Genomic DNA, 221,333 nt, shown 5'->3' on the forward strand with positions numbered 1-221,333 from the left:
TGGGTCACCTGGAGGAGGGCGTACAACGTTGAAAGACCAAAATCACCTAATGATTCCCGGAACATGGCTGAAGGTGCATACGCATGTACAAAGCTCACTGATGCTGGGCTGGTCAATCTTAGCGGTCTCCTTCACCAAATTTAGCTCGTTTTGTGTTTTGTTCTCTCATTTTCAAAGTATGTACAGTATAGAACGGATTACATTTAGTACATTATTAAATTAAGTGTCTTGACAAACAATTTGAAGGCTATTGTGAACGTGTGTATTAGAGTCTGTGGCATTAGTGGATGATGTAACAGAGAATATTTCTTGGGCTTGTTTTCTGCTTTGGTAGGTATTGGAGTGAGATAAATCAGGGTTGAGAAGGCTCACAGTGAGTCCTTATACTCCTTTACACCCTTAACTTTCTCCTGCCACCTTGAGCAGTAAAAATCAAATGTTCAAAGTTGTAGTTGGGAAAGTTCCAAAAGATCTATACAACCGTCCATTTTCTCCGGCTAATTCATGTCACGGGGACACCAACTTTAATACCCAGAAATCCCTTGGACATCGCTTGTAGCATCTCCCTCTACCTACAGTTGCACTGATGCACTCTCAGGCCAGCTGCAAGATGGAGTCTCTTTCCCCCTGCACTGCGGCCTCCCTGCTGTGACATGTCCGGAACGCTGCACTTGGGGAAGTATCCAGGAAGCTAGTAGAGCATCTGTTCTAATCTGAAGCTCTCCTGAGGGAAGCTCATCCAAGGGTTATGATATGGTTTTTCTCACAACTGAGATATCTTGACCTAGCAACACCAATAAGCCTTGGCGGCACATTTAAGCAGCGCATCAGTCTCATAATCTGAAGTTTGAGCTTCACTCGGGATATCATTTTTGGATACCACTCAACAGGCTTTCATGGTCATTTTAGGATTTTTAAAAAAATTTATTTCCTACCTGTATATTTTGTTTTTCTGACTTATTTGCTGTCGTCTCAGCAGAGTGTTTCTTACTTATACTTGTTAACGTTGATTCTGAGTTGCCAAGGAAAGTAATAATTTGGCCTTCTCCAATCGATCCTTAGAACTCTATAGGTACCTTTCTTTGCAATGGAGGAAGACTCCCTAAAAATGTAGAAATTGACCTTGCGGTGTACCAACTATCATGTACTGTATGTTGCTTATTACGTCAGGCTAATTTGAATGAAGCCCATCTGCTAAGCATGACATTTTAATTTCAATCGAGGCAACATGAGTCAGGGTGGCGTTTGAGGTCAGATCTCACCATGGAGTTTCCTCTTTTTGACTGATCGTAGACTCATCTTTCTCAGATCTCTGTATGCTTTGGCAAGACCAACAAAGCCCCCCCCCCCCTCCCTCCATCCCGGTACGGAGCAGCTATCTTCTCTATTCTTGGGATGAAAAGGAGAAAGATGTCACCCAGTGAGCATCCTGGAAACTTCAGCAAAAGGTTGGTCCTCCGCTTACCTCTCGTCTTTGAAGTGTTCACTTCCTCTGGACGGGCTGATACGAGGAATATGTTCAAATGTTTGTCAATGTGTCCTTTCATCTGTCATACCGAAAGTGTAAGGACCAAATTGTTGTTCTTGTTAACAATCAAGGCCTTATGAGATAACGAGGCAAGACAATATGGCATGTTCCTATGCTCCTTAAGAAGTAATCCCTGAACTGATTTCTATAGAATGGGACATAATCGAGCGTCAAACATTACATTTTGACCCCAAGATAGAATTTCTGCCACTTTATTGTGTACTGTGCAAAATGGCATTCTTTTCAAATATAATTGTTCCATTGTTGACTCTCCACGACCAAAACATTTATCATCCGTCGTCATCCATTTTTTTTTTCATCTGCCACTGACAAACAAATCTCATGTGTCAAATGCAAAATATGGTTCTTGGAAGCTTGAAGAACAATTACAGTGGCTAAAGCAGAGACATGAAGCTTTTACGGATGTGGTAGATCTCTCATTTGCTTTGTGAGGTCCACAATAAAATTGAGAGACTATTGCTAGGACAGAAAAAAAACAACTCAGCATCAACCACTTATAGCGCACACAAAAACACACGTCTGAATTAGCGAGATCCCGGGGGTAGAGATGAGGTGAATGTCGTGCACACAAAGTGGTATCTGTCAGTGGAGGCAAAATGAAAATAAGGCTTTTATTGTGTAATAGAGTGACTGCCGCCAATACGGGTCAAAAATAGAAACATAATGTGATCCACCGGGGTTGCACAACTGGTTGCGGTTACGCGACTCTACATATGTTATTAAGTTTGGAGGGGGTGCCACAGCCAGGCAGTGTCGATTGGTTTGACGTCATAGCGGTCGAAGCGGGAACTATTTCCCTTCTGATTCAGGAGAAAAAAAATGACGATACCAACTGATTAGCCTTTGACAGGTGTCGCTACAGTCCAACCAAAAAGCATCTACAAGTTTACCATCTTGTGTTTATTGTATTCAGGCATCTTGGTGTTGGTCGTCGTGTGTGCACGCATGTGTTGAGCTCAATATGGTTCCATTTAACCCTTTTTCTTCTGAGTGTGGCACCTTTTTACCGGCGAACTGCTGCAGTGAGATTCCACTTAACGCCACATTTCCTGTTCACTCAGCTGCGTCTGAGCAGCTGGAGGCAACTGGCTACACACACACGCACTCACCCCCACATACACACAAACATCTACTCACTCTGTGTGAGAGTCACCCAGCATCTTCTTCCCCACGAAAACCGCAACCTCATTGATAAGCGCGTGGTTCAATCCAACTTGTTGCACTTTTACAAGAAACGTCATTGCCGGCTGCTTCATTTCGTGTTTTCAACGTTAGTTCCTGTGATTTCTTTTGCACCAGTGACAGCTAAGAGGACATCTGTTGCTTCGGTGAGCAGGTGGCTAATCCATTGTCAGTGTTTCAATCAAAACTAATCACGCTGCTAAGGTTTCCCCAGCTTTTCACAGTTGCAGCGAGGTCCAAATCTTAATTAGAAACGTTTGACAGGTGCAGCAGTCAATGTAGCGTCGTTATGTTTTTCAGGTTTTTTTGACTCTCATTGACCGGCTTAATTGTCCTCAATTCAACATGTTGTTTTCTACTTGGCAACGACATTTCTCTATTTTGTTCGTACATTTGATAAGGTTGGGTTATCGGATTTCTCCATTGGTTGTTGCACAGTAAACCGGAAGCGGTGACCGTAGTATAATACACAACAGTTATGAGGCAATGATTGAAATTCCAGTTTCCTTTCTCCCGCCTCCGTCTGTGGAGTCACAAAAAGTACGATACCAAGACATTGTTTAGGTTATGCTGGGCCCAGTATCAGGAATAGGAATCTCCATGCAGTAGACATCACTAAGGCAGTGTAGGAATGGGATCACTATGGTAAGGGCAAACCTTCTTCCGCATCAGGCAGGAAAGGGCTCCATGGCCGTGTCTTGATCTGTCTGGCATCCATTAAATAGTTCAACTTATAGTTCAAGATGTCATCTTCTGGTAATTACAAGTAAGTCAACAACTTTTTATTTGGTGCCATGACCCGGATATGAAACACGGTTGTTGCGTTTTTGTTTGTTTTTTCAAATGACCCCCTCTGTCATTTAACTATTCCGCTATTGTGTGTCCAACAAAGGCATGGCTGAAACACAGAAATAGGCTCAGAGCATGATGAGTTGCCATGGTTGTCGCCACCTCAGACACCTCATCCTGCCCTCAGCTTATTTTGGTGCATGATTTACACTTAAAAATATCATTTGTGGCTGACTCAGGCTCGATGTAAACTTGTTATTCCTGAATGTATCCTATTTTTATAGCAATATGAGTACCCTTACAGTCATTTCAGCGCATATTTTGTTCTAGAACATTTACTTTGAAATTGATTAAACAACCAAGTAAATGTTTTATCTGCTTATTACTAAAAATGTATCTAGAGCAGGCGTGCGTAAACTACGGCCTGGGGGCCACATGCGGCCCGTTAAACGTTTTAATCCGGCCCGCCGAACTTGGAAAAAAAATTAAATGAATAAACCTTGTTAATGTTTTATTTTCTAAATAATTTCTATCAAATATTAGAACCCAGTGTGGCCGGTCAATCAAAAAGTTTGCCCACCCCTGATCTAGAATAAGCTTTTCTGGACTTCCACTTCTACTGTTACATAACATTGGGGCTAATTTATATAATACGCCCCCACGCCGAATTTCTCTCCCCATTACCAACTAGAAGGCTGGGCAAAGAGCCACGGCTTTTTCTCAGAAGAAATAGGATTGTCCTGTTATCCTTGGGATGTATTTCAATATAAGCGTCGCACAGACACAATGGTTATCACATCGTTAGCCACAGAATACATTTGTGTAAACATTGCATATAATGTCGCTTATTAAGCTCATGGATAACGGCACTCACCTCTTTAATGGCAAATTAAACGGTGAAACTGTCACATGCATTTGTGAACTCATCCCTTTAAAAATGTCACCGAAGAGGACACGACAATGACTAATTGACATGAGTGCATTTTTGAGCCTACCTCACGTGCGCATACTTTAATTACTAATGCATTAACTTGAACCCGAATGAGCGCGTAGATTTCCCTGACAGATTAATGAGCAGAGGAGGAAACCAGCGTGACTCATATGCACCACTCCTTCCCCCTCACCAGCCTGCATCACACACACTCATAACTCGACTCTGGAGGACCTCACGAGTCACTGGCTTGCCCCACGCACGCCACTGCGGTGCCTGCAGGGACTTCTTATTATATTATTTCAGTACAGAGCTTCTTTATTTCCTGACCTCTTAAAATGCACCGACAATGAAAAGGTCTGTGCAGCTGTAACAGACGCGAAAAGGGATGTTCCCTGAGAGCTCAAGTATTCCCATGGGAACTTAAAAAAGACAGTTTGAGTCAGGGGTGTCCAAACTTTTTCCTTCGATACGGAAAAATCGACACGAGGGCCACACTGTCCGACTTTATTAACTGTGTGAAAAGCAATCAATAAAGTAATTATGTAAGATAGTTATTTTTGCATTTTTTTTTAAAATTTGTTTGTTCCGTTTTTTGAACACCTGATACAGGTGATAAATCAAAATATTTTTTGATTTTTTTTTTTTTGTGACGTTGGGGGGGCCCACAGCCCTTAATCCCACTCGAATAGATGCGCCCCTGCCCTGAGCAAACCAGAACCAACGCAAGAATAAATCAGTAACAAGATGACATTTTTCAAAGGAGTTAGTTAGTTAATTATTAATGAGATTTCTTGACAAATCCCACCTTGCCACCGACGGCAGAAAGTGGACGATAACATTTTTTGCTCCTGTAATATGATTCCAAATGACGAGGAAAGATGGAAATGAAACAAAAGAACATGGCAAGAAAATGCTTTTTTTCCCCTCACTCTTAACCATGTTAATGATAAACTCAAAATGGTGTGACCATAATACGCATGGATAGCATATCGCATTTATTACAGTGCTTCTATTTTATTTAAATTTTTTAATGCGCGTGTTTGTGTGTTGGTAAAAGTCACGCCATGCCGGGGTCACTTGTCGCTTGTGTATTTGCTGCATGTGGGAAGGTGCCAGTGGAAAAAGCCCTCACTCTTTTTAAGGCAGCTGCTTATTTCCCAGCACCTCACACCGGTCTTTTCCTCTCCCTTCTTTGGCATATGCTTGAGGAAAACCCTTGGTGTGTGTGCATGAGTGCAAATGTGTGCGTGTGCGTGTGTGTGCGTACGCCCTCGCACCTCGTCACTTCTGATGCTGCAGTGGGAAGCCGAACCTGCCAGGAGAACCCCAGACTGGCAGGCGTACCGAACGCCTACGCGCACGCTCACACATGCTTTTAACACACAAACGTGAGCCTCACGCACACAAACACACACGTATTGAAATATACAACACACAAGTCCTTCCTCTACACACTTACTGCATGTACCAGCTTTTCCATAACTTTACTGCGTTTTCTCTAACAAGTCAAACTTGTTCTGAGTCGCCGCAATTACGGTTAAGGTCTCCTGCGAGGTGACGGTGGACTGCACATGCAAACAAAATCACATTTTCCGGCTAATTTAATTTTGATTTATTAAAAAATCATAAAGTAGTTTTTTTAATGTTTCCCATTATAAAGAAGAAAAAATGAACATACGTCGAAAGATTAAAAAAAAAAACGGCAACAAAAAAATCCAGCAAACAAAATAGCAACCACATTCCTTTAACTTATCCACATTGGTTAAAAGTATATTTTTGTCTTTTCAGACAATAATATAGCCTTCAGACTGCATTTATTTGGTTTGTGTTTTGGAATTGTCGCAAAAGTAGAGAACTCAAGCGCAGGGAAGCAAGGACGCGATCTACGTTCAAACTGAAAAAATTATATACATTTTCAAAAGAATAAAAGGGGCAAATTCAGCACCACAACAAAATAAAACATAGTTATCCGCTTTAAAAAAAAAAAGAAAATAAAGATTTCAAGTAACAGGGAATGACTTGCTGCAAAATGACAACAACAACAACAGGGAAGCCGGGAAGTGAATACAAACAAATTGATGATACAATAAGGCACACCTCAACACAAGTGAGGGCGGTGAGCTGATTGATTGAAAAGTGGAACAGGCCTGATGAGAACCGGTTGGGGACAAAAAAAAACAAACACACAAATGACCAGAGGGCATGAACATTGGACGCAACACCAAACTGAGCTAAACTCAACCAAACCAAATCAATGGAAACACTGATCATAAAAATATGTAAAAATAAATAAATAAAAAAAAAATAGCAACATCGAACCCAGACTCAGTTTCCACATTCTTCCTGCGCTTCCAAAAATTACTTCTTGCTGCACTAAAGACAAAATAGTGTGCATGTGAGTGAATGTGTCCTGCGATTGTGCTTATTCAAAATTCTCCTCCGTTTATATAAATAATCTCCGATTAATTGAGTTGAACATGGGTTTACAGATATTACAATTTTCCCTTTCCAGTTTATTTCAGATACGAGCACGGTGGATGTTTACGTTGATTACCATGTTACCTTTTTAATCCTCCTGCGCATACATTAAATAGTATTCCAGTGACGTTCATTAGCCAGGAAAAAAATCTATCATATAGGAAAGGGAAAGTACTTGCGGTCAGTGGGTGTGACTTGGATGAGAAGTGAGCGGAAGCTTCCTTTTTCCAGAATTGTCTGTTGCACGTGTGGACAGTTTACATAGAGGTGGTTGTGTATGTGTTTGGCAACCCTGCACTGGAACGGGATGTGGGCTTTAGGTTTCTCCGCTGAAATGTCAGCTGACTAGTGTTACCACCAGCGGATCAGAAAGCAGTCGGGCATCAGTGGGCCATTTCCGGATGGAATTCTGATGATTCCAGGGCTGCGGCTTCTTAATAGAGGTTTTGCAATTTGTGTGTGCGTGTGCCCGTGTAAGTGTGTGAGTGTGTGCGGGCCTATGGATGTGCATGACTGGCTGGGCAGATGTTGGCTTTCAGTGTGTATCCTCACAAAATTGTCATGTGACAGAGAAGCCCGTATTGGATAGGCTTTTAATGCATGGACGCTGTGATTATTTTTCTTGTCATATTCTTTTTCTAGGATTAATGTTGCACTGGATAGGGTCAAGGTTAGAGTTGGACTGGTTAAGGTTGGGGTTGGAATTGTTAGGGTTGAACTGGTTAGTCTTAGAATTTCACTTGTTAGGGTTGGACTGATTAGGGTTAAGATTGGACTGCTTAGGGTTAGAGATGGACTAGTTAGGGTGAGGCTTGGACTGAATAGGTTTAGTGTTGGACTGGTTAGGGTTACATTGGTTTGTGTTAGGGTTAGAATTGGACTGGTTGGGGTTGGAATTGTTAGGGTTTAACTGATTATGGCTTGGATTGGACTGGTTAGGGTTAAATTTAAACTGGTTAGGGTTATGGTTAGCGTTGGACTCTGGGTTAGGGTTGGACTGGTGAGGGTTACGGTGGTTAGTGTTCGGGTTCGAGTTGGACTGGTTAGAGTTGTAATTGTTATGGTTGGACTGGTTGGAGTTCGAGTTGGACTGGTTAGGGATAGGGTTGGAAACTTTCAGGTTTGACTGGTTAGGGTTGCAGGGGTTAGTGTTAGGGTTCGAGTTGGAGTGCTTAGGGTAAGGGTTGGACTTGTTAGGTTTGGACTAGTTAGGATTAGGGTTTGAGTGATTAGTGTTAAGGTTAGGGTTAAAGTTAGACTGGTTAGGGTCTCCAGGTGCCCACTTCCCAGGTCTGTGATCTCCCGAGCCAACTTTATATCATCCTTCCATGGAGGTCTGCTTGCTGTTCATTATAAACGTACTTTGAGTGCCTTGAAGTGTTCTGCTGTTTCGGGCACCATTTAGGGTAAATAAAGACGGATGTTTTCACAGCTACAACCAAAACAAGGTCCACATCAACTCTGGCAAATTTATATCTTGCCTAACACCCTGAACGTCTGACGTCAATTTCTGTCGTTAGATATTTAATATTTTCTAGAATCAGGTTGTACTGTACCATATATTTTGATTACTAATTCATGTATAGATATGTCTTTGGAATTGTGTGTGTCTGCTTCCTCTCTCTGCTCCCATCTGGTGTCCTCGTAATTTTTTTTTTTTTTTGTTGTTGGTTAAATTCCCGATGACATATTCCCTTGATTAAATCCAGATGCATGTAAACATTGGACCCAATCTAGACCTGGTTTCTCCCTGGAGTTTGTATCATCTTGAGGCTTGGCACAGGAGCTGCAACTAAGACACCGGATTAGGGTTGAAACTTTGGATCGGGGATACGGATGTGACTCCAGTTTACAGTCACCACTGGAGCCAGAACTTTGAAAAGGACAAAAACCGAGATGACAAGTGAGTTATGATAATTACATTGAGATAGATCCCAGGAAGCGAGTATATGTGGGAATCAGTTGCATGAAATAGAAATCGGAAATAAACATGGAACTCATACTTGCATAAACATGTACAAACAATGGTAATAAAATGAGTACATCTTTACAATTGAATTTAAAATGAATCACCAATCCCAAATGTGTAATATTAAATCACGACTTTGTGTCTGACTCCACGGGACAAAAAGTAGAGATCGTGTGTATCTTTGTATTGCCTTGCAAAAACATGCCACTTGATTTTAGCATCAACATGCAAAAATGAAGTTCTGTGGGAGTCTGTTTTGACATATATTTGTGCACAGTGCTGTTTGTGTGTGCGTGTGTCAGAGTGTGTGGTGAAAACCAGGCAGTGGACTGGGACGCTGCCTTCGACTATTGACACAATCCTGGCAGGATAATGTGACGGGCGCTCCAAGAAATGCGGCTGGCGGGGCTCAGTGCTGCAATTCGATCCCTCCTTGCCTTCTAACAAAACACTCTGAAAGGGCTCTGCAAGGGACACAGCTCTATTTTCTCCTACCTGATCTTTTTGTTCCTGCTGTGTATCAACCAACCCTTTTGGGACTCTTGGGCCTTATTGTCGTTCGTTGAGACGCCTTCATTAGATTTGCAACATGACAAGTGGTTGCCATCTTTGTGATTTAAAAAAAAACAAACAAACAAAAAAAGCGGAAAAATTGAACGAGCACTTCAAATGACCCTCCATAACAAATTTAGAAAAAAAGATTTCTAAATTAAATGACATATTCTACTGTCTGCACTCGTAAATCAAGTTATAAGGGTAAATTAAGCTTATTGAAAGGTTGACTTGGAGAATTCCTCTGAATTTTCTCCTGCACAAGCTTTTTGATTAATATTTTTTACTGGGACTCGTGAGCCATTTCGAGAATGTGTTACAGAGTAGGTGACGAAACAAAAAAGTCCAGGACATACAGTATATTGCGAAATAATCAAGTTATACTGAGTATGTTTACAAGCGGTTAATGAGCTGAATATTGGCATTATTCCGGTTTTAAAAGGCCATGGAAACACGTGCAAAAACCGGAATATGTTCTTATTCAGGTTTCTAAAATCCTAAATAAATCCTTTTCTAAGCCAAATTTTGGGTAATTTAAACGAGATAAGGTTACCTGTTGTTGAACGGGGCTAGGATTGGATTGTCGAACTTACGATGGATTTTTCGACTACTTTCGAGTTTCAAAATATCTTTTTTAGCATTTTTGTTTCTTGATTAATTTATGACTTTTCTCGTACTCAGACATTGAATCTGGATTTTTTTCTCTCGACAGAACCAAAACTGCTTAGATGTTGATCACATGCAGTACCGTACTTCAGATATGTAATATTTTTATAAAAATTCCCAGAGAACTAATTTGGAACCAATTTATGAAAATACACGTTTTTGTTTGTTTTCTTTTTCAAGATTTTTTTACCTGCCTTGGTCTTGGTTAATACAAAGCACATATACAAAATTCGTCATAAACCGGAGAGTAGCAAACAAAAACAAATAAACTGATCCATCTTTATTTCCCTATTAAACCTTGACGCCGTTTTTGTTCTGTCCGTCTGCGGTGTTTAATTTAGTTGATTTAAAAAAAAAAAAAAAAAAAAAAAGCGCTGAAAAATATGAGAATGTCAACATTACTGAGAAAAAAACTTTTGGTGTTGTCGAGTATGTATGGTTTCTGTTTTGATATGAGTAATGGTAAAGAATTAAGCGCTGCCACAGGCTTTGACGAGTGGCTCTAATTTGCAAGGCCAATCATCTCCTTTTTGGCTGTTTTTAAACCAATAGAGCTTGCTCGTTCTACTGCCAGCCTCTGTTGCCAGTGGACCAGCGGACTTGGCTCAGCGCTGCTCCCTCCCTCTGCGGCACTTAGTGCAATGGTATACAGCCAGTCGAGGCTGATCTCTTGCAGAAATGGCCTGGAAAAAAAAAAAAAAAGACTGCCGGGGGCTGCAGGCCGGGTTCTAATCCTCAGCAGTATGCCCAATAGTCTTGGCTTAGACTGAGCTGCTCTCAAATACCCTCTAATTCGACTAATGCAAGGCTTTGGCTCCTTGGCGCTCTGCGCAGACGAACTCTCTGCCAGATTTGTGATATTTCTATTCGTCCTTTATCAGCGCCACTAATGTACTAGCGATTGTGATAAGCTACTGCTGTGTGTGCATATGGAAACTGTCGTATATTTATACTTTTTGCTGATTCCAGTCCTGCATAGGTCAACAAACAATAGACAAAGGCCAAACACTGCCAACATCATCTCATGGGGACCGTCACGGCTGAAATGGGTACTCTGTATAATGAAGCCCAAGAAAGAGCAGTCCAAATGACGACTTTGCTATATGGTACTTTTAACAGCAGCCTGAAGCAGAATTATAACAACTCTCGGCGATGATACTGATCAATTCAGTTTGCTTCGGTCTCTCTTGTCGTTTTCTTATTTTCACCCGTAAGAATCATTGATAAATGAGCATCTCTCTTGTCAATGCACATCCCATAAATGAACGGTACAAACTCAAAACATTTAAACAGAACCTGCTTTTAATGACTGGGTACACTCCAAAAAAAAAATAATCAGTCTATTTTATCCTGATTTTGCCCCATGTAGTCCAAAGAAATCAAAAGCCTGGCAATCTTATGCCCTGATCCTTATGTGTGAGGAGTGTTAAGAGTGGATTTGCCCCGATAATGGCGTCCAAAACCAGTTGGGCAGCTATCTTAAATAATAAACGTGTTCAATTATTTAAGAGCAAAAATAGTTGTTTGTGGGAGGGAAGCAAGTATTCCTGAGCTAAAAAATTCAGATTTGAAAAATCCCTGTGAGTACCCGGCCCAGCAGTACAGACCCAACACGTGTTTTTGTTGTCTCGGACTTGACTCCGACTCCTTCGCGTTTGACTCTTACTTGCTTCCAGCTATTGGATTCGCAACATATTTTTATCAACTCGACTGACTCCAACTATGTTTTTGTTCCTGAAAGTTAACATCATCTTATAAAAGAAAACAAATAAACAGGAAGCAACCTGCAGATTAGGTCTGTTAATCTCATCTGGACCTTGTGGACTCGGACTTGACTTGGATTCGATAAAAGTGGACTTGACTACAGCCTTCGGTTTGAGTACCTGACATTTACCTACTAAATAAAATTTCACATAGTCAACGTATCACAATAATTTGCGGTTGATTGAAAATGAAAAAAAATGTCCGACCTTTGCTGTTGTGCTTAGCCACCTGTTTTACCTGTCAATCTTAAATAAAAACAACACGTCATGCAAACTGACACACTGTAAAGGTAAAGTTTACCGGAACATGATACAAATTTTCAGCGTTTGTAAATGGATTTTGGCGAGAAAATCAAACATTCCTTCAATTGTTTGACAATCGCTACAGTGGGCAACAAAGAGAGGGAATTTTTTAAACATACGGCAAGGAAGTGGTGTGGTTTTGGAGCAGCTCCTTATTGGCTCCTTGTTTCCTGGTTTAGAGTATAAGCCTAAGTGTATAATGAGAGCACTGTAAACCTTTGGTGCTGCGGTCAGAGAAGGCTGCAACGTAGTGAACATAATTAGGACCAACGTGAATGAAGTTCCACCAATGTGGGAGAGTTTGACATCACCGGACTGCGATGAAGTGGAAGAAGTGGATGACCTCAGGGTGGGTTGAGGTTGTGAAGAAAAGAAAACTAATTCCCGCAGTTGAAATCTTATTTGCACTCTCAGAAGTGAATCAAAATTAGTCCTCGTGAAAATATTTGTAGATATGACTTGCCTTGCCTCGAGCTATTCGGCTTCATAGCTTCCCAAACGGTTGTCAGGAAAACTGTCGGTGAGAACAGCAAAGTGGAATTTAGGATGGAATTACTGGCGAGGTGGTGACAAGCACCGTCTTTGAGGTTTTGTGTTGTGGTGCAATCAAGTTTGTTGTGTGTCTTTTAATCGTCAATGTTGCTTCCCTAACTGCGACGCACGCATTCAAAGAGGCATATTCACGACTCCTACAGTTTGGCATGTCATCTTCAGGCGCAGTTTGGCATCAGCAAGGTGGGGTCCTTTTTTTAATAGCAGTGTTATCTAACTTACACGGCAACAGATGGTCTTTTGGATCTGTGATTCACCCTTGGGAGGGAATAAATGAGCATATTTAGGAGGGAGATCCAAACATGCAGCATGTTGCTACCCCATTTGGAGGTTTGTTTCTGAATTGTTGTGGTTAGGCGTTTTGGCCCACACGAGGGAGGTGTTACGGATCCTTTTAACTCGCAACAGACGCGCTGCCACATTGGAACAAGGTGCTCCTGACCACATGTCCAGTTTGGCTTTTGTGGTGCCTTGAAATAAGAGTGACTCGTCTTTACTTCATTTTGAGATACAAGCTTTGTGTTAGACCGATTTGCATTTTATTTATTAATTTTTTTCGTGATACTCCCTCCATTTCATAACAGAAAAAAATTAAAGTGACACCTTTCATAAGCAGTGGAAAAACTTTTCTGATAGATTTTCTGACCATCACATTGAGTCAGGAAGAGAAAAAAAAAAAGGAGAGTTGACCAAAGTTGCCACATGCTCCCGCCCCATAATGATGAACCGAGGTCGGGATGGTGTGATGATACAATTACGGCTCAGTCAAGCCTTTCATGTGAAGTGCATGAATAAACATGGCGTGTAAAGCGCTTGATTCATTTCAAAGTCCTGATTATAGTTTGGCTTATGCATCCCCAATGAGAGGACACGTACTGTGTTCTTAAAGTTCTATGGAACTCTAACACGTTGAATTTAATGAAGGAAAGAAGGGCAAAATATTGCTGATGTGTGTTGTTACTGCACGTGTTTTTTTTCTATTGAATCCCTCATTCTGACCAAACACACTAACAAGGGAAAACACTGTTTGGTCTTGGGTGGCCCAGTAAATACCGATGACACCATCCACTGCCTTGTGGTGGTGGGCTTAAGTTAACCCGAGCAACAATACGTGCCAGAATATGAACCGGGGCGGAAATGATTGTGCTGTATAACAAGAAGCAAGAGTTGTTCCGGGCTTCCTCATGATAACTTCCCAGAAGGCCCTGAGCATCTGACAGTTCCTGCCCAAGAAGAACATGTGTTAAACTGTAGAAAATGTATTATATTTTGTGGCACAAAATATAATATACTGTATGCTTTGTGACGCCCGTCCTGGAACGTCTCTGACACATTTATGAAAAGTCATTTTATTAGTATTCCGCTCATGACCCAACTTTGGCCTCTCCGCTCCCAATCCCGCCTTCTACTACTGTGTGTTAGCTTATATATGGGGTGATAGTAAGATGTCAACATGCTTTCACTCACACAACATGAAATAAAAATTGTCGAGTGGAACACTCAAAACCACTAATGGGCTTAAATGCTGAATGACATCACAGCTGTTATGCCGCTTGTCATTTTTCATTTTTAATGCATCTGCACCAGCCGTGGCCGCCGTGGCTGAAGACATTGCATTCTCAGGTTGCACATATTATGCTGTAATATATCAGACAAGTCTTGAGGGACATTCTTGATACTCTGTTGAAGGTCCAATTTCATGCTCTAAATACATTTTGGAGACTTGGCAATAGCCAGAAGTGGGTAGAGTAGCAAATTATTGTTTTCAACTCATCAATTGTTACTTAACAATATCATCACTTGAGTATTAGGTACTCTTGACTATACTGTATATCGAATAGAAAAAAAGCTATAATAGGAATGTGGAAGTTCAGTTATTGCCCAACAAAATCAGTTTAACGCAAACAATTATATAAATAACAAATTCAGGCAAATACCGCCAAAAGAAGTGGTTCAAAATACATTTTCTGTGTTTACACTCATTAAACAGCACAGGCTGCAATTCTTTTAGACTGAATTGTGAACTTCTTTGGCATACCGTACCTACACAGCGGTCGATGAGGATTTCAAAACAGTGAAATAAATAAAGACATTAAATTGTGATCATAAAATATTCATCGTGAAGGAATAACTGGCCATACAAAAGAGGCCAGATCCTTTGCTGCCATTCATTGACATCTTTTAAGGCAGTGGTTTTCAAACCGAGGGATGCGCCCCCTAGCGGCCTAGCGTTATGACAGGGGTGTGCAAGGCTACACTGTTCATTATGAAGTTATGCTACATGCAATTTTTCTATACATACAGCATACAACATAGCCAGCTTCCTTTATTGTCCAGGACTGAGACCAAAAAATAAGAACAGCGGGCTTGGAGAACTGGGAAGAAGGAATTTGTTGTATCTTGTGAGTAGACTGGATTGTTTACCACAACGCAACCACAGTCGGTGTGTGAGCTTTTTTTGGGGTCGGGATCATTTGTTAATCTCCTAAAGGGGACTCCTGCAAAAAAACAAAACTGCTAAGGTATGTCATATATATTCTAAATCATTCTCTGACATCATGCATAACAAAGTGTCAAAAGTTGTCTTCCACCATTTTGGTGAAACTCTGGAAGAATTCACACAATGTCATGCACCCCCGACATCCAATACCTCCCCCGCAGTCTCGTGTTTAGAGGACCTAACCACCACCCAGAACTATTCCACGTATGCAGGCATGAACATATTTCAACAATATTGATTGCCTCCAATTACACAAGTTTGAGGCCACCACCAATCACATTTGAGTATTAATGGCCTGTCCATTGGCATTGAATCCCCTGGCACTGCTGCTAATAAAAAAACAAATATGTGGACTCCCACCCTCCACGGAATGCACCGCGGTCATTTGATGCATTTTTAGAAGATCAGGAATTATGTGAGGTTGGCTCTGACAATGGAGTAAGACAATAAGCAGGGAAAGACAGACTAGTTATGCAGTTCTGATAATCCTGAGATATAAATGACTCCGGCTGCAGCATCCAACATTGGATTGGTCTCTCACGCCGGAATGTATATTACACATCTGTCTTGTCAATCTAGCACCCTTAAAAGTGTAAACACACAGGTGTGGCTATTGCAGTCTAAAACCGGGAGAATTTTTTCTGAGAAACTGGAGAAGGGAAATAATAATTTTATCAGTTGTGCAAGCGCACACCTTAATGCAAGCCCACCAATTAAAAGGCATTCAGTTTGTTCACATTTTGGACCCAAATAAAATCTCAATTATATCTAAACTGAGTCCACTGTGGCATAACATGATTACTCTTTAAAAACAACTTGGGAGTGAAAGAACACTCCCCCAGAAGTTATGTAACTTGTCTGCAGTTTTTATTCCAAAGCAGTGTCATTTACTGTAATATACTGGCAACATTTTCACCGTCTGTCCCCCCACAGGAACGCAATCCAAAATCTTTTTAGAGCCATATTTATTTTTGATTATTATCACCTCACAGATGTATAATAATGTTTTTCTTCAAATCTAAAACTTGAATTGACCACTTATTTTCTGTGCTGCGATGAGAGTAAAGACTGAATGGGACAGGGGATTTGAACCGTGATCTTCGAAACTGCAGTTGTTTGTTTACATTCAACCATTAGCTGCTGCAGCCGATGCAGCCATTGTTATCACTATAGTGTTGTTTTTTTTGTCGCATTTATATTTGTTTTAGCTGTCGTTGTTTTTTGATTTTTAAGTACTCTATAAAAGGACTTCGGTTTAGGTTTTTGGTAGGACAGTACCAGCAGGGTCAATCCCAGTACTGTAAATCTTTAAGCGCAGAGCATTTTCTCCATTTGGTTCTTTTTGTTTAGCCAGAACAGAACCACTGCAATGAATTACAATTAGATTTTCCCTCCACGCACCACACATGTTGTAGCGGGAGTCATTACAAATGTAAATAGAAGTCGCGAACAGGAAGAAAACCCTTATTATAAATTTCCGTGCAAAGACGGATGTTGACATTTAAGTGGAAGCTTTATTAAAGTTAATCTTGACCAAATGAGTAAAAGGAAGCTGCAGACTGAGAAGAAGCTTAGGGCAGCGCTAACTTTTGAATCCATTCTGCGCTGCAGTATTATCACTCGATTTATTTATTGATTTTTTTTAAAGAGAGCGTTTGTAGTTCCTTTCATGACTCATTAAATGTGTGACAATTAACGGTGTTGGCAGTGCAGGGTGGTCCAATCAAAGATGCTTTGGAACTTTTTTTTAAACTTTTGATAATGAAACAAAAAACCCGCTGAGAATCAAAGCTCCTTAGTGGAAACCCCAAAAATGTTTTTACATTGTAATAACCTAATTATTTATATATTTGTGTCAAAACATAAATGCTGTGCTGTACATGTTGCTAATTAGTAACTTGGTCAAATTCCATATAATCACCAACAAAATGTCATATGCTCAGCGCCCTACTTTTCATTTTCATTTGATTTCCTACCACATTCTCATGCAAATAGTTGCATTCAAATGACACGTCGGAATTCAAAACACTTTTCTTCCTTTTCTTTTGTTTTTTTTGGGGGGGGGGCTGTTACGCAGAAGCTCTTTGACGCTCTCGTGTGAAAGTGGCATGTGCGCGTACGCAATATATGCCGGGTGAAGTTTACTTTTGTCTGGGTAGACGCGTCTAGGGGGAGCGGGGCTTAGTTTGGCTTCCGAGACATTTTCGTTTTGAATATGAATAACATGGCCTCGAAACAATGTCCTCCGTTGCCTGGCTCGGTTGTGTTGTCCAAAAAGTGCGACACTCTTGTGGCGTTTGTCCAATCGGCTTGCTCCCTCCTGACATCATATCCTCCCATTATCACTCCAACTGGGAGTCTGGGTTACCTTGGCAACACAGCACTGAGCAATTCTTTGTTCACCAACCCCCCCCCCCTTTCCCCCGCCCCTCTTGTAATTTGACAAGCATTCATGTTGTGTTGTGCTTTTTTGATGCTAAACAACAAATTTATCCGACAGCGGAAAGGGAAGGGACAGTGAGGTGATGCGCCGTGAGGTCACGTCAGTGAGCCGCCTCGAATTCAGTTTTCACTTTTGAAGTTTGCTTCATGAAGGTATGAGCACTCCAGGGAGTAGGCGAGCATATACAAAGATATGCAGACACCCATCCCGGTCCTGATGTATAGTTTGCTCTTCCCATAGTGTCTTTGCTTGGGCGATATCCCAGCCAAGGCTCTTCTCCCTGAACTCCCACATCATCATCAAGGTCGAACGAGTAGTGTAAGGAGGGGCAAGAAAAAGCCCCCCCCCCAAAAAAAAAGGCTCTATTAGACTAATCACACCCCTGTGGGGTTTCAACAGCAGCGGTGAGGGCGAAGTAAACAATTTTCTTTATCATGTTTATTTTTTTTCTGCATTCTCTTCAGTGTTTTTCGACATTCTCATGCTTTGTTGTTTTTTTTTTTTTTTTTTTTTTTTTTGCTGAGGAATAGCGAGGTGATTAATGCAGATCCCCTCCCTATTATTTGCTTCCTTTCTTCTGTTTTGGGAAAATTCCACCCTCTCCGGTAATTAATTCACAGCAGAATTAATTAGAGTGAGAAGAGATTACAGGGGAGAGGCGAGTTGGGGGAGTCAACTTGAGATGAATATGTGCAATATTTAGACAGGAGGAGAGCTGCAGTGGAGTCCCAAAAAAAAAAAAAAAGATGGTCTGGTTGTATGGTATGTTATAACAACATTTCAGAGGGCACTCTTTTCATGCCAGTGAGGCTGTTTCATCGTCTCTGATTGGACTGTTGATTTTGTGTTGGACTTTGTTTGGGCATTCATGTAATCATATCCTTCCCTTGTGTTGGTGTTTTGTTTTGCACACTGATTATTCATTTGACCTAGTTGTCAGCTAGCAGTAACCTTTTTTCGTCTCCCACCAGTTGACAGGCCTGCCCCTCTCCCAGCTGTGTGTCTATTGTGTCACATGGCACGTGAAAACCGAATGCACTGGCATTTTAATTAGCTTTTTTTTTTTTTTTTTTTTTTTTTCCATTTGCATTGAGGTGTTCAGCTGTTTGCCTCTTTTTGTTTGGGCTGTTATCTCCATATACTATACAAGATGCTTTTTGGGGCTTTGTTGCCTACCGCAAGAAGAAGAATATTACTAAAATTGATTAGTAGTAGTATTAATACATTGGACCTCCAAAATTAAGAAAAAATAGTTAGTTGGTCAGTGAGTTACTGCAGTCAGACTGGTTGTTCTTTTTCTACACGGTTAGTTCAGCGTTGGTGTCTTCTTCATGCTCCTATGCTCAAGCTTCTCTTAAAAGTTATGTCTAGAAAATGGCCTTGTGTGTGTATCTGCAATAAAATCCACACTTTTCCCTCTTTTGGCCATTGTGGTTTAAAAAAGCAACAATGTATTTTGGATTTTCAAAGTGTCGCCAGTTACGGCTTTCTGGCGTGTCGATTCCGCATAGCGGTGCCGCCTCACGAGTGAGTATCCAATCACAATACGCGTTTATCACCTTCAATGTAACGCTTTACTGTCATCATCTCGTGATCTGATTGGTTAATGCAAATGTCTATCAATTCTGGACGCCCATTGACTCGGGACAGAACAGACGCCCGCGTGATTCAATCTGAAGGCCCCGGACGAATAGCGCGTGCTATTGGTATTATGAAATTTGCCTGACAACACAAGCTCGCCAGTTGCTGATGAGCCTCCATTGACAGAGCTACACCGTTCCTTGACCTGTACCGATTGACAGAATCTTGACAGACTCGCGCGCCGATCAGCCGAGATCCGTTCGGAGCCACAGAACAATATTATCTTGTATTCTGACAGCGTGACAGTCGTGAACGCCCAAAAAAGTTGTGCGGTTGAGAAGGCCATTAGAGGACATCGTTCATACTTTGGGAAACATGGTTGACTGCACTAGCTCACTCTTGCCAAATTTAAGAGACATCAAAATTCAGATTGTCATGAAACCAGCAAGGAGCTGCCATGCTGCTTATATTTCAAGCCACTGTGCTGTATTTGGATCCACCTGCATCCGCCATTTTCAGCGCTAACTTGGAAAGGCTGACTAAAATTAAAAGTCTTAATTAGGTTTGCCCTGAGGCGAGTGGCACATTGAGTGCAGAACGGATGACGGGGGATAAGAGATCGAGATATTCTGATATGTGACTTAAGGATCTGACTAATGGAAGGTGACGTCTAAACACATGGATGATGACAGAAAGATGAGAGCTTTGGAGGACGGACTAAGTGCCACGTATCGTCTTTCCTCAGCTTTGCTTACATTTTCCTCATCTGCTGCATCATTCCCATTTGTCTCCAAGAGCAAAACGAACAGAGCGTCCAAGTGTTGTACTTCCACCGTCAGGACAAAAAGTGTTCCTCGAGACTGATTCCTGTCTAAACTCAATCAAGCATTTTTCCATTTGATTCTGGATTCAACGCCGGTTTTATTTGAGTGCGGATGACTTGGCCGAAAGGCGTAACGAATCTCTGGACTGGCACCGCCATACCTCTTGGCTAATTGGGTAATCGTATTAAGGAATTGCAATGTGCTTATTCATTCTTGAGTATCGTCTCCATCCCTTTTTCATCACTCTTTTCCTGTCGCTCTCTCTTCCTTCTGTCCTCTCCCAACTTTTGGCCAAAATCTCACCTCAAGGTTTTCCTCCCACTCATGGCTGCGCATACGTCCTTTTTTCCACCTACCTACACTCTGTTTCACCTGGTTTCGACGACTGAGATCATTATTCAAGCTCTCTTGCGGAATTAGCCAAAGCAAATAGCGTGTTTTCTAAAAAATCTGCAGCCCTCCACGCTCGAGAGGAAACGCAGCTTCCTTTCCTATTTTTGGTGCCGCTGTTAAAAAGGCCGGGAAATGAATAAAAGCCGGGACATAATCATAATCATTCTTCAATGGAGTCCTCTTTCTTTAGTGGGGTGAATCACCGTACGGTATAAAACGAAAACCTCCCAACCGACTCTAAATGTATTCATACAAAAGTCTTGTTTTTGTGATTTAAAGTCCCTAGCAACAAAAAACATATTTTTTCACTGCCAACTGCATCAATTATATCTCGACGAAGAAATGGGATGGGGGATGCTTTTTCCAAATGTTCTGAATTCCTGCTCTCGAGTGTAACGTTGAACGCCAAAAGAGTTGTCATCTCCGTGGATGTCGCTCCCATATCTGATGTCATGTTGCAGCCGAGTCACTTCGTTTTGCCTCGGTTGCTTCGAGACATAATTCATCAACACTCAACAGCACTCGGCAAAACCAGAAAATCAATTATGCCCGCACCTAACAACAAGAATGCATCTATGTAGCAAGACCTACATTTCCTAAAAAAAAAAAAAAAAGAAAACGTTAAAAAAAAAAATATGCAACAACTCTTCAAATTCTAATCAGACCATCAGCTAATAGGAGTCTAAAATGTTGCATGCAAAGTGCTGGCTGTTGCGAGTGCCAATTCAGAACTAAAAAAAAAAAAAAAAGAAAACACCCGCACTTAACTGGAATCACTACAGTATAAGAAATAAAAATGACTTTGAATATTTAATGCCCTTCATAAATCTTTGAATGTCTGATTTCCCAAGCCAGTACAAACCTTGCTGACCTTCAAGTCGGCTGGCTCAGGATCACTGCAGCTCCACCAGATTCCAACTTTCAGATGCAACCCTGCCAGAAATTGCAACGGCATTCTCAATCTCGAGACTTATCATCCGCCGATGACACGCTCATGCTTGCATTAGTGTTTTATGATCTCGTTTTAACTCCAGGGTACCTTCTCGAAGTAAAGTGGTACTTTGGGTGCTGCGCCTGGGAAACTTACTGTATCTATTTCTCTTGACGGCAACCAGATGTGTTCAATTTCTCACTGTAAGACCCACAGCTGGCCTGCTCTTTGTCATTTCGTGGCCGCTCCAGCATTTAGTCACTCGGCAAATGACAGAAAGAAAAGATGGCATCCTCCGTTCTCAGCTACAAATCACCTCGATCGAAAAGTCAACAACCAGCCAGGCTTACTCTGCTCGTTTCTACACAAACTGAAACTTTGAGAAAGACGAATTTTTGAATACAACTATAATATGTTCTCTCCCAGCCATGCACATCTGGTAATATCTAAAGCCTAATTCGATTGTCTTCCATTAGAGCGAGGTTTGCTATAACGATCAAATCATGATGGTGGGAATACGGTTTTGATTCTGCTTACTGATGTTGCTTCTTCAGTCCACAACCATATTTCCAGTTTCTGTGTAATCCAAAGCTGCGTTTCCCACCTCTGCATTGTGTCCGGGCCATCGCCATGTAAACACGCCGATAATCAGTTTCAGTGTGTTTGTGTGGCTTTAAGATAGCGTTGGGTGTAAAGCGATAAGGGTAAGTGAATGATTCGCTTTGGTAAACAGAGCTGTGCGGGACACATGGCAAGAGGGAGGGCAGGCGACTGCCATGGGAATGTGAATCATCGAATCCAATAATTTTGCTCACTTTATGTGCATCGTCAAGAAATTCAAATGGATAATTCCATGAAAATAATAAACCTATTTTGAGGAATGACATGCCGATTTGTATTTAGGCTCACTCGGGCGTCTTTAATTTTATTATTATCATATTTTGTAGGCTTCCTCATTGGTTATGAGAGTACTCACATGGAGCAAGGCCAACATGCTAACATGTTAGGCTAACGAGTGCAAACTCATCACGCCAGTCAATGTAGACCATAGGTGTCAAACTCTGGCCCAGGGGCCACATTTAGCCCGCAATGTTATTATATTTGGCCTGCGAGGCTATGCCAAATAACTGCTTCATTTTATGTTCTATATGATAATGGTAGCATTCAAAATGATAATAGTAATTTTAAAAACAAAATATAGTATTGCATTAATAATAACACTTATAATAAAAAAAAAAATCAATAAAAAAATAATCTGCATTTATATTGTTTTTAAAAAATTAAAAGCTGGCTCGCGGCTTTGTTCAAGTTTTACTTTTCGGTCCACTGTGTATTTGAGTTTGACACCTTGATGTAGACGCTTACGTTTTGGCTTTTTAGCATGTCGCGGTAATGGCTAACTCCGTAGCTAACGCCACGATTTGTGTTGACTGAGCTCAATAACCGAATCATTAAGCAAATGAATCACAAATTGTTGTCTCTTATTACTGTTGACTGACAAATAGTGCTTGCCGAACCACGGCCCGATCCCAATGACTGAATCACAGCCGTGATGATATATGCACGTCCACAACGTTACCGCCTCTCATGTAATGTTGCTGAAATATTGATCAGGTGCTTTACATTTGAAAATGCGTTACTGTGCTGACATCATTTAAAATGATTTATTTCTATCATAAATCTGTTGTGGAAAAAACACTGCCACTATGCATCAATGGATTGTAATGTGCAGTCATTGGTCATGTTGTGGTTGACACCAATTGACTTTTTGGGGCTGGCTTCCCGCCCAGGCCCTCTGATTGGCAGGTGAGTCACACTGTATTCTGCCTTTCACGCTACAGTTAGTTGGATAAGCAGTATAGAAATGTGATCATTCATAACTGCTACCATGCAGCATTCATCTCTGCGTAGCTGAAAATACGATGATGTTCTTTTGAAGAACGATATTGCGAAAACAACAGTCGCGGTAAGTGACTTGACTTTTTTTTATAGGCAAGTATAGCTTTTGAGTGAAATTTGCTGCAAAGGCAGGATGTAAATTTTATTTTTAATACAGTTTTATGTTCTGTCATGCAGGCCTGCTGCAATTTCTAGGGCAGATTACGGTCATTTCTGGGAAACTGTGACTGGTACAATCCTGAAAAGAAACTTTCCAAATAAGTGCGGCGTATGCACACATATCAAAATTGGGAGCGTCGCAATAAACAATGTTCCAAATGTGGAAAAAGTCATGAGCTCAATCCTGATTTCCCTCACATCACACACCACTTCTTGGCCTTATAGGCTTTGAGGTCAGGGTCCTTTGTGATTGTTTTTATGTGTGGTGCAGAGAGCGCCTTTGCGCACACACACTCAGGTGTACACACACACAATAAGTAAAGAATAACCCAGACGTTTTGATTTCATGTACAGTTTGCGTTACTGCTTTGCAATATTTTCACATCCAGAGAAATGCATAAACACTTAAGACTCCTACTAAAAAGAACACTCAAGTTCTAAAACACACCCCTAGCCAGACTTTTGGACAAGCCTCATTTAGCCTGGTGTGTAACTTGCGTCTGTGCAACACAGTTCTGCAGTCACACAACATTTACAAGCCCTTTTACACTAAACAGACGCACACATGGAATATGACTACACACTCACGGATCAACGCAATACCCACATGGCCCTGCTACCAGCGTCATACATCACCTCCACGTCTTTGTTTTGCCGCGCATCAGATTTGCAGTCTGCCGCTCAAACCCGCGACCCATGTGCGCCATTTACGTGCCACACCTCCCGTTCTTTGGGTGGAGCACCGTCATTTGAGGAGTGCTACATCCGCGGCTACCGTCACCTCTTTCTCATTCTGTCCACAGCTACTACTGACAACTGGGGAAATCTGACAAATGGCCCGTTTTTTTAACGGAACTTTTTTTTTTCTTTGTCAACATAGAAAAGTCTGGAAAACAGTTTTTGTATGACTCATGTGCAGTGAAAATATGATTGAATCCGACTTTATTGTCACTTTACAACAAAACTGAAAGTGTCATAAATTATAATAGAAAAACGTATTTTACTGCGCATTAAAATCAAGAATCAGTATATGGTGTGTCAGCTAGAATAGAGCCCAACTCACCGGCAAACCTAATAAACACTAGCGGCATATAAAATAAAATTCATGAATGGATGAGTCATGGTGCTGCTCAAGAGTAAGAGTAAGCAAAAGTGTTTTTCCCCCTTAGGTCATAGATAACAGGTTATCGCAGTTGGCTCAAAGATTTAACTCGCCTGTGTGAGGAAAAAAAAAAAAAAAGTATTGATCACAGCCTACCGGCCTGACAAATATTGACCTATTGTAACTTCCTAACTGATGCATGTGATTTGTGATTAGTGCACCTCACCAGTGGGAACGCAAGCGTGTTTGCAAATGCAGCTCGCAAATAAAAGACAGTGACAAAAGCGAGGGTCAACATCGGAAAGACCTTGAGTAACATGGTTTCACACCTTGTTGTGGTACCTTGTTTTGGAATTCATTCATTTGTTTTTTGAAAAAACACAAAACAATTCTGCACTGGATTTAAAGGGGGTGAGGGGAGCTGCAAGTCGCCTGTGTTCACGCCCACAACGGCGCAAACTTCAATTAGTAACTGCACGTCCGCAACAAGAGCAAAAGATAGAAAACTAGAAAATAGAGTCCATGGTCTGAGCAGACCAGGTTTATATTGACTTCCTGCCATCCAATTGGCGCAAATATAGCGACACCCCTAATGGTGCGCCGGTACGCCCCAGCTTGGCGGATACCCGTCTGACAAATCGCTAAACACTCAGTGAGCCTTGCAGGAGTGCAAAAAGCAAGACCTACTGTCTACAAAAATAGCGCCGTCTTTAATTCTCATTTTATTTGTCAGTTCTGCAGTAAATTTCAAATTCTCTTTTTTAAGAGAACTGTGTGATGAGGGAGTCTTTTTGTTTCCTCAAAGATGTTACATGATAGTTTTCTGTTTCTTGACAGAGAAGGCGTGAGAACAAGTTTAAGTGTGTTTTAAAGGATTTGGTCAAGTATTTCATGTTAGTTTTCTTTTCCTTTGTTTGATGTCTGGGTTACAGCATCTAAGTATATCAGACCATCTTTACATTTTTATTTTGACGCAACCCGTGGAGGTTATACCAACTCTTTGTATAAATGCATTGAAGCAGTTTACTTCAAGTGAAGATAAAAAATATGAACCAAGATAAATGTGTAGCCAACATTGATAATCTGGATCTAATTAAAAAAATTGGATTGTTTGTCCCCTCTCGTATAGCCATGAAATCCAAGGAGGAGTGGCTTTATCTATCAGCGATGAAGTCAAAATAAAGACTATAATTAAAAACGTTTAATACGGAATGATTTCACATCATCAACATCTTTTCGCTTGCTGTTTTGTTTTTTTCCAAAGCCTAAGCCGCCACCGGTGAGTCTGATGATGTCTCCGGTGGGTAGCACATGTGCAGGATTATCAGACTCTTCCCAAAGAGGAGATAGTGTTTCTTTCGCTAATTTTCGACATTTTCACCATCTCAGATTTTGCAATGCAATCTGTTCCAGCTCAGGGTCAGAACGAGGGGCCGTGTTACCCAACGAAGAGGCCCTGTGGTTAAAAAAAAATAAACTAGGATTAAAACCTTCGGAGGAAGCCCTTGACCGACAAGTATGGCGCTAATCCAACACGGATATTCCTCACTGTCTTTTGCTTTGTGTTTTTGCGCACAAATCCTTGTTGTTGTTCAGCAACTGACGTCATGGTTCAAGGTCATTCAGATGTCATACATCTGTGGGCTCCAGTGATGGGTTGCAGTAGAGGCAGAGCATAAGCTTGCTATTGGCATCATTTCACATATCGTCAGCAGGGCTGTTTTATTTACTCAATTCTAGACGTTACCAGTCGTCATTGGCACGGTGTGAAATTGTAGGCTTTTTTTTTTTTTTTTACAGGTTTCTTAAAATTATTCCAAAATACATCTGTGTTCAAATATTAGTAACAGGCTGTTTAGCCGTCTTATCACACTATGATGGAATGTAGCCAACACAAATGTTAATCATTCTTTTCTCATGGTAACAGGACAATAAATGACATCAGTAGTTAATGTTTCCAATCCAGTCCTTTTTGGAATTATGGTCTGTCTATGTTAAGATGACTCGAACGCAGTGAGTTTCACTCACACCTGACTCAAGATTATCAATGAACGAGATATGAGGGTTTTGTTCCATTGAAACTGTCGAAAGAAAAAAAAAAAGTCCCGCATAGTTACAAAGACTGGTAAATAATCACAGATATGCTATTACATGACGTTCTTTTGATGACATCACTGAACCTGGGTCAGTCAACCATCTCACTGATTTAAGAGTTCCTGGTGATGAGGTTGTGCTCGGCAAGGAAGGCGACAGGGGACATGTGAGTCATCGCATATTCATGATATCAGAATTAGCAAAGAAAATCGCGCACCTCATCTGTCGACAGTGCCAGAAATGGGAAATACAGTAAAAGATTTTTGTTTTGTTTACGTACACCTGCACACTTAAGTGAGAAAGTGTCTTTAGTTTGCAGACAACTGAGCGGCATCCTTCCATGTTGCACTTAGTGTTCGGTAGTGATGGGCTAATGAAGCTTCATCAAGCACTTGTGACAATTTTTGGTTTAATCATCCTCGAGATGGCACACTTGCTTTAAGGGCGTAGCAGAAATGTACTCAATTTCTATCGCTCTAGAATTTATTATTAAACCAAGAACAACATCTGAAGGAGTCCAAAATATCCCAAGTGCTTTATGAAGCTTCATTTTCCCCATCACTTGATAGGAGTGATTAGATATAACACAAGTGCTCGTCCCTGTTCCGGACAAATCGTTTTTAAACTTTCAAAAATAAATCCCATTGCAACAAGAATGTTTTTAAACGATATCCATGATGGGTTTTTTTTGTAACTAAACAATTTTCCTCAACAGAATCACCCCAGATGCCCTTTTCTGCTATCCTCCATTTTTTTGTATGTACATTCTTCAATTATATAACTGTGCTTTTCATTGCACTGCACATTTCACGACCTTAAAAAAAAAACCCCACTGTTTCCCCGCAATTGATTTTTATTAGCTGGTGTGATTCTGCATTTTTAATCACAGCACACATTTATGAAGTGCAATCTTCCAAGCCGTCTCCATATAAACTTAAACCCCCCAGGTGTCATTTTTCATTTTTGGCAGGATGATGTGTGGATGCTTGTCGACGCATAAGTAATAAATAGAAAATAAAATGGAGATTCTTTTTTTTCTTTTACCAAGCCGTTGATCGTGCAGCGTGACCAAACAGTCCGTTAATGTGTTTATTCCTTTTTTTTTTTTTTTGCTTCCCCCTAACTCATCGCCCTCTGACTCAAGTATCACTGGAAACGCATTCACGCTAAGATTTGCTCACGCTTCACAAACCTGATTACTTGGCATGACAACACAATCTATGTTACTGAATACAACGAGAGCACTACAGAAACTAAAGACACGCGTACGGGATTTGTTTGCTTTTCCAGCAGTTTTCCAATCCATAAGCGCCGTTTACAGTGGAGCAAAGCACATGAAGCATCAAGCCAATACCGCAAACTACTATAATACTAATGATAGAGTATCGGGTATTACGGCAACCCGAAGTAAATGATTTGCTCTGGTTCTCTGCAAATGCAAATGTTCTGATAATACTTAATTACTTCCATCAATATGGGCACAGTGACTAACTTTTTTTAAAGTAGCGCTGCGAACATACAGAACAAAATATCCTCCACGTCGCGGACACGTCGGAGAACAACATGGAGAAATCATCATAGAAAAGAAAAATGAGGAGGAGGATAGACTGGCAGGGAATGAGAGGAGTAATAAAACAGAAGTTCAGACGTAAGCATTGAAAACAAATGTCTTGAACATATTTCATTTTTGGAAGACTTGACTACACCATATCAAAAAGTAACAACGCTATTACCGCACGTGGTTGAAAGTGTTTTTTTTTTTTAAATGCGACGGTGCATCTGGCACGGCGAGCCGGTCTGTTATCTCATTGCAATAAAGGCCAATTATCTCAGCTACTGCATGCAGCTGGAGGGCAATGGTGATAAAAATGCACGAGGCGGGGTAAACACCAGATAAGGTTTCGAGCTATGGGCGCCTTCGGACAAAAGGTGTGCAGAAAGGACAGGAAATGCAAGTAGAGTCAAGGACAAGAAGAGGAGGAGGGGAAGGAAGTACTTGGCCATTAGTCGGGAGCAAGGTGTTGTGTAACCTTGGCACGAAATCATCTATGAATCAGCTGTTTTTCTTTCAGGCTTGGATAGTCGTCGTGATATATTTATATCTTTTTTTGTTTCGCAATAACACGTTGATGCAAACTGCAACGATTTAGTTGGTGGAAATTCTGCATGATAACGTCATTGTCACGAGAAACTTTCATGCGATTCCCAGAGAGGTTGCGAGGATGACGAGAGAGTGGCGAAACCCCTGCGGGATGCTGGGTTAACCACTAACAACCAGAGGCCTTGCGATGCCAACCATGCTGCGCTCGAAATGGCCACTTCACTAGCACAATGACAGACTTCTGGTGCCAGAAGAGAGGCCAGCTCATGCTGAATTACCGCCGATATTCACTGTTCACACACACGCACACAAGGCACAGTTGAAGCGGCAGAAAATGGAATAGAGTTGTAAGGCACAAAACCCACGGAAATGAACAAAAAAAATGGGGGGAGGAAAATAGCAAAAAAAAAAAAAAAAAAGCACTTTTATGTTTGTACTTTTGCGTAATGTTTGTCACTGGGTTGGCACCCTGAAAAGCGTTTCCACCACAAAAGGCAGAGAGCAAACAGATAATTGCCTGAGATTTCCAGGGAGCACCCAAAGTCTCATTAAAACTGATTAACAAAGTGTTATTTGATTTAAAGCGATGATTACTGTTTTGGTCTTCATTCAAATGCTTCAAAAATATACTTAATTGATTCATGATTGTCTCAAGTGCGCTCCTTCCCTCGTGTAATGAAGTGTTCCATCTTACTGAGGAGGGAGATAGCAAAACAAAATTGTTGATGAGGGACTAATGACGATCTATGTTAACTGTTGATTAATGTTCTCATCAGTTATGGTAAAATAATTGAGATTCTGTACTAATCTGGTCGTCGGGCTTTGTATGTGTTATTGTCTCATTACCATATTTTACGAACTGTAAGCCACTACTTTTTTCCTAGATTTTGATACATGCGGCTAATACGACGGTGCGCTCTATTGTTCAGAAAATACGCAAAATAAATCTTGATTTTTTTTTTTTCATTTATTTATTTATTTTTCTCTTGGGTGTATTCTGTTTTAATTAGCAAAGAAGTTGCCGTGTTAAAAGGCACTGTTTGAACAATTTGTTTATATACCTTTGTGCTTTCATAGTACAAAATTGTTCTGTACATCATTGTCAACATAAAAAAACTGCGGCTTATAGCCTGGTGCGACCATATATATATATAAATATATAAATATATATATGTATAAATATAAATGTAATATAATATGAGTCCGGAAATTACGGTAGCTTGTGTGTTTAATATTAGCGTAATGTGACCGAGAAAATTTGCATCTTGACATGCGTTAATTGCAAGTTTGTTTCTTTTTCCATCCGTGTGGCCAAAGTGGCCCGCGGCCCATTACCGGTCCACAGCCCAGACATTGGGGACCACTGCTGCAAAGTGTTGTTTTTTTTTAATTAGATTTTTCCATATTTAAAACAAGCAACAAAAAAAATGTCGAAGTTTTTAGTGGGCTAGAAGGAATTAATGGGATTTCCACGGTACTTAACCAATGGGGTTCATTTGACCAGATGATGCCTTGAGGGACAGAAATCTCCAGGTTTACCCTTATTTCTGGCAAAACGTTCTATCAAAACATACCTAAAAAAAAGGCAGCGAACATTCATCATTTTCCAATTTCTGTCACTTTCACCCAGCTTGTCTTGTAGCTCTCTGGAGGGGAACATTCGAGAGAGAAATTGTTGCCACGCATTGGGAAAAGGCAACTTTGTTTCAGGCAAATCAACTTTATACTAAATGACAAGATGTTCCACCGACAGTCGTGCTCCCTGCCAGGGTGTGTGGGTGAACTTGAGCTAGCATAACAATAAAAAAGATTGTTGTGTTTGTTTGGACGACCTGTCCAAATCTGACACTCCCCTACGGCGCAAATGCCCAGCTTTGTCAGCCCAATAATGGCACCTAATTTGCTTGAAGTCAAGAGAAATCAGCGTTCCCACGTAAGCATCCTGTCAAATATTTCAGGCTTTTCCGTCCATTAACCCTGAGACTTGTGGTGATTTCTCAGAGACGGGGGTGACATGCAGGAACTGCAGGGAAATGTCTGAGGTGCTTTGACAGCTTTTCTAGCTCTACGTAGTGGACAGTTTGGAGTCGGCGTGTAGGAGTGATGAACAAAGAACCCGAGACTAAAAGATACCGGCGAATACTGCACGAAAACCGGCTCAAGCGTCTTGCTAATTAGCTTACTGCCTCCTCTTCCCCTTGTGTCTGTTATTCCACATGGCTATGTCAGCTGCGAGAATCTGGCGAGGCAGCAAGTGGAGCGGGACTTTCCCAGAAACATTAGCCTCTCTAAGGACAAGGTGAGCTTGGTGGCCTGGATGACTATCTGTCTGGCTGCCCGTCTGGGTCCGTCTCACTGTCAGTCCGACGACGTTTGCTTCCAAGCCTCCTGCGCACCTCCGCACTACAAAAGTCATTTTCATCATCAAGATACATGAGATGCCTCGCCAGAGTTTTCTGTGAAAGAGGGCAATTAGCGTGAGGATGAAGATGATTGCCTCCGGACAGAAACGTTCCGTTTGTTTTCCTCTGTTCCCACAAGTCAAACAATGGCCCCTAAGTCATTGCCAGCTCGGCCCGTCGCAAACATGCCAGTCCAGATGATTGCCAATTTCTCAAAGGATTGAAGGGTTAATAAACCGAGTAAGTGTCCAACTTGCCTAAGAGTTCGAAGAAAAAACTTTGACGGCTTTATCCAGGAAGATGTCTGCTGGGACATTTTGTGGCCTTTTGTCAGTCTTTCTTCCTGCGCCCGTTAGCAGATAATATTCCCTAAAAGCAAAGTTGCTCCATAGAATTCTCACTTTCCGAAAATCCAAACGGCGCACATGAGTCACCGCAACTCGTCATGACACATCCGTCAAAGACCCTCAAGCTCAGTCACCGAATGGCGCAGACTACTACAACAAATACAAATCAATACCCATCAACCACATTTACAGTCGTGGAAAATTATAAGGACGATATCGAATGATAGATTGGAATAATGTTCTCTAAAGAATAACTAACCAATCTCAACCATGATATAGAAATCATCTCGTCATTGCAACTTGACATTTACTTGTTTAAAATTCTTCTCGAGTTGCCCGGTTCCATGTTTGGAAACTCTCCGGTTTCTTCATCTGTCTTGCTGTTTGGTCAACCCTAAATCGTCCATGTTTCACCAACGTGGCTGCAAATTATTCTGTCACCCTTGAAGCCTCAGTCTCATATTCCAGCACTGAGTCATACTTTTGATGAACATAAGCAGCGTGTCAAAGAACAGCTCAGGTAACAAAAAATATTTTGACTACAAAACGTTTGGTGTTATGATTAGCGAAGTGCATCAGTCAATCTGCAGCTTTCCCTTGACCAGGTTTAATGCCGTAGAACATTTCCAATGGGTCACACCAACTCCCGCGGTGGCGGTTCTTTTAAAGGGCAGCTCCAACCTCAAAAGTAACAGCTGGGCACGAGCATGTAACACTCGCTAGATGCCTTTTGGAAAAGACGGAGAAGAGGCAGCCAGCGTGACTCATTTGATTTGCCATGTTGATATACCAGCAAGCTCTCGGTTTGCTAAATTGCAGCCTTGCTCGCTCTCGCGCCTTCATTATCTTTCACCCCAAAAACACAAAACTCGCTTGATCTCCAAGAACTGATGACTGCTTATGTGACAGCAAAAAGACACTTTTTTTTCCTTCTCGATTTCTCTGTGCCAGGAAGAATGCTTAACTTTGACAGGCCACAGGCAAAGAACCGAGGCGACTGTCAAAACTCGTTCTCCGTGTCTGTCACATCGCAGCATAAAGGGCAAACTTCATGGTTGCTAACAAAATATGCTAACGTTGGCAACTATTTTTGGCATCTTAGCACGAAGATTGTCTGTCCAATTTGTGTATTCACAAAGTTATTTAGTACTGCGCCACGGGGTGGTGCTATTTTTCTTTCCATCATTTGTTTTACATTTAATACAGAGCAGTGATTTCTTTACCACTTTTGCTACTTTTTCTATTGCAACAGCTAGTGAAATTAGCTAGCAAAGGTTAGCGAGGAGCTATTTAGCCTAGTTTGTTAGTTAAGGCTATATTGATTGTTCGCCTCATTTTTGCTCTGCAGAGTTTATATTGATAAATTAATATTAAAAGGCATTTTGGGCTCACTATAATATATTTAATTTTTTCAACAATTTATATTGGCTATTCTAAGCATTTTTAAAGGCTTTTTTTTTTTTTTTTGCTATTTGCGGCAGGGCTTGGTCCCTATCCCCAGTAAATACCCGTTGTTTACTCTACGTTTAAATTAGCATTGGCAATAACATTTTAGCACAACATCTAATGAGATGAGCCACTAAGTATGTACCTGCCAAGACACACACCCATAAACCCACACTCAAGTTAGTCCTGAAGAAATGGTACACTCTGCTCCTGAGGCCACGTCACTAATAGACTTATTTTCTTCACCTTGGAAAATAGAAGAGGGAGCCAAACTTTGCTCTGCACCCTTTTCAACCACACCCACTCGCCCGCTCAATAAAATGGATGTTTATGGGAGAAGATAGTCAATTCTGTCAGGTTGGGGTTGGGACTCACCGTCATTGGAGAAAGATTTATTCTAAAGGTGTTTTCAGTAGAAGACTGTAAACATGAAATAATTCCCAAGTGCAATGAGAAGCTCTTTTTAAAGTACCCTGAAGGAACTTTGGTGTCCCATTTGTCAAGAAGAGTTTCACCCAACGTCCAAGACGTCTTGCTTGAGGCACCTTCTCAGGGCTTGAAAACTACCTCCTCAGAGTTTCCATTTAGCACGTCAAGATGGTTTTTATGGTTGTACTTGTTTTGGAATGCCCATTTCTTGTTATTCTGACTTTAAAGTGGAAGTCAACCTAAAAATATTCTTTTCAATACTGTGCTCTGTGTGCCTTCTCTAGTTTAAACATGGCTTTCGGATTAATATTCCTTTTGTGGAATTTGAGTCAAAATCCACCCATTTTTAGCTATCTCAGCGGCGGCCATTTTGTCATTTCTGTCGACTGAAAATGACATCACAGTTGCTCAGGCATCAGGACACGACCAATCATGGCTCACCTGTTCTCTGAAGCTGAGTTAATGACCAATCATGGCTCACCTGTTTTCTGAAACTGAGCCATGATTTGCCAATCTGAGCCCAGAGCAACTGTGATGTCATTTTCAGTCGACGAATTTGACAGAATGGCCGCCCCATGAGATGGCTGAACACTGGAGGATTTTCCTGCTTAACTCATATTCCACAAATGCAATTTTAATCACACTGCCATGTTTCTATAAATGGAGCTGCATAGAACATAATCTTGCAAAGAAATGTTCTCGGGTTGACTTCCCATTTCAAGTAAAGAGAGCACATTATGCGTCTTAACGTATCTAGTGTGACCCCTATTCCTCCTAGGTTTTTCTTTTAAAAAAAAAAAAAAAAAAAAAAAGTTAATGATTCTTCACTTGACTTTTACTCCTTCCCATACTTTAATTAACTTGGTCCAGATTGCATTTCTGAAGTGGATAATAAGAAACAATATGCCGGAGAAAAATGTTTAAGGGGGATTTATTACAGGATGAAGATAAGAACCGGAAAGGGATAAAGCAGGTGGTCACATTGTTAAGCTCCTTGCATTGAAACATAATGCATCAATTTGACATCAAATTACATTGAATCTTATTAAAACAGACTTCACATAACACCCCCCCCCACATTCTCCTACCTAAGTAGTTTTAGTTTGAAAGTGCAGTAGGGATTATTTATGACACGTTTAGAACAGTGTGCGCATTTAGATTCCGAAGCATAGAATATTGATTTGCGAGTAGGCATTAGAAGTAAAATTAGTGCAGAGTTTTTAAGCAACACAATCTCATTTTTGCAGGTAGGCCGGAGTAGATTGTTTTGTCGGTTGTGTTCAACAACCTAAAGAATACTTGTCCAGGTGTTTCTCGTTGTCTCGTTAATTTTTTTGTATTTAGTTCTGGTCGGTGCATTGCCCTTATTAGTTGTCCCTGTTGATGTTCATATCCACGTCAGTTGTGCTCTCGCCTGGCTCGCATTTGTTTCATTGCTCCTTGTTGTTTTTGTTGATTCCAAATTCCTTGTTTGATTTTTGTTTCATCAATTAAATTCCCATTAAGTTACTCCTGCCTCACTTCCCTGCATTTTGGGTCCTCCCGCTCAACCTAAATCAAAACTTGACAGTCTTGCAGTATGAGGTTGTGCACTGGCAAGGCGCTTGTGGGAGGGGCATAAAGTGTTCTCGGACAATTCACAGCGTGACAAAGCCGACCTCATATTGGAGGGGGGAGAGCTAATCCCGTCGTTTTACGAAGTCCTTCCTCTCCATCCACATCTACCTCATCGACACCTCATCATCTGGCTATTTGCCACAATCTGACAGTAGTTGGACATGTGTCAGACGCTGCACCTGAGATTGTTCAGGCTCCGAATCCCAAAATATACTTTCCTCCTTTTCTTGACATCTCATTAGATTTGTCTTGATTGGAGCGGTGATGGTATTTCAAGGATCCTGCAAAGTATATCAACATTTCTTTTCTTAACCTTCCAGATGACACTCTATATCCTCTGCTTAGTTTTTTCCTCTCGAACTTTCATCCTCTGGTATTTTCCTATATTTCCCTCTTTAAACTGTGTCTGCATAATCTATTTTCCTGTCTTCTCATCCCCGCGTTCCTCTTCTTTCCCCTCTCCCATGGGGTCTCATCTTCTCCACCATATCAACCTTTCATTATACCCTGTGCTTCATCTTACATGCTCAAAGTTAACAAGAGAAATCCACAAAAGTACTGTAGAGGACGCGTGTATTCTTCTTGAATCCCCCATACACCTTGGAGAAAAAAAAATCGATATTTGTTATTGATGGAATGTAGCTGAAACATTTCCTAAGGATCATATCGCTACAGTCTTCTTTCATGAACTGGACTAGTTGATGCCACATAGTTTCCAAACAGGGCAGTCACAAGTGATAAAGTTAGCAAAACCAAGCGTTTTTTTTCGACATATGCCACAGATTGGTGAGATAGTGTGAGAGAGAGAGAGTGTGAGAGAGAGAGAGAGAGTGTGAGAGAGAGAGAGGGGGGAGGGGGAGGGGGAGGGGGAGAGGGAGAGGGAGAGGGAGAGGGAGAGGGAGAGGGAGAATCTTAATTTGTAGTCTCTGTTGTTGTAATGGTACATTCGCCAGAATTCAATGCCGAATGGTTGTGTGTCTCTAAATGTGCCATGTGACCAGCTGCTGACCATTAATCCGCTGCGAACGGCTCCAGTTCCACGTCATTCTGAACAGAATGACCAGCATAGGAAATAAACGTATGGATCTTAGTTTGTCCCGTGCTCTATTTGAATATTTATACCCTCACATTGGTTTGTAGTATAAAGCGCCAACCAGCTAATCATTCACGAGCAGAATTTTAAAATCTGGGCAATGATTGTCAACAACTTCCCAAACTTCAGTCAGTCTTTGCTGATTTATCACATGTGCATGTGATTATTTTCAGAAGGGCCAAATTTGCAATGATTCCATGAAGGTTAAACATTTCATGGCAAAGTCCATCTGGTAAAGAAGGGATTTATCAGCTTCATCAATCTCTTCCAATGACATCAAGACTGTATCATTCTCGTCAACCACTTAACGTGAGGATCCATTTCTTTGAATTTAGTTAATCATATAAAAAAGTTATTAATAATAATAATAATGCCTTTATTAGTCCCACAATGGGGAAATTCGAGATTCAAACCCAGGCCTCCTGGGGAGACTGGGTCCTGAACGCGGCGCCTTAGACCACTCGGCCATCCTGGCAGCCACGAGATTCGAACCCAGGCCTCCTGGGGAGACTGGGTCCGGAACGCGGCGCCTTAGACCACTCGGCCATCCTGGTCTAGTTCAGTTTTGGTGCAGTTGAACCCCCAGGTTCACTGGTGATAAAAATATTATATTATCCAAATAATAATGGCAGAATTAATGCGACCCTTGTTATGATGGACTGATGCAGTAACTCAGTGCCTTGCTGTGTATTTGTTGACCACTCTCCATATATCACCAGATGACGATGGCTTTCAGTAAAAAGGACCCGTCCAAGTTTTCAACAAAAGTTCAGCTAAAACAAACTGTTCCAAGTGTTTCTGGCTTTCAGCAGTTTGGCTCCTAGCACACAGGATTAAACGATGGTCATGGGAATCGAAACAGGGTAGTTGCACAGTGGGGAAGCTCGAAGTGTTAAATACAGTTACGTGGCTATAAATGTGTGTGTGTGTGTGTGTGTGTGTGTTGCAACTGCAAAGGGCAAACCCACAACCAGAAAACAAACTCGACCGAAGAGGATTGCTCGGGATTTGTATTCATTTCCAGTCATTTCATACTTGAGAAAGCATTTAAGTGGAAGGTTGCGATAATTTTGCCGGATCTTTTTTTTTTTTTTTTTTTTGCCATTGCGGCACAGATGGTTCCGCGATGTTGCAACTCAGGCTTAAAAATGACCATAACTGTGGTTTGCGAATCATGTTTGCACAAATGGAAAGATATGATAACCAATTTTTTTTTTTTTCTCGAGACCCTGAGCAACGAGAGTTATTGAATACCCCCCCTCGAACACACGAGACACTATAATTACGCGCAACTATGGTGAGCCCTGTGTGTCCTCACCGTAAGATATTGTTACCCAAAACCTAACCGCAACATTGGGGTATTGAGCGTTTGCTCTTGAACTGGTGGTCATGAGCAATGTGGCTTTCTGTTAATCACACGTTAAAATGTGCTTTTCGGATTTATTAGGGGTTTTAAACTTGAAATGTTGGAGAGCCTTTTTTTTTTTTTTGTTATAAACACTCAAACTTGAATGTCTCTTGGTAACAAACGCAAACTAAAAAAAATGTGTAGAGCCATATTTGTGCGTGTTTATCATCATCTTCTTGGTTCAATAAGGATGACATAATTTAGAAATGTTTTCCATCGTGACTCAAACTGTAAAAAATAAATAAAAGTAAATGCCTGAATCTGCACCTTTTAACCTTATCCACAGTAAAAATTTAATAGCTTCTAAGCAATGCCATGCTTTGCCAGTGGCACAGTGGGTGGGAGAACAGAGAGAAGAAAACACACACAGGAGAAGTTGTGGTCGCCATAATTTAAAGGATAAACATTATAATTTCATAGTTGCAGCCGGTCTCCCCTCCCTTAGTCGATTAAGCGTCTCTATCTATCATTGTAGATCCGGACAGCTCCTCTCGGGCTGACCTTGGTGAAGTTTGTGGTTAGCAGGCCTGCCTCACAGCAAGTTCTGGCTCACTCTCTGGGATTGAGTTTGCATTCTTTTTCCTGAGATCCACTTGATCGTCAAAAAAAAATATGCGTTTTCCACAAAAAACAGGCAAAAGAATCTGCAAAAATATCTGACTACACACATAGAGTCAGGGTAACAAACTTTTAATTGGGTGATTTTCCGTATTACGTTATTTTAAGATTAAATTGAACATTTTCAACATCTTTTTCTAAGTGTGAGAGAGGCTTTTGTGCCATACGTCCCCGACACACACAAAAATTCCACCAGGACTCTACTCCACAACCAAATGTCTGTTGTAGTACCAAAACTGACCTGCGAGAGGCAGCATATCGGAATATACAGAGAAGAAGAAAAAGTAGGCGTTAAACAAAAAAATAGCTGACTCTAAACCTGCCTGGCAACTGCAATTTTTGGTTGTCATTTTACGAATGATTTAGGAGACACGTTATGTAAAAATTCAACGCAAACTGTTTGTTTCGATTAATATTCTTTTGACGCCACTACCAAACAGCGATCGCTACTATCGAAGCGCTTTAACATTTATGATTGTTGCCACGACAGAAGATCAGCGAGGCAACACAACACGTCTAACAATGAACACAAACTTCAATCAATACAAACGCTCCAACGTTTGGCTTTGTGCTTGTAGAAAACAAAAATCTAAAGTCGGGGGGGGGAGAATGTTGTTTTAAGGGTCATTGGTAAGGTCGGCAGGTTGCGCCAGCAGGTAATCAGCTTTTAATGCGAACGCATCCCAGCAGCTGATGGAGCTTCACATACGACCACACACACAATTAGCGCACGATTGGCCGAGTTCTTCCCACAATCAGCATAACACTCCAATCCCCAATCACTATCAATGACCTCGTAATCACCGCACGCTGTTTGCCAGACAGTCCAATGACGGATGGCCAGTGATGTCATCAGGATGTTATCATCTGGTCGGTTAATGACAGGAAGTTTCCTTAAGCAGAGGTCAGGCCTTTTTTTTTTTTTTTTTTTTTGAAATTCACGGGGCTTCACGACTTGCGGCTTTTCCGGACTATTTCTGTACATTTTTCGTTTCTAAGCAAAGCGGCTTTAAAAATCACGTTCTCCTGATTTAGCCCGGTCAAACATCGACAAATATTATCATTGGGTGCAAAGTAATCAGGAGCCCAAATTGCATGTGGGCTACATTTGGGCTATTTAGCGTTCACGCATGACTGGCTGTGTTTTGATTGTGGTGTGAAGTAGAGCATGGAGCTGTGCATCATTAAGGGTTGCACGTACATGCCGTTTGATTTCTGGCATGCGCGTTTACGACTTCAAAATAATTTGCGACGCTGTAAAGTTCATTTGGCCGCACGTTAGCGTTTGTTTGCTCAAACATTTTTCGTTGTCTCCAGTTGTGGTGTGGTTTTTGAGGCGATATTTTGCACTTCATGACCGGCTTTTATTTGCGCGATATTCAACCGTACAACTTGCTTAGTTTGAAATAAGATAATTGATCTGAGTAATGATTTAAATAAAGTTTTGTCATAGCAATGCAAAAACATCTCGGAGATACTCATCTTTGTCTCTCACACACACGCACACGCACGCACATACTCCGACTGTCATTAATCAATGCCAGAGCCCCCCCTCCCTGCTTCTCCTGTCCATCCGTCGCAGCCTTCATCCATCTTTGCCTGCCTTTCTTGTGTCCGTTGCTGTCAAGTGCTCAGTCCTTCATGTTGGACACGATTATGAAGGCGTCACATCTCAAGAGAACTATTAAGAGTGTCTTCAATGGAGGTCGCATATCTGACAAGTATGCTTTGTGGAGATTAACATACAAGACAGCAGCTAGTGGCCTTGCTTTTCAATACATTTTTTCCCGTACTTTCCTCACAGTTTATGCGAATGTATCTTTAACTGTAAGTTAGTACATTATTCTAGTGCTTTATCTTTATTACTTCATTAAAGACATCCAGTAGTTAGACGGGTGAAGGTCATGTGACTAAAGAATGACGTCTATAATAGCTACCATATTGTTCTTGGCCGCCTCAGTAGGACAGTAGCATGGCAGATTTGATAAATGAGCCTTGGTTAATTTGGCATGTTCCTCTTGTTAGCGCAGTGTGTGATATTTTTATCAGCAGTAAGACAAGATGACAGCATGTATGACTGACTAGTCAAACAAGGTATTCTTTAAATCTGCGTAACCAGGGTAACACTGTGCAGAATGACGTAAAAGGCGTCGTTTTACAAGGATGTATTAAAGCCCTTTATTCGAAAATAAACTGCAGTAGAACATCTGACAGGATAAGTGGTATCAAAAATGCTTGGATGGATGTTTCAAAATGTATTCATAAAATAACGACTGTAACCTTCACTTTTCATTTTTATTTTGCAGTCCTGCTAAGCACCCGTGAGTCGTGAGAACAGACTCACCGCGCATAAGGAATAATCCAAAAGAAAGAACCATATTGAATGAACGAGTCATTTGCGTAATTAGCTTAGCGCGACGCAATTAGCTCCCGAGCCATTTATGATGTCACAAGTGCGCCTTAGGGAAAGTTCTGTTGGGAAGCTGTTTCCTTTCACTGTCTTAATATGTGAAGGACAAGTCTTTCTCTCAGCTCCCACACGCACGCACACACAATTTGCAGTGAAGGACTCACTCCATAATGCGCCCCACCCCCACCCGTCATGCCAAGTGTCAATCAAAATGACTAATGAGCATTTGATTACATCACTCGCCCTCTAACATTGAACTTGGGACCTTTTAGGTGGGCGACAGGGAGAGGCAAAGAGGTCCGTGGTTGAGGATGTAAAGATGGAGAGAGATAAAGACACGTGGGAGATAGTTTTCATGCTGAATGAAGAATGAGGGGTGGGGGGTGGGAGAGCAGGAGTAGGAGGGGGGGGGGGGAGTAACGAGCGAGATAATAATGAGGCCACGACATCCCCGCACATGAAGACTTGAGATGAGAGATCTGGTTTCTATTCAACTCTGTTGGGGGCTTCCTGACAGAGGAAAAAGGGGGGGCGGCGGGGGGGTTGTGTCCCTAAATTCCTCTGCCTTCTTCCTCTCATTTTCTTCCCTGCACATCGTCTGTATCTGCATCTTCTCCTAGCAGAAATGGGAACATCGCGATTTCTATCTGTGAGTCATTGCCGGAAAATCGGAGGCCCCGTTCACATGAAACAATGACGGGAACATTTTGAGGCTTTTCTCACCCAGGAAGTCAGAATTCGAGCGATAACCGCTTTCACTCATCTGGGAAATATATTGGCTATGCTGGATAAAAATGTAATGTCAGAGAGTGTTTCCAAAACTTGAAAAATATTCAATTGACGGGCAAAAGCTTGCAGTCAGCATTCCAATGACACCCTGCCTCAAAATTTGCGACATTTGTGGCATTGTGCACATTTTCCGGTGGCCATTTTTTGTAGCCAGTTGAAGATATACCGCACCTGTCATTTGGACTTGACTCTCTCGGGAAAACAGAAGTGCTCACTTTAGATGTTGTGATTATACGAGAGAAAAAGGCCTTTGGTCTATGCAGAACAAAATTGGAGTAGAGTGCATGTTGTTATGTTCAGTATAGAAAATGGATGGAAAAAAAATATCTCTTTTGCACCGATAGCACGATATCACCCATTGTGTACATCTGTGACCGCCTCCTCCGCCCAACTCCCTCACAGTGACTGATAATCCTCTTCGACAACAACATCCCATCAAAGCCTGAGTCATAACCTCAATCTTGGGGCCTCTTGAACCTTTTTTGGGTTCTTGACAGTGTCCTTAGCCAAAAGCTGACCATGTTTTTCTAATTCACGTCTGTTGTAATTGTTCATCGCAGACAGAGCAGGGACGGTAAATCTGTAGTGTATCTAATGGCTTGTCAATGGACGAAGTTGAAGGGAAATAAATGATGATTTCCATATGATAAGGACGGAGAAGGTTCTTATTAAACGGCGTCATGTTGCGCGACCGCATGGTGATAGGTTTAGCTCGGCCGTCCTGCTGTGTTTTATTTTACTGGACTGAATGTTATTTATCTAGTAAAGAGTCCCTCAGCATGTGCTCTTCTTCACACTCGTCTTCTCACATTTGCAGCTGAGAGGCCCTACTAATATTGGGCTACTGTCATTGGCTGGGGCCTCTGGAAAGTACGGCTGGGTGCATGTAGACATTTATCATTTTCTTTTTTTTTTTATTGTTATTACTAATTAATAGCATGTGTATAAGCAATAAAGGCTTATGCAGGCTACATAATGTGAAGGGGGTGGTGTGCGCAGTGGTGGGGGTGACCAAATTGTGTGATGAGCGAGCTTTGTACATGCTATCGTCAAATACTCATTTCGCTAGCTTGTGTGTGTAATATTAGCGTAATAAGACACAGGTAATTAGCAACTTGTATTAAGTGAATCCTTTTTTTTCTGTGAAACCCACCGCACCAAGGTCCACTGCCACAAATCACCTCTCTTCTATCTTTTAGTAAGTGTCACAAAAAGTTCCCCTCAAATAGCCGACAAATTTCCGACATGAAGCAAAATAAGTCGATATTGTCGTCCTGGATAAATAGCTGGCGCTGGTCGAAACTAAATAAAATGTTGGAAAACCTTGTAAAACAATACGGCAAAAGAAACTCTTTATTTCCATAAACAAAATAACATTACATTTTTTTTTTCGTTCCACGTATGCCCATAATCTGAGAAAAGATCACCATCTGCTAAAGATTATTGAGGTTAATACTTTGTAGTCTTTTCTTTGGGAGTTTCGAGCTGCCAGCGAAGGCATAATACAATACATAATCCCACCTAAAAACGCAGGTAATGCAAGACCGACTCGAATCAACAATGGAAAGAACAAAATAAGCAGCGCGAGTGGATTACTTTTGAGTATTTAGTATACGGTATGGGCACTGGAAACATTCATTTCCTGGGGGAGTTTTTGCATGCATGTACCCTTTAAGAATATTTAAGACCTTCTGTACCTGCTCAGTTTTTTTTTCCAACTCCTTGAACATATCTTTTTTTTATGTAAAAAACATTTAATAATTAAAATAAGCTTGCTGGCTTTTCTAAAATCTAAAAATGTTATCTATTTTTGCGTGTGGTTAAAACTTAAAATTATCAACAGTGTGGGGATTTCAAGCTTTGTATCTGCAATTATAGTTACATAAGGATACACATGTTTCTTGTAGCGTCTTGACACTTAAGGTACTGTACTTTCCCAATTGGCGTTTGCCTTTCAGTGGCACACGCTGCTGACTTTCACACAGGCGCCTTTTGGACTTGCCAGCTGTCAAGTTATTCTTGATATTTTATTGCGATTTGTCTCTTTAGCAATCCCGAACAGAGTCGCGGTTCACTCGCCTGACTTCCGAGCTCAGTTCCCACTTGGGATGGTGTGAATGGTTGTCTTTATATGTGCCCCGTGCCATCCTGGCAACCGGTCTGGGGTGTCATCTGCCATTTTCCGGGTGTCATTTGTGATCAACTCTGCCTAAGTGTTGCTTTTTAAAAATTTTTTTTTTATAAATTTTGTTATACTTTCTGAGGGCTTCTTCCGCATGCCCCTATTTTCTTGTGTGCGGTAGTCCAATCATCCCTGGTTTCAAATGTGACACCTAAAAACATGCTCACTCTCTCAAGTAATCATCAGATTTATGTGAATGGTCCAGAAAACAAAGTGGGTCATGTTTTGCAAGTGTTGGGAGTATCGTAACCTAAGTCAAAGGTTTTGAACGTGCAATTCCAAAGGCCATTCCGCATCCAGAGCAGCAAAACATGACTCCCTCATGGCCAGACAGGCTGCTGTTGCTATTACTTTTTGAGCACAGGCACACGTAAGTCAAATTTGTAATGTTATGAGAAGATGTGATATGATGACAGACCACTGCAGAGTGTTCTTTCAATCAGGTCTGTCTGAAGCATTTGTTAGTGCGTGTGTGTGCGTGTGTGCGTGTGTGTGCTTTCTCCCACTCTCCTACTTAAATTTCATTGCTGCGGGACTTGATTCCTCGGCACAAAACACAGACTATTACTTCCTCCCATTCTTCCTGTTGCCTCTGTTCTCTCTTTTTCTCCCTCGATTATCCGTCATCCACCACCTTCATCCTGACACTTTGTCACGTTCTCTTGTTCGATTCCCGAGCCTCTGCAGCATCCGCGTGTGACGTGACGTTCCTCTCCGTCGCAATGAGACGCAGGAGTCAGGCTGGAGGAATGCTTCTGTTTTCCCAGACTGACTATCGATTACTTGAATCGTGGAAATTTATGACGTGCTTGGCGAAGTCTTTGAATGGTTTGGTTGAAAAATAGAATCTAGAAAAAAATTATGATGGATCTCATCTATCAAAAATTCTATCCATAAATCTGCGTCATTTAGTGATTGAACTATCTGCTACATCGCTACATTTATACCCGACAACCATCGGTGTTGCAGTGCAGGTGGTGCGCAGAGGAGCAACACGTCTCCCCCACCGAACCTCTCAACTCAGTCGACAGATAAGCTCCGGTGATGGATCTTAGGTGTCACTGGGCCGAAGCTCGGCCCATCTATCACAGGCCAGCAGCCGTTTCATGTGGCGACTGTGTATATGTGTGAGCGGCTTACGCTTGTGTGTGCAGCGAGACGGATGGTTCACACATTTCAGGGTCCAAAGGTTCTTGGGGGAGCTGTGGCTGGAAAGGGTGCATATCAGTGGGAGGAGAACAGCGAAGAGATAGGCGAAGATGGGGAGCGACACGTTTGAGTGAGACACATGGAGGGGAGGGGCTTATGACTGAAATGTGGATAGAAACAAACAAATCATGAGTGATTTAAAGAAGTCAACCCCAAAATTCTCAAGAATATGTTCTATGCCCACTAGTTTTATTGCGTTTGTGGAAAATGTGTTAAACAGTAAAATCCACCTGCCACTCGGTGGGCAGCCATTTTGTCCCTTCTGTTGACTGAAAATGACGTCACAGTTGCTCAATGCTCAGATAATGCCCAATCTTGGCTCCGTTTCAGAAAACAGGTGAACCGTGATTGATCGTTACTTGAGCCTGAGCAACTCTGATGTCACTTTCAGTCGACGGATGTGACAAAATGGCCGCCCCTGAAGTGGCTAAAAAGGGGGCCGATTTGGCTGCTTAACGCATATTCGACAAATATAATGTTGATTAGAATGCCATTTTTTGACTCGTGATGGCACATAGAACATATTAATTAAAATAATATTTTTGGGTTGACGTCCCCTTCAAAACATCAACATTTGCGGATGTATTACAACAGGACAGTTTTCGACGCCATTTCGAGTCAAATCATCACAGCGTGTGCTGCTTCATAGATTGCAGTGAGTTCATAGCTAATGATGTGCTGAAGCCAAATCTTCCAGTAGATATTTTGCCCCACCCCACCCCATCTCCCCCCTCCCCCACAACACCAACAAAAACAACGCAGCCTTCCATTGTTGTATAACTGCTTTATTTATTTATTTATTTATTGACTCAAGAGTCAACACTGTGTGCTTTTTCATTCTCTCATCTTGTTGGATGGCAGCAGCAAAGCAAATTAAGTCCGTTTCATTAGTGCATTCTGCTTCTTAGCGGCCATTAAAACACCACTTTTTGAATACAAAAAACAGTTTTTCTCAGAACCGCAATCAGCGCTCAATCACATTTTCCTTTACTATTGTTAACAAACACACCTTGTTGCATCACGCTTGCGTTGCAAGCTTGGCCTTTGCTTAATTTTTCCAGAGCTGTTATTAACCATCCTCACTTTCCTTGTGTATGGAACCGGGGAACAAATATTTTTATCCAAGTCGAAACGTTACATAATTAGTCGCTAACAATGCTAGCGCAGTAGCAAAGTGCTAATCCCTGTAAATATTTTCATGAGGTACTTCAGTGTGCCTTCGTGGGCTTCACATTTACATTCTCATGCTGCTGCGCAAACGACCGGCAGATGAAATAATAATTGTAATTGTATGAACACCTGTCCAATTGTTCAGATGTCAGCCAGGATGCATGTTAATATCAAAAGCCACCATAGAACCCATCAAGTTCTTCCTCCTTGCCATCCTGCTCTCACTGCCGAGTATTTAGCATTTGAAAAGACCACCCGTGAGTTCAGGAGGGCTTTTTTTTTCAGCGAGGGCTTGCTTTAGAATATTAATTGTCTTTCTGCCCTTCTCCCACTTTTTTTTTTTTCCCTAGGAAAAGTGCCCACGTTAAAACTGGCGGCTCCTTTCATTGAGCCCCTGATTTGCATAAAGGAACTGAAGTCGATGTGAGGGAGAGACAAAAAAGAAGGTAGGCATTTGCATACACGCACTAACCAAAATGAATTCAATATTAAGTCCAATAGTTTGCTTATGTGAAATATTCAAATCTGCGCAGTGTTCATATACAATTATCAGCCACTTTATTAGGCACATCTGCACAATTCAATGAGATCCAATTAACTCATTTAATGCCAGACGTTTTCACTAGAGGAAACCCCTCAATACCAGCGTTTTTCTGGATTTTGACTGATTTTTCATGGCCAACAGAAAATTGTGTTCTAATGCTATAAAAACACGGCGCTATGTGGCAAAAAAACAAAAAAAAATTCTAAGACGTGTAAATACGTCTTTGGGAGGCGGGCGCTACGTTTTTGGAAAGGTATATGTATGTTTTATAGATTGAATGAGTTAAGAATGCGTCAAGCAATACGGAGCATTTTTTTTTTTTTTTAAAGATAGAATGTTGTCATCAAATACCGTCTTACGACTTAATCGTTCAAACTTTTCCTGAATAACTTATACTAAATGTGTAATGAGTGATTTCCAGCTTGTGCTTAATTGTCCTTACGAAACGTAATATTGAGTAGACGTGCAGATTTTAACCTGTCATCAACTTCATTGCAAATGTGTTTTTCAAATTAAGACGCGTATTTTGATTGGGATTTGGAAGGAGATTTCACCACCTGGCCCGCAGCCAGTTGGCTCTCACTTCGACTGCTTCTTTGAGTTTTCATTCAATATTCACAAACCTGCAGCTTCCGTTTTACTCGTGATCCACAACATGAACTGGTCATTGCAAGATTCACAACTAACCAACAACTGGCAATGATGCTTGACTTCTTCACATGCGGTTTTGCGACAATGTATCGCGACCATTTCAGATGCCAGTCGTACGAGAAATAAGATTACAACAAACAATGCAAACATCCCCTGCAAAGTCCTTTTTAGTCCAAATAATGGGGTGCACTATTTATCAGGAGGAACTTGGACTGTGTGTAGATGAATTTGAAACTCTATCTGCATGTCCGGAGATTGAAATAATCAATGAAGTTACGCTGCAGTGCCTCTTGCATAAATGGGCACCGTGTCTCTCATCATGGGAAGAAGCACTTTTGTTCCAAGTCTCATTGCAGGAGCGTACAGATAGGGGGGTGTGTGTGGGGGTGTGTGGGGGTGTGTGTGCGTGTGTGTGTGTGTGTGTGTGCGTACCAATCATGCTCTTCTCCAGCCCCATACTTTATTTTTGGACATTGGATCTTGACATTATTGAGAGTTTTTGCTCCCCCAGCAAGATCTTTGATGTGTTTTGGAGCCCCACAAGGTTCCGTCCCCCTCCCCCTATTCATATATTAAATATTATGTCCTACTGTCAATCTTATTGTCTGTCTAACGTCTGGTACATGGGTTCCCTCGGCCCCACGTTTCATTTAATCTTTTTGACATTTAATTGTATCTGAAGTTTGCTAAATTAAATATCTTTTATATTAAAAAAAACAAAACAAAAAACATACAATGGAAAATGTCGATAGATATATATCGAGATCAGGATTTTAATTTTTACGCTCTATCATTCCCTTTGGGACATTATAGAGTTCTGGAGCCATTTCGAACTCTGATGCTAACCAAAACAGCAGCACGGATCGAGGCATATAATGAATCATTTTATTTTTTTCTGCGTCGTAAATATTTTCAAGTTTATATTTTACATACAAGGACCTGCATTTTATTTCATGAAAAAAATAAATAAATAAATAAATAAAATAAAAGGCATTCTATTCTCTGTGCAAAAATAAAGACCTCCACCAGGATGTAGATTTACAGCAGCTCCCCTTCTGCAGTTGAGTAAATAAACAAGTCATCATCTCTTTTTCAATTTCTGAATTAATATTGATTGGAGCTGACTATTTTCTTGGCCACATTTAAGGAAAAGTAAGGAACCGTTGGGAGCGCTTGAGCAGCGAATTATAATTGATTGGTTCACCTAGGTGCAATATTTCTAATGTAGCCGAGTCAGAGTTCCTAAAACATAATAAACTAGTGCCGTGATGAAGCACATGCACCTTATTATAAGCTTATGTGTTCTCGCTAGGATTTTAAAGTAAAATTAATACGTTAAAAGTCCATTTCTTTCTATCTCATTTACATTATGTCATGTGTATTCGTAGCCTGCATTAGGCTGTCAGCGTTCTGGAGGTAATGCGGTTATCAAAGAAAAAGCTCTTTAGCTTCTTACTGACCTATTTGCAAAATCTCCTTACGGCTGAAAGCACGATCGGAGCACCACACTCTTTTTGCTCCCCTGCTATAAAAATGTAAGTATTGTCAGCATTTTTCTTGCTGCAATAAACAAATCACATTACCCGCCCCTTCCAAAAAGCCTCTTTTGGGCCCCACGGAGGCTCACCGCCTCCTGCCGCTACCAGCTGACACGAGAGAGAGGAAGAAAATAAAGTGGGAGGCAAAAAGAAAACAAGGCTTCTGGGAAAACAAACACAGGCCGATTACTTGGCACTTGTCCGTTAACTCTTTCCTTGACTGCAGGGTATGACGCGGCCGCCGAATCGCATAAATGCAAATAATGAAAATGACTTGAGTTTCATTGAATTTTCATTTTTATTGCAAATACAGATACAAAAGGTTCTTTAAAGACAGTACAAATACTTTGCAAAAGAACAGAAGTGTGTTGATACTGAGAGGTGGGGTGGGGAGCTTACCAAAAAAATAAAAAATAAAAAAATTCAAAAGCAAAACATACACACTGTAAAAAACCTCAATGATATATTTTCCAGTTCTTTCAGCCTTAGTTAAACTTAAAGACGATTTACAAATAACACATTTTTGGAAGCTAGCCCCGCCCCCCAACCCGCAAAGAAAGGCAAATACATACTTAAAATAGAGATTTAGGTAAGATAAATAAAAAACAAAAGATGATTACAGCATGTACCATTTTGTATTAGTACCTCCTGGGTTTCAAATCCAAATGAGAATGATGAGATATGCTGCGTACATTGTAAAACAAAAGACAATAATAAGACTAGAATGCAAAATAATTCATTCACAATAAAATTAAAGGAAATAAATAAATATTTTTTTGAGTGGGGGGGGTGGGCTGGGGAAGGCTGAGGGATTGGGTTATATCAGCGCGGAAGGAGACAGCAGGGGACAACCTAGAGGTCAAAGGGGACTTCCTGTAGCTGTCAAACACACGCTGCTGGACGGTAAGTGTAATCTCAGCTGTTGGCACGCACACACGCGCACACACACGCGTCTACAAAAGCTGAAGAAAATAAACCAAATTCAAGGCACGGGTGGTGGGAACGGCGTCTCATTGCTTTTTCAATGAATCTCTCCATTAAATGTAAATTGGAATGGCACATTAAAAAAAAATTAAAAAAAATCATCTAAAAAAAAAAAAGATGTTAGTTGTTGGACTGATTTAAAATACAAGCCTTTTCATTCTTATCAGAGACATGACCTTCATTAACAACCCATGTGGGTTGCAAACTGCCAGCGTATGAAGACAAAAAAAACAAAACAATAAAAAACATACACAGTACCTACAGAAATATTAACAAACAAATCCTCACAGAGGATTTTCTCAAGTCTTTTCATCTCTTCTAAAAATATATATCTATAAAGATTCTATCATGGTACAATAGTAAGGCACGGCGTGAGCCAATCGCAAGTCCGACTCTCCTCCTCATCAAGTGTCTGATTCAGAGAGCATCTGGATGGAAGCGGGGGGACGTCTCCTTGAAATAAAGTGTTTTGGGATGTATGTGGCTGTACATGTGTGTTGGATGTATTTGTGGGAGGGGTGTAGGGGCGGGGGTTCAGGGTCTGGTAAGCTGCGTGTAAACCGGTGCCTGCTCCCAGTGCTGGGGACTGCTCTGGGGGATGGAGGGCACCCCTGTGTTGTCGGCAATGGGCGTGTACATTGGCCTCTGGCTGGGGCTGCTCATGTAGCTGAAAGTCGAGTAGAGGCCCGAGCCCTGGGCTGCCCCCGCGTGGCTGTAGAACGAGGGCGCGCCCCCCTGGTGGTCGGTGAAGTCGTACTGCTGCGCCCTGGAGATGGCCGGGTACGACGTGGGGCTGTAGTGCTGCACGTTGAAGGAGCTGTAGGCCACGTGCTGCGGGGAGCCCTGCTGCTCACTGAAGTGGCTCGGGCTCAGCTGCTCCGTCTTGATCTGGGTCCGGTGCTGAGCCTGACCCGCCTCGGACCCGGCGCCACCTGCGTTACCCCCCAGGGTGGTGAGGGTGTGCTGCTGCTGTCCCTGTTGGTTCTGGCTTTTAGGCATCCAGGCCGCTCCTGCTGGCGGGCTGACCGGAGCACCGCCGCTGATGCTGTAGCTGCCGGTGTAGGCGACCGGTGTCCCGGGCCCGCTGACGGAACCCGGGTGGCCGTTCGGCGGGAGGTACTGGTCGAACTCGTTGACGTCGAAGGTCTCGATGTGGGAGATGACATCACTGCTCAACTCGCCGATGTCCACGTCGCGGAAGTCGATGTTCAGTTGCCGCTGGCTGGTGCCATCAGGGAGTGATCTGAGACCCCCTTCACGCTTAAGATCCATCTTGCCTGAGCTGAGATCAGTTTTTGGGGTAGTGGGAGGTGTTGGAGGTCCCTGGGAACCTGGAAAGCAAGATCACACTTGATTTAGATACAGCGATACTTTTGCTTGTAAAACACACAAATATGAAATGAACACACTCACAAGGAGCATGGACAAGACACTCACTGCGCTGGAAAAGGTAAATCACACTAGCTGCTTCTTATGATGTCACATACTAGGCCCCGCCCCCTTACTTGCATACAAATGTGCGTGCATGTACATGTGATTTAAACTTTATGAAAGCAGTTTATTTCTTTACATTAGGTTATACTTAGTTTGTGTTACTTATCTTTGATCATGTTTTGATTCGTACCATGCAGTGCTATTTTTCTTATATTAAAAAAATAACAAAGTAGGATGTTAATTAGTGAGCAGACACACTGAAAATTGAATTAATATAACCTACAAATAAACTAATAAATTTGACTACACACGTTGGATCAGAATTCCCCCCCCCCCAAAAAAAGAAAAAAATCTTGAACCTATAAGCTCACCTGAGTGCTCCCCGGGAGAGTGCACCTCTCCCAAGCTGGAGGCTGGAGAGTCTGCCTGCTGCAATGCTTTAAAGATGGCATTGGGAGAAATGTGAGTTTGCTCGCTGCCGTCCTCCGCCTCGCTTTGCCCGTTCTTCACCGACTTCCTCCGCCTTGGTTGGTACTTGTAGTCGGGGTGATCCTTCTTGTGCTGCACGCGGAGCCGCTCAGCCTCCTCCACGAACGGCCGCTTCTCGCCCTCATTGAGAAGTCTGTGCGCAAAAAGCAACTACGTGAGTGGCAAGCCCGTTGTGGTTTTTTCAAAGTACGAGGAGATGATTTAACACTTACCTCCAAAGTTTGCCCAACGTTTTGCTGAGCTCGGCGTTGTGCAGGTGCGGGTACTGGTCAGCCAGCTTTCTCCGCGCAGCCTGAGCCCAAACCATGAAGGCATTCATCGGTCTTTTCACGTGAGGCTTGTTCTTGGTAGATCCGTTTACGCGCACCGGCATGGGCACCAGGGTCCAGTCGTAGCCCTTGAGCACCTGGGACACGGCGTCGCGTATGCATGCGGGGAACTTATCGTCCTCGTCCTTCTTGAAGTCGCCCAGAGCCGCCTCCACTCGGAGCAGCGCGTTCTCCGACGGCCGCGTGTTTTCGGTGTCGGAACCGGAGCCGGACGGGCACGGAGAGCCCGCGGAGTCCTCGGACATGCTCGGGCTCGGGGCATCGGAAAGACACTTGTCTTGTTCCTCCGACATCTTCAGGTAGGGGTCGAGAAGATTCATACGAGAAACGGGTTGCTGCCAAATTTTACGCGTGAAACGGGAACGTCAACGCTGGCGCCTCGCGTGAGGGAAAATCTTTAAAAGCGACTTGCCAGAACGAATCTGGTCAAAGTCTTTAAACTTTGCAAAAATGTCCCTTCTTGTGCGTAAACTTGGTTTGGGAATAAACGGCTTTACGCACGGGCATCCAAAGATCAGTGCGTCGATCCACAGACAAAAAAAAAAAAATCTCAGCGTCTGACTTCAAATCTGTTGGATGAAATACGAAAAGGTTCTCCTTGCTCGTCTCCAAATAGAATCCCAGAACGCGTGAGTGCTCTGAACTGCAAAGTTGCTCGCTCACAGGCTTTATAAGAGCGTTACCATGGCGCGCAGGAAAGCCTGAATGTGATTGGTGGGCCGCGCGTGACGTCAACGTGTAGGAATTTGATACCATCACTTTCTCCTCATGTGTACCAGCGCACACACGCGCTTACGCACACGCACGCCGTTGCACACTCGCTGGTAGCGTAAAATATCAAAAAGAAGCTCACACAAGAAAATCACATTTCCCCTAAAGTCACCTTGTGAGCGGGTTTTTTATTTATTTGTTGTTTTTTTTTTAAATGAATAAATACAATCTTCAGTATTGAAAACGTGAATTTGCGCTGTCAAGTATCAAGAAACCAACAGTAAATAGTGCTACCTGCGTTGAAGAAACTTTGAATTTCCAGTACATCGTGTTTACCAATGGGGGGCGACAGAAGTCTGCCAGAAGCCACTAAAGAGGCAGAGGCCCTCTCATTGAAGGGAGAGGGACCGAGCTCCCCCAGACTGCTCCAGTGTTCCAGTTGCAGTTCACCAGATCAGCTTCTGATTTGTATCATCACATTTCAGCGATGGGATTATGTTCTTTCTGCTGACTGCTCACATTTTGTTTTTCTCTGTTCTGCTTTTTGATAAAATCTTCCTAACACTAGACTGTCATTTCTTATCTTTTTGGACTGAGCACTTAGATATAGTGGGTTAATTAATACAGTTAGAGCTTGAAAGGGCGTGGGGGCTTTGAAATTGATACATTTATATTTAAGAGTTTTTTTTTTCATAGAAAATACGTGCTAACATTTTACTTACTACAATCAATAAAAAAATAACGTAATTGTATAAAAGCTTCTTTTATTGCACAGAAGTATGAAAAAAAATAATTTTGAGGTTCAAGGTTTGCATTTTGGCTCCTGCCTTCTTGTCTAGAGTTTACGTTTTCTCTCTTCTGAAGTATCCTTTAGGCTCCACCTCCCACGTGACTTTAATGATGAATCTCAAGCATATACAAAGCGTTTTATGTGCCTTTTTAATTTCCTCTTCTTCATCTAAAAGCGAAAGACCAAACTCATAAAATGTAAACCGTGCATCTACTAACTTGTCTTCTCTCCTTAGCCAAACGGTGCAACACAAAAATGCTCTGCAGCGGTCAGTGAAGTGAACCTGCCTGCACACGCCCCATTTGATTGTTTATTATGCTTAGTGGAGATGTGGAAATGTAAATCTGGCTTGGGAGCTAATGTGGACAACATGTGCTACCTGAAGTTGCTTTTAATAGTTTGCAGATGTCAGGTCATTTCAATGTGGCTGCTTGCAGATTACAGACGCCCACAGCCTTTATTTTAACGGGCAGAATTTGGTCAACTGTTTCTATGCGGTCATGTAGGAGACTGAAAAGGTTTTGGGTGTGAGATGTTGTTCGCCACTCCTGCAATCTTTTTCTCTCGCTGACTAATTAGGCATGCGGTTTTAAAAACACTGAGTACATTCGTCCCTGTTCAAGTTTATTTACATCAGACATGCGTATTTAAGATCCTCCGTAACTAACACAAATAGGAAGGCCGACAGTATCGGCGCAGTCGCGTGTGCGCACCACGCGAACTCGTCAAAATGTGACGCCGTTTGCTTGCAGAGCGAGCGAGGCGTGAACGCATTGAGTCACAGAGCTGTGGCAGCCCGCTGGAAAACGTGGTGTTTACTCTCCAAAGAGTAAATACGGCTAATGGAGGTGTGCAAAGAAGAAAAGCAGAAGGAGGGAACGGATGAAGAGAATCAGACGGGTGGGGGTGAAAAATGGAAGAATGAAACCCGAGTCGCACGCAGGATTTGGCGTTTTTTTGGTGCGTTTGTGATCAATTCTGCCGTTTTCCATGCCGCTTGAGCTAGCTATATGACCGCTAACTTTGGGTGAAAGACGGTCCCTGGTCAATTGCCAAGAACGACTGGCGCCTGAGGCAAAATCAGTCATATTTAAAATACGTTTGGGAAACATTGATGAAAGTTACTCCAAATAGTACCGTTAAAAGGCACACAGTAGATGTGCAAAAGTGATGGGGCCGATACCGATAACCGATATTTGAAGCCAATATTCATTTGTTGAAAAAAAGGGGTAAAATGGTGTAAAAAATTGGAAAACTCAAAAACTTGAGTTAGTTTAAATGCCTTTAAGCACATGTTTATTAAACAACTTTAGTGCTTTACAACATGTCAAAGCTTTTGTTTTAGACTTTAGAAAATAGACAATTTAGTTTTAAAAACATTCTTTTTTAGTAAGTTTACTATGTCAAATAGTTTTCTTTTTGTTGTGAGTTTTAGTAGACTGACATTTATTAAAATTTCGGCAAAATCTGTTGCCCGTTGCCTCCTGACATGCGTGAGACTCGAGGTGAAAAAGCAAACAGGCAGCTTACCGGTTGGCTGCACACGGAAACAATCAGATGGCATTGTAGGCGGGCCAATCTGCTTCTGCGGGCGAGGCCACCAGCACAGCAGCGAGTGAGAAGTATGCTGCAACGAGCCAAAATAACACAGCTTATAATTTATCAGCCTTGAAAGGTAAAAAAAAAAAGGCCCATAATCGTCACAATACCATATTAGGCTACGGTAATCGGTCTATGACTAATGTGCAACCTATCCAAAGTTGATAAAAATAAGGATCATTTTACGCTAATGCTGCTAAGAAACAAGCTCCGTGGAAGGCAAAATGACATTAATGACGAAAAAACAAATCAACAATGGATAGCAAGAACAATTTCACATATGATTAAATGCCTCAACTGTCAAATTTACATAGCATATAAAACACGGCGTCACTTCAAATGACCTTCCTCCCACAGACCGTTCATGTAAACACAGCAACATATGGCTGAACGCACTTCCTCTCATCCTCCTCCACATGCCACACACACATAAGATCAGCCCTTAAAAGGATTTGATAAAAAGTCATTTCAAAAGTAACTTTTTGCAGATGCGTGACTGATTAGATTTGCTTGACAACGGTTTAAAAGAAATCGCTCTGCGTTTGTGCCGCAGCCACACTTGTCAGGAATAGCGACGTAGTCGCGGTGAATTTATATCCGCTAAGGTTCATTCTATCCTAATGTACCCCTTGAGGCTAATTATTGGACTTCAAGGTTGCTGTGTGTACATTCCCCAGGGTCAAAAAAAAGGTGCAGGTATTTCTTGAGAAAGTAAAAGTCAAGTTTGGATGCAGTACAGATACAATCCCAGTGATGAGATATCCCCCCCCCGTTAGGCACACTTCCACTCGAGTAAGTGCAGTTAGAGCTGAGGGCGGCAAGACAGAATTACGTCTTGGGAAACTTCTCATCTTGACTTGAAGCTACAGCGTCAAATTTTGAGCAAACAGTGAGAGTCAACTGCTAAACTGGGCTTTTCTTTCCCTGCAGGGCCGCTTTTGCATTTCGACTTTTACACTCAGAAGGAATAAGACGGCTGCATCTCGGGTTTCGATATAATGTGGATGTATTTACGTTCCATTGTCAAAACTGTCAGTTTAAGCATCGGGAGTACATTGTTTCATTTGGTGTCGGTTGAGTTAACTCCTCTCAGCGGTCACAACATTAGGTACCCCAGACCGAGCGCTAATGCAAAAGCTGTGCAAATAAATGTCTCTGCAAAGATAATAACGCTCACTTTTGACACCGTCAGAGAGGTATGAATTTCCGACAATATTTATTTTTGCAGTTTGCAGTGGTATAGAACTCATTTATTTCCCCATGAATCTTCTGATGATTTATTCCAATCAGAACTCAGCAGCATTATTTTGCATGAGAGTAACTAGTACAGTAAAAATCATCTTTTCTTCATTTTTGTTGTATTCTCTCTCTCGGGAAAAAAATTAAAAAAATATAAAGCATGGAAAAATACACATGAATAATCATCATCATCTAAAAAAAAAAAAGGAGGAAGGCCTTCCTGTCAAAAATGCCTTTTAATAGCTGGAGTGGCCCTTCATATGACGCGTATTGAAGTACTTAGGAAATGGAGAGAATTTGAGGAAAGCATCTCATGTCTGGGTGTGGGCAGTCTTCAGATAGGTGCGATATGCCATTCTTAGAAAGTCTGACGTGATGAATGGCCGCCTCGGGCTTTTGCGCAGCTGTTCCGCTCTGATCTGAGCGTCTGAGCACCGAGTGTTTGTTGACACAACGTCATTCAGCATCTCATGTTGTTTGAACAACACTTAGGGAAGACCCAGGCAACTCCCCATGCGGGAGGATGACACCGTTGACCATCAATCATTTCGCCGATTCGCTTCTGTCTGCTTCTCACTTAGGGTCTCATTCTGAGCCACCAGTGTCGCGGCACTAGCAAGCAATTTTGCTGCGGTAAATGTCCGGATATTCGCAGATCAGCGATAAAAGTATATATTTTTTTTCGTTCTCTTGTGATGACTTGCAAAAGAATTGTTGAAGTGAATCAAGGAGTTTCTGCTTTGAGTGCTGCCATCTTGTGGCATCTTGATTGCAAGGAACTATGTTGAAGTGAGTTGAGGAGTTTCATTTGGACAAAATTAGCGCTTGTTGCGCCTAGCTTGTGGCATCGATATGCAATTACAAACCCTATTAGGGATGGGTTAATCACTCATGGATTCTTGTGGCATGGCTTGCACAGTATGGCCCGGGGGCCACATCCGGTCCTCCCACCGTTTCCGATCGGCCCTCCTAGCAACTATTTCTCCAAAAAAGAAACAAACAAAGATGACACTGGTCTTAATGTTAGCACCATTTTTTATTTCCTGAATGGGTGACGTGGAATTGGCCTGATAATATTGCAAAGTACTGTTTCAAATGAACAATTTGGGTGAATTGTAAGTCAATTTCTTGTAGTACTATCATGAGGTTAAAAAATGTTGAAAGTAGAGCTGATATAAGCTGTGCTAAATTTAAAATAGTGACGAGTGGTATGATGTCACACTATTCGGTATACTGTTAGTAGCTGACACAAAATCACCATCGAGACACTCAGAATTTACCGACCAGAGCCGTACCATGGTGAATGCAGCCTAGCAGGACTACCTGGTGGAAATTTGGCTTCTGACTGAAAAGGAACCTTTATACCAACCGTACCTAATTAAGTAGGCAGTACGAGTCAAACTATGAAATATAAATGATCACTTTATGTCTGCTCACTTTTTCCCAGCAGCTTGACGCGCCGCTGATTAAAATATGTGCATTAGTCGATCAAACCGCACCGTACACGGGGTAGGGAAAGCAAGAGGAAACCCAATCCACTTAGGCCGAGTCCAAAAAGCCACAAAGGAGTACCGTTTCCCTCCGAAGATATAGCTTGTGCAAACAGCGCTCGCTTTAACAATAACAATGGTCTCAAGCAGCCAGGCCAAGCTAACTAATGACAGATCCACACCTTAATGTTGAGCGCTTGTTTGGGTTTAAGTGAGGGACGGCGTGTGTATGCGAGCGGGTGGTTTTGGTGGGTAAGAATGGCAGTTGTCAGCAGGTGGCTCGTGCCGCTGGAAAACTCACGGACGTGCGATGGGAGCCGAGATTGAAGGAGAAAACCTCTGACACAGCGTAACGCTACTCGAGCCCGGCGGCGGAGGATGTCCAACCATAACGTGGCGGCGCATTTATGCAGCTTACTGAATGGTGCAAGATGGTCTAATGAGGGCAGCGTGGCTTTTTGTCTCATAGCCAGCAGGGTTTGATTTCCTTTTCTTTCCTCGGTGTCTACAGATGGAAACCGGAGCCCTAAAATGTGTGATGTTTTAATCTTCTGCAGGAGAAGAAGATGCAATGAACCTAAAAGCGAGAGGGTAAGAAGTGGCCCGCTACAATTTCCATCTTGAAATGCTGAGAGAACCTGTCATCAGGGTGGAATGGCCAGCTGGGGTAACCGGGCAGATGCCCGGTGGGCCGATATCTTTTGTCCCGATGCGGTGGTATTTAAGATTATTTTCCTCCATTTTATCCAAAGAGACCCACTCACAATTCAGAGAGAGCAGCGCTTTGATCAATTTTAGTTAGGAAACCAATCACTGTCAGTGGCAGAGGTACATGGTAGCCATGGACGGTCAGGAGTCATTTCTGAATACAAATTGTATAATTTTTCTCATTTTCAATTATGTGCCAGCCAATAAAATCTGTGCCACAACCTAGACCTGCTTTTATCTGCTCAAGTCCATTTTCTGTCACCAAATTGTCAGTTGTGCCGGGGGGGGTGTAAATAAAAACACCCTCATGCATGGAGCGGCACGTAAAGTAGAAAATGAAGATGCAGCAGTTTTTACGTCGAGCACAGGTTGCCCTAGCTATAAAAAAGAGGGCGGTTATTTAAGGCATTGTGACAGATCCGAGCAATTAGATTTTTGCCAGTATATACACTATTCAGAAAAAAAAAAAGTTTGACATATTCAGCTTCCAGAGGACACTTCAGAATGAACCACTACAACTTTTAGGCCAAACCTGAATATTGTTTGCTTAATGTCTGGCCTGCCACTAGTTTTTATGAGTTGAATTATTAATTACTACTTTTTTTGCGAGGCAGATATTGTTCAAACATCATTTCCTCACAGCATGTTGAACAGGCAGAACGATTTATGAAAAGGTGATGATATCTCAGCACTTTAGCTGCCGTCTGTCACCCAAGTTAGGCGTCATTCCACTTCCCACCGCAACCATCCGTTCCACCACCAAGGAATGGAAGGCTTTGAAATGTAAAACGGCACAAAAATTCATTGCAGGCCACACAGGAGAGCAGAATTTGGTCTTCCCATGGAATTTATTGGACATATTTATTCCCCATAACTACACTATAGGTAAATAGGAGTCAATCAGGGCAGGTGCATCTGTAGGTTGTGTTGCTAATTTTCAGAATATCACAATGAGAGGTTAAATTTGTTATTTTATTATTTTACAAATATATATATATATTTTTTTTTAAATGATTTTATTTTGTGTGACCAATTGAGGTCAATTGGAAGAATAAATAAAGTTAAACGTCTACCTTTTATCATTCTTTAAATTTTTTAAAGACATTTTAAAAATATTGTGTTATTAACAAGCAAACTTAAATGAACTTTAATACTGCAATTATTCTTTTTTTTATTTTTTTTTTTTTATTTATTTTTTTTAACACCTGACCCTTCATTGGCTTTGCACCGCCCAGTTGTGTGGTTTGTTTACTGTGCTGTTCCCGCTGTGCACATCTTGACCTCGTGGGGGGCAGTGTGGTGCACGCATGCACAAAACACACCTTGAGTCCTTTGGTTGAATGACCCCGGCGTGACCCCAACCAATGAAAAAGAAGTCAGCTTCCTTGGTACAAGGAAGAAGGAGGATCAAAATGTTTGGCTAGAAGGCAACCAAAAAAAAGCTAAAAAATAATTGGCTTGTGCTGATTATTGGAGCATGAGGACCGACTATGGACTCTATAAAAAAAAACAAAAAACAATCCCCTACAAACAGCTGGCAGGTAAGCACTGAGATGATCAATTAAACCTTGTTGGTGTTCAAAAAAATAACTAAAAGAGGAAGTTTAAAGTTAGTCTTCGGTTCAGTGATATTTAATTATGCTTTGAAATTAAATGCGGTGATAAAAGTTGCAACACTCCTACAAACCAACATTTTTTTTTTTATACAATATCACAATGTTATATATAAAGTCCATGTCTACTCGCTTGACTTATCTTTAAATATGATAATCTACCCATGAAGCTTGCAGTTAGTTTAGTCATTTTGCATTGCATGTAGCAGGAAATGAGTGAGGTACAGCACACCTGAATCAAAATGTCCTCTCCGAAACTCTCCGCCAACACAAATGCGTTGTCTGGTCCATTTAGATCCAGGAGCTTAAACTTGATTCATCCCCCTTTTTTAAAATTTTAATTTATTTAATTTATTTATTTAATTCATTTATTTAATTTATTTATTTAATTTATTTATTTAATTAGTTAATTTATTAATTTATTTTTTTCCTAGTGTTATATGTGGCGATTGGCAAATTGCCTTGTCTGATTTTCTGCCAAGCTGTGAATATTGTATTAGTGCATATTGTTTCTTTTTTCAGGTAACCTCCTCATTGTCGAATGTACGTTATTAATTTGCACTAGGCTTTCTCCTTGACTTAGCAGACTTTGACTCATATAACAAAATGTTCAAAAATAATTTGCTCTCTGCAGTTTAATTAATAAGTCTTTGTGTCCGCTTTGCTCCTCAGGGCCTGGACGCATTGCTATCACTGACTGAAAAATGGATCCCCAAGTTCATTCAGACATGAGGCAGGAGTACTCAAGACCGCTCATCTGCCAATGCAAGGTAAGGGTCTCGAGAATATTGCTGAACTCAAGTATTGTGCATTTGTGAGCCAGACCAAAAAGATGAATGTTTTAAAAAGATGTTATTCTAATCTTAGCTACTCGTGGAGCTCCTTGTCGAACCTCTCAGGCACTGTCCCATTACTTTTGCCTCACATTAACTGATTTCAGTCTCATGGCTAAAGTGATACCATGAGCCAGTAGGCTGCCTCGGGGGATCCTCAGTAGGAACTTGGCATTGCAAGCTGGATGGAGTGCTGGGCGTCGTTGGGAAGTAATGAGGGATGTTGACTCTAAGGTGACGAGGGTGGGCGGATGTGACCGCTAAACGAGACGCTTGCCAGGTAAACACGGCGCCATCACGATGCCAGAGCGGTCTTGTTTGTGATGTGATGCAGCGTGTGGGCGGCCCAAGTGTGTTTGCGAGGCTTTCTGTCTGACTCGGAAGACACTGGAGATGGTGATGTGGACGTGTTAAAAGTGATCAAGTGTTATTTAGGACGAACAAGCGCTCGGCATTGAATCAGGCGTTAAGAGTAAATATTTCCTGTTCTCTCAAATATTTAGTTGGATTTTCGACAAAACTGACTGGTTGGTTTTTAAGTTTTATTTTCAGTCACTTTCTGCTTAGCAGGTCTGCTTCATAGTAAAGAGTTGGCGGTAGATAGAAATGGAACATTTTTCATCTGGCATGAGAATGTCAGTAAAAAAAAAAAAGAATTTAAGGTGTATATTTTATTGTCTCTCTGCTGTTTAGTTAATGTTAGCTAAAATTTGCAGTGGAGTTTTTCTTATGCTTGGCGGCACAAGTTTTTTTTTTTCTTCCATCAGTTGTATGATAAGTTAGGAATACTCATAGTTGGTTGTGTTCTTGATTATGGATCAATATCAGCTGTCTCATGGGGCCCCTTCTAACCTGGCCCCTCGCCTGTTGTCGTCTCTGACTACAGCAGTAATTGATCATTTTTAACGTTTGCGTCCCAAAACTACCAAAAATGAACCGAGTTGTTGTCATGAAACGTACCCTGCCGTGTGTACGCGCCACCACCCCTCTCCGAAACCCGCTGCGGCAAGCGAGTGGCGGAGTAGCCGAGCACCGCATGCAACAGGCAGCGCTCTGTCTATCTCATAGGCTCATTGAGTCGTGCGGTTTGGCAGGTCCGACTGCGACGTAGGTGGTTCCCGGTGAAGATATGGAGGCCTGTGTGTGCCCGGCTTAAGTATTCACTTTCGCTTAGCCATTAGGACACATTGCACATTGAAAATAGTGTGAGTCGCCGCGGAAAGTGCCTAGCCTTGCTCTGAGGCTTTCTGGCATTTATCCTGCAAACTCAAATTTAATATTCTAATAAGAGAACCTTTTGGCTGAGCTAATACAAATAGCCCCAGATAAGTGCTCACTATAGCCCAACTGGCCGTTCACTAACAGGTCTTGGCTATTGGGTCCGTCCAGCCAAACATATACAGTATGAGCACGGCTCTATATCAAAGGCCCACATGTGGACTTGAAATGTTTGCTTGGATTGACCGCTTTTTAATAAACTCATTTGGGTTCTGTACATAGTGTTAATGCGGAGGCAAAACACGAGCTAAAACCTTTTGACGTCGGTCTGGGTAATACGGCTTATAGGGAGCTTAGACAACTTCCCAGAAGACGCACAGCGCCCTGAAGGTGTTTCCTCGCACAGACGGCCTTTGTGCGACACGCTTACCGTGTTCTCATCACGGGGGTCTTTCAGGTTGATCTGAGGCGCGAGGTTATGTTGTAGACCTTGGTGGAGTTCTGCTCACTTCTGCATGCTGGATTGTTTGAGGCTTTTTAGAAGACACTGCGGGTTCGAGAAAGTAGCTAACGATGCACTTCGAGTGCTCAATGAAAAACTTTTATTAACGAGTGCATTGATTGTCTTTAACGCCGGCTATGCTCAGGAATAATCGGATTTGTGCATGAGAACCTCCTCCATAGATGACGCAACTTGTGGTGGTTTTTGTATTTGTTGCTATTATGGTCCAAAATATTTCTTGACATTAAACTGACCCATGGTGCATAAAAAATTGTGCCGTATCAGCAAGAACGGCACACTAGCAGCCGTGATGGCTGGAAATACACCGGCCGTTCGAGATAAGATGTGAATTTTCCCGATGGCCACCCTGCCTCTGGTGTGAATGTGAGTGTGAACATCTGTATGTGCTCTCTGATTGGCAGGCGACTCAGGCAAGGTGTATTCCACATTTTGCCCTAAGTCATTGCTTTTTTCAATGCATTTAATCTGGTTAAGAGAATCTGCTCTTATTCTTGTCATATTAATATTCAAGTTATTCATTTAATTCGTGATGTTTGACATTTCTGGTAAGGAATAAAGTTTTTAAAAGTTTGCCTTAATGGGGCCAAAGACCCACCCGAGATCTCCTACCTAGAATTTTATGCACTGATAATATAGTTGAATAATATAAAGGAGTGCATTCACAGTGGCCTTTAGCCGTCTAATATTCATTCCCTTTCTGTTTATTTCCAATGTTTACCTTTTTTCTCCCTGAAGGTAAAATATGCACCCCATTAACCGTGCGGTTAAGTAGCCCATATTAATTCAGGCCCACGTGTAGTCTGACGCGTCGCCGGCCTCGTCCCGTGACGTGATGCGATGCGCCGTTCCCGTTCTGCATCCCGCACTTCAATGGCGGCCCCTCGCTAGGTGCCAAGTGATTTTTATCTCTGGCTAAACAGTTCCCTTCCAATCGGGCCTCTCTTAGGAGCATATGAATACACTTTACACTCACGCGAAGGAAAACAGGTAACTTGAGATCGGGCTTGGAGCGAGAGCAGAGACTGCAGGTAAAAAAAAAAAAATTTAAAAAAAGGGCTGCAGTGTGTCAGCATACGTGCGTGTGCGCAGTGTGTCAACTTAGACTTGTTCACACTCTCGGTGTGTTTGCATCCAGGAGAACATTCAAATTCAAACACAGCAAAGTTTAAGGGAAAGTGTCCCTGAATTCATTCCAGGTTCATCAGCGCAACTCAGACGTAAACCGGGTTCTGTTTTTGTCATTCAATAAAAATCACAAAAATAAAAAGCACCTCATTGGACATAATTTCAGCCAAGTACTTTTGTCCCGCATTAGCGAGTCGGTGTCATTCCTGCTGATGATTGCCAGCAGCCACACGGCGTGGATGACTGAGCAGAAGTCTTACTTCTGGGAAGTGATCATTAGCACTCTTACTTGTTTTCTGTCTCAGCTCGAGGCAATTTTGAGTAGCTTTTTGTCAAAAGACACTTGAGAGTGTTGTCATTCATTTGACTCCCTCCATTTGTGCTGACCGTAACGTCGTTTTTTTTTTTATTTTAGTCACACTGAACACCAAAATAAAACTCTAGTGTTGCTCTGTAAATTTCAAGGGGCAAGGGACGGAGCCCTGCGGCCAATAGCGAAAATCTGTGAGGATTATATCTAAAGTAATTGCCTTTTGGGGTCGCAAGATGGCGCCAGAGCACTATTTTCTTTCAAAGTGAAGCTCCTGCACTCAGTTCAACATAGCTGGTAGTGTATTCCTCCCTGGTTTTGATTGTAATCTTAAAATGTGGTACCATATTTTAAATCTAATTTCAAGTGGATATTTAGTTTTGAAGGTCGATCAAATGGACGTTCTGTATATTCTGCTGCGGGGACTCAATTTTCCCGCTCCAACACCAGCGCTCACGTCAGATGAAAGCATAGTTAGGAACTGGCTCTCTATACTTTATTTTAACCTTTATGCATTCACTAAAATTCTTAATGGGCCCAATCTGACCTTTTTCATTCGCACGTTGACATGTGGGAGCTGCTCTGGGCGACAGGAGTTTTCTTTTCACCGTCGCGCTGGAACAGAGGAACGTTAAACGCCTTGTTCTAAGATAATAAAGGAAGAGATGGGATTTCTATTTGGGGCTCTAATGTGGGGTCAGCTTTCAGCATATTTGTCAGATAGGCATAAATCAGAGCACTTTGCAAAGTTGCATGAAATCGGTTTTCAGTGTTGAGCTTGTGCAACATAAAATAAAATTTTGGAGTGCTTCAAAGGTTCTCGAGGACAAAAAGAAATAATTGCATTCTTTATTTCTTGACTTAATCAATTAACAAAAATATACAAGCACAGCCTGAGAATTGTTGTCGTATGTGTAATCGTCTTTATTTTTTGATTGCAGTGCCGATTAATCACACCCTTAATGAGTCCAAACTATTTTTCAGCTGCAGTACATTTTAAGAAAGCAATAATTTCCCTGTTTAATTACACGTGTGGAAAAAAGAGGCCAATGGAAGGCTGCCTAGCATGGAAATTTTGTGTCTGGAGTGAAAACCACCATCGTTTCTTTTGCGGACAAGGTGAGACCAAGCGTGTCAAAACCCTCTCCTCATCAACTTCCATTTATTTTATTTCAGATTTATATTTTCACGTGCACGTGTACATAAATCCGCAGCCATATATCTCTGTCTTTCATTCACTCCCTTCTTTCAACACGCCTGTTTATTTAATTTTATTTTTTTGGAGGGCAAGCCTGCCGTGAAATGAAAATAAAGGTCGCGTCACACTCATAATATTTGGAGTGGAGGGCAATTTATTTTCTTTTTATTAAATGCTGATTAATATGCAGTGTTGGGAGCGACTAATCCTGCAGGTTTCATTCCCTTGGTATCCTGCGCTGAGCCGCCTCATTCTCTGAGGTGGAACTTGCCCACAAATGGGCCAGACATTTACATACAAGTCTGGTTTGGATTAATAGAAAGGAACTCATTTTCCATGTTCCCTCTTCCCCTCTCTTCTCCTGTCAGGTTCTTTTTTTGGCTCCAGCAGCATGGAATTGTCAACGTGTAGGGAGCGCATGAGATGGCGGGAATGTCCTAATAGCTTTGCTTTTTGGGATTTGGCAGTGTGCGACTTCCATTTAATGAACAAAGAGCATTTAATACATGATGGATGACAAGGAAGTGAAGCACGACATTAACAACGTTGCCCCGGCGATCAGTGCGGGATTTTGACGTTCATTCGTAAGCTGTCATTCAGTCAGCGTCTCTTGATTCTTTCAGCTCAGTTTCCAGGCTATGTTATTAAGACAACTGGCCTTGAAAAACTCAATTAGGTTTACATAAAAGAGCACCAGTACGTAAGAGTATTGCATTCACTTGGAAAAAAAAAAAAAATCCAGTTTTTCTGAGTAATTTTCGGGGGGGTTGTTTTTTTTAATCCTTTTTCCCCCCCCTGTTTTTCAGAAATCATTTTTCAAAATAAAAAAATATTCTGAAAAACAAAAAAAAAATCTAAAAAAAAAAGAATATTTAAAAAAATTAGAATTTGTTTTTGATAAACAGAAAATATCAGAAAAACTGAGTAATTTATATTATTATTATTTTTTTTTCACCCATGTACTCCAAGTGACGTGTGGCAGACTCGCTCATTGTGGACTCCTGCCCGCATACCTAAAACCAAAAAAGAACATTTTCCAAAAAACAGAAACAAAATTATTCTGAAATACAGAAAAATAAATGGGAAAACAACAACAAAAAAATTCAAATATCAGAAAAAGAAAAAAACAAAGGCCCCATAAAAAATTCTCAGAAAAACAGGAATTTTTTGGGGTTTTGTGAATGTAATACTCTTCCGTACACCAGAAAAAATCTTATTTATTTTTAACCTTTTCCTAACCTTTTACTGCAACACAAATACAATGTTGGCGACTCTACACACGTGACAATGGCAATTCTTGCACAAGCAAAGAACACCTCTGAAATGAGGACCTGGTAGGCAAATATGACTCAGGTCGGCACCGTCACGTGAAAGCTGTCCTGGAACAACTTTGTAAGCATATAACATGCTGTTTAAAAAGGCCTCTGAGAGATGCCATGTCATTTCCTGCTGGAAAAGCTGATCAATCACACCTCTCGTCGCCTCTCATTTGACGGAGAAGGAACTATGTCGACTGTGGCATGTCCGAGCAGAGAGTTGAGATAAATGAAAATTTTAGCTTTTCTTTTGGGTGGCGCTTGTGCTTTCGGCAAGCACTATAACGTCTAAATCGGGCATGTTTGTATAAGGATGTCAGCTCTATGATCAGAATTACTTTGCAGCAGTTTTATCAGAATCTCAAAGGATGAACATAAATGATTTGAAATATGTTGTGCACCTTCACTCGTCTAAGCATGACATTCTGATTAACTTTACGTTTGTCAAATATAAGTTAAGGGGCGGCCATTTTGTCACTTCTGTCTACTGGAAGTGACATCAGAGTATCTCAGGGCTCAGGTAATGACCAATCACAGCTCACCTGTTTTCTGAAGGTGAGCAACTGTGGTGTCATTTTCAGTCGACAGGCGTGACAAAATGGCCGCCCCCTGAGAGGGACAAAAACGGGTGGATTTTACTCTTTAATTCATATTCCTCAAACGCATTAATCAGAATGCGTGTTTCGACTAGTGGGCCTTTATAGAACATATTCTCGTAAAGACTTTTTTGGGGGGTTATCTTCCCCTTTAATATTGTTGACATGATTTGTCTTTAGGACACATGGTAGACATTTCCAAACCTTTTAGATTTATTTTGGACAGTCTCTAGTGGCAATGTGGGAAAATGTTTTGTTCTCAGGAATTCTCCGTTAATCTGCTCTCCAGGAAATATGTCATGAAATAGTAAGAGGACAGTAAAGTGGAGGAAATTAGGACGTGAGATCGGATTGGAGTGGATTCAATGTTGGCTTCAAACTGCAAGTGCTTTCCCCTTTCCCTCCTCAATTTGTCTCTGGGACTGTCTTGCAAGAGCTAGATGACTTGTGAGAGGTTACATCCATCTATCCGTATGGAATAGGAACATTTTTTTTTTCTCCAGTTAAAACAACACCTCGCACAGGCGGCTCTCCATTTCCACCGCTTCAACACCATGTCGTTTATCAAGCGAGCACCATCATAAGCGTTTAGGCTGAACACAGAGCAGACCACGGTAGCTGACTTGCACGGAGAGGCTCGCATCCACATGAGTCCACACATGAGCCTCTATGGAGATGCTAACTTTTTCTTTTTTGTAAACAATGGCAAAATGGCCACCCCCGGTGAGTTCACTGGCTCACTTGACATAAGCTTTAATTTTAGTGTAATGCTAACAAACAATGCAAAACGCCATAGACATGCTAACAAATAGCAGTGGTGTCACGCTGTTTTATTTGAACACAAACTGTGCAGCAACACATGTAGGCAGACAATGGAACAATATATTCTTTATCCATTTTGATAGCGACAAATATAATTGCAACACACTGATGACTATGTCCATCTGTTTATTGATTTGTGTGCATTACACTGCCCCCAGGTGGTCAAGGCCCGCAAGCCAGAAGGAACAGCACGATGTCCAGTGAATTGATGCAACATATACGGTACGAATTCTCTATTATGTTATATTTAATTATGTCATATAATTTGCGTTTTCATAAAGAATAAGACTGTTTTTTTTTTTTTTTAAACATTTGTTTTTACATTTTAGAGGTCATGTATCAAACTCTTACCCGAAGGCACCATTGTATTTTCGATCAGGCCGTTTTTAACGGTGATTATCGGGCCTTTCAAACCGACACATTGTCACTTTAGGCGTGCTGTCAAGAAGTCACACATGAAAGTTTAATGGGGCTGCTATAATATTTGTTGATGCACTTAAAGGCAAAAGTATTTCTGACTTTTGCTTTATAGGCTTTTAAGAAGTATCCCATGGGTGGCATTCATTTCTCTGCTTATTTTTGGAAAATATATTCTTACTTCAGAAATCGGGATGGACCTTTTTAGTACCTCAGGTTTGCCTTCAAGTCCATCTTGGTCCACTTTCAGTCTTTCTTCAGGGTACTTTACTGTGGATAGTACATTGATAGAGCCAACATCAATTCCCAAATTTCCACCTTCCCAATTCTCCTTGCGAGTTTTTCCTTTTTAATTTATTATTTTTTTTTTTTTGCTGCGTGATGGACACTCAACAAGTGGAATAATAAGCAGTGGAAGCATGCTCGGAGGGCAGCGTTTCACCAAAGCGAAGCCAATGTGTCATGTTCTGGCAACAAAAACCCAATCTGCTTCTGGCTCGCGCTCTGCCTGTCATTCCTCAAAGCTTGGACGCTGGGTGGGAGGTGTAAAACATGACGTTCACCCTCAGCCGCAGTAGTTAAGGAGTCCGCTGCCGATAAATCACTCTGCGGAGGACACCTTTTGTGCCACACTGTTGCCATTCCTTGAACCAACCAGCGCACTTAAATGGCATTCATACGAGTGTCTCTGAAATGTGACTTTGAAAAGTCAGCTGTCTCTAGTTTTAAATCAAGAAAGATTTCTTGCCGTTGCGGTGGCGAGTATTTTGGAATGCATAAATCCTGAGTCGGCGGAGCATGCAATGCATTTCCCAGCAAATGGCCTTCATAGGGACGTTTTTATAGTAATTGTCAAGTATTAGGAACTCAATACTACAAATTATGTTTTCACTTTTCGGAACTTTGATGACTTCTAAACTGTACCTCCGATGTTGGCGAACCAGCTTTTGATAATCGTGACTTTCCCCGCGTAGCGTTGCAAATGGCCTTTCCTCTTTTTTTTCTGTTTTTGTTCTCCTCGGTTTGATCGTTGGATCGCCGCAGATGTTGAAACATTTTGGATCAAAATAAAGCCCAAGTTTTGAAGCATAATCCCGTTATTTCCAAGCTGTTCTTTTGAGGCATAACTCACAAAGTTACAAAGTTGCGTGTTCCACACCAGCTTGTCTGACTGATCCAATCATTTTTTTCCCGGATTTATGTACGAATGCTTTTTATTTGATAGTCAACATGCTGTGTTATGTCCACTACACATTTTTCATCAATATTGTAATTATTTAACTCCAATTATTTGTATTTACCCCGGGGCTGCTCAAAGGTTACTCCGATTTCTGGGGTCAATTTAGGGACAGTTCCTTCCTCAACATTTCAGTCGATTTCCCTTAACATGAATACGTGGCTGCTTTGTTGCCATCTGCTTCAGTTTTTCAACTGTCTTTACCGCCATAAATCACATCTACAAGCAAGTGTTCACCGTGATTATTTAAAAGGGGAAAAAACATTGGCCTTCCATGCACTTCTGTTTTTCAACTATAACCGCTTACGCCCCCCTTTTCGGACGAGAATGACTCAGCATTCTCCTTGGAACGTCAAGTTTTCTCTCTTCATGTGAACATACATGCATATAGGCTAGCCAAGACTTTTCCTTGAAAGAATTCAATCCTCGCTGCACTTTCCTTGAGCTGATGGCTCTATCAGGAGTTTTGGGGACGCGGCGGTTTGTGGCTTCGGATGTGTGCGTGCGTGTGGATGAATGTCTGCAGGATCCCTGTTCTCAGAGCTGCCTCCCGCGGAGCGCTCTGGCGCTGGGCAGTCACCTCACTGCCAATAGCGTTGCTCTCATCCAGAGCCAGACAGGGACCCAAACCAATCAGAATCCCAATTCATTTCCTAGGAGGAAATGGTAGCGGTAAGGGTGTAGTTGTGGGTATATATTCTGCCAACATAGACTGTATGAATGAAATAGACAGCTTTTCTGTTCGTTAAACAAGTCCTCTTTAATTGAGGACGATGGAGAAATTAGGTTATCTGACTTTCTGTGTTTTTTTTTCTCGATATTTTTTTTCGCAGTCATGTGTTACAATGGCTACGTTTAGATGAGGGCTGGTACTAAAAACAATATTCACTCAATTGTCAGGATTTTCTTATGCTAGGATTCAATAAATCCGAGTCAGTTTTCGTTTTTTATTTATTTATTTATTTATTTTTTAAAGCAAAGGTTAAGCTCCCATTTTCCTCCAGCAAATGGCAGCACGGAGCCAATTTGATATACACGTTACTGTTATTCCCAGAAGCTAGTAGAAGCACCGCAAGTGAACGACATGACGGGGACTGCTAAATTTGGAAATCCATTCGGAAGTGTAAACTCGCCGTAATTGCGCAAACGGAAAAAATGGGCGAAATAACTCTAACATTTAGAGTACAAATGGACGGAGTGTTTTTTTTTTTTTTTTCTCTGATATTTGGTCAATCTGCGCATGTCATAATAATTAGTTTCAATTGACAGTGTGATGCATGAACACGCAAGTACTAATCGGATAAATATTTTCAGTGTATCTGATCATAAATTTGAATGCAAACTCAAAATCGGATGAATGGAATTTTGTCCATGCAAAATTATAGCTTACGTCGGTTACGGATTTCGTGGAAACCCAGCTGCACATATGAGATAAAAATGCAAACCTTGTCAGGGTTTTTGAATCAGAATAAGGCCAATAAACTGGAATCGTTCGTTGAAAATGTGGTTTTAAAAATGAAAATCCCATATTGACTTTGCTGTGGTGTTTTCGCCATCGCAATTCCACACAGTCAGACATTTCACCCGTCAAGTGTTTGATTAGAAAATGAAGATTAGCCGCGAAGTGGGCTTTTAGTTAGCAATCTCACATTCATCAGTCATGACTCCAAATGAATCTGTGGCGCCACAGCGAATCCAGCCAGGCCACTGATGTGTCGTGCTGATTGTTCTCCTTGTATTAATCACATCCACATCTTGTAATGAAATCTAATTTGCACTGGCAAGCAGATGGACCACCAGGGACCTCTCATTATGTCTTCCCTACTTTTTATTTATTGGGCTTTGGTCGTGTCGACTGCGTTTCCCAGTCACCTGTTTTCTTTCGACTTGAAATCTGTAAGGCTTTCATCCGACTAGATAGTGCGTGTACATTTGCGGACAAGAGGGCAGGCAGCAGCCATTTTTGAGTTGTCGCCGAGAAACTGCAAAAGCCAGCCGAGGCTGCCTTGCCAAGAGATAATTGTTTCCATATTACTCAATGAATTACAGCCATTTCTCTCTGTCTCGCTTCAAATGTCTCGTTCTACTTTTTTTTTTTTTTTGCGTTTCACTTCCTTGTCTTGGCATTGTTGATTTCACTCCACTTTGACATAATTGCGAGTGAACATTATCCACAACATTAATAACAAGTGTGATATCTGTGATTTGTAACCAATAACTCTTTTCATGCGTTATGTTCACATTTGCTTTAGTCAAGCCCACCGCAGAGTATGAGCTGTTCTAATAAAAAATGATTATTTTTTTTTTTTATTGTACATGAGGGCACACTTCAGAGTCATTCAGGCATTCGACATGCATGTACAGAATGGGCAATTTTATATTGAGTGCTGCTTTATTAGTACAGATTTTTAGGGTTTGGCATCCATTTATTTTTCCCCTCCTGCGGTGAGAACAGAATGGGACAGCTCCCCTTGGCCAATTTGTGTGGTTCTGTTCGTGTCCTGTGAATAAAGGTTGAAAATACAGGTCCTAATGGGCTCGGGTACCAGATGTCTGAGTCTGTTGGCTTTTGTGGTGGTAAAAGTAAAAAGGGCGAAGGGGGGGGGGGGGGGCAAAAAATAGCAGGTGAAGGCAAAATGCTTTTTTCACTTTTAGTTTTCTGATTTGTGGCACTCTTGGCAAATGATTGAGAAGATGTCCCGATTAAAAACCACTCTTGATGTTTTGGGTTGCCAAAGCAGGTGTTTAGGCTTTGCTTTCATGTGTTCTCATCACACTTTTTCTGATTGGTTGAGCTCACTTGTGGGTTGAATTCTTGGCCTCGGGGGTCGCGGTTTTCAAGGAAAAGACTCTGCCAGGATTTGTGTTACTCCATCTGTCCAAGCCGTCAGACCTCAGACACTGTGTTAGCAATTCGGCGGAGATAGGTGAAGGGAGGGATGGCAGGGCTAAGAATGTAACAATATCAGCGCTTTAGCACGAGGAGCCTTGAACTGGCAGCAGGGGAAGATTCATGATTCAGCAAGAGAACCCGAGCTGGATGGATGTTGGATAAAATGATTCTGATGAGGAGGAAATGAATCAGCAGCTTTGCAAAGGAAACAATTTGAGTAATAAGGAAGAAGCACAACGGTACACGGAGTGCACGTTTTCTGTAACTTATACCAATCTGACCCATACAAACCACCCAAAAGAAATCCTAGCATCTGAAGAAGCAACGTCGATTATTTGCTTTGTGTTCTATTGGTGAATTATTGTCACTGCCTTTCGTGCAGACAGCGCGGGTTCAATTCTCGGCCGTTGACCCGACGCCCTGCCACCGGCGTGCGCCTCAAGCCAGGATAAATGGGTGGGCTTCGTCAGGAAGGGCATCTGGCGTCAAGAACTGTGCCAAACAAATCATGTGAGTCACTCACTGTGCCGACCCCTGATTGGGAGGAGCCCCGATTCAACTACTACATCAAATTAAGAACCTCCTTGACGTAGCTTTGGTCGTAGCAAAAATCCTTTTGATTGTTCTACCAGTTACATTTTTCCACTGAAAAGGGCTTTATTGGTCTCTGTCAACAGAGAGACTTGCTCCAGGCCACCTAGACCAGACGAGCACCTTTCCAACAATAACTTGCATTTTTTTCATTTTTTTTAGTTTTACCTGCAGACTACAGAGCACCAAGTTCTGACAGATATTGCCCCCTTGAGATTTTGCTGCCCTCAAACCTTTAGAGGTCCCCTACTAACTTGAGTCAAAGTTTATATTAAATACCGGTACAATGTTTTGGCCGACGGCAGATAATGTCAAATTTGATGTGGTGTCTGTGGTTAAGACGGTAACTTCCAGCCAAATGATGTTTTAATTGTAACGCTTGTTTGTGTATTTGCAAATGGACCTTGCTCAACATAAGATTGAGTTAAAACTCACTTCAATAATCGTCTCCGCCAGCAGTGGTAGTCATACCCGCGGTTGCCGCGGAGGCGTCTAAGTTTAGTAACCTCAAAGTTGGTTCAAAACAAAATAACGTTTGGTGCAGTGCTGTTTTTGGATGTGCGACTTTCTTGATTTCTGACACTGCACATTCCAGCAGGATAACAGGTTTTAACCGGTTATTATTTTGCAGTATTGCGTTTCAGCCTCTTCACCCTGTGTTCTGGTCCTACGGCTCTGCGCGGCCTGGAGGATTTCATTCCAAAACATAGCCTCGCCATTCCAAAACATCACCTGACCATTGTTGCACGAGATTTCAAATATACGTAGATTTTAAAAATGCACCATGTTTCTTAAACTTCATAGACCCTCTCTTGCATCATATCCCGTTTACAATCAGTTGGCTTGTCAACCCTTGATTGCAGCGGCTACGGCAGCCTGAGGCCAAATTCTTCGCTGGAGCCCTGTTGCTTTGTGACGACGGCAATAAAGCCCCGGCAAGCAGCGGAGGGTACTTGCTTGTTCACCTCATCCGTTTGATGTGTCACATGTGCAACGCATTGTCCCCCCCCCCCCCCCCCCCCCCCCCAAGCGAGGGGATGAGGCTGTTGTGTCTATTTCTGGAATGATGTTCAGCAGACATACAAATACATGCTAATTATATCTAGTGATTTTTTTTTTTCACCCTCGTCTTCAATTTTATAACCAGATCTGCTTTAATGGATCTCACAAACACAGTGGTAAACTCAGTATGTCGAGGGCTCACATACAACCCGGTTCTCACTTATCCCGGCAATGCGACATGACAATACATAACTTATCTTAACTATTACCACTGATTTATTTTGACATAATCTAACTTACTGTTTTCTGTGTATGCTTTGACCAGTTTAGTCTGTTGCAGATCTCATAGGCTCTGTGTGTCATTTTGTTCTAATCTCCTCTTGGGCAAAAAACAGCCCCCATAGACCCCGCTTGACCCTACGCCTTGGTTGCAATTACAAAGCCATGCGACCCACACACATGTGCATACACACACACACACACACAACCAAACCTGTCCAAATTCATCCTGTGGTGGACAGATACCAGGACCTCCATGGGCGTGTGTTTCCAGAGGAGATGTGACCTTAATTGCTTAAGTCTTAAATTATCTTTAATTGTGCACACTGTGTTGCTTTATGGTAATGGGAGGGTGGGGAGGTGGGGGTGAGGGGGGGGGGTCATGTTGAGCTATAGTTACAGCAGGAAGTAGGGCAGCGAAAGGCCATGTAGTCACCTCCAGCTGAGTCCACACACTCGCACCAGTTTGAGTATCACGCAAATTTGTCATTTTCTTGTTTTCAAGTGATTTCATTCAGATGCGCACACGCAAATTGTGACGTCTGCTTGCAATGAGACTGAAACGTCCGACCGCATGCGGTTGATAAATTCCCCAATCGTTTTTATTACATCCGTGCAAGCCACTCGTCACTTGGAGATGTCCCGTCAGCAAAGTTTATTTTTCTATGTTTCATTGCCAATTTTCCCGTTGGTGCATCGGTCAAGCATTGTCACGACAGATGATATTTATTGGTTGTTATAGTCCCATATGTGTGCCCCAGATCCTTCCTCTTTAATGAGCAGCCAACTGGATAAGCATCCAATTCAAAATCTAAAAAAAAAAAAAAAAAATTTAAAATCCATTTGTTGAGTGCTTGATGTTCTGAACCAGGTGTGGGCAAACTACGGCTCGGGGGCCACATGTGGCCCATTAAACGTTTTAATCCGGCCCGCCCAACTTGAAAAAAATTAAATGAACAGCCCTTGTTAATCTTTTATTTTCAAAATACTTTGGTTTTTCAAAGACATATATGTTGTTGTAGAGCTTTTGTTCACTTTCATTTAAAATGAAATGTATTTATTTTCTCTTCTTTCTTTCTTGAAGTGAGGTTACTAAAAATCTCAATTCATCTGCGACTGGTCTGGCCCCTCAAATTTTTCAAATTTTTAGAACCCATTGTGGCCCGCCAATCAAAAAGTTTGGCCACTCCTGTTCTAAACAAGTGAGCATTTTTTTTTTTTTTCGTTATGATTTCTTGCTGTATTTCAGAATATTTCCGATTTGCATGCTCCCATGACCTATTTAACAATCCACGCAAACTTCACTTGACTCCCTCCACTTTGTCTACAGTCCCGCTCTATCAGCACCGCACACTTTGTCATCCCTCTTGGATATGACACAGGTGGTCGTAATACAACTGCAGCTGTCAGCCTGACAGAATCTCAATGTCAACACGTCGGCATACCACCCGGCCGCCTCAGCCCGGCCTCCCCCCATCGCCGTCCTTCATCGTGTCTTTTTATATCTGAGGCTGTCCGGGGCCGGGTGACGACAGCGAGAGGTCGCAGCTTGACCGTCATTAAACTGTCAGGGGTCAAAGTGGAAGCAAGAACCTGACGTGTTCATCGACGTAAACCTGCTTTCATCGTTGGCTTAGCGAGGGTTGGATTCAGAGAAAAAAATACAAAAAAAAGATATTCAAAATACTTTTGCTTGGTTAAATTTTTATCAGTGTAGTTCATTTTTAATTTTTATTCCTTTCTATAGATTCCACAGCCAGTAGGCAAACAGTGCAGCGTTCTCCGTTTTTTCTGTATGTTTCAAAGACTGTTTATGTAGTATGAATTATTTCATTTGAAGTGCGTGGAAGCTTTCCAAGAACACCTGTCAGGAATCCAATATACCATGAAACTCAAAGCTATTGCCGGCCAACCAACGTCAAGGAATATTTGCTGAAATGCTTTCTATTGACAAACTTGAACTCAACGGGTGGGAGAGGCACTTAATGCAAAATATAGCATGTTGCCAGGTACAATTCTGCGGCTGCCACAAACGTGTGCGTCTGTATGTACAGTACGTGTGTGTGTGTATGTTCGTGCAGCTGGATAGTTTGCAGATTGGCCGGGCACCCGCCCTCGGCTTATGTGTGGTCCTTCTGTAAACATGTCAACAGTGCGACATGCACGCAATATGAGCGCGTGCACATCACCAGCATGCGACCGAGCGTGCAAATATCGTTTATTATTTGGGCGTTGCACATTTTGTTTGTGCAGGACATTAATCAAGGAGGTGTATCAGCGTTTCTTGAAATATTTGAAATGACGTGACGGTTGAATTCTGAAGCTTGCATACGAGAGGAAGTGCAGATGAAATTGAATTGAAATGATTTGTCTAAGTCGAGCAACATTTGCATGCGTTTTTTTTTTTTTTTTTTTCTTTAAGACGGTTCATAAATTTAGCGTGTCTGTTTCCAGTCAACCATCAAGTTGCACCGGGTACCAAATTCAGTTTGAGGTAAAAATAACACCTATAGCTCAAAGTAATGTTTAATTCTGTGGCAATGGATTATCGGAGAAGGGCAGTCTAATTATTACTCGACGTAAATGTGTCTGATTATTGCAATTATTATTTTTTTTTAAACTAAAGAGCATATTGAAGCAGTTGTTTCATCTTTTGTCAATAGCCGCAAATCTTTTCTTCTATACTGTTTCGATTGTATAATACACATTCAACTTAAACCCAAAATTCCACTTCTGTGTGCGTTTACATTTATTACGTTTACAATAACTTTCAGAAACGTGTGTATTGCCGTGTAAATGAAAAATAAACCCGCATTTGCTTTGCTTCGCGTTTCTAAAACCATTTATAATATTTGGTCATCACGCTGACTAACGTAGCGTGTCGTTTTCACATTATTCGGTAAACGTGTCGATAGTACAGAGTCGCGGGTGAAGATTTAAGTTTAAAGGGGAGCTAAACTCAAGATGTCACAAATATTCTGTTAGACTTTAAATGATGATGTTTGCTTGAATCTGCTTTGTGTTTATTCTAACAAATATTTTAAAGCATCTGGCTGCCATATTTACGTCTTTTCACTCTCGCGGGAATGTGACGGCTCGGTAAAGAAACATGCTGTCCTGTAGTTGATTTTATAATCCTGTTTAATTCTTACTCCATGAATGGCACATTAATTAAAGTACGCCAGGATTTTTGAATAATGCGAGCACATAAAATCTTGGGTTAGGTTCCCCATAAGTACATCAGTTTTAACTTCTTTCTTTGCAAGTTTTATTGAAAACGATGGGCAGTTTACATTTTTTTAATGCAATTACTTAAAGGTATAATTACTCCACAGTGTTGACTGAATTGTATGTTATGGTTGACTCTGATTGCAGCGCAAAATCAATCACAATAATCAAGCAATCTGTCATTATTTGTCCTTAACAAAGCACAGACACACATCATGTTTAACTCGGTGTTTTTCTTTGGGGAGTAAACCATTTATTTAAGTTAATTTAAATTTATAAGAATCGACTGAATGGAAATCTTTTTCTTCGACCCCCTCCCCCCACCCTCCTCTTTTTTGGCGGGGGGGGGGGAGTTTTATGGCTAGAAAAACAGCATTTGTGGTTTTGACGGTCGAGGTTTGATGCAAACGGCTTTGGAACCTTTTATGCGACCTGGCGTCCAGGAGACTAAAGAAAATATTTTGCTTTCCACCCTTTTTGAGCCATTTAGCCTCTGCTCGGGGAAAAGGAGAGAGGGTCTGAAAAAGAAAAAAAAAAAAAAACAACTTGTGGATAGAAAGAGAGAGGAGGGGGGGAAAAAAACTCTCCAAGGTCAAATGTCCTGAGTCGGATGGCTGCCAGATCTCCTCCACAACCACTTTGCTTGCACACAGGTATACATAAAACATACAATTCTACTTATAAACACATTGGTACATTTAAATCAGAATAACTTGCAGTAGCCTACAATTATAGAAAGAAAACCAACTATATGTGTTACTGATGAAGGAACTATATGTGTATATATATATATATATATATATATATATATTAGGGCTGTCAAAATTACAGCGTTAACTCAGGTGATTAATCCAAATTTTTTTAACTCATTTTTTTGTCTATATATATATATATATTGCATTACAAAAAAATTACTTAATTTCATGTCTTTTCATCGAAGAGTAGCAATTATTGGTCGCCTGCCTCACCTTTACCCACGCTTAATGGAGGCGACACGGACACTGAACTCACAATTCTTATTCGAGCAATCAATAGATGTGTGCGTCGGTGCGATCGTCGCGAACAAGCGTTTCCTTGTGACAATCTTGTAGGCACGCGTGCACGCTTTGCTTCCACTGTGCTTTACGCTCATTAAGGAGTTTAATCTGTGATTTGCCATGATGTCATACACAAGCAGGGGCGAACACACTCATGCAATTGTCGGCCTCCTGTGGGCAATTAGGATGCATTGTGGGGTGGCTTAATGTAAAGTCCATTACTTGAGATCGGGGCTTGATTACATTCAGGTCGCGCTCGGCCACACAGAGGACACGCTTCCACGGCCAGAGCGACGAGGTGGCCGGCCAGCCAGACTGGTGCACTGTACGCTGGTGGTCCCGTGTCACTCAGACGCCTAGCTGAAAAAGTTACATTTAGATGGGGGTTATTTTACCTTATAACAGATGTTGAGGATAAAATGGTGAAAAATGGACCCCTGAAAATGTATCCTCGCATTACATTTACAACATTTGTGTTAATGCAAAAAAAAAAAAAAAAAAAGTCAGGAACACACGTTTCAAGCTGAAGTTGCCGAGAGTGGACACTTAAAATAAACATTGCAAAAATTCATCATGTCCTGGAGAAGTGCTGAGACATACCTGACATGCGTACAGCCAAGCACGAGCGCACTTTGTACGGCATTTTACAGTACCCACTCTTATTTTGCTCTCACTTTGTGACACTCAGGTTTTTTTTGACACTTGATTTGGTGTGCACCAAATTTAGACATCAAAACAAAAATTTACCAAATAATACATTGACACCAATGCAATAGCCTGAGTATAGAGTAGATTTCGTACAGTACCGATACATTTACTCTAAAAAGACAGATAACAGAATTTTACATCTCAAATTTTACTCAGTTTACTAGTAAAATGTACTCAAAATTTACTGTCTAGGCTTTTATTTTGAAGTTGCGTGGCGGCGTGACAGCTCGCTTGACTTGTCTTTTTCGATATTTCCGCTTGCATTATCGCAGTTTTTGTAGCCATCACTGTTGCTACCAGCATCAACACGACGTGAAATCAAATTCGCTGATTTAGGACGCTAATGAACCACTAATTAATTACGTCATTGTATGATATGACACAAGACTCCGATATTATTTATTATTTGCTTTTTGTTAATTAAGTCATTCATTGCCATTGACGCTTATAGACGAGAAAAAAACGGAATTTTTTTTTTACCTGGGCTGTCAGCGAATGAGTTAATTAACTTCCTGATCCGCTGTTACCCACCGCCTAATTTACCTGGCAACAGTCGAATAAGGTGCCATTCACCGTTACAAATCAATTAAATGCAAAATCCAAACAATTTTTAGCTAAACTTTAAATTATTGTTCCTTTAAATCTTCTTTGCGCGAGCAATTAGTGGCCGTTCATCAGGCCGACGCCGCACTTTCCTCGGTGTTTGCTTGTGTTTGACGTGCAAAGTGGTCTGCGGTTAATTTGCATTGCTCACACACACATTAAGGTGTGTGTTGTCTCCGACTGTTTACAGTGGGCCATCTTTTTACACGGTGGAGACGTTAGCCATGCACGCTGCTTCAGTTCGGCGCCAATGGTCCTGCTTGTGACGGTAAACAAACGGACGCACTTTTGCCTTAATGGATGACGTTATTCGGGTTTTGGCTGTATTTGATAAGCAGGACTGGAATCTTTCACGACGTCTTTGAACGACGTTCCACCGTTATATAGTGGGTCATGATTCGTGGTCTTGCTGTGTTGTGGATTTTAACAATTCCTTTTTTCTTAATTTTTTTCATATTACTATATAGGCAAATCTGAATTTAAAGTTGCGTAATACCACGTTATGTTGTATCATGCTCATGCTGCTGTAAATTTAACTTTGAGTCTTTACGTAAAGTATATGTAGCTAGCTAGCAAAACATACTTAAGACTGCAACATCTCAAGACCGCGTCTACTACAGAGTGTCCCAACTCTTACAACTCAGCCGGCGCTGTGAATAGACGTGTATGTACATGTTCGTTAATCTACATGCGTGCGTCCATGACATCATAATTCCCCGCGGCTCCCGCGGGAGCAACAGTGCCGTGTGGGTGACCCAAGCAGTGACCTCATTGGTGACATCACAGCCAAAGAGGCTCCGTTACAGCACGGAGGCCAAACAGAAAGCAATGATTGAGCATGTGTTGAAGAAAGTGTGCGTGCGTGTGTGTGTGTGGTGAAGTGTGTGCAATTGTGTTTGCATTTAAATATTTATGCACGTTACGCTGCTGGTGCAGGGGTTAAATTCTGTTCATGTTCTTGCTCACACAACCCATTTTTCATTCTGAATGTTTTGGATCGAACAAATATTTACTTTTAAATAGTATAAATATCATATTTTTTGCAATTTTAGGTCAATCAGTGAGATTTATTTTAGTGATCTGCGTATTTCGTAATAGCCGCGTTAACGTATTTTGAATGTAGTGGAGGTGTGTGGGTTGGGGTTTGTTTTAATAAATGGCTTAAATAAATACTTAAATTTAAAAAAAATACAGAGCTAAAGCTTCTGATAGAGCAAGCCTTCCTGGCCCTGACCGCTCACCACTAGGCTGTAGTGATTGATTGACAATTGGAATTGGAATCAGGAATTTAGGTCAGGCTCTGATGCGGGCACCAAGCCGGGAAGCGCCCCTCCTTCGGTCTTCATGATGCTTCTAATGATCCACCGACAGTCTCTCGTGCCATTAGTGAAACTGCTGGAGGGCTGGCTGGTGTGGTTGAGGGTCAAAGGTGAAAAGTCAGCACTCCAGCAGCGAGCTCCTCATTTAAAAGCTGCTTTCATCTCTCTCTGTTCTTGACCTCTTTGCCGGACATCAAGAGAAGAGGAGTGAATGATTAGATGTATGGGCTTGACACCAGCACATGCTCAGAGTCACTTTTGCCATGGTCATGTGACATGTCCCATTCAAAAACAGACTGTGAAGGCCACGCGAGAAAACAACGTCCGTATATGTGAATATGTTCCGTGCTAGCAATGCCGGTTCAAACGTTGGTCGCTTATATACTGCCATTTGAGACATTTCATTACCTGGTGTAATTATCGACTCCCTAAAGAATCATTTATGCTAGCTTTGAATCGCAAGAAAGACACGTTGTATTTGGCAAAGGGACTTTGGTAATTATTGGCGTTTCCCGATGAAAAATTGCAATAATTTTGCTCCCAACCTTTGGCAAACTGGAGCAGAAGTTTGGGACAACAACAAATCTACTGACTGCTTCGCTTCCAACCACAGGCCACCTAGAGGTCCCCCCCCCCCCCCAATCCTCATCTCCTCCTCTTCTCATGACAAATCCTCTTAAAAAAAAAAAGAGAAATAAAAATAGCCTGCTTCTTTTCACATCTCAATCGCAACATATTTCTCTTGTTGCTAAGGACCGCCAACCAAATTTGTCCAATTTAAAAAAAAAAAAAAAAAAATCTCAGCCTAGAAAAGTATCCACGTTTTGCCGTCACCATTTCTGATTTGAAAATAGCATCCCGCTAAAAAACTAAATCGAATGCTATCTCGAGCGGCGGCGGCGGCGGCACCACCCACGCTACGCATACACGCCGACCTCCTTCGGTAAACAGATGAGGCTTTTACCCAGGGCCCCCGGTGGTCTCAACTGTGGTCCCATCTCGCAAAAGGATCCGCGCTGGCATCCGTTTGAAATCCAAAGCTGTCCGAGAAGAAAGATGCTGCAACCTGGCTGCCAACCAGGAATCATAAATTGGGAACCTAACATGCTACGCGCAAATAGATAAGAGGTCAAGACACGGACGGGATCGGCGTACGTGGAGTTGAGCTGACTTGTTTGTTTAAGAAGCGTCATCCATCTTATTTGGTGTGTTCACAAATCTTAAGGATGCATCAGAGAGGAGTCAACCCCAAGTGAACAGCCTCGCTGGTCAGCCCACTCGGACTATGAAAGAAGCCATTCAAGGCCGCGGGTGGCAGCAGGTCTGGAACGTGGCTCGCAAAAAATGAAAACGCTTCTCGATCGGACGACCGCAAAAGATGTTTTTTCGGTAAACATTTTTAGCTTCCTCCCCCTACACCCAAGAACCCCCCCTACTGATTTGGTGGTTGGCGGTGGGGAGATGTGGGATTGAAATGACTAACTAAGCAACATTTTTTTTCCACATATTAATTCAGTACTTAGAATTTAATAGAACTTATGGAGCTTAACCTTGAATTATATTATCTAACTTATCTACATGAGGACCTCCAATGTGGGTTTTGTAGTAATGCGCTTGCAGATAAACGTCATTTATCACCACTTTGACATATGTGCGTGAGCATGACCATGCATGTTTAATGGGTGGACACCTGTGGTGAACAAAGATGGCCTTATATCGCAACTATTGGATGCCACTGTCATTCAGCAGAGTCCCAGCTGCACCGCATTCAACATTCAGCCCGCCGTGTATTCACACGGCTTGAGACAAGATGAATGGTCGCCATGACAACACATAGCAGATCCCTCACAAGATGTTTCTATTAAATGTTTTCCATTTACGGTCCGTCAACGTTCGACTATTGTCGGTCAACTGTAGGTTTAAGAGCAAAGTATTTACCGTGCGATTACATGGAATTAACTTGCTTTCAAGCAAGCCAAATTGACTTTTTATCCACTTTTCTTTATCCGACCCATCTTCTATCTTGAAATCAGCGCAGGTCAAGCAGAAAAACAAAGGCGGGTGTCACAACAAGCCAAACCCTGCGCACTCCTCTATCGCTAAGTTCAGCACAACAACAAGCTCTTTATAGGAGCGGCTGATGATAGTCGAATAGTTGTTTTTGTGCGGCGCTGCAAGGCAGTGGTCGCCAAGCTTTTTTTCCGCCGCGGACCGCTTCATACAAGTCCCTAACTTTCGGTTCTTGCCCCGTAATGTGCAAAGCGGGCTTTGTCTGTGGTCGAGACTCATTTTGCTAATGCGACCGAGACAAGTCAAGACATGCGTCAAGAGTATGATGAGAGAAGCCGGTCACATTTCAAAATAAAATATTTTTCAGCTTTGAATAATAAATAAATTGGAAGTACTGTTTTTTTTTTTTCTTCTTTCATCTGTGCGGCCCGGTCCAAACTGGTCTGTGGACCGGTAGCGGGCCGTGGCCCAAAGGTTGGGGACCACTGCTGTAACGCTTTTTTTTATTTTTTGTTGTCCATCGAGCAATGTTACACAACCTTTAATTTAGTTTAATTGAACACAAAGCTGAGTTACCGTACTTTCCGGACTATAAGCTGCTATTTTTTTTTTCTGGATTTTGAACCATGCGACTACAGTGGTGCGGTTTTTCTGTGGATTTGTCTTTCACCTGTAGAGGAGCTATGCGTACTAAATCTCAATTTTAATTATTTTTTTTTTGTTCCCTGTTGGGTCTGTTATGTTTTAATTAGCAAAGTTGTTGCCGTGTTGAAAGGCACGTTTTTAAGAATCTGTTTCTGGACCTGTATGTGCATTCAGTCCAAAATCGTTCTGTTCATTTTTCAACATAGAAAACTGCGGCTTATAGCCTGGTGTGGCTTGTATATGTTTTTTTGTTTTTTTTAAAATTTATTTATTTTTTATTTATTTTTTTTAAGCTCATAAAGACCTGCTGCAGCTTATATACAGGTGCACTTTATAGTCCAGAAATTACGGTACTCACAATTTATGTTGAATTCAATCTGTTTCCAGAAACAATCAAACCTTAATTTCTTTGTCATTTCATGACTCCATGTATATTAATTTTTTTTTTTTTATTAATTTTTTTTCAGTTTGTCTCCCTGTTGCGGCCCGCGACCCGGTGGTTGTGGTCCACTGCATTAAATTACCAAACATTACTGAAAATTACAGGAAATGAGTATAAAGGACTGAACTTAATTATTTTTGTCTCTAAGATTAGAGAAATAAGAATACACATTTTTTGCTTTTTACAATCAAAGTAAAATAACTAATCAGCCTTTGAAGATTTTGATTGACATGCCACCCTTTTGTTTGGTAAAAAATAATTGGTGTAATTCCGTTCCCATAAACACAAAAATGCTTTACAAAATAATTGCTCTGAAATTAAATATCATAATACAAATATTAGTCGGATATATATATTTTTTCCTTTTTTTTATACGAATATTTTATCTTCCATGTGTTACCTGTCCCAATGTAAAAACCCTCGCGGCGCTTTAAGTGGGAGAGAGTGACAGAAAGTGAGTGTTTTTTTGAATACGGGCAACACTGACAATGAAATTGGGTGTCTGAGAGTGATAAAATAGCGAGAGGGACCATTTCAGTACGGAAAGTTCTCCCTGGCAGCAAATTCATCCCAATCATCAAGTTCTAATGTAATCACTTTATGACGCCAAGGTATAATGAATATAGTGTTTAGGAGTGCAGATCCAGTTCTGGCCCGTGGTCCCCATGAGGGAAGTGTACATTTCTGCGGCATCCTGTATTTATTTGAAATACCCTCTGTCTGGTCTTGTAATAGAGACATGGCAAGCGGGCATAGGAGACCTTTTCTATTCTGGGATGCAGTGGCGCTTTCATGACACTCGCTATATGGATTGAAGAAATAAAGCTGTAAAACTCCTCTCTGTTTTGCGCCAACCCAATTTGTCTAAAGTTTTATAAGCGGGAAGAAGAAAATAATTTGTTTCCATTTTGAGTTTATAGTATACAATTTGTCTCCATTTAACCAACGAGGCGACGTTTGGAGGCTTGGCCGGCTCGCTCAGATATTTGGTGATTTTTGCACATGCCGGAATACACGCACAACCTGTTTTTTGTCCTGTTCAACAACTGACATGCGACAATGAACCTACACAGAGGAGCATTGCTTTACGCGACTGGCGTTATTACTTGGACTGAGCGCCTAGCTCAATATTTCGAAGCTATTAGCATCTTGGCTGTATGTAGCAGCTTAGCAGTGTCTTGTTTTTTATAAACCAAATCTGAGTTTACCCCCCCCCCGCTCCCAAAAAAAAAAAATTGCTGACCAGATGCCTGCTTGCATGAAGTCTCCCTCTCCCTCTATACCTTGATGACGTGTCCAGTCACTTTCACGCAACGGGTTCAAGAGCCCGGCCGGTTATGTGAAACCCGCGCTAACATCTATTGGTTGTGACGCTTGGCAAACTCTCCGGTGTTTTCACGCACGAGAAAAACATTGACATGCAACTTCCTCCTGCAGTTTGGGCTGCTCTTCAGATGTCTTTCCAGCGGTGGCTTCCAGTGTCGCACACATGGTTTGGTCCATTTTGCGCCGTGACTCGTGAAGGAATGGGTTCAGTGGCCTTGTTGTGGCGCTGGCTGCTGCTTGTTTGGCGGGACTCGGAATGGATTCACTGCTGTGTTTATTTGAGATCAGATTGCAATCTGTCTGGCGCTGCGGTGCCTTTCGGAAAGACAACTATACATGTAGACGCTATGGATGTGTATGGAGGTCATGCTGATTTATGGGACTATTTTGGTTTTCAAATTTCCTTATTTATAATTCGGAGGAAAACTGTATGCAGGGACACAAAGAGACGTGTCAGGTCTGCTATGGCAGTTTTTTCTCTCCATTGTGACGCCGTGTGACTTTGCGGCTGCCCAATGAGTCCTCAGAATTTTGCCCAAGACGCAGGTGTGCTGTCGCAGCTCAGTCATTTTTGCGGAGTTGAGTGGGCGTGTACAAACCGTGAAGTAGGCACGTAGGCAGTTAGGAGTGGTGAATCCATGTCAAACGGATGCTCTTTTTTGGAGACCTTTGCCTTTCGAGGGCTGTTGCATGCCAACTACAAAATGCGTAGATGTCAAACTTAAGACTTATTTTGACCGATGTTAGGCTTAGTAAAAGAATTTGGGATTTTTATGGCATGCAACCTTTAAGAATATTTGGGGGAAAAAAAATAGTATAAGAAAAGGCGGAGAAGGCCCCCAACTCAAATAGTTGAAAAATGCTGGCGTGCTTGCTGGCTACTCTCTAGGGACCTTTGAGCAAGGCATTGTCCCCATCCCCAAGCTCAAGTGGTGCAGTCCTCTACTTGCACTTTTTTCACACAGAATCTGATTGGGTCACTTGAAAATGTTTAAATATGTGATATGTGTGGATTGAAAAAAAAATAGTTTTTGTTTTTCCTCAAAGTGATGTTTTAAGCTAGTCTCCCATTTCTTGACAGTGAGAGACTGAGGACAGGCGCCAAGGAATATTTTTGTTTCATTAATTTTATTTGAAATTCTTAATGTGTTTATAGCCAAGCAAAAATGTGATAGTGTACTTTCATTTTGATTAATTTATTGATTTAGTGTCTTTGGTTCCGATGACACATTGCGTGTTCCTTCCACTTGCACATCACAAAGCATGAAAAAAAAAAAATAATGGTCCTGAAATCACTATTAGGCAGGATTGGGTAAATGGGCTTCATTTTATTTTTGTTTGTCTACTTGCTCATCTTGGGGAAAAAAAACTCCTGTTTTGAATCCCATTAGCTAAAGTGTTCCTGATGCAATGTCTCCTATTCTAGAATCTTCTAATAGTTCCAAGTCCTCTGCCTATTCCCAATTTAATTGTGGTCTCGTTTAATCTAGCACGTAGAGATTAATACATCATGTGTGCCATCATGTATTTCGCTTTGGTTTCTGAAACATTCGTTCTGTTTGGCAGACTGCTACCAGACAGCCAGACACAGACTTGACATTCCTCACACTTTGTATTACACCTTACGTCATCATCCAGGCCATTGATAGGCTCAACCTCAAAATATTTAGGGGAACAGATTGGATTATTCCTGTGGCTAGAATGCTAACTTAGTTTCATTACTCGGTAAAACAGATCATAATTGCTAGCTAAATTTAACTTGGACTAGAAGCCAGAATAATTTTTTTTTTATTCCCACTAAGCACTTTGTTGCCCTCTTTGTTGGCATTTCTCAAGGGCGTTCTTGCGTGTATTCCACCCTTCTCCATCTGTGTTGCATTCGAGCAATCCAGGGACTGTTGTAGCCTTCTGAAGATCAGCGATCTAGTTACTGCATAAGCAATACCACTCCCTTCATCGGGGATCGGCTTGCTGCTGCGAGGCCTCGTACTGCATCGGCGGCGCTTGCCGGAATTCAGATAACACCTTGAAGGAGTCATCTGATCTACAATGGGAAGTATGTTTTTGTTCAAAACAGTGCGCTGCGGAGCCAAAAGTATGAGACGAAAAACTGTCCTAGAGTACTAAAAACAATCCCAAGATATATCTACTTTCAGCACTTATCTATATATCGTGTCGTGTCAGATTTTTTTTTTTTTTTTTTAAAGAAGTCATGCTCAGTTTTCCCCTAAATTTGCCATTTGTTTCTTCTTCTTCCCTGCTGTGCCCTTTGCCACGGAGGGAAAGGAGGTAATAGCTTTCACTAATTTGGCCCTGGGCTGTGCAGTCAAAGCCATATGCCAGAGTGAATCTGCAAAGCTAACATTAGGCAGCATATATCTAAGGCTAGTGGCTGTGGGCTTTGACATCCTGTATTACACCTAATTGCCACCAGACATGACATCGAAGTCTCGGTCGAAATCCCCCATAACCACCTGCTCCTCGCTCTGTTTACCTTTCAAGCGGGAATAATGCTGGTGAGAGCGCGGCGCGAGTTCCTCTGTGTTATTTTCTGACACCTGAGCTGTGGATTGGGGAACTGGAATGTCAGTAGAAATTTGAATGGGAGACGTGTAAGGATAGTTAAGGGGTATCCCCCCGTGCATTTTGTTGCGGGGCTACGGTGTATACTTTTCTGATTTATGTGTTTGTACAAGTGTAATGAGAGAGAGAGGGTAATATGGAGGCATAACCATAATTAGGTGAATAATAAGTTTCACAGTCATTTTCGTAACAAGGGGGGAAACTTTTAATGAATGCTACAGAGCGTGTCAAATAAATGTATGCTACGTGCGAACATGTGGCTGCCGCCGCAATGCGGTGAGCCGGCGTTTTTCTGCAGTTTCATACATTTCACCGAAATAGCCGTGTCTCTTGTGGCCCGTGTGCATGAACGTATTCCCCACTGTCTCGCACTCAATGGAACATTTCATTGAAAGACGTGGGAATATTCCACACCCTGCACAGTGTAATGTGTCGTCTAAAACCACAAAAGTAGCCCTGAAATGACCGGAGCTCTGTTGCGTTATTTTCACTGGCCTTGGAGGACAGAAAAACGGTTTTCGGGTAAGGTCGTAGGTAAACTGCCAAGCATTTTTTTGTCTGACCATCAAAGATGGCGACTCCTTGACTTGCTGTTCTGATGCGGAAAACGGGGTTGAATTCGAACCACAATCTTGGTGGTATCAAAGGCAAAATGCTGCCTGTTTGTGATGTCATAGAGATTGAATCAGTTTTTTAATATTCATATTAAATTCCAGAAACTAGAATGTTCCACTCATATGATTTCTGTTTGAAAAGCACCCGTGCCAGGACCACAATCTCACCAGTGAAGTTTTTATCAATCATATTTGCCAAACATTATCTACGAGCTGTTGTAATATTCTGTGCAGTTTAGTATGCGAAACAAAAAAACAAAAAAAAAAAAATACCGTACCATTGGTAGCAGTTTCCAAATATGCAAACAATATTCATCAAATTCATTCATGGAGACAATTGCTCTGGAAGTCAGATTTTTTTTTTTTTTTGCGGTGACATTCTCAAAAAATCATAGATGCTAAATGGCCCCTGGGTGTGTTTTGTTTTTTTAATTTTATTTTTTTATGTATTTATTTTATTTAATTTTTTCGTCTAATAGTGCCCTGCGATTAGCTGGTGACCATTTCAGGGTGTTCAGAAGGTCCCGAACCAAAGTCAGCTGGGATAGCCTCTAGTTCACGTGCCATCCTAATGAGAACAAGTATGGCAAACCGTTTGTGCATTCTTACATCTTACTTGTGCTCTACATCGTCCTGGCACTCGTATACTTTGTCCTCATTAGTAAAGCAATTCTAAGTACTCGTAGTGTGCACCACCAGTCTTGGCGTGCTGAATCTTAACTAGTTGAATTTCATGATGTCACGTTTGATAAAAATCTGCCTTTTTATTATGAGACATATTTTTCAACATAGATCAGAAGAATTGTATGCAGCACCATAGTTACGTTTTACCTCGACGGCCATCTGTCTTTGCGTCGCGTCCCGTGTTGTGAGTGATGGATGCATTGAAAAGAGATTTACAGCCCTAATCAAAAACTGGCTCACAGATGGAAATGTAGCGTGACTTATGTCATGAAACTGTCCCCATTTGCATGCTGTTATTTATCACGTTATGGGAACCATAAATGAACTGCTGTCAAGAAACCCCCCCCCAAAAAATCAAAAGAACTAACAGGGACAAAGTCTCACAAGCTGTCATGTGTAGTTCAGGTCTGTGCGCTGTTCACTGCCAGGCTCACAAACAAATCTTGTTTCTTTTCGCATCACATGTCGCACAAATCCATGTGCCGCGGGGCGCACAACAATCTAAATAAGTTTTGCAAATTTGGAGCGGTTGTGCTGTAAATATTTTTGCCTGGGATTATTTTTGTTATTGGCATTTGCTGTACCACAGAGTCTGCAGACTATCCTGAGATGAACCCTAAAAAAAAATCCTTGGGTCACCCTCTATCTATGCTGACACGAAGCATGCGCTTCAGCCCTCATTGAACACACCAGTGTATTGCACTTATGTAATATTCTTAATCCCTTTTGGACTTGGATGCTCTTTTTGTCATTTTTTATGCCGGAATTATGTAACAAATGTATAAAACTGTATATAAAGGGAATTTGACTGGCTGATCATTTTTGGGTACTCCCGCCACATAACGAGGCCCCAAATGCTAATCATTGAGACAGTGATTTTAGGTCTTATCATTTTTGCAGCATAAACTAAAGAGATTCGAATGATGTTTGTCAGAGGAAGACCATTACTGAGATTCAAACTGAGATCCTCACGACATTGTGAACTCACAAAATGATTTCTATTGCCTGTTACTTCTACAACCGCTAAATTTACAAACAGGTTTTTGTTCTTGCAAGTGACACGGAACCCTCAATCTATTCTGGCTTTTAAAACTGCTATTAAAAGCCATAAGACATACATATACGTTTTCAAAAAAGTAGTCCCCGCCTCCCAAAGACGTATTTATACGTCTTAGCCTTTTCTTTTTTTTTTCTTTTTTTTTTTTTTACGTCACAGCTTAGTGTTTTTTATAATATTAGGACACAATATTCTGTTGGCCTCGCAAAATCCGTCAAAATCCAGAAAAACGCTGGAATTGAGGGGTTTCCATTTGTGATTTTCTCTGGGATAAATGAGTTAAAGTGTTTAGAATTGTTTGGCCGGAATGCTAGAAGTATAAAAAAAAAGATGAATGCAAATAGCAGTTTTCACATGCGGACTGCGGTTAAGTCGATTACTATTTTATATGCAAAAAGCTAAAAAAATATATATATGCCTTTGGGATGTATGTAACATTGTTGCTAAATAGGACAAAAATATAACAGAAATTCTATAGCACATGTTGGGTCGAAGTAAAACCAGGCAGTCAGAGAGCAAGTCGGTGTGTAGCCAAAAATAGAACAGGGAATCCTGTTGCTTGTATTTAAAGGGCTGGGAAACACCTCCTCCTATGCGTAAGCGTGTGTGTCACACTGCGGCGCACGCACACACAAACAAGGCTCCTCTATAAAAGAACTGTCACAGTGCTATTTTAAGGTTGGGTCACTGGAATAATACACGGCTGGTGACAGCTCGGATGGCGCTCGTTCCACTGCGTGAGGCACGGAACACACACACACACACACAAAGTGCAAATTTATTCACTAATTACTGTAAATTTGTCAACTCTGTATGAGACTATTAGTGTGTGTCAAATGCTTGACGACTTCTTCCAATTTGTAAAATAAATTAGGATCCAGGCATCATATTTGGAAATGCTGGTTTTAGAGCCACCAAAAGTTCAACCAAAGAGGGTCTTCCACCCCTCTGGAAAAAGGCCTGGTCTGGTCACCCATCAGGGAGGTGATGCATTGACGGCTCATTTACGGGAAAGGCCAGGGACCTTCAGGTAAATAAAACCATGAATGCATTAAATATGCAGGAGAGAAGGGAACATGTTGGTGAGAGTGGTGGGGATTTGGTTTAAACAAAATGCATTAAAACCTGAAGCTGCCACTTGTCTGTATGTGATACAAATGTGACCCCGGCTATTTGGGTTTGAATTATTTTTTCCAAATTTGGGGATTATGTTAAGATTGTATCTGCATCTTGTTCTATGATGGAATCATGAATACGGCTATTTACAAATTGGACTATACAGTGGTGGCTATTTGGCCCCCCACCCTTACCTATATTTTGCTGAACTACTTCTACTGAGAAATGATCCATGGGAAGCCAAATCAACAAGGAAAGATCTTTGCCCTCCCAAATGCGGTATATAAAAAAAAGCCCTTTTTGCCGCCCTCCTCCCCAAGAAACGTTCACCAACATTAACTTTCCCATTGGTCCTTGATGGCAGCAATTTCATCATGTTGCAATGTGGTCCCGACAAATGAATACATAATCCTCACCTCCCTACTCCAATTGTGCAGTGACAAAAATGGAGACAGACAAATGATATAATTTAAGTGACCGTAAAAGATGATTAACCAAATCCCAAAGCAGTCTTGGTTTTCCAAAAGACAGGAAGGTCTATGTTGCCTAAAGAAAAAGTGCTGTAAAGTTTGGCCGTATAAATAAGAGGAAATTAATTAAATGCAGGGCGGGTGGTTTGGCGCCATGGAAAGAATACACAATTTAGAGTCTCGCGCCAAGCAGCCAAATGGACAAAATGAAGGTGATCAGTCATATTTTGCTGCTTTTTGACATTAAGCATATGCTTTTTTTTCTCAGAGGTCAGCTAAGCAATTTAGACAAATTGGACAAAATTACTAAGGTAAACATAGGGAGAGGTCCCCTAATGTTTCTTTCACTCTCATTTTCTTTCCCTCAGTCTCTTTAAGACAATATTTTGTTTAGTAAATCCCTTACCTGAATTTTCTGTGACGGTACAGTGAGACAAAATGACTGCCAGGGCTATCAGGGGCAGGACTGTGTCACCATGCGCTACGCCAACACAAACTAAGACCTTTGCCTTGGTACATACTTAGTATTCAAACCTCGGTGTGTACACATGCCATGGACATCACATTTAAATTCATTGTCAACAGCAGGGCTTCCTAAATTATGGATAGGTCTGAAAAACCTCTGCAGAATACGGGAGAAGTAACACGGGCGCCTTGGCAACATCCATGTAATTTTGAAAATGTGAGAGATTTTATTTTGATTTTGATAGTTTATCTTAGCGGCGGCATGGTTGTGTGGACCATCACTTCATATGACTTATTTGTGATTATTTGGGGTTGCATAGGCGTCACTTCTGTCAGCTCTTCCAGGCATTTCCAAGCAAGATGGTCTCTCCAGCATGTCCTGGATCTTCCTTGGGGCGGGGGGTCATGTCATCCCTGTGGTTCATGCCCTCACTCCTGTAGTTGGAAGACACCTTCCCATCCCGCTTCCTAAGGTGAGGGACAACCACCCTGGTCTGGCAATCCAGAAGCACCATCCTCGATGTCCATGTGATGTTGTAGCGGCCAGTCAAACAGGAAACATACAGAGCCAACTCGCGGCGGAACACATCCACTTTCGGGCCTTGCCGCAGACGAGCTTTTTAACCACCTCAGTGATTTCAAGCCGAGAGATTGGAGAGCCCGCCTCTGCTTCCTCAAATGAAAACTGTGAAACTGAAGAGGTCCTTGAAGTAGTCTCCCTACTGACTCACAAGGCCCCGAATGAAGGTCAGTCGCAAGTGGTGCACTGCTTCTGCCTCCTGTGGCGCCGGATGGTGGACCAGATTCAGCTCCCTTCAGAGTCCAACTGACCAGATAGGACTCATTCTTGTGTGTGAGTGTATTGCTTACCGCTGGTGTCCACCAACAAAGAGCAAAAGTGAGAAGTTCTTGTCATAAAAGTAGCTCTTTGCCTTGTTTGACCTTCTCTTTTGCAGCTAACTCAAATGTCTTCGTGTATGGGACAGCATGAGTGTGGCTCTGTTTGACAAGTTTCATGCCACCTTATTAGATTTATGCAGAATTAAAATGACGATTATGACCACACCTGCAGAGTGAAGGCATAAAACATTAAGCCTCCCTTTAAGTGAGGAGTCGGTGAGTCTTTTTTCAGTTTGTTGTCATCTATTTATCTAATGACTCCTTCACCGTTTAGACAGTGAGCAAGATTCTGTCCACTGCTATATGCCTAAAAAAGCACGGCGCTGCCATAACACTAATCACCTAATTGCCCTGCCCTGCCTCATTAGAAAACAAGCCCAACTGGAAAATGGCCTTAAGTGGCTGAAATTAATGAGACTTTCATATTGGATGCTGAGTCATCAGAGGCGTGAGTCAGAGTGACGTCACCACAAGGGGAAATGGCTGCTCCATAAACTGTCATTGGGGATTTGAGCAGCAGGGAAGAGGTTGACCTTCTGACCATCATTACACATTTCAAACCATTCGGCCAATTTGTATCTGCTCGAGCTAGAGCAAGATGAGACTTTTGGAGATGTCGCTTTTCTACCAGTAAGAAGGATTTGTAATTAATTTCCAAGGACCTAAGGCAGGGGTGGGCAAACTACGGCCCGGGGGCCACATGCGGCCCGTTAGATGTTTTAATTCAGCCCGCCGAACTTGAAAAAAATTAAATGAAAAAACCTTGTTAATGTTTTATTTTGTAAATACTGTGGTTTTTCAAATACATATATATTGTACTGCTTTGTGCACTTTCATTTAAAATTAAATGTATTTTTTTTCTCCGATTAGGTGAGGTTACCAAAACACTCCATCGATCTCCTCTTGGTCCGGCGCCTCTGTCAAATTTTAGAACCCATTGTGGCCCGCCAATCAAAAAGTTTGCCTACCCCTCACCTAAGGCAGAGAAAAACTGTTTGCTCAATTTCAGTTCTTATGCACTGTCCAATCAAACACACAATAATGACACACACACGCACACATGAAAATCAATGCGGCCAAAAAATGACTATAAAATCTGTACTTCCCATGCACCGTAACAATGAGGGCATCTGCTCTCTTTTTTTTAAGGCACTGAGTATAACAGTTGTTTTGGGAACGCAAAAGGAAGCCTGAGGACTGAAGGACATTTGACGGGGAGCAGAACAAGGATTCCTAATTTAAGTCCCTTTTTAAGTCCTAAAACAATCCCAGGCTCTTTAGTTAAATCAACGATCTGAAACGGTCATATCGATCCAACACTGGACCATCTCTTCTCCATATCTCTTCTGAATTCTCTACCTCCTGCCAGTTCCTCCATCGGTGTCTGTCGAGACAGACACAAGCAATTCAGGCATTTGATTTGGGTCAAGGTCTCCCAAAAGTAAGGCCTGTAAGCCCTATAATAAGGTAATTTGTAGCAGCTGGGTTAAGGTACGTGGATTTACCAATAGCAGGTCCAGCCTGGCTCATATTGAGCTTACATTTTGCTTTTGGATTGAGATGAGGGGCTCAATAAGAGGGGGTAGGTGAAACAGAGGTTATTTAATAAGGCTGCTTGTTATTCCAAAAGGGAACCAGGGGGCGACTTATAGGCTGTCATTGAGCAGGCCCTGACAGCATTGCATACTGACACTCTATGCCACTCCCGTGGGGGAATCGGTAGACAACATGTGAAAATCCAGATATTCAGTGATGCACATTGAGGGTTTGCTGACTATTCACAAGTGGCTAATTGATCTTGTCCATGACTACTGTCAAGCTAAGTGAATCTATATCCGAAAGATTTTGTGATGGAAAACCCATTTTTTTTCTGCTTTGGTACCATGTTGTTTGTCGGCCAGGTTGTCTCAAAAGATCTTATACAAGTGCATTTGTATTGTTCGAACCCAAAGAGGATATACAGTACACGTGCGTTTGTGAAGCTAGCTCGCCGCTGCCCACCGGTGATTTGTGTAGCTGTTCCCATCAGACAGGTCTTGCCTCAGCACAAAAGGAAATTTTTTTCTAATTTGTATATTTGCAGAGGCAGAAACCAAAACGCTCGAGTGTGTTAATTAACATCAGAAAAGTACTTCATGATGTAGCTCCACGTTGACGTTAGGTCCAAAACTTTGACACAACCTGTGACCAGCGTTGCCGACGACTGCCGTTTCCCCACTCGGGCCGTTGCTTATTTAAATTGTGCTTTTTAATGGGAGTCAGATGTGATCATGTTTACAATATACGCTGTCCAATTACCTGTGAATAACCAAACTGCGGAGGCAGTCGTTCTACGCTGCCTAGTCAGTCGTGGCTTATAACCTTTTATGCCCTGTTTATTGCTGACCCTCTTCTATTAAAGGGAACCAACAGACCATCCAAAAGAAAAAATTAAAATTACTATAGATTGTTGGCAGCCATAAGTAGAGGATAGAGCAGGGGTGGGCAAACGTTCATATTGGCGGGCCACAATTGGTTCTAAAATTTGACAGAGGGGAGGAGCAAATGGATGGAGTTTTTTGGTAGAAAAAAATACATTTAATTTTAAATGAAAGTGAACAAAAGCATTACAACAATATTTACGTCTTTGATAAACCACAGTATTTAGAAAATAAAACATTAATTCATTTAATTTTTTCAAGTTCCGCTGACCGAATTAAAACGTCTAATGGGCCGCATGTGGCCCTCGGGCCATAGTTTGCCTACGCCTGGGATAGAGGATGAGACCAATAACCGTAGTGGAAGGATAATATATGCGGTATTATTTTGACTAACTTGCACTAAAAAGTGCATTTGCATTTAATGGATTCTATTACAACACCGAATCTTTGGGAATAAAACCAGATTTACAGTTTAAAAAAAAAATGAATTTCCATATGAATGAATCTGCCGGTGAATGATGTTCTCCCCATCCCACAACTGCAGCCGTTCAACTCTGAGGCGCGACACATCTGAAAGCCACCTGTGACTAAGCTCATGAATGGAAGCAGAGGAAGAGTAGCGCCGTTCCCGTTGTCCAGTTTCATTAATCTTTCGACAAGACAGGGTCTCTTTCATCACGCTTCCACGCTCGGTGTTTTATTAGTCTGTTTTCCACGCACGTGCACAATAGCGGTGGGCGATGATGGCCCCGTGATTCAACATGCGAGTCAGAAAGGTCAAAGTTCAGGGGTTGTCGGATGGTTTGGTGAATGGGGGAGGAAGCCAACAGGAAGCGTTGGCGTTAATACAAGAAAGTGGGGTAAGCCACAATAGGACGGAAGACGGTTTGACCTTGGACTGCATTAAAAAAAAAAAAAAAAAAGAAGAGCTAATACTTAGATGTCTTGCGTACTCATAAATAAGAGGAACCAATTGTATATGTTGCATATGTCTTAGTTGCTATTTACGTTCTAATAATAAAATTCCAGAAATACATAGAGAGCACGCATGTTTTTATAAATTCAGATTTGTCTGTACGGAGACTCCAAACTGTTGGTTCCGAAGGGGTCCTCAATCCTGTTCCTCGAGGGCTGCTGTCCCGCCTGTTTTCCATCTCTCCCTGCTGCAACACACCTGATTTCAAATGATCAGATAATCAGCAAGGTTTGCAGAGGATGGAGAATGATCATTTGAATCACGGGAAGATGGAAAACACGCAGGACAGCAGCTCTCGAGGAACAGGATTGAAGACCCCGGCTTTAGTCCTTATAGATACGTTTCTGCCACATGTTGCCGTCATATGTTGTTTATTATTATTATTATTCTAGTTTCGTGTCAGCGTGTTAGCTTCCTGATTAGCACGACTGCACCGGTTTTGAGGTTCTGATTTTGCAATTTGGCTTCTGCCTTCCTGTGCGGCTTCCTGAGTTGGCATGTCCTCTCTTATGCTTGCGGTGATGTCATTTTTCTTTTTTTTTCAACGTAGAGCAGCCTTTTTGTTGTAATTTGTGGGAACAAAATAAAACAACGTGATACATTTGACACGTCATCACCACATGATTAATTCTAATACCACCAGTATAACATCCATTGCGTACAATTGCGTCCATTTTGATACTTTCGGCGTCAGAGGCGAAACAGTCAAAATGGCGATTATCATGTTAAACATAATTTTGCCTTTATGTCAGAATCTTTACATTACCATGAATTATGGGATTAGGGACAGTTTCCATTCCTATGGCACTTTCCCACACACTCCCTTTTCCCTTTAAGCTTCAGGAAGTCCCTTGCCAAGCCACTATGGTGGTGGAAAGCCATCACTTCCCATCACAACTAAATACGTACGCATCTATTTCCATAGGTCTTGACTTTTGCGCGTACACAACCCTTACCGTAGGGTATATATTATATTATATATCTATAGTTTTGTGGACTGATTGCAACCTTAGTATTTGTGTCACACATGGAGTATTTTTGCCAGTGGTCATCAGCCGACATCGTCGTGTGGTTCCAAGGCGGCTTTGAGAAAAGCGCCACAACTCCTACGACAGTCGAGGGACAGGCAGCCAACACACCCACGCTTGTTAAAGGGTGGCCTGCTTGACGGAAGGCGCAACAATTGAAACTGAAGGGAAGGATAACACAACACAATGCTTTTTATCCCTTGGCTGTTCGGTTTTGGCTGTTTTTCTCCCCAATGCTTTTGTTTTTCTCTTCGGTTTCTTCCAGCGTGTTTTTGACAATTTCGCCTGATTGCGGCGGCTGCCCTTTTGTGTGGGATTTGCTCGGCATCTGCCGGGCCATTTCCAAAAGATTGGGTTGTGATTGTTGAGGAACTCATGCAGGATAGCGAGGAGCACAGCACATCGGTAAATCGACTTCCATGCCGCGCTCAGTGGAAGTGCAGCGAGATGGAGCAGACTCGGGTGCGTAAACATGCTCTGTTGAAATAAGGACTGATTTCGTGCACACAGGCTTGCGCGCTGTTTTATGTGGCCTGTTAAGGAATTTTGAACAGAACCACACAAATGGACCACGACACACAGCCAGACAACATAAAACTCAACCAACTGGTTCCTGCTCTTTGGCTTTTTCTTCCTCATCCACAACTACTTTCTCATCATCCTCAACTTTTTACAACCTTTTTTTTTTTTTTTTTTTGCCATTGTCATTTCTTTCCAACCCTTCAAACAGTCTTTCACTCTATATCCTTGTTTTTCCCGTTTTTACTTTGCAAAAAAAAAACGACTGGGGGCCGTCCATTTTGTCACTCGCAGTCAACTAAAAATGACATCCTCAGGTAACGGCCAATCATGGCTCAGGTGAGCCGTGATTGGTCGTTAGCTGAGCCCTGAGCAACTGGAATGTCATTTTCAGTCGAGAGAAGTGACAAAATGGCCGCCCCCTGAAATGTCTAAAAACGGTTGCATTTTGTTGCTTGTTTAGACGAGTGAAGGTGCATTGAACATTTTATTGCAAAGATTTTTTGGGGGTTGATGTCTCCTTCAAGTTAGTGTTTTATTCAGGCAATATTGCATTCCTAATAAGTTAGATATTGTGCTAAGAGCTTGGGAACATACGTAACATACCTGTTGATAGTGGAAAGGCATCACTAATAAAAAAAATAAATAAATAAATACATTGCAATTAAATTCACCCCCCCCCCCCAAAATAACACTAAATGGAGAAGTTTTAAAAGTAAACGGTGTCATTTTGAAAATTGACAGATATTCCTTAATCGTGGCTTTTGACATTAAATTCAACATCACTTTATTTAGTTTACTCTTTTACCCTTGGCTTTGCAGAAGGAGGAAAAAAAAAAACCCTCTTGCAAATTGGAACTTGTTTTCGCTTGGAAAGAATTTATTCCCCCCTGACAAATGAGCTGCAAGTAACTGGCCAAGTAAACACTTTTATAGTCGACAACCTCTAAACAAACAGTGGACATTGACTAAAACCAACATGTAAGCACACACGACTCATAACGGTGCACTTTAGATGATGACTGTTGGCTCAATAGTCAGGATACACTTTTGCTCTTTTGTATCCTCTTCCTCTATTTCTTCCGCATCTTTTAATTTCTCCTTCCCGCCTTCATCCTGGTCTCAGGCGGCTGTAATTTAGCAAAAGCTCATCAGCACGTGTGCAGCGCCAACGTCTCCTCCTGACGCAGGAGCCAGGACAAACTCGGAGTGTGAAAGCTCTCATTTATCACCGGGGCACCACAGTGCTGTGAGCCGAGCCAAGATGTTGCCGTGGGCATGCGGAGGCAAGGAAAAGGCTTGGGCAGAATGCTGGAAAAGAGGAAGGAAAAAGATCTTAAGATGCAGGGCCGGCTGCCAACTAGGAGGTTTATGTTGGGCGGGGCCAGCGGGGTGGCTTGGTTCTACCATCAAGCTTGGGAAGCTGCAAATTGTATCGGAAGGAGGTCATATCAAATTAATAATTGCTTATTTATGGTCTTAAATACAACTATTCTGAACGTGTGTAAAGAATACTGTGGAACATTGACTTGCTTAATTATCAGCAGCATTCAAGGCTCCCAAACCGTCTTTTACATAAACAAGGAAACTGAAATATTCGTCTTCTTACGTCGCAAACCAAATTAGTTTCTACCTTATTCATTGTTTTAGTGAACAGCATTAGAATACAGGTTGGTTTCTCTCTCCCAAAAAAATGCACAAAACAAACGCACCCAAAAAATAAGTGCTTTGGATGGCAAAATAATGTATGTTACAAATATCACCATTTTAGTCGTAGTGGTATTTAGTAGTGTGTGTGCATAGTGTCATGTGTGTGTGTGTGTGTAAAATGTGCTTTTGATGGCTAAAATAACGTATTAACAAATATCACCAGTGTTTAGTAGTAGTGATATTGAGTAGTGTGTGTGCGCATGCATCTTTATATGTATATGTATGTATGTGTGTGTGGGGGTGTGTGTGTACGTGTTTATATGTATTTCGGTGTGTGTGTGTGGGTGTGTAAGTCGTATGTACATCACTCATACTTCGAAATGTAAATAATCTCCGTCATATTTTCTCTCTTTTGTGACACGCTTTGTCGTAGATTTGTCAAACATTTTCATCAATCACAAGCTGATTGTAACGGTTGAATTTCCAGAAGTCCGCCATGTTCACAAGCATCAACATTGTTTTGATACGGTGATCTCATTCAAAAGAGACTCAATACTGCATTCTGTTGGCCATCGTTAGGGTTTTCTTCTTTTTTTTTTTTTTTTTTTACTTTAGCTGTACTATTTTTTTATAGAATGATCTATAAAATATATTTCTTTAATTTGTCTCTTGGGTGTTGATCAAACCTAAATTATTAATACAAGTATTATATCTTAACTCATCTTAGCAAGATGAATCGTGTATATATATATATTTTTTTTTTTAAATCACCACAAACAAGCTTGTTCACATTAAATATGGTATAGTATTACTTGTCAAAGAAAGACATTTAAGATGGTTTCATTTAGAAATAGAAAACCCCAAAAAGCCGAACTGTCTGTGTTTAAATTTGACATGGATATTGCTTGACACACAGTGCACTTAAATTGTGGGATATACTTTTTTTTTTTTTTTTTCTGTCCTCGGTACAAACCAGCCCTCATTAAAGAGCATCATGTTATGTGGTTGGGTTTGTTTGCGCTGCAGTTTACACACCAAACACAGTTGCCAGGCAGTCGAGATGCAGATCAATACCAAGCAGTGGAATACGTTAATTCCCATGTGAATTATGGTCGAGGGTGTGTTGCACTGACGTAGACTTTTGCTTTGAAAAATGTGGGCCTGATTATGCGTCAACTTGAACGTTCTGCCAAAGAACTGTGGGTCAAAAGCACAAAATGCGAATATGTTAAAAAGTCATTCAACGCATTTTGTCGATACGCTAGTTTTTCCCGTGATTTACTTTGCATTTGTTTGTTGTTGGTCCCAAACAGCGGTATTTTCCTTTCTTATTTTGAAAGATTTGAAGTTGACGTGAGATTGAGCAGATTTTTCCAATTTCCCATTTCCCATGGTGAATAGTTTTGCATAATAAATGAGAGCCTTTTTACCTTCAATCTTTATGTAAAGTGCAAAGTTGCCAAAGTGACTGTGACACCTGTGTAAGCGGCCTGCTGGCAAACGAGCTTTCCAAATTCCTTAGGATGCATGAAGCCCAAAATTGTAGACTGGGACAAGAAAACTTTGCTAAGACATTCTGGAGGTTTATCTTACATTTACTGTAATAAGTCATTTGAATGTTACAACGGCAAATTCCGGTTCATATTTACCTCCCATTTTCTAAAGTCGTTGCAGTTAGCGTAAACCTGCAAATGTTAATGATCACGTGTGTTGCAACACACACACACACATTTTGTCACTCACACTTTCGGCTGAACTTGCCGCCCAGTGTGGGTTTCGAGCACTTTCGAATACCTGAATGTGACAAACGTAATTGCATGCAATTATCGGGATTCCCTGTAAATTACTCCCAAATTGCTTTGTCTGTCTGTTTTTTTTTGTTTTTTTTTCTCATGACCTCAACATATGGATATCGAGCTGCAGGAACATTAGAAAATGCCAGGGAGCCAACTGCAGCTATGTTGTTTAAGCACTTGTCTTTGTATAAACTCAAAAATAAATAAGAATGTGATTTAAGTGATATGTAATTCCAAATAACTAACGTCAGAGCACCTTATCATGAAAATGAAACGACGGTGAAGCAGTGTAGTTGCCAGCATGTGTTCCGCGCTACTATGCTGAACTGGAGCCATAATGATGTTAATCCGTTTCGTACTTGTATGCCTATGTTGCCCATACTTCATTCGGGTTTCATTTAAGTTGAAAAAGATTTTCAAATGATGAGACTGGAAATCAGTGAATGGTTTAGGTCCTAATGTTCATAGGATATAAACTCAATAACGTTCTGAGGTCAGCAGAGTTCAATGCAAACATGGTGCATAAGCCTCTAGCTGTTATGCTGCATGCACATGAAATAAGTTGCCAACAGAACTGAAAATATCACCAAGGGAAACTGCTTTTAAATCCAGGTTAAAAACTCACAAACTTACCCATGATTAAGGTCTTTTAGAGCATTCCATCATCCATTTTTTTTCCAAAATAATCTCGCACTGAACACTCTTTTAGTAATTTTAGAAAACTACTTTTCATCTACTTTCTAATTTTTATTCTTTTTAAATTTTATCATTTAGTTTAACTTTAAATGTTGCTTTGTGATCACATTGATATATCTTGTACCTGGCCTTTTCAGAAGACCAGACATTTGCCCACTAGCCTATTTTTATTTTTATTATTTTTTATTTTTTATTTTGATCAAAATGTGATTGCAATGATTTTTATTTTATTTTATTTTATTTTATTTTATTTTTATTTTATTTTATTTTATTTTATTTTATTTTATTTTATTTTATTTTATTTTAATTTAATTTAATTTAATTTAATTTAATTTAATTTTAATTTTAATTTTATTTTAATTAAAATGTTATTAAAAAAATTTACCAGTTTAAGGAACAGAATTGTGCAGGAGTTTGGCAGGATGAGATAAAATAAAATATTGACAGAAAAGAGTCTTCGGTAATATTGTTGAGCCACTTGAACTGCACAATTGGTGATGAACAGCGAGTGAATATGGAGTCGTTTTTTTTCACTAATCTCTCGGTTGATTGTGCCCGCCTGTATCTTGGCTCCCTGATCGTAGCAACAGCTTTCTACCCTCCATTCGTAATAGCCCAGATTCCGACCACAGTCTGGTAAACTTTAAGGGAAATGTGAAGAAACGGTCCATTGCACTTGAATCAGAATGGGAAATGTGAGACACATGAAGAGCTCAACTCCAGTCATCTCTCAGTGATCTGTGTGGCGAGAGCTGGGGATTGAAGGGGGGTTGGGGGGTGGGGTACCCTTCCTCTTTGCCTGCACACTCGTTGCCCGGGCGTTTTTTTTTTTTAAAGTCATACTCAAATGTTTTAAGAGGCAAAAGTCCTACCGCAGAACAAAATTTTATGTGCCGACTTGTTATTGTTGATTCAGTCTGATTCCAAGTCTCATTAATGCGCTTTGGACAGGTAAAGGCAACTCCTTCGGTAAATCTAATTAATTCAGCTGCATTCTTTGAGACGTGTTCTCGAAACAAATCTCATGCACATGTTACAAAGACCTGACTGAATCCACCACGCAACCCACACACTTTTTCCAGTGGTTTTTGGCCTTGGCAGACCTTTACCAACTGCAGCAGCGCTCCAGCCTGCGCCTAATACGAGAAGGTGATGTGCATAATTTGTTATATATGTATTGCTTGAAATGTGAAATACAAACACAGCAAAAATGACAAGCTCGCTGCCCTCAAAACCACTTAGAATAACATCTCAGTTTGAGCGTTCTGGACGCTTGCATCTGATTAGGACAAACTCAACATTTGTATTGCTTTTTTCAAGTTTTCTCCATCTCTTATTTTTGCATGTCAAAATGGATGAAGGCTTTCCATAAACACCTTGGAGGAATACAGGGAAAATTGAGTTGCGGCTATAGGAGACGCACGGAAAGCACAAATTTGGGATAATGAGTGTGTTGGGAAAATCGGACGTTGATCACGAGTGGTCAAATGCTCCCGCTATACCACAACTTTACTTTTTTTCTGTAACCGCATTATTGGATTTACTTTTTAGTTTTTTTTCTTCTCAGCTCCAGGTTTCTTTAAAAATTCCATATTCTTACGTGCGATGGTTCGGAGGTTTGTACCCCAACCCTCTCCTGTAAATAATGACTTCACGGCGCTTTGACATTTTGAGAAAAAGGTCATGGACTTTAGGATATATCCGCCCCGTCCAACCCTCACTCTCAATCTGATGCTCGATTAGCATTCGATTTTTTTTTTTTTTGGTGGGATTTTCAGTCGCGCTGCACATCATAGCGAAAGAATAACCCAAATACCTCAATGTCTGCTTCTGCTCCCTGTAAAAACATAGAGAGGGGAGATGTACGATGTGGTCGGCGCACCGCTCGCAGACGCACACACATGCGCGTCCACTGTAATTGGACGGATCAGTGGAAAGTGGAATTTGATACAAGCCAAAGCAATTTGGGGGGTGGGGGGGGGGGCGGTGGTATGACAAGATATTAAGAGCAGTTGAGGAGGGCAAAGAGGCAGGTGAGAATGATTTGTCAGAGGCTCTTTTTGTGTGCTTCTATTTGTGTGTGTGTGAGTTTTGCTGTGAAACCTCTGGAGTCTGAAATCTGATTGGTTAAAAAAAAAAGAAAAAAAAAAAAGAAACGGCACGCCGCCTTGGGAAAAGGACACTTACATGGCAACAACAAAAATCCAAAAGAAAAACTTGTATATTATCCCACAAACGACTAAAAGCTAAAGGGTTGAGGTTTTATGTCACGAGTGTCGATTCGCACGTCGCCATACTGAGAGGTGGTTCGAAATATCAGGGAACCTTATTTATATGTTTATTGAAAAAAAAAAATCATTGTTAAATATGTCTGAAGTGTCAAATTGACAAACTCTTAGTCCGGAGAAATAGTCTGATTTGGTTTGGTGGCAAAAACTGAAAATGTTTTTGCACAGCACTTTACAATCAAGTGCATTCAATTTGGGAAATTCGAGCTGAAAAGTGAATTTCTGTATACCGTCGATGAATATTTTTGAACATACCATGACAAAGGGCTTGGTTGCAGTAATAGCATTCTGCGGACAGAATCTTCTTCCCAAATGGAAACGAAGCATCTGGATTCACTTGCATTCTGACCACACTTGCATTATTCTCTCTTTTTTTTTTTTTTTTTTTTTTTTTTTTTAAAAGTATTCCCGCCATCATGCAATGAGTCAATATATTTTTGGGGGCACATCAGGACACTTGCTAATATAAAGAAAGCCATTACATTTGTGTGAATTGATCTCAAAGCGACTTGGCGGTTGTTTATTTGGATTGCAAACAATTTATTTCGTTATGTGGCAGTTAACTCCCACATATTTTTTGTTCTAAGTGGCATGAATTTGGTTGCGTTCGCTTTCAAGCTGCAAAGCTGAAAGCCCTCACGGCTTCAGAGCAACTCGAAGCGGTTCACGTCTTTGGCTGATCCCGACGCTGCTTTCATCCAGCACGTTGACTTGAGGGCTATAAATTCAGACAGGCTGGATCACCTGCTAAAACTCATCTCACTTTGGCTCCTGCATCCCTCCTTCCTGTCTCCTCGTCGCCATGGCGATAGACCAAACAGGGAAACACTGCAGTGCCACCAAACAAGCCACAGCTTAATAATATCACTCGGCTTTTATTATACAAATAAAAATAAAAATGATTTTCCTGACTTCATCATCTGGCACAGCTTCTATCATAAAAAGATTTAGTAACCGGACTCGCTGCTGTCATTTAAACATCAGGCTTCCTTTTTTCGACAGTTTTTGTAAACAAATGTATTCTTCAATCCATGTTACAGCTTTGTGGTATTCACCACTGCTTTCCACTTTATCCTATTTGGATGTGGGTTCGGATTCTACAAATCCTATCAACATTACCAGCGTCTTTGCGCAATTTCCCAGTTGTTTGATCTACACAGTGGGCAAAATGTAAGAATAATGCTGTAATAACATTTCTATGATAATTTTTGTTTTAATACAGAAAATTCACTGAAACTTTGTCTGCACTTGCATAATGCTTCTACTGTGAAGATCTTCGTTGGCGATTTATTTCCGTGACATTAAAACATTCATCCGTGTGTGAGAACCCAACCCAGTCGTGGCGGACTCGGATCCGCCAAACAGGTAAATGAACTTGTGAACCGCGAGGCCTCCGACAAACAAAGTGGCGTTTGAGCGGAACTGACGGTGATGTGCTTCACCTTCACTTAGCTTCACGTGGGCACTTGACTGAGTCGCAGGGGTCACGGCGAAGGCGCCGGGGTCAGTGTTTACTGGTATTTTCCCCGTCACTCTGCGCAGCCCCTGCGTGTAAACCCTCGCTGGCAAACTCCCCGAAGAGCTCACAAAGGCAAACAGATGAGGGCTGCAGCACGGGTTGTTGATGTTTACTCTGTCCCAATCCTGTCCGTAGCAACGTAAGATACCGTTTTGGAGATTAGGAGGGGAAATATTTTCCCAAGCGGGCTGACTCAGCAAAATAAACACCTCAGTTTCGGGGTACACACGGCATGCAAAGAATCCCACCTCAGTCAAGGAGATTGTGGATAAGTGAAAGGGGGCTCGTGAGTAGGACTTTTGTCCTCGAGCTGTCACGGATGGAGAGGGATTTTCTTGCATTTCCTGCAAACAAAAATAAGAAAAAAAAAGAAACGTTGAGAATCAGTGATCCCCAACCACTTTGGAGCGGGCTGCGTTGAGCCGCACAGATGAAGAAGTTGCATAAAGGCAGGCAATAGACGAGGTGTGCTAATTTCCGACTATTTTATTATCGTTGCTTGTCACTTTAAATGAATGTTGGTAACAATTTCAGTGAGTATTGTACAATTCAATCTGGAGACCGAGTGAAAAAAGCTGAGAGGAGGTCATGACGCAAGCACGTCAGGGTTGCAGGTCGCAGGTTCACACGCATTAATCACGCCTGTCCGGCGAATGGCGACAGCTCGGTTTGATCAGCTGAATCGCATGTGACTGATGTCCCGGGGAAGTTGTCTACCGTAATAAGAAGCTTGGGATGAGTTGTGGCCATCACGCCACCTGCAAAGGTTTTCAAAGAAATTTTCAAAGTTTAACTTTAAGCTATGTGCAGATTACATGCGTTTAAATCCAACATTTTGTTGCTAAAGGACCTACTGTAAGTCAATGTCGTATTTTAGGAAGCCTGAAACTTAACGAGGTAAAGAAAACATGTTCTTTCTGCCTGTGAGTCAAAACTCTGGGCATTAATATAAATTTTAATTATTTACAAATGACTGACTGGTTTTGGTATCACACATGTTGAGATTTTTGGAAGAAAATGTTGGCACTCGGCAACCATGTAACTTGATCATCTGTGAGGGCAGCGCTAATGCTAAAAGCTGCATATTGGTTACGGAGCAACCTGTGCTGCACGTCCAGACATCTGCACCAAGACTTTGCCTGCCAATGACGATGCCAAGAGCTACCACAGCATGGTTTTAATAGACCCAAATGCAGGTTCCTCACTCGCTTGCTTGCTGTCCAGACAACTTTCCTTTAAAAAAAAAATTAAAAAAAAGTCTTAAAATTCAAAAACATACAATAAAAGGAGTGGGGAAAGTTGATTAAATTTAGGTGTGGTAGTTAACATATCACTGTTTTAAAAACATGTCACTGAGAGCTGCTAAATATTTAATTTTGAATATCAACGTGAACCAGGATTTGAATTGCAATGATTAGTGCACGAAGACAAATCAAACTGAAAAAAACAGATGCAAAATAAAATCATCAGATTCAGATTTTTTTTTTTAATGCATGTACCGGCCACATTTAAAAAAAAAAAAAAAGAAAGAAAATGACCAATTGGATCAAGATGATCCTGCAACAAATATAATTGAGTAAATCCTACAAAAACTTACTTCACTGCATGTTGTACTTTTTTTTTTTTAAATCATAATACAGTTTTGGATTGTTTCTCTGGCTTTTTACGTTGGCATCTCTCAGTTCATCAATAGTTGGCTGCTGTGACAAAAAGGAGGGAAAATCAAAGCAAATAAATAAAATGATGCTGGAACTTCCCGAGAGCGGTGAGGATCTGCCGAGTTTATAATGACACATATTAATCATGTCATGCTTGTTCGTGTCAGTGGACTCTTTCATATTTTAGTCTCTTTGTATCGTGCGTAAAGCGGCTTCTGTGCGGGACTGAGGGTTACTTGGAGGTGAATGATCGGTGTTGGGTTTCAGGTACAAGTTAGCAGCTCGTTTTATCAAGCGGAATAAGAAAATGGGAAGCTCCAACTGCGTGGTGGGTGCGAACAAATGGCAGAGACAAATGTTGGAAAAACAAAAGCGGTCGGCGCTTGACAAGATGAGTAAGAATGGTTTCCATCCTGGACCGGTCATGTATGCGATGGGCTTTGCAACGCTGTTCCAACTCTTTGTAGGTTCCGTAAAAAAAAAAAAAAAATTGGCGGGTTTTCCAACTGCTTTACATTTTAAATGAAATCATTTTTAATAGCAGGTAACACGTCATTAATATTCTTACATCCTCAAAAATATAACAGACAGAATGCATTTGGCTTGATTTATGTTGTTGTAATTTGGCCCGGGATGAGTCCAGTACTTGCACGCTACAACTCGCGAACCCTTTGTACTACCTTGAGACATCTGTCCTGTTCTGAGCCTTTTTTGACTCTTTTGGGCCACTGTAGTCCAAGTGTCCGGGTGGGCATGTGTAAAAAGCTCATGATGATGATTGCCGGTGTCATTGCACATGACTCTGTCAATTCATGTCATATTATGCAGTTGTCAGACAAGTAAGAAAATTACCATAGAACAGGGGTCCTCAATCCTGTTCCTCGAGGGCCGGTATCCTGCAGGTTTTCCAATTCTCCCAGCTGCAACACAGCTGATTCAAATGATCAGATAATCAGCAAGGTATACAAAAGTTAGATAACGATCGTTCAGGTGTGTTGCAGCAGGGAAAGATGGAAAACGGGGGCAGGACACCGGCCCTCGAGGAACAGGATTGAAGACCCCTGCCATAGTATGATCTCGGAGATCGGAGCTTGGTCTCGTAAACATGTCGAGAGAAGCGATGTTGGGGAGGTAACATGCAATTTTTCATGTAAATTGGCACATTCGAGGCATTTTTTTTCCACTCTTTACTTTCAGAAGGAATGCTGCATCTGAAGTGAGCATTCAGACAGCTATAGAAAACTTGGAACAGGACACATGAGGAACTGTCCTGTGTCAATTGTCATGGTGCATTGAAATCAAATGACCCAGATGCAAGAAAATCCCAAATTGAAAGGAGTTAACGTCCCAGGTGATATGGCATGACTCCTTCTTGTGACTCTAACTTAACTCTGCAAGCACAAGTCTATTTTTTTGTTTCTTGCATTTCAAAAAATGCAACAATCCACTCCACCTCTTAATTTACCTGTGCCGCATTGATTGCAGCAATTAGACCGGCCCCCATGCGCAGACCAGTTGACAAACCCAGTTTGCGTTGAATCCATTTTTTTGATCTGGCTATTGTTACCCACACACGTCTACATCGGTTATGACAAATTTACTGCATTTTATGACGTTCTTCGGACAAGCCAAAAAGTGTTCAGTGAACCATTTGCAACTTGGCTGATGATTAATGACCACTGCGGCGTGTTGGAGGGAACCAAACGGAGTGCGCACGTAAACACTCCCCTGCCAAAGCCTTCACCCTCTAAGAAAAATTAGGGGGGGATGAACTGTAATGGGTTAATTACACCACCAATCTGCGAGGGTCGAAAATGCAGGCCTTTTTAATTATCTCCCTCCATCATTCGACACATTTTTATTATTTTTCTTCTCTCCCCGCGCCACTTTCTGCCGTGCACTTCAGTGTCATGAAAGAAAATATGTGGATAAGTGGGTTCATCCATCTCACCCTTTCTTCACTCACTCCTTTTTTTTTTTTTTTTTTGCATCTCTCCATCTTGACATCCGTTAACAAGCTCTTCAGATGCGATACGTTGATCTCGGTTTTGTTTCGTCGTCATTACCATTTTTTTTGTTGACTGATCTAGTTTTGATTCATATTATGTCACAGGGGGCATCAGGGGGTCTGGCCCCCTCAAAAAAAGTGGTACCCTCCAAACTAAATACCCCAAAATATCTCGTGCTTTTGTCCTTCGCGCCACTTCTGACTGTCTCAGTCTTTCTTGCCCCCTCAAATATAAAAATATAAAATATATAATAAGTTGTTTCTCGCTGCTCCATCTCCCCTTTTCACTCTGCTCAGATTATCGTCTGTGGGATAGCTGTGAGCATAAACCCGACTTTATCCTTCAGTATGCAAATGAGCAAGTGTCGGATTCGAATCGCAATTCGCAGCAGTTAACGACAAATGCGAAGCAAATAAGCTAAACTTGCCATTCAATCATGATCAAACAAAATAAAAAAGTGTTTTCCCTGAGTGCTTTTGTTCCAGTTTATGGAAAGACACAAAGCTCCTCACTTTTAATGACGATTTCAAATTACACGGACCTGAGAGCAACAACAGACAGCAGCCCGTCAGAAGTTCCGAGCTACGAACGTGCTTTCTAATGTTGAAAGTTGATGAAAATGTTCAAAGACGTAAAGTTTTCTTGGCACTCTGCCCGCGATGGCTCCCCTTGAGAATGTTTGGAAGTTGGCAGCCGACGGATTTGGTTATCATCCCCGTACGCGTGTGTAGGTGTGAGATTGGAGAAGGAGCCTCGCCGAGAAGCAGGAAGCCGCTCTTGTGCCCACCTCAGCACAAGAAACACAATGAAAACATTCAGCTGCGCTCTTCGAGATTGTTCTTGGCCACAGAAGCTCTGTAGGAGGAAACGCAAGCCGAGCCCTCGTACTATTTTGTGTCTACTCAAATGTATGGATTTTTTATTTATTTTTTTCCCCAACCTGTCTGCGGCTGAGGCGTTGCCAAACGCCAAATATTATACAATTAAAATTCCACTTAAAGGTACTCAATTTTGTGTGCCCCGATCTTGACAAGGAAATGTAACTAATTGCCAAGATGTTACTATTGATACAGTATTTAATGTTCTGGGCGGGTTTTTTCGGGCCCTGCGCGAGTGATGGCGATGACGGTGGAAACTGGAACTGGCCGTTTTTCAGTCTGCCAGGCCTTGTACTGGGCAGCATTGTGGTCAGACCTCGGTTCATTGAATGCGGTGATTAGTTTGTCTTAGCCGACCGCGGACCAGAGGAATCCACGGGAGTTCCAGTAAGTGGAGCTAGCTGGAGACACAGAGGAGAAGATTAGTGTTTTACTTCCCTGAGAACCACCTCTTCTTTTCTTTCTCTCACTTACAGGCTGCTCGGGATCCCCTTTGCCTGTTCAGACTCTTTTGGTTTGAAATATTCAACAAGCATGTCTAATGCTAATTGTATCCCTAAAGGGAATACGTCGGACTCAAGTTGTTCTTTCACCACCACTGAAGAGATTTTTTTAAGTATCTCGTTTATTTTTGCGCTATCTATAGTCTTGGCCTGGTTTGAAAATATTGTGCTGATATTAGTATTGGAACCTTATTGTTTTGTTTGAACATCCTGTATGCTACATATAGGACCATAAATTATAGTGGGATATACGGTAGACCTCTCATTTCTACTCATACTAACAATAAGTTCTTTATTATAACACGTCATGGATTCATCACATTGTCCAACCATATTTGCTTAAACCGCCGATGATTTAATCGGACCAAACCCTAAGACCGCTAAGTGCATTAATGACCTCTTGGAAGACTGGTTAGCATGTCTGCTTCATACTTGTGACATCCTAGACTGAAAGTCAACGCTGCCACATTCAAAAGCATGCATGGTTGTTGTTTGTTATTGTTTGGCGACGAATACAGGGTGTATCTGGCCTTTGGTCAGCTGAGAAAGAGTCCAGCTCACGCGCCGCCTGAGTGAAGACAAGTGGTATATAAGAAAGAAATTACATCACGGTGAACGACCAATCATGGCTCATCTAAAAGAAATTCAGGTGAGCCGTGATTGGTTGTCAGCTGAGCCCTGTGCAACTGTGATGTTAGTTTCGGCTGACACAAGTGAGAAAATGGCCGCCCCCTGAAATGGATACAAACCGGTGGATTTTGCTGCGCAATTCATATTCCATAAATGCAATATTAATCAGAATGCCATGTTTAGACTCGTGAAGGCACATAAAGAATTTAATTAGGAAGATTTTTTTGGGGGGGGGGTTGACTTCCCCTTTAACAGTCCTCATTTTGATGTTTTTAGCTTGTCATATTTTATTTATACTTCTCATTATTCTATTTTATTTTATTGTATTCTGTCTTTTTTTTTTTTGCTTGATAATTGAATATTTACCTTCTGCCCATAATGTACGGTATAAAATTGTATGTACCGTAGTCTAGCGACACTTCAGACTGATTACATTAGTAATACTTTTCTATCAAGAACACAGCTCGACTCTTTCCGCTGCTTTACTTTGGCCCAACACCTTATTATTGTCTAGTCATGTATTTGACTGGCTAATGCAATGAATGCCTCGATAGTAAGTCATATTTGAGCTGTTATATAAAAACGTACGCATAATGTTGCCCGGTGGTCATCCCTGCCAGTCCAACCAGTGGCGAGTTAGTCCAATTACACTGGAGACATTCCCACTTTTCCCAGTTGTGATTCAGCCTTGGGCCCCCATTACCTGAACCTGTCTGCCTTGTAGGTAGCTTTGTCCGTCTGTTTGACAGCGTCGCCTCCACTGCCGACTACAGGATTAATGAGAGCCAATGAAAGCACCCCGCCCCCCCCCCCCCTCCACCAACCCCCTCCTCCTCCTCCTCCTCCTGCCCAACCGAAGCTGAAGCCAAGGCCGGCCATAGGCCTCATTATTAAGAGCAATGGCCAGGACTTAGGCCCTGTCTGTGCAAACATTCAGCAACGGAATTGAGAGGGGAAGGGGGGAAAGGGAAACGGGCCCGCGGGGGGATGAGGTTTCAATGAACGTCAGCCAGCGTCTGCTCTGTTTGGACTGCAAATTATTGCTGGCTGATGCTCTATTATTTTACAACCAAAGATTGCTGTCGCGAGGAAGGGAGGAAGGTGGTGGGGGGGGGGGGAAAGAGGGCGAGTAAAAAAATGAAAAAGGAGCGAGAATAAGAACTGTGGAAACTCTATGGGTACATAAAAAAAAAATAACGTTAGTGAATACTATAACAATCTTTGAAAGTATTACTGGAGCGGCCACAGCTGAAGCTAAGAATAGTTTGTAAAGTGGCTGTTGATAGTTCTAAGCAGATATGAAGTTGGGGGGGATACCAGCAGGCCAGGGAGGACGAGAAATTGGAAATAGTCACATAAATGGCTTATAAACTCAACACCTTCAAGTCAACATCAATTACAAATGTCTCATTGCTCCACGGGGGATTAACGACATTTGTGTAAAATTCACAAACAACTACACTGTTCAGTATATATTTTAGTTATTTGAATTGCAAACTTCTTGGGACCGTTCTTTCTTTTTTTTTTAGTTTGTCCAGTTAACCCATTCTCAAAATGAGAGAGACACTCTACGATGAACACCTGCTTTTTTATTTCTCAAATCCTGACTTGGCATTTTGATTTCGCTCATCTCTCTAGGATGCCTACTTCCAATTGAGGCTCATTTGGACTATTGTTTTGCCAAAGTTGAGCTGTGAAATTGTCTAAAAAATCGCGGCTCAATATAAAGCAATGATCCTTGGGCCCCTTTTTTTTATTTTTTATTTTTTTATTAAATAATTTATTTATTTATTTATTTTGCTGCTATGACAGACAAATCCACCCCAGTTGTGTCAATTTGTGAAACTTCCGCCCAGTTGAACGTTTTTCTGACTTTGACAGTTTTAAGATGAAATAAAATAATTCATTTTTGCCAAGATTAAAAACAAACACCAAAATTGTGAGTTCTCTTGCCCTCGACAAGGCAATTAATTTGTCAGAAGAATAATAAACGCAATGATTCCAAGATGGCCTGCTTGGCACTTTGACTGCCTTTGGATGAGACGCCATTTACGCATGTTGGACGGTCATATTGTAATGTAACAACCTTAAATGTGTGATTTTGCAACACTAATACATAATACTGTATTGCTGACAATCTTGTCATGTGACACTTTAGAATACATTTCACCAACAGTGACCACAATGCTCACACTTTGTAGTTTTATACAAGTGCTAATTTTTGTATTGTTTCTTTAAGGAGCTCCCATCGTGATTTTATTTGCCAAACCTGGAAGGTTTACATACTGTAAACTCACCCCTGCAGATTTGACAGCTTTCGACCCTGATTGTTAATCACAATAAATCATAAAGGCTGCTTTCAAGCGCTGCAGTCCTCATGTGTGTGCGGTTTCTGTTAATGCATACATGCGTGCGTCTTCTGTCGCCACGTTGGAAACGGTCTCCCCCCCCCAGTAAAAGTCGTGTGGATGACGGGGAAAGCAATTCTTGCCCCAATAAAATTATCTTGGATTTTAATGTTTTCCTAACACATTTGTACTAATATTGTAGCTCACACGTCCAGGAAAAAAAAAAAAGTCTAGGTTATAATAGGCTCACCCTTGCTGGCAAAGACTACAGCGAAATAAAATTGCAACATTATATTGCCGGAGCAAAGTTAGTCGGTGTTATGGGCACTTTTTGCACCTCTCAATTGAGGCAATAAATTGAGTCTGATGGCTAATTTTAGGTGAAACCTAATACTTCAGGCTAACCTATGAGCCAGAAGGGACCATTTAATCGGAATATGTCTGGCAGTGACGCTAGAAGAGGAAAAAGTCCGCCCACCCCCTTCCAAAAAAAAAAAAAAAAAAAAGTTTACTTAAATTTTTCAAAATTTTTCAATTTTTTTCATTGTCATTACATTTATTAATAGTTAACGAAATGTGAGCTGCCATTCAAGCACAGTGAATATTCTGCCATATATTGAATTCTTTTTAAAGTAATGCAGAGACACATCGACTACTTCTCTTCGACTTATGTTTGAAATTCATAAAATTAACATGTGCTAATATTTGACGCATTCTCCAACAATTCACTCAATTATTACATTAAAATATCTCATCATCCAGCTAGCATGCCAAGAGCCACATCTCGGACATCCAATCAGTGAGACTTCCAATAAATGTAATCATCAGGCAAGAAATACGCAGCGGACGTCTCTAATTGTCTCCTGCAGAGAGGAAGCCGTGAACTCACTGTGTCAGCTTCGGCTGTGCGCCTTTCGGGGTTTGGTGACTGACCCCTGAGGGATAGCGTTGCATAGCATGCCAGCGCAATTAATGTATTATCTTACAGTATGAGATGGAAATCTTGGAATGATTAGCGAAGACGGTTGTGTACACTCGCTGGGAGGATTACTTACCACGGTGAGGCGGAGTTCACTTACACCTACTGTACAACTCAAGGGGAGAAATTGCTGTAAAAAAACAGCAATATGATTATCGGGTTAAATGTGTTAATGTGAGAGGAATTTATTGCGACAGTAATCTGTAGACTTTTGTAGCACATATTTAGTATATTTTATATATTTATATATATACATATATATATAGATATATATATTTATATATATCTATATATATATGTATATATCTATATATATATATATGTATATATTTATATATATATATATTTATTTATTTTTTATTTATTATTTTTTTTATTTTTTATTTTTTTTTATACACCGGACAGTGAACCGGGAAAGACCAAGCGTGGATGGCCAGTGTAAAAGGAGCAAAAATGTAGCCACATACGATGTATTATTTTATCCCACAATCCTTCACGCTATAAATCTTCACACCATTCCATTTTAAGCCCCAGTTTTTTTTTTTTTTTCACCTTACCATATGCTTAACTGCAGCGTCATAAGTGGGTCATAAATTGTGGCCGCCTAGTGCTGATATTTTAAGCTGCGCCCGTTTGACAATGCAGCCGGCAAAGCTGTTAAACTGTTCTACATTCAAAATGAACTCGTAAAAAATGTGCGACACTTGGCAGCGTGGATCATGTTGACTGTTTCCTTGCTAAACAGTATCCCCCCACCTCGTGAAAACGTATCCGGGTGTGACTGCACCGCACGCTGACACCGCGGCATCCATAGTGTTGTGGCACACGACATGGAAATACAATATGACAGTAATTATATTTTGCATACCTCTGTGGAGTAATCAAATGATCACCAATCTCCTTTGGGTAAATACAAGCATGGCAAACCAAACAAGGAGAGGTTGCGTGATTCTTTGAGCAAATATTGCTCTGGTAAAGAAATTAGCCACAATCGAGTGTTCATAATTGTTTTTTATTTTCTCCCTAAACATATGTAATTGCATCCAGAGTGTGAATGTGTGTGCGTGCACGTGTGCGTGTGGAGCAGCTGTGTCAGTGCCACGCTGCTATTGTTGCAAGTGCAGGGTCAAGTGGTTCCTCACTCGTGCCCACATCACTTAATCGGACAGCCGCGCACACTGAACAGCTCACATGCGGTGTTTGCCTTGGAAGGAGACCAGTGACAAATCTGCATTTTTTTTTTTTGTAGCATGAGGCAAGAAGGAATATATTAGTGTGGGGCCGTGTTAATTTAACAGAATTAATAAAAAATTGGGTTGAGAGGAAGATTGTAGAGAAACTGGGAAAGCTTGGCGAACAACAACATTTTGAATGTGCGTTTTATATTTAATACAGATCATATACGCAATTACGACGGCATTCCGTGCCGTCTGTCCTGTTTCTTTTATATATTATTATTCAATCATTTTATTTTGAATTACCCCATTTTGAATACACCACGGAGATAAACGTGATGTCACCAGGAAAATGAATACGAGCAAATCTGCGATTGTAGCAATTAAGTCCTCTTGAGGAATTTTTTTTTTTTTTTTTTTTTTTTTTTTTAAATGGAGCAACCCAATCCGTTTCCCCCCCACCACCACGTGGCACTCGCATGAAGATTTTGCATTGAAATGGCGGCCAGATGAATAATAATTTATCATTTTTGAAGAATGATTTATGTCCTCAATTCTTAGGTGGAGAAAAGCTGGATTGGTTCTCGTGCATTGAAGTAGCTCCAGACAAGCGTTACGATGTCTTTAGGGACATACGGTTGAGGGGGAAAAAAAAAATGTGTGGGTGTTCCTGCTAGACAGTCGTTTGACGTGGAGCCTCCCTTTTATTATATTTATATGTCGACTTGATTTGTTATTTTTATGGCAAACATAAGGAGATTATTGGCGGCAGACTAATCAAAGTGACAGTGGTGACACACACTGGAGAGCGCCCAATGTACACTGACGGAACCACAAGCTGGAATCAACTGCTGCTGCGGTCAGCCTTATGACGTGCTGTAACCTATAAAAGACAACAATCCCTCCGCATTACTTTGTTCCTGATTGGCTTTTAATTAATGCCTCATCAGGATGCATGTCATTGAAAAATATGTATATATTTTTTTTTAGTTGCCGAGCTCTTCATTTGTTCCTCACGACTGCGAATCTTAATATTTGGTTTCTTTGGTGAACAGCGGCTATCGAGTTTTCTCAGAGGAAAAAATTACTTTGGGGAGAGGAAAATAGTGCCAGCGACAAAGAAACTGTTCCGGGTGGGGTTTGATATTTGACATTAAAAAAAAAGAGGACATGTCCAGTCCAGTATGAGCATGTTTATTCATATTTCTGCATCCTGTCCATCCGCTACGTGCATGCAGACCACAAGACCTCGGCAGCCTTGCTGTCTGCTGGCCAGTGTTTACTTAAATGGGCATTCGTGTGTGTGTGAGTGACTGTGATGTGGAGCACCTGCCCACCCGTCCAGTCATGCTGCCGTGTGACGGCTACCGAGCTGGAAGCCTCCAGATGATATCATCAAACGCTGACAAGGCAGACAGGTCAAGGCGCCTGCGGTTGTTGCTGGAAAAGACGACTCCCCGAAATGCTTGCTTGCTTGTGTGTGTGTGTGTGTGTGTGTGTGTGTCTCAGTTGCACAACTCACACATAAACATTTTGGTTCAAGTCATTTTTTTAATCACACAGGAATACAATGGAGTACATTTGAACACTCTTTGCTAATCTTGAAACAAGTCTAAATATTACAAGAGGTCCATATTTCAAAAGTATAAGACTACGTTCTCACGCCGCCATATTAAGGAGCCCCTCAGTTGTCTTTGACGACCTTCCACCAGCTCCCTTTAAATCACGGGACGTCTGATGTATCCTCTTCCGAAATCTTGTAAATCCTCAATTGTCACGTATGAAAACGGACGCGTACCGGCTGGACTGTAAATGACCCCAGTCTTCAAATTAAATTAATTAATATAGTTTGAATATAAATATAACGCGTTTAGTGACTACGCTGAATGAGGGGCAGACCAATCATGGTCATCTTTGCATTCGTTAAGTTATATTGCGTTGATATTTGACTTGAATTAACCTCAATGCCCGTTTAAGACAATTTTGGTGTGACTTTATATGGCACGATGAGAATAAATTCCGGATCAGATACTATGACAACATTGAGGAGTCTCATTACCCTCAAAACATTTCTACCTCCTCCCTCCTTGACGGAATTTCTGCTAGCTCGTGTTAGACACAAAATAAAAAGTGTCGTATACCTTTCGGAAACACAGACCGCAATGACATTGTCCCGTATTGGTTTTATTTCACCAATCACCACTGTCGCCGATGACGACGGAAATAATACCGGAATGTCAGTGACAAACAAACGTGCTCACCTATCCCTTTTTTTTGTTGTTGTTGTTTTTTTTTTTGTTTTTATTAGTGGCCTAGAATTGATTTTCATAACTCAGTTAAGAGTAATTCTGACATTACTGACGCTTTGTAAGTTGGTGAACTGCAGTACTCGCAAATTTAACAATTTAACTTTAACTTATTTTCCTATTATCTCCTCTTTTCTCCACATCTCTTACGCCTTTGTTTTAAGATGTAATGGACACTCTTAAGTCCAACCTCCATGAGGTCATATGATTCAGTGCTGAAAGCAAAATTCAAATTGCACAAAACTCAGTAATACATGAGATCACTCAACTATTGTGCCAGAACTGGGCTCAGCTATAATCAGATAATTGACTTTGAATATTCTCATTTCCAGTGTTTTAAATGTTTAGACTTTGTAACCAAAGGATACATCGATAATTAAAGTATCTTGCTGGAACTGTAGAAATTGCTTCCAGCTATATCCTTGCACAACATTAAAAAAAAAAAAAAAAAAAAAAAGCTAACTAATAATTGCACTTAATATATCAACAGTCATTTAATACAATTTATTGCACGGATGGATGCCAACATTACCATACACCCCGTTTCAAAAAGTCATTTTAGAAGTGACTGCTTGTAATAATAAGCAGCTTTGTGGTTAGTTTCGCAACTTGCTTGAAGAACAAGACAAAAACGGGAAGAAACCCGATTGGAGCCTCATCCCTCCCTACCTTCCTAAAATATTGTACCTGCTGCTACCGGGTGTTTTCTTTTAAATTTCGCCCTCAAGTTTGCTTGTGTCGGTCTGTCGCGACCGCAGAAGACAGTTTAGCGAGGGTATGTTCTTTTTCCGTTGGCCGATTCGGGAGGATATTATGGCCTATTTCCACCTGCAAACCCGAGTGTTCCTCCGTTGACAGAATTTGTGTAATTACCGATGTCTACCCCTCACTTCCCACCTCCCGAAACACAACATGTGCCGTGGCTCAAGGAGAAAAAAAAAATACAAATAAAACTCAATTTCACTGTCGGTTCATGACGATGTCGAATAGACAAAATATCTCCTGTCCTCTGAATCCTGCGTGCCACATCATAATCAAATCAGCATTTCGTTTGAATGACTAACTGCGCAATGGCCGCCCCAAACATAATAACCCAGCATGCATTGCCGGGATCAAGCCGGTATCCACATTTCAGCAAGTCGACAAAAGTGTTTTGATTCACTAACATTCCTATTTCAGGAACTTCAAATGTTAGGTAAAGAAACATTAGAGCTGAATGGAACGCTGTGTGCGTTATGCGTGCATGCATGTCCATCGCAGGAGGCTCCATCCAATGTGTGTACCTGTGTGTAATTTGGACATACACCTCCAAGCACACCTAAGTGTATCTAGCCAAATGTTTTTATACGGCTGTGTGACGGGCGAGAGCCTCCATCTAACAAAGGCGACTATTTCGATGGCGCTGGTCAAGTGAAGGAGTGCTGGACTTATAATGACATCAAAAACAAACAGTGGTGAATGGGCACATGGTCCCTCTGTAACCACAAGGCCCTTAACGGGAAGAGTCTGTCCAGCGGGGCACTGCACAGCTCCGGCACTACAGGAAGACCCCGGCGCCAAGGAGTTAAAGTACACCTACTGTGTGCAGTGTGTGACACGAAATCGGCTGCACGTACACCCCGCCTCCCAAATACACCGAATGGACACACAAGCACACGGATTAGAAAAAAAAAAGAATACAAGTCCATTTGTGCAGACATTTGCGCGCATATAGACAAATACAAACATTCTCTTCCAGTCACGGGGTGAACGTCCCAATCACGCACCAGCAACAATATTATCCTGCCATTCACTGTCACGCTGTGATTGATGAAGCCAAGGGCAGGCCAGGCGACTGCAGCTCACATATTGCTTCAGATCCCTGCCATGCGGCGCTTATGTAGCATAACCGTGTGCAGGAAAAAAATCAGCATATTAAAGTACAAGTGTGCGGCCAAAGAACACGCAACGGATCCCCTTGTGAAGCGCTTTGTTGCACCCAAGTGAAATCTTTGTGTTTGGGTAAGACAAAAAGGAGATGTGTGATTCGGTATTTTTGGAATGTGGATGCAGCTCGTGGGAGTGTTGAGGAATGAGCAATTCTCGTGGGCATGTCAAGAGAATCATTAGAATCGGTTCGGAAATCGATTCGTTTATCAAATCGTTTGCGCGCCTCTAAAACATCCTTCTTTACCCACCGGGCATGGACAAGTGAGTTAAAAAAAAAAAATAAAAATCTGTTCACCTTGATTTTGCAATAGTTGTAATCGGTGCATTTATATTATTATTTCCAGCAAAAAGGTTGCAGCAGTAACACACAAAGCAGAATGACAGTACAGAACGTTCGCTCACCCAATCGGAAAATTGCATCCCGTTCATGCAAAGAGTCGCTTGGAAATGGCAGCATGTTCACGCATTTAATCGTTCAGGAACGAGAAATGACACAGCGTTCTCCCGCTTAATCGTTTGAGAACGGGAAATGACATCACATTCACTTGTCGACTCGTTTGCAAACGGGAAGTTACCTCACTGATTCAGTGAGTAAAGTTGAGGATGTGAACGTACGTACACGCGTTACACGCAATTTTATATTCACTAGGACAATGTTGCTCGGTTTTGTTTCGTGGCAAGGAGGGCTTAACTTGTCAACCCTGCCCCCGATCAATTGGACCGTTTTCCAAAGTGTACTTATTTAACTCCTTCACTGCCATTGACGGGTATAGAAGCCCAAAAAAATCCCTGATTTTTACCAAAGCTGACTGAGTGAGTTTTAATGAAAATTAAATGGTGTACTGCTGAAACCAAATTTGACATATAAACACATATCTTTGGGTGTCAAAATAAAGTTTTAAGATTTGCTTTGCATAATGATCCCAGATGTATATGTTGATACGTAAGACATAGTGTTCATGTGACATTTACAGCAAGCCAGGGGAGTTGTTAAGTGTAGGCGGATTTGTCCAAACAACAGATGCACATGGAAAGTAAGACATGTTCATTTCCCAGCTTGTCTTCTTCCCAGCCTGCCCACACGATTGTTTGAATGGAAATTAGATTTTAGGTTCATTTTTCCCCCCCCCCCATCTATCCCCTCTTGCATTATTTTAATCTTAACACATCACAGAATGCCTAAGAAAGTTGGATGGGCCGTTGTTTACAAGCGTGATTAAAGAGGCGTAAAAATTTTTTTTTTTTTTTTTAAACTTCTTGAAGGTTGTAAAGAATGACTTGAATAACAATGACTTGTATATTATTACTTTTTGCTTTTTTTTTTTTTTTTTATTTGTTCACAATGTAAATTGGTCGCTTCAGCAAATGTGTTACCTTTTGAATGATAAAAAACAAAATTAGGGCTGTGCAGTGAAAATGGAACAGTTCCTCAGGAACTCTTCACAACCTGCTTCTCAACGCAGGCCAAGCAAGGCCGTGACGTCTTGCATTGTGTTTTACAACAATACACAATTTTAGAAATAAGGCACGCCACACAGGACGCAATTCTTCCGAACCCAACTTGGACCGGACAGTCGCAAAAATATAACTGTCGGACTCTCACCCACGCACTATGGGCAATTTTTTGTGTGGCATCCAGGCTCTTCATTCAATATTTTTTAATCCACTAAAATATAGTGTCAGTCAAGCAATACACAGGTTACTGAAATAGCACGTGGCCGATAATCATGAGGAGAGTGTGAGATCTCGCCCCAATTCAGGGGTGGGAGAACTTTTTGATTGGTGGGCCACAATGGATTCTAAAATTTGACAGAGGGACCGGACCAGGAGCAGATGGATGAAATGTTTTGGTAACCTCACCTCATTGGAGAGACAAAATGTATTTTATTTTAAATGAAAATGAACAAAAGCTTTTGACACACCAGAGTATTTCGAAAATAAAAAATTAACAAGGTTTATTCATTAAATTTTTTTTCCAAGTTTGGCGGGCCGGATTAAAACGTTGAACGGGCCGCACGTGGCCCCCGGGCCGTAGTTTGCCCACACATGCCCCAATTGATGGGTGCCTGTTGTAATGGAGGCCAGGCCACGCGAGGAGTACAACATGTGCTTGTAATATGTCAATTTACATTCTGGAAAAGATTTGAAAAAAAAATAAATAAAGGTGATAAAAATCTCTCCATTTACTCAGTTTGTTCAATAGATATCATAACCAAAGCAGCCCGCCATCAAAATTACCACAATATCCCACTCGCTGCTTTAAAACATCCTAATAAAACAGAAACTCGCTTGCACGCCTCAGTAAAGGCCCTTGACATCTCATTTGGGACATTTTATTGCTTTATTGGCATTGATCGCACTTGAATTAATATCACGGTATAACATGTAAAGTGTCCTCCGAGAAGTTAAATATGTAAGACGGAGCCGCTTGCGAGAACAGATCTCTTCTGCGCACTGCCAATCACCGGCAAATTCTCCACACGTTAACTTAATCATGATGGGTGAAGCAGAAATGCTGAGAGACGTTTTTCACCCCCAACATCTCTCTGGGGTGTCTGGACATGCAAATGCCGCCGACCACAGCTGCTTCCCCACGAAGTTTTATTACACAAAGTTGTAACATTTATCCGTACGTTGTGCTACAGCCTTTTTTTTTTTTTGTCTTTAGTCACACTGAATCCTGCCAAGAGGTACAGTAATTGGCATATTGTCCAACTGTATCTTGTTCTGTATGTGTGTGTGTGTGTGTGTGTGTGTTATGATCTGAATGTTCTGGTCCAAAGATCCACTCACTGTGTGCTACATGATATAGCAACAACTCCCCAAAGCCAATGATTTACACCAGTGGTCCCCAATCAACGGCCCGTGGGCCCGTTTGTCCATGCAGGCTGCACAGATGAAAGAAAATTTGTTTAAAAAAAAAACCCCCAAAAACTGCAATATTTGCGGTTTATTTATTGTTATTAAAATATTTTATTTTGAAAAGTGACAGACCTCTCTCCATTACATCGGGCTCTTGATGCATGTCAACATGCTAATTGTCTCGGTCGCTCGTGAACCTAAAAGTTAAATTCAACTGAGCTGCACCACAGACAGATTGTACTGGATTACTGAGAACTAGTACACCACAACTAAAGTTTTCGAAAAAAATACAAATTAGCAACATATGACTTTTATGTTGCCATTACGTTCCCCCGTTGCATTTTCTGGCATGTTCAAAGCATTTGGGATAAATCCTAACCCCCCGTTGTTTTTAGCATCCTGTTCTTCTTTGATTCGGTTCTGGCTCTGATATCAGTGAGCTTGATTTGGACGAGGAGAACTGAGGTCATCTTGTGAACTTGAACTAAATCCACTGATGTTGTTTGGATAGGTGCGCACAAGGCCTTGCGAGACGCACAAAATTACTGTGGACATTTTTTAATGCACGCTCCCTGCTCCTTGAGGGGGAGTCCTGGGTTTAAAGAATTTGTCCGGCCAAGTAGACTGTGCAAGTTGGAATTAGTTGAAAGAGAAGTTGTCGTTTCTGGAGTGAATTTACTGACTTTAAAGTGAGTTTGGGATGAGAACATTTGTGACAATGATTTAAAAGTAGAACGAAACATAAATCATAATTTGCTCTTTTATTTCGGTTTTTATGAGGCAGCCGACCAAGAACATCACACTGGTTGTCCCATGTAAATCTAGAAGGAAATTGTAAAAACATATTCAGCATCAATGTGACTGCCCTTGCACAGCAACAGACTGAAACAATGGCGAACACAGTAGATCCATTAATTTTTTTTTTCTGACGGTCGAACAACTTGGAATTCAACATTTTCATTCTTGTGCGGTTCAAGTCTGGTGCGAGTAGCGATCTAAAAGTTTTGCAACACCCCCGTGCAAACGGGTGCAGCGTGACGCATGTAAAAGTTCATGTTGCGCCGTTGTGGGTGTGAACACTGCCGATTTGCTGCCAATCAAAGTGGCACATAGTCCCTACCATGGCGGAAGAATAAATTGATTACCTCTTGTTTTGCAATGGGTCATACAAGAGGCCCCGATCTGAGATTTGAACCCTGCCTATTGTCCCGTTTCAGCTGTTATAGCCCACATCTAAGCCTTGACCCTAATAACGAGTGATTCAATTTCAATTATTTTTAATATTGCGCCGTTGTGGGCGTGAACACTGCAAATTTGTCTGTTGTACACATGTACAGGATTCATGCCACTTTTCAAATTTGTCTATATTGTTGATAATGATATTTGGATCATCTTATTTAGACTGTAGAGTGACTAAAATACAGTCGGTACTAATCTATTGACAATAAAACACTACTCTAGACTCTTGTTTCGAAGCTGTCTCGTTAACTGTCCCGCAATTTTTTTTCCCACCCATATGTGGACTCTAACTAGCAACTCTCTAGCCACAATCCTGTCCGGCTGCCCAATAGGCCACGGGATGTTCCTTCTTTTGGGGCTGCTTGTTTGGACCCCTCGGCCAAGACTGTAAGCCACTGTGACAGTTCCTGGCAGCGGGCAGCAGCTCCACAGCTTAAGTTGTAACAGATCACCACGTGGGATCCCACAGAGCATGACTTATGCACCCGGCGCTTTGTGTTGCCTTTTAATGGTTGTTTTATCGTTCCTTTTTGTTGGTGGGTGAATAGAGGTCAGTGAGGAAATGTTTGGCTGCATTATTTGGGATTTTTAGACTATTGACTGCTTAGTTTACAGTAGCTCAGGATTTTTGAGTGCAGAATGTAGAGGAGCGGTAAGAAATGTGTTTATCGGGATTTACATGTTGTGAAAAAAATTGACTTATCATTACTTATTTCTGAGAGTGTGTTTTAGAGCAATCTGTTTTGCACTTCCCCCCACTTTCACAAACCGCCAATACACCGAGTAACTTCACGCATGACTTGATCTAATAGTCTGGGCCAGATCCAGAACCACTGAGCCCAGTTGCCAGTCTGCACTTAGCCTTACACTATCATGCAGAAACACACCTTTCCCCCACAGCTGCGACACCTCCGCTATCTTGCCAACACCGGAAGGTAAGCAGAGCTGCTCAGTTTCATTGGATGCATAGATTAGCTGGATTTGGTGACACGGTGCAGTTTGGGATATGCGCCACATACGCGCAGTGGCGTGTATGAAGTGATCTACATGAGTAAAATATGCTTTTGTTGATTTTAATTGTACTTTAGCATTCTCCAAGCAATGTTCAACACAGATTTGCCATTGGCTCCAAAATATATGGGAAAGGCTATAGAGCTGACCTCCTATATTTGCGGGGGATGTGGACTGGGGCTGCTACACGAAGAGCAAAAATCTATGCATGATTGACACCCAATATATTTTAAAAAATAAATAAATAATGCAAATCCCCATGTGCTGAACAAGACAAGAAATTGAGTTGAAAGTAGCAATTCAAGACTTAAATTCGCCTGGTCGTGAAAATACCGAAATACCTGAAAATGCTGTTCAAGCACTTTTTCTGAACGGTCACATTTCCACAAAGACAATATTGAGCATCATAAACAGTTGTAGAAGACATAATTTTGGAGTGATCAGTCTCAACTTGTTTTGTATTTTTGATTTAATAAAGCTAAATCAGCAACTGCGCCATTTTATATTGGCTTCCTTTGCCTGCCGCTTCTCCAGATGTTCAACCAGGGGAAAACTAAACAGCAAGGCAAACTCTGATGAGTCACCAGCGACGCTATGAAATCCAATACAGGCAGTGTCTGCCTTGAGAGAGCGCTTTTAGTGAAAACAGTGTCATTACTACAACCTGAGGTCTTGCAGGCCGGGACCTCTTGCAGTGAACCGTATGCCAAGAATCGAACACGATGAGAGGGGAGGGGGAGTGGCCGTGCAGTCTTAGCACGATGCAATCAGGGAACGGAGGGAGTCAGGAGCCCCCATGGTGCCAAAGTCTTTTGTTTTCACTGGAGCAAATTAGATACTTGCATCATAGTGGCTCTCCAAGAATAATGTCAAAAGCCGATGACTCAAATAGAAAATAGAGAGTTAAGCTCGGCTTGTCTTGCTCAGTTAGCGCTGAGCCTCGGGCGCTTGAAAGGAGCTTTTTGGATGACAGAAGCGATTACTTAATGTAGCCACACTTTATCTACGGTGACAATCTGTGTCAGCCGTCACGCAACGGCGCTGGACTCGGGGAACATAACGATCGTATAAAAAGCCACATTTGCGTGTATGATTACCGGTTGTTGTCAGCGGAGGAGAAGATAAATTCCGATTGGCTGACACATGAACGACATCGGTTAATGTCTGTGATGAACGTAATGGCAAAAACATAGAAGACAGTAACAGAATGAGTTGGTTGCAATCTCACTGCAGGTCCAAACAGGAAAACAATAAATGTTCCCAATTATTTATTTGGCCTGAGTTGACTCTTTTCCCCCAATTAATGTAAATTAAGGAAACCTCCACACTAAATTGATCTTATTTAATGATGGACGTCACTAATTTCAAATTGCACCAAATGTAATTTTCTTGCTTAAGCCCCCTGAAACGCTGAGTGATCAATGATAGAAAAAGACAAACGCTCACAGGTATGAATGACGACTTCCTGCACTGGAAGCAACTTTTCCGGGCCTTTCTTTTCACGCTGGAGGTCGAGGCGGGCATCGCTGCAGTCGCTCACACAGCAGCTTCTGCTTCTTGTCCCCTGAAAGGCACTGATTGCAGATGGGGGGGGGGGGTTGCGCGTGCTTCCTCTCATTTGAGGACATGTGGCGCTAAATGCTGCATTTTTAGTTGGTTGATTATTTCTACGGTGCTAAAGGGGAACTGAGAAGATAAAATCGTCTGCTTATTGAACATTCATGTTAAATTGCCCATAGGTGGGAATTTTTTTTTTTTTTCCTAGCATATCAGGCTGTCAAAATTATAAAAGTAATATTCGATTAGCAATGTAGCAAATAGAGTGATGGAAGTTCACGTTGACGCAGAGAATTTATTGTATGCTGATTTTCATGAATTCTTCATGAATGATCAAATGCCGTCATCAGGGATGTGGATAATTGTAAGTACACGTCAATCAATATACATGTAAATATACAGTGGACCACTGAATATTTGCAAATTCACTTTTTTGGGGGTAACGCACACCCCTTTTTTTAACAAGATTTTAAATATTATTGCGGTTATTTTGACCCTTATTTGACGCTTATTATTTTTCCTGACTTTTCAAGGCAGTTATAAGGGAGCGACAATTACACTGGTCAACTGACAACTTTAGAGATGTGGACCTAAAAGTATTTTTGACAGTGATTTAAAAACAAATCAAATTAATAAAATTAAAAATAATAATAATTTTACAGGCACATCAGGTTTTCCATTTTCCATTCCAAGTTTGACCCTTTAAAATCTTGTGCAATACAGATTTTTTTTTTTATCCTTATGGCGATTCAATAACAAATTCCCACTTATTGCTGAACCTAACTCAGGATTCAAATAAATATTACATGACATATAACTATTAATATTTTATAATTTTTATTGTTGTTGTTGTTATTAAAATCGGACGTGCAAGAGAAAAAAAATAGGACAGATTTGGAATGAGCGCAATATTTTTTTTTTGTGCAAATCTACTTTAATTACATTTATAAATTTGCTAATTATGCTGAATTTAACCTTCTGCACTACAATCCTCAGTCTCTCTCGCTCTCTCGCTCTCTCTCGTACCGTCTCTGGCTGTGCTCCGTCAAAGCAAATTTAACGACCTGCTTATGACGGAGTGCTTGGAGAACTGTATCTGGGGTGACGAACATAGTCATGCTCTCACCTGTGATGTCATAGGCTCGAGTAAAGTGACTGGCGAAAAAGCAACGTGCTTTTTCCCCTGCTCCGGCATCTAAAGGACACCCGAGGGAGCAAGACGTCAGTGTCACTGCTCCCGTCATCATCATCATTCTCATCATCATCCACAGGAGGGAAAATCCATATAGTTTTCATACGTCCATTTTTACCCACTTACCTTGGGCAATTTGCTGCCGTTACCTTTATCGTTTATATTTTCCACCTCAGTGTGGTGTGACTTGCAAACATTCACGCCACGTGTTGTTTAACATGTTCCTGCTTCTCCTATGAATATTCCAGAGGAAAACATGTACTGTAATCTATGGTCGAAATGCGCCGGGTTGTATTCCATGTGCTCTAAATGCTAAACGTGTGCAAATAATCAGGACAGAAAAAGGCCAGATCCAAAAACAATCTATTTCTCACTTCCAAAATACACCCTCTGCTTAGGCACGTGTTTCTTTCTATTTATATAAAAAGGCAACGTCTGCTCATATTTTTTTTTCTTTCCTGTGTTGGGCTTTTACTTCCCTCTTGTTTTCCTTTACCCCTCCTCCTCACACCTCTCCGCACTTATCCTTCCTCCCGCACCAGTCCATTCTCTATTTGCGTTATATGGCTTGGATTACACAATCCACAATTTACACATACAGAGAAGATAAGGGGAGACATTTTTAGAGCTTAGCTACTATTTCAGATGTGTGCAAGGAGAAACGGCGAACAGCTTTGAGGCTGCAGACCTGGCTGGAAAATAGGTGTAAGCTATTAGAAATTGGGTTGTAATATTTTACTGCTTTCCAGAGGAATAAAATAAAAAGCACTCGGCATGGAGAAAATAAAGCATATTAATAATGTCGCAATTAGCATGGTTGTCTGGAACCATCATCAAATGTTATTTTACTCACATAATATTAATTGAGGTGTTCTTGTGGTCGTTACGTCAGACTCGAACTGAGACTTGTTTGGTTGAAGAATGAGCGCTCTCAATTTGCATTTGGTGCTCTTGGGCAAATGAAATGTATTTTTTTTAGGTTTTCACGAATTGTATTTGTGCCAACATGCATGGTTAGGAGGGAATTAAAGTGATTAATGGCTGGAAACTGTTTAAGTTTTTTTTATTTGATTAACAAAATGCAGGATCTTAAATTGTTACTATATATTGAAAAGCACGTATTTCCGCATCAGTTTTACCACTTGTGACTAATAAAGCTTTAGCAGATCAATTTAACCCCACAATGATTTTGTAGTCAAGTTGTGGGTGAGTTTAAATTGCATTTGTTAACCGTAGTCAGTGTTGTAATTAAAGAACAGGGGTGTCCTTTTTCTTCTATGGGCCACATGAAAAAATAAAATGATGCTAGGGGCCCTTGGACAAGAAAAGTGCATTTTTTTTCTTCCTGCTTTCAATGTATAAAGTAAATACCATGCGAATAATATAAGTATTAAAAAAAACAAAAAAAAATTTTAAAAACACGGTTGCCAGGTCACAAATAGCGGCGGTGCCATATTTTGAACACCGCCGTTATATAATGTCATATATAGAAAAATAAAGAAAAATAATCTTTAAAATAACATTCAGCCTAACAACCAAAGTACTGTTTGCTTTTACATAACGATTTAGAAATCAAATATTTAGAGTAGAAACTCAATGCTGGCAAATTATACACACGTCTTCTAATTCACCGGGGAGAACAGCTCAGCTTTGTGCAGTGAAACCGTTTTAAATTGTCCGATACACAATCTGAGGTCTAAAACAAACTGGGATCCTAAGCGTTGGCACCAGTGACGGGGCTGGAGTTCCACCGTGCGTGGTGGTGACCCGCTGTCCTGTATGTTAATATGAGTAGGACACAGAGTCCACTGTGAGCGGCAGCATAGTGGCCTGTTGTGACGGTGACTCGTGGAACAGAGGCCCTATATGTCCCTCTATGAGTGGCACATGTGTCCTCACCCTCTGCGGCTAAATATAGAAACAATAACAATGGTGGAGGGAAATGACTGTTTAGAAAAAAACAAAAAAAAACTCACCTCAGATGATATCGGTTTTCAACCTATGAATAAAGGTTAGAGAAATAGTTTTTGAGCTCATGGTAATAACACGAAACACTGAGGTGACTTGCGTGTGGTTATTATGGATATTGTAGAAATAAATATTCTATTACATTAGAAAGAAGTATATGAGTATCACTGCATCCTTCTGTGGACTTTCACTGTTCTTAGCACAGGTGGTATTGGGTTACAAATGAGTTCCGTTCTTACGATGACAAAAATCCGAGAGCGCATGACGATGTCTCGGTCGCATATATGCGACCTGGCCGCGCAAACAACGGTTGCAAAAAATCACATACGTATTTGATCTAGAACCACATATGAAAGCGACCTATGATGGATTTTAAAATAATCGGAATAGATCCATTCAGATTTATAAAAAAGTCCAATGCAGGTGGCATAGAGGCAAAATCCACCGATCAGGTCATTTGCTTGCAGTGTGAAACTAAAATGGTGCCAATATTATATAAATGTCTTTAGTTTTGTTGTTCCATTGTCACAGATACTGCATACTTAATTTCCATTATTCTTGTCACATGGTAATTATTATTGTAAATATTTCCAAAGACAAAATCTAAAATTCAAGTATAACAATTCCCAAATGACCACCCGAGGTCCTTAATTAAACCGAAATTATATTTAAACTTGTCTTGCTATTCAAGTTATCAAAGGTGGATATCGAGGATTTGAGGAATGTCATAAAGAGAAATGAATGCAAAGGCAAACCTTGCAGTCTGCAAATGAATTTCACGTTTGTCTTTAAATGCTGCCTAATATTCCCAAATATGAGCATTGCGTCGGATTTTATAACTGTTTATGTTGAACAAGCGGGATTTATTTACTTTCCAGCGTGGAGGCTGACTCCCAGCCCTCGCCGTCTCCTAAGTGTCTTGTTATCTCTGTAAGATGTATTTGGCCAAGCGTGTTAGTGCCTCGTGCTCTATGGCCGTCTTGTTCCACGTATTTGCTTTTCGTCACAGGAGCGGCGAGAAGATGGATGAGTCTTTCAGTGCCGATAGCCCTGTTTTTGCCCGTCGTTAGCTTAGCTAGGAGGCGGGCGAACCACCCGTGCGATCCCTCTTCATCTTAAATAGACTGGAAAATGTAAGATTGGAGAGCTGTCCGGAGTGACCGCTTCTATAATCAGCCTGACCCTGATGGACAACCTTGGTTGAGGCCCGCGAGTTTTAGTAGCGCTCAGTGTTGGTCTTCCCTTTGCACTCTATTTGCTCAAACGTGGTATAACAGACATTCCCGTAGGATGGTGTTCATACTTCCTGAAAGCGCAATTGATCCGAATAAAGTGGCTTCCGACATTCCTTTTGAGATCATTTGTGCAAACAGTTGGCAGGATTTGAACTAAGTCGATGTAAACATGTCACGATCCACAGAATTTGCAAAGCATCCCAAAATTAATCAGGCTAATCTGGAAAGATGAAGCAGGAAAATACCGTGGCCCAGAAAGTCATTGTCGTTCCCATTTTACTTCTCAGCAAAAACGTCACAAACAAGAAGCCGAAAGATTTTTTTTTCCCCCCGCAGACGTGGGAATTGTAATATTCTGCTCTTGGCTTCTTCTCAGACTGCTAAGCTCCTTTCCAAGCAACAGTCAAATAATACATTTTAAAGCCCCCGGATCTGCATAAACCGTAGAGAAATGGTCTCCAACCACCGGTCTGTGGTCCACTTTGGACCAGGCTGCTCAGATGAAAAAAAAAAACAACTTGCAGTACTTCCGGTTTATTTATTACTCGAGGCTGAAAATTATTGTAACATCTAAAGATACGTTAGGTGTTAATTTAGTTATCGCCATTTTTTTATTGCAACACGCCTACAGTGGGCTGTAGCTGACGCCCCCATCAGAGCAACAACGGTTTTTAGTCAAGAGACACACGGAACGTCGTCTCTTCCTCATTGTCCGCTCCCTTCTCTCACTCCCGCGAGTCGCGTGTTGCATTCAGAAAACTCCGAAACGGCATAGCTCAGGAAAACACAACTGTTACCACAGCAACACACACAACCCAATTCGTTCAAATATTTGATTTGGAAAAGCGACCGGCTTCTCTGTTACATCAAACCCCTGATGTAAAATCAGTAAAAAAAAAAAAAAATATATATATATATATATATATATATATATATATATATATATATAATAGATCTGCAAACTTGCTTGCTCACCGCTTGGCCTGATTACTTAAACAACATTTTTGACTTGACTCCCCCTTTAAGTTTTTTTCTTTTTTAGTCCACTCCCGCCATTGAGTTTAACTTGTCATATTTGTAACATGAATTCTCTCAGCCCACACTAACTCACTGTCCAAATGTCATGATTCCTTTCATACCAAACCTAATTGCAAATCAGTTTTAATGGACTTCTATTTGCGACCCCTTGACACATACATGAAAAAAGGTTTTCGACCTCCTGCGCTCTCGTATCAATCACTACATATTTTAAGAGCTTAGTGGTGGGTAAAGCCCAATGAACAAATATTTGGCGTGTCCAGGCAAACATTTCCCCCAATGTTTAATCAAAAGGCAGAACAGCAGACCAGTGTAGGTGTCCTTCAGTGAATCTCAGTGCTAGATAAACACTTGGCGGTGGACAGTGTGTACACAAATCTCCAGCAGACACGGGCTCAGGCGTCCATGGAAAAACCTTAATGTGTTGGTGGCATCGCCAATTTGACCTGGTTGAGAACTTGCGGTCAAATGTGTGCATTTGTGACATATCTTTTGCAAACAGGGTGTGAAAAATGTTGCGCCTGCGTCCCGATTTCAAAGTCCCTTTTGTTTGTGTGCGTGTGCGTGTGTACATGTAGAAGGTGTTTCATACGCATGCCGATACAATGGAAGCTCCTAATATAACTAAATTAAGCTAAAATAAAGTAAAACTACTCACTTGTCTTGACTGTTGCCTAGAGTTGTTTTTTTTTAAATAAATAAATAAAATAATAAAATAAATAAATAATATAAATAATAAAATTAATAATAAAATTTATAATAAAATTAATAATAAAATTAATAATAAAATTAATTTTAAAAATTAAAAAAGGATAAAATATAAAAGGGAAAAGTCAAGTTGTGTGCAGCCAAAAACTGATAAACGCAGGAGTGAATATTGTCTCGGGATTGCCTCATCTTTTCTGATCTTCCCTAAATTTGATGCAAATGTCAAACTATTCTGCAGTGGAGATGGTCTCATATGATGAGTGGATGGATGGATGGAACTTAAGGAGCTTATGTCAGGAGTTACATCAGTCCAGCTTTAGAAACCAATTTCAATTCCGAGCTTGATTTTTGAACCCCGCAACATGATGCCAACTTTTAACTGCATGCGTGCATCCGATTCCACCCCGACAAAAATGCCGGTGCCTCGTCAGCACTCTGTCCTTCAGTTTCAACACCCCTAACAGTCGTGTCTGGCCCGTGCCTCGTTTTGACATACCATGTTTGACAGTGGAAAAGCTGTTTTAATTCAAAATATTTGCCCAATTATTCAGAGACAGATGTGCTCATATTCCAGCGTATTTGATTTCACGTAACTCAAAATAAAAGCTCGGCCTCCGTTCGCGAAACCCATCGGTGAGCAAAGTCAGCTTCAGGCGCGTTAGCTTGCGCCTTGGAGAAAGGATCCATTTCAAATTGTTATCAAGGATTGTCCAAAGACTACACATGCCTTCACTGCTATACCGGGCTCTTGGCATCACGTTGTATTTGCACAGTTCCTCGTCCACTCCAGCAGACTTATAGCGTTAGTCGCACGATTACATTTGGGCTGCTTGAATGCCAACGAAAATGTTGCAGTCATGAATTCTTGTGTGCTGATTTGGCACTTGCAACGTTGTACAGCTCCGATCATATTTGAGGGCATACACCCAAGGACTTGTCAGGATGTTAGAGCAAAACAAGCTGGGCACGATGGAAGGAAAGCAATTTATTCCCTGTGAGCCATCAAAGTTAAAGTCCAGACAAGCTGATGGATGAACCTGTCATGTCTGCTCACCGCCGTTTGTCCATATGAGGAATGACAAACTTCAGGCCGCTGCGTGAAGAACCGTAAGGAATCACTTGTGACGTCACTTCTCTTACCGAAGTGAACATCAATGAGCGTTGTGGCAACGTTTCATTTAAATCTTCATGCCGTCTGCCAAACCACGAGCAGAAACTGCCGTCAGCGCGTAAAACACCAAGAAGTTCGAGGTGTGGCACTCCGGTAAATCAAAACTGATCCAAAAATATGTCTCAGCCGTCACCATGTGATATAACGATATGGACGCATATCATACCGCTCCAAAACTCCACCCAAGAACGTGATATCACATTCTATACCCAAACCAGACATGTGGTCTAACCAAAGCGGGCCTGCAGCTTTATGTGCAAGCACAACCACCCGTGACATCTTCATAGGTTGGGTCCAAAGACTTATTGGATTAACACCGGGTATGCACTTTCACTCGCGGCAGTTAGACGTTTTCTGTCAAAGAACGTCCAAATCATTCAAAGTAATCCATAAAAGAGGTTTATTTTGACAAACTGCTCAACATGATATCCTCGGGCCTTCCAGACAATCTGATCATTTGATACTATGAAATGCACTTTTCCAGAGAGGCTTTTGGCAAAGCGGCTGCATATTATTTGGGCGAAGACACAGGATTCTTCAACATGTTGGATGGCAACTGTCTGGCCGTTTTATTTAGTGCAATGTTATAAGATATCCAAAGCATTTCTGGATCTGGTGTGGCTCGTGTCAGAGCTTTATGAGCCAATAAAATATGACGGAACAAAAAAAAAAAAGTAATCTGGATCTGATCAAAATCACTTTGAGAGATGACGTTTCTCCGACAAATCCAAGATCTTAGTTGCGGAATAACTGTGATATGTAATACATCATTTTTTATTTCGTGTCGTATTCTTGTACTGTGCGCGAATGGAGATTTGATTCCCAAATGTGGATTATATTGTGGCATATATTATATGAAACACATGAAAATCCATGACTCCAACACTCAACAAAAGGAAATATTTACCGTTTCCATACTCTAAAATGATCTTAATATTTTAGACCTTTGTGGTTATGAATATTCATATTTGACTTAACAATCCGGTTCGAAAACAGAACTGCGCACAAGTGTTCACTTTCTAAATATTATAACAGACATGAAAAAGGGCTTGCCAAGCATATGATTTAGATACTCGACACGCATAAAAATGTGACAGTGACTTGAACTTCACTTGCCCACATGACAGAGATGGTCAAGCGTCTGCCGAAGAAATTTGACCGAGGGAATAAAACAAAATCGAAGAGGTTGTCAATATTTTCCCAATCTTTGACCTTGATTCCGCCTCGCTGAGGTAGACGAGAATCCTGCGAAAGTAAGCCAAGAGACCAAAAGACACGGACGGCGTGGTCCTCTTAATGGACCGTGACGGCTGACTTGAAAGTATCTGTTTTGCACCAAAAGGAAAAATACGAATATTGTTCTTGACAACGCTATTTTAAGTGCAAATTATCTAATCCCTCTGGTGTTTTTTTTCCAGAAACTCTTCAAGCCGTGTTTTGGCAGAAATATCCAGCAGATCCCCAAAGAGCTATTTAGCCTTAATATCTCTCAATATGCAAAACTTTCCAAATTCTCCAGAAGTTTGAGTTGGCAGGTGATAGTAACTATATTTTTGCGGCGTATTTTCATGCTTAGCAACGACCTACCTGTCTCTCCTTTGTTTCACGTGTGAGAAGCTGCGTGAGCATGGCAGCTAAATTTAACAACTTGCCATTTCTTTTCCGAGGCATTGTGCGTACTTGAACATGTAAACATGACGAGAAAAATCAGTTGCTTGAAGTAAATCCGTTGCCCCCATTCGTACGATTTAGATTTTACGATGACTAGCATAGCCACTGTCGCATTAGCATTAGCATTAGCAACTTGCAATGCAGCAACCGGATGTGAAACGCGAGTACAGTACTTTTTTTTTAAAGACGGCAATAAATAACTAGCTCCCGTCTATAATACTTAATATTAATGCGCTACTGTTTTAAAGACATTTAATGAGAAGCGTCACCGTCATTCGATATCAGTCGAACCCCACATTTAGCGCAACGCTGTCTTTTGTGTCCTTTGTCAGTTTGACAAACGGAGCATTTCGCTCAGTGTGCTTGCTTTTCCCCAGACTGCACTTAACAGCCGTCATTGTTGACAGCCAGATATTATGATCCACCGCCTCTTATGGTCCATGCATCAGGGTCCCCAAGAAGCAGCCTCAAAGCTATGGCGAGTGATTAATAGGAAGAGAAAGTGTGGATAGACGGATGAGCGAGGTCGATGGATGACGGTAAAAAAAAATCTACGTGACCGAGGGAAGTTTTTAAAGTTTTCTGGTACAGTGGTCAGATTGAACCGAACTGAAGTGTCCAGCTTGGTGGAAATGGGAAATTCACTGACCACAGTTTTTTTTTTTTTTTTTTGATCCTGAGAAACATTTTGAGCGAGTAGGGCTCGCTAAGTGTAAGCCGAGAGTCAAAGTACAGCAGACAGTTTGATTGGATGTAAAGTTAAGCATGTCGGTGCAGTGGACGGGTGGGGGTTCTCCATTTGAGGGTACCCGAGGGGCGACGTTGCAAAGCAGCCCCACAAGCGTCAACAAAGCTCAATGCTTCCAGCAGCTGTTGTTCATGTCTGGCTTCTGGGAAACTCATTTTGCCTACCACCGTTAGCTCTCTCTCTCTCGCTCTCTCCTATCACGGGTAAAACACATCCAAGTCCTGCTGTGGTCCGTACGAGAAGTGACTTTTACACTCTCTCCTTCTCCCTGCCCGCCATCTTCCGAATCGAGCACTTTGTACTCCAAAGATAACATCGGTGTTGACCTAGAGGCTTGTTAAATAAAAGTGTTAATAGAGGAGCCGTTGTCACGTTACTTTTTTTTTTTTTTTTTTTTAGCTTATATGTAGTCTAGTGTCACATATGTGTCAGTCATGTTATATTAGCAGAATAGCTGAGTTGACTTTTTTTTTTTAATTACTGACATTTTTATTTTATCTATTGTTTCTGTAATTATTAAATTTGAAACAACCAATTTGTTGTTGTTCACCGCAACCGAATTATTTTGGTTGACGTGTTTTGATTAGATTGCGTTTCGTTTCATCTAAAATCTTGTTTTCATGTGTCCTTTATCTGCTCTTTTGGATTTCTTCTTCCCTCTTCCTTGTGTGAACCAATCAGCTCCCTCCAGCCGCTCCTGTCCTATCTAGGTGTGCCTCGTTGTCTCATCAATTTATATGTATATAGTTCCCTGCTTTCTGTCCATTTTTTTTTTTTTTATGTCATAAGCGCTGTCGCTTTCTTCATGTTTTCATCATTGTCGAAAGTGTTTGTTGTTATTTCTCCTTTGTTGTCCTAAAATCCCCATCGCTTTATTTATTCCCCATAACCATTTTGGAGATCACTCGTGACTTAAAAATGTAACACATTTCAAAACGTAACTGTTTTTAGATGAATTTAGCATTTTGTCATGATAGCGACACTTTAGATTGGTCAGTAATGTGTAAAAGTAACACCCCCGAGTGTGGACTGAACAAGACGATAGATTTTTGAAAAAGAATATTAAATTCACCAAAATGTGACTTATGAGGATTTGGCCCGACGCCAGCAATAGGCTGACTCCAGATAATGCAATTTTATTCCTGTCTTTGAATGCAGTGATGTGAAAAGAACAATGAATGTTAATGCGCCTGGGATAAGTGGGGAAATTCAAAACTTTAACAAAACAGAGCTACACAAACACCACTACCAGTAAGCCTTGCCTCAGGAGGAAAAAAGCAAAAACATGCAAAAAGTCAGTCTGAAAAGAACAATCATTAATCAGTCTGGAACTGCTCTACCTCGAGTGGTGTCAATCCACATTGTCAACACTCCATTGTGGTATATTAAACGAAGCAATTCCTCTCCTGCAGAACTTTTACAGCACATCATGTTCTAATAGCGACAACTGCAATCAAATCAAGTTCTTTTATCGAGTTTTAAGATATTTTTATTCATTTATTTTTTATTTTATTTATTTTTTCATAAATCAACGGTGATTTATAAAAAAAAAAGGGCTCCCGGACTTGAAGTGATGTGTGATTTATGTCTACAAGTAGAGTCATTTTATATAAACCCAGTTGTCACTAAAGGTTTATCTTACCTTTGACAATTTTTCAGAATTCTTATGCAAGCAAATCTTGGCAAATCAAAGCGAGAACCACCGTTGAATTGGGTGATTACACAACCACTTTTAACCATTTCTTTTTTTCAAATGTCTATGAATTGATAACTAATTTTGGAAATAAATGATGCTGTCAATTCTTTACAATCACAGACGCTTCAGATGATGTGCAGAGGTGGTTAAGAAGCCAAAATTTGTACTGTTACTTTAGAATACTTTGATTTAAATAATTAAAATAATTGCTTGATTGCCTTTGTTTCTACATTTAAAAAAAAAATTATGTCATCGGCGGTTGCTTTTAATTGACTTACTCCATTTGATAAAGCCACCCAGCTCAACATTTTGTCTTCATTGTACTCGAGTCTGGAGCCTCCTTCAGAGGCCGCCTTGACAAATGGTACATGGCACGTGCAGTACGACTGATTATATAACTCTGAGTGGAAATATGCGTACACAACAAGTCATCGCAATGCCAAGCGCAGAGCACCATAATCACAGTGTTAGTGTTAGCTGGAAACATACATTGATGATGAACAGAAGTGCGGCATTATGGCGAACATGGATCAGTAAAACATGAGCATCTTTTCTCCAGAGCGTCTGCCATGCACTATGGCACCGTTCGCAATAACATGTCATCAAACTTGCTTCCTCGGAGATTATTGTTCTTTCCGTGGTAGGCATGTTCTTCGTCTGCAGCAGATATGACTCATAACTCATCCGCGAGGCTAATAAGGGCATGTTGTAGCGTGCTGGAGCAGATACGTTGAATTAATCGTTCCCGGACGCATACACTCATAGCGAAACAATGAGACGGATTTAACGTTTGGATTACATGTCAGAAAGCATGACTTTGCAAGGCTCGCGGCCGATGGACCTGACAGTTGCGCTGGTTAAGTCTCCTCATGATTTCCCTGTCAGTAAGCTGAGTCAGGCCGTGACTAAACAGCGAGACTAAGCTGCTATCGTACATCTACGGCGCGACGGCCAATAGCAAGGGGGCACGTGAGGGTCTCCCAACTCTATACACAACAATCAACTATTTACATTCAGACCAAGAGACGGAGGGTGGGGTCGTTTTTGTTCCTTTTCGAACTCTTGACGTGAACCTGGAAGCGTTTGGAGCCTTCGAGGCCAAATGTCTGGTGGGACCTGGCCGGTCCTCAAGGAAGCCAGCTTTGGAAATGGGCCAGTGCCAAAAGGGCTGCATGTCTGGCCTGGGTCGCTCCTATTCAACGGGAGCCTTTATTATGATTTCATATGAATTAGGCTCCACAAGCTGATATGTTTGGACAAGCATAATATGCTCAGAATGTTGACTAAAATCACCAGTATAGAGTGTGTATTAATCAACGGGAATTAAATGCTGATGCTGAATGACAAAACTTGATGTAGAATTGTGGTTGCTGAATTGCTAAATTTACCGCATACAGACTCCAAACTGGCACCCATTGATATTCAATGTGAAATATTCCCAGAAAAAAAAAACAACGACAATACTTGATTAATTTCAATGTTTTCAGCAAAACAGTGTGGCAATTGTTTTGATATATTGGGGAAAATGGTCCAGCTTTGTGTTTTTCTTCTCTTGTGCGGCTGGTTATGAGATTCAAACACAGTCCAATTTGCGCCATTCCGGAAAGGCAACATACGCAGTCGTCCGACAAGTATTCACACTCACATTCACACGTTTGGACTATTTGTCTTCAATTAAAGCCAGAAAGGCAGGCACGGGGAGAACATGTAAACTCCAATGCCATTGCGTTCTTGTGGTTGTAAACTCGATGAGATTGAATCAATAGTGCCCTTGCTGGTTGAAATGAAGTCATGCTCTCAATATTGCCACAAATGCATCACGACATTAATTTCACGTAAAGGAATTTTTTACTAGTTGAACCGTAGAAACACAATTTTTATTTTTATTTAATTTTTATTTAATTTTTAATTTTTATTTTTATTTTTTATGTATTTGTATTTATTTTTTTTTATTTTTTTTTATTTTTTTATTTTTATTTTATTTTTATTTTTTTTAAGCACTCCAGCAAGCTGTACTCTTTGTAACCGATATAGTCGTGGTCTGAGTGAGCAATGGTTAAAGTGACGCGCTGCAAAGTTGAAAATTCAAATTCTGTGTTAATGCAATTGAGAAGAACTGTACTTTTTGTGAACTGCTTTTGGTCTTTTTTTTTTTTCTTTTCATAGTCGTGACACTGTCTTTCCCCCGCGCATAACATTAATGCATTTCATTTTAAGGCCTACTCGTGTGTTTGTTTGTTGTTTCCAATGGCCACACTGCCAGCTACATGAAAAGACAGAACAAGAAGAGCCAGGCCAACCACCCAGACATGATGTGGAATTAAGCAGTAGAACCACACTAAGCCGGCCAATCAGAAGGAGACTAATGGGAACACATGGACGTGGTATTTAGCTGTCACAGTGCCGGCCGCCGCCGATGAAGATGCAACCACGCTGCGGTATGGCAGTCTGTGATTATGTTGTGTCGCCAGAGGAAAATCAAAGCCCTGATTATACTCTGTAGCTCGTTGTGGACAAGAACTCTGAGACTCGGCGGTCAGAGTTGACTGACACTGCAATGACATCGGAGAGAATTAACAGTTTTGCTACATGGCTTTTTACGTTGCGTCATCCACACTCATTATCAGGGCTTCCATTCCACCGTGGGAATGCCTCAAAACGTAGACCCTGTAGGAGGATTCAATTGAACAGTCATAGTAAAGTCAAAATGGCGCCAGCCTTAAAAATGTAAGATTAAAGGTTGTGTTTCAGATGCTGTGTTGGCTGTCAAAAACTAATCTTACATTACAAGGATAAAACGTAAACGGATTAGCTGCGTTGAAGCAAGTTACGTTAGTTGCGGTTCTCTTTTAAGGGGAAGTCAACTTAAAAAAAATTCTAATTTATACAATAAAATGAGTTAAGCAGCAAAATCCAACATTTTATCCTTCTCAGGGGGCAGCCATTTTGTCCCTTCTGTCGAATGAAAATGACATCACAGTTGCTCAGAGACACGTTTTCTGAAGCTGAGCCATGATTGGTCGTGAGCTGAACCCTGAGGAACTGATGTAATTTTCAGGAGTCAGAAGTGACAAAATGGCCGACGCCTGAGATGTACAAAAACGGGTGCCTTTTACTGCTTAACTTTGTGATGCAGACCGGTTCATGCAACTCTCTAACTTTTGTTGACCGTCAACAAGGTGTGGGCGCCGAATGTGCGGAGCGGGCTTCGTGTTTGCTATCGTTAATAATTTCGCTAGCTTGCAGGTTTAATATTCGCTAAATGCGACCGAGACAATTAGCGTAACTCATATTCCGCAAACGCAATATTAATTTGAAATGCCATGTTTTGACTAGAGGGCCTGCATAGAATATATTCTTGTAAGGAAAATTACCCTGCAGTTATGTGAAATTGTGTCCTGTAAGCTCCTGTGGTCGCGAAGAACAAAAAAAAAACACAGTCGAGCAGTTTAGTGTAAGTGCAAAAATGTGTTAAAAGTTGTTCTAGTATGACTCCAAAACTCCACTTCCCCGTTTCATTGCTTCATCCAATTCCAACCTAACTGCTTGAAGGTCATCAAAAATAAATGTTTTACATCACGTTGTCATGAGTATTGCTCATGTAAACATTGCCGATGGGATTGTCATCGTAGTCATGCGAATTGAGGCTTGAGTCAATATAGTCCGCTTATCCAAATATCAAACCGTATCCGGAACGGATGATAGATTGTTGATCCGTAATGCGACATGTAATTAGGTTATTTTACGCCACATTGTCTCCATTGAAGGTGTGCGTCTTGTGAGTCACTTCTATTTTTAATATAGGAAGAACGATCAAGTCACGCAAAAACATCTTTATGAAACGTTCCTCTTGAAAATTCCGCGGTTTCTAATAGAATGGGATCTAATATTAAGTCACATGCACCAAGTGTGGCAAATGTGCAGCTGTGCTTCAAAACAAATCGTCAGGGCAACAACTGCATTGACTTTAAGAGTGGAATAACATTGAGGTACGATTGCTAATTCTTTCCTTCACCGCTCGAATGCACCAAAGGACTTCTGCGCATGTGAACGTAACAGCCGTGTGATGTAAATGTGTGTCAAATCAGACGGGGGGGAAAAATATCAAATGTGCGCAAATGTTCTGCCAAGTTACAAGGAGAAACGTTTTGTGAGACGGAACATGATAAATGGGTTAAGTGCTCAGTGAGGACCTGCGTGAACTCCATTTTTTTTATGGTACTCATATGCATAAAAATTCCGCATTTCACGTGCGGGGCTACATGAGTATTCATAAATCCGTTTGAATTTTTTAAAGTTAAATCTCTCCATCCCGCCGAACCTTCCCTGCAGTTTGCTTTCGCTGACCATCCTTCAAACGTAATCTCTCGTGACCCATCCACAGCTGGCAAACAGCCCGTCACCGCCAACCTTTAACCCCTTCACCGACATAGAAGCCATCTCTGCCAATTATCCGCAATTGGTCAGTTATTTTCTTAGGCCACCGAAATTACCGTGCCGTCAAAAGTAAGCAGGCGATAAAATGTAAACGCTTCCATTTGCACATCAGAGAGGTGTGCGCCCTCACACATATGGGCAAAACACACGTTTTCTTCAATTAATTAAACTGAAGCAGCTGCTTTCGGAATCAGATATAAGTAATAAATGCATTCGCTCTAATTTAACCGTTATGAATATGATTCTCTCCTTCTTACAAAAAACTTTCCGTGATCAGGTCCAGATTTGTGACCCATTCCAAACAATACACATCCTCCATCCGTACAAGAGAGATTTAGTGTTGCTACGAAACGGTGATTCTTGCGAGAGTGGGAAAAACTGAGATGGAGCGAGTGGAAGAAGCGCGAATGGAGACGTTAATAGTTTGGGGTTTCGGTGACTTAGCTTTGACAGCGGTGATTACTGTAGTGGTAAAACAACAGTGCTTACAGGAAACTGCTGACTCTCATCCAGGACGGATCAAGTGAGATTGACATCGGGCATCGGCCGTGAGAGCGAGCATTGCCATGACACTGTCACTTCCAAAATAAATAAGGTTTTCAATTGATCCGGAGAGTGATTTTCTGCTCCGGGACATTATGAACATGATGAAGTAAGACCTGTGGCACTCTTGTGGAAACCAAAGTGCTGCAATGCCAATGTTACTTTGTCATTGATTTGGAGAGAAACCCAGTTAGGAAATGGCACCTTCAAAAAGCCATGCATAGGAAAAGTCGTATAGTGTATTTATATTAGTGCTGTCAAGTAATTAAATAATTTTGTAACTAATTAAACGCAAAATCTTCCGCAATTGATCCCGATTAAAAAATTTTAACTCCAATTTTCTACTTGCGTGGAATTATATTTCGAGTCAAAGACTTTTCTAATCACTTTCTTTATCCTTGAATGCGATTCATTTCCTGTAAAATTCTGAAACTGTTGAACAAGGCACCAGACGTACAATAATATGGTGTTTGAATTTGGCGTTGCAAAGTGCTCCAATTATTTTAGATTTCTCCAATGACTAAAACTACGTAAACGTTTTTTTAGAGGTCTTTGCTCTCTCTCTCTCTCTCTCTCTCTCTATATATATATATATATATATGGCCGAGTGGTCTAAGGCGCCGTGTTCAGGACCCAGTCTCCCTAGGAGGCCTGGGTTCGAATCTTGAATTTCCCCATTGTGGGACTAATAAAGGGAATATTATTATTATTATTATTATTATTATTATTAGGGCTTTCAAAGATAAAACATTAAGTTTGGAGATTAATTACAATTTTAGAAAATAATAGATGTGACAAAAAAAATAAACCTATATAATGATGATTATAATAGTCATGGCAACAATAATGTCATAATGATTATTTTCAAATTGATTTTTTTTTAAAGAGGTTCCCTGTAGGAGTCATTTAAATCAATGCCAATTAAAGACCAAGAAGTACGACGAAAGATGCAGTTCAACCACTTCAATCCAAACGTTTACGAGAAAAGCCAACTCAGCATTTGATTTGTTTTGCTGTGCGCGCTTACGTGTGACAGAGAGGGAGTTCTGTGAGTCCAAAGCTCGTCTGTGTTTACGTTGGGACGCGACTTCCCGCCTCTCCGTTTTTGCTCTTTTCACAACAGCCTACATTCCGCCTTGTTTGTGTTTTTGCTGACGAGGTGCGGCCTCTGACGCACATGTAAATCAGGTCTCCGTGTCTCCATTATGGCCCAAATTGAAGGCAAGCCAAGTCGGGTCAGACTCACAGTTGTTTTTCCATTTGAAACCAGCGTGGCACATCCAAGTTAAAGTGATGTCACCAACCGTGTTACAAAATTTTTTTTTTTCAATGTCAGCCTCTGCAAACACAGCAATTTGCTGGTTGATTGACAGCGCCATGATGTAATCTGCACTTCTAATATTTGCTTGTATTGAGTTGAATATTATCTGCCAAAATGTTGTCATTTATTTACCAGCACGAAATTGCCACACTAAACCTCTGGGTCACTTTTCCATCAAACTATTCTCATGACATTTGACTGACACGAGTGCTTTATTTAGATATGTTGTCTTCCTCCAACTCCGAACTAGGCCAAACAATCATAAACTTGACTTATTTGTCAAAGAAAAATATATTGGAGTCATGTTGTTCCACTCCAGTCCTGTAGATGGCAGTTTAAGTTTCTCAGATTGTTCATACTATGCATAGCCTCAAAATAATTTTTATATTAACTGACTGTCTACTTAAGTGGTCTATTGGTGAACGAACCCCGACTGATTTTATTTTTTTTAGCACTTTTTCTGCTATAACGCAAATTGTTTAATTTCTAATGATGAATATTTCTATGAGTTGGTATCACTTTTCGATGCACACTTATCAAATGTAATGTAAATGAACAACTACTCACTGTTGCTCTTTGTTGGACATTAGGCAAAAACAAGTAGGGGGGGGCACAAAAAAAAAAAAAAAAAATCTTTATTGCCATGCTTTGTCAGGTCGCTGACTCAGGCCGGGGGGCCGCTGCGCCGTGTGCCAGGCGCCAATCACACTCGTGTACCACTTGAAGCTGCGAGTCTATGCCACCCTGGCTTTTCTCTCAGGCCTTACCGCTAGACAGGAATAAAAACAAGGGATAAAGAGGACGAAAAGAAATGAATACCCTCCACGGCATGTGACGGCTCTCAGACATTTGGCAGGGGTAAAAACAAAAAAAAAAAGGAATAGTCACTCCAAAAAAAGAAAAAAAAAAGGTCTGCTCTTGTCAATAAATCAAGGCTCTAAAAAGTTTTGTCATGCTTTCCTCCCCGCCTCAAACAAATGAGGCGTATCGGAGAGAAAAATGATTCAGTCCAAACAAGGTCTGAGGACATCAGCTCACAAATCAAACCGTACAAAATAATACCTGCGCTGCAAGCTTACAGTAGGGGACATGCACATACACACGTACACATGCACATTTAGGTATATGCTCTCGAATGTCAAAACACGCACACACACGCACACACAGATTGTAAGCATGTCTTGCCTCAATAGCAGCACAGTCAAACAAATTGCTTTGGTCTGTGCAAACAGGAACAATATACGCCGCACACACACGCACACACACAACTTGAGATACTTCCTTGCTTTATTCCAAGAAGGTAACCTCGACAACACATTCAAAAAAATATTACCTGCCATCTCTGGCACCATACCGACATCATATTAATCTTGTAACCAGTTGAAAGCATTGGGGCGTTTCAATCCAACTTTATTGCATTGTATTTTTTTTAACCTATAAAGAAACGTCAGACCTACCTTGATTACTCAAAAATAAACAGTCCAGGCAGAAAAAGTCTGACTCATTTGTCATCGCATCTTATTTGACCAGCGTTTTATGGTTTTCTTGTGGATGGATGAGGACATTTTTCCTCTCACGTTGCTGTATTATATTTTGGAAGGCTGATTAAAGGTTTCAAAAATTGTCAGTTTTAAAGGAGACAGGCAAAGGTATGCAAAAAATATCTCACTCTGTGCCACCCCATTTTGATTAATACAATTCCGTATTTGTTTTGCTGAATGTTTCCTACAGTAGCCGTTTGTTCTTCCTTTAAATCATATCCATGTCCCTCTGATGAGCTTCCTTTTCATCCTACCATATTATATACACAATAATTTACATCTCACGCTCACTACAATTAGTACTTGTTTGTATTTAATCTCCTGTTCACATGTCGTGGCGCTATTAAATGAAAATAACTTCCTCCATGCAGCTTTCGTGCAACGCGGCGCCCGGTTGTCGACAGAACATTCATTTTGAACAATATACAATTCTCTCTCTGCTCTAACAAATAGTGTGGACATCATTAATAAAGACATGATCTGGATGACAGCTTCTTTAGCTAGGTGGCCCGATTAATTCATTGGCATCGTTAAGATCCTGACAGTGAAATGAGCGTCATTAAAAAGAATTACACGCAACACGCACCAATCATTGCCGGAGAAGGAGGCGAACGACACGACAGGGAGAAATTTGAGAGAGAAACGCATCCGACTGTATGGAATCATTTACACTGGTTGCATCTAAAAGGCTGAAGGTGTAATGTTCGCTAAAAAATTTGGATAGAAATGCCATGAAGTAGTTAACAGTGCCTTAAGGTCACATGTGGCGTTTCCATCCTTGTCAAGGGGGAGTGTTAACTCTCTCCTAATGAGAAGACTCCCACTTGGAGTTTTGCCCCCTCTTGTGGAGATTAGTGAAAATGCCTCGCATAAAAGCACTCCAGATGCTTGTTCAGGAGGGTTTCCAGTGTAAATAATCAGCACGGCCTTGGGCAGATTTTATAACAATAATACAGTCAGTTTGTTCTCCTATAGGAAAACCTCAAACCTCGACTTATTTCGAGCAGCATGTTATGCAATATCCCAATGTCGTGTTTCTGTACAGAAATAGACGAGTAAAGTTGCTCCTAAAGCTGTCAGCGCTCATTCGGGCTGTTCTGAAGGATTCGTTTTAGTTTTAGTGTTAGTTTTAGATGGTTTTCGTGAAGGTAGTGACTGATTGCTGCCTCTGTAACCACAATAAAAAGACACTGTTGGAAATATTAAAGCTTTACACCCGCTTCGTAGTTCCTCTGAGTGGAATGCACCCCCCACCGCTGTTGCAAGGGAAACGAGGCCCGTAAAATGTGTTCCCCGATTGTGGGTTGAGGGTGAAACACACTTTCCCTTCAATACGGCGTAGCATCGGCTTGTTTTGGTTTACACGGAGCCGCGAGAAGCCAAAAATCACATTTCCCTCTTGTCAAATGGTTCCGTCAAAGTGGACGGGTTGTTTGAAACCCCTTTTCTTTAAATTTGAACTCACCTTTTATTACTTCACCTTCTAATGAATCAAGTCAGAATGAAGGATCACAATCATTCTTCATCATCCTGCCATTCTTACAAGTAATTAAGCCTGAGTAAGAGTGGAACACACTATGTCAAACATACATACTCAGACGCTTGTCGTAATTATTCGGAGGGGGACGTTCGGGGGACGTAACCGCGTCTGATAATTGGTGGCTGTTTTTAAGAAAGTATCCCTGGCTATCAGTCACCTAAATGGGGCGTTGGAGGGGCCCAAGCTCACACGCTCACGTCTTGAGCAGAGGAAACAGAGAGCTGGCCGGGTGTTTTTCAGGTTCACGGGAGTGTTGTTAGGGTCTCTCGCCGTAAACGAGCTCAGCTTCCCTGGTGGTCGGCCAAGAGAAATGGCATGGCCCCTCTGGGAAGCAGATGACTCACAACGTGTGTGTGCGTGCACGTGTGGGAGCCAACTACCATCGTTTTTGCTCGAAACACACTTGAACCTAAAATTTAGTTGGAGCTCCACTTTGAGAGCCACTTAATTTCTGAGTGCATTTGTGGAAGTGGTAAATCACAGCCACTATAACTACCAGTGCTCACGGCGAGCATTAATTGATAGTCATTTATAATGGTTAAGGCTAGCATGTGTCATTTTTTTCGCTCTTATTCACCACGGCTGTCATGTTTTAAAACGGTGAGTCATGGTCTTTGAGCTCAACTCTGGCGGTGTTGGTCACAAATGGGCTTTTGCAAAGAGTGGATAAAAAAAAATAGATGTAATGTGCAATCATCACACTACAATAGGCATTGTGGGCGATTATTGCACGTCTTTCTCCCGGATTCGATTTTGAGTCCCCCCTGAGGATTCGCTTAGTCCTAGGAGAGGTAACTTGGGGCGAGCCCATTTAAAGACTTGAAAACCCATAATAGAATCTTAAAAAGAACTCTAAAATCTACAGGGAGTCAGTGAAGGGGCGCCAGAGTAGGAGTTATGTGATCCCTCTTAAGAGTACCAGTCAAGAGGTGAGCAGCAGCATTTTGGACCAACTGGAGACGCTTTATGGAGGATTGGCCAACGCCATAATAAAGTGTATTACACTAATCCAGAATAATTAATAACATTAAGTCAATAATTTGAGTTGATTATGTAACACTGGTCATGTTCAGAAAGAGTTACTTCATCCACAATCCCAAAATGAACCCTGCTAATACATTTTCAGCTAAAGGCTAACATTGGAAACTGTCATTTTGCTTGTCATCGCCCTCCCGCTTGCTTGTCTTGGCTGTGATTGTGTTTCCTGACTGGGCTGTCAGTGCAGCTTGAGCGGCGGTGGCAGTGGCGGCCCGTCGCCACATGTGGAACATCACCGTCACCGTACGGTAGTCAGCCGTGGAGCCGGAGAGTCGCTGTCCTCTGCTCCCGCAGGAGTCAAACATGGAGCAGAGAACTGTGAAGACGGCTGTGACTTCATGTTTTGCTCACCTACTTCTTGTCAGCCCTTTTCTCATTTTGCTTCTCATTGTATGACAATGCCACTCTTCCTACGGATGAAAGGACAATTTGAACATTTCGTAGAAAATCTTCCCTGAGGGGTGGAAGCTGTGTCACTACAAACATTGCGTTTGATCGCGATATTTTAGACTTTTTTTTCTGCTCGTTTCCAGGCTAATCGAAACTTACAACTTTTTGCCTTTCTCTTACAACCGCTTTGTGTCGCAACATGCCAAACAGCACAATGGTTTACCAAAAGAGCAGCAGCATAACTGAGAGTAAAAGGAAGAGGCAGAGAAGGTCCTCAACTAATCTCCAAAAATAGACGCTGATCACACAGGTTGAAGAAAATGTTGAAAGTTCTGCATTTAGTAAAAGTCTCTATTTCTGTCGCCAACTTAGTGACGTGCTAACTATATTTAGTCCAGTTCTCCTGCCTTCTGGCAACAATTCTCTCCCAAAAAGTGACACGCAAGATTGACAACAGTACTGCTAATGTCAGCAACGTTCTTAATTCTTGCATGGTGGAGGGAGGAAGAAAACCGAAAAGATTTGGCCTGATGAGAAGAGTACGCAAATGTACGTATCGGGTGGGTTAAATCATCTTATTATACATCTCTGCCAAAATGATACTGTTCACCCATCTCTATATTTGGAAGTCCTGACTAGGAACGCACAATATACGTTCCTAATTATATAAAAAATATACCAAGGCAATGTACTTTTTCTAAATACATTAAATATGGAATATCAATTACCCACCCTCTGCCTTCTTTCGCAGGTGCACCTAAACGAGTGCAAGTAAACTCCCTCTCAGGTCTTATAAGACGGTAAAAGAGGCCGCAAGGCTCTCTTTCGTCGTCCTTTTCTCTCTTTCGCTACACCTATGCGGCTGCATGTGTCACTCTTCCCTACATCCTCTCTCATTTCCATTTTCCTTCCCTCTCCTTATGTGGAGCAGGTGACACATCGCAAGGCAAGCAACCCAGCAGCCTTGCCTCCAAAGTGACGGCATTAGTCACCTGAAAGCAAACAAACTGCAACTAATCTTAGGCCTGTTTACCAGTAAATGTCACCGCGGCGGAGACGTAAATTTGTATGTGTCGTCGCCATGGTGAGCGCTCACACCTATCCAACCTCTTGACTCCCCTGCAGTTCCACTCTGCATGGTTAATTTCGACATTTCTCATTTATGGGAATTAATAACCACCCAAAAATAATCCGGGAGGCGTCTGAAACGGCGTCTCGTTTCTTCGCCAGCATCTCCGCCCTAACGCCACTCCCATGCCCTTGCGGCCAGGAATATGTATATGGCAGAAAGGTGCATTATGGTTTTCATTTGGCCTTTTTGGGTTCTATTTTGATTGAAAACACAGAGACAGTGATGACTGTGACGTGAGCAAAGGCTGAGCGTCTCTCCGGCTTCCCGCCAGGTCACTAACGTTCACTTGCTAGCTGAGGGTAATTTCATCTCATTACACGCAAGGCAAGGCAGGTAGACGCTGGAATTCTTTCCAGCGAGCAGCTAAGGAAAATAAAACAACATTTTGCTGCAACAGTCGCTCACAGGCTGCAGTTCGCATTGCTCAGGTAGGCCCAAAAGGTCTTCACCTGCTTGTTACGACATAATTCAAGAACACGATATACCTCGACCGCACGTACTCCCTCACTTCATCTCCCATGCACCCTCTTTGGTCATTCTTATTTACTCACCTCTGTCTGTCTCGTTCTTTCTCCAAAGATTTATATAGTGGTAGATTGAGTTTAGTGTGTGAGCAGTGAGTTGTGCAAACCACGTAATGACAACTCACGCACCGCCACACACTAGAGCAGCATTCCGTCCATCTCCTCTCTCTCTCCCTCACACACACTCCCGCACACACACAAGTTGCTGACTCATCATAGTTCAGAGGGCGTGCGAATGTGATGCTTCAAGTCATGCAGAAATGTAACTGTGGGTGGGATGTATGTAGGTTTTAGTGTGTTTTTATGGACAAGTAAATGGTCAAGGGAGGGACATTTGTTTCACAACAACTCTTGAAATGTAAAACAAACTGAATTGTGATTGTGTGTATTGATTCAAATGCCTTTTTTTTCCTTTTTTTTTTTTTTTAATGGAGAGTATTGCCAAACATCTACTGTACCACCAGACTTAAATCGAAGCTTGTTATTTATTAAATTCCTTGAATTGCTTTACTTCCTGCAGAAACTACACATTTGGCACTGATTTGATTCAGGATCGAATCCAAAAAAAAAAAAAAAAATTGGAACATGACTTCTTGAAACAACTCCATGAGTGCATCAGCATTGGCTGAAATCTAAAACCAATCGACAACACACACTTCAGTAAATCCCCGAAATGTAGCAAAACATTTTTTACAATCCGATGTGCAGGCACGGTCGGAATCTACGACTAGAGAAAGCTCATCACTAACAGTCCAAGCCAACTGGTTACATGATGTCATCACCTCAGCTGACACGCATGACATAAATCTCTGTGTGGTCTTGGCTTCTTGTGAGTTAAGTATGTGACTGAGGTTATAAAAAAAAAAAGTTGGAAACATGTCCCGTGGTTAAAAAACCACAGTGATGTATCCTCTGTCGTGTCTATGCTGACCGCTGATTGTTAAGCAGCAGCGGGCATAAAACTGTTGACGGGTGGCTAACGTTTGCTTGATGCTAGCAACTTGTTAAGCAGCTGCTGGCAACTTCACATCACACCTGACTGTTAAATCCATACGGGCGCATTTTCTTGCCAGCAAAACACCCCATTGACGCTCCTCTACTTCTTCCATCTTCGTACAAACCGTCACGTCATAGATGAACGTGACCAAGCGGTGTCAGGAAGCAGTCGGGTTCGCTCCGGGTGTAATGACCAACTAATCACGTTTCATGCTCTCGTAGCTTCTCTCAAATCGTCCATGTTTGGGTTTCAACGTCAAAAGGAAATTCTGGATGAAATCAAATCCGCTTCTGGTATCGAATCCATTTATTTACAGAAGGCAGCCCTGATTCGTTCTCGATTTCTGGATATATTATAGGGTGGATATGGCTCGTTGTGCGCCTGACATGTTTGGGTGAAGCAGGAGATATTAATGTGTGGCTTTGTCAGTCAAGCGGGGAGTTTGAGGATCAAACTGTGCCCCAGTGGACTGCGGGGTGTGGGTTACATAGAGCCCTCGGTGTCTGTAGGCAAGCCGCTGACCCGTTAATGGACCTCGGCTTTTGCTGCATGCGAGCACGGAGCAAGGTGCTGCCGGGGTTGAAACGCCGGCTTACGCGTGTGTGTGTGTGTGTAGGGGTACTTCACTCACACGAATGAAAAGTTCTAAGTATGGGCCAATTATTTTCAATTAAATTGTGTTCAATATTGTTTGTTAGTAAGCGGGTTAAACAGAATCTACTTGACTTATTTATTTACATTCTTTGTCATTGTGTTGGCGGTTTCCTTGAAGGCGACATAAGAAGGCAAATTCACATTTTCATTGCTTGTATGGCTCTCTAGGTTGCGTGCCGCATCAAGTATGATCTTTTTTTTTCACATTTCTGAATGTGTTTGTGAGCAAGCCATTCTGCATGTATATGTGACCGTTTCAGAACATTATGGTTAATTAACAGAATAACAACCCGATTTTCTTCACATGCGTAGGCTGGGTCTGGTCCAGAGCAACAGCTGCAGTCTGAAACACATTCATGCAGGCTAGATTACTGTAATGCACTTTGCTTTGGAGTCAGCCAGTCCTCCCTCCTGCTAAGCACCTCCAACAGGTCCAAAATGCTACTGCTCACCTTTTAACTGGATCGCGTAAGGCGGATCACATCACCCCAATCTTGGCCTCTCTTCGCTGGCTCCCAGTGCACTTTAGAGTTCGCTTTAGGATGTTCGGCTTCAAATCTTCAAATGCCCTCGCCCCAGCGTACCTCTCTGAGCTCCTCCGGGCCTACTCACCTGCCCGCTGCCTCAGGTCTGTGGACCAAATGCTGCTGGAGGTGCCGAGGACCAAGCGGAGCCTCAGGGGGGGGATCACGCCTTTTCTGTTGCCGGTCCTTCCCTATGGAGTGAGCTTCCATTAAATGTTAGGCAAGCCCCCTCTCTGTCCACTTTTAAAATTTGTCAAGACACGTTTTTATTCTTTAGCTTTTGACTCAACCTGAGACTGTCACTATTCTGCCTTTCTTCTGGTATCTGTTTTGTTTGTGTTCTAATTTCCTGCTAATTTATGTTACACCATATGGAAAGCGCTTTGTTCCAGCTCCAGCTGTTGTGAAATGCGATAAATACATTTGTATTGTATTAAATCCTCACCCATGTTTGCATGTCAAAGTCAAAAGGTAAGCAGAGCTGCTATGAGTTTTGTTGCGTAACACGATGGCGGTTCAGACTTGTTCAAAGCACATGGCGATCGGGTTTCTCTTGGTCTATATGTCAAATGGATATCATAATTATATCAATCATTAAATGCTCGTTAAGAAAATTCATCTAAATCCATACGGGCCGTGTATGGTATGCGCCAACGCTAACAGTATAATATGCGATGGCAATGTGACTGATGATTGTTTGGGGACCAAAGTCCTGGTTAAAGGACGAGCTCATTAATCTGCATCCCAAACACTTTTGTGCTTGGGGCAAGGACTTGAAGTCAGCCTTGAGGGTCAAATGTGAGACGTGTATTTTGAATCGTCGATTTCATTCACTCGGGTACCTTGTTATTGCAGGGGTTGGCAACGTTTAGCTATGAGCTGTGTTATTGTAAGCTAATGTCCTCCAATAGCCTCTGCGGTCATATTAACGCTTTAATAATGAAACAGTCTGGAATCTGTTGGCGTATCATCCCCCCTGACTCTATAAGTAGATGAGGACAAACCGTTAGAGAAGACTAGAAGAGAAACGGAGATGGGTGGTCGGAAAGCAGCAAGGTTTCATCAGTCGAGTGGAAGATTTCAATTAGTCATGGAAACAGAGGAGTGGTCCTCTGTGCTTCTGCAGTGACAGACTTCGCTTGTCCTCCTGACACACTTTCGCAATACTGCTCCGCTCGGCCGTCTACTCCTGTCCATCCTCATTTCCTCCCATCTCAGCATCTCCACTCCCTTTTTCCTCAGTCGTTCCAACGTCTTCCCTAACCTCCTGCCTTTCCTTCCCCGTTTGGTGTTTTCCCCTCGTAGCTCCTCTTTTTCGACCAGTTTCTCTCTCGGTGACAGCTGAGCATTGACAGCCTTTTTACGTTCTATTTTTCTCCACCACGGCGAGAGAACACTCGGGCATCGGGGGCCTTGTTCAAACAAACATGAGGCCATGTGGTTCGCCGAGGGTGGCGACGCGCCATAACAAACCGCCGGCTCCTGGCCGTCGCGGGCGCACGGTGATTAGGGCCCCCGCTACGGCGGACGGGGGGTTGCGGGGGTGAAGCTGGACCTTCCATGTTGGTTTCCAAGACAACCAGACAACAACAGAGTCGCCGGGAGGTGCGACGTGATGGCAGATGAGAGTTAATGTATTGAAGCACCTGGTCCAACGTGTATGAGATGGAATCATAACAATGGAAATGAGAAATGGAATTACTCAGAGCTAAGGTTGAATAATACGGACTTGGAATGAGAAACAAAGGATACAAATATATCCAGCATTCAGGGTGAGGTGTGTGCAGTCGGAAAAGGTCTCGAGTAGGGATATGAGTCAGGATGTGTGGTGGCTTAGTCATGTCAACTACATCCAGAGGATGAAAAACTTTGGCTACAAAACCAGAAGCAAGGCGCACATTTAATGTTCTCTGATACAGGTGTCAATTAGAGTAATAATTTGCTGGACTATCCCTTGGATAATGTTAAAACAGTGGACCTCCAGAAGACTGAACACTGATTTTATTTCTTTATTTATTTTAGAGCCAAACTCCACATTTAATTAATGCCCCACCCCCCCAAAAAAGCGTTTAGACTTGCCTAGACGTGCCACAAGATGGCAGCATAGCTCTATTTTTAATCGAAATAAAACTCCTCATTTCTCCTCAACATAGTTCCTTGGCAACAAGATGCCACATCATGCTGACTAAGGAATATTTGTATTTTTTTTGGGGCGTAAAAATAGTGCAGAGGAGAGTTTTACCATGGATAACAGGTTTGAAAAATAAAATAAAATAAAATACAAATCAAAAAACACAGTGAGTATGTGGAAAGACCGCGAACATGCAGGGGTTCACTGTAGTAGTCATCAATTCACACTTTTAATGGTTCACACATCTGACTTGCGTGCCGAAATGGTGGGTTTGTTTCCCACTTAGTTATTATTGGATAATTTTAGATTCTAAAACTACGTTGTTCTAAAACTTACAACAATCTCATGGGCTACTCATGTGGTCCTTGGAAACCGTTGGTGACCTTCTGCTCGATATGAACTCACTAATCCTTTTTGCATAACTGTGACATCAAGGGTCTCACATTTATTCAAAAAATGTTTTCCTTAAACTGTGAACTTCGCAACTTCTAAATATCTTAAATGGATATAAGTTTCCTCTTTTAACGCGATCATGCACTGACCTCTGGATTTATATTACAGTACATTTCCTATAAAAACCAGTTGCCCGGTAAATAATGTCAAAGTTTTATATTCCGCTATATCCGAATTGGTCCTTAGTTACCTAGACCTGCCCGAGCAGCAAACAAACAAGACTACTTAATGTCAACCATGTTTTTTTTTTTCAAGCATAGGCTAATTAAACTTAATTTTAATGGGTAACCTGCTTTCCTGCCAACATGCAGCGTTTTTGACAACAGCCAATTTGGCCATCATGCCACCATCTTGCTTGCCAGTGTGACCGCTCATATGTTGTTATAGTCTCATTTGGGGCCAAAACCGGGTAGGAGACAGAATACAAGACATGGAAATATAGAAACTAATTTATGAGCATGGAAAACCAACGTGAATTCCAAATGAGGTCTACGAAATAAGTGTGACACCGAGTTAGAAAAATACTAAATTGCAGGTAAAGGCAAAATAGTCCAAACAGTTTACGCCACGCATCTCGATAAGATCTCCCGGCCACAAATAAAAAACACATTAGTAGTTTGTTTCCACAAACCTCCCTTAAAAGTTCGACTCCCGGCTTGCACTTAGCACAAACTCATGGAATGAAGTGGCCAGATCTGCACTGAGATTACGCAAATGACCCTAACCATTCTCTTCATCCCTTTGACCGGCTCTACTCCACATTGGTTCTTGTAGCTTCTAATATACTCGCTTTAATTCTCTCATATTGCATCCGAACGTGGATGCAAGTTTTCAGAACATATTATGTACGTTTTGAACATAATTGAAGCTCGATTCAATCCCCTCTTGGTGTAATCCCCCCCCCGCACAAACATTAACCCTCTCTTGTATTATCTAGCCCCTTTATCAGACTTGAGTCATATTTTCGCAGCGATTGTTGGGAGTCGAACGCACTGAAAATCAGGTGAGGTCTAGATGGAGAAGAAAGATAAGGCACATTTCTTGGGCAGATTACTCAAATCAAATCAGAGCAGTCACTGGAGACCAAAACCCTCGGAGAAAATGGAACAGGCTGTTTTGGTTAGCTCTTCGTCAATAAACAACTTGTGTTTATGTATTTACACTGCCGACAAGCATTAGGCCGATTCTTGCATGGTCTTAATTAAATTGTAAGCAATCGATGCTCGGTTAAATAGTCACACGGGTAAACACATTTAGCTTTGGAAGCGGACCAGGAGAATTTTTAATACTTGACTGTAGATTTGCTCCAGCTGAGTGGTTGCTCATTCTAATCCATTGTGAAAATCTCTTCCAGCAGATATGAAATGTACGTCACTGAAAGCTGTTTTGTGATTTGGCTATTGTAGCAAAGTCAGTTCATTCTTTATCAATAGCGCTTGTCGTTATTATGGTTGTGGATGAGTGGAAACCATTTATACAAAGGCTGCTTGACTGTGACGCAGATGTGCTAGCTACTAATTAACAAGCTAACTATGCTATGCTACTGCCCTTTTGTATTATCAATCTGATCACACTTATCGAAATGGCGAAGATATTCATGAGCCCTGTATGGCATCCGCTGCAAATGTTGCCCATATTCTGATACAGTGGAAGACATGTGTAACGTGTCTTCCAATGTAGTGATAGGCTAAACAAATAATTGTAGAAATATCCAGAGGAAGTCAACCCCAAAAAATATTTTACAAGAATTTGTTCTGTGCGGGGGCCCACTGGTCGAAACATTCTGATTAATATTGTGTTTGCAGAATATGAAAGCCACCCGTTTTGTCCATCTCAGGGGGCGGCCATTTTGCCCCTTCTTCCGACAGGAAATGACATCACAGTTGCTCAGGCTTAGCTAACGACCAATCGTGGCTCAACTTTAGTAAACATGTGAGCCGTGATTGGCCATTACCTGAGCATCTATGATGTCATTTTCAGTCGACAGAAGTGACAAAATGACCCCCACCCACTTAGATGGCTAAAAACAGCTTGATTGAGAGACGTACCTCATATTCCACAAATGCAATATTAATCGGAATGCCATGCTTTGACTTGTGGGCCTGCCTGGAAGATATTCTTGTAAAGAAAATGTTTGGGTTGACATCCCCTTTAAGGGATGTTAAAGGAGTACATTTCCCAAACATTATTACAATTTTCGTGTCTTCTGATTTCAAATTCAATTGGTTGTTGGTTCTACTGTAACTAATATTGATATCACTGGCCTAAACATCCAACCCGCTGCCACCGCCTCTAATTCTGTTTTGAATTTTTTTTTTTTTTTTTGCGAGGGGGAGGGGGGGGGTTAAGGTCACCTTGCATTTTGTGAAAAGCAGCAAGAGATCATGCAGTAGCAAATGTTTTTTTTTTTTTTTTTTTTTTTTTTTTTTTTTTTTAAGTCCCCACCCTTAGAGAGAGCAGTGCTTAGTTGCCGCCACTGATTGCACCCCAAGGCCCTCAGGAACATTGGAGGCGTTGTATGTTGAGGGAGCCTCCAAGTCTGATAGATTAACATTAATATGGACTGAGGGAGAAGGCGAGCCATATTAAAGGTCATTTCCCTCTTCACCGCTGCTGAGGGAACACGTAACGGGCCATTGGTTGCAGGGCCACACATACACTAACAATGCATGTGGCTACACAAAAAAAACAAAAAAAAGAGATACAATCAGACTTAAATATAAAGGATCCAGATGTACGTGCACATACTAACATAAGATAAAAAGTCATGCAAAATCTAGTGTGTGGCGAGGGATTAGGGGCATACGCTGCTGTGCCGACAGGCTATTTAAAAAAAAAAAAAAAAAAAGTGGATTTATAACTCCCAATTTGGTGATTAAGAATTTTGAATGTTCTTGCGCTTCTGCTTGCTTGCTTCATGTTCTTGTCACACTGGGCTTGTTTTCTGTCTATAAATCTAACAGCCAAGACTCCCCACCCACCCGTTTTATGGAGGTGATGGCACCAGCCAACGTAGGATTTTTTATTTGTATTTTTTTTCCTTTTTTTGTGTATTTTTCACCACACATATTGCACAATGTCATACGGGCCGAGTGGATTCGTTATTGCAGCAGTTCTCCAGAATACCTAGCATCTATTATCTATATGTTCTCCATTTGTGTCTTTTTTATATATTTATTTTTTTTGTAAATCCACAATGTGTTTATATTTGAATAACTAAAAATACCAATCCACAGATCTCGAGTAACATATATTGAGGGAGGCTTGGGCCAAAACTGCAGATCATATGAGCCTGTTGACAAGCTACCGAAACCTTGCGCAAGTGCGAAGAAAGAGAATATTAAAAGAAACGTCGCCCGATGATTGTTGTCGTATCCTCTGGATTATTTTATATGCTCTGCAAATAGGTACCTTGCATGGCGTCCCATTCTCTTTGCACCCACCCGACCACCACAATGTAACAAATGCAAGTTCAGGCTCATGATGCTATGTTTTCTTTGGTTGCGTTCCCGTTCCAGTCTTGCTTATTTAAAAAAACGGCACAGCCTCATGCATTACCTGCGGACACGAGTCCTTACATTATGTCACTAAGGGATCGCGGTTTTTGCTCCAGCACTTAAAAGCCCCCCGTTGACGGACAAAGACGTAATCAAACAAACTGTGAAGAAAACACGCCTGCCTTTCCTCCGCACAATGAAAACCACCCACCAACACGGTCAATCTACGAGACTACGTTAAGTGATTTTGCACTTAAGTGGCAGCGAGACCAAACCACATTATCTACAACTTCAGCGGTTTTGGTTCTCTGTTGAAACATTATATCAATCTCAAAGGAAGGGTAATAGTCTCACACACACAGACACGCCAATATGGTAGGATGTTCATACACTCCCATGCGAAGCAACTAAATCATCACAGTTCCCTTATTCCGCTGACTGTAACCATATGTGTGCTCCAACAAATTCCATTGGAAGACTCCCTGAGCACAAGAGTCATAATCATAAACTTGCTTACTGCGCAAAGTCTGTTTGACAGCACCGGCCACCACAATTGTCTGACCAGTCACATGAGTCACATGACATGTTTTCCCTGGGCAGTCCAGTCAAATATAGTCCGAGCAGGAATAATGACCTCATTTTTACTTTTATTTTTTATTTTTTTAAAGACCATGCAAATGCCCCTTTTCCAAAGTACAAGAGTGGACTTAGAAATGAGTTGGCGTGGTGGTTTGTAGGTCCTCAAGGAAAGCATTGAGTTTGGTTGCCCAGTGTTCAGGCCAACTGGGTGGTCTTGCAAAAGGATTTCTGGGAAAATGTGTTGTGAAGAGGGGTGATGTAGGCATAGTATAAGACAGAAATGTTTTTTTTTTGTTTTTGTTTTTTTTTTTTTTGCATACAAGTTACAATCAATTGCAGGCTATGTTGCGTTTCTAAAGACTCCCTTGAGCAGACGTGACTTGGTTCTCATGTGATATGCATCTTACAGGAAAAAGGGAACCATTTAGTGTCACATCTAATCAACCGACAATTTTCTTGGTTTTATTTGTAAATGATAACACAAATATTAAAACAAAGATATACTGGCTAGTCTTTCAAAATCAACATAAAAGGTTTATGACTAACTGTGATATTCTTGTAAATCACACCTGGTGAGCGTAATCAGGACAACTAGGCGATTTCCCGATGGGCCGGCCAATGGATCAGTTTTACAATCAGCAAAAAAAGTAAGTTTGTGATATTGAGATCCATTATCTCTTTCTGGTACAAATGTTCTACTAACAAATTATTACTGGTTGGATATTGTGATATGTGTAGCATTACCTTCACTACTAAGGTTGTCACCAATAATTTAATACAAAAAGTAGCAATAGATTACATAATTTAATTATTTAATATATTAGCTGGTAATTATTACACCCTGTCTTTCCTCGAATAGAAGTTCCACGCCACCATTGTAGGGGGGGAACATGGGGCGACAATAAAAACAAAACAAATATTCCTTGGGCAGAGTTCCCCTTCACTCCTCATCGCCATGAGCCTCAGTGCTGCAATAAGAACCTCCGGCTGTCAGCGCAGTTCTGTGCAAACAAATGGGCCCAATGATTGATGGAAAGGAAGTTGAGCGAGCAGATCGTCCTGCTGTGAAGATAGGACACCCAGTGTAGAGCAGCATGTGGCATCCAGTCAGACAAACTCGCCTGCAAACACTCCTTTTGTCGTTCCTGTGCAGTGTACACACGCAATTACTTCTTAATTAAGCATATTTATCCAGATGTGCTGCCACATATTTGTTTTTGTCTGTGTATGTATGTTGGAGACTGTGAATCGTCAGGCTAATAACGCTAATTAGCCGTGCATGCACTAAGTGGCTTTCAAATTGAATCGGCGGTAGTAGTGCGGAAGGTACTGATTCAAGTTCATGCGTTGTCAACTTGGGGTTTTTTTTTTTGCATTCCAGCATAGTATCTCAAGCACAATGTTGTCAATTGTGGCAAGAGTGAGAGGTTTAAAACACCTATAACTCACCCATTAGGGAATATAGACAAATTCTAACAGCACTGTGACCTCCAGGGGGCGCCATAAAACCAGGAAGTGGTTATCACTATTAATTCAAAAAGCCTGAAACAGTGACTAATAACAGAGTAAATTGCTACACTTGCTAGCTTGCTAAATGAAGCATGTTGCTAAATGAAGGTCCAGAAATTGTTCAGTCAACAGTCTACGGTTAGCTTACACTGGATGGGTCACCATAGATTTCGACTACAACTTTAGTGCTAGCTGCACAAGCAAATTATGCTAGCAGTCCAGCGAGATCATTAAATGTTGTGATGTCATCAGTGCTGTCAAATGAGCTTGCTAATGATGAGTTATCCTGATTTTGGACTACAACTTCAGTGCTAGCTGCTCAAGCTAACAACGTTAGCACCCCAGAAAATCACTCGTGTCCAATGAACTTAATTTCAACAAGAATTTGAGTGCTATTGAGTGCTCATTAAATATTAACTTGTCCAACCTCTCACTTTCCATGATATTTAGTGTAATTTCCCGCTGTTTTAGCATAGGTTAGGTTACTTGGGTAAAAATACAGACAAGTTGATATTAAAACCCCCACCCCATCAGAACAGTCAGGCAGACATGCTAACCACAATCCATCGTGCTGTCTATTTTTAAACATTCACGCCAAAATGAAGTTATCCCGCCTCAGCATATTCTTGAGTCCTCTGACTGAACCGTGTACCAAAGATTGGCAGGTGAGGGAGCTGCAGACATGTCATCTGTCAGGAGTCGGACGATGATGGATGGAAGGCGGGACGGGTGAGTGGAGAAAAAGACAACCGTGTGTTTAGGCAGGAGGGCACATGGATGAGAGGCGAGAGGCCGAAGTCCCTCCGCGGTGCGGGTAACTTAACCAGCAAGAACAGTTAATGCTATTTTATATAACTTTTATATTGAATATAGAAGGGCTTTTTATTGCATCAGTGCGCTATGTGCATTTAGGAACGAAACCGTTGGAGGTGGAGCAAGGGGGATTAAAAAAATAATAACAATAAAAATCATTCAAAGGTCTCAGCCAAAACCTATATTTTCATTTACAAAACAGTCAATCTTGTGCGCGATCCGCTATGCACCTTGGGTTTCATATGTGACCGGGGTTCATCCACAGTGGCTTCAGTTGCCCGCTAACAGGCGCGGCACGGCACGGCGTACTCCGCGGCTGATGGTTGACCACCGTTCTCGCTGTTGCCTCCCCCCTACAGGTTCCCAGAGGAGTTGACCCGGAGCACAGACAGGCTCGTGTACTCGTGCTGACGGAGCCAAGCTGAGGGAGAGTTGTGGAAATTTGCTAGGCTCCCCTCGAGCGCTTGAGGAAATTTGTTACCCCTTCATAACGATGCCAAAGCGGATTGTGCAGACGCACTGTAAAAATGTCAGTGAAACCCAGTAAAGAATTGACTTTTTTTTTTTTTAAATCAGAGATAAGAGGATCCCCACAGTTTTTCTTTTCTGTTCGCCAATTCTCCTCTTCTTTCACGCAATTGTTGTCAGACAATTAGGGTCTCATCATAAAACCGACTGAGGCATTTAATGCAGTGTAGCAAGACTTGGACCTGATCCGACTGTTCTCCAAATTAGCCTCTTAGTTGCTTAACACATATCAACTTTGCAAACTAACAAAATTAGCTTTAACCTGGAAACCATTGTGATAGAAACTAATTTTTCTAAATTTACCCAAAATACATCAATCATTTTATTCAGATAAATGGCAAGTATTTACTCTTGGCCCGCTTGATTGTTTATGTGTACCTGGATGAGATTTGTGAGCGTATTAATCACCCGTTTCTCATGCCAAAAGACTGAGAACATCAGTTTTATTTGCTCTTTCTGCAGCAAAAACCATGGCACCTGCTGGAAAAACAACCTCTGTTTAAATGAGCGAAAACAGTTCTTTGCAGACTTTCCTGACAGTTTATAGGCGACGAATCTATAACTGTTTTGCTCAAACATTATATTGGTGCATTTTTACATGGAAATGCAAACAAGAAAATTGTCACATACAATTGAAAGCTTGACTTTGACTTTCAGCTCTCCTCGGCTTGTATTCGGCATCATTCGATCATGAGTATCTCATCTTTAAAGACTTGTGCTTTGAATCTAGAGGGCCACAATGTGTGTAATGTAACGTTAAAGAGACAACTGTTTTTGGAGAGATGCTAGTGCGCTACCTGGCTAATCTTGCGATGCATTTGAGCCCTAACTCCCAAGCGACGCAGTACTGCAGTGGTCCCCATCCTTTATCCCGCTGCGGACCAACTTGCAACTTGCTAGCCGCGTTGTGTGACGACCGGGCTTTGTAGTGCTAGCATTACTCATTTCGCTAGCTTGTGTGTTTAATATTAGCATAAAGCCACCGAGGGAATTACGTCAACTGTGAGTTTCTTTGTTGTTTTTCAACTGTGCGGCTCAGTTCAAAGTGGCCTGCGGCCAGGTACCGGTCCGCGACCCAGTGGTTGGGGACCACTGTAGTACTATTTGCGCGCCACATTTCCCCTGCCGTCACTCTTTGTCGGCGTGCATGTGTCGACCATTCAAAATCAATTTGACTCCTGCTTTGACGTGGACATATAATTACTGACTGCTGGGAAAGATTGGTTGAAATTTCAAAAGATCACCACTTTGAAAATAAACACACTGATTTGACACTGATACTAGCTATCTAGAAAATAATCATGACAACGATAGCGCTGCCCACTTTGACAAAGACAAATAATCCCTGTAAATTCGGTAACATTGGCGTATATAACAGATGCGACTGAGACCACGTTTTGGAATTCCTGGTTCAAGTTAGCATCTGTTTTGTCATGATGAGCCTGAAGCTGAACACGACAATATAAAGTCCTTAAAAAAGCAGTGAGATGCTTCCTGACTTTATATCTCAGCAACCTTGTTTGTTCGCATTATATCACCGCCCGTTACGCTCATTACCAACTTTGGCGATTTAAATGCTCCCCAAATACGACCGTCTGCTTTCCAAAAACATACGTATTACCCTGAATGCCTCGTGTGTTCTGTTAAAAATCAAACTACATTCATCAGATCAAAAATAACATAATTGAAGTCACTTTTTCATTATTACAGACAAGCAATCAAAGTGATGTGGAGCAAGGTGCACCATGCATGTCCGGAAAATAAACTAGGAAGCGGGTAAATAAACATAACGGTGAAACCAAAGCACAATATTTTCTTAGGGTACAAACTTCATTGCTAATGGTAGAATCGATTTTAAAATTATGCTACTGGTCTACAAATCACTGAACGGTTTGTGTCATTCAAGAAATGCTGATAGAATATAAACCCAGTGGAGCTCTGAGGTCTGCCGGCTCTCTCAGTTTATGAAGCCCAGAATTCAAAGTAAACATGGTGAAGCAGCATTTAGCTGTTATGCTGCAGACAAATGGAATACGATGCCAATAGAAGTGAAGTCAGCTTCAAGTGTAAATGCGTTTAAATCCAGGTTAAAAAGGTTGCTTTTATTTTCTCAAATCTTTGATTCAGGTCCTCTAAACAGAGACCTACTCTTAGTTTTTTTACTTTTAAATGCATTTTAAATTTTATGTTATGTGTTAAAATGTATTTATATATATTTCTTATAAGATATAGCACTTTTGGTAACGTCCGTAGTACTGACGTCAAAACACCTTGGCGAGGCAATTAGCATGTCTTTATTAGCATCATTTTCTTTCCAAGGGCCATTACTCACTGGATACATTCCATAGTTTGGATGAGTGCTTAAGGCCACACAGCAGCAGCGAAATAATTAGCAATATTTTGACAGCAGTACATACTGTAACTGGCGAAGTGCATCGCCATTCATCCTGTCAAGCGAGTCAGACAAGACTGATGGAGCGCTGGCGGTGTGGACGGACAGGCTCCGGGGGGAAGGAAGGAAAGCAAGATGGACGGCTGGCACCGGGAGAGGGGCTCAGTGTTGAGGAGGAAGGTGTGCGAACTGGCAGTGGACGGGCCGATGGAAAGAACGCGTGGAGGCATCTGTGCAAGGTGTACGGAGGGTTCGTTAAGGAGAGTATAATAGCGCGCTGGTTGATGGGGATGGTTCTCCACAAGTCACCCTTGCTCCAATGATAACTTGTGGCTTTTAAAGTGTTCCTCGGAGCCACAAAGAGGTCTAAGAAATGGCCGACACTTGGGCCGAGGCGCTGCGCTCCATCACAAACAGAGACCTGAAACCGTTACTCTTCAAGTAGGAAATGTCTCTTAAGCCAAATAGCGCCCAGTTTACTCTGGCACCACGCTGCAAACCAAGACTTTTATATGCATAGCTTAGCGTCGCTTTTTCATGAGGGAGAAGATGATGGACGAGGTGGCGGTGTGAGGAACACCCCGAGTGTGACTTGTTTTACTAATTTGTCGGTTAAAAAGAGGGTGTATACTGGCACGTTTGCTCTCTATCAAACAGTTGTTTTGATTCAAAGCCAGGTTTAGGCTTGATTGAGGAAATTTACAAAAGTAAAGCAATCCATGGAATCACATTTATTACACATAAACTTATACCACAAACTTGCGCCCTTAAATGTAAAACATGATTTTATTTATTTATTTATTTATTTATTTTTGGCAAAGTCATTCTATGGACCTGTCATTCAAAACAAATCAAGTTGTGCAGACTTGACTGAGCGATGACCATTTTACACACAACTTAAATTCACCGGATGTTTGAATAAAATGCTAAAACAAAAACATTTAACATAAATCAAACAATGTGTTAAATATCACACACAAACTACTGGTAACTCAAGCACACATGACGATTAATATTTTTATAACTAAAATTAATAAACATGAAGTTAATTAAATGCATTGCACCATGCAAAGTTATATTTATATATATATATATATATATATATATATATATATATATATATATATTTATTTATTTTTATTTTATTTTTTTTTAATTAATCGGTAAAATGTCAGTTAGGCCCTAATTTATAAATTAATTACATAAAATTTCTAAATTAAGTCCCACCCCAAAATATATAAGCAGAATTCAAATTTTCTCAAAACACCTCCAGTTTGAATTATTTTTGTCTCGCCGTCATGTTAATGTTTGATTTAGTGGGGAAAAAAAAGTTTAAAGCCGCTCGGGCAAGGCTGCGTCTAGTCGAGCACTCCTCCTCCTCCTCCTCACTCCCTCCCTCACCTGCCTTCACCCCTCTGCCCTGCCTGACCTAATCCATCCTAAGTGTTTACAGACCACTCGGCTGCTCAAAGGGCTTCAGCTGGTGTTCCTCAAACAAACACCATCGAAAACAGATGAGCGGCCATCAGGGAAGAGCAAAACTTGGGATACTAAGTTACATGTAGAAACAAGCAATGGACTCTTGAATGGCAAAATATTTGGTTGTCGTATTTAGATTTAGTCGATCCATGAGTGGGCAAGCGTGGTGGACTGGTGGTTAGCAGGGAAAGGTCAGCGGAGTGAGATCGGGTGTGTCGTATTGCAGCGATGTATATTTTTCATTCAGAGCCTCAGCAGCAAGAAGGGAGGAAACTGGTTCTAGTTGGTGGGATGGCATGACGAGGGCCAAAAGTGGATTTGGGAAACAGTCAAGGCCAAGTTTAGGTATTTACTCTTGCCGTAGGAATTCTCTCTGTTCCTTGGAAGCATTTGTGTCATCACGACATTCAATAGTATTTTGGAGAATGTCGCCCACAGTGCAGACGGGTTCTCATGAGAAACACCATTTGAGGCAAAATTCGTCCGCCAACAAAGTAGGAACACACTTTTTTTACACGAATAGAATTAGTGAACAAGCCTCATTGTGAGCTTGTTTTAAAAAGACGATCACATGCAAAAGACCCCCCCACACACACACACACGTCATAAGGGGGTGAGTGTTTATCATGCTCCCATCGAAGTCAACTCTCCCCCTAACCTCCGTCTGATAAGACGATCAGTTTTCACGTGGCCTCTCGCCATGCGTCTTCTGGGCTCCATGATGATCACGGCGCTGGACGCCGAATCTCGAGGCTCGCTTTAATCAGCTGACAGTTTCGGGTGGAAGGCAAGCCTGCCAAGTTCAGCGGTGTGTAATTTATGACGTGTCCGAAATAAATATGATAGTCTTGCTTAAAACATTTTTTAGACCATCATGAAATCCTAAATTACCAATGTTGGTAATTACCAAAACGGTAGAAATTATGTTCCTACTAAAAATAATAACACAAATTTAAATGTCAAATTAGTTATTAATTTGTATTCCTGAAAAAAATAAATCCATTTGAATAAACATTCATTGCGAAAACGTCAATATCATGAAAGACGAGCTACAATAAACACCGTGTGGCATCCTTGAAAGTATTATCCCATGACGTCAAGTCATGTTTCAAGGAACCAAACCTCTTGTGGCTATTTTCTTCTTTCTCTGTGGACTTTTTCTCAGGTTCTCTGTGAAAGCCGCCCAATGAGATGGAACGCGGGACCCCTCCCCCAGGGGAGGGTGCAAAAAAAAAAAAATTAGATTTACAGAAGATCTGACGCTGAAATGTTTGGTAAAATTCAAGTCACGAAAAGATTTGCGCTCAAGTGCGGAGATCAAAAGTGAAAGTCGTCCTCAAAGACTTAACATCTGTTGCATATGACATCCGAAGATATACGACAAATGTTCGCTAGCATGTCTCACTCTTAATTCCCGGGCTACCTGTCATGACCCGAAGCGACAGTTGTTTTGTCCGAAGCCTCGCACGGATCATCGCGGCGGTAACATTGTTTTTCTTTCTGTCTGTGGTGGGACGGCACACTGGAAGCGGGGAGGGGGGTGGGGGGGGGGGGGTCGAGAGCTTCATCACTGTTGACTTTCTCCATGCTTGGACTGTACTAAAGCTGTGTGTGGCCCGGACCCCCACGGAGAGCGGCGCTGGAACAACTGTCAGCGGCGAGGACAACGGCGCGTTGGCCTCCCGCCGCCTCAACAGGTTCCGCACCATTATCTGTTGTCTTGCTAAGCACCGTACCTCATGTGTGAACGGTCCAATATAAGAAGAAAAAGAAAAAAGCAGTTTGGTGTCGATATGATTGTTGCAGATGTTCCTGCTGGAGTGCGTTGAGTTGCATTTTTAACTTGCGATGAATCGTTTTGTAAAAGTTTGATAACCAGAGTGAGCCATTTATAAGACATGCGCAAGGTTTTCCAAACGAGAGCTTTGCTCGGTTCCATTTAACACATCTGAGATAACATAAGGATGCTCTTTATTTTCCATCTTGTAAAGCTGCAAATGTATGTAAGGAGGCGTTTTCAGCAAAAATGCATCATGGTTTCCCGTTTGTTCATGATGTCGTCAAGGAGATGTTCCATAATAGGATCTTGTTGTTAACTAATGCAGCATTCCAGACGGCTGGGGAATAGGAAATATCCCACATGGAGCTTAGGAGGTCCAGGTTTAAAGTGTTCCAGTGGAAAGTAAACAAAAAAACACGGCTGTCACCGTTGATATGTGCGTAGATTGGATCTGCATTCCGATTGAGATGCTAAAAATGAGTATGTTGACATCAGAGCAACCCAGCAAACTTTCGGTCATCCTACAGAATAATTTCACACAGTGGAAAATGAAATGTTTTCTCAAAATTATCCTTAAAATAAAAAAATGCCTTTGAATTGGACAAAATGTTTGATTCAGACTACAGTGTGATGTGGTGGCGGTGTGATTTCAGAGCGACAAAAGCAAGACATTTTAGTGGCGTTGAGCTTTGGGACAATTATCATACCATGACGTGGTAAAAACGGCACAATGAACAAAATCTCAAATCTGTTGCTATACAAGGTTGGTGGAAACTTAAAATTTGTAACTTTCAAAATGTCACATAGGCTTCACTTGTATCGCGTCTCGTCCTTATCATTAAAAGTTAAGACAGGACTTTCAAACTGGCACCTGGCTACTACATGTTTGGTTGCCTAGCAACCATGGTGCGCTAGGCGACATTCGTCCTTACTGCAATTGCAGCAAAAACTGACAGCTTTCAAATATTTCGAGAAGCGTCTTAAAAACTTGTCATCAAGCTAAGTTGTCGTATGGTTAATTTACACAACCGGTAAATAATATCTCACCTATTTCAGGCTACTCAGACGTTCCTCCACACCCGTTCAGCAAACAAGTTCCGATTGACTAAATTTAACAGCGCAAAACAAATAGTGGCGCCGCTAGCGCAGATGGTGGTCTCCCTCGTTCAACTTATGCAAACCATTCTGGATGGTCATCATAAAACAGATAAATGTTTACTGTCGAGCGATGACATCACAAGAATGAAGGTCTGTGCAAATATACAGGTGCTCCATCATCCTTGGCACCCTTCACTTCCTCCAGTCCATATTCTTGTCGTAAAACAATCTTTAACTCCAGATTCCCGTGTTCACGTTGGCTCTTTCATTTATTTTGACGGCCGCTGAAAATATAAACTTTTACTTAGCCCTCTGTTGTCAGAGTGTAACTTTTTTTTTTCCTCCCGTTTACATGGTCATGCAAGTGTGTGTTTTTGACGTGTGTGGGGAGTTTTTGAGTGGATTTATGTTTCTGATTAATGGCTATTCTGTACTTAGTCATTTATTTAAAAGGATTGCACATGTTATTTATAGATCGGCGTGTCGCATTTGTCATCACTTTGGTCGCATTCAAATTCTGTGTTTGGATAAGTACATGAAATCTGAACATGGCCCAAACGTAACAGCTGGTGATTTTTGAGGAATTTTTTAAACTTGCTATTTTAAAGATTTTGTGTTATTCACAAGACAGTTGATAATTTAATTTGGTTTGGCCATTATATATATATATATATATATATATATATATATATATATATATATATATATATATATATATATATATATATATATATATATATATATATATATATATATATATATATATATATATATATATATATATATATATATATATATATATATATATATATATATATATATATATATATTTCTTTTTCTTTTTTTTTTTTTTTTTTTAGTTATTTTGATTTTTTAATTTTTATTTTATTTTTTTTGGGGGGGGGATTTTTTTCCCTCTCCAAATAAGAATTAGAATTAGTGGTGGTGTTGAGTGTTTCTTAGTTAACAGTTAGCTTTGCTTATTCTTTTTCCTCGACTCCCACTCTTTCTTTTTCCTTATTTTCCAGCAGTCTACATTCCCTGTGGCACTTTGCTGCCTCTCACAGGTCAGTTTTGGTACTCCTACCTGGTTTGGGGAAGAGACCGTAATGTGTGCAGTATGACCACACAACCGCCATTTTTTTTCCTCTCGTGTGAGGTCTCTCACGTTTTTTAAAAATTGGTCGTGTCCCACTTCAAGACATGGGATCCTAATGTGGCCCCCATTCTACGTTTGGGAGAATGTACCAGTCAAGGATTGGGTTTAATACGTTCCCTTTTTTTAAATGAATGATATTGCCCTGCATTGAAAAGTGTCTTTCCTAAATTTCCTGCTCCAGCGACAGACGCATTAGGTAGAAGTCAAAAGGGGCTCAGAGCAGGAAATTCTGCAGCATTTTTTTTTTTTTAACTGTGTACATAATCTTTTCTGCTGAAGTTTCATTTTCCTCTGAATCTCATTGCTGTCACACCCGCTTCTCGCACAAGACTGACATCCTCCCTCGTTAGACATTCAGCAGCCGCAGGGTAACCTGAGCCCCTCGCGCACACACACATTTAATCAGAGCGACCCACTTGCCATCACACTGCTATCACAACCTGTCTACATCTCCTCCCATGTGCCTGCGTCGTGTGTCTATGTGGACGCGTGCAACTCAGCTGCAGCCGACACTCAGGACTGGACCAGAAACTAATATCGCGCCCATTGGAAACACATGTGCAAGTCTAACAAAAGCAGGCATGTTCCCTGTGCCATGTATGCCAGCAGTCACTTCGTCTCCATGCTGTCTCACTTTTAGGTCATGTGTCCTTCCGCCAATTCTTAGTAGCAGTCTGCTTTATTTTGTGTTATCTAAATGTTGTTACAATCCAAAGAGGCATGATTGCTTTTGCAATAAACTTGTTGATTAAATCTTAAACAAGCTTTAAAATATGAGGAGAGAAAAAAATCGGGCTAAACTGTAGTCTCAAATGAGGCAGTAAGTACAATTACAGTATAATTGTAGTTCTGTACTTTTTAACCCACTTGTTGGAAGTAGTCCTCCCCCACTTAATAGCGATTTATATATATATATATATATATATATATATATATATATATTTATTTATTTATTTATTTTATTTTTATTTTTTTTAAGCAAATCAACAATTATTTTTTATGGACTTGGTCAGTATAGTTGCTTACTTGAGGAGCAGAGCCCGATAATAAATGCCGGGAGAACACATCTGAACACACTCAGACCACACTCGCGCAGCTGCTGTCTGCCACAGCTCGCATCCAGGCACTCGCACGCAGGCTTGCCAACGTCACACGGCACCCTGCCAGGCCCCTCAAAAGACATTCGATACATACATTATTTTTGATACATGTTATGCTTCCAATTTGTGTGTGCTCAAATGTGTTTAAAGTGCGTGGGAGGGGTAAAAAAAAAAATACAAATTAAAAAATGTGAGTTTACTGCATTGCCAATATTTTCCAGTCATGACAACAAAATAAATGATCATTTTGGCAAGCCATGTTATGTCAAAACTGAACGGGCAAAAATTAGATCAGACCAGCGCTGATATATTTAAGTGATATTGAGATCATTTTTTTTCAAGCCTGAATTATTGTGCAGCAATGACAAAGCAAAAAAAAGCCGAGGTAAGCGATTGGTCTGACGGCAAAACATTGCACCTTCTTAAAGTGCAAAATTACCGCCGTGGTCGCAGCTGGCTACCGCTTTTAGTTTTTGGCCTTGACGAGTCTGTGGCTAAGCTTCACTCAGCTGCACGGACAGCTTTTTGCAGCCGCAGAGTTTTAAAGTACACCTAACGGAAGCCCGCTCCATTCTTTGTGGCCGCCGACCTTTCATTTCCCGCCGATTTGAATGACTAAATAATTCGCCGCGCGTTGCTGACGTTCTACTTCTCTCAAGTGGCGATTTAATCAGCAGTCCTTCAAGTCGTAGGAAGTAATCAGGTCGGGTGTGGAGCTTTTTGAAAAGCGGTGTGTTATGACAATCTGTTTGGGTGCTTTGTCAAAAGCCTTCTTTTGTCACCACCGCGACTTGGAGAGCTAATAGGTGGTGAAAAAGGCTGCTTGGAGACACAGATGAGGCAGATGATTATGCGAACGCATGCGAGGGGTTCTGAGCATTAGCATGCACGCTAGCCAGAGTCTCCTCCCATGAGGGAAACCGGAGAACGCCTCTGGTGTCTCAATGGACATCCTCCGCTGAGCTTGGCATATCCTCGTTTCGGCTGAGCTGCTGAAAGTTGTGTCTGTGTATTTGTGTGTGTGTCGGGGAAGGGGCTCGGACTGTGCGTATGCGTAGCTGTTGAAAGATTTGTTATTTGTGACGGATAATTTTAAACGGCATTTGTCAACCCTAATATGCAGAACTGTCCGGTGATGGACACGATTGAAGTTTTCTCTGCTCACTTGGAGTTTATTTAACACAAGTGCACTTTCCTCTGCAACTGTCATATTTTTAGAGAGTCAAACACAGAAGCGTGAATAACTTTATTGTACACGAGTAAATAGTGGTAGCATCGTTCAATGAACATGGTGGGATTATTACTTATGCCTAATACCAGGGGTGGGCGACCTTTTTGATTGGTGGGCCATAATGGGTTCTAAAATTTGACAAAGGGGCCAGACACGACGCAGATGGATGGAGTTTTTTGGGCACCTGACCTCGTTGGAGGAAAAATAAATGCATTTAATTTTAATTGAAAATGAACAAAAGCATTACAACAAAAAGCATTATCTGTGTTTGACACACCGGAGTATTTAGAAAATAAAACATTAACAAGGTTTATTCATTACATTTTTTTTCAAGTTTGGCAGGCCGGATTATAACGTTTAACGGGCCGCATGTGGCCCCCGGGCCGTAGTTTGCCCACGCCTGCCTGATACAGTCAAGCGTGAAGCCATTTAAAACATCAGCGTAGCTCATCAGCCCTTAATTAGTTCAGTGAGCATTTAAAGGGGAAGTCAAGTCAAAATTCTTCTTAACAAAAAATGTTCTATACACCTGAACTAGTCTAGACATTGCATTCTGATTAATATTGTGTTTGTGGAATATGAGTTAAGCAGTAAAATCCTCCCGTTTTTAGCAATCTCACTGGGCAGCCATTTTGCCACTCTCAGTTGACTATTGCTCAGGGCTCAGATAAAAACCAATCGTGACTCGGCTTCAGAAAACAGGTGAGCCGTGATTCGTCGTTACCAGACCACTGAGTAACAATGGTGTCATTTTCAGTTGGCAAAATGGCCGCCCCCTGACATGGCTAAAAATGGGCGAATTTTACTGCTTAACTCATATTCTACATCGAGAGAGAGCGCTTATTGGTTTTGTACCAAAGCTGTCGAAGAAAATAGTCCAATACTCATATCAGGGATCGTCGCCACATTTCTACTTGACTCTGATATTATTTTAGAGAGGGAACTGCTCATGTTTCAAGTTGAACAGGAAACTGCCGGCGCGTGTTCGTGTCTGTGAAACCTGTGCGGTTGTCATACCCTGCATCCCATCATTCAACAGGCCGGGCTGACTGCCCCGCTTTGCCCCTCTTCCCCCACACTCTCGTTTCTCGTCCATTCCAAAAAAACACAGCGCAAGCAAATTTTCTCTCTTTGCAATATTAGGTGAAGTTGAGATCAATCAGGGTTTCTTAGCCTGACATCGCGGTAGCACACGCGATTGCTACTTAATTCACCCATCGGTGGCTGTTTAATATATGATTGACAGGAAACGAGCACTAATTACTGTGTTATTACACTGACTCACTACACTACACTGTTATTACCGTTTGAAATGATAAAACCTTCTATTTTGTTCCACTGCAAACAAGTCTGCTCCAGCCATTTTTTTTTAATCTTTGCCAAGAAGTTATCACATTAGGAGCCATTATGCAGAAGCTATTTCTACAGAACTTTGTGGCGGAATTGGACAAGGGCCAGGGTAACTACCGCATTTTGATCTACACGAAATGGGATAAATATGTCCGTAAATATGAGACTCATTGTCCACACCTGTTTGTACTGGAAGAAATTGTTGCAGCGGCGCTCATGTAGGGAGGCATCAAAATGACTTCAGAAGCATTTTGCCGACTATGCCTTTGCTTTGTCGTGCTAATTAATAACATTAAGCACTAATCTATCCAAATCTCGTAATGCTGTCTGGAGAGTAGGTTGTCTAAATTTAATGAGGCCAAACATTGACGTTGTCACAGATCCCGCGAACGTTACTTTTACAAAAGGTTACCGTTGAATTGCTTTGGACCGACTCCCGAACGCTTCTCACTGTAAATATTGAAGGGGAAAATGTGAAGCGAAGAAAGCAGAACACACGCTTTTAATACCCCGCTTGATGAGTTTACAAGCTTCAGTGGCAGACCAAACAGCAATTTGTACCAACATAATTGCTGTGGCAATTTATGAGCCTGCGCGTGGATATGAATTGCATTGTGCTCCATATTTCTGTCAAAAACAAATAATCAGACTTAAGTGGATGCACAAAATGGAAACGCAAAGCTTTTTGGTGATGTTTCGTGATTCTTGGTTCAATATATTATTTGTGAAACTATTAAGTTGTGGATTAGCTCAAATAAATCCTGCCAAGAAAAAGATTTAAACAACCTTATTTTTAGCATGGGATTTTGTATTTTGATTTTCACTCCTTAGAATACGAACCTTAAACTGATCCCGTGTGTAACCGGTGTACAGAAATGAGGTGCTCTTGAAGACTATCACCTCCCATTTAAATTGCAAGCGAACCAAACGCTAGCAAAGATGACGTCAAGTCTGAAATATAATCTATTTTCTTTTTATTTCTCCTTTTGGGGTGAGTAAATATTAGCGCGACTTCGTATGTCATCCATAACATAACACGGCGAAGGTTAACGGAATATAAACACAAGGTCAGGGTACAATGTTGACGGTCATATTATATATTTTGCCTCGTGGTAAGTGACATATTCTCCAAACGGGGCGATTATAAGAACGGATGTCTATTTCTATTTTTCTTGGATGGACACGCAGACACATCCCTTGCCGTTACAGCTCAGCATGCTTGCAGAGGAAAGGTGGCTATATTATCCCAGCGTTGCCATTTTTAAGCTATGGACAACATTCCGCGCTCCGGTGGGACAAGCGTGTGATAGACAGGCACTTTACTGTACCTGAGCCAGGCACTGGCAGCCGAGAACAGGCGGGGGAGGGGGGGGGGAATCAATACTTGGACCGAACTTTCTAAATAAACACACGCACTCTACGGACATTGTTGGCAGTGGGAGGCGGCGACCTGTCCCTATTGATGGAATCGAACACCGGAGCGCTTGCTGAGCGCTGGATCCCATCGAGGTGCTGGCTACTGGCAAAAAATGGGATGTGAATAGTCGGCTGTGTTGTGTTTATTTAAGGTAAGCGAAGAACGGGCGAGAAATTGAGGAGAATGGCCTTACGTTTGGCAGCGGAGCTGCTTTTCCCCTCAGCGAGTGTTTTCATGGCTTGTTGATGATGTTAAATCTGCCTGAACCTCCACGAGGGCGACGCCTGGTTGCGAGAAATCTGATTAAAGTCGTCGGAGCTTCAGCGGTGTAGTCTGAATGAGGACATAAAGCCAATTGTTGGGGACAAAACCGCGATCATGGATTTTGGAAGTGGAAGCCCAATGTTGAAATTTCATCAAGCCGAGCTCCAAGGTCGGGCTGCGTGGCCGAAATCGACAAACTCTCGCCGCCATGCCGAGCTGCATCTGTGGCCAGGTCGAATTATTAGCATTCGCCCCGCGACAGCTGCATGAATGGCGGGCGACTGGGACGCGGCGCTCCATGTCTGGCCCGTGAGGAGCCAATGTTTTCTTTTGAAAACATTTTTATGTTGACTTCCTCTTTAAAGACCTCATCACATGCTAACAAAAGTGTAGGCAATGGAAGGAGCCAAACGCTTGACAAGGCACCTTCTGCAACTCTGAAATTCTTAATTTCATCCATGGCAGCTACCACCTCAATTCTTTGAACGAAATCTTCCCAAATTCTGATAAAACCTCCACTGAGTGAATCCATGCTTTTAACTTTTTGGTGCTGCCTTTGTTTACAAGCTTGCCCTTTCCAAACCGCAGCTGCTACTGTATGACGAGCGACTGTAGCTGAGCTGGCCCAGGTGGTGCTGACTAGTTTGGAGAAGACCTTGCACTCTCCTTACAGCTGGCTGCATGAGCGCACGTGCACGTGCACGTGCACGCCTGCACAGCTGGTCCCTCCAGCGGCTCAGCATCAGCAGCTGCCATTCTTGACTGCTAGCTGAAACACCTGGAGGCACGCGCCCTGTCAAGGTGATCAGACCCACTCTGGAATAAAATAACACATCCACAACCCAGTTCAAAGAGGCCCGCTGCTAAATGTGCACTTTGATTATATTTCTCATTTAGAGAAGAACCAGGAAAAGATGTTAGGGCTTAATGCAATGTGGTTACAATGGAAATGTGGACCTTGAATTATTTTTGGGACGCAACTTGACAGATGAAAAAGTGACACGATGTGCAATTTGTCACCTAGATATAAAAAAAAAAAAAAAAATTTTAATTAAAAATGTCTACACCTCCCCCGTTCAAATGCTGGAATTTGTGGCAAGACTTTTTAGGCTGTATTAAATTTCTTCAACTCATTCCTAAAACTTTATTCCATCCCACTCCCAATCCAAGCCTAGGCCCCCCGAAGAAGTCTTACCTCCAAACGAGCCAATCAGCTCCAGCGCAGCGGGAGAGGTCGCGTGGCCGGCAGCGTGTCTGCGCCAACCGCAACCACCTCGCTGCTTATGAACGCCTTCTTTCACCGCCATTCACACAATATTCATGTTGCAGGGCGACTCCCCCCACCAGCAAAAACAAGGCCCGTTTTAAGAGAAAACAATCCGCCCCTCCCCCCCCCTCGCAGATTCCTGCTAATTTGCCAGCGCCAGAGAGGAGCAGAATGAGTGATGGATGCCTGCCCGTCTAGCTGCATTTCCTGCTGTATTTCTTTAAGTGCGTCAATTAACTGTTGCGTTCGCTGTGTGTGCCAGCGAGTCCATCTAGTGAACACCTCGGAAGCGTTCCAATTCTGTTGGGTCAGTCTTCCAGCTTCTTTATCAGCGCATCCCATCTGTTCATATTTCCCGATCCAAATCAAAGCATGCTTTGTGTTAATAAAAATCGAGTGTGTAACGTCGTGTTCGTTAATAGTTACAGTAGCCGAACTGTCTGAGCCATTAGCAGGTGGGTCTCGTCTTTAACACTTTGGACGTGTGTGTTTGTTTGCATGTGAACTTGAGGCGTTAGGTGATGCGAGACGGGAGAAATGGAGGCTTGGTGCATCTTGTGCTCATAGGCGTAGGATACTGGTCGGTTTTTTTTTCACGATCACTGTTTGAATGCAGCATTTCATGACGTGGATAAATGAAGAAAAATACTTAATTTGTGATGAATAAATAATTTGGGGACCTATTAAGTGGAATTATGTCCTGCGGCAGACTTGTTGAGCTCTTTCGTTTTGGAAAGAGAGGCAAATTCACTTCCAATGCGAAGCACAGAGGAATCAAATAGTTTACCAATATTAATAATAAAAAAATAATAATAATAAAAAAAATGCATCGACAAATTTTGAACACATTAATAGAAGACTTGAAAAATTGTAAATGTAAATTAAAGAAATAAAAGTAGATTTCTAAAATGTTTTGAAGACCTTGCATTTAAGAATCTTTAATTTTTAAATCAATTCTTCAGCTGACTAAGAGCGAGTGTAAAGCTTTTAGGGCCGGAGTAATATGTTGTGATCTCTTTTGATGCTTTTGATTTTGGTTTAAAAAATCAAGTCTACTGGAGATAAAAGCGCGGCTAAGTCTCTCTCCTTGGAGCGCACAATCCTTCAGTCTAGCAACCTACCGGGATTTTGCCCGAATTTCCAATTCATCAATTCTCATGCGTAAGCACCATCTTGCGGAAAATACCCATAATGACCTTCAATAAACAAGTCAAGAACATTGAAGTGCTGCTGTGAGTTATCTCAGTGTGACGACGTTTGCTTTTCAACAGTGAGGCGTATTTACTGAAGTGGCACCCCTTCAATGTTCTGCTTTTGACAGTTTGGAAAAATGACTGTACTTTTCTGTTCCTGGACGAATTCCAAACTGTTAGCTTGGAGTCCAATAATTAGTCCTATGGGTTCCATTAGTGTAGATTTGTATCATAGGGGACAAAAAAACGGACTTTTACCGTACCTCTCGTATTATGACCGACTGAAATGAACTTCGTCGCGTTCTAAGATCCGCGTCAATTTGTTCCATGTCATTTTGTACTCTTTATTTTTGACTCAAGAATACGCATACAGGTAATGAAGGGGTCAGGGAATGCTGAGCAGACAATCAAAAAAAGGCAAACGGTGCGATCAAAGATTCCTCTTCCAAAGTTAACGTCTTTAATTACTCCTCTGCCAGTTACTTCTGTTAACTCCCCCGCTTTATTCCTCTCCACTTTTCTCTCCCCTCTTCTGCCGTCAGCTGGCATCGAGTAGAAGGCTTCTTTGACTCTTGTCAAGGGAGGAAGGGTGAGGAGGTGGAGGGGCGGGGGAGGTAGACGTGGGTTCTTGGAGTCTGATAGTCTGGCTGGTTCATGCCGTTTTTTCCTCCGGGGTTTAAATCAGTCACAGAGGCGAGGTGAGAGAGGAGATTTTTGACGGCACATCTCCACCATGTGGACTCCGAACAGGGAGGCCACTGAAAGCAACTTTTGCTGCAGGTACAAATTTAATTACTTTAATTTCGCATCACTCAGATCAATCATTGTTGTGCAGCAAATGTTGATTTGAGGATCCGAATTAAAAAAAAAAAAAAATGGAATGAATTCAAGGATATTATTTGTGCCTGTATGACTGAAAAGACGTTTTGAAAAGCAAAAGACACCGCGGCTGTCATCGCCATATTATTCAAAAAGGATGTAGTGATTTGAAAAGTTCATGTTGGAGATGCCCCGGCAACTTTTAAATCAGAATCAGGTGGCGAACGTATGATAGAAACAGGGCATCACTCCAATCTACACACACTCACACACTCACACACTCACACGTATTCATTCATTCAGTCCATTCATCAGTATTGTTGAGCGCCACGCACACACCTCCTGCCCCCCGCCCCGCCCCCCCCCCTCCGGTAGCTGTGGACCCCCATCCTGACACCTAATCCAGAGCCTCGCTACCATAACATTTTCACAAGGGTCGCCTGCCGCTTAATAACAGAGCCACATGCATCCGTGAACTGCTCCTTTATAAGAGGAACGACACACACAATTAATGTTCGTTGGCGATCGCCTGCCACCACTTTTTTTTTTTTTTTTTTTTCTGTGTTTGGACAAGAGTTCAACATAATCCTCTGATAGTGTGTATCTTTAAGGGAGGGGGTGAGGTTGTGCGTGTGCATGCTATGTAAATGAAAAGATCTAGATTGATTTTTTTTTTCTTCATATAACTGCTAAGGATTTTTGTTTATTCCAAGTAAATTGGGAAAAATTTTAAATATTCTGCATAAATACAATAATTGGTGGTCTTAAATTCTAGCCGGATTTATTTTTGGGAATATTAAAATGGATTTGCTATTGAATAGAATTTGGACAACTTGAGGTTTGGTTTTTTTGGGGTTTTTTTTTCTTTTTTCAATATTACTTATTGCAAATATCCATTTACAACTCAGTCATGTACCACCTTGTCTAGACTTGACTTCCGATCATCGCAATGTTATTATAATTGAACGCTATTCTATAAAATTAATGATGGACATTCCATATGTTTTCTTGCTATGGCCTTTAATTGATTGCTAAAAATCCATTTATAATTAAAAAGTGTGAGTTCTCTTAATGTCTTTGTGGTTTTGCTCAAATGTGAACGACAAACATGCATATGAGTCAGCCCTTTTTTTTTTTTTTTTTTTTTTAAACTAGCAGCTTTACTGTTTTCCTGCTGGGGTTCATGTTAATTTAAAATAACTAATATAGCCCATAAAAGCCAGCAGCAGCAGCCTGTTCAAGTTTACACAAATAATTAGCTGTGAGCAGACACAAGCAAACCCCAAAGAGAAATATGAGCTGCCAGAGTGCACGACAGAGTCGAAAGGTAATGACCTTATATTGCGGAATTTCTCGCCGACGTTTCGCAGTAAACAAGTAACAGAAACCTCTTTGGCTAGTGTGAACCAAGGTTTTTAAGACGCGGAATTAGCAATTTTTTTTACCTGCACTACGTCTTTCTGTAAATGCTTGTCCCCCTTCTCCTTTTATTTCCCCCCATTTTACTTTTACAACATGTTCAATTTGTCGCCGAGCCTTGGAAAATAACTAACATTACAAGAAAATATGAGTTTGAAGCAATTTCAACCTCCATGCCCATATATGGTCATGCTTTTGATAATAGCAGCCAATATACACAGCGTACAGACAAATGGAGAATCGCATAAATGACCATGACATCACCGCCACATTACCGGCCATTGACATGTTCTTATTTATGTACAGGCGTCCACTACGTGCCACCAGGACCATAAACACACTTTCTGACAAACCACACCCTCACACACACACACTCCACCTCATACACACCCATGTCGCCACCGAACACCGCAGACATGGTCACCGTGTATTTTCTCGAGGAGTGCGCCCCTCCTTTTGCAGGACACGCACACCTCGACCTGCACAACAAACATGGAGCAACCCAAACATCAGCACCGTGTGTGCGTGTGTGTGTGCGTGTGTGTGTAATGGAAACTTTCATTGGTCTAAAGGTGTCGCCTTCCAGCCTGACGTCACGCATTCGACATTTACCAGAGGTTTCCTACTTGATGCGGCCCCGCCTCCTCCTGAAGCTCACTTGGTCAAACACTTTCTTATTTGAGTCTTCTTTTCATTCTCTCGTCTGTTTTTCAATTCCTGTTTCAGGTCATTATTTGGAATTTCAAAGACAGCTAAATGAGAACGAAATGAGATTATAGTATTTCGACGCAGGACTTCTCCCTCGCCACCTTATATCATATGATTGTCTTTTAGTCCCTTTATACACTTACCTTTCACGCCTCGACCTGCCGCAAAACACGCTCAGCATTTTAGAAGGAATCAGAGGAGCTTCTTCAATTACCGCGCTACTTGCTTGAATCTGTCTGAATACCAAAACTTAGACCAGCCCGCCTGTGCACTGATTTAGACCACGCCTCACTCTAAATTTTGATTAATACTGTCGGAGAGGTATTAACATCACAATTAATGTTTCTTATTGAGGTTCTTGTTTAAGGTGAAGTTGAACTGCACTGAGAAGGCAAAAAAAAAAAAAAGTTAAATTAAAAGAGAGCCACGGTGATTGGTCAATTGAATTTCGGCCTTCCCTTATCCTTACCCGTACTTTTGCGGGTTTTCTCCAGGATCTCTGGCTTCGTCCCTCACTCCCAAAACGTGCACGCTAGCTAAACTAAAGACTTCAAATTATGAATTAATTGGCTCATACAAAGCTAATTAATGTCCATATAGTTTGCTGCCGACCCGGTGGTGTGCCCGAGTTCCTCCAACATCCCCTCCACCTGAGCCACATTTTATTGGCGTCCCGCTTATGGCCCCACTGCTGTGCCCTTTTTTTTTTTTTTTCAAAGTGCAGTCAGCAAAGTTCACAATAAAGTAGGAACATGTGGACAGACAAACGAAGGCTGCAAACTCAAACCATCTAATTAAAGTCAAAACGTCACATGTGATAAATGTCAGAAAGGTTTACTGTGCGACAGGCCGGGATGTTTCACTCTCCAGATCTGTTTTCATTGACAACAAAATAACGTGTTGAAGGGCTGACGGAAACCCCGGTGTGTGTCTTTATTGCTTTAACATTTCTGTCTTCCTACTTCTCTGCAACCTGTCTCGCTCTGGCCAGGTTCTGTTTATTTTCCATATTATTGTTATTCCTGAATCAGCTCCTGCTCACTCTTTTCGGTGACTATTGCCTCATCTGTGACGCGTTCAGAAAACGTTCAATCTTTATCACGTTTCGGTCATGATTCTCAATTCATGGGTTCCGTACGGCAATGTAAAAAATCTGAAGGTCAAATGTTGAACTTTGAGTTCTAAAGGGATGGAAACACTGGAAATGTGCAATGTTGGCATCTTAGACAGAAAGTCCAGTGAGTGGCAAGTCATAAGAACTGTAAAATGAATACACTTTTGGTATTTTTGTAGCATTGATTATTAATATTTAATTATATTCCACTCTTCGGTTAGTTTATATGTGCAGTGTGGTCTGCTTGAAAACGAGATACTTTCAATTTGGAAATGATTGATTGGAACATTCTGGCTCTCATACGCAATTGGAGTAAATCTGTGTGATTAGAGATGATAAAATCAATCAATCATTAATAGCTAGCTCATCTGCAATAGACTCAAACATTCTGGATTGTTCAGTGGTCACCAACAATCGGGCCGGGCCACACAGATGGGGGAACAAAACTTGCAGATGCTAATTGTCTCAGTCACATTGAGCTATTTTTAAACCCACAAGCTAGCGAGTGAGCGCTAACACCATCACAACCCTCCCGCTTATCACTCTATGCTGCTAGCACCCGGTCCGCAAAAGTTATGGAGTTGTCCGCAACAGAAAAGAGTTCGGGGACCACTGTTTTAAATGATTGGTTTCAGCTCAACTAGAACCGATAAGCGATGCAAATGCCGATGGATGGTTGCTACTCAAGACCAACTAGCAGAGAAAGAGTCATGATGTCGGATCTAAGGACTTTCCATAACAAAGTGGTGTCCGGTAGACATTCTGAAGAATTGTTATCCTCCTGTCGAGGTGTGGTCGTGATCATGAAGTTTTTTTGTGTGTGTGACTTGGACCCGCATGAAAACTCCACTGAGATGTAATAAGCTAGCTGCAAGAGAGTCTTAAAGTATTTGGTCCAAAGTCAGGCTCTGGTTTCAGAGCGTAGAATCTGCTGTAAGCCGCCACAGACGCAGACTAAACACGGCAGCCGACCCCTATTGTTGTTCTGCACTGTTCCAGGCCTCTCTGGGGATTCCGTAGGAACCATAACCCCTTTGCTTGCAGGGATCGGCAGTCAATGGCCACGCAGCTTGCTAATGACCAAGCCGTCCAGGTTGCACCGCAGCCCAATACCGAGCCTTTATACGGTGCCTAACTGGAAATTGAACCTTCTTTTTGACAGCTCAGGCAAAAACACAAAAAAAATCCTAACTCACTTTGATTGGTTTTCCCGTGCAAAGAGAAAGCGACGGCACGGCTAATGCATGCAGCGCCACAGTTCTAATCAATTCAGCATGTCTGACCATTGTATTTTAAGATGTTTCACATCATTTACTTTCCAGTTAATACATGACTAGTCACTCCATCGTCGAGTTTTTTTTTTTTTTTTACCAGTTTGCGTCACAAGCTGCTCTGCGGTTGGAAGCATACACAAGTCGGTCATAACGGGAAGAAAGGCGTGAGTTTACTGGAAGGGGAGGCCCGTTACTGAAAGCATAAAGGTGGATCTACGGATAGGTTGAAGGTCAACTCAACCCGGCGCATATGTTCCGTCCGTAATGGCGGACGTATGGAATAGTTGTGCATGCATTTAAGCTCGTATCCATTTGTATATATTTGGTTTTTGTCTCCACCTGGCTCTGGGTTTCCTCGCCATCTTCCACTGGCGTCCACCATGTTTAACTCAATGATTACCTATCATTACCTAGAGGTCCCCTTTCACTAACACCATTCAATCCCACATCCAATCTGGGTGTTTACAACGTGTCAGCGCTGACCTCTCTTTTCCACGTGCGCGGTCTCGGATTGAAAATAAACATCTTTTTTCACTCAAATCACAAAGCAAGATTGACTCGTGCCAGCAGAGCCAGATAGCGAATATGATATGGTTAATTTTGGAACCACTGGTGACATTTAGAGTTGGCGTCTAAAGGGTGACTTTGTCAATGAACGAGACAGAGGGGGAGTTTGTGCGCCCTTGTCTGACAAAGCAGTCTAGAAAGGAATAAAAAGTACATTTACCAATTTACCTTCTCGGTGGGTGTGTTTTTTTTACCTCGACCAGATGTAGTCAGTTATCTTTTATGAATTTTATATTTCCTTTATTTTCCCACTCATATGAATTAAGATTTGAAAACTGTGCATATTCCTGAGGAACCTTTGATACTTAATTCACCATGTCATCAGTCATTTTTTTTTTATTTTATTTTTTTTTTATTTATTATGATTGCTAGGCTATGTTTAGCGCAGCCCAGTTTAAGGCCACTATATACAAAACAGGATCATTATAAAAATGCATGAGGACAGAATGGCATGACAGTCCGTGATTGCCGTGGATGCCCTGGCAAGATGTTTAACTGGCCAAACATTTGCCACAGCGGTCACGGTACTGATGAGACAACTAGTCGTAGCCGCAGTAAAACGGGGTACGCACAACTAAACGTGACAGTACGTAATAAGGCGTAACCCAACTTGGAGGTGGTCCGTCGCGGGACAGGAAGCATAATTATTCCCCGGAATCTGGCACCCGGTGCCTCCAACTCAAAAGCTAACCCATGTGTTTAATTTACTTACGATGACCGCCGTGGCATGCCTATTTATAATGCATAATGTTGAGTGTGTGTGAGAGGGCGTGAAAAAGAGAGAGACACATAAGAGCGCACCGTGCAGTGTGTATGTAAATAACAGGCTCTTTTGCCCGTTTGGATTCGTGAAATGTAAAACCGAGCAAGGCTTGAATGTGGAGGGGGAAAAGTGCAACGTTCTATATTTCCGACAAACCAGGGTGCCGCAACTGCCAGGAGCATAAAGAGAAATACGGTGTGATAGTGGTTAACACTTCTGCCTCACAGTTTAAGAGTATGGAGAGGTTTGATTGGTTGGTTTTTCTGTGGGTATCCCAACCGGGGGCGGGCTTAGCATTGGGCAAAAATAGGAAATTGAGGCCCTGAGATTTTTCGGGGTTATTGCTCGCTGAATGGTAAGAGTATAAAAATGCAACATAAAAATGGTTAATAAAGGTTTTATGATGGCAGTAGTTTGACCCCAGAGGTTTTTCCCCATTACTGCCAATTGGGAAAAAGAGCTTCCAAATCCCAGAGTGGCCCGTGTTCAAACTATATCTCCACTCTTGTGTTTATAAAAATGCAAATTAAGACCTTTTATCCTTATTCTAAATGTCAGCGGAAAGCACATCATTTTGCAACCCCAAAAAAAATAATAATAATAAAAAATTAAAAAATAATTAAAAAGAAAAAAAAAAAAAAGCTTCCTTGCTCCGTGGTATCTGTTGAGAGCGTTTAAATTCCCAAGACATGGCTCAGTCAAAATTGGAATTGTAACACCTCCGGCGTCACTGTGAACACAGATGTTATTTATCATGCTAACAGTAAATTCCAGGGTAGATCCTGTGCAGGCTGCTCGGGTTTCTGCCTGCGCAGCGTGTGGTCGCTTGTCTAGATCCTCTCTAATACAGTGCGGTATCCTGCGGGATCGGATTGCGCACGTGTGTGTGCAAGCCAATGAACAAGCTTCAGTATGGAACACACGTGCATGCTTTATCCCCTGCTTTAAGTCACCTTACGGCTCACTTATGTAAAAAAAAAAAAAAATGTCAACGGGGGGGGGGATCTGAATGCCTGAAAAAAAAAAAATGAAGACTAAGGCCAAAAAGCGGACAAAGCATCAAAAGCGTAATTTCATTTTAATTTCCTTATTTATTTGTACTTTTTTTTGTAATTTGTAAAATACCAAAATGTCTTAGTTCCTAAAAAGAATACCGAAACTATCATGATTTTGATGAACTCCACTGGACACGCCCACTTTAAGTATGCTCCAAAATAACGATGTATGCTAACTAAACCACTTTTACGGAAGAATTGGAACGAAACCTCACATGCAAGGCTTCATATCTTTTAACTACATGCGCTTGGCATCTGTAAAAGAATCTTATTGCCGTTGTAAGTAATGAGGAAAAGTGAGACGAGGAACGCTGCTAAACCAGCAACGTGAGAGGTTCCATACCATGACGTGACCTCAGCTAAAAACGGCAGAGAGCTTGAACTGATTGGCTGACCATTAAAATTCATGATGCCAAGCTCTGGCGTATTGCTGTGGTGGAGAAGGTTTGACACTGCCTGTAATTCATCAACACGTATTTGCCAAAATGCGACATTACATGTAAAATGGTCTTCAACGTTGCAGTGATAAAACGCGGCGCATTTTTCTCTCACAATCACGATTTTTTTTTTTTTTTTTTTTTTTTTTTTATGAAAACAACTGGCTCGCCCTGTTTTTGGCAATGATGTGATAAAATGGTGCCGGTTCATTTAGATTTTCACATATCAACGGGCAGCGACGGTGTTTTGTGTCTGATGTTAAAAAATGTTAATTTTCAACTTTGATGTGATTGATCTTTTTTTAGCTAAATTAAATATCGTCATCGTGATAATGGCCCGTGCAATACGATTTGTTTTTTGTCACAAAAAATATCGATATTTCAGGAAAAAAAAATAATAATAATTTCTTTAAGTACGTGTTGAATATTGCAATAGCACCCATATCACATTTTTCTACGCAATAAACACTCTATTAAGAAATAATTAATCAAAATATTATAACTTCTGGCCTGTAAGGATACGAATAGCATCTTTGTCATGACCAGCATTGTTTTTTTGATTTTTTACCAGTCTTCAGACTGATTTACAAACATTCAAATATCATTTTGTACAGAACAACTTGAGGTAGAGAAGAAATACTAATAAGAAGTGAGTAAGCGAAAAAAGTTGACAGGCGTGCACGCCATCATTTCCCCTCCGCATGAATATATTTTCTGACCTTTGGCTAGATGCGTGATGATTATTTTACTTAAGTGGCCTGTTTCTACGGAATCAAGGTGAAGTCACTACCCGGCGCTTTGAAACTGAACTTTAAAATGTGACGCTTTTACCCGCAGCTTTTATTTGCGCTTTGACTTGTGTTCTTTGTGCCTGATTTATGTAAAGGAGCAATGTTTTTATGCGTTTTCCATGGCCATGTGTTATGATTATTACTATTGCAATCTAAACATCTATCACCGTCTCCTTCTTGACTCTAACCAGAGCTGGCAGCAAAGGACGCGTGACTAAACAGGCGAGAGGAGAAAGCTCGCCAGTTGGTCGCTAATGTGTGGACGTTATTTACATGAGATGGCCATTAAAGATCAGCATTTTCTCATGCTCGCCCAAAAAGCTGCTGTGTTACTTCCTGGCTCACATCTTTCAGTGCCGCTGCACTACTTTTGTTGTATTTCGTGCCGCGCTGGCATCAGACTACCTGAGTTTAAGTGTCAGTGCTACTGTGAGGCCGTGTTTGCAGCGGCTGATATTCCATAACCGCGCCATTGTGGTGCAACTAAATCTTTCAGTCTCTGAGGAGGGAAATAATCTTGTATTATAATGTCAAAAAAAAACACGCATGCCCATGGTTTTCAGATTTTTTTCATTTTTCATGTGAATGGTGTTTCTACGTTCGGTGCAAATTAAACAATTTTTTTTTTTTTTTTTCCCCGCAGGACAGTGACAATATATTATGTATTGTATTATATACTATAGTCAGTATACTTGAGTTCAAAATTAAAGTGTTCTTTTGAAATTATTCATTTAAATGTTTTAGCAGTTCTATGGCAATTTATAAGTGCATATTTATACAGTAAACCGTCCTGTTTTACAAAAATTTTCACCTTTTAAAATAACCAATTTTAAAAAATGTTTGGTGCAAAAGTAACTTACATAATTATGGTGTTTCAAAGATTTGACTTGTCGTAATATTATCCACATTTAAATTACTACTAAAATAATCGTAATTGGTTTTTTTTTTGTTATTTTTATAATCAAGCGGTGTCCTTTTTTTAAACCATATTTAAGATGTTGAATTTTGTTTTCCATTTCAACTCAGTTGCGAACCAAAACAGCAGCACACAACAAGTCTTATAAACGGTCTCATGATAAGCGTCATTGTCTTGGTGTGTTAAAAACAGTCTCTAGTAATTGGAAGCATATTTGGGACAGTGCAGAGCATCAATTTGAATAGTCCAGTAGTGTGATAATACTTTTCAGCAACAGTTATCCAAAAATCCACATACAATAATGTCACAACAGATCGTCTAAGCTGCAACAATCAGTGATCCTCCACCTAACTGTCTGTTGCAGTCAGATTGTGTCCGCTTCACAGATGCACCAAACCAGACTGTGATTGATCAACCGTTTCAATTGCGGGCTAAATTTAAATCAGAAATGACACTAAATCATTACAAGCGACGTATCGAGGCGAACTAACGTTGTCGCTCGTCCCCACAAAGTGGCCGTGGTGTGATGCTGCTTGTTCTCTAGTCCTTGCGTGCGCGAGTATATGCACCCGCTCGTGTCTGAGAGAGAGAGTCGCGAGGGCCCATTACCGCGCAGTAATGGGAGGGGATATTGGTGGTGTATAGACGTAATTACCTCAAGCTAACACGGAGCTCAGGCCGCGTGGCGCCTCCAACACAAATATGAACAGCGGAGCATAGATACCACTTTGTCCTCTTTTACCGCTTGACCTGCGAGAGAAAGTTCAACAAGGCTCGCGTGTGTGATTGTACGCGTGTGTATGTGTGTGTTTGAAGAGTTTCAAGTGTAGGGAATATGGCGGCGTATCGGCTGTTTGGTTGATTTTAAAAAATATATTATAAAGACCTTCAACAAGGTCTGTATAGGCGTGCTTGGATGTGAAAAGAATTTTGAGATAAACTTTTAGTGCATACGTCCACATTCATCCATCAATTTATGAGGAACAGTATAAATATCATTCCCATATGTTTGGTGCAAAAATATCACCGTGCATCACCGAGAACACCATCCCTACAGTGAAGCATGGTACTGGCAGACTTATGCTTAGTTTTTTTTTTTGTTTAGTTTTTTTTCTTCAGATTAAACTGGTTGAGGGAATGGTGAAAAATTTTAATTTGATGTCAGCGTTAGTGCAGAACCTTCCGCATGACAGAATAAAAATGTATGTTCAGAAAAGCCCACTAGAACATCTCTACGTAATCTAGGGCTAATCAGAGGCAATTTAAATGGGCCGTTCGTCTGGTGACTTCCATTCAACATGAGCTTTGAATTTCATTCTTTTAGCTTTCGACTCAACATGAGACTGTCGCTGTTCTGCTTTTATTCGGTATCTATTGTAAATGTGTTTGTGTTTTAATTTGTGTTCGAATTACCTGCTAATTTATATGACGGCATATGGTACGCACTTTGTTCCAGCTCCAGCTGTTGTGAAATGCGCTACATAAATAAAATTGGATTGTATTGTACACACTTGTGCAACAAAGTTGTTTATTTTTACTATTGAGTTGCATAAGCTGTAGGCCACTTTGGAAAAGAGTTGAACAAGGGTGTGTAGACTTTTAATTTTTTTTTTAATCCAGCTGTTTGAGGTGAACGACTTCACAAGCTTGATTCTCGCTGGGCCGCAAATGCATGACCGTGCATATGAATCGCCTTGCGTCTTTTTTTTTTGCTTCCTCATTGAAACAAGGCTTCTCATTCCAGAGGGGAAAGGTTAGCATAACCAACTGACCCTGCGTTTCCTTGAAGACCTGTGTTTACATAAGCATATTCATACCACGCTCATGTATGTGCAAAAAAGACCGCAAAGCTACCCAGCTGGCATTATCTACTTTGGAACAAATCAGTCATATAGGCATGTGCCTTTATGACTTTCTAAATTGGCAATCATTTCCTCCAATTTTGAGTTAGATATTATTGTATCGTGGTTAATAATATCAATGTATCTTTAAAGGAAATATGAGCTCGAATGCACGTCGGGTCAAGAGCAATAAAGAGTCATTTAGGGAAACCAAATCAAGGCACCGACTTCTCTTTTCTCGATCAAGATGGACCATCTGCCGTGTTCTAATCGTTCTCTATTCAGAGGCTTTTTTTTTCTTTCTTTATGTTGCTGCTGTGTTCCTCTCTGTTGTCATAGAGAGAGCAGGAGGTTGGTGGACAAATGGTTGCCACATGTTTGAATATTACTGTTCATTAGGTGTGCGCGGGCGCAGGCGGGCGTTCGTGTGTCAGAGAGTCGTGATTAATTATTCCTATCCGCTAAGTTCTGGAAACAGCAAAGTTCAGAGCAGGTCTCTAATTGTCAGAAAGCAACTTTGTTTGTTTCCACTGCTCAAGTGGACCTCACCAGGCGTGTGCGCAGATGCGTGTTTATGCACGTGTGCTTTTTTTGTGTGTGGCACTTGCTGGTTTATTGCATGTTTTGTCACAGTGTTGCTTTTGTTACTTGAGGCACTGAACAAGTGAGGAGGAAAATCATATTTGGCTGATGCATCATCTACCTTCAGTAATCGTTAAAATGTAACACCATGAAATTATATTCAAAATTTCTTTTCCAAATTGGATTTCTTCGCTAAATAAAACCATATCCTACAAGTTCTTTTAAAAATTTTCAGCTTTACTGTTTTCACAGTAGAATTTAAAGACATGAAAAGATGTCTTTATTAGATACCGTTAAAATTTATTATATTAATAATAATAATAATAATAATAACTATAATAGTAATAATAATAGTAATATTGTATCTATTTTTTTATATTTTTACAGCACCTTTTAGGGAGCCTATGACACTGAAATGTAGTCTTAAAGAGATGTTAGATAAAAGATTAAATTAAGATTTCTAACATTTATGTTTATTTTATTACATATGTTTGCACACATTGCTACTGACTAATTCATGCTGATATTATTTTTTTTATGTTCATATTCACGGCTGTAAAAATGCTATTTATGTATTTACTGTTTATCATTCACATATAACGTCAGGCCGAAAACATTTTGGGGATTTTATATGGTTTCATTCTATAGTACGATTGGGAAAATATATTACAAATTTGTCATACACACTTACAACTTTTTTTTTTTTTTTTTTTTACCTCATCTGGGATTCACATAGCCCATCAAATTTAAAGGGGAAGTCAACCCAAAAAATTTTCTTTATAAGAAGTTTATAGCCAATAGTATATGTAGGGCACCTAACAATATAAAAGTCGGTCCAACGTAAATGTTGACGGCTGTGTTGTTCCCAAAAGGAAAACAGTTGCAATGTATTGGTTAGCATCATTTCCTGGGCACCATTGTGGTCAAACAAACCCCCCCCCCCCCCACCCCCACCCATATTGCCTCTGGCTGACCGCTGGCGTTGACCCCGAGCACCAGCAACAGGTCTGCTTCCCTTCTCGCTGGCACATCGTAAACATTGACAACAGCTCCTAACTAGCGACTAATCGCCGGCCTGCGCTGGTGTGGACGTGGTGAGCAACGGGAACCTTTAATTAAAACTTTCCCATGAACGGCCGACCGGATGAGGCACCTGTTAATGAAGACGTGATGTCACTCGTTTGCCACTGCTACTGGTCCAATTAGTAAACAGAAGTGTTTCCCTTGCCTGTGTTTTGTTTTGTTTTGTTTTTTAATTGCGGGTCACCAGTAAGACTTACTTGTGTGTGTTAAGCGTTAATGTTGATGGCTGGCAGAAATGAGAATTTACAGCTTGTCATGGTGACCTTAACTTGAAAATACGGGTGTGACCATTCAGCAATGAGGTGATTGATTTCCTTGCAATCCAATTCTCGTGATAGATTATCAGCATGTTGTTGTTATTTGGACATGTACGATAATATTAAGAATGTGTACAGCAGGGATAGACTGATTATCGGCCTGGCGCCAGTTTTTGGGATTTTGACCGATATGGGCATTGGACTTTTAAAAATCTGATGGCGGATCATAAATCAATTTGAAATTGTGTAACTTCAAGGGAGAGATTCTATTGATGCGGGGAACACTCTGCACCATTTTGGCTTCAAATCAAAATAAATAGAAGTGAAACTTTGAACATTTCTGTCATTTTGGGAATTTTAAGAACTTTTGTTAAATTTCATAGGGTACATTTTAATGCTAAAAAGAATTTTATTTGGTCTCTAAAAACAGAGTAAAATTTGAAAGTAAAAAATTCAACATAAAATTCTCAGTAAATATTATGCTGAATATTTTACTCTCAAATGTAAATGTACTCTCCCAAATTTACTGTTTATACGGAGCTATTGTTTAAGTTTTTATTTAAATTTTCAAGACATGCTGATGCCCTCGAGTCCTCCCTGAACTTTGTTAGAATTTTAGAACAAAGTTGTAGGTATACATTTATAGTAATAATAATTTTACATTATGCAAATGTGGAAAATTGTTGAATAAACATATCCTTAAAGATGCCAATATTTTCATGACTGAAAATGAATATCGGCTCCAAATATCATCTGTCATAGGCCTCCTTGATTCCTAATTATCGGTATCAGTATCGGCCGGAAAAAATAGCGGTCTCTCTCATTCAGAAATGAAAACACAGGAACCCCAAAACTCTTTTGATGTCTAAAATGAAGTTGTGTTTATGTATTTTTTTCTACTGAAGACACGAGCAGGGTTGCCCTTTGCGTGACACATCAGCATTCTGTCATTTTAATTTATCTTCTTTGTCACACATTTACATGCAAAAATATCTTTAGGAATCCTCTACACTTCCATCTCATTTAGATTTCAGTCATTTGATCTCCAGAATGACTTTAAAACTTGCAAGACTTGACTTTTTTTCTGGCCCGGGTTACTGTAACAAAACACTGCAGCGGTGCTACAAAACCCACCAAATGACCGGCAGCTCCTCTCACACATTGTTCCAATGGTGAGGTTCACTAATAGTTCACGGCTCACTGTCCGGAGATCTTGTGTTAAATCAACCATTATAATCTCACCCTGGCCACGAGTAAGACCCTTAAACCGCCACCCCCACCGAATGCAACCCCTTTAGGTGAGGCCGTAAAACACACCTCCATTCGGCGCCCTAATCAGCCCATTTAATCACGCATATCAGTCCACCAATAACGTCATCTAATCCCTAAAAAAAAGCCCGTGAGAGAAAGGCGGCCCTCATACCTAATTTTACCCAAGTGGTTTTAGTCGGGCGCCAGGTCTAATTTCAACTTTATGTGGCCCCAACGTGTCTGAGAACAATGTGGAGGTCCTTGGGGAGCAACTGTGGTGACAAATAAGGGCCAAATAGGTTTGCTGTTGTGAGGCTGTCACTGGATTTAAAGTGACTAATCCTTCAAAGTTTTATTAGCTCTGCAAAGTGGGGATGCCAGAATGTGAGAGGAATTCTTTTCACCCCTGTTTGGTGCTTAGTTAATTAGACAGGTCACACACATTCTGACTTTTAACGAATGAAGTGAATGTTTTTTTATTTTGCAGAGACCCCACACGTGATGATAAAGAAAATATCAAGTGTATTCACCAAACTCCAAACTATATATGGGATATAAAATGTTTAAATGACAGCTTTCTGTGAGTATAAAGGAACAAAAGCAGAATGAATCATTTACACATTTTATTTTTTTTAGTCATTGAGACGGAAAATAAAAATGAACAAGTGAATTAATTTCGTTGATCAACTCTTCCCAGTTAACCAAGCATCAGAGCTGGGCACTTGACCTTTTTTTGTCGGTCAGTCCCCCACCCTCCGGCCGCAATCGCGGTTCCGTTCCGGCCTCGACCCTCCAGCTTTTTTCATGCCAGCGCCCGACCCCGTTCTGTTAGTCGTCTCCTCCTCCTTCTTCTTCTTTCTTCTTCTCCACGAACGTGCTCAATGCAAGTGAGTGCGCACTGTTGCTGGCATGCCCCCCGGGTCGGACTGCCCAGCTCGGCCAATCATATTCAAATTCATGCTAAATTGGTGTCAGCACACCTGTCACCATCCAAGTACCTGTGATTACTCCCAAATACATTTCAGGTGTTCAGGTAGGCTTTTCTTGACTTTCAGAGGCCAAAAGCTTTCACGCTAACGCTAATTGCCATTTTGAACTGCTCATAATTCCTCGCAACGTGCCTAAGGCCCAAGTTCCAGTTGAAGAAAAACCGCCTCAAGTCATGATTTAGAGATTCGATTTCAAAATGGACAGCGTCTCATCTTTTCCGGCTATTTTCGGATTGTGGTCACTGATGGTGTAAATGATTCATTTGGCTGAATTCCTTGCAAGCAACGCGACCGTCAGCGGTTGTCTGTCTCGACCTTGTGAGCGCGTCGACCAAATCGCATCCATTATGCAGAAGTCGGCTTTTGTGGAAGCAATCGCTTTTTCTTCACATGTGCCTCCACTTTAATTCGAACGGCTTGTCGTTACGTTGCATCCGAATATCTGCAATGTCATTATCTGTAACACATTTTCTGCCTCGCAGATGGTCTGAGGTAACAACTCGCTCTGACAGAAACCAGACGTCTGGGAAGACTTTCTCTATGAGGACGCGCGTGGACGGCTCAATCATTGTATGGAGAACGCCTGATCCGGGGTATTGAGGTGAAATGATCTATTCCAAACTTTTAATATAGTTCTCCTTCAACAAACAAAAATACAATGCTGGTAATTTTTTTTTTTTTTTTTATTTTTTTTTTTTTTTTTTGCCAGAAGGTGGAATAGTAGCTAGCACACATCTCGCACTGCTTTTCGTTGGTTTTGCGTCATTGCATTCGAGTCCATTAATTTTTATCAGATTGGAGATTGGAGACATAACACAAAACATGACCTCAGCGTTACTGCTCCTTCGGCTTTCATGTTTTTATATATATATATTTTTTTTTTTTTTATTATTATTATTATTATTATTATTTTTTTTTATTTTTTTATTATTAATTTTTTTTTATTTAGTTTTTTATTTAGTTTTTTTTTTTTTTTTAGGAGCATGGAATCCCAGCCAAGTTATGTTCTGTTGCGATGTCCTGTGAGGTAATCCTGTCATATTTCCAGCCCATTACTTAGCCATAAACTCCCTTGGTCCCTCCCCAATTTGATGTATTATCATGACGGTTTTCTATTTGATCCCCATCAAATACAGATTACCCATCTGTGTATTATTTACTTGAAATTTGGATCCTCACAATTTTTTCCAAAGGTTTCTTGTCACCACCCCCCCTACCCTACTACTTTCCTATCATGTCCATTTTACAAGCGGAGCTGTATTTCATTGTCTGTTATTTCAGCTTGCTGCTAAAAGGATTTCACAGGAAGTGCGAGTCAAACTGAGACAGTTGCTGACACACTTAAATGCCACAAACCTCCCACCATCACCTTTTTAGCCTATTTTCTTCTCTCACTTGCATGAGCCATTAGGCCCGCCGCCGTGTAGAATTAAAGACTCGCACACACACGGAGAAAAGGGAGTAGGTCGTAAGTTGCACAACATAATCGAAGGCGGCCGCGTGGCCTGGGTTGATATTTGATCTTAAATCCGTTTTATTTTGTAATGTAATTTCTGGAATACTTTTGCGAATATGGGGTCATGTTTTTATTCTGCATAGCAACCTCAAGATGTTTTGAATTAGCAACGGCGGACTTGGGAAGACGTTAGAATGAAGGGAGTCGAACCAAATTTGGGCTCACTCTTGAACTGTTGTAGCGCTGACGAAGAGCAGTCGAAATGTTGTGGTGGCAGTTTTATCGGAATGGGACAATATTTGTTTTTTTATTGAAAGAGCAATGAGGGATTATTATTATAATTACTTTCTGGTCGTAATTATCATAAAAGACAACAAACCATGATTGATCCGAAATGGAACTCATTTGCATCATAAATATGGATCAAGCTTGTTTTTTTTCCCCCTCCCATCTAGTGAATTAAATTTCTGAGCAAGCATGATTCTGTTTATTTTTTTGTTTGTTTTTTTTTCCACAGCGATGACGCAATTCACAGGCCTTCTTGTTCCTTTCAGGCCTAAATCCATACTAGTGGTGGCCCAGTAGAAGCCTGGACGGCACATGTTTGCGATAGCATCGCTTAAATCACGGATCAGGACCTGGTCTGGGCCGCTTATGTCACACCAATTTAGACAAACAAAATGAGGTCTATTCAACACGGCCATTTTCTATTTATGCATAATTAGACTCATTCGTAGCCAAGCGAGATTTTTTTTTTTTTTGTCTCTGTGTGTGTGTTCAGACCTAAATGGCACAGTGGTACTGTATAAAAGTAGCCAGCTGTGACTTGTTGGTGTCAAAATAAATTGAGATGATACAACACGGAAGCAGCAACTTCCTTATATTTCGTGGCATTATCATTCGATAGACACGTGCTAAGCAACAGAATCATTTTGGAATGCCTCAGGAGATGAAGGAAGAGACAAAATATCTCAAAAATTGCATGAACCTTCCCCTGCATCTCTTTTCCCATCAAAAGAAATGACATCGCTAGCGTGTGAACGACATTTGTCAGTGTCGCCAGGTTCTCCGTTTAAAAGCGATGTCCACTGAGCTTGCTTACGTTGAGCTTTGTAATCTTGAAGTCGTTTGGCCGCAGGAGAGACCGTTGCCCTCATCACACCACTCCCTGTGTGTTGTTAAATCGCTTGCAGCTGCAACAAGCAGCATCCTGCCAGCTTAGTCATGCGCTGACAATACCCAGGATAATGCTAGTCCGGGGGTAGCATGGTGCGATGTAGTAGTTAGCACAACTAAGACGTTCTGGGTTCGAATTGTATTCCAATGTGGACTTGGCATGTTCTCTCTGTTTTTTTTTTTTTCAATTTCTCTGGCTGCCTCACACATTCCAAAAACATGCATGTTCGGTTCATTGAAGAATGTAAGTGGTCCATCGATGTAAATGTGAGTACCGTGACACCAAGATACCACAAGATGGCAGCAAAGCACTACTTTTGTCAGGCCGAGTGACCAAAAGACGGCGCCAACGTAGTTCTTCTTGATTTGGTCTGAGCGCAAAACTGCAAATAGCTGTTGTTTTTTTTTTCAGCGAGTAAAGGAGCATAGGTTCCAAAAACATCTACGAATAGGTGAATTTACAGTCAATGAAATTTCTAATTAGTTTTATTTGTCTTGCAATATAGTGTCTCACTGGTGCCCTTACCTCCAAATGGGAAATTGCCATATTTTTTTTTTTTTGGGGGGGGGGGGATCTGTCTGCATGTTGCTCTTTTGTATTGCTCTCCTCCCAAGATTATTACGACGGGTTTTTCAGGTGAGCACACCTGTCTAATTGTTGTGAGACAGTGTCTGTCTGGAGCAGCTGCTTGGATGATAACAGTAGTAGGTGATGACAGGGCACTCCGGTCTAATTAAAGAGGCCGTGCTAAAAACGCCGTTGCTGATGTCAGTGACGCTGCAGCTGCGAGGTTCACCTGCACGCACACACACACACACACACCTTCATAATATCACACAATAGACCTTGCAGGATTGATATGGATGGGGTACTGCAGCAAAAAAAAAAATAAGATCTCAAAATACCTAATAAGCAACTATATACTTTTGGCAACTAATATAATATTACGTAATATTTGCATATTGTATTGCAGTGTTGTCAGAAATACAACCCAGTGGCCACATCTGGCCTGCCAACTTTTTTCTCTCTCTCTCTTGCAGCCCACAGCATCTAGAAAAACCCAACATATTGGGTGTAGGTGTTGGAAAATATTTTTGTGGCGCACCTGACATTGACTATGACTAATCATTTAAATGAATTGGTTTTATTTGAAGCTTTTGAGATATGCCAAGAAACTATATTAAAAATATGACAGATTTTTCTAATGCCTTGTGAATGAAGACAATTTAGTTTCAGAAGCAAAAAAAATGTTTCCCTTCACATTTTGCTCTGTGTCAGTCTGATTTGTGAACATTTGACACGATCCTCAAGTCAAACTTCTTTGAATATTGTCAGCTAATTAGAGATTTTATTTTGCTACTTTATTATATTTTATTTGTGACTGTAGAGATCTGCTTAGAGCTAAACGGTCCTCCCCAAAATCCTGAAAATCCCAAACTGTGTGCCTTATGACCGCTAAACAGTTTCTTAGCTGACTTCAGCATCCCCACGGGACCTCGTGAGGACATCATTATTACCGAGGCCAAATTGCCGCTTGATAACCCCTTACGTCGTGTACCGTAGCTGATGCTAATGGTGGCGTATGAGAAACTAAAAGAAAAGATTGATGTGATGCTTACAGTTGATACAGTCCACTTGGAGGAAAATGAAACATTAATGCGCGCTTTGCTTGCATTGGAAAGCCTTAAAAGAAATGTGCTGCTCAATGGGAGTCTGTATTCAACTTGTCGTTCTCAGGGGGAATCACAGGAAGAATCTGTCAAATATTCCTCAATTAAATGGTGTACAACGTGTACAACAGCTCACCAGTGATCGTAGTGAGGAAGAACAGAAAATAGATGATTGGACACGTTTTTTAACGCCATACATCCATACGTGGGATGTCAACAAACACATATGTGTAAACATGGCTTACTCATCCACTTCTTTCGGTCTTATAGAAATAAATGAGGCCATATATTGGTTGCATACTCGAAGAAAAGCTTTATTTCTGTATTACAGCGCAACTTTTGCGTGTTTGCTTCTTTAGCCATTCAACTCAAGATACAAGCGCCCTGAAAGCCCAGTTGAGTTTATATGTGATACTCTACTGCCCCCAGCAGGACACTTTGATGACTGCAGGAGGACATGGCTCGTCAAAGAGTTTTTACCTTACTGTTCTAAGTTGTTCACAAAGTATTGGCTTTTTTTTTCGTACTTCTGCCGCACTGTGTAAACAGTAGCGATGATAGGCAGAAAATTAATGGCTAGATGGTCAATGGACCTCCCTTTCTTCTTTTTTTCTAATCATGGCCTTGAATTATTTTTCATACAAATATTACTCTAGTTATGCCTTTACTACCAGGTTAGCATGACAGAATTGGGACTCCATCATAAACCGAGGACCCCCTTTCAAAGTAATTGTGAGCATTTTATCTATATTAGTTCCCATGAAAAAAATAGTTTCTAAATCCAATGTCGACAGGCGTCCTGGAACAGATTTACTCTGACTTTAGAGGTTCCGCTGCATATAACTTTGTGGTGTGGACTGACCACACTTTAAAGGCCATCCTGGGGGTGGAATTGGAACTTGAACAAGCTCAGCCTGATTCCTGAAGCACAAATGAAACAATGCAATCTGTAATTTGTTACATCTGCTACTTGTTGGCCGTTAACACCTCTCTCTCTCTCTCTCTCTCTCTCTCTCTCTTTGCCCATCTCATGTTCATCAGCGAAGCAAATGGAAAGCAGAACGCATCGCCTGTGTGACCTTGACTCTTTCAAAGATGTGATATTTTAAAAGGTGTTGCGTTGGAGATTGGACAAATGCTACGCCGCAATCCGAGTGCTCGTAAACATTCCGCCATCATAATGGCCCATTAAAAAAAAAAAGCAGTAGCTGCTCCAAAGCCAAGCATTACACGTGCATACATGCATTTCTGTGCATGGGAGAGTGTGTTTCTCTAAAAATTAGAAGTTGGCAGGAGCAATTTATTTATTTTTTTTTTTTTTACTCAATAATTAAACTTAATTACAAGTTGCCCAAACAGTTATCAGCTTCTTCCCGAATGTATTTTAGCCATTTGGCCTTGCTCTTACTATAAAACACTTCATAAATCCTGCTAGATAGGAGCGTCGACACAACGCGCACATATGCGATCTTCTGCCTTCATGCAAGCTATTGAGATTCTTGCGCATAAATGAGGCTTGTCTTGGATTATTCTTGGAGTCTTTGTTGGAAATAGATGAAACCTTTACTTCACTCATGTACTTTTAGAATAGAATAGCCGTACCTTGTAAGACTCCAAAACCACAATGAGTGGAGGACTTTAAAAGGCTCCTTGGAGCTTTCGTAGCATTTTCACGACACTTTAGAAGACATTTGTGAAGCCAGACAGTGGGAGAAGGTGATGAGGATGAAAGCGTGTGGAGAATCTGGCGTGTATAAACGGCCCACCGGTCGACCATTAGACACGACAATAGAGTAAGGGGAGTCGGGCGATGATGAAAAATGGAAGCGTGCGAGTGGATGAATTCCATATGCTGCTCTCGTCTCAGACGGGAGGCTTGGATCGGATTACTTAGCGCAAAATCCTCGCCTGAAAGCATTGAGCGGCAATTCCTCATGCCGGTGCTGCAAAGTGTATTTTCGAGATCTGTGGATTTGAAAAATGCATGGAAAAGAATTAGTACTGTGGTGATATTGATACAATGAGTTGGCGTTTTATTCATAATTACAGTGCGCTTTATACCCCCCTACGTTTGTCTCGCTGAAATTAGGCTGTCTTGTTTTGTGGCCAATTTGGATCTGTGAATGTGGTGCATGCAGCAGACAATGAAAGCGTTCAAATCTTCATACCTGTGTTCGTTATCACTGGTGCTATCCAAGTCTCATCTGTGATATACTGCAGCTCTGCTTACCTTTTGAAATGTGACAATGTTCTTAGAACATTGGACTTGTGTATGTACCCCAACAATGTGGACATTGCTTTGTCCGAACACAACAAAATGATTTGTTAAAATGTATAAATGCATTGTCTGGATGTTGGAATCAGTATCCGAGTGCTGGACAACAACAAGAGGCACAAATCAAAGCAATGCAGTGAAACAAAAATACAAAAAGAAAAGTGATAGCAGATAGGCCCGGCTCCAGTTTCTCCTCGCATCATTTATGATCAACGTTTTTCATACCAGTCACCGGTTTATGCAAATAAAGACCACAAAAAGGGGAGCGGGAGATGTGCGATCAAGATAACAGACCTCAGCAATAATAGGCTGCAAGCATGAGCAACAAGCCAACTTAAATAGTCCAAAAAAAAAAAAAAAAAACCTCTCAAATCATCTAGGGGGCGTTCATAAACACAAGATATGATTTGATGTTTAATCATGCAGAGTTCACACCTGAAGTCACCGGAGCGTTTCGTTTTGGGCCCAGTCCACAGTGCAATGTTATTATCGTCATGACGACCAAATCTTTGTGCATGTTTACTTTCAGTCGAGCTATCATGTCGGCGTGTAGTCAACAGACGACAACAATGCCGGTTAGGTGTGGCAATTTCTCATTTCACTCGCTTGTGTTATTAATATTCGTGTAATACAACTAAGACAATCAGTATGTAGCAATTTATTTTTTTTTTCCGTCGAGGCCTGGCCCAAAGTGGCCCACGGACCAGTGGTTGCGCACCACTGTTCAGTGCGAAAGACAACCTATTTTTGTGCCTCATGCAGAATAACAAAAAAAAATAATCAGTGGAAAGTCATCATCGTCTCACTTTGGTCTCATTGTCATTAATCAATAGAAAATATTGCGGTTGGGAAATCCAGTTTGCAACACAACTGGAGTTGAAACTAAAATTCTCATTATACTTGAGTAAGTGGAGTCAAATTAGCTAAACATGCGTTTAGATGTGAATGGATTTCTACTGACTAAGCCACACACACACAAACCATTAAACAGACCATGCAGGTGGCCTACCAGCATAACAAACAGCCTAATTACGAGCAGGTGAACGTCATATGTCACTTAGTGCGGCGAAATATTGGATAATAATGAGCAGAGAGTCAGAAGGGAAACAAGTACGCTTCGGCCGATTATGAATATCACCGAAACCGCAACAACTTGCCAGATGAAGTAGCGTCTGGCAGACTTAATAACGCAAAGGTGAGGTACTCGTGCGGTGCCGAGCTTGCGCTGGGGGGAAATGGGTTGTTGACTGGGGAGGGGGGTGGGGGGGGGGGGGGGGGGGCGTCCAAGCCGGTCCATGAGCACATATAATTTAGCTGACTCTGGAGCTTGAACCAAAACTAAATACTCTTTTGATGGCGCTCCAAAATAAAGCTTGAATGACATCTTGCACAAATATACGGAGAAGCACTTATAATAAAATTATGACTATTTAACTGTATTCAAATGCTCATGACTTGACTAAATAAGCAATTAAACATGATTTCATTTAAAGGGGACATCAACCCCAAAATTTTGCTTACAAGAATATGTTTTATGCAGATTAATATATGGGTTAAGCAGTAAAATCCGCACGTTTTTATCCATCTTAGAGGCGGCCATTTTTTTTTTATAAACTTTATTGAGTCAATTCACAAACAGTACATCCCATATTAAATTAATTTTGCCACTTGCTCTCGACTGAATCATGGCTCAGCATCAGTAAACAAGTGAGCAGTGATTGGTCGTGACCTGAGCCCTGCGAAACTGTGATGTCATTTTTAGTCAACAGCAAGTGGCAAAATGGCCGCCCCTAAGATGGACAAAAACGGGTGAATTTTGCTGCTTAACTCATATTATAACACAATATTAATCACAATGCTACAATGCTATACTTTTGGATTGGTGGGCCACAATGGGTTCTAAAATTTGACAGAGGATCCTGACCAGGAGGAGTTTTGGAGTGTTTTTGGTAATCAGACCTCACCTCATCAGAGGAAAAAATAAATAAGAATTACATTACAACAAAATAGTTGTCTTTGACACACCATATCATTTAGAAAATAAAACATTAACAAAGCATATTTATTTAATTTTTTTCAAGTTTGGTGGGCCGCGTTAAAACATTTAATGGGCTGTATGTGGCCCCCGGGCCGTACTTTTCACACGCCTGCCTTAAAGCAATTTTCTGATAAACACAGACACTTAAAAAATTATTTTTCAGTAAATATGCACTTGTTGACATCATTGGCTCAAATTCAAATCGTCCAACATGGTCTCATTCCATTGTGCTGGTGTGCCTAATGATATGGCCAGTGAATATTTCAAACTCTCCACAGTCAATATGAGCTTTTACGAATTCTTGTTAAACAAGCCTCAAATGTAATAAAATACTTGGGGAATAAAAACGGAACACGCTAAAACGAGAACATGTTTGCAGTCAATGGCTGGTGGGGGGTGAGGGGGTGGGACCCATTTTGAATGTCACATTTGAAAGTCATGTCATGTGGTTCCACTTTGACTGTGATTGTATTCCGCTTCATTATTCATTCAGAGATCGCAGCAGCAACAGCAGCAGCAAGCGGCGGCCGCAAGCACTTGAGGTAAAATGCCTTCCATGTGTGTCTAATTGCCTCAGTACAGGTATTTAACACAAGGTGAAGTCATTAACACATGCACACACTTGTCAGATGTGAAGCCAGGTGGCCCTTGGCTGATAGCGGACAACCCAAATGATTGTGACATTTACCTTCAACCATTTCTGGCCTATTTTCTTTTCTCCAAAATAGAGATCATAAATGACTCAGGGTTCGATTTGCAGCTTCTGTGTGGAGTTTGGGTCATCAAGTGCGCTATCAGAAACTGGCGGTCGTGCGTTGAATCAACCTGACTGCAGCTCTGCTTACCTTTTGGCTATGATGGGATTGCGGGGGCGTTTCATCCAATGGTGATGTGGGTGTTTCTGCATGATTGCACAGCGTTTTCCGTACGTGGATCATCGGCCGCACTCATCACATCTTGATTCATTTATTTCCAACCAGTTGTGACGGTGCGTAAGGTATCGTAACCAATCCCAAATAAAATGTGAGCAGTCTTTTTGGCTGTTAGGTAACCTTTGATTATACATAGAATGTCAGTGTGTTTAATTCTGGTAAGTTATTAGGCTAAAATAATAACGCACTTGTTGGTATTATTTATTGTGTCCCATTAAAACATCAGGCAGACTGCTAATCGGAAGAATTTAAATTTGTATACTCTGTAAATTGTTAATAGCCATATGCAGGTCAACATCGCCATCTAGCGTTCAATTGAGAATCCTGCAACTAAATCGGGAGCTGTCTCTGTGATGTCACTGTTTTGCCAAAAACAGACATCATTAACTACAAGACTACAGAAAAATTATCAGTATTGGTGTAATTCTGCACAATGGCTTCAATCATAAATCCATCGCTAATCAAAAGTGAGTGTTATCTTTTTAAAGGCATACCTTTGGATGCAACTGTTGTTTTGGATCGCTTCCGTAGAAATGTTGTCTCGTGTTGAATTGGCCCAGTCGAACATAACTTGATAGTGTCACGTGTGCTCTTCTTTCTAAATGTACAGTGGGAGCTTGACGTCACAGAGCTTGTGTGGTCATGTATCTGTGGTCAGCACATGGTCATTGTAAACATTTGAGGACATCCCAAGCCGCGCAGCTGCCCCCGTGTACGTGCGCTCTTTTTGCGTGCGCGATGGGTCTTCCATTTACAATTCCCCCCGGCAAAAAAAAAATGGTGGAAATGTTTAAAAAAAAAAATAATAATAATTAATAGTCTTAGAAAATGAATCGGAACTTTTAGAACCTCGGAGTTTAAGTGTGTGAGCTGGTACTTACAGATTGTTAACGTGATTTTTTTATTTTAGTACATGGGGAGGAAAAAAAGGCAAAAGTGTGTCCTATCTGCTTAAGTTGTTGAATCACCAATCGCACAGGATGTGCATTCAGTTGTTTAATTTTGGAGTAAAAAAGCAGTTCACCAACACACGAAGATTAAGTCATTTCAAATGGCAATTTACTAACACAAAGAAATGGGGGTGGCGGTAGTCTGTAATCGCTACAAGTATTGATGGGAAAATGAAGCTTCATGAAGCACTTGTGCTATTTTTAGTCCTGCTCTTGATTTCAAGATAAAGGCTGGTGCAATGGCAATTAATTCAATTTCCACTGCATCTTTAAACCAAGAGTGACATCTAGAGGAACCAAAAATTATTACAAGTGCTTCTTGAAGCTTCATTTGCCCATCACTACGTGATGTTTGGACCTGAGCGGGAAATTCTGGCATCACCTTGTAAATTTCTATCCCCAGATTAGATATGTTTGTTTGTCCACAGTGAAACAGGAGTCATCGCACCTTGGAGAGCTGTTGCAATTCGGTTGATTTTGGTGCCCATTTTCAATTGCCTGTTTTGCAAAACGCAAGTCTGCCCCAATTGTTTTTATTTGACACACCTTGTCACGTGTCCTTGACTTTGTCTGTGGCATCTAATCCAATCAGCACGGACCTTTAGCTATTTTAAATTATGACTAGTGAATGCATCCTGTCTTATCTGACAGCATGGCCAGCAAAGTGATCAGACGAGGCCCATTCAATATGAAGAGCCTCAAAATGAGTAATGGGCCCCCCAAATATACGCATCGTCATTCCTCTATAATCAAACAAACAATAGGGCGAAAAAGACAAAGCTTTTGATTAACCTGATGGTCTCGAGATTTTGATCTTCTTAATCACATCTGATTGATTGGAGATCATCTTGGATTAATTCTCATGTGAGGGTGGGGGGGGGGGGTCATGAACGTCATGCTCAGTCACTGTCCAAACAAAGCCAGGAAGGGTTGGGGGGGCGTCGGGGACAAGGTGGCCAATGTGTGCACGTTTGGGGGTGGCACACGTGCACGCTAACAATGCGCGTCATGTGCGTCATGGCTCTCGCGCTTCGTTTGCTTTCTTGCAACTGGCTTCACACTGATAACAGACAGATGGCCAGAAAAAAAAGACACGATAATGGCGAAACTTTACTTTGGTTTAACCTTCCTCTCCCGGATATTATCATATTTTAGACCAAATTATATATATGTACATATATTTTACATGTGTGTTTATTTTATCTTTTTATGGTTTAATGATAAAAAAAACATTTATTTTTATATTGAAAATAAACATTTATATTTTATTTTTAGTCATTAAGACATCAATATGTGTTAAATGGCATCTTATTTCTGTTTTACTTAATTCAGTAATCCTAAAATATTGTCTCAATTTTTATTCATTTGAATCCAAACAATATCCCCCCAAAAATATATCTGCACATACATATGGATTTTCATTTTTGAAAAGTAGGGAAAGACCTAACGCACGTTGGCTCCCTCTAGTGGTACGTGGAAAAAATCACAGCCTAAATTCTGTTTTATTTAACTTTTTAGTACATTTATTATTCTGTAAGAACTGTTTTTTATTTGTTTTTTTATTTTTAAATGTTTTTCACTTGGGCACTGTATTTTATTTTATTTATGATGGAGGTTCTTGGAGAGCTGAATCGGTGCTGTGAAAAGTTCTATTTGTATCCTATAAGCACTGAGATGGATTATGAGGATAAATAAATTCACAATTCACTTAAAGAGCCAAAAATCGTACTATTAACTACAGCTTGCTTTACTTCTAATAGTAATGCACAATATTTTAATAATAAAAAAAACTTGGCCATTGTCTGATAATATTAGGGGTATCATTAGCTTGGATTTATGAATGAGGGAGCAAATTGGCTGCTATGAATTTATTTATTTATTTTTATCAATTAACTTTCGGGCAATCTTCACCTTTCCTTTGTGTTTGCGGGGTATTTTTTCGCCCCCACCACCCACCATCAATCTAGGTCCAATCAAGCGCTGATGTTAGCTGAATAGTGTCATCAATTGGCACATGAGTGTCCTTATCACGCGCAGTCCCGCAGGTGTCAAGCTCAGTCCGCCCCTTGCCAATATGTCTCGAGGAGCGTTGTGCTTCTGGCTCGTCCTCACCCTCCAGCTGCGCTGCGTCACGGTGATGCTTGCCGGGCCGAAGGGGACCCGGGGGGACTCGGACCCCGACAGGAAGTTGACGGAAAAGCTCGGCACTTGGTTCAATTTGAAAGATCTGCCCCGGGGCGCGGCGGTGCCTCCGCACAAGAAGGCGCCTCAGTTTATGCTGGATCTGTTTAACGCAGTTTCTTGGTCGGACGGGACGAGGAAAAGTCAGAAGGAGATTCTGGAAGGAAATGTAGTGAGGAGCTTCGAGGATAAAGGTTGATGACACTTTGAACGACCGTTTTGATTTGTTTCTGTTCACATTCTGAGGTATAATTGCGCTGGGGAAAAATGCGCATACGAATGCGTAATTACGCACGTCTCGTGACACGGTTTGCTCATGCTTGCTGTGTTCTCACTTAATTATTGTGCTTTAATGCATAGTTCAGGTATTTGTCCTTTACTAGAGCATTTATCTGATTTGAAGGAGAGTTTTTACATTTTTAAAACGGCTATCTGTCCACGATTACACACACGCAACTTCCTGGTGTTAAAACATTCCCCATCGCAAACAAAACGAATAAGGTGTATTTTTTTCAGGCATTGCATCGAAGTCAAGCTAATGCTACAGCATTCTCTTGAACAGCAACATGCGACGTGATTTAATTTTATTTTTCTCAGTATGTGCATGATTTAAGTGAACCGTTTTTTTTTTCGATAAAAAAGTTACTTTTATGCGTTACTTTAGTGCCGCACATTTCAGAGTCTGTACTTTATTTATTGCAGGATTTGAATCAGTTCAGTGCTCTTTCGCAGTCATATTTATGCATAAGTGTCAGTACTTCTACTGAAGTACAGATTGTGAGGACTGTGATTGTAACGCGATGACATGAATTGAGTGGTCTTTAAGTTATCTTTTATGTTTCAGGTCATGATGGCGAGAGGTTTCACTTTTTCAACCTGTCTTCTTTCGGAAGAGAAGAGAAGATGATAAAAGCCGAGTTTCGTTGGTTTCGAAAGAAACAGAAACATTTCCTTGAAAAGTCTTACAGACCCCATTTTTATAAGGTAAACAAGATCTCTGCTACTTTTGATTTTGTCACTGCATGTGCAGTTCAGTATGTTTTTTTTGGTTTCATATGAAGCACGCCCCAAGCGTTATGAATTGTAAGTCTCCCTGTAATTTTATGTTTTGCCACTAGAGGGAGCTCGTGTTTCTCAAATAATATTTGGAAGTTTTACATGGTGAGCAACTTGTTTTTGATTTGCATTGTTTTCATTTTCTTATCGTTGTGCAATTTGTGGGACTATATTGTGAATGATATTTAGTTTGTGAGATAATTAAAATAGTAAAATTTCCAAGTTTAACTTCGAGGGTAGCGTCAGCCAAGAAGGCAGTTGAGTGATGCAGCACAGTGTGTATATAATACAAATAACCACCCTCGTTTTTTCACTAGCTTTATTTGCATTTTTCAATATTTTCTAAATCTATATTTACTTACTTGTAACAACATTTTGTTTGTCTCAGGTGGATCTTTATGAAGTGCTGGACAGTCAAGTAAAACCTTGGCGAGGAAACCTCATCACCTCCAGACTAGTTCCTCTTTACACTCAGGGATGGGAAGTCTTCAATGTTACACAAACGGTTGATATTTCTTTTCATTTGCCTCTATCACAACTGCCAAACAAATTTGAGAAAAGTCCAAACCTGTTGACTTTTTTTTTTAGGTGTCTAAATGGATCCGCAACAGCCAAGATAACAACGGCATTCTGATGGTGACCACGCTGCCATCTGGGACTTGGATGGACTCCGTGGTTGCGTCATCCAAATTGCGTGGAGAGCCTGCAAACACAAACGCCTACTTGGTTATATTCTCTGATGACGGAAGGACAGGTACATCTAATCAGTCATACTTTGGTAAGGTCATGGTGGGATTTGTCATACACAGGAAATGGAGTGAACAACAAAATACCAAAGTTGTATGCTCCAAAACCAATTTTTATTGAATTCCCTAATTTAAAATGCTATCTGTTACCTTAATTTTTTTAGTTCACGGATTTTTTTTTTTTAAACGAACTCCTACTCAGGAATTTGTCCTGATGGGTGATGTTAACTACCGAAGGTGCCTATGCCATCAAACGTGGGTAAAGCATGGTGTAGGCGTTTTCTGATTATATGAAAAGGAGCCAATTAAAAGGAAAAAAATCCAAACAATAGTTTACACGGAACTTATTGGTATATCATAAAAGGAAGCACGAAAAAGTGTCATGTCATGTGCTGCCTTATACTGGTTGCAACTGAATGCAACTTCAACAATGACGTGTTTCAGTTTTACACCCTTGCAAACTGCAACTTCAATAGCAAATGTTAAATTAATACAGATCGTTATATTCTCCAAGCCAAATTTCCAACATTTCATTATGCATGCGTGCATAACATTTGTTTCTAATCTTGTCTATAGGACGAGCCCAGTCTACGTCTGCTGCTGAACTCCACGACCACGCCACTAGGAGGCGACGTGGAGCCCCAGGCCCCTTCCACCGCGGCCATTCCCGATTTTGCCAGAGGGTCTCCCTCTTTGTAGACTTTGAAGAGATCGGTTGGTCGGGCTGGATCATCTCGCCGCGCGGGTACAACGCTTACCACTGCAAGGGCTCTTGTCCCTTCCCGCTGGGAGGCAACCTCCGAGCCACCAACCACGCCACGGTGCGCTCCATCATGCACGCGCTCAAGCTGTCCACGGATGAAGTGGAAGCGCCCTGCTGCGTGCCCGACAAACTTCAGTCCATCAGTTTGTTATATTTTGATGACGAAGAGAATGTGGTTTTGAAACAGTATGACGACATGGTGGCTTTAAGCTGCGGCTGCCATTGATGCTTCACAAGAAGGGGACGATTAGTGATGGGGAGATGTTTGGAAGACCTTAAGACCTAATGAGGAAGCGATGTGGAATGAATTGCCGATAAGAACGCTCATGATCAATTCGGTGCATCACCATCATACCAATCCCCAAATAACATGCAACAATGCCCCCTAGTGGCTGTTGACATAACTCGAGAACAATCATTGCTTTTTCTTGGTCGATAATCTCTCCTTTCATTTTATGGGAGAAATGTTTTGATGCGACACAATACGAACCGCATATGTTATTCTTTCATTTCAAAATCGCATTGCAATCAAGCACCTTTGTAGCATCAAGTGTGCATATTTATTTGGCCAAACAGCGTTAGTGAATAGCAATGCTCTTGTCAAATGGCTCCTAAAATCAATCAATTTGTTTTTCCAGCACTGGGTTAAAACATTACTTTTTACTTAAAGCAGTTTTGCAATTTTGTACTTTTACACTTTGTATTCTATTTTCCAATTGGCTATACATAAATTCTGTAGTCTTTACATAAACTCACCACAAGAGGACAACATGGGCATTATAGTTGGTATTCAAACTCTTAATTTTTGTGTTAGTTATATCTAAATAAATATATTTAATTGTTGAGTTGCTGCGATAGCTGAACCATAAGAATATGCAATAATTTGAAGCACATATTCCTTTTAGTGACACTTTATGACCACAATGGGGACATTTTTTAATATATTGTACTGTTTTGTTGCTTTTTTGTTGGAATGGATCACACACAATTCAGACCTGGTTTATTCTAAAAAAAAATACCAAGCGGAGAAATATTTTTGCAAAAACATTTCGCATTCAGGTAGCTTGCTTCTTTGAAAACGCACATTGCAAAAAAACAAGTTCAGCTCTCCCTGTTAAATTAGGTTTGCATGGTTCTCAAAGGCATCCAGCATCCGCATGCAAAATGTTTTGATTATCAGTTGTGTTCCTTCTGAATTCAGCGCGGTCCATGTACGGGCCGTGTCTCTTTTGGCCGTTGGATATTATGTTTGGAAGCAGATACTAAAAATTGGAAAACGACTAGTTGTTTAATTCTCATTCTAAAAAAAAAAAATGAAATGCTGCTTGATTTTTCTCGTTTGTTTTCTGGAACGAGTAACTTGCTCTTGCGCTCACTTACAGGCGAAAAGGCCACGCGGTCGGTCGCCATCTTGCTGCACCTGCATTTGATGATTCCCTTGGTGCACACCTGTCACCAATTGAACTGCAGTATGACGTCACGTCCGCCAATCCGAAGCAATCTTCTTCTCCTGCTTGTTTAACGACACTTTGCCCACTAGTGCTACCAGGTGACCTGTCAAGTTGAAAAATCTTACGCCACCAAAATTATGGAGGACTGAAAGTGCCAAAATTCAATGAATACATAAATACACCATGAAATGTATCATTCAATTTGTCATTAATTAAATGTTTCATTTGTTAATTATATGTTCCATTCAAGAAATAAATGTGGAATTAATTAAATTGTCAATGATTACAAGTAATAAAAAAAAATCAATATAATTATTTATTTAATTAAATAGTTATGTATTTAATTAATTATTAATCAAACTCGCCCATCAAAGTTTGGTAGGCAGGTCCTAACACCTGATTGGTTGGGCTGCTCAAGTCAAGGCAATTCAATTGCATAATAATGGTCCTCAGTCCTCCATACAAAATGAAAGTGAATCTCATGCCATAAATAACGAAACCTGACTGTCATGACAAAACACGACATCGTCTTCAGGCGCTACGTTGTCGCCGTCTTCTGGTCAGTCGGAGAAATGCTGCAGGTGACAACATCCGGGAATCTAAAAAAAAAAACATACGAGTCGCATTTTGTTTCTGGTTCTAGAATATATTTTCATTTTAGAAATAAAAATAGACAATATTATTCGAATTTTTCTTACTCGTTACAGAAAATAAACGCGGAATCAACCTGCATTTCAGTTCGGGGGTTTTTATTTTAAAATGATTATCAATTATTCACTTTCCAAATACTGTCCAGTTCCAAACATAATATCCGATCACCAAAAGAGACACGGACCGTGTACTTTACGTTCATTCAATTTTGAAACGCAAATCTGAAAACAAAATAAATATATTTTGTTTTTCAATATTTATATCTGGTTTAAAAACATCAGAGTCGTTTTGCATAGAAATAAAGAAATTAAACTGGTTTCTGTATAGTTTTCGGTCCGTATATCGTGTGGTAATTTCAAACTATTTTTAAAAATAGAAAAACTACTGGTTATTTGACTATCATTTTAATATTGAAACAACAAAATCGAATAACGGCTTGATATTATAGTTTTTTTGTCAGGAACGAGTAAGAAAAAGTGTAAAAACAGTTTGGTTTTCAATTTGTAATTATAAAACGAAGACGTTGGTATATTTGTTTAGATTCCCGGAAGTCACCGAAATTTCTCCTACTGACCAGAAGATGGCGACATTGTAGCGTGTGTGTGGTGTGGGTCGGCCAACGCCTGGGAGATGATTTAGGTCACATCTTTCCCACCCAAAAAATAAATAAAAACAACAAAGTGTTTATTATTATTATAAATAAATACTTTGTGCGTATTTATTATGTTTGTGCAGGCTTTTACCAATTTTCAGTCTGAAAGCAGGTGATTGATTATTTATTAGAAGGGTACCAACCATTTTCTCAATTATAATGATCCTTTCAAGTATAATTAGCATTTATGAATATTACGATACATGTCACCACCTTCTGGTCAGGTGGCATTCTGTCGATGACAACATCCAGGAATGTAAAACAAATATATGAGCCGTATTTTAATTCGCCTCATGTTATATGGTATTTACATTTTATAATTAGAAATTGAAAATCAAACAGTTTTTCCTTACTCATTCCAGACAAGAAATTTAGATAGTCAAGCCGTTTTTCAATTTTGGAGTGTCAGAATAAAAAATAAAAAAACTCAGTCATTTTTCTAGTTTTAGTGTTGGTTTTTGAGCGTAAGATTCAATGAACAAAAGAGACAAAGACCATTTTCCATAGAGTGCTATGACTTTGTGCTAAAAATAATATATTCCACAATCCCATGCGGCGGGCCATAGTCATCTTCGCTTTTTATTTTCAAACGTAGTACGCTAGTAAGTGTTAATATTTTATTAGTTTGCGCGACTGGAAGTTTTAAGTTCACTTTGAAAATTTGTAGTTGCCAGAGACTGTAGGCAGGCGAGTTTGGGGTTTAAAATTGCGTTTGTAGATTTGGATCCTTGTCAACATTCTGGCTCACAATACCCACCAAGGTGTCGTCAAGCACAAACCGAGGCTGAGGGACCTCTATTGGTGGCCTGGAATGGACTGCAATGTCGAAACTTGTTGTGTGTTACCTGCTCCCAGCGTGACAAAACAGCTAGAACACGAGCTCTTCTTCAACCTGTTGCCTTTCCCAATGCTGCTTGGGAAAAACCTGCTGTGGACATAGTGGGCCCATTCCACTCTGCTCCACCGGACTGCCGCTTTGGTATCACGCTAGAGGAGAATTACAAAATATGGCCAGAAGTGGCCTCCACATCAGTCATTGGCTTCCTGTCCACCGTCTTCAACCATGAGGGCAACCCCCTCCATCTAGCTACGGACTTTTTGGAGGATTATTTGACAGCCTAGGGCATTACACACGACCGCAGTTCCATTTATTATCCTTGTAGCAAATAGGGAAGTTGAGAAATGGAACAGAGTCCTGAAAGACTCTGAACAAATGATACACAGATGCTCCAAAGTTGAAATTAAGAAAAACATTTCAAATATTACCGCAAACCCAACTAAAAAAATTACAAGCAATGAAAACACTGAAAGCTGTCATACTTTAATAACACACTGCATTTATAATAAATATTACACATTTACATTCAAACATTTGTCTTTTTACATATTAATGCATTGTTGATAACACATTCTTTAAAAAAAAAAAGACTATCGTCTATAAATCATTTAACTCATATTCAGCAGGATACGACCATACCATTCATCTCATTTCAGTGTACATTCAAGTCAGAAGGCATAACGGTAAGTATATAACAAAATTACCAGAATTAGCGAGTTAAACTGTGAGCAAATAACGATGTAGGCAGCATGGTGGAATTGTGGTTGACACGTGCTTCACAGTTCTGAGTATTGGGTTTCAAATCGAGGCTCTAACCTACTCTGCGTGCCTTCCATATTTTCAAAACATGAATATTCTCAAAATCAACTCTAAATGCTCCATCAGCATGTAATATTTGTCTGCATGTGGCCCGCAATTGACTGGAGACTCGTCGGGCCAGTGTGGAGCATGCCCCGTCCCCAATATCAGATGGGATTGGCTGCAGAAAATCTGCAAACCTAATGATGACAAACACTATAAAAAATGGATAATTGGACAAAGATTTAACTGTTGTGTTAGAACAAATTGGTATAAAGCGACACTAATTTTCCATCAATCGTATGTTAATTCTCATTTCAAGCCCATATAAAAACAGTCCTCATAACCCGATTGAAGGTTGGTGAAACAAAGGTAATCATGTGCAAAATCCAAATCCTAATCCCATCAACTGGGACAGTCCACTTCCTCAGTACCGAGGAACTCGCCCAACATGTGTTCATGCTCCCCGTAGACGGGCTCCAAATAAGGATGCCCGTCCTTGCAATGGATTTGCCGTGACATGTCCAATTGCTGTAGTTCTTCTTGCTCTACGTGAGGTACTTGGATGGTCGCGTTCTGAGCCATGGGGGACAGAGGAACCGGGACAAAGCCATGGTACACCACCAACGGCGTGGATAACACTTCCATGGGGGACGCCTGAATAACAGCGCCATTTGGGGGCTGGACTGGCAGCTGCACATAGCTTCCCGTCTCAGGATCGAAGAAGGTTTTTGTTTTGATTTGGACAGGCATGTCTACAAAATAATACTGTCCAGAGTCTGGATCTTGAAGTAGCTTTCGTTGGGTCATGGGGATGGACTGTGTGACGATGGAGTGTTCGATGCTGGACTGGCGAGAGAGTTGGCTAGTGAGGCTGGACTGACGAGACAAGCTCGGCGGCTGGCGGGCCTGCAAGCAGTGAGTGTCGATACTCTGACTCCTTCTCAGCGGTTTCTCTCGACTGACTTTTTCTCTGGCTCGGCCCCGTTGCTGAAACTCGTCCATGATGGATCTCTCAATGCGTGTGCTTCTCGGGTCGAGCCTCTCGTTGACAGACGTGCCAGTGCTACACCTGCGCCCCATCCTGTCTCCTAAGAATCTGTCGATGCTTTGCGAGCGAGTATTGGGAAGAGGTATCTCACTAACATTTGGTTTGTACACAGGAACAGAATTGATGAGACGATCGCTGCTGTCGTGTCTTTGTTCTGGTTTGTCTCGAATTTGTCTACTGCTACTACGGCCGCGTTCAGTCGCAAGTCCGTTGTTTTGGTGATTGCCTTCGACTGAATCATGACTCGATCTTCTTGTCCTCTGGCTCATTTCTGCTTTTTTCTGAGGACGCTCCTCATCGTTGACGACAACATTGCCGTTTCCGCCATTTTTCAGACCTTCCCTGTGATGCTTTTTCTCGCTGCTCCTCGACACAGATTTGTCACTCTTGTGTTTGCTCGGAGTTGACTTCTGAGCCTCCTCCTTCTTTACTCGTCGGTTGGTCAGCTTCATAGCTTTGAGAACGGCGCGCTCGGATTTGGGTAAGACGGCCGGTGGTTTGGCGAACCCTATTAGGCTGTCGTTAAAACTGCAGGTGGACCCAGAGCGTTCGCTCGGAACCTTTGAAATGTCTCGCTCTGTTGATGGGATTGTCAAAGTCTCCACACCTTCAGATATTGGACTCACCACAGAGGAACTGTCATTCGCCTTCCGGGGAGCAGGAGGTCCTCTTTCGTGGCGTCTCTTTGACTTCTCCTGTTGAAGAACCAATGGAGGGAGCAACGGTTGCGGCGAAATGCTTGACAAAGTCTCTTTAAGCTTGAAGACTTCACTTGCAGCTGAGGGACCGGTTTCGTTTGACGATGGTGGATTTAGTTGTTCATTTAATAGAATCAAGTCCTCTTCTTCCTTCTCTGAGTTATTCACAAGGCCCCGTGGTGTCCAGGGTTGAATAGTCTTCTTCATTTTATTACTTAAAGTGTTATCTTTGATTTTAAATAAAGCAGGGATCTCCAATGTTGGAGGAAACACGTTCGATGGTGACATCGGGGTTTGGATACCGTCATCTTGCGATGGCCTCTGACATTCTGTGGTACTTTGTTTGCTCTCCTGTTCTTCTTCAGACTTCACCGGTTCCTGGACAATCTCTGACTCACCTTCAAGGTCACTGAAAGAATAATATTCAATTCCTGCCTTGTCTGAATATTTTTTCATGGGTCCAAGAACATGATCCCCCTTGCTGTCCAGCCCAACCTTATCTAGGTTCTCCAGAGAGTGATAAATGTTTGACTCATTCCTTTGTGGTGGACTCTCAACAGAGAAGTAGGAAGATTTGGAGGACATGCTGGTGTGGTCGTCAATCCCAACACCGTTTACAAGAACATCGGGTAGTGTTATAGTACTGGGAGGAGCTTCTGCATCTATATCAGTCTTGTCTCTTTTAAGATCTCCTGCCAGGATCTGAATTGCTGCACTGTCTGGTTTTAAAGCGGTCTCAGTATTTGTGCTTGTGGCTTCTTCTGGAGCAGGCTTAACTCTCTCCGTATCGGCTTCTGATAACAAAGAATAACGTTTTTCGCTGCGGCTGTGCTTTGAAGGCAAATATGGGTCACGGGCAACGGCATCACTAATTCCTACATTGCCCGATTCTTCATTGGAGCTGATTGGCAAATCAACTTTTGTGCATGTTATAATTTGTACTTCCTCTAGTTCATCATTTGTGTCATCTCGGATATAAACATCTTCTTTATCATTCTCACTGCTCTCGTTTCTTCTGTTTCCTACTTTTTTACTTCGAGGAGGTACAGAGGGTGTGTCAAACGCTTTGTTCTCACAAATGCCTCTCTCAGCGGCATTTTCCGGTAATTGCTTTAAATTTAGATCATTTGGAGGCCAATGCGAGCAACTGTCAATTAGTCTTTCGTTGGCATGCTTGAAGTCCAATCTCGAGGATTGATTCAAGTCACTGTCAACATTGTTCATAGCAGGCAGGGCTGCCACTCTGCCATTTGATCTTTGCGGCTCACCCTGTCTGGGTTCAGTCTGAGAGAGGATCTGTCTCATGTGCTTATGGTCTCTCAAATCTCCCAGTCTTTCTCTTAGGTTTTGCTCATTTTCTGTGACGTAATCGTCGTCTTCTGATTCTTTCAACACCGTTTTACTTGCCTGTACCCTTGATCCATGACTTCCACCAGTAACATTTCCTGCAAATATCATATTTGCATCCTGATCCATGATTTTATTCCTTGTCATCTGCCTACTCAAGATAACCTCCTCCAGAGCCAATTTAGCCTTGTCATAATTATCATTCACAAGTGCTTTGTTTATCATGACACTGCCTCCCTTCTTTGTGGGAACGTCCTGCTTACTCAGCTTCTTCTCTTTCATGGCAAATATTTCCCGCTTCGCTAAAGTGTTCCCTCTCATGGACAACATTCCCTTCTTAATGTTCTTTAACTCCCTGGAGATCAAATCATTTTTCGCTCTGGCCTCCTGGTCTATGTTGGTAACTCCCGCTTTGTGCTCCCGATCGCATAGTCGGGCCCTCTCGAGTTCTTTCAGAGCATGCAAGTCATTAATGATGTGTTCACCATCTCTCGTAGCATCCTTTTTGATTCTCACCTTCGCATCACCTTCATCATCTCCATGTTCCTTGTCTGTTACAGAATAGCGCTGACATTTGATATAATGGTTCAGTCTGTCTGAGAACATGTGCTTTAGTCTGTCTTCACTATCTGGTGTTGTTTCCCCCAAGTCGCAGTTGGAAAGTTCTTGACTGAGGCGTGTTTTGTTTTTGTCCTGAGAGACTTGAATGTCAGGTTTGCTAAAGTTTTTCTTTGGAACCGGTGGCGGCTCTTTCTTTACGATAACATTTTCGGACTCACTTCTGACTGGGTGATTTTCTGCTATGATTCTCTTCTCAATGATGTCTTCAGATGGCACAAACATCTCTTCTTTGGCCTTAAGTTCTTCTTTGTCTGACGTTGCTTTGTTGATGCTCTCGGGTTGAGTCGCATGTAGCACTTTACTTTTTGTTGCATTAATCGCATCTTTTGCAGCTCGGATGACGTCCATTGTGCTCATACCTTGGCTTCTGCTGTCCTTTGCTTTAGAATCAACACTCTCTTCCCCGGAATATTTTTCTTTTGAGGATTTCAGAGGCATTTTTGTTTTTTCAAGTACATCTGGTGGCCCTTTTCTGATTGAGTCACTTAATGAAAGGGGCTCCTGATCACATTCTGAGGCTACAAATATTGGCGAATGGCCACAATTGATGTTTGGTGAAAGCCCTGGTGGTACTTTACTTGGATTCAGAAGTGAAAGATCGTTTGAGTAATTTGTTGCTACAGGTGGGCTGGCTTTTTTGTACAGGTTAAGTGAAGGATAACTTTGCTTTTGAGCCACGTGGCTTTTGTTCCTTTTCGAGGGCATCATTTGGGAATTTGTATTCTCATCACCTCGATTGCCATTAGTGACAGCTTCCTTTTTGCTTTGTAGCAGATTAGATAACAAATAATCATCAGACTGCGTCTTATCAGCGACATGCCCGCTAAGACGAGCAGTTGGGGGGTTGACGGACTCTAAAACTGGGCTGCATACCGTCTGACCTTCTTTTGAAATAGCAGGAGTGCTAAAACCAGACGCGCCGCCCACTGAACTATTTTTTGGTTTAAGATTCTCGGACAATGGAGATTGGGTCTCTTTTGGAGTTGCTCCTAAAGTTTTGAATTTAGATGGACTATAGCGACTTTTGACTCTCTTTCTGTTGTCTTTGAGGTTGAAGAGGATGCTTGACGCAAGCGATTTGTAGCCATCCCTCTTGATGGGAGGTTCAGGTGTCAGTTTGGCCTCTGAGTGAGGTCTTAGGGGTAGATCCAGCTCAGAAGGTGAAAGGATGGCTGAGAGGATTTCTGATGTTTCTGTTGGTTGTCTGGAGGGAATGAGGGGTGTCATCAGCTGGCAGATGCTGAAGGGAGTTGAGGCTAAAGGGCTGAGGTCTTCAACCGCTTTCACCTCCAGAGACCTTGCGGCGTTTGGGATCACTGAAACTTTTTTGTCCATTTTTGCTGTTGCGCTCTTGTCCTGAGGTTCTTGCTGAAGTGGAAGTGCACTTTTCACACTTGAATTTGTGTGCCTCCAGGGCACAGCACTTCCATCCGTTATATCAGAAGAGCACCTTTTCTGAATCTGTGCAGCTGAGGGCTTTGGCGGGACTTTGGGTGGTGAAGTGGAAATGACAGGTTTAGGGGCAACGGGGGGAGGTGGAGGAGGTGGTGGGGGAGGCGTTGGAGGAGGAGTAGGAGAAGGAAGGGAAGGGGGAGGAGGGGAAGGAGAAGGGGGTTCACTTGCTTCTTTCAGTATCTCTTGCGTGTGCAGAGTCTCTTTTATATGAGCCTCTGTTAACTCCTTATAAAATGGTAGGTCATACCATTTTGGAGTAATATCTGTAGGAAGAATAGAAGCATTCTCATGGCTAAAGCAGAACTGATTCATACCTTCCCATGTCTGGAAAGGGCTGAACTCACTGTGAAGGAAAAAGTTTTTGACGTGTAGCTTCTTAAGTTTAACGGTGGATTTCCCATTTTTCATCTTGGGTGATTTTCCAGAAAACAGACCTTTGCTAGTCTTGCTTGACGATTCATATCCAGATGGATGCAACGGATGTTTCTGATAATGTCCACCCACGAGATTGGTGTGGTAATCAGAGGAGAATTCCGACAGTTCTCTTTGAATGCTGCGAAGCGCAGATTTATCCCATGATTCCCCGTTAGAGTCTGTCATGTCGCCATTTTTAATTAGCATTCCTTCACAGTTTTCCCCTGTGGTGTGTAATGCCTTGAGAAACGATGACATGTTCGAGATGTTCTTCTCTTTCTCTTTCTCATTTTTCCGTTGCTTTTTAGATTCCTTTTGGTGTAATTTTTTCAGCTGCCCCCCTGCCAAAGGTTTATGACAACTGAAAGGCGAGTATCCATACAAGAAGTCATCGTTGTAAACAACGTCATCTCCGACGCAGAGACTCCGGAAGGCTCGGTCGGTGAGCGTGCTGACCTCACGGTCGGTCTCGTCCATAAGCATGTCGGTGAAGCCGTTCGGGAAGCGATGGTGGAGCATGTTTCCTACCCGGTGGCCCACGTGACGCTTTTCCACGCTGCCCATTACGTCAGCAGGTTTCTTCCTGTTTTGCGCCATCACCTGTCTGGCCAACTCAAACACGAGTAGATCCCACCCCGTGCTCAAGTCGACATCAGGCATGCGGTAGAATAAACCTCCTAAGAAAGGATGAAAATATATCAGAAATGTTAAAAAAAATTAATACTTTAACATGATCATGTAAACCAGGGGTCTTCGATCCTGTTCCCCGAGGGCCGGTCTCCTGCCTGTTTTCCATCACCCCCCTTCTGCAACACACCCGATTCAGATAATCAGGATCTAGCTTCTGCAGACCTTGCTGATTTTCGGATCATTTGAATCAGGTATGTTGCAGAGTGGAGAGATGGAAAACAAGCAGGACATCGGCTTGAGGACCCCCGAAACTGAGAGCAACGACTTGGCTATTAATGAATGTGAGTGGCTCACAGTTTGATAACCACTTCTGAGAAAATAAATTTGCATAAATTACATTTAATCATGTTATTTCTAATAATAATGAGATTGAAATATTTTTAGAACAACTCTGTGCACCACTCATTTGGTCTGCCATACCAGCGGACACTTCACATGCACATGCCTATTTAAGGCACACATGCTGTTGGTAGTCATGACATCATGCTTTTGTTATGAGGAAGAATTGTTTTGCCTCTTTAGCCGCAATAAAATCACTTTGTATGATATTTCAGGAGATCAACGTTGTAAAACTTTGTCAGTTCGGCAGCATTCCATTTCCCTTCGGCCGCAGCTGCTCTACTGTATCTTACTTTAGCTATCTGGGTGAGCTCTTAGAATAGCTCATTAACCCATTTATATGTCCTGACCCACGAGCGTGGTC

The 221,333-nt window shown here is 41.4% G+C and overlaps 3 protein-coding genes, 2 long non-coding RNA genes and 1 other non-coding gene across 6 annotated transcripts; 3 read left to right on the plus strand and 3 right to left on the minus strand.

Moving 5' to 3' along the window:
• Window positions 1-1,311: 1,311 nt before the first annotated feature.
• Window positions 1,312-58,407, plus strand: LOC148317241 (uncharacterized). The gene is made up of 3 exons (XR_015839988.1): window positions 1,312-1,448; window positions 46,235-46,330; window positions 58,240-58,407. It is a non-coding gene; the product is annotated as an uncharacterized LOC148317241 (long non-coding RNA).
• Window positions 48,903-52,479, minus strand: LOC148317242 (transcription factor Sox-9-B-like). Its single transcript, XM_088283933.1, has 3 exons — window positions 51,737-52,479; window positions 51,407-51,657; window positions 48,903-50,932 (listed from the first exon to the last, which is right to left on the minus strand). The coding sequence occupies exons 1-3, from the start codon at window positions 52,171-52,173 to the stop codon at window positions 50,136-50,138; spliced, it is 1,485 nt and encodes a 494-aa protein (XP_088140059.1). The 5' UTR covers window positions 52,174-52,479; the 3' UTR covers window positions 48,903-50,135.
• Window positions 58,408-59,795: 1,388 nt separating the features above from the next.
• Window positions 59,796-163,292, plus strand: LOC148317243 (uncharacterized). Its single transcript, XR_015840089.1, has 4 exons — window positions 59,796-59,931; window positions 60,676-60,773; window positions 68,103-68,166; window positions 162,956-163,292. It is a non-coding gene; the product is annotated as an uncharacterized LOC148317243 (long non-coding RNA).
• Window positions 147,525-147,633, minus strand: LOC148317244 (U6atac minor spliceosomal RNA). Its single transcript, XR_015840096.1, has one exon. It is a non-coding gene; the product is annotated as a U6atac minor spliceosomal RNA (small nuclear RNA).
• Window positions 163,293-207,292: 44,000 nt separating the features above from the next.
• LOC148317245 (bone morphogenetic protein 2) lies at window positions 207,293-211,567 on the plus strand. Its single transcript, XM_088285308.1, has 5 exons — window positions 207,293-207,593; window positions 208,244-208,383; window positions 208,844-208,960; window positions 209,044-209,209; window positions 209,778-211,567. The coding sequence occupies exons 1-5, from the start codon at window positions 207,293-207,295 to the stop codon at window positions 210,188-210,190; spliced, it is 1,137 nt and encodes a 378-aa protein (XP_088141434.1). The 3' UTR covers window positions 210,191-211,567.
• Window positions 211,568-214,759: 3,192 nt separating this feature from the next.
• On the minus strand, window positions 214,760-220,537 carry LOC148317246 (uncharacterized). The gene has a single exon (XM_088285150.1). It carries the CDS (start codon window positions 220,535-220,537, stop codon window positions 214,760-214,762), a length of 5,778 nt encoding a protein of 1,925 aa, XP_088141276.1.
• Between the last annotated feature and the right edge of the window lie 796 nt (window positions 220,538-221,333).

This window comes from Idiotropiscis lumnitzeri, chromosome 20 (genome assembly GCF_059441095.1).
Source record: "Idiotropiscis lumnitzeri isolate Australia: NSW breed Sydney's pygmy pipehorse chromosome 20, RoL_Ilum_1.0, whole genome shotgun sequence".
NCBI classification, from domain to species: domain Eukaryota; kingdom Metazoa; phylum Chordata; class Actinopteri; order Syngnathiformes; family Syngnathidae; genus Idiotropiscis; species Idiotropiscis lumnitzeri.

Coding starts and splice junctions, on each gene's coding strand:
- LOC148317242 (XM_088283933.1), bottom strand. CDS start 52,173: ATGAATCTTCTCGACCCCTACCTGAAGATGTCGGAGGAACAAGACAAG. Junction 51,658..51,736: donor ACGTTGGGCAAACTTTGGAG/GTAAGTGTTAAA, acceptor TTTTGCGCACAG/ACTTCTCAATGAGGGCGAGA. Junction 50,933..51,406: donor CTCTCCCGGGGAGCACTCAG/GTGAGCTTATAG, acceptor CTTGCTTTCCAG/GTTCCCAGGGACCTCCAACA.
- LOC148317245 (XM_088285308.1), top strand. CDS start 207,293: ATGTCTCGAGGAGCGTTGTGCTTCTGGCTCGTCCTCACCCTCCAGCTG. Junction 208,961..209,043: donor TCTTCAATGTTACACAAACG/GTTGATATTTCT, acceptor TTTTTTTTTTAG/GTGTCTAAATGGATCCGCAA. Junction 209,210..209,777: donor CTCTGATGACGGAAGGACAG/GTACATCTAATC, acceptor TCTTGTCTATAG/GACGAGCCCAGTCTACGTCT.
- LOC148317246 (XM_088285150.1), bottom strand. CDS start 220,537: ATGGCGCAAAACAGGAAGAAACCTGCTGACGTAATGGGCAGCGTGGAA.